Source organism: Filicampus tigris, chromosome 20 (genome assembly GCF_054856515.1).
Source record: "Filicampus tigris isolate MCC_2025a chromosome 20, RoL_Ftig_1.0, whole genome shotgun sequence".
Lineage (NCBI taxonomy): Eukaryota > Metazoa > Chordata > Actinopteri > Syngnathiformes > Syngnathidae > Filicampus > Filicampus tigris.
Window position 1 is genome coordinate 7,471,502 of NC_141236.1, and position 280,316 is coordinate 7,751,817.

Below are 280,316 nucleotides of genomic sequence, written 5' to 3' on the forward strand. Positions count from 1 at the left end.
CATTATCTGACTTCTATCTAACAGCGGTTATGACAACAATAGCTCAGCGCCTCCTATTGAGACACTATACCGCTGTTGTTTTTCATGTATGGAAACAACTGGATGGAAAAAGTACTGCGGACAAACAAGGCACGAACTAAAAGACAAAGCTACATCTCGCCGGCAGATATAAAACAAGGTGAGGAATACATACAAGGGTATAAGAAGCTTATTAAGAAAAAAAATCACACCATGTCGTACATCGATAGCGATGCAACACATCGTCCCCTGCGAAGGCCGACGTGATTGAGTTCAAAGGGGCCGCTTCCAATACCGGTAACTTTGTGACTTGAATGTGATTGTTGAGCTAAAGGTAAGCCAGCGGGAAAGTGAACTGCAACCCGGAGCTTTGATTGGAATTTCAATGTGACGCGGCAACTCCACGGTAGAACAAAGTGCACTTGTGATGTGCTCCTGCCACAGAAGCTGTGTTTGAAATCAATCGCTGTCAACTAAACGGTGCCTTGATTAGCAGAAGTGGGCATTTTACTCGGGTTATAACTACTGTAAAAAAACATTTGTAGTAAACCAGAAATCATCATTGCACCAAAAATGACAGACTTAAAAGATTGGATCCAGCAGTGTTATAAAAAATGACGTATTTAGTCATAAAAAGCCGGAATTGCTATGATAAACCACTAAAAATACTGCTACTACACTTCAACAATGACAATCCCTTTGTCTGCGTGAGAGAAGATTACTTACTCTTATTTTCACTAAATAAACCCAAGTAGTAGCTATTTGGCTAATTGAACAATTTGCTCAATCGCTTTGCAAACAGAACAATTTGAGTCATGTTAAGCAGGGGCAAAGAAGCAAGCAGAAAGAGACGGAGCATGGGTTGTCGTCAGATACGCCGGCTTCCTCCCAAGTTCCAAAAATTGAAGACAAAATTGTCAATAGGGTGGAAAGTGTGGATGTTGAAATGCTCATGGCTCCCACAAGGCGAGGCAATGCAAGGTAGCTCGTTTTGTGTAGCGCATTTCATACACAAGATATCTCAATGCACTTCACATAATTAAAAGTACAACATTTGAAAACAAAAGCTTGAAAATGTCACATGACCAAATCCTGAAAACAGGTGAGCTGTGACGGTCGTTACCTGAGCCCTTGGACACTGTGATGTCATTTTCAGTCGACACGAAGTGATAGTACAAAGCAAAATGGCCGCCTTGAGATGGATAAAAACAGCTGGATTTTTCTGCTTAATTCAAATTCCACAAGCGCAATAACTGCTGTGTTTAGACTAATGGGGGCACATAGAACATTTTGTAAGGATTTTTTTTTCACTTGAATTCTTTAAAATGAAATTCCATTTCACTTGAGCTTAATTTCAGATTACCCACCACCCAAGTGAGGACAAGCACTCAAGGAAATGAACGGCCAGAGAAGCATCATCTAATTTTATATACAAACTATTTTTCCTCTATTGTTACATTTTTCAAAAATGTGAAATGAATTGTATTTTTAGTGTTAATGGCAGTGCCTTGTGGATCTCTTTGCATTTAGCATAACAATTTAAAATTCTTGGTGAAGATTTGCTGCCATCTTATCTGACTTGTAGTCTCTCAGTGCGCGCCACTTCAGTGGCGGAATCTTGCCCAAAAGTTTCTTCCTCACTCCTAATTGTGAGTCTGCCTACTTTCCAATCTAAGAGTAAATGAATGGGGACACGCCATTAGTCTTGTCCCGGCTCATTGCAGCCTTCTGTGTGTCAGCATTATTGCTTTAAACACTGCCTCGGTACACACAGTGCACACCTTAACTAACCATTGGGAGACAATGCACTAGAACAGACTGTTCTCACTGTCAAAAACTGATGAAGCATCGATTGGATCGTTGCGCATCATTTCATTACATGTAGAAATGAAGCATCCTTAGAGAGGACATTACACGAAAAAAAATACTTTCTAATTGCTTGTATACAATTAGTGTCTCTGGACCAGCTCCCAAGACAAAGTTTCTCTGCCACCGACTTGGCAGATAGACTGGGAAAAGATCAGCCATTGAAGCCACTGCCAAGCAATGATGTCGCAGTCATAAGGTAAGCAGAGCTGCACCAGAAAAAACGACGGTAAACCCGCTTTTATTACAAGCATTTGTCAAAAAGACAGGACATTTTCCTTGTCAGCATTTTACAAATGTGTACATCTTGGTAATTAACCTAATTAGATTTGCTTGGGCCCCTATTAAGCGCTATTGTAGTTTTTAATGCTGAACAGGAAGTCAGTTGTTGATTCCAGCATGCTATGTGGGTGGGGGGCAATCGGTCAAGCGAAGAAAAAAAAAAAAAGTACTGACTCGAGCATTTTTCCTAGATGTAACAGGAACTGCAACCAAGCAGAACCACCAACCCAGTTCGCTCAACATCCATCACTGTTCAGCTCAGCCACGCATTCGAGCTGCAAAAAAAAAAAAAAAAATACCAGGCACCGTCTTGCAAAAAGAAAAAAAAAATGTCAAGAGGAGATATTTACAAGTTTTCCAAGTGGGATGACAATGTTGTGTACATGAAGGTCAGTGTGTGTGTGTGTTTGTGTGTACACGTGTTCACTGGAGAGGTGCTGGCTGCTCCTTCAGTGCCCCAAACAGCATGCTCATTAGGATCCATGCTGGCACATGCCATGATGGCTGCTTCTCACCAAAAGCATACATCTAGCATCAATTTAAACAAAAGAGCATGCCCCACCCTCCTCTCCCCCATTAAAAAAAGATGATAGTGACTTCTGAATATTAAACAGTGACAAAGCCTTGACTATTAACTCAAGCAGTGCCAGTTTTATTCAATGGGGTAAAGAGAGCTTGATTTGAGTCAACACTGTCCCCTGGTGGTAATGGCGAATCCTACAAGATGGCTGGGAAATGAGCTTTATATAACGGACTGCCATTTAAAAAAAAAAAAAAAAACAACACAAAAAAAAAATTCAACTAGTCGTAGGAGTAGGAATTCATTCATCCATTCTTTGTCACTTATTCTCACTGTGGTACATTTACATTTTCAAATTAACCATCCATTTTTGTTTTTGCTGCTACACACAACCAAAGGGTTTTTTTTGCATCAGCTATTAGAGGTCATATTTTAACAAACTTCTAGGAAATTAATCCGATCGTCTTGAAATGTTGGGTGTTTCCTCTGAAGATGTTTAAGATGAAGAGCGATTGAAAGTTTTTTATTTCGTCGCATGCTGTTGCCATGACGATGCACTGTAAAGGAAAAATTATGCTGTTTTTGTGGTCTAAACTTGGGCAAAAATTCATGAAATTTCGCACACACATCAAGCCTGCCATAAAAAAAAAAATCTATATTTTAGATATCTTGTGCTCTTTTCAATAAATGGCTCAGTAGCGACCCCTGCAAATTGTTAATAAAGCATTCTGTTGCACCGAGATCTGTGAACACAGAGGCCCAAGATCTACAAAAAAAAATAATCTTTTGGAGCCATATCGTAAACCTAACAGGTAGTCTGCCATTTTGACTACCTTTGAATTTGGCACCATTTTTTGGCCTTTTATACAAGTCATATTTTAACAAACTCCTTCTCAATTAAAAAAAAAAAAGTTCTTGAAAGCTTTTTATTCCGTCCCACGCCATTGCCATGGCGATGTGTTTGGAAAGAAAAGTGCTGTTTTTGGAAAGAAAAGTGCTGTTTTTGAGCATCCAAACGAAGAATATTTAATACATCTCAATTTATGGATTAGATTTACACACACAAAGCACAACAGTGCAAAGCCTACGTAGCTAATTGCAGATGTTCGAAGCAAAACATAATCCTCATCCAATTGCACAAAATGGTGTGGGTTTGAATTCTTAAGGGGTAAACTATTCAATCGCGGCGAAGATCTGGATTAAGATGCACACATGAATTTCCTATTAGTCACCTCGGAAGGCAAAAACCGAGGGTCTTCCGTTTTTGACGGTTTCAGCATTTCAAGGTTACAAACGTCTTCACAAGTAAAAATGTTTGTTGAAACATTGCCTGACAGTTAAATATTTTAGGATGGTGAGAGGTTGGCCAAGAATGAGTATTTCTATTTTCTAGACAGCTTTTAATTGCTTTTGTACTGAGAATTCATTTTGCATTTATGCTGTTTGAATGGCAATGGGACTCTTCCTGTCACCCCAGAATTATAAACGCCTGCTAACATATGGCCACACAAACAAGATCTGTTGAGTGTCGTTATTACATGAACTCTGCAAAGTGGGGGTGGTTTAAAAAAATAATTAAAAAAAGGCCTAAAAAGTAACCAGGTCATCCAAAATTTGGTTAGCGGGAAGATGATAGATGCAGTGAGAAATTCTTAACATAGACCCAACTGAAAAATGACTTTCATTCCGCCAGTGATGCAAAAATTTGGGCAACAAATGTACAGGAACGATTTTGCCATTTTATTTTTTTTTCTTCACATTATTGCTTTACAGTAAAATGCATTGGTTGGATATGTCCAGTATAGCAAGACAATACATTCATATAAGTTATACAGTATGTTTTTTTTTCAATAGTAACTAACTTTACATTTAATAGACATTTTTTTTTCTTAATCATTAGTTATTGTCGACAACTCCCACATCACATTGAGCTCACAGTGCATCAGGTCGCATTCAATCAAAGAAATACACACGAGTCCTCTCGTGTTCTCATCACCTTTCCACGGCGTGTGCGTTAGTTTTATACACTTGGACTTCCACCAAGCCTGCATCAAATAATTCTTTTTGCCCTCTTCTTCCTCCAGAAAAAAGAAAAAGACTTTGCTGAGAAATGCAAGCTCAACAAGTTGAGGAGGACAAAACTCCAACCTGGCAACCAAGAACGGACTGCAGAGCAGCCTAAAGAAGTAAAAGAAAAAAAATGCACACCTGAACGCCATTGGAGCACAGTTCTGCTTGGTGTATCTACAGATGGGCCCCGTGTGGTCACCACCATCAAGCATTGAAATGCACGTGCATCTTCAAGGGGGGGGTACCAACTTTATTTGTCCCCAAGTGCTCTCATCCAGGTCCTCTGAAAGTGACAAAGTCCGAACAAAACATCCGATCAATCAAGTTGCTTCTTTTGGCCCTATGTGGAAAAGGGCAACATAGTGTCCATCCTTTGGCTCAGTTCGACAGCAATCACAAAAAAATAAAAAAAATAAAAACGCACACCTGTGAGCTCACACATTTAGTACTAGACGGACAACATCATCATGGCGACATTGCAGGGGGCCTCGTGTCACGCACGCACACACAAGTCATGACATTGAGATTGCATATACAGGTGCCTGTCGCCATGTGTGGCACAGGAATACCAACCCCAAGCCCCTCCCACCCCCACTAGTTTTTGTCAGAATTCTCCCTAGTTCGGCTCATTGCCTGCAATTTTGCAACAAATTGCAGTGTAGCTGCCGATTTTTTAATTCTTATTTTTTTGGGGTGTAAAACTGGACCAGGCCGTTGCCATGGAGATGCCCGGTGGACACAAGCAGCCTTTACGCTGCTCTTAAGGGAGGGGGGCACTGCATTTAACATCCCAGCATGCACTGCGGACAAGAGGCGGGTGTGCTCATCGTATTCACACACACATTCGTATCACACACACACCAAAGGAAGCACTAGTTGATTCAAAATGAGAGGATGGCTGTTAAAGTGCAGTATCTACATACAACTCACATCATCACGATAGCCCCCCCCACCAAAGAGCTGTCCCTGATCACTGGTGGCTGTGGTTGACTACCCCCCCGCCTCCCACTGGCCAGGGGATGTACTATCAGACAGTCAGCATATAGAGAGCCGTCTAGTTCCTTTGTCTCAAAAGTTGATGGCAACCAAAAATCCATCACACTGATCTGAAGATGGTTGAGCTGAGTGAGCGCGGCGCCCGGCGGTTTAAATCTCCTTCCAGCACAAGAAATAGTCCACATACAAAGTTGTTTGGAGTGAGTTGCAGCATGCTCTCCCTCTCTGTCGTTCACAAAAGATGGAGGGATTTTTTGAAAACAAAAAAAACAAAAAAACACAAAAAGGAAAAAATAAAACATATACAGTTCAACGTTGTGCAGTGCTGCATACACATAACACCTCAAAAGTTCCGTTTAGACTGATGCCAAACAGTCCTGAAAAAGATTTTTTTTTTTTTTTTTTTTTTTTTAATCAAGTTAGGTGAGAAAAGTTTGCAGGTGGTCATTGAGGGACAGAGTTTGTAGGTCCTTGTGTCAAATTGGTAGCTGGAGGAGGGGAGCTGCCAAGGACAAGACCCTCATCCAAGGGGGTGCAAAAAAAAAAAAAAAAAAAAAGGTGTGCTTTTCTCTTTGGGTCCTGGAGTTTGCAGTAAACCTTGTGAGGGATCTGTCAACATGAAATGGTGATGACACGGCGACAATGAGGGGCAGTATTAAATTCTGGAGTCCCCCACCTCAGACAGCTAAAGGCATGCTAAATGGATGGACACCGACAGGTGGGCAGCGGTACTGCAGTAACAGGCAACGCTCCAAATGAGCATCAAGGACTGGCACTGTGTGAGCAAAGACTGGATGCACAATGACTCAAGTGTGCCACCTCGTGGACGGACGTGGAACTAAACAGAATTAAAGTGAAGAATCGAGATAGGCCCAGTATTATTGAAGGGAAGGGTGGGGACTTTGGGGCTGTGAGGATTTTTTGGTGTCCGGCTGCTGCTGCTGCTGCTGCATGGCAAGTGTTAGTCCTCGAAGCACATGGGCAGGTTGACAAAAGTGAAGACGTTGTATTCGATCATGACCGAGAAGCAGAGGAAGACGGCGTACAGGACCAGCACATATATGCCCAGCTTCAGATCCAAACGCCACTTGTTCAGGTGAATGCCCAAGACCTATTTGGGGTGCAAAACAAACTAGCAAGTCAGTAATACTGTCGATTATCCTTTGCTGTGGGGTGTGTGAAATGTCAAGTTTATTCCAAGAGCAAGGACAAGTCACTTTTGAAATGTTTGCTCTCTTATAAAACAGACCCCTCCACCGCCACAGCTTCAGATTAGTGCAAATCAACCCAAAGAACTCACAGTGAGGGCCACAGATCCCAGCAGAAGCACCACTGAATACACAAGTCCTCGACTGTTGATCATCACCTGCAAAAGGCCAAACAAATCGGAACCGTGTTCATCTGCAAGTACAGTAAAACACTCGTAGGGTCCAAAACAGAATACAAAACGAGCAAGCATCACCTCTGATCCGTAGTCAATGCACATGGTTTGCAGTGCCCAGGGGACGCCCAGGCCCACTAGGATGTCAAACACGTTGCTTCCGATCGTGTTGGACACGGCCATGTCTCCCAAGCCTGAAAGCCACAACGCAATTTGGAACCGACATTTACAGCATATCTGCACGTTTTGTTTTTTTTTTCCACTAAAATGTTTGATTGCTAGTCAGCAATTGCAAACAGGGAGATGCATTATTCAAGCGGAGGGGCGACCTTGGCGAGCCACGATGAGACTGGCGATGCAGTCGGGGACGCTGGTGCCTGCTGCCAGGAAGGTGATACCCATGATGACGTCAGGGATTCCCAGAGTGTAGCCAATTATAGTCACCTGTAAACAAAGAGGGCAGGACTTTAAAAAAGCCCTTCCACACTCAAATGCAACCGACGTAGAAAATGCACAGCTTCTTCCATGTTTTATTTTCAGGCTACATGACATGCATAATGTATCAATAACGTACTGGAGCTTAAATAGCAGCCGGTGTATATGTTTAAGCAGATACAGAGTGGCAAAACTTACCATCCAGACCATCAGGTAGGAGAAGACGGCGATCCAGACGGTTGAGAGGATAAAGGAGACCATGAAGCATCTCTCCCAGCGCGGCTTGCCACAGTTTGGCACGGTGATGAACAACAAGAGGAGCAGAGGCCATGAGATCAGCCACTTGATTTTGTTGCCGCAGCCCTCTGTACAACACAAACAATTCCTGCCTTCACTGCATTCAGTTGCTCATTAGAGCAAAAGGCTCACTGATGCGTCAGTCGCCGCCTCCGCCGTCCACGTACTCGGAATACCAAACGGGGAGATGCCGCTTTCCCCCTCCTCCTCCTCCGTGGGTTTGTCCTCGGGCACGTTCCCATTCTCGATGTCCGCCTTGCCGTCGACCACTTGCGTCTCCACGCCATTGGCCGCCTGGACCAACTTCTGGCGCTTTCACAAAAGACACACTAAATCCCCGGGCACGCGGCGTACGCGCGCGCACGTTATTGATGGGCACGACTACAACGCCCATGTTTACCTCTGTGATGATGAGGCGGCTCGCCATGCGCAGGCGGGTCTTGGGTCCAAAGTGGCTGGTGACCATGACGCGCAGGCCCGCCTCGGGGAAGCGGAACTTGGACGGGCTGGCGTTCATGATCTCGTCCACCATCACCACTGAGCCGCGGCTGTAAGCCTTGGTGGGCTTCACTGGCGTCGCGAAGATCGGACACAAGTTCATTTGAAAGAAGTCATTGTGGACATTGGACTCAACGCGATGCATCCGACTCACTTATGTCTAATTACACAGAAGCAACCTTTTCCCTAAATACACGACATGTATCTTACTAGAAGCTTAAAGCGGGAGTCAACCCAAACATATTTTTCTCAAGAACATGTTCTATGCAAGCCCACTAGTTGAAACACGGCATTCTGATAAATATTGTGTTTGTGGAATAAGATTAATCCACCCGTTTTTAGCCATCTCCGGGGGCGGCCATTTTGTCACTTCTATCGAGTGAAAATGACATCACAACTGCTCAGGGCTCAGGTAACGACCAATCACGGCTGACCTGTTTTCAGAAGCTGAGCCATGATTGGTCATTACCTGAGCCCTGAGTAGTTGTGATGTCATTTTCAGCCGACAGAAGTGACAAAATGGCCGCCCCCTGAGATTACTAAAAAGGGGTTGATTTTGCTGCTTAACTCATATTCCACAAACGCAATATTAATCACAATGCCGTGTTTCAACTAGTAGGCCTGCTGGGAACTTATTCTTGAAATAAAAAATATGTTTGGGGTGATTTCCCCCTTTAAAACACAAGTCATAGATATAAACTGTAGAAAAAAACCTGCTAAAAATAAAATCATACCAAGAATATAAATGCACTTTTTATTTATGTTGGCTCTGCAGCACTTTGTTATTGACTTCCTGTCAGAGGTGGGCCACCTTTATCACCTTAAATTTAATAGAAATCCGTTTTTTGGTTGTTGTTTTTTTACATTACTTTTACAATGAAGTCTCTTTGTTTGGTCTTTTGATCATTTTTTTTTCCATTAACTTCAGAACTCATTTTGAATGACTTCCAATTTCTACTTCATTTACCCAAGCCCAAAAGCTGAAACACTTCCCTGTGGATACAGTGGATTTTTGCTGATGTGCAGTGTTTTTGCAACCGTGGTTTGAAGTTAAAAATGAAAACAAACAAAAAAACTGCATAATAACCAAGTGCGTGCTGTCAACCCCGCAATTTAAAGCCAAATTGTAATAAAATTGATGTTTTTCCAGCTCTGCCTGATTAAAAATCGGTGCGGTATTGCATTCTGTTGCACTTTCACACCCAGAGCCCATGACTTCAGAGAACGGAAGCCCATTTCACTTCTTTGAAATGCCTCATGCAGCCTTGAGGCTTGCTTGCAGGAGGGAATATTAGGCAACGATTGATTTGACGGCTAATATTTGACATTGGTGCGCAAACAGCAAAGAATGACTCCTCTGACAACCGGTTAACTTTTTTTTTCCTTTGCCCTTGTAAGTGTAATTTGGATTTATGCATGCAAGAAGGCGCGTATATTAGGTGTGTAAACAAACATTTCTTAAAATTCATTACCACTTCGGCGGGGGGAGCGCCAAGAGAGCAGCAGCAGAAAAGTAGTATGCAACAAACATTGGCACACAGCAGCACAACACTGTCGACAGCAGGCAAGAGCAAGTTTAGTAAGGCTAAACAGACAGGCGGTGGGTTAGAGCCATCAGTCAGTAATAACACTCGTTAGTGAAGCACAAAGGGAAGTGGCTCAAAAGAAAATGTTATTCAAGTTTTTTTTTTTTTTTCTTTTTAGAGAAAGTTACAGACAAAAGAAAGCAGTCCCACGACACTGAACTATATTACAAATCAGAACCTCCAAATAATTCTCACCATGATTTAGAAACGACATAACCAATGGGGAATCAGAGCGATTAAAATAACCAATTCCAAAAGGTGAAAAATGAGGCAAGCCATGTTTTATCATTCATAATTACCACAAGTGTAAACAGCAGCCAAGTATTCTATTATAACACTTTCAAATTAGATGCAGATTTGACTTTGGAATGTTAAATTAACTGAGTTGACTTGGTGCATTGCTTTAAACGTTAACTGCTATTGAAGCGTAAGAAGAAGTGAACCCGCATGTAGCAATAGCGCGCACTCGCCATTAACAAATCGCCATTACAGCGCGTACCTGGGAGGTGAGTCGCTTCGCAAACAGCACACGGCTGATTGTGATGTGGACTGGACGCTCCAATCTTGGACTTGCCAAGATTCTTGGACCAAGATTACCCACACAAGTTACCGTTCTCTTTTCCACACGAGATGACTTCAGGCAGCGTTCCAATTTACTGCTTCCGCTGCTGTTCTCACGCAAGCCTTAGCATCTAATTGAATCAAAGCTTAAGAACTGAACAAAATAAAAAAAGTAAAAAATAAAAAAATGTCCCATGGGTCATTCACAGACAACATATTAACAATGGTTCATGTAATACAGTTCATCGGGATCACAGGACTGGAAGTTTGCCAACCTTTGGAGAGAATTACGCGTTCCCCGGCAGAAAGAATGAATCAGACGAAGCAATTGTGAAGCGAGTTGAGCAGAACAGAAGAAGAGATTAAAAGCCACATGACCTCCGCGTCACGGAGATTTCCCAAAGAGAGTCACATTTTACATGTCATAGGGCCAGACGGGCCGCTTCCTGTTGCCCCAGCCTGTCTGATTAACCTCACCTGCTGCCAGTAAGGGAACTGACGGGTCATCATCCCAATAATAAGGCGCTTTACCGTCCTCCATCTCACTGCTGGTCGCCGCGTTACCGTTGGCTACGTTCTTCTTGGAGCTCCCCATGAAGAAAGCCTGCATGCTGGAGTTGAATCTGACGAGGAGATGCGCAAGGATAGGTCAGTGGACGCAGGAGAGAGCTCGTTTGCATGGAGATCAAAGACGCGTTTGAAATCTATTCATGAGCTAAAAAGCTCTTGTTTACTCTGTTAGCCATCCATAGTATGAGGTGACCTACTTCCCTTTTTTTGTGTATTTCCAGTATGACAATCACAAAGCAATGTGAGAGCCATAAGTGTCTAAGAAGACGGCAGTACAAAAGCTGCTCTGTTGTTGGTCCTCCGACTAAACAGAACAGAAAGTCCCTCAAATGCTTCACAACGCAACGTGGCTCCATTTAGCTTTGCTTTCAGAACATTATTTTCTTTGTATTTCACCCTTTCAAGGGGCATTTGGGCTCATTTCGGCTGCCCTTCCCGGCTTCCTGGAATGGAATGAAAAGACTCGGGCCGTGCTGGAAATCATTTCCTATTGACTATATAGTGCGTTACATAGTTCGGGAAAGCTGTTTGAATGTGTTATGCACATAAACCACTCCCTAAATTGATGTATCATGCCCATCACTCAATAAAAGAAAGTAACATTGCCTTCCTTACCGCAGCATGAAAAGGCAAACTGCTATTGAAAGGTAGCAAGGCGTGCGCACGCACAAGGTGGCTCGCATAAAAATTTATTAGCTTTGGCAGATCTGGAGTTGTGAGACGGATCCGTGACTCTGGCAAATCTGAGCCTTTCATTGCCGAGCACCGCACTTTATGAAGATGAGCGTGGGTGACTAAAACTAAATGTCTGAGAGGAGTCGGAAATGTTCCAGGGGGGGTGCCACAAAAGATACAGAGCCAAACTACAAAGTATGGGTTTTCAAAGAGATCCATCCTGCTGGAGAGGCAACGGTTGTGGCGACGTGTCATCTATTTTTTTTCCCCAAGCTCAAGAGGGTCATCTTGGGGACCAAATTCCAGGTGGATAACATCAAGACAGCCGCGTTGACGGCATTGTGGAGGCTCCCCGAAGAATCCTTCCACGAGTGCACGATCGGCGTGGCGGAGGAAGCTGGGAATGTGCGTTGGGCTCCAGGGATTACTTTGAAGGGGAAAACTTGTGGTTTGGATTTGAAATGTATCTTTTGGGACACCTGTCACTGAAACTTCCTGGCACACCTCATATAAAACACGAGTGGCTCTCGTGAACAAAGTCGGAGGGCGCAGTTATCAACTCTGACGCGGGTAACCTGAGAAATTATTTCAGCAACTTGGCCAAATTTCCTCATTGCAAAATTAAGCGCAAATGGTGTGAATTATTCATATAATAACAACACCCTTAGCAACATTGCATAAGCTTGTTTTCTTTTTTTTTTTTTAATTGGTGTGTGTGGTTAACTTGTTTGTGTATGTGTGTGGGTAAAAGTGTTGAAACAACCGTTTATTTAGAAAATTGTAGCTAAAAACAGATTTCCGGGGTTAGAATTTTGTTGTGCAATTTCTTTTTTTCTTTCCATTCTGAGAGTGGAGAAGAAACAGCTCGAAGCGAGCTCCATTTTGACAGGAACAACCTAAAATGGCCAGTGGATATTTTAGGAAGGGGGGGGGGGTTGGTGGGTGCTACCATATGACAGCAGCAGCATTCCCTCAGCAAGTTGTGTCTTGCCTGCAGAACGAGGAAGGAGAGAGGAGTGATCTGGTTAAGCCGGTGCTCTTTAGGGCTGAGGGGGGTGTGGGGGGGGTGGGGGAGATTAAGCCTGTGGTGGCAGCGAGAGAGGAGAGCGGGCTGCTGCCTCTGCTGCTGAGAGTGCAACGCAGATTACCAGCTGCACCCAGACAGACGCACACGCCATGACCATGACATGCTGCTTTGCGGTCATGCGCCGGGACCACACGAACACGCAGATCAGCGTTCATGGATAGAGTCGAAAATTTCAACATGGAATTTAATTAGAGGTGGCAAAAAAAAGAATAACTTGATCCAATAATGATAGTATCGAATTGAAAAGATAACCTCACGATATCTCTCCTGAAGCCAATTGCATAAATATTTATTTTTTATATTACTCGATATCACGATATGCAGTAGCCTGATGAAACAATGCCATGTTACCCTTTTTTTTTTTTTTTTTTTTGCTTGAGAGCCTGCTAACCGACACTTACTTCATGACCAGAATGTATCCCGCATACATGACCACCAGCACTAAACCCTCCCACCTGGAAAAAAAAGAGAAAAAAAATAAGATCAATAAAAGCGCAAACTATTCTTAAAACAACCAAAGATTTCTAAACTATTCTGATAAATGGACACATTTTAAAACCACTCCATACATGTAGGAATATATGCATTTCCACGTTACATTACATTCTAATTACATTCATTGCTGTTTAGAAGCAGTAGTAGTGCAGTCAGAATTTTGAACTGGGGTTCCAAGGCTGAAATAAGCAATTATTGGATTTTTAAAAAAGGGGCTATGGACCCTATGATAACTAATTAAATGATTGGTTTTAAGAAGGGGGAGTGCAGAAATGCAACCACATCAAATAGCTTTCAGATTTGGAGATAAGATGGGGATAAAAAGACAAACTTTAGAAAAAAAAGCTCCACTCATGAATATTTATAATCTTTTTTCCATCACTATTTGAGGTGGCACAAGCTGTGAAGACTGCTGAGGCTGTTTCTTTTGAAGCAATCCATAGATAATCAATCTGGAGACACTGTGCTAACCTTTAACCAATTGCTCCATTTTTCACCATATCAAATTGCAAACATTTTTAGGATATGGGTTCGGCTCAAATGAGCAATTAATAGATAAAAACATATGAAAATTCACAATAAATATGGATAAATTGGGACTTTTGTCAGTGTGGGACCCTTGACATTTTTCAGCGAAGTAGCTCTAACAAGAAGTTACTTCAAAACCCCCGAAAAGTGAATGGAACATTTCACTCACCACACAATCTTCTCGTCATAGATGAACTGGAACGTGTGAAGTGAAACGGAAGGTTAAAAGTTGCCATGTACAAATATGACATACCCATCATGATGAGTCCAACTTACTGCAATAAGAGCTATGACAGACAGGATGTAATAGAAGGAATCTCGAAAAACTGCCCACCAAGTCAGCATCACCACCTTTAGGATAAGGAAGAGGCATTAAGAGGACATTTGTCAATCAGGATGCAGCTGCAGCAGCATGTCTGCCAAACGCACAGGTATGGACACACGCGCGCGCACGCACACACACCTGTCCAGCAAAGATGCCGCAGACCCCGATGATGCACAGGATGTTGAAGACGGCTGAGCCAACAATGGTCCCCACCCCCACGTCTCCGTGGGTGATGAAGACACCTGCGCAAGGAGGCGGCCAATCAGGATTGCTCTTGACGCCGGCCGCGTGTGTGCGTGTGTGTGTGTGTGTGTGTGTGTCTCTACCGATGACCGAGGCAAAAAGCTCAGGCGCAGAGCTGCCAGCTGCCATGAAAGTAGCGCCGGCAACGTCTTCACTAAGATGTAGTTTCTGCATGAATGGAGCACATACGGTCACGTGACAACAACAAACTGGAAGCATAAAAAAAAATAATAATAAAAATAAATGCCCCCAAAGTACCTCACATATCTTCTCCAGTGATGTCACAAAATATTCGTCACACGTGATGGCGAGGGCCAGGAACATGTAGAGGGCCTGTGGTCGCAGGCAGTGCGATGCAGAGGAAGGACATTTTTATAAATATGATTTAATTCATAAACGGTCATAGAGTGGCCAGGGTGGTGCTGCTGTTGCTTGCCTCAGAGGATCAACTAAGTCCATAACAACAACCCATGTCCTCTGATTGGTTGGTCAGGCCAAAACTTCTAACAACTTGCAAAATAGTTGTCCATATTGGTGCGCTGAAGGAGGGTGCAAGTTAAGAGCGTTTCATCTAGCCTACCGTGCAATTACAAAAATTAATAAAACCACAGAGCAACTGTTATAAAAAGTCAGCCAAGATATATTTTGCTGATTTTGATCAGATTTATTTCATACATTTTCACACAGTCCTTGGAGCAACCAAATGGCCTGATATGAAAAAAGCCTTACAAATAAGGTTGCAGCTTAATAGTGAGCTCATTAAGACTTAAACTGAAAGTTACTAAGATAAATGACATGCAATAATACTTGAGCAGATTGTCAGTTACATTCATTTTATCCTTTTACATCAGGCTGAATGACAGCATTAACCATAAATGATTAGCATTTAAACTAAGCTGTAGAAAAGTTCTATAAATCTAAGGTGGAGGAGACCCTTAAAGGACAACATGAAATTCAAAATATGCGCCCCCTTTTGCAAAGTAAGGCCCCGAAGGGAGGCTTTCGTGCTCGCGCTCCCTTGGGAGTTTGGGGAGGGGGGAGGCAGGCTGCCTATTTCGGTAACTGAGGTATAATTCATAAATGATAGATCAGGTGTGAGAGGAGAGGCCGGCCGGCTCGCGCTGTTGTGCTCTATGCTGTCCACAGGGGGCAGCGCAGGCACAGCTGAGCTGACGGCGCGTCAAGGTAAACTCAAGTTAGTTCAGCGGAGGCCAGTGGAAGAACGGTATGGTGCAGTGCAGCTCTGTCTTGAAATTCATCTTTTAATCATGACCAGTCATAGACACAGTTGAAGAGCATGACACAATACATATAAATATTCAAGAGCTTTCAGTTTTAGGGATGTGCACTTTTAAGTGGAACCTGCACAACTTTGCTTTTATTTCAACGTTAACAGAGCCCATCTGTGTTTTGACTGCGTGAAGGGGACATTACTCCTCCGCTTCTGTGGTTAAGTGCTCAAGCAGGCATTAAGAGCGAGGTAGCAACAATATATCACACCTCCACTGCAGCTTAAAACACGCTTTTATTCGAGTCAAAGTCCGAGCGTTTAAAGAAAGTCAAAAGACGGCACGTCATTTCCGAGATGCCACTAATTCCCAGAGACTGTGCTGTGGTGCAGTGTGCTCTTAAAAAAAAAAGATTTATTTCCAACAAATAATGGATCTTTGTTCATCCATCTACCATGTAGTCACCTGTTGCAATTCTAACAATTAAATATGACACTTGAGAAGTATATTTGGGAGTAAATTGAGAGGAGATCCATATTATTTCAGTATTTAGACAATTTTGCACATTTTTGTTTGACAGAATGCTGTGACACAATTTAAAGTAGGTGCCGTAGCTCAATAAAAGGTTCAAACACTAAACACTGCATGATTTGGCAGACAAAAATAAATCATATACAAACATTGCCTTGAATCACTATTCTATTAATTTAGTCATATAAATGACAAATGATCTAGACACTCTTAAAATAACAGCAGGAAACAAATACACTGTGTACAAGTAACGTAAACAACGTTCTGTGGTTATAGTAAAACTAAACACTGTTTTAGTGTTCACAATCCAAATATGGTACATGACAGGAGAAATCAAATGAGGTCACTCACTAAACTGACTCATCTTTATTTTTATCTCAGCATGACGATCATGAGGCAAACCAACATTGAATCACCACTCGCGGGTTGAGAATTACTTTAAATACTTAATGAATATTTAGGAGAACTTCATTTCCAACACTCCGGAATATAAAATTAATATTTGATAGCTCTCGCTTGCACGCTGTACATTAGCTGTGTGCGCGATTTATGGCCTGCATCGGTGGATTTGACTTTAATGCGGCAAGTACTGGTTTGCCAAAATGATAACACACATTTTCAAGCAATTGCTTGAACAAACGTACCCCCCCGCCCCCAAAAAAACAAACAATTAAAGCACCTTAACGCTGGCCACTGTGTTGCACAGACCTCATTCCGACTTGTTTTTCTCACGATCTTATCAAGTTGGTGTTTTTGCGACGATGGACGCCGGTCCAAAATGAAACTTGAAAAAGATTGCGTCTCTTACCGCCATAATGTGCAGCAGGATGGCACCGCTCTTTCGCTCGTTGTTGGTGAAAAGGTCATCGGGGAACTCGTGTATTGCTGGGGAGAGAGGAAATGTCACGGTCAAAACACGACATGGGCGGCGTGACAGCGAGGCACGTGTCCGCCGCCGCCGCCGCCGCTACCACCAGCCTGTTCCTCTTTGCTTCATTTAGCTTGTGCAACATTAAACCAGAGACATCCTGGCTGATTTTGCATTCTTTACAGCACAGTACGATTATCGTGGTGTACTGGGACAGATCTTTTTCCGCTCATATTAACCGTTTCGAAATGCCAGAAACAGAAATTACCGACAATGTTTATTCGTGAAAACACTTTTGGAGGTTCTAGATCAGGGGTGGCGAACTCATTTTTGTCACGGAGCACATAACAGCTAAGGTTTCCCTCAGGGGGGGGCGTTCTGACTGTGAAACCATATAAAAGTTTAATTACCCCCCCCTGAGTATAACACCTGTGTTCTAGATGATTAAGGGCTGAGTGGGAGCCAGTCTCAAGAAGGAGTCATGCCATATTCATCAATTCAAAACTTTCAATTCTGCCTTTCCTTGTATCTGGGTCCTTTCAGCGCATTACAGCAATTGGCGCTGGGCTGCCGAGAGCGTTTTTTCAGGTGCGCTGTCCGAAGTTTTAAACCCAATGTTCGATAGCATATCTGCTGTATGTGTTGCGATAAATGCAGAAAAGAGTGCGATGTGATAAGTGTTTGATGAAATGGTGAGCCTGAATGAATGACAGCTTAACTTTTTATTCGCTTGCATTCGAAATTGTACAATTCAGGGACATTCAGAGGTTCTACCATGTTTGTAATCATAGCAGTTAAAAATGAATTAAGCATATGAAAGAAGAAAAAAAAAAAAAAAAAAAAGGTCCCAGAGTGAAAGCTCATCCATCATCTGAGCTCAACAGTTCACCTGGTGTCTGACAGAAGTGGGCTGCGCTCTTCTGGGACACGTGCAGCATCTGTGAGGGGGGGAAAAAGCCCGGCCGGACATAGTCCAGTTTTGTCCGTTGTGCACACTGGCAAATACATGCGTACAGTAATGCCCCTGCAGCTACTTCACTTGAAGCGTCAATAAGCAAAGGCACGCTTGTTTGATGCAAATGACTTCTCGCTTTACCGTAGGGTCAGGAATCAGGGTGGATGTGCTGTGATTACAGCATAAAAATAAATTAAGTCACGTTTTGGGCCCTGGTCACATATGGACTCATAAAGTGGAACAGGGCTCACCTGAGACTTCACTCTGCATCTGTCCTAACCTCACTGGCGCGAGTATTTGTGTGTACGGCATATATATTTTTTTATACTCAGTGATGTGTGTACACATGAAGCGGCCCAGCATTTGGACGCTGCAGCAATCGTTGCATGTTGTAGCCTGATCATACTTTATCTGTTCTGTACGCCTCCTGAATGCGCTTTTTCTTCATTTGCCATCAGAAAAGATGTCATGAACACTTATAGAGAGCATATCACATAATTTCAACATCTTTGTGAAATAAAGATATGCATCCATTAATACCCATCCCTACCATTATCTAATCCAAGACACCTATACGTTTTAAAGTTGAGTTTAAACACTAATACACTTCACATTTTCCCCGCAAACAATTTTGTGTTTTTTCACAAAGAGCAAGTGGCCGAATCAATAATTCAACAGCAAAAGCATACAGGTATGTTCTTTACTTGCATGTCCATCCTCCTGTATACAAATAGCACAGGGCTGAGTGGCTGTTAACAGTGAGCGACCACAAAAGGAGTTTTAAGGTCAGCAGTGGTCACCTCCCAGTCCCCGGTGACACCTGACCAGACAAGTGTGCGACTCGCTCGGACACAAACATGCCGCCATTCATTCCCGCTCAAGGACGGGCGAACACGAGAGGACGGGGACGACTTTAGTGGCGTGTCTCAAATGACGCCTTTAAATAGGCTCACGCCGACATTAGCATTTGGACAGCAAAAGTCACTTTGCTCAGGAAAATAAGTCATTGAGAGAATATAAATTTATATTTCAAAGTCAAGCTAGAAAGTTGGCTGGTTGAAAAACAGCCGAATATCTGCTGGTTTGGACTGGAATATTGTATATAAAAATACTCATGGTAAGTTCCTGATAATGCACTACACCCCCAATAAAATATGCAAATTCACCCATAAAAAGCTTCTTTCCCCTTTGCAATTGTGTATTACAGTCCCCGAATTGCTGGTATCCTTTATTATTGGCGGGAATAAAGATTCAAAACATACAAACAAAGCACGCTTTCCAATATTACCTAGCAAGGGCAATTCGTACAATGTTAGGTGACTCTACAATACGCAAATACAAAAACAACATGCCCATGTGTGCGCATAATAAGTACCGCAAATGGCCAACGTTAGCAGACTAATGTCGCTAACTGACCCGCAGCATCATAGAACATGTGCAAACTTTAATCATCAAACCAGTGCCGACAAGAACATTAATGAGATAAGTAATATTTATTTAGCTGGACTGCTGTGACCGCACTAGAAATGTCCGTAACAATGCCATATTATATCAATTTTATTGTCAGTGTAAATAAAAACAATTTTGAAGAAGGTGGTTATGATAATAAAAGAGTTAAAGAAAGGAGGAAGATCAGAAATGAAAGACCAACATGAGGCCAAAAGGCCCCCCAAAATATATATATACACATAGAAGTCCTCTTGAGAAGCTAAGCTACAAATCTAAAAATAAACCTCACATTCTCTGTTTGGACATCTTTCTGGGCTGCTTATGCAAGAAATAACTCACGTTTTTTTTTGTTTTTTTTGTTCAGCGCAATCCACCCATCTGCCCCCCACCCCCATCGGCTCCTTTTATCAGCTCATTAGAAGACCACACGGACAGCTCAGAGGAATTTTGAGGATTTTATGAAACAGCTCCGCAGCACAGCTATTCTAAGGAGGACATTGTTCCTCACATTTAAGTCCCTTCAAATGCCTTTTTTTGCCTCCGGCCAGGTTGGTTGAGATTAGACTAATTGTTTTTATTTAGTCTAATAAAATTAAGCTGATGGGATGCGCGGGGTAAAATGTCACCACAGTTTCCAAATTGCATCAAAATGTCAAACTTTGCCCTTACCAACATATCCCGCAATCCCTCATTGGCCATTTAGCACAACGTAATGAGATCCAATTCAAGAGTTTCTATTGAGCCTGTCAGCGATGTAGCCAGTAAACAATGTTTATGTCTTGTAAATGCAGTTTTCTGTACCCTATCAGACTAAGCGCTAATATGTTCAAGACTTGACTTCGGGGGATTGTCACAATACTACAAGCGGGCTCTCTCAGTGTGATGATGCACGTATTAAAGACAGAGCAAACCAGCCACTGGCGCTCATTTGTTCAAAATCGTGTCATATAGCAGACGCCGAAGGTGTTGCATAACAGCGAGCTCGGCCTCTCGTGATGTCTCCTCTCGACTCGAGACTTCGCACTAACACACAATGCGACTCCATACAGCGTGCAACGTCTCCGCCACTACCTCTCTGTCACACTGCATAACCGTACCAGAACGCTGCAGCACGTAATACTCAAGAGACTATAAGAGCTGAATAATGTCGATTCTTCTGCGTCATTAATAATCAGCCGCTGCTAGTGTGCATCAAAATGCGATCTACACGGTCTTGCTGTTGCATGGAGGACTACAAAGCATGCACGCATACGCACCATTATCCTCCTCTCCGGGTGGGTCAATACATCCACATGCCCACGTCACATGTGGAGCAGTGCTCACATGTTCATTTAAGCACTAAAATACACGTCATTCCGCACGAACGCACGCACATGCACATAGTTGAGCATCAAGTCCCGTTAGGTGGCGTTCGTGGATGATCGGTGGAAAGGGGGTTCAATTGTTGGACCAGAAGGTTCACTGTTGTGAAATGACATGTATTCAAATGTGCGTTGGATAGCAGGAACGACCAGATTTTCAACACGGGGAACCGCAAAGAAAATGCGGGACGTCCGGCGATCACGCCTCCCTTAAAAATTGTTCTCGATTCACGCCACAAGAACGGGATTGCATTGCAGCAAGAACGTCAATAAAAAGGCACTTAAGATGAACGTCAAATCAGCAGCAGCAGCAGCAGCAGCACCTCGCGAGGCTTCCGCCAATAACGATAAGGAAAAAGGAAGTCAAGTGTCATCTGGGCGGCAGTTAAATGGAGCCTCAGTAGTTGCGCACGCTCAGCATATAAACACGCGGCCACGGTGATCCTTCTCACCCTTATCTAACTTCCATCCATTTGCACCTAGCGCTTGCCTCTCAAGGGGAAGCCCACTTTGTCAGCGCTGGTGCACTGTGGACTCAACACTGCTGATTACATGTTTATTTGTATTCCACCGGGGTACACTGGATATATAGTGTTTGCTTGCTGGGGATTTTCCCCCCTCAGTAAAACACACAAACGGTGAGTGATTATAAAGAGTTCTTCTACTTTAAGCCACAAAAGAGCATCCTCAACGTCAATTTGGACAAGTTTCTATACTTTCAGAAAGGTTGTTTACTTACTCCTCCGCGAGGAATTGATGGTGCAAAAACGAGCCGAGGAGGTTTTCTTTTCCCATTTTTACTTGGTTGTTCTCATGTGTAGTAACGCACAACTAGGGGACATTTATCATTGAAAACTGTGATAAGGTGATTTGGGCTGCTTGTTTGCAGCATTTACTGCTATCAAATTCAGAGGTCACATTTATAAATTTACATATCATCTGGTGAACCCTTGAATATGCCAAAAAAGGGAATTGTGGAGATTGTTTGTAATATGACTCAGGAGGACAAGCCCTCTGGGAGCTTCGATTTGGCTTTTCCAAGTCAAATCAACTTGAGGCCTTTTACGCACATTACGGCATCGTCGGAAAGTCTCGAAAGTCTGAAAAACGGGCAAATTTACCATTGATTTGTGTCAGAGTTGACACCTAGCACAAAAGGTTTGACACCTGCAAGGGAGGTATAAAAACAAACAAGTGTGTTGGAGAAATTTGCCACAAGGGGATGTGAAGGGACATATTCTGCTAGCAGGAATGATGACTTGCAGGAACAATCAAAGCAAAATCATGTGCTCCACAACTGGTCAGAACAAACCGATCGGTTTTGCAACCAAACAATGCGTGTGTCCGTGACAGTTTATTCCGAGATGATACGAGTCATATGACTGACTCACGCTGACGAAGCGGAGCGGTGCGAGGAGTGAGGGGGGCCGGTTCAAAAGGTTTCTAAGTTAATGAGGGGATGCGGAATGTGAAGCTGAGTCTGGTGCACCAGGGGACTTTTCGTTAAAGAGGGAAAGGGGGCGAAATTGCTCATGTTTCAGGCTTACGCTTCTGTTGAAGAAAACCTCCAAGATTTTAATCCAGTCATTCATTCAGCCTGCCCCTACTTTTATGCTGCAAGAAAAGAAAAGTCACGTGCTGAACCGTTTTATTAGTGTTGTAAAAACGGGTTAGGTTGCATTTAATAGTTGGGTACAACGCTGCCAATTTGAATAATTCCAGAGTGGGAGCAGAAATGAAGTAATAGCCTGTTAGGCCCCGCTGGGCAGCTTGTGACACTTTAAATGACATCCAAATTGCCTGCGCCCTGCTGTCCTCCATACTGTATGATACACACACAAAACAAATCCTGAAATTGACATGGACCCCATTTGGTTAAATAATTACTTGCTGTTGCTTGAAAAGACTCTTTAGATGATTACGTCCGGAAGAATGTCCACAGGCCGCAATGAATCACTGTGACGTCTTCCAAAATAGAACACGCGCACAAAACAGTAGTACTACTTTTGTGATTTGCATGGATAACACAAAACAAGTGCAGATAGTCCAACAAAATTCCCATTTATAGCATCCTGTTGTGATTCTGTCAATCGGAGACTTAATAGCCTTTTTAGTGCTCATCGCCTCGCTGCAGATCAAGAGGAAGTCACAGCAAAAGCGAATCGAATCTAAGATTTTTGGCAAACCTTACAAAATGGCTGAGCTGACCATGACGGCAGTGAATTGTACAAAAATGCATTGCATTTTGAATAAAATACAACTGCATGCGTACAGGATGCAGTTCGTAAATCGAGCGCGTTTAGAACAGAATGACCTAACATTTGAAAACATTTTTTTTTCAAATATCTATAAATAATTTCCTGGGATTGAATGGCTGGACTGTGAAAAGACATAAATATGCCTCAATTTACACACGATTGATACTTTGTAGTCATTTCTAAGGCAAAGCTATAAACATGCATAACAGCCTAAATTTAGCTGCCGGTGATCAGCTAGCACCATTCGTTTTCTTTTGAAGAGTCGTGTGCTTGTTCGGGCTAAAAGCAGCATGAAAACGGGGCCGAGCGTTTCAAAAGGAACGCCGTTGGCCAGCGTACCTGGTGCTGAACAGTTCTTGGGCTCCGTTTCATTTTCGGCCGCTGACGCCAGGAGCCGCCGCCCCCAGTGCTCCAGGTCGGGACGCTCCTCCATTATCATGCCGTGGCCTGCGGAGCAAACATCAAAACAGACTCCGATTCAGCACCGCTTATAGGACGGCTTTAACCCCCACAAGCCCTCGGGCGTATCGCTAACAGGCCTGAGGTGAGACTGAACATACAAATACTTTGTGTTTTGGGGGATTTCACTAATTGACATGGATGGTTGTTATTCGTAATCCCCTAAATGTGCTCTGTGTGGATGTCGAACTTTTTTTTTTTTTTCCCCCCCACAGTGCATCAAAAATGAAGCTGCTGCACACGTTTTCTCCGCTCTTAAGCCTCTGTAACGAGGACAAGCACTGCAGTCCTAAATATCTTATGTAAAAATCATATCAGCCGGCCCGGATGCGTTTCCAACTTGCTGTTTTTTTTATTTTATTTTTTTATGTGTTGCCGCACAAATGACACGAGGCCTCGGGCGAGATGAGAAAACTGTTTGCTGTGTGCAAAATGAGTCGATCAGGGTGACGCAAGGGCCTAATTATTGCTGCGCAAGAGCATGCAATACGGCCAACCAGCAAGCCCGACTTGTGCTTGTGAGGTCACACAGATTGTGCTTGTGAAAGTCCGCTCACATGACACTGTTATAATCGGCGCTTTAACCATGTGAAGGACACCGTGATGCCTCAGCAGGCAAAGCTCCCTTCCAGCCACAATTGAGCAAGCGGAAACTAACGACAGCAAGGGGGTGACATCTGGACTTGGAAGAATTTTTTTTTTCTGTTACGAAACTATACGAATCGAATGTACAGTTAGTCTTGACACGATTCAAGTTATTTTCACATATGCCTGATGTGAATTGTTTTTTTTCATTCCTGAACTGCACGCCCGTCATATTTTGACAAAATATTCATAAATACAGAATGGATTAACATGCAAAGTCAGTCAATGATTAACCGATTAACCAATATGTCGATGTGGCCATAAAGTCACTTATAGTATGTTGGACCACCTTTAATTAATGAACGAAGCTGCTTTATGATCAATGTACTTACTGGCCAACATGTCCTTGACGAATGACATCAGCTCAAAGTCACATTGCACAATTGCCAATATAATATAACTTTTTATGTTTGAGTTTGGTGGATACGCCGGTATGTTAAAACTCTTATTATTCCAATTTATTTCTAAACTAAACCACTTCCTGATACTGGATGGTCACTTTAAGATGCTGCCTGAAAAACTCTTAATTCCAAAATTCCCCTGCAGTGGCAATCATAATAGCAATGCTACAGCAATAATCAATATATTGAGGCAACTGAAGAAGTGGAAACTTGTAGCGGCATGTTATGTACAAAATGAATTTGATGCTAGTGTATGGATGACATTTTTGTCCCACCAATACTCTCATACATTGTTGTTTTTGGTGTCAGTCTTACTTTCTCTTGCTGCAGTGGTATAAAATAATGATCGTGCTCCACGAACTCGCTCCCGGCCCAGCTTTTGCTTAAAATGTGCTTCGGAAAAGCAAGGAAGGGAGCCCAAGATGTCACCCTTTATTTATTCTGGATATCCGACATGCACTTAAATGAGAACCTTTATCATGTGGATACTTGGAGCAATCCATCCCATTCATTCTATTTTACAAAAACTAAGTTTGATTTCTCAAAAGAACAACATCTCAGTGTACATTGCAGCCACGAAATGAGGTCTTTAATCTTACATTCACGATGACAAAAAACACAAGAGAACACATACAACCCAATACTTTATACGCAAAATGGGCTTTTCTCAATCTGACAGATATTGACTGCACTGAAAACTCTCTTGACACATATTCATGCCCTTTGGCTATGTTCTCATGTTCTGCACTTCTGGTCATTAGCTACTCAGAAACTCTCCTCTGTCTTGAAATATTATTCCCCAACCTGCGCTTACTCTGTGAAAGGTAATCAACATGCCAAATAAACATTTTCAAACAATACTGTACCCCTATTTATTGCTAAAAAGCCTTTTTTTTTTTTTTTTTTAACTGGAATGTAACAAGCCGTCAATGGTTAAAGCTTATCATCCTCATTGTGCCTGCACAGTAACTCCGGGGCAGTGTTGATGACTAACATGCATGTGTGACTGCGTTGATTCACGAGCGTTACCCCGTATACACACACGGCATGGGATTGAGTTGCCCGGAGGCGGGGCACACTGATTTCCAATTGCTATACATAACCCTTACGATTTCAAAAACTTCTTTTCATATGAACTTGGTAACCATTCTCTCAACACACTGGCAGCACTATGTGGCTCGCTACCCCTGTCCTATTTGCTATTCATTGTATCCCTGCCTCAAAGGGTTTAGCACAACCTTCCCAGTCTACATCATATACTGTACAGTAGATAGAACCGTAATAGTCATATACTTTATGGTTTTTGGACTGCTATTGTTTTACGTTTTGCTTTATTTCCTCTTCTCGCTCTCCGTCCGGTCTCAAACTTCAGTCGGTCTGAAGGCATTTTCCCAAAAAATTACAATCACAATGTATGACAAAACGATCAAACAGGACAGGTGAAAAAAATAATAAAAATAAATACTGCTCTGAATTTAGTGAACATCCGTTTGGGAAATTGTGCATGAAACTCCTTGGAAATGTAATTTCTCCTGTCAGTTATACAAAGTCGCATTGACCGCAAGATGTCTTCAATATGCCTCGACAAAGATAATGTTTTTGGAGTAGGGGCGAAAACAGAAAGTTTGTCTAAGAGAGCGTGTGTGCAACTAGTCGTCTAAATGCTGTTCGTAAATGAAGACTCCGATTCAGATCTGAATATCACGTAATGACATCGCTGAAATGATGAGAATTTAACTAAAAAAATTTTTTTTAAAAGGGGAGGGGCGGGTTGTTTCTCACAGTCCCAAAACATTGGTGGACCAAATGGTAAGACCATGTCCAGGAAAAAAGAAAAAGAAAAGAAAAAAAACAGTATCACCATACAACACTGTACAAACGTGTTGCAACTTAAATGACTGTTTTAGCCCCCCAAAAATAAAAGTTGCATTTTTTTTAACAGTGAACCTGCAGGGCAAATACCTACAGAGGTTTGACTCCACAACAAATTAACTTATTTTCATCATGTTTAATGACCAGAGCTGATTGCCTCCTTTTATCTCAAAGCCTTTGCAGCAAAACGACTTTGTTTTAAACAATAAAAGGATGTGGCGTTGAACAACAGCTTTCCATCCATCCACACATTCCCTAACACCAACTTCACATATGTGAGATTAGGGTGCATTTGATGCTCTTCTCACATCCCCAACCGCGCTCGTCTTTGGCCGCGGGTCAAACCAGCAAATATCAGCACGAGTGGCGCTTCTCTTTGACAAAGAAATGAGCTGCAGCAGGCTACGGCGGCATCGCCTACACGCGAAGCGCAACATTGTCAAGAGTGAGGCCGAGTGGGTGCCGGTACGTTGGCGAGGCGAGGACATCCTCCAGCTCTGTTCAATCAAGCCAGCGGGGGGAGTGCACCAAGGACGAACGTGCGTCCATCAATCTCGCTGGCCTGTGAACACGCTTCAGTGGTCTGACAACAACAAAAAAACAAAAACAAAAAAAAAAAAAGACAGAAATGCTCAAACTGTACGAGCCCTGACTTGATTGCTGAAAAGCCTTGTCCATCACACATCCACTTCAGGATCAGCATGCAAGGCGGCATGTCACGCCTCTGCCCACTTTATGGCGGTATATGACCCAGGAGAGCTGCATCAAATCTCATCCATCTGGATCATTCTGAAAATCAACACGCTACTTTAAATCAGTCGGGCGCAAACAAGTTTTTCCACCGAGATGTGACAAATTCATGTTTGGCCCCCTCCCATAGCCTCCGCCCCTTCCTTTGGAAGATCTTTTCAATTAGATCTGATTATGGCAGGTCTCATAGGTTCAGAGGGAATTTTTGTTCTCACGTAGGCCGACAGAATTCTCATGAAACTGCAGATGAACAATTCACGAGGCTTCTTTAAAACATGGCTATGACTGCTTAGGTCAGGCATACTTGATTAAGGAAAGCCATTTGCAACGTATGTATAGGGACGAGCTCACTTTAGCTCACAAAAAAAAAAAAGGCTGCCTTTGGAGATGAGAGCTTTGAGCTCGCATGTATATCACTGCAGAATAATCATTTAAGCCTCTTGTTGTTTTGATGTAATTAATGAAACTCACAGCGTATCTCGCTGGAGATCTACTGTACAGCGAGGCAAATTTGCTGATGCGATCTGCAGCCCCCATCGGAGCCTAAGTGGGTGCAGATGGACAGATCCCACGACAGGGTCAAAAAGAGCTTAATGTGCGAGGCACTCGGAGCGCGTGTGCGGACTACATTAGCGAAACACTGACAACAATTCGATACATTTGAGATGGGGTCGCTGTTGGGTGACACCAGTGTGTTGCACACATGATATATATATTTTTTTAAAGATCACGTGGTCTAAAATGACATTCAAAGAAGACAGAAAGCTATTTTGTGTTAAAATAATGAACACAAGTAGACATATGAGGTTTTTCAGACGTAATGAAGCAAATGCAATATAATAAAATTCCAAAAAATACAGCATACTGCTCAACAGTTTTCAGGTAAGAGGCTTGGAGCTTGTAGTTTGAGTCAAAGTGCTGGGGGAGGCAGATTGCTCCATCGTGAGTGCTACAGTGTGCAGGTGGTCCTCGCTTTATGACTGTATTTGAAATGTTGAGTATGTCAGGGTTGCCATTTTAGTGGAGTAGTCGCTAGGTTGACCACCGGCTGAGACTGAGAGCGGGCTAGCTTGACAGCAAACAGCAGCATGATGGATGCTTCTAGTACAAGTCCGGGCATGTGGGCAGTACTGTAGAATATACATCATGCACTTTAACATTTTTGGGGGTGAATTTATTTATTCAAGATTTTGGAGGCATTTGAAGTGCTCATTCCACATTTTTTGGAAAATTCTACAAAGATGGCAGCCACTTATATTGATAGTGAAAACTAACAGCTAATCATCTACTAACTGCAAGATGCTTAACCCAAGGTAGCGCAAGTGCCGCCAAACTGAAGATTTGCATTTGCCAAGTTGTCTATTTGTGGATTTTTTTTTTTTTTAATACTCCATTATTCACTGAAAAAAATTGAGTGACTTTGCGCTTCAGTCCAGTTTTATCACTGTTACATTGAAAAAGTAACTTTACTGATTTTGAAATTAACTAAGATTACAAGTTACGTTTAGTTACGTTGAGCAGACAGCGAAAAGTTTGACAACTTTGTTTTGTCACAGAACAACGCATTAAAGCCTTTGAACAGTAATTTTAATCAATATTAGATAGTAATGCATTAGATGACTAGTTACTCAAAATAGAAGTCATTATTGAGATCAGTGATGCCAATAATGCATTACTGATGTTGAGGAGCTTCATTATACAGAAATAGTCATTTGCCACCATTTTTGTGGCATCTCCTGTGCAGTATGTACCCTGTGGATTTTAACTATTCGAACGCTTTCAGTCCCTATCCCCTGCAAAAAGATGGGGTTCATCATGTATACGTAAAAAAAAAAGTATCTATGGATCCCGAGTCAAAAATGTATTAAATTAGCTGACAGAAAAGTATTAATTGCCATTTTTCTAGCTTACAAAGCACAACATATTTTTCTTTTCCATAAAAGTCTTCACTAATGTGCCATATCAGGAATACAAAAATTATATAATTTTTGGACAATTTTTGGAGATCCGCAAATTATCATGAATAGGTGCTTTTTTTTTTTCATAATCTGTTTATATTTGCAAGGAAAGATTTGTGACCTCACAAATAACTGAGGATTGCCTGGATGCAAAATCTCTGAAATGACAGTATTTTCTTTGTTTTCTCCAAATTCAGGTCACATCATGCACATTGTCCACCAGGTGACCTCGGATTCCTGTTGTTTTAGTGGGATACTCAACCAAAATTCTAAGGTTGGTGGTCGGATTACATAACGGCTGTGATGCTGCGTTTGGGATGCTCTGCATGTCAGTGTTTGCACAAGCCTAAAGGGAAGACTTTTGACATGAGGAGGGGGGTGGGTCATGTTTGGAGAGTGAGGAATGCGTGGGACATCACACGCACCACACATGACTGCTCATCTCAATTACACTGCAAAAAAAAAAAAAAAAAAAAAAAAAAAAAAAAAAAAAACACTCCATCATCATGCATACATGTATGCATGCATGTGTGTGATGGGGGGGGGGATGCTGACCATGGTGCGCAGCTACAGTGGATCGTGCTGCATAAACCGACACATCAAACAGATTCCCGGTCCCGTTGTGTGTGTCCATGTAAAGCAGGAGGCGTGCGTGCGCCGTGATTACGCGCCTGTGCCTCCTCTCCAAATTAAAATGTGCAGCTGCCACGGCGCGCACACTGCGGCAATACGGAGCAACAGCGTAAAAGGCTACCTCGGCGAACAGTTAAATAATTACGTTCTATAGTTGGGTGGTTTTAGTAGAAGCATCAAGGATATGGAGGGGAATGCACCGATGATGCATTCACGTGCCCTTGGTATCGCTGCACGATCACATTGTTGTGGTGCGTGATTATAATGCAGATATCGTGTGTGTCGACGAATGTGTGCGTGTCGTTCATGCACTCACCTGTTTTGGTCAACAGCGCCGACATGGTCCACGCCACTAAGAGGGCACTGCAGATGAAGCACACCTGTACAAACAGCATCTCCCTCCTTTTACGAACTTTAAACATCTTCGCCATGATGCTCTTCTTCTTCTTAGGCGCCTTCATGGTGTCGTCCCGCTCCATGGCTGCTTCCTCCTCCCTTTGGCCACTTTTATTTCCCTAATTTATTTATTTTTCTCGGTTGTCGTCCTTGAATGAGCCGAAGAAAGCGCTTTTTTTTTTTTCACAAGGAACCCAGCTGAGATGAGGTCCTCATTTCAGTAGCACTACCATTCAAATCGCCGAGGGGTTAAGAAAAGCGAGCAAGCTCCCACTCCGGCGTGCATGTTGTCCCGTGGAGATAAGTGGAGTGGCGAGGGGGAAGGTTAAACAAAAAAACAACATTAAAAAAAAAAACGCTGTCCTCTCTCCTCCTCGCTGTAGTTCGGCGTTTTTGCCTCCAAAGGCGCCAACGTCCCGTCATCAACGGAGGTTCGCTCAGCTGCGTAGGGAGCGAGTCCAGTCCACGCACCTGCGCCTGATGCTCTGTGCGTGAGCGTGCGTGCGTGCTTGCGTGCGTGCGCGGAGGTTAATTGTCACATTCAGGCAGCAGTCGTGCTCGTGCAGCAGAGTAAAACTCCTCCCTCCCTCCACACGGGTTCCTCCCAATAGCCCTCCTCCTACCCGGCCGACCTTCAGCCCCCCCCCCCCCCCCCCTTTTCCGAAACCCCCAATCTCAATGAGGCAGTGGGCTCCTCCATCGTCCACGATTGCCACCAACTCGTCAATCAGCTGTCACGTTATTTTGCACCCGGTGATCAAAGCAAGGATTTTGAGCTCCCTATCATGCCTTTTGGGCAAGCGGCAAATCTTTCAATGTTGTGTTATGAAACCAAAAGCTAATCAGTGGTTGGAAATAAAATAAACAACGGTATCCGATATAACTGTCTGGAAGCTTTATAAATGCATATAAACTGCATAGAGTGGTTTTCAAACTTTTTAAGCTAAGTACAGGCAAAAAAGACCCCGATGGGATCCAGCCTGACAGCAAATAGCGAAAATCTGCAAGTAATTCACTGAGAAAAACAATTCTGCGGGGAAAACATGAATAAGTGAAGGGTTGTGTCAAAAGAAGCAAGAATAGGCAGGGGTGTCTGAGAACAATTACCTTACATAAATTCACTAATGCCAAACCGAGCCCACACTTAATTGTTTTTTGTTTTTTTTTACCCAAGCCATGTAACCCGAGGACCGTTACTGGGCCGCGGACTGGTCATTGAGGACCACTGCTCTATATTTTATCTTTTGAAGGGGAGTTGGGGTTAAATTTATCCTTTGAGGTTGTTTTGTTTTGTTTTGTTTAAGCTCTGAATAAAACCATCATCTAACAGTATAATGGAATACACTACTAACTTGAGGCATAATAACTATCTGTAGCATGAGCAGGATTAGCCAGCAAAGCATGCGACAGTAAAAAAATAAATAAATACCTGTTTAACGCTGAAAAACTCATCTGCATACTTTATTAAATTCATATTGTGTATGATGAGACGTGTGAGGACAATTAGGGATTTCTTTATAAAATGACATCGCCAGAAGTATGCGTAATACCGAGTCACTTTTGCAGGTCTGCACGAATGGGCTTTGTAATGGGATTCATATTGAAAAAAAATACACACGGTATTCTGAATCTCCTCTCTCACCTGCCTGCCCCTAATACACAGTCGCTGCTGCATGTGAGTAACAAATGTTCAATACTGTGTTATGAAACTAAAGCCAATAATTCCCAGGTCCTGACTTCATCTACCAATAACTAATAAATGGCCTTCAAAGTTACCTGCCACCCGCATTTTTGATATCAGGCTCAATAAGTGAGGTCAGAGATCCTCAGCCAACCACCAGACGGTAATTTCTTCCTCCAGTGGCGTAGCACGAGTTGCCAGCGCCCTGGGCAAGGAAAGTATTACGCCCCCTCCTCAATCTATGGACGAGCAATCCATAAATCCCTTCTAACCTACACCTATAAGGACACTTTGCAATAATTCAAAAGAAACCGTAAAGAAAAGTAAATGAGACAGCTTTGGTAAACAGATGGCGTTTTTTTTTAATGTGTACAGAATACAGATACCGCATTGAAGAATTCCAAAGGTGAGGATTAGCAACAGTGTGCGAGGCATTGCAAAGTCGACCAGTGGAAAGATCTGACGGTTTTATTTGGTGAATGTGGATTTAGACTTTTACCGGGATGTATGTGGCGATGTGGATGTAGGTGATGTGTTGCCGTGATTTGGTATTGATGAGGACCCTCGTGGCTCCAAAAGCGGAGGGAATGAATTGAATGTGTGAAAAAAACAAAACAACAACAACATATTTTGGGGTCTTGCTTCACCTTAAACCTGCTAAAATGAGAACCAGGAGACCCGCCTTGCCCTTGTAAACATCTGCACTGAGAGCTTGTCAAGGCTGAACCGACACGTCAACTCTGCCACCTCCACTGCTGCCCACTTCAAAACAGAGCAGCAGGAAAGGTAAAAAGGCTGTGCGGTGCAATCTCCTGCAGACGATAAGGTTACATAAGCTCGAGATCGGCCCTGTCATGCGGGATGGTATCAGACGGACCTCCCCAAATAAAAAAAAAAAATCACAGCACACCATCTCCAAGAAGCATGCGAGGCATTCAGTGAAGGCCGCTATTAAGCGCGGCTTCACACCAGGGCTTTTTTTTTTTTTTTTTGGATGTCTCCGCAACTCTTGCTTTTATCCTTCAGCCTCTGCATGCTCATACTGTATACACACGCATGCCCATCAACATGTGTGACTCCGTCCATGCCAGGGGATTAAGTCCGTTCCGGGCCCTTGCCCACACAGCAGGCAGGCAATTGGGGACCAATGCCAGGGCCTGCTTACAGAGATTTAGCCACGACTTTACACTCACCGCTTTGGTCAAACATCCACACGAGGCCTCCTTTGCCTCCATACGGCATCTTATGAGTGGATGCCGATTTGCTGCTTTGGTGTGGTGGGGGTGTTTCAACGTGGGAGGATGTAGAGAAGGAGTAGTAAGTTGGTGTGAACGTGTTGTTTGGTTTGAAATGCCAAGCATGACTCACAACTTTGCACTGCACGTCAACTAATGGCTTGATGTCAAGGGTGTTAACACCAAGCCGTGAGTTGTGCACAACAATTGCCACTCGACTCCGAGTTGCTCATTTCAGATCCCGGCTCCGTTATCGCGGGAATGATTCATCGTTTTGACGCTGCGATCAAGAGTCAGACTTTAAACGGGAAGTCAACCCAAACATGTTTTTTTCAAGAATATGTTCTATGCAAGGCCACTAGTTGAAACAAGGCATTCTGAGAAATATTGCGTTTGTGGAATAAGAGTGAATCCACACGTTTTTAGCCGTCTCCGGGGGCGGCCATTTTGTCACTTCTGTCAACTGAAAATGACATCGCAGTTGCTCAGGGCTCAGGTAACGAACAATCACAGCTGACCTGTTTTCTGAAGCTGAGCCGTGATTGGTCGTTGCCTGAGCCCTGAGCAGTTGTGATGTCATTTTTAGTCGACAGAAGACAAAATGGCCGCCTCCTCAGATGGCTAAAAACGAGTGCATTTTGCTCTCTAAATTTATATTCCACAAACGAAAAATTAATCAGAATGCCGTGTTTCACCTAGTGAGCCTGCTGGGAACATATTCTTGAAAAAAATATGTTTGGGTTGACTTCCGTTTGAAGGGCAGCATTACAGAACTACAGAATAATTATGGCCATACAGTGAACCTCAACTTAACGGACTAATTAATCAATCTTGTGATTGTTTTGATCTACTAACTTGCCCAAGTAGTGATCTATTACATAATACACATCCATTTATGTAATTTAAAGGTTGTTTAGGTGCATTTATCAAACTTGCAAGCTTTTTGTGTGACACCATATACATTATGTCCTTGACGTGACTTCCGAATGTCTTTGCTCAGTGTTTAGATTATGCAAGGCGGAAAAAAAGGGCAGTTGAAATATAGTATGTCCTTTAACCGTGTTGCGTGATATTCTGCAGGGCGATCCCGTATACAGTATAAGCTGATTCTGCTGGGGCGTGTGCCCGATATGGATAGCTGACCAAATGACACATGGCCAAAAAAAGCAAGTATAACACCTTCCGTTATGCAGCGCTGGCATTGCATCCAATGCTTTTCTAATGAATCGCGTAGACAGATGGAGGCACGACAATCTCTTTCCCCCCCCCACACACAACCTGTCTACTTTTTATCGAGCTCCTCTCTGGCCAATGGCTGGTGCTGGAAAGATCAGTACAAGCTTGGCATTCTCCACAGAGCTGAGGATTTTGCTCCTTGGAAAGGCTTCTCAGTTAACGGCAGGGCAAATAATTAAACATTCATCGTGGGTGTTGAACAATCTGTGGCTTTATTTGTATGCCTTCTCAGGTGTGACGGGTAAACAGGGTGGAGAGAAGCGCCCCATCTGACTATTCTAGAGCTGTCTTCTGGACTGCTGTCTTTCTTTGTCGGACCTCTGCACCAAGTATTATGTTTGTAAATGGTTAAAGGTTAAAGGTCACAGTGGTGGAAAAGGTTTTGAAATGACTGATGTTGGTGTCTTTTCTTAAATCCCAAAACAGAGGTGTGTAGACTTTTCATATCCGTCAAACAGCAAGTGGCGTGCAGACATACTGACCAACAAGCTTTCGTTGAAATTATCCTCCAATTGTATCTATTGAAGAATCCATGCAAATCTAGTAAGCCTGCATTTTGGGATTTTTTTTTTTTTTCTTTTGGATAGGATTTGCCTGATTATGACAACAGTGCAAAAATGTAGGGCTCTTCCTTTGTGATGCCGCCATCACGACTGCATGCAAGTAGATCAAAGTTTGACTGATCCGAATGGGGGCAGAGCCTTGTCTTTGTAATGAGCCGTACATACATAACTATCATTTCTTCTGACGGCAGCTTGCAAAAGCATGACTGGCAAAAGACATACAAAGAGCACTCACACGATCAGACTGCCCACGGAGACCAGCGGGAACATATCGTCCATTCATTCTGGGACGATAGCATCAGACGGGAGTATTAACGGCTGGTGGACACGTGAAACAAAAGACTAGCTAGGCAAAGTTAGCGCTTTCGCTCACAACGAAGGGACCGCAGTAAAGCCAATGAGGCGACAGAATTCCCTGATTTGCGATTTGAGAGGCCTGCGTACTTCCGTGTATGAGTAGGAGTTGATAGTCATCATGTTATTACTCATCAGCAAGTCTTGAATGGGGTTTTTAAAACATGTTTGCTCAAAGCCGTGGATGACGTTTTTGAAGAAGCTCTTGAATTCTCTCATGAATTGCAAGTTTGTTTGTCCTGATTGTTTTGTTAGTAAATACTAAGCAGTGACTAAGCAGAGGTTGTCTCCTGCAGTGGTTCTCAAAGATGAATGAAAACTTAAACAATAGTTTTTCAACAGTAAATACAAATTTCAAAGTTTCAAAAATTACAGAAATGTTAAAATGTTCACATAGAAATGTTACATTTTCACATATCTTTGTTTCGATTGCTACAGTTTTGAATTTATTCATTATCGGCCAGCAGAGTTTAAAAAAAAGGCCAAATATCGGTGCCAATAATCAGACAATCTAAAAATTGAAGTTTTTGACGCAATGTTAAAGCCACTTTTAAAAATGCGCACACTGCCCGGAAACTAAACTCACTTTTTAAACCCCACTTTGAAACCGTGACTGTTATAAAACCTGAGGTCACACATTCTTACATTACAATATATAGATATAAACAAAATAATCAGCAGATTAATAAATTAGTTGCAGCCCGAAGATTAGATAGATAGATAGATAGATAGATAGATAGATAGATAGATAGATAGATAGATAGATAGATAGATAGATAGATAGATAGATAGATAGATAGATAGATAGATAGATAGATAGATAGATAGATAGATAGATAGATAGATAGATAGATAGATAGATAGAAATATTAGGGGTGTTTTGTCGCAGTACAAGTGTACCTAATGCTGTGTCCCACAAATATGATTCAGGCCTGCAGACCAGCGCACGCATGTAGACAAACTGACTAGCCGGTATGGATTAACGCTCCTCTGTTTGGGCTGCTGTCATTCTCACACGGACATCATTCAGTGGCAATGATTCAGCCCTCCAACACAGCCTTGTGTCATGCAACAGTGGTCTGCGGGCGTAAACACACACACACACACACATAGCTTATCTTCGCTGTGCTCTCCGGCTTTGAATTAATCATCGGCAGGGTCTCCTCGCATCTCTCAAGGTTGTGTCAGTCGTGTCACATCACATACGGTCGGGTCGGTTGTGATGTGCTGAGCGCAAAGAGCGGGGGCCTGGACAGGTTGTGTTCTGCTGACCGTCTGGAAGTGTATGTGTGTGTGTGTGTGTGTTTGCCAGAGGTGGGAGAAAGTCACCTACAGTATGTGCGAGACACAAGTACGTCTTAACCTTCAGATTTCAAACGGGCCCCAAGTTGCTATGGCAAAAATCAAGACTGTCAAGATGTTCCCACTGGATTTCAAGCAACATTCACTCAAACAATTGGCACACAATCTGAACAGGAAAGACTTCTAATCATGTGATTCAAGTCTTAAGTCAAGTCAAGTCACATGAGTACCAAGTTGAAGTAACGTTGAATGTTTCTGTCTAAATTATCTTAACTCCAGTCCCCCCCCACCTCTGACGTCAGTAAAATGCCTCCTCATTGCCACGAGTTTTGGAACAAGGAGCTGCTCAGATTTGTTTTGCTCTGAGAGGCAGAAGAATGTACTGAAGTCCCGCGCTCGCCTCTCCATGTGCGAGGGGAGGACGCTGGCTTGAAAATGTGTTGAACTCACTTTTTAATTGAAGCAAAAAGCAAGACGGACATATTAATAATGAAAGGGAATCATATCCCATCGATGGGAAGTTTTGAATTTATTTGAATGTGTTTTGTTTGACTCTGTAATGGTATTCCCGAGATTAATGTAGTCAAATCCATACTTATTTAATTGAATGATAAAATATTATTTAATTCTTTATTTATGACAAATTGTTTTGTAGATCATTATAAATGCATTATTTTTGTATACTTATAATGGATTATTCTATGATATTAATCACTTCTTGTTTACCTTCATCTTCTTTTGAGAATATTTGTTACAGAAAAAAAAATCATAGTGCATCACCATACCCTGCTTCACGTGAAGCAACATTTTACATTTTCTTGTTCAATTATTAGTTATTAATCCCATCACACATTCCTCTTCCGGGATATAAAAAAAATAATGCAAATTAAATATTGAAAAAAAAATTATTTGACACTCCAATAACAAGATTTCACCATAAAATATCAATATCATTATCAAATTACCGTCATAATAATCCAGTTGAAATGATTCACTTTCATATTTGTGTGCTAACAACAAATAGAACATCTTGAAACTTTATACATTGGTACTACAATTAATTTCATCCTTTGAGATAAAAACAATTATATCACATTGTGCGGCTAAACTATATCAGATTATTCTTTTTTTGGGGGGGGGGGATTAGGGTGCTGAAGCATAAAAGAGGAATAACCAAACATGAGAACTTTCCACACGATTAACATTTGGGCAGATTTACAAGCTGCTCTCCTATTGTTAGAGCAGGCTTTTTTTTTTTGCCTTATGTTATGTTTGAATGTTTTGTGACTTCATAAAAACGCATCCACTTTCACATGATTACGTCAGCGGCATAAAGTGGTCTGCTTAGTGAGGAGAAAAGGGATTATATTCCATCTATCCTCCGCACAAAAGGAATGGCTATTCACAACGCAGATGCTCCAACGAGATGGCTATCTTATTTAAGACAAGCATTTCAGCCGAGGGCGAGCCGGTGTGGAGCTACCTTATAGATTTGTGATGGCTCTGACAGGTTGTGTAGTTCAAAAACGGTCTCTAGGGGGCAGCGTGAGCACCAGGGCCTCTGCAGCCTGCTCACCAGGTTTAGCTGCTTGTTACATTAAAACAGGGGACTTCTGTGACAGAGTCAGCATTATGAAAGCTAAGAGGATTAGCTGATGGACATTTCTGGCGTGGCTGGTCAATTATCGAAATGAAAAGCAGTTGACGGCATTGGCAAAGGGCTGGCATGCTCTGTTACAATGACGAGACGCTCTTTTCCCTCCGTTCCCACTCTGGCCTCTTTGTATAGCGCAGCCCTTCACAGCAGCGAGGATGAATAAATAACCAAAAGGCATAATTGGTGCGTTTCTGCGTGAGTTTTTTTTGGTGTGTGTGTGTGTGTGTGTCTGTGTGAGGCACGGATTAAAACAGAGCATTTAAATTTTAATGTGTCTAAAGTGCAAAACTGTATGTTATGCAACTGTGTAAAAACACGCTTGCACGACAGCCAGTCATCCGTAGTGGAGTCTAACTCCTCCAACCATGTGCATGATTACACACACACACACACACAATCTCTCTCCCTCCCTAACCCTACTCACTTTTGTTGTCCCGTTTGAGTGTCTCCCTTGTCGTCACACTCGGGGAACGTGCAAGGTTCGTGAGAATTGGCGGTGATTAACTCATTCACTTGCAGACATTTTCAGACCCTCTTTTACCCTAATGTTTGAAAAAAATATAAATTGCTGGGATTGAGTGGTTGGACTGTGAAAAGGCGAATAAATTCGTCAATGGCAGTGAATGAGTTATGAGGAGTGGATGAGGATGATTTGGCAAAGAGTGAACCCCCGCTATATGGCGGTGCATTGTTCACACCTGTAAAGGAAAAATTGTTGCGTTTGTGGAATTATGAGTTAAGCAGCAAAATCCACCCGTTATTGTCCATCTCAGGGGCCGGCCATTTTGTCACTTGTGTCGACTGAAAATGACATCACAGATGCTCAGGGCTCAGATAACGACCAATCGTGGCTCAGCTACCGAAAACAGGTGAGCTGTGTGTGTGCGCCATTCCACAGCTGCCCTGTCCTCCAGATCTATGCTGCCGTGGATCTAATCAACCGAGACAATGTGCCACCGTTTGGCAGCTGACGCATCACCGTTCCTGCCTCACGCCACCAACAAGCCCTCTTATCACCCATCTTTTTAATACACCGCTGTGTCCAAAAATAGATAAGAAAGCGAGCTCAAATCTGTTGGGCTGCAGCAATCCCAAAATGGTAAACGAGAGAGCTAATCCGAGCTCATGGCACGACAGCGGCTGCGGGGTCTTTTTCCAGCCCACTTATCACTTCAGGGGACAATGTCATATCTCCACGGCGTTTCACATGAACCTGCTGCATGAGCACGCTTGACACTGCCTGCAAGAAACGGACGGAAATGTCTCCATCTGCTGTTAGTGCAGCGGGTAGAGGATGCGGTTTGGGTTTTTATAGCAGACATGTGCAGGGGCGTCCACATTGAATTCAATTTAATTCTATTTATATTGTGGCAAATCACATAAAAAGTTGTTTCACGTCACTTTACATGTGGGGCAGGTAAAATTGATGTTTAAATCACTTCTGTCAGTTGTACAGTAAACAGTGCTAATTTTGCGCTTGTCTGCATTATGGTCGCCAGTGAGCTGGCTGGAGTCTATGCTAGTTAACTGATGTAATTAATTAATCTAACAAGTATTGTTTATTTAAAGGGGAAGTCAACCCAAGCATATTTTTTTCAAGAATATTTTCCACTAGTTGAAACAACGCATTCTGATAAATATTGCGCTTGTGGAATAAGAATTAAGGCACCCATTTTTAGCCATCTCAAGGGGCGGCCATTTTGTCACTTCTGTCAACAGAAAATGACATCACAACTGCTCAGGGCTGAGGTAACGACCAATCACGGCTAACCTATTTTCTGAAGCTAAGCCGTGATTGGTTGTTATCTGAGCCCTGAGGGTGTGTGATGTCATTTTCAGTCTACAGAAGGGACACAATGGCCGCCCCCTGAGATGGCTAAAAAGGAGTGGAATGTGCTGCTTAACTCATATTCCCCAGACGCAATATTAATCAGAATGCCGTGTTTCAACTAGTGGGCTTGCTGGGAACATATTCTGGAAAAAAATGTGTTTGAGTTGATTTATCTTTAACCAAATCGATTAAACCTCGCTCATTTACAAATGATAGAGTCCATCCCTTCAATTGAAATGTGGCCCTTGAGCTCAAAAGTTCGCCCACCCCTGTCATATAGCGTAATGTACTTGCGATGTTCTACACAAATACGGAAAATCAGATTAGGAAAACGATTGTACATTTAATGTCAAAATGAAGTGGAGAGGTATCTCTAGTCACGTACAGAGATCATCCATGAACCAAACCGCTTATGAGTCAGTATAAAAGGAAAACAAAACAGCATCGTCCCAAGGTGACCTAGCAATAAGAATGGGTATTAAAAAAAAAAAAAAAAAGTGAAACTGTACAATGGATGTAGTGGGGACACAGCTGGAGGTACCCAAGGGTGTGGGGGACGGTCATCTCCTCTGGGTAAAGTCCTCGTAAGGGGTATGTGGTATCTGCGCTGCTATACTACAGCATACTGCTGATACAGCAGCTCCCTGATTTTATAGTAGTCATCGCACAGGCAGCCTTCCAGGCCGATACGTCCCGCCTCCGTCTGGATGAAGAACACAAAAACGTAAGACCTTAATTTCACCTTTTACACACACACACACACACACACACACACACACACGCGCAATCTTACGCGGCACAAAAACGAAAGGAATGTTCACCGCTTTGACATCAAAGCATCAGACGCTTCAAGTTTTCCCCGCTTTCATTGCACTGACGCCGACTGCTCACGGTGTGTCTCTTTGGGTTCATGTTCTGAGTTGCATCTATTTTAAGTTCTTGTCAATTATACATTTTCATGTTGATGTCCTGGTTTGCTCCTGCTTTTCCTTTTATTTGACTTGTTAAGTTTCACTTGTCGTTTTTATTCTCCTTTTCCTGAGGAGAGACACTTCTTAAGCCTCTGGGTTTTCTGCCCTACTTTAAGCAAACTGTGCTTTTTGTTGAGTTAATGTTATGTTTCATTAATAAACACATTTTTTCCCTTAAAACTAAGGTCCGGACACCCTAAATGACAGGTAATGTCTCATTTGAGTGCATGAAATAAAATGGTGCGAGAAAAAAGAAAAAAAAAAAAAAAAAGACTCACTCTGCGGACAGCCACCAGGTTGTTGCACACCAGCACTCCTCCCACAAACTCGGCCTGGATGCCCTCCCTGAGGAGGACCTGTTTAAAGTCGGACAGGCGGGGCTCGTTGATGAACACCGACTGATGTCCGGGTGCCTGGACAGAGCGCATGGGTTGGGCACTAACTCCAAGGACAGGCTGGATTGGTTTTACGCCCTTGTGAATGCATTACCTTAATACGAATAAAAGCCATCTCAAGTCAATGCTCAAATTTATAGCACTTAGTCATCGTGGACACCCCAATAAAATGAGTGTATCAAATAGTCTGCCTTCATAAAGACGATAATGTTCAGTTTTGATTTACACTGTCACATTTAACAACATTGCCGCGGTTTTAGTCTGTTGCAATGCATCATAGTGCGAGCTGCTGCTAAGATTTTGGACTGTCATGTAACTAAATGATGTAACTGCGCTATGTAACTTCTGACACATAAGAAGGTACTCATTTTCATAATGGAAATGTGTGTGTAACTAGGACAATATGTCACTCTGTAGTTAAGCACACAGGAGAGCATTGTTCGGGAAGGAATTTTTAGTCATTAATGTGAGACCTTTTTACAGGCAAGAACAAAAAGTCATCTGCTGCTTGGAGTTTCTCCTCGGGTTGAGGTTCATTTGCATGAAAAGCAACATGCAGTGAAATGAAGTCAGTCTAATCTGAAAGGCAAACGAGACGGCACCCAGAGAAGGCGCATATTGTCGTTGTCATGTGAAAAACACTTATGTCCATTTTTTTCCATTTTCTTATTTTTCCGTGAATGGTGTTTCCGCGTTACAGACATCGCATTGGCGTGAAAATTAAAAAAAAAAAAATTCATAAACAATTGGACATAAGTGTTTTTCACGGGACAGCGACGATATACACACGCGGGAAAAATAATCGCTCTGTTAATGAAAGGAAAAACCACAGTGGTGACTGACATCAAGTTATGTCATTGATTGAGTAAATTCACTAAGATAATTAAGTTAATAAAAAGGCTTCTTTGAATTTTGGACAAATTAATTACTTCAAACTGATCACCTATAAGATATAATACATACAGGGTGTCTTCAGTTTGACAAAGTCCTATTTCTGTTGCAGTGGTTTAATTACTTCACAATAAAATACCACCAATATTACAATTGAAACTACGGTAATAGCTGAGATTAAAACTGAGAATTGTGACTCTAGAACCCGTTAAAAAAAAAAAAAAAAAAAAAAAAAAAAAAAAAAAGTTCACTCACCTCGTGTGAGGGCAGCGGCTCCAGTGTGGGAATGACATCACTCTCCTCAGACGGCTCCTTCTCGTCCTCTCCAAATAGGTTTTTCATGGCCCGCTGAGCGGCCACCATTGCAGCACTTTGATCGATCCCGGGGTCTGCGCCGGTGTCCATGGGGAGCTCGCCGTCCTCGAGCTCCTCCTTGGTGCCCTCCTCGAGCATCACGCCTGTGTCTACCTTGACCACGCGCATGTCCAGCACGCCGTCAATCCACGCCAACTCCGTGTCTTTGGCCTTGCAGAACTGCAGGGAGCTCACCAGGAAGTCTTTCAACCGCACCTTCGCCGCAAAAATGACACAATTCTTATTTACCAAGAATTGATAAGCTGCCTCATCGGGGACCCGTCCGTCCTTAGCTGGAGGACAGGATAAAGCGCGTTGGTGTGCAAACGTGCTGACCTGGTAGATATGCGTCTCGCTGGTGGCGTCCACGGTCTCCTGCAGTTTGGGTGTGTACACTTTGAGATCCTTGCTGAAAGCCTTGCAAGACTCAGCCAGGTCCAGACTGGCCTCCGGAGGCCCATGGACAATGACCAGCTGCCTGGGCTTCATCTGATTGATGATCTTCTTGATGGAATCACCGTCGGAGCGACCTTCGTAGTCTATGTATGTTATTCTGGCTCTACAAGGCGGATGGTAGAATAACGTCTCCATTATTATTGTTTCTTGAATTTTAACTTGTAGAGTGGAGTTGGTGATCACTCACCTGATTTCGAGATTCTCAATACTAGAAATACACTTTGTGGGAACAACAGAGAGGTCCTGGTCCATCGGCTCCTCGCCATTGGTCAAGCCGGATTCCAGTTTGCTTTTCTCCTCCTCTGCAGCTTGCAGCTCAGGAACTAGAAAATCTTCAATCCTGCAGGAAAGGATTATTGACACATAATAGTTCCGACCTGTCTTTTACTTTCCAAAGGTTGCAGCAATCTCTTTACCTGATGATCTCTCCGTACTCATCCCATTTGATCCTTTCCTCGTGTGTTGGGAACATTGGGTAGGACTTCTTGGCTTGTTTGAAGAAACTGCCTTTACGGTTTCCCTCGCCCTTCATCATCAAGTCGTGGTGTTTGGTTTTTACCGCCGCCGGCTGATCCAGGTCGTCGTCCAAGTCACTCTCGTCGCTGGAGTCCACGTCCACCCTGCGTGAGTCCCGGCATAAAATGTCACCTTTGGAATTTCACACTTTTGCCTCCTATCTACCAATAGATACACTGTTAGATTATCTTTGACATACCAAAAAGATTAGACTAAAATGCTTTTTTCCCCGTGAAGCTTAAACAAAGATGTGGCGTATTTTCCGGGTTTCAAAATCCTGGAAGTTTACTGTTCATGAATTGTTTGGTGAGATCCAAGTGAAGTGTTCAGTTAATACTTTAAATCAAATCTGCACACATCGAAGCATTCAAATCGGTGTTTAGATTAGCTGTGATCTGCTCAAATTGTGTGCTGTAATGCCTGCAATGCAGCCTCCAAATTTACATTTGAATTCATTCTGGACCTTATTTTCACTCTGCATATTTTTTTGCGCAACTTGCAGTATTTTCATTTCCGTGTTACCTTGAGCTGGTCCCACTTGTTGATTATTTTCTACAGCAAGGTTGGTTGCTATTATTTTCTCTGATATTTGTATGCGTCTGTGCATGCTGTTTATAAAGCAGTGCATGTGAACAAAGTTCTGTTATGGTAATCTTTTGAAAAAGGTCTTTTTTTTCCCCAATTGTAAAATCACTTTACTAACAACTTGACTTACTCCTTTGCTTGCTCCAGTTTCTTTGCCGCTTCTTTCTTTATTTTGTCATTTTCAAGGTATTCTTCAAGCTCCTTGCCTTCGAGCTTCACTCTCTTTCTCACCTGTCAGGACAAACAACAGAACAACACATTCATTGTTTTACCAGTTCTATCAAAAAAAAAAAAAAGAATTTTTTTTTTTCCCCGATTCACTGCAAACAACCTACATCGCTTACTTACTTATACTGTATTTTTCAGCAGCAATAAACACTCCACAGGGACAAATGGAATTCTCCTCTTAATATATTTGCCATGTTCCTTCTTACCTCCAGGTCCAGCATCTTCTCTCCCGGGTGGTCAATGAGGTAGCGGGCCAACGTTCCGGGAGTGGTGCGATACGTCAGGATGACCGAGTGTTTGCTGTCTTGACACCACTTGATAAAGAGTTCTCGAGAAAAGCCGGACTCCAGGTCAGGCTGACTGCACAGCACCACTTTAGGGTTGGGAACCCGAGCCAGGTCAGCCAAACTATGGCAGAGGGTCAAATGGCGGAACTGGAAGGGATTATTCCTCTTGTCCTCGAAACACCTCATGAGCTTGTCGCTCATCCACTCCACCTGAGGTAAAAATGTTCATCAACTCGCGCCGTTGCATTTAAGGTGACATGCCGAAAACTGAAGGAGGGATTGATACCTGTGACTTTGAGAACTCCACAACATTGTAGCTGACATTGTTAAGTAGGGCGAGCGGGTAAGCTCCGAGCCCGGCGTCTTTTGTCCTCCAAATCTGGTCCAGGAGCTGAGCCAGCTCCAACACCCGCCCGGCTGTATCCACAGCGATAAGCACATTGCCATCCCCACGGAGTGTCTCCATTACATTGGCTTTGCAGGGAGGGTAATAAAAAGGACAGAGGAAAAATACATTTAAAACCTTGCTTACAATTTGACTTTGTTTTTTTTCTTCAGCGTATCATATATAAGCCTTCTCAACCGGTAAATTTGAATTAAAATTCAGAACAAGATCATTTGTAGATCCATTTTCCTAATTCCTGACAGGGAGGTTTGAAGAGCGATTGGAACCCTGAACCTCAGATCTGTGGGCCCGACTTGCTAGGCCAATTCTGCGATTACAAATGTAATTTCATTTTGGCTGACAGTGTGAAAAATCTTTACTTAAAACATTGTAATATTGTTGTTGGCAATTTGGTAGCTGTGCTACGGGTGATAATCCAACTTAACTTCATTGGTCAGACGAGTATTTATTTACTACAAATAATGTGGTTTGTTAAGCTATCTATGCCAGTTTCATATAGTGACAGGCGGAACAATAACAGTAAATGCTCTACCATTAGACTTTATAACAGACTGCTATGAACCACGTCATGCCATTTTTGTTTGGTGATGTCCCAGAGTGTTTTTTCTGATCTGTCTTGGCTCAAAAATGGTTGGGGCAACACGGACTAGATCAGGCAGGCACAAAAAGGAGCATTTTACAATACAACAGCTGTTACCTCTAACAATCACTTACTAAGTAGCTGTTCATCTCTTTGTTTGCGGCGCGGTTGTACGTATGCTGCATTGAAGGAGTCAGTAATGAGCAAGGAAGGTCGACTGATGCTCTCCATCGTGCAGCCGTTCAGGTGGCTAACATAGAAAAGCAACCAAAGACAGTACATTAAGAAAATAAGGCTGAGGCACCACAAGGCACATAGAGCGTACACAACCATTCACATTCAAACTAATGTGCAATTTAGTGTTTTGATATGCAATATTGATCTCTTTTTACATTTCTCTTTTGTGGTTGAAGTCCACAGCATAAACAACCTCTTCCTCCCCATCTTTCACAATCTTCCAAATGGTCCCACCAATCATGTGACCGGCTGGAAGTGGTGTAATTGAAAGACCATGTCCTTTTCCTAACAGAAAGGAAGAAATGACTATTATATTAAATGCAATGGATACAAAGTCTATAAAAACTTTTGCACAAAATAATACCTTCAGTTTTGTGTTAAGAGCAGACAAAAAAGGTCATGAAATACCTATGAGAATATCTAATGAGAATTTTAACAGGGGTTAATCAGAGGCACTAGAAATGGTGGCACTGGCAGGTGTGAGCTGTCTCCCATTCTGAACAGAGCCACGTCAATTACAAAAGAGTTTGCACACTCATGCGACATTATTTTTTCCGTTGTTTATTCAAACTTTCCCCTCTCAAAACAAATGGAAAAAAAATCACGTTAATAGTGGAAAACATTTTAAAATGATCTTGTCTCACATTTGTGTATCACAAACAAAACACATTTAACTCACCTTTCAGATTGACAATCTGTGAATACTTTAACTGCTGAATTTTATCAAAAGCACTGTCCACATCATCGAGGGTGAACAGTGTGAAATCTTCACTGTTGTTTCGCGACTAAAGAGGAAAACAGATGAGAGGTGAATTAATGCCGTATGCAAAACTGAGCTCTTACTGGATGTAAATGCACTTGTCATTCCTTCTCACCTGATAAAGATCATACATGAACATTTGACCCATCTTGTAGACCGGTATCGTTGCATATATGGTACAATTCAGACCCAGTTTCCCCACAGCATATGGCAAAGCTCCAAGGTGTATAGGATCAGGATGGGAGAGAAGCACGGCATCAACCTGATGAACATGCCTGCAAGAACAATTATAAACATCACACAGATTACTTCATGGTAAACGATGCCTTTGCGTCTTTGCCTTCTACCTTGCAGCTCCATAGCCTGCATCTTTCTAGCAATGTAGCCAGTGTCACTCCAATGCACAACACCTCCAAACCATCTTAATCCGGCCTCTCTAACTGTTCAGTCTTTCTCTCTGATGAGCTCATTCCTGATCCTGTCCCTCCTCATTAGTACTGCCAAAGAGAAGCACAGCCTATTCACCTCTGCCACCTCCAGCTCTGTCTCCTGGTGATTGCTACCATACCCAAAACATACAACATGGCTGGTTTGCCGGCCAGCCTACGAGTGACCTGATCTCGGGACACGCTTTTTTCTATAGTCGTGAAATTGCAAACATACTTTTGGAGACATTAAGACCTATAATGAAAATGTATTGGAAACAATTGGCCTTTGAAAACACGTGCATATCATGTTTAATACATAACTACATGTAATTATGTTCAAAGTGCAGATCACATCTGAAACTTTCATCACCAGCTCCATCCTGCCTATGCTCTCCTTCACACTCTCCATCACTTTGAGCATTTGATCCCCAAGTATCACAAATCTTTGTAATCTCCATCTATATAGAAGACAAATAACCCAATTACCGCTTTATGGCATCGATGATGTCCATTGAGAAGTTCTCATCCCAGCCACAGTCCAAAAGGAAGCGGAATTCATCCACCTGTAGAAGGTAGCAGAGGGCAGACTCCTCCTGAACTCCTGACAAAGCTGTCAGCTTGATAATGGACGTCATTGTGGCTCATTCACTTGTCTCTACGATGGAAGAAAAAAAGTAGGAAAACTTTACAACCGACCTCAAACACAGAATTACGAGCTACACCGGCCAAGTGCGTGTCTGGAAAAAAACAAACATAAAGCTATCGTTATCTAAAACTGTATCAACCCATGCTGTAATTGCAAAGCGTTCAACTTCATCCGCTAATTTGTCAATACATTTGGATGAAAACATACTCACACAATACGCTTCGACAACTAGCCGGTAAGTCTACTGGCTAGCTGCATTTACGCTTCAACGTGCGCTAAGTCAAATAACATTGGAATTCTAAACGTACCATGCATTTATATAACGTAGAAATATTTAATCGGGGTGATTCAACAAACGAATAACAACGTTATTCTGAGTTAATTTCGCTTTTAGGACATTTTTGCTAGCATCGTAGCATCACCACGAGCAGCCATATTTGCCGCTGCATCATGTGTCAAAGTGCACAAGACCATACTAACTCGCTATCAGATACTGACTTATATTATAAGACATAACTAATTGCTTTCGTTTCCTCAAAAATGTTTGATATTACTTGGATAAGACACATTTATATTCCAAAAACTGTAGAGTTGCAGAAGACATATTTAATGTATTATTTTGATGTCTGTATGCGGATTGACCACCCACTCTTGTCGGCGAAGATGGTATATTCCAATGTCCTCTGTCTGTAGAGTGGATAGCAGAAGGCCGTACGTAGCATTCTGTAAACAAAAGGTACGTTTTTATCAAATATAGGTTTGCTCTGTGACTATTAACCTCCTTAAAGTTTTACTGTCATAATCGCGCTTTGATTATTGTTATATTCTGAATAAATATTAAATAAGTATTGCACAGTGCTACTATAAGACAGCTAGGCTAGGCGATTAGCTAGTGAGGTGTTGTCAGTAAACTGGTCGATTGTTTGCAAAACAAACATTTTTAAATGGTCGGTAATATCGCCCTTGTAAAAATGTCCTTCAAGTGAGCGTCGTTTTACCCTTCATTCTCTCTGATATAACTTTTACCGAGGTAGTAATGGCCACTGGCCATGCAGAAGTGACACCAACAGTGCCATTTATTATGAGTACTATGCAGTTTATATATCACATAAATGAACTATTCGCCAATTTAAGTAACCAAACCGCAGCACAGTCACTATTACAGCTCAATTTTACGAATGAATGTTTGAGATTTTAGTTTATGGTCTTGGGTAAATATGGACATTTTACCTTTACTGCATTACTGATTGTATACAATCAGTTGAGTCTCAGTAGTGCCCACCAAGCAATAAAGCGTAAAATAACATGTTGTTTGATTATTACTCAATAAAACAGAACCACCCCAAAAAATGGTGTGATTTGAACTTAAATATTTGCTGTAATTCGTTATCCTTTGAAGTCTTACCGGTGTTATATGTGCTGTATTTGCAGCAAGCATGGTCAACTTTGCAGCGTTTGCCCGTGAGCACTGGGTGAACTTGCTGGTGCCCATGGGTTTTCTGATCGGATGGTACCTCGACAAGCAACAAGATAAGAAGCTGACCGCTTTCAGGAACAAAAGTCTTTTATACAGCAGGTTTGGAATCTTGTTGGATTCTACAATATATTCTGAGGTTGACTCGCAAAGCAAATGTGTTGATTGTCTCCGTATTCCTCTTCTCTGCAGGGAGCTGAAGCCAGGCGAGGAGGTGACTTGGAAGTAGACTTCTTAACCTCAGTGTTTGTCCACTATGTCTGCGGTGTGAATGGCTGATGGGTGGCGCTGAAATAAGAATATTTAAAAAGACTTGTGTGTCTTTAATTTTGAGTTGTATCAACCAACAATAAATGTACTTTCCCATCAAACTCAACTGAATTGTTTTTTTTATTCAAAAAAATCCGATGAGCAGATCAGGTCACAGATTGGGAGAATTACATTTAGTATGTTATACATGGTTTGAAGTAGTTCTTTCATTTTCTATTTATTTTTGACATTTTTCTCAAACAGACTGTAACATACCAACTTGTACACAGGGTAAAGTATGACTGAGTATTCAAGATCCACCGAAAAGAGAATGGATGAGAATGCAGAAGGAATAAATGTATTTAAAAAAATAATATAAATTGTCCCATAGGCTTTAGTGTAAATGGTAGACTCCGCCTCCTAATAGATATGAGAGCTATACAAAATGGATGATAAAAACGATGAAATAGTTCACGTTTTTGTATAACATCAGTTTAATGTGACTAATTGTCTATTCTAGAGTAAAATCTACACTAACTAAAATGGCCTCTTAGTGTGTTGATTATAAACCAGAAATGTTTTCAACAAAAAACATATTACCTGATGAATTTATGTTAAGTCTTTGGAGAGCGGCTGCTGCTCGAAAACTTAAGTGGGAAAAACTGCATCCGCTCATTTAAATTCATTCAAATTAAACTTTATTATCGTAATATTATGACTCATTTTTCAGTGTGGCCTTAATGCTCCTTCATAGGAAAGCAACCACACTTCAGATGTGATATCATTCACTTGGAAAGTTTGGAGATATTGTGTATTTTGTACTATTATTACACGATACCATTTTTGAGCTCTTCAAATGATGTTTTCTGAAGAATGTGACGCCACTACGACTGAAGTGATTCCATCTGGATGACCCCCTTCATAAAAAGTAGCTTGGCCAAAGAGATCTGGTGAGGAAAAGAGCCACTTCCAATCATTCATTCTCTGTACCTTGATACAAAAATTCCACACTCGAGTTGCAAGAAAAACACGCACCTTCTCCTGTACAGAATCACAAGGGAAACTTCCTACACTCACAAATTTCGGATATGAGTGGATCAGAAACTCTACTGCATCTGTGTACTGGAAGAAGGAAATGTTTTTAGAAGAATTACAGTCACAAAGTCGAAAAGTCAAAGTAACAATAGTCCCATGTCTACCTCCGGTTTGATTTCAAAGCTTTTCGGCTCCTCTTTGTGATAAACTCTGGAGTTGTCGGTGGTGTAGTAAAGATGGACGGCATCTCCATCGCTGCACAGCCTTAGGAAATAAGAAATGCAAATACTGTGAGCTAAAAATCACTTGTTTTGAATCCACCCCCGTTCCCCAAGTCAGAATCACCTGGCACATCCTGCTCGGAGGAGTCCGACTTGAGTCTGGCTTGTGATATATGCACCTGCATCCCTTACACTCCCGTCCTCCCACCTAGCAGGTGCTCCGCGCACACTGCCGGCTGTTTCCTCTACAAGGGGGCGAGTTCAAACAGAGCTGGGATCAGTTACATGCTCTGAAACTGCAATCATTAAAAGATAAATGCGTCCATGCCGGAGCAAATTTCCATTTTAACTGAGAACTACAGTACATAAAAAGGCCTCACCTGCAGTGAGCTTCGGGGGCAAGCAGTCATGAAGGAAGTCTCTGGCTTTAAGATCCACGGCTGCGTCAACTGCGGCAAAATTCCGTAGCTTGTTCATGAGGTTATCGATTTTGGAGAAGAATTTGGTCCGCCGGGGATCATCCTACGAGAGGGCAAAGAAGATTAAGTTGGGATAAAAGCACAAGGGAAATGTTGATGAGGAGGCACACCTTGTCAGAGTTTTGGACGCCCATGTATGAGAGGTAGTCCAGAGGTAAGCCCTGTCGGAACTCGACATCCTCCTCCATTGCGATTTCAAGAGCAGTGGGAACCATCTGGAAAGAGAACGGTAAAATATTCATCGATTAAAAATCACTTGAAAATGTGGTCCATTTTGTGGCTTAATTGTTGCATTTATATTGCGCCTGTCCTTATTAGCATTAATACATGAGGTGGTTTCACCTTCAGATGGATCTCATCATCAATGAGCATGTAGTTTTACTGTATTTTAGTTCTATTAGTGTCACCTTGAGACTTCTGATTTCTTGCATTTGTTTAGCGAGATGCAAGTGCATTACCTTCTGCAGCAGATCTCCCCAGCTGTTCTTCTGGTAGGAGGAGACGGTGATGTGCAGGGAATGCGCATCCGGGAGGCAGTCGCCCTGGTGGATGAACCCTCGGGGAAAGTAGAGCAGATCTCCAGCCTCCAGCACCACTTCCAAAATGGGCTTCCCAATCTCTGACTGGTTAAAGTTGGCTGGAAAAATGTAAAACGCTAGAGTGTGAGAAATACAACCACAAAGACAACTAACATCTACCGTCGTGTGTTTTTGTTATTGTTGTACTTACGGCTTGAAAGCACAGGCAGGACTTCATCGTCTGACCTGGAGGAAAGTTCCAACGCAACATTAACAAAACTGTCATTTCAGATGCGCTTGGGCGAGAGCTGGCATTCAAATAATCTTATTTTGGCATTATTTTGTGTCATCTCACCTTGGGTTGTAGACCCTCCAGTGCTTCTTTCCCTCCAGTTGAACCACAAATGCCTCAATATCATCATAATGTGGGGCAAAGCCTTGTGTTCCGGGCGGCGTCAGGTAGCTGAGGTGATAAAACACGACTAGGATTAAAACTTCATCTGCCGTCGCGCCCCGAGTGGACGTTCTACTCACACATTGGCGCCTGCCATGCTGCCAAAATACTCCTGCAAGATGGACAGCACATTCCACACGGTGGAGGAGAACGCCTGAGGATTCAGCATACGGAGAGAGCAGCCATTCTGGGAAAATATGTTTTTTTTTTTTTTAAGCATTTGAAGTTAAGATGAACCATTTTTTTAAAAAGTTCATAACAATAGCATGTTAACATACCTCATAGAAGTCCCAAACAGTGTATGGCAGAGCTCTACCAGGGGGGTTGTGTGTTTCCCTCTTGCCACCTGTGTAGCTTGTGACATCTAGATTCACGCCATACTGAACATCCTCCTTTTTTTTTTTTTTTTTTTTAAATAAAAAGGAAAATAGTACTAGAAGCATGTGGTTCAAGATTTCGGTCTTGAAAATTAAAATCTGACACTGAAGCTGGGGCTATTTTTTTGAGTGTTACCTGTCGAAGAATGCGATCAAACTCTTCTGTGGAAAATAATCCCTTGTAGTAATCTGGATTTTTACGCTGAACAAGAACAGGTTTCTTCTCCCATGTTTCTCTTGGAGATGAAAACAATTACATGACAATCAAGATTATTCATGAAAGAACTGAGAATGCTGCAGTTCAATTACACCAATGTCGGTTTTTAGTATAAATGCACTTTGAGGTGCAAAGTAATGCTGGGCGATTAATTGATTTAATCGAGTTTATTTGGCAGTACTGGAATTCCAGAAGGAGGTAATAAAAAAAGAAGAAAAAAACTTGTTTAGAATTATGTTGTCATTTGCTTTTTCTAAGAGTGTAGGGGGCAAAAATTGTGGATTTTAAGGACATATTGCCGAGCCATAGTACAAAGGATGGTCAAATTTGCCAAACCCTTTTATCTGTCTACCTGAAGAAGGCCTTGATGGGAATAGGGTTGAGCAGCCACTGGAAAAGTGTGCTGGCACGCTCCTTGCTGTTGTTCATTTGCGCCAACTCAGCCAGTAACACATTTAGTGCCTCCTCGCCGACATTGACACACTCTGGCTGTGTTTAAAACATAACAACTCTTCAAAACATACCATAATAGAGAGCATGATAAATCCTCAAAAAGTTTGGATCAATTTAGGATTGAGTCTTACTTCAGCCATCCCCTGTATTGCAACCTCTGCTGTATGATTCTTGGCTTTCATTTTCTTCTTTTTCCTTTGTGTTGCAGTATTAGTAGAATTAACATTTGCAATGTCATTGCCTCTTTTTCTTTTCTTAGATGCCATCTAGAAAATGAAACAAGATTAAAAACAGGGCATGCAACATAAAAATACATGTAAGAGCATGGGAGCATGTAAATAAATGCATTTATCTCTGGGATGAAATGGGGACTGCCATCACTCTCCAGAAAATAAAGAAGGATGCCATAAGTAACAGTAAACATTGAACATGTGCATTAAAAATGATTTACCTCACGTTAGCAACATCACATTCACAACCCGGCGCATTGTTAGAAGAGCACAATGGCTTACATATAATAATCCAAACGAACTATAAATCTTTTTCAACGCTTTTACCTGTAATGAACGCTTCTTAGCAGTGTATTGCAATTCAGTTGGTAACATTTGATACATGGAGAAAGCTGACATGTGTGTTCGCTCCATCTTCCCACGGTGGATGTCTACGTCATTAAAAGGCGACACGCTTAACGTCTTCTTCGGCTAATATTTTTTAAATTTGCACTTCGACAGACTACCTAGCGCCCCCAATGGCACCACACGAATAGTATGCATTAGATTTATACAGTATAGCGCTTTTTTTGACAACCGGACACTCGAAACGCTCCCAGTGGACATGTAAAAGTCTTCCATCTCATTCATATTTTAGAATTAGAATCATTGCACAGTGTACATTTGTGAATGTATGTAGCAAACTGCTCAACTTCTACTGCCAACAGGGTTGCGAACATGCAGAGAGGAAACTATTTTTTCAAAGTACAGTCAGTGTTGCCAAACTAACGATATGGTTGCAATATAGTATTAGCGTAACATAACAACTCCCCATTGTGTTCGATATAACAAGAACGTATCCCTTTGTAAGGCAATCACATAATCAATGGTGGTGAACTTTGCCGAACACCACGGTGCCTATTTATACGAGGCAAAAGTGGTGATTAATTGTCGTGGAAACCATTGATCCAATGTATGTTTTTAAGTAGCGAAAGATTTCCCAAGGTAAGTCGTCTAGACGCAACCTTTTTGATGGTATTAGAATGTTGTAATTTAAAGAGTGGAGGTAGAAAAACATTGCGCCCAACGTGGGGCTCGAACCCACGACCCTGAGATTAAGAGTCTCATGCTCTACCGACTGAGCTAGCCGGGCGATATAAGTTTGATAGAGTAAGCGGTATTACAAGGAATTTACACTCAATTCCTTGCTCATTGCTCATTAAAATTTGAAATAAATATTACTTAATTCAGTTGAAAAAATAACATTTTAGTCGCCCTTAAGTACATTAATTTTCTAAATTAAGATCACACAGATCCTTGCACTACCATTTATAACCAAAAGATGGCAGATTTGCACATGTTTTTGTACGTGGTGCTCCAGCACTGATTTCCCACAATGCCTAGCGTCACGGTGTCGCCGCTGTTTGTGCTGCGGTAGCAGCAACAATGCAGTTTTTAATGATGATGCTGTGAGCTCCTTAGCTACTTTTCCCTTAGCCTCCATTCGTTCCAAATTGACACGCCTGGATGATTTACAAGTTGGCAAACCTTCGTATCGACTGTTTTTGTTTTGTTGGACAACGCGTTGAACCCGGAGGATGTTGGAGGGGTGAGTAGCACCAGAAGCTAACATTGCTGGGCCAGCAAAGAGGATAGAACATCATGCATTAGGTTGTGACCACTGCTGGCGATAACAGTCTAGCCAATGTGATCAGATGAGACTTTATGTTTTGCTTCCTTGTATATGCCCCTACGCTCACATTTCATGCTTGTAAATTCCGACGTGGGTCCAGTTAAATGACGGTGGATTTATCGGAGAATACGGAATGCTACTCGTGTTATGCAGCCCAGTCGTGTTTGTGTGTGTTTGGACTGAAGGCACACGTCAACCGAACCGAGTCGGTGTGCTATGCATGTGGATGTTGCATCCAATTTTCATGCACACTGTATGTTTTTCTTTGAGCATCATGTCCACTTTAATAATAATAATATTTATATAGTCCACTAAGTCACAACAATTTCCTATAATTAGTTATAGCTTTTTGCTGGCTACCGTATCTCTAAAAAATATGAGGATGAATGTGATTGTGATACAGTAGTCCTGGGTGATATGGACAAAAACAAATTTTGTATCCCCATATATAGTATATGTATGTATTTAATTAATCAATTAATTGTAGTTTTCAGACAAATTCAATAAAATGTGATATTTAGTGGCACCCTGACTGTAAATCACTGTCTACAGTGACATGTGAGGGAATCAACAGTTAGACTAACTAATAAGTTCATAAATTCATCATTATTGTGGAATGTGATTGATTTATGGTCACAATTAAGAGGAGAATGGTTGTAAATTAAATTACATTACTCGATGGCGAACTGATGTTTGTGTAATTGGCTGCATCTCTGGAGAACACCTTCTGCACTATTGTGACAGGGCTCGATCGATTGGATGTGACCTTGGCAGAATGAAACCAGTGGAGAGTCGTAATCCGTTTCAAAGGGTTGTTACCGTCCACTGAGAAATAACTCACACTGTGCACAATTCTCTGCAGGCCCTTAACGGTTACGTAAAAGCAACAGAACCCACCGTTCAGAAACTTCAGCCATATGGGGCGCTCCTCCGAGCTTGGCTGGCCAAAAACATAATGTGCCTGGCACACTCAGCAGGAAATTGTAACTGCGTGTGTGATTGTTTTCACAGCGTATCGCTAATAAAAAATCATTTTACGTTCTTAATTGAGGATAGTTTGTGGTCAGTCAATGAGCGGCTAACTTGGAGTACCTATCTACCTTTTGACTATAGCCCAACCAACGTCAACTGCAGAACACATTTACATGTGGCTCCTCCGCTTCTCTTACAATCTTACAATAGACGCTAAGATACAGGAACGAAATTGTCTGACCTTATTGGCCTCGTCAGAGTTAACTGCTTTACTCAGATTCTCTGTCAAAGCGCAAAGGCTGTTACTTTTTCTACTATTTATTTCTTCCCCTCAGTGGTTGTAATTTTCATCTGACTTTTCTCACCGATAATCAAGTGTCTGCAACAGTTTTCTAGTTTAATAATCACTCCCTGAACTGCTCGTGCTCACAGTACTATAGACTCAATGTTGTAAGGCGGACTCCATTGTGACAATCGCAATAGATTTTTCTCAATGTCACGATTGACGTTGTCTGTTGTTCCAAATCGATCTCGCTCTTGTCACAGTGCAGAACAACGGCGGCATCAGCACTCAGTGATTCTATCGTAATCTTCCATTGTATTTAGCATTAACAGCGATGCGGATAATTGGCTCTGGAGGAAAAGAACAAATTCCATAGACCTTCACGACTGCCTTAAAAATAGGAGAGGAGTTTGAAAATGTGTTGCAAAAGATTATTAAATTATTAAATGACTTGCATATGGTCGCAGTTCAACAAAAAGGCAACATGTTTTTTATTTGGGAGGAAAGGAAAAAACAAAACTTGGAAATAAATGTCTTTTGTTTGACAGTGATGATAATAACCTTACACATTAATTCAATTAGTAAGCGTAATGGCATGTTCTTTCTTGTGTTCTCATTTTCCAAAATAAATCCATCACGTAGTTCCATTTTAGTGACGCATTCACACATTTGGGGTCTAAGCCAGGTTTGATTTGATTCAGATTTCATTTTTGTATCTGGTTTTTTTTTTTTTATTACTGTCTATCTAGCTGTAGCTTTTAAGTAGGGCCTCACCGATTTTATTTTATTTTTTTTTAAAAAAGGCGCATGCACTGCTACATGTAGAAATAAGATGGTGCAAATTCATGGTCGCGATAAAGGCAGAAAGAGTCGGTAAATGATGGAGACACAACTCATGCTGAGGAACTCAACACGTAGACCAGTTAACACTCTCGTTCACTAAAGGTCACACCACTCACCCGGCTAGGCCCTGCCTTTTAAAGCCATACACACTCAAAGTCACAGCTACTACCGTGGAATGTGAGGATGGTGATCCCGAATGGACAAAAATAATACATGCACCTCACATACTTGTCTTGTTCAATGATGAAAACTCAGCTTTTATCAGATTCCCTGAATAATCAATTAATAGAATAATCGGTTAAAAAAAATATTCGATAGCTGCTGATAGACCTTCAAATGAGACAAGCTGCTTTTGAAGACGCCCAAATTGTAATTAAATAACTTCACAAGCCTCAACAGTGGGCAGTAATAAGATAAAAATAAGCCAAATATGAAAGTTTCATACAGTTTAGTTGACCTGGACTGACTCTTCTCTTCCGTTGATTTAAGTAAAAGGTTTAATGACCTGCCTTCCAGATCCTTTGATTTGATTTGCTTTAGCTTTTTCTCAACGTGCATATAAAAAGGTCTGTGCAGGTTGAAACAATACAGGCAGCTGAATGAAAACACAGCAGTCACAGTTAATGTCGAAGGGGAAAAAAAGACAAGTCTCTTTGCATAGGCTTTCAATCATCTTACGATGCAACCAGAATGTGGGCTGCTGCAGCAGAAAAGAGCTGCAAAGAGGAAGACGGGATATGATTTTTGAGCTGCCATCTGCCGTCATCGGCTCTGACTGATTCGGCAAATGCAGCTGCTGCCTACTTGCGTGGCCCTGCGCTCGGAAACCACAGAATCGTAGCTAAACTCTCTTCCTGTTGAAACAAACATCTGTTTCCAGAGATTGGAGACTTCTCCGGGCAGCCTGCTCCTCGTCGTCTGTGTTCGAAAAGCGGCCATTCCGTTTCATAATGATTATTTCTGGTGCCAACAGTTGTAACTTCCTGTAAAGTGCGTGAGCCGAAACGAGCCGAGGAAAGTGGCATGGCATGTCTTGAGTTTTGACAGTGTGAGCAAATGCCATCTCCTCACGGCAACATGCCTGCTGGTCAAGAAGCAAAATGTGTCTTTCCACTCAGCCATATTTTTCCACCAGCAGTTATAACACTTAAGGCTCAAATTAAGGAGGTCACCAAAGCGGGTAATAATGCAGTTTGATTTTGAGGCATGAGTGTCTTGGTTGCCTGGAGTAGGCTATGAACACAACCTGTTTGCCATCTAGAGAAGGACAATATGACGCCAGCTAGACCCAGACCTATTCTTATTGTTATTTGGCACTATCATTCTGCCTAATGTATGAATCAAAGTAATCAAAGCAAGTATTCAACACGGTTAAAAACTCAGTCAAGGCATCAATACGCCCAACCGCAATGCAGAATTTGTGAGTCATTCTTGAGTCAGCTATATTGTCTTTATTCGTTCTTGTTGCATATAATTGAGGACACAGGCAGGTAAGTCAGCGCCAGTTGCCGACTATTCAGCTCATAACTCTGCCGTGTCAAAAAAAAACAACTCACCCTGGCTCCCCTCCCACGATCCATCGGTGTACCGGAAGATGAGGCTTCCGGGGCTTCTGGCAGCTGTTGTCGGGCCTTAGTCAATCTGGTTTGTTTGGGTAGCAAAGCCTCTCAAGAGGGATTCTGCAACAACGGCCGCCGCCAGGGCAAGATAACGCCGTTTTATTTTTCAGACATAGCTTTCGACAAAAGTTAACCTCGGCCAATTAAGAGCAAAATGATTTAATGAGAGCCAAGGTACAATTGTGGCATTTGCTTCTAATCATGCGGTGCTTAGCAAGCAGGTTTAATAACTTACCGTGTCAGCGTAAAAACAAACGATATGACTTGGACAATATGGCAAAAACAATGATTTCTTATCCTTGCGCCATGCCACGCGATGTGGATTCTTGTCAAAGTGACGTACAAAACCGGAATTGTCGAGTCACAGCTTCAACATCTGCTCCCCTTCGCCCATGTCCTTTGTAACTTCGCCCTCCCCCGGCAGCTGCCTCCATATTTTCTCCTGAGTGAGCGGCCCGTCTCCATAGCCTCCACCGCAGTTAATGACGACGAGGGTACGCTGCCAGGGCAGCGAGCCGTTGAGGACACAAATTCACGAGGGTCGTTTGGAGTCCCGGCAGACAGGAGGACGTTTTGTTGTTCAGGCAGGTCACTTCCAGAGACCATATTTCATATTGTATTCTATTTTTGTGAGATGAAATCAGACTGTGGATCAGTCCTGGGTCATAAAACATTTTGTACCACACTGAAGAACCATGAAAAAAAAAAAAAAGACAACATAATCCCTCCGTCCTTTGTGTGTCATTTGAAAAAAAGGGCCTCAAGCTCACCCCACCCAAAGTAATAATTCTAACAAAAAGAAATGCGTATTTAATAGGAAATTATAATAATGTGTGTATCACGTCAGGTTAATCCTAATAATAATAATATGTTGACAAAGTTGAGGTCTTGTCTGTGCAGTGGTAGTGGTAGGTACAGTTTCTATACATTCCATGCATAAAATTATTTACAATTTGTTTATAATCTACTGTTGTGGACTTTAACAATGCTTGTTGGTATGTTACGTATCCGCCCCTTATGAATGGCGATCACTGTGTATGAGTCGCATTTGACAGGAGTGTAATGTTACAAATAAATCATATTTCTCCTCGATCTTTGAAAGTATCGTCATTAAAGGAATAATAGAAGCTCCGTCATCTTGATATTTTAGACTTGGGGTGTCCACATCTTGGAACCTTGCTACTGAAAGTCTCGTTAAAAATACAAGCTCTGTGATCTTCCTGTCAGGCTTGAGATCCTCCCCCTGCTCTCAATTTCTTACATACAGTGCTTGGAGGCAGCAACTAATTATTCTCAACTTGTCATCTCAAGAGGCCGCGTGCTCATTTCACCTGCTTCTCTCTCTGCCCTACCCACAATGGCGATAGTTCTGTCATCATTGTCATCTAACAGAAAGGGGAAAAAAAGTTCAGACTGGTAATTCCTGCTCTTGTTTTTCTTTCATGACAGGAATTCTAGGACTGTCGGAACGTCCTGCCATTAGACAGAGACACTGTTCAAACATTGATTTAAGCATTTTGTGCTCAATTGTCTGCCAACATGGAAGCGGCATTCGTCTTTTCATATTACTGATCATGACTCGTGCCTTGCGCAAATAATACACTTGCAACGATGTTGTTTGGCTTGAACCGGAACGTTGATTGTGCATGAATCAAAGCGAGGTATTTTATTCCGAGCAGCTCATTGTTTTAGATTTCTGAAAACATTGCTATGCTAATCACAATAGCTTGGTCATCAGATTCCCGACCTTGCTTCATCTTCTCCTTTATCCACCAAAGATATTTGAGTTTGATGGTCATAAATCCGAACCGCTCCCTCGGTTTTTCCTATCAGGGGTTGCCAGGGCGAGTTACTCATTTAGTTTGGCACAGTTTTTACACCGGATGCCCTTCCTGATGCAACCTGATACAATATTGATTGATTTGATGGATGTTTGGAATAAACTAAAATACCAAGAGAACCACAATTTCTGTAAAAACAAGCATCCAGAACAAGGCAAATAAACCACTGCGATATTTATCACCCACATTTTATTGCAGGCAATTTTTTTTAAACAATCCCCTAGCAAATTACAAAAATGGAGCGAGTCTACTGTGTTTCTCCAGTGCTTAATCGTAAACTTATCGTCAATTGCTCATTGAGGTACAGTTGGTAATGCGGCGTTATTATTGATCCACACAGACTAAGTGTAAGGCAATCGATGCATATCGAAAAGATGACCTTTGTCAGATTCAACTTCCGCCTCTGTGTTGTTGTGTTTTGGGCCACAGCTTAGCAGCCGAGCAGCAGAAACATTTGGCAACATCTGTCTGCCATTACCCTTGCGTCACTGTACTCATGCTACAAGTAATCATCCCATCTATGTTTGCCACACACGCTCATGACTGAGCAGCAGGATGCCAAGCAGTCTTCTTAGGATCACATCCGCGGGGATTTTTTTGGGGGGGGACTAACGGGACGAATGAAAATCATTTTCTAAAATCTGATTTTAGCAGGGGATTAGACGAGCACCCATTGAATTTGGATTCATATCATTTGATTTAGTTTCTTCACTTGGACAGGGTCCGAAAGGTTTCGGTTCAATTCTGGTGGGAATGAATAAATCAGGTTGGTCACCAAAATTGTGGAAGACTGTTCCCTCATGAACACGTCTTTAGTTTAGCGTACATATTATGAGCATGTCTGTTAGCAGCACATCTTCCTTTCATTGCGTGAAGGAGAAGAATTTAAGACATTGACAGTGCAGTTAAGTAGTGCGGCATGTTCGATTTTCCCGAAATTCATTAAAGTTATACGCACGTTTACTTCATCTTGTGCGTTCATGTCGCTTCGCTCACTATTTGCAAAATTTTGATATGGCTTAATCCAAACAAACCCAGTAATGACAAAGTTTTAAGAAAGTTGTACATTATAATTGTAGTATTTGGAAAATCGATTTGTACCCAAAATAAACCGCAAGCTGCCACTGATTTTTCTTTTTTCTGTTCTTTCTCAGGCCCCCTGAGTGAAAAGAGAATTTTCCTGGGGTCAGAAAATGGTTAGACGCCAGATGGAAGCAACGGGGCCACCCAGTTCTCCCGAACTTTGAGCCAACATGCCCACCCCTCATCATCCATCGAGGGGTGCCCCTCCTCAGAAGTGTAACTGTTTCCTGACTTGAATTGGAAGGAAAGGAAGCGCATTGCCTAAAAATGGCCTCAGATTGTTTACGCTATCACAGGGTAGGGGACATACTACTTTACAGGTGAAGCTGAGTTCTCACTGGATATCCACAGGACGCAGAAGAAGAGGCAGACACTGCCAGTTACGTTTTTTTTTTTTATTTTAACTTTTTTTTTTTGGGAAGGTGAACTCATGAACCAAGCTTTGATGATATAACATCCACCCCCCCCCCTCTGCCTGACAAGGTCGAATCATGGCTGCTGCAGAACCGCATAGTATTGATTTCTTGGCGAGACAAGGGGCGGACTGAGTTAAAAATGCAGCGCAACGGTGGCGGACTAGGGGGCGGTGGACAGCCGTGGGTGTTAAGGCGTGTGCGTCTCACCTGGCTCAGTTTCATGCTTTTCTTTATTCTGGTTTTCTTTCCACTGATTGCCCACTACTACCTCACGACCATTGATGAAGCCGGGAGCCCCGATAAGCGGATCTTCGGGCCCCGGCCTGGCGGCGAATTATGCGAGGCCAAACACGTGCAAGATCTTTGCCGCATTCGCGAGTCCGTCAGCGAAGAGCTGCTGCAGCTGGAGGCTAAGAGACAGGAGCTCAACGGGGAGATCGCCAGGCTCAACCTGCGCATTGAGGCCTGTAAGCGGAGCATCGACAGTGCCAAGCAGGACCTACTGCAACTGAAGAATGTCATCAGTCAGACGGAGCATTCCTATAAAGAACTAATGGCCCAAAATCAGCCAAAGCTGTCCTTGCCTGTCAGACTGCTTCCCGACAAGGAAGACCCTGGCCTCCCGCCACCGAAATCTTCCCGATCCTGCCGCCTGCACACCTGCTTTGACTATGCCCGCTGCCCCCTCACATCTGGTTTCCCAGTTTATGTTTATGACGCAAGCTCCTATCCGTGGGGGGAATACATTGATCCGCTGGTTAAGCAAGCTTTCGCCATGTCGGTTAAGAATAATATTTATGTAACTAGTAACCCCAGCATTGCTTGTCTGTATTTGGTTTTGGTTGGGGAACTACAGGAATCTCCTACGTCTTTATTGCCAAATCCGTCAGATTTGGAGAAGCAACTTAAAGCGCTTCCCTACTGGAGATCAGACGGACACAATCATGTACTGGTACATCTTTCGAGAAAGTCAATGACACAGAATTTCCTGTATAATGTAAGCGCAGGGCGAGCAGCGGTCGTTCAGTCCACCTACCTGGAGCAGCAGTATCGCGAAGGGTTTGACTTGGTTGCATCCCCACTGGTTCATGCGCTCTCTGAACCCAACTTCTTGCAAGTGCCTCATCAGGTACCCGTGAAAAGGAAATACCTCTTCACCTTCCAGGGGGAGAGGGTTGAGTCGCTGAGGAGCAGCTTGCGAGAGACTCCTCCTCAGTCATTTGAGGAAGAGATGGACGGAGATCCACCAGCTGACTATGATGATCGCATCATTGGCACATTAAAAGCAGTGCAGGACAGTCAATTGGATCAGGTGCTCATAGAATTCACCTGCAAAAACCCCAAGGCGAGTTTGCCGACTGACTGGTCTCTTTGTGGAGAGCGGGAAGACAGGCTGGAGGTACTTAAGGCATCTACTTTTGCCTTGGTGATTGCTCCAGGAGACGGGCAGCTGGTTGCCTCAGCGGGCTGTGGAATGAGACTTTTTGAGGCCCTTGAGGTTGGGGCCATCCCCGTCGTGCTTGGGGACCACTCCAGACTACCCTACCACCAGTTTATTCGATGGAGCGAAGCTGCCATTATGGTCCCTAAACCACGTGTGACGGAACTTCATTTCCTGCTGCGCAGCCTATCAGACAATGACATGTTAGCTATGAGACGACAGGGTCGCTTTCTGTGGGAGACCTACTTTTCCACCTCAGAGAACATACTTAATACTATCCTTGCCAACATTCGCACCAGGATTCAGGTTCCCGCCGCTCCGATTAATGAAGAACCTGCACAGGAAATCCCCCATAAAGCAGGGAAACTAGCAGGGACCGATGCCAACTTGGCAGACAACGGTGATCTTGATTTGGGTCCCGTCGAGACGGAGCCACCGTACGCCTCACCGCGCTTTCTCCGCAACTTCACGTACACAGCTGTGGACTTATATCAAACTTGGAACCGTGCTCCCGGCCCTTTTCATTTGTTCCCCCACACTCCACTGGACCCCGTTCTGCCCTCTGAAGCCAAATTCCTGGGTTCAGGTACAGGTTTCAGGCCCATCGGTGGTGGGACGGGAGGATCCGGGAAGGAGTTCCAGGCATCTTTAGGCGGGAACGTTCCCAGGGAACAGTTTACTGTGGTCATGCTGACCTATGAGAGGGAGGAAGTGCTGATGAACTCTTTGGAGAGGCTGAATGGACTGCCATACCTCAACAAGGTAGTGGTTGTGTGGAATTCACCCAAGCCTCCTTCTGATGACCTGCTGTGGCCTGACATTGGGCTTCCCATTGTGGTGAGTTGCAGTCCAACAAACAAACTAGTCGTCGTAGTTTGACTAGCCCCGATGAACAATATATCCATAGCAAACTAAATTCAAAGAACACTATGAAATCCTAAGCCCCCGTCTACACTGATACCATTCTGGAAAATCTTGCCAATGACTTGTATACTGCTCTCTATTATTAAGCTTCCTCAGATAAAAATCATTTTTCGTTTTTCTAAAGTTTACAGACCAAAACAGTAACTCAGTCAAAAATAATTTGTGCATTTTCTGCACCGTCAATTTGAAATATGTAATCGTGTTGTTGAATAATGCGATGGAAATTAAAGTGTTCTTTTAATCCAGTTCATCGATTAATCGACTATTAAAATAATAGTTGCAGCCCTAATGTTTTTCCACACCACCAAATACCAGTATTTAAGTACCAGTACCGCTGTATCATGCAACCCCAGTTCATTGCAAATCCTTGGTAGCCGAGGACTCCTTTTATAGACTGTTCATTCGGCACTTTTCAACCTCAAATCCATTATTCATCATTCTGCAGGTCGTCCGCACCGAAAAGAACAGCCTCAACAACCGTTTCCTTCCCTGGGATGTTGTGGAGACCGAGGCCATCCTTTCGATTGACGATGACGCCCACTTACGTCACGATGAGATCATGTTTGGGTTCAGGTCTGTTATGGGACTCAATTCAAACAGTCAAATGCCTATTTTTTTTTTTTAATTTACATGCACTATATAGTGGGTGCAAGTCCTGTAAGAAAAGCCGATGACGCTGACAAATGACCAAAAATCTCGTGGTAAAGTCCCCAAACATGCAGGACTAGTTATAAATAGTTTGTGGTTAAACCCGCTCTCCCTCCCCTTCAAAAGATGTCTACAATTCACTGCAGCAACAGCTTGTTCAAACTTGTGTGTACAGTATACCCGTGAGCGTATGTGTGTGCGTAGACGGGGTCATTTGTGGGGAAATTACTGCAAAGTGCTCCAAAATTACTCTGGAATGTGCCCCCCAGCTCTACTTGAGCCCGGGAGAGGAACAATTTGTAGCGTCTGCCTGCCAAGGGATCTCGCAGGCGATCACTCAAGGTCTTAAATATTTGAGCTTTGTTGCACCCAAGTTGTGTCTCAGTGAGCATTGTGTGCTGTGTTGGTTCGGAAATGTCTAATTACGTTTTATCGGGCTCGCTCTACTGCCTTGGTCTGTGAGGTTGGGTTGGTCGAAAGTAGCCAAAGCCACAAAGACTTGACTTTCACCGGCCTCCTGTTGCGTCATTTCACACAGACTCCTGTTGGTTGTCCTTATCACAGAGTGTGGCGAGAGGCCAGAGATCGTATCGTCGGTTTCCCAGGGAGATATCACGCCTGGGATATCAACCATCAGTCCTGGCTCTACAACTCCAACTACTCCTGTGAGCTCTCCATGGTCCTGACAGGAGCAGCCTTTTTCCACAAGGTTCACACCCCTACTTCCCTGCACCCCCCAGAGAAAAATGCCATCCCACCTCACAAAATGTGTCTCTCAATATGTTTCCCCATCAGTATTACGCCTACTTGTACTCCTACGTGATGCCCCAGGCCATCAGGGACATGGTGGATGAGTACATCAACTGTGAGGACATCGCCATGAACTTCCTGGTCTCGCACATCACCCGCAAACCGCCAATCAAGGTCAGCGATAGTGTGCAGTAAGCCGCGTATCCCTGTCCCCCCAGAGGCCCCGTGTCTTTATATGCCAAAGTCAAACACAAGCCATTGACATCAAAGTTAAGTTAAGTTAGTTTTCCCTTAGGGAATAAAGTAAAGGGAAATAAATTGGTTCCAGGCCTAAGCTTTCAGCATTGTAAAATCTTTATTAACTGTATGTAATGTTTTAAGCAACAGTTGAGCAGGAGTCTAAATTTGACACACCTCAGAAAAGTGTTGTTCCCAAACATGCCAAATTTGAATGATTTAAAAAAAAAAAAAAAAAATCAAGCCTTTCCGCTGTTGTGGGCGTGTCCATTGAATATGATGAAACCACGCAGTGCTTCATTGTCAACTGTCTATCAAATAACACTACTATGACCTGGAAAAATGGTTGCTTCATCGAGCATTTTATGCCTTTACACTACTACGTTTGAGCTATGAAAACATATCCGCTTAAAGCTGGCAACTGGGATATAGCCCATCGGGTCGTTGCGAGGATTTTCCACGCTGCAACAACAAAGCACTCTAAAGCGGCCACACTAGTGCAAAGCCCCTGTCCACATGCCGGCTGTCTTGCCAGACATTAAAAAAAGAAAAAAAAAATCTGCGATGCATTTTCGGGGTGTAGGCATAGCGTGGCATCACCAATGCTGGTTTGTTTGAAGTTCAGATTTTTGAAGCAATATTTCCCTCCTCAGCTTTTGTGGTGTTCAACTTTGGAGGTTCTCTATTGTTTCCGTCCTCTCAACTCTCACCATTACTTAAATTGACACATCCAATATTCCCCACAAAGATAAATCACAAAAGAAGATTAAATCAGAACTTTTTTAAAGTAGGTTTTGTTCCCAGAATGCTGGAGAAATAACATGACAATAGATGTTGGGGAGAAACTACTTCAACCAGAAAGTTATTGCATCATTTGAGTTGTTTGAGTTTTGGGCATTTCAAAGGAGAACAGGATCATTCCGTAGCTTGCGCATCCGCATCAGCTGGTGGTCCTAGCTTCGCCGTTTGCAGTCCGGCTTTTGTTACCCTAACGACCAAGAGCAAAACGTTGCCGCCAAAGTGGCTTCTATTTGTGGAAGCACAGTCCTGAGTGTGGAATAAAAGCAAGGACAATAGAAGCATTTTTACTTGTAGAGCCAGTTCCTCATACACACCAGTATGTCATGACAAATCATTGGGGGAAAATTATCCAATTTTACTTAATTTGTAAGCAATTTATGCCAGCTGTTTTCAAGCATTTCACAGGATAGTGCCCTGTGACAATTTAAGCACCAGTCTTGCTGAAAGAAAGAGTAAGCTGTCTTTTTTCAAGCTTTTTGAGTTTAATTAAAATACCTGATGAACGGAAAAGTGGAGAAAACAAGCTTTTTGTGAAAAGTAACACGCGAAGCAAAATAGTGACTTTGACGCTAATATTTTTTGCTTTCGTGGCACCTCGCACTGACCGCATGGGTCAAGTTGAAGGGCAGTGTCTCCTTCATACATGTTGTTCGTTCTTCATTCAATCCATTAAACGTGTCCGCTTTTCTTACAGTCAAAGACTTTTTACCACAACGCATGCTCTGTTTTTAATATACTCTGTCGGATTGAGGGTTACCTAAACCTCTCCGACTTCCAACATGTTGGCATTCCCCCCCCCCCCCCCAATAATCGACGTGATGGAAATTCACCCCCTAATCGTTATCATCTACTCAAAATCAGTGCTGCTCTATAATCCAAAAATGCTGCGATAGCGCCATCTGCAGGGATCTGTTAGTCATTGCAGTGGTTTACAAACCTGAATTTTACACACAAGCTGGGCGAGACCCTCTTCCCCGAAAAACGTACTTGACCATTATGTCGGTGGCAGTAAACCTTTGGATTCCAGTTGAAGAACATAAACATCCAGCGCAGTGAATGAGATAAAGGCTTGCATCCAGCCGTCCAGTACGTACAATAGTTACTTTGCATTCTATTTCATGACGTTTTATAGCTTTTTTTTGTTGTTGTTCTTAAAAACATGCAAGGCATTTTTTGCTTTTTTTGGGGGGTTCCTTTTAATCCCTGAAAAGGGATTGTCGTTTGAATTCATTTGCATGGGGAATGTTGATTAGATATATATAGTATAAGCAAATTAAACTACGAGCTGGGTCATGGAACAAATAACATCGGAAGTCGTAGCAAATTTGTGATCGCAAATTTCAGCCAGCTTCAGCGAGGAGCTATCCTGTTTTTACCGATAAAACATCGAGGACATAAATTGATGTCATCTGCCTCGCCTCCGCTTAGGTAACATCTCGCTGGACCTTCCGCTGCCCCGGTTGCCCTCAGGCGCTGTCGCACGACGACTCGCATTTCCACGAGCGCCACAAGTGCATCAACTTCTTCGTCAAGGTGTACGGCTACATGCCGCTGCTGTACACGCAGTTCCGTGTGGACTCGGTGCTTTTCAAAACACGCCTGCCGCACGACAAGACCAAATGCTTCAAGTTCATCTAGCGGAGGGCCGAGGAGCCAAAGTACGAACGGAAATGATGACGAAGTTGGAGATGCTGAAAAAGGGCCCCCACTGCCAACCTCAAGAAAAAAAGCCCTTCAAGTGGATCACTTTCCTCCTTTTTGTGTCCTCATCAAGTTTCGTCGTGATCCACTACAGATGTTTTATATTGCAGAAAGCATTTGTACAGAGTGTACAGAAATGAGGATAAACTCTTATCTAAAGATGGAAACTACTTGGTCACCTACGTTGACCCGCAGACAGTTTCATTGCCTCTGGTTGGTTTCATTTCACAGTAATGAACTTTACTTCTAGTACATGTATGTGGCAGAAGCACTGATTGTCAACAGTATTTTATTGAGCTTTTTTTTTTTTCATGTGCAAATGGACATTGTTTCCATCCCATAGACATCTGACTTAGAACCTTGACAGAAAGTTTGGGCTCAATCGCGTTGAGTTCAGCAAGTCACCATAATGCCTCAATTTTGTCATGGAAACCAGCCGACAACCTTTTTGTTGTGTGTGTGCATGTGTGTGTGTCCAAGCACCGCAGTATTATGTGGCCTGCTTTTTAGTCTACTTTGCTATTTTTTTTTTCAGAAAGGACTATTAGGGCCACGCTGAAAAGAAGAAAAAAAAAAAAAAAAAAAAAGATACTAGAATTTAAAAAAAGCTGAAATATGACAAAAGTAAAGTCATAACGAGAACAGTCCTGTGACTGGCTGGTGTCCAGTCCATTGTGTATTCTGTGAACTCGAATCAGGACAAGCAGTAGCGGAGCGTAGGTATCAGCACACAGGGGGCGGAGCATTCTCGATGGGTCCTCACGAAAGTCACTTAAACACTCAAACCAAACAAGCCTAAATGCCCCAGAAATAATATTCTTTGAGTTTATGTTTTTGCACTCAACTGTGATTGGCTCATAAACAAACAGACTATTGGGCACCACGACCCACCCCCCGCCCCTCCGCTGACGGTGAATAGTTACGGGGCCCGGGCCGCGAACGGTATAGACTTGTATGAACCGGTCCGTGGCAGAAAAAAGGTTGGGGGCCCACACGGTGCATTTTATCGTTATATTGTATAAATTTACGATTATACATGAACGCATCCTACAAAACGGGGACATATCATCATCACATTGTCCCCACTCTAGCTCCGCTACTGAGGACAAGCAATATAGAAAATTGTTGGATGGAGGAGAGATCAAATTAAATAAGAACTGAGCATCAAATCTAGTAACTTTTTGTGGTGTTTATTGGAAACTCAAAAGCCCCTCCAGAGAACACAGTATGTGTCTAAACTGCAAATGAATGCCGCTTGCACAAAGCCACAACTATTTTTTTTTTCTTTTTTTCTACATACCTGTATGAATAGTAGAGTCACACTGAAAATCAAGTCAAAATATTACCAAACTAGTTGTACCAATTCTGGGATTGGCTGACTACCAGTCGTTGTGTCCCCAGTTAATTGCCTAAAGTCAGTTGGGATGGATGAGAAAAATCACAATTTCAACGAGCAACAAATTTAGCAATTCTTTTTGGGGAGACATCCTCCAGAGCAGATGTTCACCCTCTGTGTCGACACTGAACGAATGGCGCTTGCGCAAAGCCACTACTGCTTTTTACAGAACCCCATAGGGAAAAAAAATTGTAAAAATAAATGAATTACAAAAGTCTTAGCAGGAAGTTTTAATCTTTACAAGACAAAACGTCAAAATAAACGATAAACCAATCTAACAACTTTTTTTCTGGGGCAGTGTGGGTGTATTGTAAATTCTCATCACTTCTCTTTAATCCTCTTCACTCTTTTTTTTTTTTTTTTTTAAATAAAGTCACAGGGCCATACTGAAAATGAAAGGAAGAATGGAAGATTAAATAAAACTATCACAAAAATAACAAAAGACTAATCAAAAAATCAAAATAAGAAATGGAAAGGCTGGTAGACTGACTCCAGTTTTGCTGTACAATTTTCCAATATCCTTGCTAAAATGAAGACTAAAAAGTCTATCCAGCACAAAAACTTTGGCTCTTGTGGCAAAGACACAACACGATGAAAAAATGGCCGTCATAAACAACCACCAACCCAATTCAAACGTCTCTCACCACCTATGCTCAAACAATCTGAAATAAACCAGGATTATTTCACTTAAAATGTGTACATTTAATGTAGTAACAACCTGTATCCGACGTACGATGTGTAATTTATAAATCTGTTACTTAAGAGTACTGAACTCTAATGTAAACATTGCAAAAGGAAATAGGTACTGTATGTACAACATGGCGGCCGTGGGTGTGTCTAGAGATGGCAAAACGATCGTGAGGTAGTTTTTCCTCAGCGTAGCCCCAATGCTCCTTTGTAACAATGTCCACATTTCCAAGTGTGTCTGGTCATATTGTCCTTTTGTGACATGCACAATCTCAGCTGCCAAACGCCAATGTTTTTTTTTTGTTGTTGTTTTTTTTCACCGTGGTGACGTGAAACTATTAGGATTAAGGTTAAGTAATGTACGTGCACTACAGTACTGTATACTGTATGTCCCACAGTGTATGAAACACTTGTACAGAACTCTCCCAAACACAGATGTGTAAATGTCACTTTAAAGTGTTGCCATATTGGTTTCACTTTTTTTTTTTTTTTTTTTTTAAAGTAATTGCTCCATGAATGTTTTCTTTGCCAAACAGGTACGAACGATGCAGTCCGGTACGCCCGCAAGCGATGTGATTCATTTGAGCGTCGTGTTTGTGATTCCAAAGTCTTTTAAGGAAACAAACTAGATGCCGTAGTTCTTGTGTCGGGATGCTTTTTTAAGAAACACATGCGCTAGTCTATGGTTCCTGTATATTTATTGAATACATCATTGATTTTTTTATTTTTTTTTTTTAAATTGACACATGCAATAAAATGACATTGGTGTCGATGAAGGGCCAAGGAAAACTAGCTTGTGCCATTTTCCTCTCAACGGGGCGTTCTGTATCCAAACATTTCAATCGGCTCGAGAGCCAAATTTGGAAGGCAGTTTTTCCTTAAAAGTTCCAAATATAATATTCCGTTCTGTCTGCCTGCAATGCCCCTTTACACTTTTAATGGAAGTCCTCAGGGGCTTCCTAACTCTACAACACTGTCTGAGGCACTAAACGGTTCGGCTGGTATTTTTTAACCCGCCCTCGGGGTGGGGGTTTGTGGCACAGCTGGTTTTCCATGGCTGGGAGCAGGGAAAATTTCTGTGGAATGCTGCAGGCATTCTGCAAGGTGCACCAAGGAAGTCCCATCCTTGAGTGCATGCAAAGAGGCTCATTATTCTGAACCAGCAAGAGGCAGGTGATTGGAAATAAAATAAAAAAAAAATATTAACATCATCTTGACCTTTTTGTCTCGATTTAAACATCTGGCTTTCGTTGTCTGATTGATGAATATGATTGTTGTCAAATAATTTCCGTTGAATGTGTGTGAGATATTACACGCAGGAAGACTCAAAAGGTGCAGCTTGGATGCCACCCTGACCTGGAATGAAAAACGTGTCCAGGCTCAAACAAAGTGAAAATTCTGTTCTAAAGGTTTGATATGTTTTTTCCCCCATTAGTTGGAAACTCTGCAGTTGAACATTATTTGTTCCATAACAGTCGACTTCAATGTTGCTAAAAAAAAAAAAAAAAGTAAAAAGTTTTTTGCGGGGTTGGTGGGGGGTGGATAAGACGAAGCCGCCAACACGGCAGTTTGAATACCTCCCCGCAGAAAGCGCCGCAGTTGTGCATGAATGGACTCGGCCCACTTGTCAGAAAGGCTGACTGGTGAAAGAGGCCGATTGTGTTTTGACACGGGAAGACGAGCTGCACTTGGATAACCCTCACCGAGCAGCTGTGCCCAATTCTTTCTGGAAGACTGCAGGGACATGATTTGACTCTACTCCCTCGCATCGCGTATAGCCAGTTTTGAGAGTTCTTTCTGGAAATCTGGTAAACCTCTTGACTGATTAAAAAAAAAAAAAAAAAGGATGATCTTGCATAATGCATGTTAACAAACTGGACAAAAAGCACAGCTTGTGAGCGTAGTTGCAGCACGTAGTATAGGCCCTTTTTTTCTTCTTTTTTTCTTTTTTTTTTTTTTTAACAGTCAATGTGTTTTTTGCTTGTCAATGGCTGTGAGCCGTGAAGTGTCTGCTATGCTGGTGGCTGCAAAAGGAGGAATCCGCCCTCCCGCCCCGAGCTCTTCTTGGGTCCGAAAGGTACAGAGAGGAAAAAAAAGTCTTTTTATGTCGCGTGGAAAGGCTCTTCGTATTGTAAACGGTTGCTGCAGATTGCATGCTAATTACTGCAGGCATGACGGTGGACTTTTGAATGGAACACACCACCCTGTTAAAATACAAGGTTTTTCCCCGATTCGTTTACAATCCATGGGTTTTCTCCTGCGTTTCCGGCTTCCTCACATTCATTCATCACTATATGTTGAACATGTAAATGGATAGAAATGAACAATCACAAAATCCCTGTATCATATCATGATCACTATACATGGCAAAGTTACTCTGTAATTCGCGCAAGAATAGAGTTCTTCCCCCCGCCCCCAAAAAATCTTGCCTTTTAACAGGGGTGTGTTCTATTTTTATATCCTTCTGTAAAAGTAGTCACTTCCCTTCTTCGTGGCTGCTTCAGGATCTCAAAACTTTCACCCACAAGGGCTCAACAGGTAGCATCCGCCTCCCACAGCATTTCATCCAACAGATGCTGCAGGTGTCCTGGCCCCTCTTTTCCAACAATATGGGCCTGATTTACGAAGATCCCAAATAGCGGGCGCTGAATTGTGCACTCACGCTAACAGATTGGGGATGCTGTCGCTGGGCATCTTACGCGTGATCGACACCCAGGAGACCGCTCTGGGAGAGTCCAGAACCAGTTGTTGCAGTGAGCTGAGATGGCCCAGATGCAAGGAAACGCAGAGCTGAAAGGAGTTTTATAGTAGGATATATGATATGACTCCTCCTTGTGACTGGTTCGGAGTCAGCCCTTAGATCATTCAGAAACTCAGAAATTGCATTTGTGGCTAGGCAATATGCCACGATAATTTTTGTTTCTGGCATTTCAAAAAACGTTTACACTGATGAAAAGGTTGTTATTTTGAAAACACAGGGGAGACACGCTCTGCAGTTGCCTCCCAATCGCAATCTGTCTCAGGATGGTTAAATCACATGACATGTCTTTTAATAATAAAAAAAAAACTATTTCTCACACAACGTGTAACACGCTTCAATTTTGCGTGTTTGGCAGATGCGTTCCTGGGTGCCCCTGGTTAGTAGCTCAGCCTCCACATCTGTTTGCGCGAGCAATCGAGTTTGCGCCCCTTCCTGTATTGCATAACCCTTGAGTAAATCAGGACGCTCAGTAAATCAGGCCCTTTGTGTCGGTGAGCGCGTGCCAGTGACACACCTGCTGGCCCTCAGCCTCCTTCATCTCGGTCCAGTGGGCCAGTTGCTCCTCGCCGGTGCTGCTGTGGCCCAAGGAGACCCAGCCCAGGCGCTCGCGGGGCCTCATGCTGCTGCGGCGGCAGAACACGGACAGCACCAGTGACACATCGGACAGCTGGAAGAGCGCCACCTGGAAGACGAAGGTTTCCTTGTAGGCGGGGCTGGGCTGCCCGCGGCACACGGCAGTCTTGAACTTGGACATCTCCTTTCCTTTGGAGTCCAGCATGGTCAGTGTCACGTAAGTGTCTGCAAAGGATGATGTTGGGAGTGGGCCATCAAGTGGTGAAAAGTGAGTACGGCAGCGAGCTTCACACGCTGCAGCAGAGAGCTCGGAAATTCACAACCATCACAGTTGTGGCTCAATAAATCATAGAAAATAGGGCTCAACAATTTTGGAAAAAATCAATTGTTCTGCCCTAATGAATCACATTTTTGAGGGACTAAACATGAACGAAAACTCAAACTTTGCGCGTATCGCAATGTTTTATACATGCATTGAAAAATGTACCATCAAAAAGGAAATATATTAAGAGCCCATATTTTACATGTATGCAAGTATTTTTATCATACATCTGGTTAGGAAGTGCCCAGTCCTATGTGGGAATAATTATGCCCCCCCCCCCCCCCCCCCCCGTCCAGCATTTAAATTGCCCATCCTTGCTGTATATATTACACGAGTTGTCCCTTTTTAAAAAAATCAAAAGTTTCCATCATATTTGAATTTATTGACACGTAACCGTGTTTAGTCGACGTCAAGCTTGTAAAGTTGACTTTACCGCATAGGTTCTTACCTCTCATTATATATAGCTGTCCCCCAACGAAATGCTTTATACAACAAAACAGACCATCTACGGCACACAAAATTGGAAACAAGGAGAGGCAGAGGTGAAAAGCAGCACACAGAGTCAAAAAGGTTGCAGGAGTTGCTTTACTTACTGACGGGTTTATCCGACGCCGTGCTTTTAAAATGGCTCCCCTGGATCACCTCGGCGGATAGATGTCCCGTGGCCGAGTTGTAGACGAGGCCCAGGAGGATCTCCGGCGAGGACGAGTCCTCGGCGGAGCGATAGGAAACGGCCCCCGCGCTGCGAGACACGCTCACCACGGAGCCACAACCCTGAGGGGTGTGTGAGAGGAACATATAGAAAGCAGAAAAAAAAGAAAAAAAAAAACGCTCAGACAGCAGAAACTACTCCCCTGCCTCAGACAGATTGTGCTTGTAGAGTAAACCGATAAAAAGCTCTCACCGTGAGTTCCGAGCCGGGCTCCAGGGTGACAGGCAAAGCGATTTTCCCTTGCAGGTTGAGCTTGGTGAGGTGAAACACCTTCTCGCCAAGGACCTTCTCTTTTTTCATCCTTCTGACGCTGTACAGGCGAAATCGTACGGCGCAGTCGCTCAGCGCCTCCTGTTCCACTCTGGAGAACTTGAACGTCTCGGTAAAGACTGGACACGGGCCTTTCTGGACGCCCGTCTTGGCCCGCTGCTTCTTGGTGGGCAGCAGGACAAGGTGGACCTGCCACGAGATGTTGCCCGTCTGTTTGAGGGCGGGGATGTCCGTCGCCGCGGTGACCGTGACGGCCAGCCACTGCTCGTCGGAGTCGTACTCGAAGGCCACATCCAGCGTGCCGTACTTGGCAAGGGGTTCAGGCTCGTAGGCTGAAGGGAGCAGCGGACCGGAGCTGTCCTAAAAGGTGATAATAATTTGGGGGTTTTCATTCGAGTTTTGTTGTTCAAATTTACTTCGTTTGAATTCGTTTTTAGCAGTTTTGGTTTTTTTCAAAAATGCTTCGTTAAATTAAAGAGGCACGAGTGATTTATAAAAATGCGGCATGTGCTTTTTTCCGAAGGACCCCAACACGGACCGTCCGCTCACCTCCGGCCCCACCACAGCGGTGCTGTCACTCGGTATGTCCTCCTCGCAGCCTTTGTTGAGGTAGCTCTCCGTGTCCTGGTCCACACTGGCCTCACTGGAGCAGCGCTGAGGTGACGATCCCCTGCGGACGCGGGAGCGGGAGGACGACACCCGGGCCACCGAGACCCGGTCCTGGTAGGGAGGAGGCTGGCCCTCCGTCAGTGAAGGCGCTTTCTTTAATTTCTGGATGCTGCTGGCTGCTTTCGTCACCAACACATGTCAAAGTGAGGCCCTTTGCTCGAGGCTTGTTGTCATTCACTAAAACAACACTGACTTTGATATTCAAACTAGGGATGGACCGATTATCGGCCGGGCCGATTATCGGCGCGGATATTCAGTATTTTGACGAATATCGGTATCTGCCTTTTTTTATTAACCTGATGGCCGATTATAAATCTATTTAAAACAGTGTTAACTTCAAGGAAGTATTCATTTAAATATTCAAAGAGATTCTACAGACCCTGGGAACACTATGCACCTTTTCTTTTTATTTGAAGTCAATACAATACAATGCAAATCTGAAAAAATTTTCAATACACATATGGTCAAAGACGATTTATTTTCATTTTTATTTTGACACCAATATTTTCCTTTTTAGTCAAAATGAATATCGGCCGCTAATATCGGTTATCGGCCTCCTTGACTCCTAATAATCGGTATCGGCCTTGAAAAAAACATATCGGTCTCCCTTTAATCAAAACCCCTGAACCCCTGAACTTCATTCAAAATTTAACAAGAACCAACCAAATCCAGTTCCAAATTTTAAATGAAAAGAGCTCCCCTCCCTCCCAAAAAAGCCCCTGAGTAAATCCTCTCAAGTTTTTCAAGGCTAGCCTCAGCGTTTTCACTACCTTCGTTTTTGAAAATTGTTGGTTTTAGTTTTGCTGGTAACAACACACACACACAATACGATACAACGTACATGTTTAAGTGACACTCACCATGTTCGTTGGAGGCCTCAGTGCTGTAGCCTTCCTGTTCAGTCGCCTCCTTGTTTGTGCCGCTGCACGCTGTGGTCACCGACTGGACCACAGGCTCTGGGTCTCTGTCCTCCTCGCTGTCTGTCAGAACCTCCTCTAATAGAACAAAAAGGCAACGAAAAAAAAAAGTGTAGGGTGATGACGTCATTGAGAATTTGGAAATCTGACTGGTTAAACCAGCACTACTCATGCTCAAGGCCCTGAGCAGATTACACTGACATGGAAACACAATATCAGGCTGAACTCTGATTGATAGACTATTGGGGGGAAAAATAGATGATAATACCTTGCAGGCCCTGGCCCTCAAAATGAAAGAACACCGCCAAGAGTCAAGAAGCCAAAGACATTTTATAGAGCGACCAGGTCCAGTCCAGTAAAGTGAATTTAAAGGACGGAAGGTTGAACGCACCCAAGCAGCACACCATCTAACCTTGTTTGCTTTTTGTCTTCTTGCGCTTCTTGCCTTTCTCCTTCTTCTTTGCCTCTTTCTCTGCTTTCTTGGCCGCTTTCCCCTTCCTTTTATCCAACTTTTTTTTTTTCGCTTTAGTTGTAGAGGCATCCGGCATCTCTTCATCGTCACCTTCTCCCTCAAGGCTGCACCTGTCCTCCTCATCTCGCTCGTTCTTTTCCCCCTCCCGTTTAGAGAACCTCCTCTCGCTTTCAGGGCTCAACGAAGGAGGAGGTTCATCACACTCTTCACGTCCACCGGGCTGTGTTGTGTCTTCTCCTTGACTCATGTCTTTTGTGTCCTCTTCCTGTCCCTCGTGGCAAGGCTCCTCGTTTTTCATCGCCACGCCGGCCTTCTCCAAGCGCTTCTCCCTCCTCTCTTTCCTCCTCTGCTCCCTCTTCTCCAGCAAGTCTTTCTCCTCCTTCTTCCTCCTCTCTTCCTCCGCCAACTCGGCGTCCGTCTTCTTCACCCGCCAGCATCCGTCCCTCCATTCCCACTCCAGCTGGTTTTGCGCGTAGTCCGCCTCGGCCGCGTCGCAATTTTGGTTGCTTTTCGAGCTTGAACTTGTCGTTTCCGGCCACAAGCTTCTACTGCCGGCTTTCCCGTCCTGCGCGGTGGACGTCAGTGCCGAATCCTGCTCTCCGTCCTCCTCCTCCTGGACCTTGTTGATGATGGTGTTGACCTGCTCGGTCAGCTGGTCGCTGACGGCGTACGTGACATCGCTGACGGCATTGGCCAGGTCGTCCACTTTGCTGCTGACCGAGTCCAGGATGGAGGAAATGTTGACGGACGGGAGGTTCTGCTGAAAGCTCTTGAAGAAGGCCATCGCATCCGGTTGACTGCCAGGTTAGCTCATCACAGGCACTGACACGGGCAAGTGGTTGTTAGCAGGAGGGGCGCGGCAGTGGCCAGGTGCGCCATGACCACCTCTCATGTAGTCAGCGAAGTCCAAAAGTACTAGGACAACAACTGTTTTTATACACAACTGCATCACAATAAATTGTCGAATTAAATGATTGTAGTAGTTCAATTCAAAAAGTGAAACCCATATACCAGAGCTGGGCATTTTACTAAAATTTTCCCGGTCGGTTTATCGCCTATAGGCCGGTCCGCCTATCATTTTAAACGGGCTTCCGTTTGCGTTTCTGTGTACAAACTTCACACTCGTTTTGGCTTTTTCATTTCAGTTAGCTTTTCATTCATTTGGTTTTTTAAATTCAGTTAGTTTTAATTCGTTTATAGAGCAGGTGTGTCAGTTTTATTATTTTTCTTTTTTTTTAATATGCATTATTTGTCAAGTGCAAGAATAAGGTAGTATTGTGTAATAGAGTAAACTACAATTCTCAAACAAATGTTTCGATCCGAAAACTCATGTAATAATTGACAAAGACGAAAACGAAGGCCATTTTCACTATAGATGTAGTTTGTTAAATGCTTGAAGAAAAGCATTTTCGATTTCATTTCATTTTGTTAACGATTGTTTTTTCAATTTGAGTTCGTTGTTACTTTTACATATAATAACCTTAATCCGCACAGAGGGAAATATTCCCTCAATTAAATGAAACACTTTAGGATGAGCTACAACAGAGATTGTAAGGAAGGAAGCAACTGCATTATCGACTTATCATTCAACCAGCCACACTAACGACCAATCAGTGTCTAGAATGTCAAAATGCAGCTGATGCGGCGCAAGCGCTGCTGTGTGTGTTACCTGTGTTGTTGTTCTGATAACCACTGAGATGCGACACCGTGTCGGGAGTGTCCACTGACAGTTTGTTGCTGAGGTAAAGAAAAAACAGAGCCATCAGTGCCATGAAGGCGGCGATGGAGGACAGGACACCCAGAAGCTCAGGAGACACTGAGGAGGAGATAAGCACAGGCGGACAAACGGGAAGGGAAAATGTGTGATTTACTTTAACGGCTTCGTGAGCAAGTTTACACAACCTAAATAATCAAATGAAACGTCAACCTAAATAATCAAATGAAACGTCCTAGTCGCAACTGCTGCAGCAATCCGACTTCTCTCCACTTCTGAGGCGCAGCAGCTCTGTATGTAGGCCAGTCGTGGTGCATGTAATCATGCCTGTGCTATTTTTGTGAGAGCCATCTGACTGCATTGTGGACCCCGGCTAACTCGCTAGCATCGCAGTACGCCTTCGTTAATCAGCCTGCTTCCCACACACACATTTAGCACAATGTCATCCAAAGGTTAATACAATTCAATGAGGAGAAAGTACACATTTTTCCGTCCGTCCGTTTCCGATAGCTCTTGTCCTCGTTAGGTTTGCGGGTGAGTTGGAGTTTAGCCCATCTGACTGCAGAATAGAGGCAGAGTACACCCTGGATTGGTCGCCAGTCAATCAAAGGACACGTATGAAGAAACAACGATTCACGCTTACATTCACACCGATGGACAATTAGTGCCTTTTAATTCATCTAACATGCTCATTTTTGGACAGTTGGAAGGAAAGCACCCGGAGAAAACCCACACCTGAACCAAGATTCAAACCCGGAATCTCTTGACTATGAGGCAGGCGTGCTAATGACTCGCTCAACGTGCTGCATCATACATTATGATGTCCAAAATGTATACAACATTCAAAGTGCATTTTCTGCTGAAATACTTGGTCCAACTGTTTATGTTTACTGTAAATGTTTATTCAATGCAATTTCGGAGCTTCGGAATGATCAAAGGGTAGTCGTGCCATATCAACAATGACAAAACGTCATTAAGTAATACTGTTACTCTTCATTTATCTGCAAGTCAGAATGCAGAGAACAATATAGCCTGGCAAGAGGTGCGAACTGCACACGTGATGGAAGGTTAAATCCTACGCCATAAAAAGTCCTCCGCTGCAGTCGTCTTACCATCTGAATATCCTCTTTCAGGTCAGTTATTTCCAATGAAGCTCCTCCAGTCTGCTATAGTAGATAGTAAAGGACAAAGAAAGTTCTTCTACTTGGAAATACTAGAACAGCCAGCCTCCCTGCTATCTATAAAAGGAAATATAGCGTAAACACGTCGCAGGCTCGTCGCCGTATCAGATATGGCAACGCTCTGCAAATGTCAACAATGGCTGAATAATTTAAATCCTTGAGGTAAGTTGACCTTGCAGCCCATGTAGTTTGGAAAGTGGAGATGCAGGGCGCCGACCTTAGAAACTTTTCTTTTCTCTTAATAGTCTCAATAGCCTTTTCATTTATCATTATTATTATTATTATTTTAAATATACACACATTATATATATTAGAGTACATTTTAATATTTCTCTTGACAGTACTGTAACAAAACCACTTTCCTAGACCAACATATGTATGACCTGATATTCAATATAAATGAGTAATACCGGTAGATTCACGCCAAAGGAGTTGTAATATTTTAAAAAAGGAAAAAGTTTTATAATAGCTAGAGCTGAACAATTAATCAAATTCGAATCGACATCTCACTTGTTTGGTTGAATTTTGTGAAGTTGTCATAGTGAAGGGGAAGTCAACACAAACATTTTTTTTTTTAAGAATGTTTTCTATGCAAGCCCACTGGTTGAAACAGGGCATTCTGATAAATATTGCGTTTGTGGAATAAGTGTTAATCCACGTATTTTTAGCCACCTCTGGGGGTGGGCATTTTGTCTTCCGTCGACTGAAAATGACATCGCAACTGCTCACAATGACCAATCACGGCTGACCTGGTCCTTGTGAGCAGTTGTGATGTCATTTTCAGTCGACAGAAGACAAAATGGCCGCCCCCAGAGATGGCTAAAAACAAGTGTATTTTTCTTTCTAGATTTATATTCCACAAATGCAAAATTAAACACAATGCTGTGTTTCAACTAGTGGGCCTGCTGGGAACATATCCTTGAGGAAAATATGTTTGGGTTGACTTCCGCTTTAAAAGACTGCAAGTCAATGTGTTTAGTAAGTTAACAACTCTAATTGAAGTCGATTGTTCGTTAATTTGCCTTTATTTTAGTGTATTCATTCATTCATTCTCCAGCCCTAATAATAACTAAAAGTGGTCATATTTATGGTGACAAAGTTATATTACCAAGAGAAAAATACGCAATAATACAAGTGTTAAGTTGTATTTTTAATGTTTGATTGTAAAAAAAATGTATTAACTTCCTCAATGGTGCAGGAAAATAAGACATGCTTGTTTAAAAAAGAGGTAACGGTTGCTTACACATGGCCCTCAGACACAAAACCTCCACTCTGAATAAGTCATGAACACGTTGCCGCCTCCTTTTGCTGAAGTGAACTTAAACTTGATACGTCATTCATAATTCAGCAACATGTCAAGGGAACAAACTCCCAAATCAAAAGTGTGCCAACATATAGACGCGGCGTGCTCGCTTGGCGTTACCTCGTCGTGCGCAGATGAGCTCGTGAACGCCACAGTTCCTCCCGCCCCCTGGTGAGAGACCAAGAGAAGATGAGAAATAGGATTACAGATGCAGTCGAAGCGTAATTTCGCGCCTGACAGATGTTCATGCCACCTTGCATGCAATTGATGAAGTGGAAATTAGCTCGGGGTTTCGACGAGCCATCAAAGGGATTATTTCAAGAAAGCAAAAGTATTTTGCCCTTTTATAAATTCATGGTGGTCGACTGGTTAGCACGTCCGCTTCGCAGTGCATGCAGAGGTCGTGGGTTCAGATCCGGCCCCTGCCTCCCTGTGTGGAGTTTGCATGTTCTCCCCGTGCTGCGTGGGTTTTCTCCAGTCTGTTTTTTTTTTTTTAAAACAAAGTTTGACCTGATCCAACATTTCATTAATCAATTATTATATCCTTTAATTGTAAAGCTAAACGCGAGATTTCACACTACCCATCGCCAGTGATTGAGCAATGTATACTTTTTGTGACTTACGCTTTGTGTTTTAGGAAAGAAACTCTACAGAGCCAATGCAGGCACAAGGACCCCCTCTAGCGGTAAAAAAAGGTACACGTTAATTTGCAGTATCAGTTGACCGTGTGTAGGGTACTGATTTTTGGGAGTCGTAATCAGAGTCAAGACACATTTAAAATGATTACTATAAGGTAATAAAGAGTGCTGTTAGGGCTTGAAAGGAGGTTGCTTTTTGTTCACTCAAGATAAATGACATCTACACGACCACAACTGCAACCTCACAGTTGTCAACCTCACAGTTGTGGTAGAAGTGTCGTGCGAAGATGAATCAGAATAAACCGAGGCTGATTTGTTTTCTGTCGCACAGTCGACAGAAGCACTCAGGCCCAATCACTTAAAACTCTCTGCGGGCAATTCATCCAAAGGCCAAAAGCTTGCCAACGCCAAAAAAGTGTCGCAATCAGCAAAACGCAGCACCACTTTTAAGTCGTACATCTTATGAGAGGCAATAATAGGAGAGGAAAGCGTTTTTATGCAGGCTTGTGATTGTTACAAAGCGAATTTGGGATTAAATGCTGGGGAGATGATTCGCCACTGACGCAATACGATGCCACTGTGACCCCAGTTCTGTTTAAATCAACTATATTTGTTAGAATGCTTGGATTTTGATGTCTATTTTCTTTTCGAGGCCCAACTGCAATGAAAGTTGGGAGCAGATGTACCTTCATTAAATATAAATTGTATTGCAGCATTTGCATTAGGGGTAAGTCAAGCAAATTGTGCTATGGTACGTGTTTTACAGTTAGTGGTTCAACTGACATTAAGATGTATTAATACACTCTCAATCAAGGAAACATATGGGCAGTTATTGTGATTACCTCTGTCCATAGGCAATATTTTTTACACGCACACACACACACACACACACGAAAATTAACTGCTGAACCTATTTGGTGCCATCCAAAACAGCAGTACTGAAGCATGTCAACTCAGATGAATTAAAGCTTGGAGACATGCCGCATGTTGGAAACGAGTTCCCTGTTCCATATTAAATATGATCTAACATTATGTACGTACATTATGTATGTAAGTACATACATTATGGAGCGTATACTGAAAAAGTCACTGGGTGCATCATTCACTGACGACAAATGCCTCTCCACAGATGGACGCAGATGTTCTAAGTGTAAGTACTTCAGTTTGTTGTTCACACATGGACATTACTTATTTAACTAAGTAGCCTGGCCATTTGAACTGTGTTGCTAACCAAAACAGCAGAACCTGTCAAGCAGTAATGAAGATGGTCTCAAGTTATGAGGCGACGGCACCTCGTGATAAATGTTCCAGTAGACCCTGACGTGATTCCTCCACACGTTTTTATTCCAAGGGACTATTCACGACTTATTTGTTCCACCTAGTCAGACCTCACATGCTCTCAATAGTGAAAGTGCACATCTCGTTCAGGTATTGAGTTGTAAACATTCATGCTGCACACATGACACGTGACACAGTGGCCACAGCGGGACAGTGCAAGGCACGTGCCACTCCACACCTCCTTGTTGTGTCATTTCTCATTGAAGATTCCTTTTGAAGGGGACCGTGAACTCACCATGTGGGTCACGTCCTTTGTGCGTGCAATTTCACAGCGAAAACAACCCGTCATTCATACGCTAACCGCCCAGCAAATGTTCGGCATGTGATGGTACAGTGCGCCTGAACCCACATGAATTGCGGCTTAAGTGTATAACAATAATAAATATTAATCATCGTTAAAGTGTGCATTCGTTCGGTTTTGTTACAAATGTGAGTGGGAGCACCTGAACGCATCACTCCATCGTGACTTGACGTGCACGAGCGCATCCCGTGTTGGGATATTGTACCGTTCATCAGCATCATGCGGCTCCCCACGAAAACCACCACCCTTTCTAAAACCACCCACCCCCGTTTTAAACATCATTAATGTGCCTTTAAACGAGGACGTCCCTGTGTCCCGCAGTAAAGTTTCACGAGAGTCCCCCACGCCCCCCGTCACCACCCCCAACAGAACACCTGAGAGCGAACGCTTACCGTCTACCGCCATGATGCTCCGTCCCGGACTCTACCAAGTGTGAGGGAGGGAGGGGGCGTGATGCTCTTTTTTGTAAACACACTGAGGTCACTCATGCGTGAGATACATAAAAAAATCGTGAGATGCATACACACTGTGTTAGATTGTGCAATATGACAAATGCACTGCAGCAGACCACTGAAGTAATGAACTAAACAAGGGATGGGCTACTTAAATGCTGGAGGGGGCCACCATTTTTCAGCAGTACTGCATGGAAAACAACAAAATAATCATACTGTATTTTTTTTCCAGGGCAAAAGACTCTCTTGCATAAAAATTACAATTCAAAGATGGCACAAAACTGCCGAGTAAGAAGTACAAGAACTTATGTTGTACTTTTTTTTCCTCACAAAAATCAATCACTCCAAATGTTAAAATTATTGAGATGCTATGTTTGTCCTGCATATTATTCCAAATCTGCAAAAAATATATATATATATTCGGCCTACTACATGGCACATTAGGCACATTATATGTTAATGAAGCAGTATATAAATAGAGTTTTGTGATGTCCATAGGTCAGGTATACCAACTGTTTGGCTGATGGGATACTTTAATCAATTATTTATTTAAATAGTTATACGGTTTTTTGTAGATGTTATATCACTTGGTTTTCTGGACTCTATTTTTTTGATAATAAAATAAAGAAACGTGAGCGTCCCTACCCTAAAAAAGGGGGCGGGGGGCGTCCACTTCCGGCATGGCACAAGATTGCGTTGGCGGTTGACGTCATCGTGATGACACACCCACTACACTTTTGCTACACTTCCGTAAACTTTTTTTCCTTTTCTTTCTCCTCCCAGTTGCTCGTACTTGGTTGGACTTTACATCAACGCCTACTCGCAAAACAAAGATCTGTTTTCCTTTTGGAAAATGAGCGATATAAAGATAAACGAGTCAAGTCAAGTGGAGGACAACGCGGAGGAGAAAGACTGGGCGGCGGCCAAAGAGTTTTTTGAAAACCTCAAAACAAACAAACCGAGACCGGTAAGAATGCAAGTTGGGGGCTTAACTTCACGTATTTGTTCCATTAGGGACTGTGAGTTTGAAAAGGTGATGTAAGTGACAGTTTAGTTTTTAAGTTTATTATTTGGACTGGTATACGTGCCTCTCCAGCCTAAACCCAGGTATGCGGTCTCCATCGCCGTCTCCTCCCGGACCCTCTTCAACATGGTGGCGGAAAGGCACATTTATGAAAATGAAGGAGTGGAGAGCTACGTAGCCTATCAGGTGGAACACGAGCATGAGCCTTTGAAGCCGGGAGCTGCTTTCCCATTCGTCAAGGTGAGCTGGTAGGCATTTACAGCAAGCCTCTACAGGGGTACTTGCTTGCAGGGTGTGGTGCTTGAAATGCTTCACTTCGTCTCACAGCACTGTATGTACACATGACTATCCAAATTTGAACGCAATCCACATTGTGACGCTGGTTGACTTTCGAGTTCCGTTTTAATTCCCTACAGTTACTGTAATACGCAGCACAATGGCATCAGTGTCAAGTGTCGCCATCATAAAAACTTGAATAACTGAGTATGTGTGCATGTGTTTTGAGAATGCACAAAAGCTAACAATTCTGATAGTTAATACAACAACAACAAGTTAATTGTATATTCCCAAAGGCCCTTGGACTGATAAGTGGTGAATCAGGTCGCCAGACCTTCAATTCCGTCACAAAAATTCACCAACAGGTTTCCAGGCAACTCATCGCAACCTGAAATTCAAGGTCCACCACTGTCACCAAAACATTACATATTGATGTTTAGAATGAGAAGAAGTGACCTTTTTTGTAAAATAACTGTTAGAGTGTCTTGTCTATACATCTTCGAGTGGTGAGAAATGACTTGGTGTTCTCTTTCCGAAGCACATTTTTGAAATGTCTTGCTTGTGTAACATAAGGAAGTTGCATGTAGAATATAGCAATCAGACTTGCGCCACAGTGATTAATCCCTCTCAGTTAACAAGGCCATGCAGTGATGAGAGACATTCTCCCGACATTGTTTAGCTATTAGTTGAGTCTCATGGTGCTAGAACTCAGTGCCGTTCTAAAACGTGAGAGAAGGTGTGATGTATTCACCAAAGCACACTCGAGACATAATAAAGTCTGTTGTAAGACTAACCAAGACCTTGAGCAGCATTGAGGTAAAAAAAAAAAAAGAAAATCACAATTTTTCACAACGGGCAGGCATTGATGACGGTCAACTCCCGTCTGAGGGAGCTCTACCCGGACAGCGAGGAGTTGTTCGACATTGTCCTCATGACTAACAACCACGCCCAAGTTGGAGTGCGCCTCATCAACAGCATCAATCACTACGGTACGCTGGCTTTTGGTGTGATGTAGAGCAGCATTGATCTGCTAACAACTCTTAAATGTTTTTTTTTTTTCAGATTTGACCATTGAAAGATTTTGTATGACCGGAGGGAAAAGTCCGATCGGCTACTTGAAAGCTTACATGACCAATCTGTATCTCTCCAAGGATGCTGAGAAGGTCACAGAGGCCATTGATGAAGGCATGTGGTGCCACCTTTTAATTTTAATAAAGTTATTACATTGCCCACCATTGTATATACGCATATTTTTTGCCTCTTTTTTGTTTTTCACTTAATTGTTCTGCTTCAGGAATTGCCGCGGCCACAATGTTCATGCCCGACACGGAGAACGAGCTGTGCGACAATCAGCTGAGGGTGGCTTTCGATGGCGACGCCGTCCTCTTCTCGGATGAATCGGAGATCATCGTTAAGCAAAGGGGCCTGGACAGCTTTTTTGAGCACGAGAAGAAATTTGAGAACAAACCACTTGCTCAGGTACCTTCTTTAGTCTTGCAAGGAGACATACGGTATAGATTACAATTAAATGGTTTGTTTTTTTCCTCATATTATTAGATAAAATAACGAACAAAATAGTGGTGGTTTAAGAAGTGGATTAAGTCTGCTAAATCCCACTGAAGGCCCAGGTACCAAATGTGCAAAAGCCTCTGCTTTCATGTGGAGTTTTTTTTAATTATTCACCCAATTAATCGATAATCAGAATTTTATTCTGCAAAATATAGGGATTATAAAAAAAATCCATATAAACGCCCACTAATTAGAAATCTGTGAAATGAACTCAACATTTGTGATGTTTTTAGGGCCCATTGAAGTGCTTCCTGGAGGCTTTAGGGAAGCTCCAGAGAAAATTCTACGCCAAAAACCAACGTTTGGACTGCCCCATAAGAACCTTCCTGGTCACGGCCCGGAGCGCCGCCAGCTCAGGGGCTCGAGTACTGAAGACCCTTCGCAGTTGGGGTCTGGAGATCGACGAGGCTCTCTTCCTGGCCGGAGCCCCAAAAGGGCCGTTGCTGCAGAAGATAAAACCGCATATCTACTTTGACGACCAGATGTTCCACATCCAGGGGGCCAAGGAACTGGGCACCATCTCCGCTCACGTCCCCTACGGGATCGGACAGAAGTACCACAGGGGTAAACTCATCGAGCAGCCGAAAAAGGAGTGAACTGCTTAAGGACAAAAGATGACACGTTGACTTTGTACTACACTGTTATATACTTATATAAAAAGGATTCTTTATGTTATACCACCTTGTGATAATTTTTGCTATTTGCTGGAGATGTTTGTTAGGGAATAGGGCGCTTGTATTTAGTAGTTTTTCAAATAACTTTACTATTATTTTAAAAGTGAGAACCAGCCAACACGCACTGTTTCACTCCATTTTTTATTGAGTCATGCTAAAACGGTCGACTTATTTTATTGCTTTTTGCTGCTGTATTCATCTTGATTGGAGGTAAACACTGGTGAAGCGTTTTTAAAAAAATTCTGAAAATCCCATGTCAACTGTTTGGCAATAATGTTCACTCGTTGTCATCTACATACCATGCAAGTCAGCTAATATTGGCTCCAACTCACCACCGACCCTGTGAGGAGAAATTATATTCAAAATGAATAGATGGATGATTTTATTTTTTTTTTTTTTTACCAGAAACACTGATCCCATGTTGTCGTTACTGCCTCTGCTGTACAAGCACACTCATAACTGTCACAGTCAGACTCTGTGAGTTGTTTACAACTTTTTGCTCTTTTCCATTATGAATGAATGTACAGAGTTACTTCAATAATACAGTATGTGATGATATCCAAGCGTTCAACTGTTACTTCCTGTGAGCACTTAAGTAACCTTTTGGGATTGTATTTACCTTGTTTTGTATCATGTTTGAAATAAAGGCACCAATCACTCATTAATTTCATTATTTTTGTTTTACTTTGTGTTTTGTGCTTAACCTAAGTTAATTTTTTTTTTTTAATCAGTGGCACCCATTGGCTGCTATGTCTCTCCTGTCCAGTAGTAGGCGCTATGTACCACAAAATGTAATCCGCCTTGCTCTGAGAGGAATCGCAAAGAAGAAGGCTTTTATTTAATTTAATTATTTTCAACTGGAGTAGCAAAAAAGACCGGCAAAGTAAGACGAGGTGACAGATAACCCTTTATTGACAGTGAAATCCTCATCCTGAACTACGTTTTATGTTGCTTTCCGAGCGAACAACTGTTTAAAATCACTCCTCTTTTTAGAGAGGTTGTTTTGTACGAACAGCAAATACCTTCTGAGGTTTTGAGCTAAAATTACAGTGGATACATTGTTGTTAGTCTGTTAGCGCTCTCTGCTGGTAGAATGTTCATTGGACAGCTAGTACAAGATGAATATCAAACATAACATAAGTGGTATTTTCGCTGATATATTTTTAGTCTGAAAATGAAGATTTCATAACATTCATTGCGTGACTCAGTGTTGCCAGGCTAGAAGTAACAGTAACTGTTTTATCTTTCATAGGGTCCGTTGAAAATGAAAAGCCGGGGGGACACGATATATGATTTGTTTCTTACGAGAAATGAGTCGGTGAATGTGGAGGCAGCGTCAGATAAAACTCTCTGACAACAGCAGTCCAAGCTTCTCTCAGGAGAAAGAATGTAAGGCACAGTATTATCGCCAGGTCAACACATCTACAGAAACAGCCGCATGCTCTGTCATTCTATGAAAATGGTGGCTTCCCGAACAATTTCATGTTTTTTTGTGTCGTATTTCACCTCACATAATTTAACATTTCAAAACTTGTTTTATTCAAACACAGGCTGGGTTTTGTTTTGCGGACCCCTTGAGGTAACCTTGGCCATGTCAAGGACAAAAGTCTAGCTCCACTTCACAGGTTATTTTCATTATAACAACTTTGTTGCTTTGATTTATTTTCTCATAATGCTCATTTTACATGTGCATGAAAGATGGAACCACAAGAGGGCGCTCCTGCTTTATTGTACTGCAATAGCCTCTATCTTGGAGAACTGACAGGGGAGTAAGGAGAATAACAAAATGACCCAGAAAAAAAACGTTTTAGGTGTAGTTTGCACTCCTTTTAAGCAACCCATTATAATTGTACTTAAGATACCTAAAATAACACCAATGTCTCTTTCTTAATTTACATGCTTACATATTGACAGTTTTTTCAGCCTAAAATAAGACCCAATGAAAGCTGTTGTGTCAACATGCCGTTTATTGCACAGTTGAGTTTTATTTCAATAGACATTTTTCAGACCAAAATGTTTGTTGCCATGGATGCGCCATGCTGACACCACAAAATCTATGTTGGGTTATGAAATCCTGACTGTGGATGGTATGACAAAGAATGCTGGCCAGACCACTGAAAAATATCTTGCTACGCCGCTGCTAGCAGATAGTTCTTACAGAGAATTCTTTTTTTTTTTTTTTAGCTCGAGTCAGAATGTCAATGGAATACTCTCTTGGAATTATCATGACAATGTTAAAAGGAGAATAAGATTTGATATTGTCCTACTTTAGTCGGAACGCTAACCGAGAATGTACTTTGCCTACGTGCTACAGTCAGAATGCTAACCCAGTGTCAATGTTTTTTGCTAAATGCTCTTGTCAAAAATGCTAAAAGAGAATGAACTTTAAAACAGAAGTCAAGTAAAAAAAAAAATCTTTGCCATATGTTCAATGTGGCCCTACTTGTCATAACACTGTATCCTGATTAATATTGTGTTTGTAACCATCTCAGAGGGCTGCCATTTTATCCTGTACTGCTACCTGCTGTCGACTGAAATTGATGTCACAGCGACCACGCTCAGCTCAGCTTGAGGACGTCATGTGACGAAAGTCAAAAAACAGGTGAGCCGAGGAGAAGGGTCTGACTCTTTGGAGTCGTGACCACCTTTAACCTTTTCACCTTTTTTCACCTTTAAGCAATGGTCACAATGCCAACAGAGAATGTACTTCGAGTTATTGAGGTCAGATGAAATGTTTGGAAGCGGCATTTACAAAGAACTCAAAATTTTCCAAATACACTTTTATTTTGTAGGGCAGGGAGTAACGGGAACATTTCCAAACATATCAGACTGATTGTTTGGCCCAAATGTGAAAAAAAAAAACTGCACCTTCAGAGGGATTAATTTTCGTCCGTTTTGCAAGGTCTGAAGTTTACAAAAAACTCCCAAAAGTTGCTCAAACAACACTTTTAGGTCAGGGAGAACCGGGAAACCTCAAAAATAGGAAAAATGGCACGTTCACAGGATTCTTGTTGTCTCTCCTGCACCAACGTCTCTTTTCAACAGCACGCGCATGTGTGTGACGGCGATGTGCGCGCTTGCGCTCAATCCCGGCCGTCCGGATTAGTGACGTCGGCGTCAGCGCTCACCCTCGCCGCTCTGATAAGAGCGCAAATGCCGAAGCCTTCCTGCCTTCTCGCCTTCCTGCTTGCCTGCCGCTCCTCCGCTCCCCGTGCTCAATTTCAGATAGCGCTAATGGAATCTGTCCTGCACGATTGTAATGCAAGCGAGACTCATTCTCCACGGAGCTTGGAGCTGTCAGCTTGGCGTGTGTGTGTTTTATAAGGAAAAGGAGGGGGGGGGGTCATAGAAGGAGAGGATGATGAAGAGGTGTGTGTGTGTCTAGTGTGTATATAAATATATATATGACAGGCTCCTTCCTTCTTGTCATGTAGCTGTTGTGTAACCTACAGTACGACACGTGAGCCACGACACTCACCTTGTGTTTTGTAGTGAGTAAGTAGTGAACTTTGACAGTTATGACTTGATTGTTTACTTCCAATGGTGGTGTAACGCAATCTGTCTGTCTTTGTTTTCACCAACAAATCAAATTGCCTCAATGTCGAGAGATCCCCCTGGCCTTCGCGATCTCAGCACTGGCTTTCCTGCGTGGAAGTTTTATGTTCTCCCCATGATTCGGGTACTAAGGCTTCTGCCCACGTTCCAAAAATGTACGTGTTGGCTTCAATGACGACTCTAACTTGCCCGTAGGTGTTCTTGTTTGTGGCCGGCGATTGGTTGGCAATCAGTCCAGGGTGGACCCTGCCTCTCGGTCAAAGTCACGAGAAAATGGATGGCTTTTGTGACCAATTTTGCTCACAGTCGGGTTAAATTAATAATCATAGATTGGTGGTGAACTTTTCTCCCTTGACCACTGATCAACACAAACGTGATATTCCTTTGCATTCACATATCGTTAGCTTTGGTAATTGCCAACAATGGAGTCAGCCTGGTCATAGTTTCAGTCAAGGCAACTGGACTCTTCCTGTTTCTTGAATGTGTTATTTATTTTCTATAATAATTCAGAAATGACTTGGGTAATTATGCCATTAAGATAAGAATATAGTAAAAATTCAAACCAGGATAATTTGCCTTTACAGTATAAGCAACTTGCACCATTGAGGATATATCACACCTGGAGTTGCATTCGATCTAAATTGTCGTTTTGGAAGGATTGAATTTTATTTTTTATTTTATAATCAACAGGGGGCAGTGTTTGCACTGTAAAATGCTGACTGACACTTCCACCTTAACTTCCATTAGCAATCTTGTTGGCATGCTTTGCTTTCTTGTCGATATTAGTAACAAGTTGGTAAACTTGTAAAATTCGATTTTATTGTGATTTTATTGTGAATCAACAGTTCCTCAGTTGGACTCAAACTCCATTTTGCCTCTCCTTCTTCACGGCGGATTAATCATTTCCTCCTAATCATCAGGATTTTCGATGACCAATTAAACATGTATTATCCCAACCCATCTTCAATTTAGCACAGCAATGATGGGGGACACACGATAGCACCAATCGGTCAAGTGCTAACATGAGCCTTGGTCCAGGCAGTTTAGTCAGGCCTTGCCCCATCAAAGCACTCTGCTCCAATCTGAGCTCATTGAGGGGAAATTTGGACAAATTTGTCAGCACTTCAGGGATTACAATGGCTTCTTTTAATCTGGGACAGATTGTTGCATCTGTCTGCTCTTTAAATTAACCCCCCGCCACCCCTGGAAAAAAAAAACACAGCTGGAGCTGATTAGACTCCTAAATAAAATAAAGTGCAACCTAAATCTCCCAACAAGGGCTTTTCGCAGCCAGAGAACCCATTACTGTGACACGACCTCCAGGGAGGAGTTTAGTGTCAGCAGAAGCTCCTTGTGGGGGCCTCGAGGAGGGTCCCCCTACTGTATGGAGGAAATGTCACAAATTCTTATTTTGTATACGGTGAGTGGAACAATAACTCTTCGATCCGTGTTTCAACTATTTAACATTCTAAACAGTCGTAGGAATTCTAACATAATGACAATGTCTTTGATCACAATTATCTGTCATTATGTTAATTGACATGTATCATAAGTACTTGTGGTATTGATACTTGATATCGGTCTCGGCGAGTATTCAACAGGGAATGTTTTCAGTCTGAAAAAAAAGTGGTAGCGAACAGCCCTACTTACTATATACAATGGTGGTTGGACTGTTTTTGTGCAGCTTTTCAACAAAATATTGCTGCTAGCTTGAAAAAGCTGCCAGAGCGGTCCTTTGACGTTCCATTTAGCTTCTGCGCATGCAAAGAAGGAAAGAGCATATGCTTAATCACTACTGGAGTTTCCCAGGAAAAAGCTTGAGTGGATTAAATCCACGGAAGTGAACATTAGAGAAGTGCAGAGTTCATCTCCTAGACAGATGGGGGAGGAAAAAGGCAAATGGTTATCTACCCGAGAGTACGAATCAGAGGCTGCAGAGTGTGATACTGACGCGGGAGAAAAGACGCCACGCGGTGAGGAAGACGGGCTGATAAAGACAAGGAGAAGGCGGGGCCCTGGCAAATTGGCAAAGTCAGGGGTCTGTCTCTGCTTTGCATTTCATTTACATGGCTGGCCCTATCGACCAATCGGATTGGGAGTGCAGCCCGTGGCTTAGGAAGGCGAATAAAGACTCCAAATGCCTTCACTGCTCTCATCCCGCTCGCTTATAATACCCTGTCTGCCTCTCTTTTCTCTCTCCCCTCCGTAATACCCTCGCTTGGTCTCCCTGGAAGTAAACCCTGTCCGCTGTGATAGTGGGATGAGGTTGATTGGGAGACGTGCGGGGGGGGGCTTTTATTGCGGCTGCCACCGCTGGAAGAAAATATAATTGTGAGCTCATATACAGAAGGAGCCTGTTACACATTTTTAGTAAGATTTTGGACAAAAAGTAAAGTGGAAGGAGGTTGTTCCACCTTAAGTTTGTTGGGCTTTTGAATCCGTTTTTCCTTACTTTGTTCCATACCTTTTACCCAGATTGGCAGCATACTCTTCTTGGAAATTGGTGTTATAGTTTTTGCGTATCATTTGTGTTTTGGTGGAGGTAAATTTTGTTTCGTTTTGGGGTTTTTTTGGAGGGAGTGGGCTGATACGACAAAAAAAGATCAGTGACTGCAATAAATCAAGTAAAAAAAATGTAACACTACTTGTACAGTCAGGCCTTGAGATACAAGTTATTTTTTTTCCTTGACACTCCTAACACAAAACACTTGTATGTCAAATCGTATTTCACCACTGTATTGAACGAAAATGACATGAATCATTTGCAGCCGCTCTAAACCAAAAAAAATGTTTGTAATGTGTTTTAATTACAAAAATAGTACTCTATACAATACTATTGTCGTTTTTAAAAACAGTTAGTCGTGTGTGCTTTGCGGTTCATAAAGAATATATGCCTATGAGTATTGTTATAATATAGACATCGCTGTTGGACTTTCCAAAAAGAAAATGTGTCAAACGAACTGTGGTTATTAAAAACGTTTATGACTACTCACCCTCTAATAATGGCTAGAAAATTGTATCTGCATGACAATATTTTATTTCCAACCCAACATTCATTCATTCACACACAACTAGCGAAAATGCAGAGGTGCTATTCATGCATGAAAAATACACTTTGTGTGTTTTTTTTTGTGCTTTAAACATTGCTACTCAAATCCCCATAAATCTTGTGTGATGTCGTGCCATCAGGACATCTTCAGGGAACACCGTTCATGCTAATTAATTGAGAAACCATCCGATTAATGAGAGGCAAGTGGTGGTAATTACACATTACACACATTAATGAATGCCGATAACCATCCACTGGCGTTTTTTAAAAAATATATTATTGTGGATGCACGCACACACTTGAATTCATTTGAATAATGACTCGTCGACAGACATAGCACAAACCACAGATGACCTCAGGCGCTTTCTCACAAGAGACTTGTAGCCACTTAACACGCACACACAACCACGTGCTCAGATCTCAAGGGTCTAATCTTGTGCTGTGTTACATGCGCGGAAAAAGGGGCCGCCGTCTGTGACAGATAAATCAAGGGTGGGCAAACATTTGCGTTCAAGGGCCACATTTAAATTTGTGGAAACGGACAGATGAGCCCCCTTCATTGGTCGATGATGTAGCTCATTGTAATAATTTGTAATTAGAGTTCATTTAATTCGTTATTTTGACTGGTTTTTATTGCATTTACTGTAAATCAACTGTGTGATTATATGATTTCATTACATTTACAACAAACGCAGTAAAAAGCGCTATTCTATCAGTGCATTCAACACTTTTAGGGGAATGGAGCCGTTTGTGTGTTCCTGCGGGTCATCCTTTTATGAAATCGATAACAATTTCAAACTAGTGAAGTCATTTATTTAAAAACTGCAAACGCATCTCATTACTTCAGTGCTCGAATTGAATTTGTTGCACTGCATTAGTCACAATTATGAATCACTTCTACCCCATCATTGTCCTTATTTTCCCTTTTCTGTGCCTCACACACGGTCACCCACTCCATTGCCGTTAATCATCAATAACAATACCTTATTTGTCAGGGAGGAGTGTTTACAATGGGACGTAGCCCACCCCCGCCCCACCCTCCGTCAAACCACCACAGTGTGTCAGTGTGCCACCAATTACCCAGCGCAACTTGAATGAGGTCATAACGGGATGGGGTCATTAGCAAAACAAACCCGGCAACCCCGTGGGGGCTTGGAGGAGGGTAGGGAGGCTTTTTGGAGGGACTGCGGTGGGGGGTGCTCGAGGGGTGTGTGTACTGTACTGCTGGAAGGACTCGCTACCTGTATCTAATACAATAATACAAGTTGCCAATCAGTGACCTCTAGAAAGATGTGCCACATAAAAAAAAATAAAAAAAATCGTGCTAACTTAATGTTTAACATTTAATTTCATTGATGAGCCACTGCAACTAACTTTGTCACAGATCTTAAAAATAGGAAAACACAAATAGTGCACTTATTCAATTAAAATGTACTGTACATAAAAATGAAATTTTACTTAATTTTTTCTAATCTTGATTGCATTCCATGTACATTTTATTTCTACCTAATTAAGAGATTCTTTCATACCACTAACTGTACTGTAGGTCATGGATTTTTGTTTAGTTCCACAGGAATGGCATTTTCCATATCTTCCTCGTCATTGCTGTTGATTCATGCACGAATGACACATTTACAGTAAAACTGACAAATACACAAGAACAAAGTTTGAACTACTGCAGCTAAAGCTATGAGTTGAGTAATATACTTTGATATCGCTAAACAGTATGTACAGTCTACTATGTGATGTACGGGAGAAAAAAAAGATTGCTTATACATAATATACGGGTAATACATAAGGCAATGCAATACCGCTGTGTCATGTAATTATATGGGGCCGTGTTTACAAGGTTATATTTAGTACATTACTTTGAGTTGGCTTTTAAGAAGTTTTGATTTACTATAACCTACAGATGAACCCCGGACTTTGATTTTTAAGCCTTGGCCTCGGTCTGCAATCTTGTGAGAGACAAAAATGCATTTGGCAGTTCAAGATGAAGTTGTCTTGTGTAGTTTCAATAGGCCGTCCTCTCTGTCGTACATCAACGAATTCATGTTCATCGGCATGCCTCTAACCTATATGTGTGTCTGTAGATTAATGTCAGATCAGGTGAACACATTGACTCGAAATAGCCATCCTAACAAATCCCAGCGGAGCGCATTCACAGATACTGAAGACGGGGGCCTGTCCGGTTTGTGCGCGTGTGTCTGCGCGTACGCGTCCATATTTGAGTTTGTATACCTCCATTGTGACGCGTGTAATCCGCATGCACTCTAATCCCCGAGCAGGTGGCCCTGCGTGTGGCGGCTGCGGGGGTTGCGTGGAGGGCACACGCTCCCAGCATCACACACACACACACACAAGATTGAGCCACATCCACACAACAATGCTCTATGTGTCGTGGGCACGCACGCACCTTGAGAGGAGAATGGCCACCTAACGCCCGGCGTGCGCCGAGCCACCCAAACTCCAACTGAAGTGTACAGTTGCGTCGCGCAGTATGGGTGGATGTTTTTGTACTTTTTGAACTACGTACTGTAGCTGAACGGTGAAATTCACAACAGGTGTTTTGTCACTGATGAGCCTTTGCTCTCGAGTCAGAGAAAAAAAATCGGCCGAACTATGGCACGTATCACAAAAAAAACCCGTACGTCGGCTCACTGGGTTCTCAAAGCACCATTGTACTGTACTTCCTTGGCTCAATTATTGTACTACTTTCCTATCTGGACAGGGCTTTGTGGCAGCTTGGACGTGTTATAGACAGAACACAAAAATACGGAATAATTTATTTAATCTTGTTGCGCGGTGTACGCCGGGCTAAAGGGGACGCACGTGCCGGCGTTATACCGACCCCCGAGTTCACGTATCACACTAGCCCTGCCCCCTGCACGCCACGATCACCAACAGACACGCTCGCCTCCGGGAGCCGGTGGCGAGGCATCTGTCTACTGTACGACGCCTCCATCTGCCTCCCAGCCAGACGCACTTAACGAGCAGGAAGGAAATTAGCAAGCCTAATAGTAGTTGCCACTCCCAGCTATAGAGGAATACATGACGTGGATGAGGCAAGCAAGCGAGCGGCGTTTGTTGACCTGGCTTCACTGTAAGCAACCACACTATGAGGCCCCTCCAACTTTGACCTCTGCATTGTCAGGCGGACGGCATAGTTTGGCAGTTGAGGAGGCCGCGCGACGCGCTCGTATGACCTCAGATAGAGCCCCTTGAGTGACTCCGACTTCCTTAACTTCGTTTTTGGTCAACTGTATCTTTTCAGTTGGGCCACAGCATAGCGAGTCACTTTAGTTAACATCTGTTTGGCACACATCTCGTTGATGTGAATTTATGGATTAAATTGATGTCATTTTTTTTTTTTTTTTTTTTTTACACCAGTTCCATGTTGCTCTTTGATAAGGAGATTTATGATGTGCCCTCGCTAATGGTCACTTGTCGGAAGGGTGGGAGCGATTGTTGCTGGAACGTTCGTAATCCGATGTTGCATTGAGGCTAAATGGACAGAAGGAACCATTAACTAGGCATTAACTTTATATGAAGCAATAATACTTTTAGCATATTCTAGATTTTTCTTGTATCCTGGAATCTGATTTATATTTGCTAGCTTTTTTTACATCGTTCAAGTGCATGTATATATAGATATAGATATATAGATAGATATATATAGATATAATGTGTATGTGTGTGTGTGTGTGTGTGTGTGTAAAGGCCTATTTTTTAATTAAAAGATCATCTTTTTGAATGAATATTCCTGCAAATTTGTGGGCGTTATCTGATGTATACACTAATATAGTGTGTAAGTAAATAGCAAATTGAATCCACGGCTGCCGTCTTGTGTCCCGCGCGAGCGTGTTTCCTCAACGGCCTGTCTGACTCCGGCACACAAACGCCATTGTCTCGCTCATTCAAATGAGATTCCACGAGTGGAGCAGCAGTGTTGTTGTTGTTGTTGTTGTCGCCGATGAATTATGTATGCGCTGCCGTGCTGATATGTGATAGAATGTAGGACACATGCTTATGCATAACAATAGTCTACAGTTGTGTTCTCACCAGCAAAATTGACCGCTTAGCTCCCACGTTCGCTTTTTAATGCTACTGCTGCTACTCGCCTTTGACAGTTGCTCAGTTGCTCCGGTCTACTTTCACTCCTTTCTTTTGTTTCTGCCACAAAAACAAAGTCATACGCCTGTCACTGCACAGCTGATCTCATAATAATAACAGTCTATATTAACCCCCCACCTACTCCCTTTCTCCCTCCCAATGGGATTTTTAATCAGGAATTGTCCGTTTTAAACGTTTTTCTTGATGTGTCGCGCCTTTCCTCACTCCCAGACGCAAATTGACCTTTCACTTCTGTGACATATTAACTGGGTCTCGTATATGATCATGAGATAGAAATAGTGCACAAAAACATGGGCAAATCTTCCCGAAATGTAGCTAAGCTAAGTAGATAAACGTCTCTATTAGCCTGTGGCTTTAATAGGAAAGTGCATTGACTTTGATAGCACATTATAAACGATGACTTAGCAAAATATAATAATAAATAATATGATAATCTAATTGAAATGATTTATAATACGCTACATGCTGCAACCGTGGGGGGGGCGGGGGGGCTATAGTACAAGAAAAAAGTTGCAATATTACAATAATGAAGTTAATTTTACGAGAAAATCATTTTGTAGCAGCAAAATCGTGTTTTATGACAAAAAAAATCGATGCTACAAATTAGATTGAGTTAAAGCCTAAGGTTTTACTTGTAAAATGAAAACTATTCTCGGAACTTGAACTTTTTCCCTGTAATCTTGCTACTTTTCTCATGAAATTATTGCTATTTCATTCTATTTTCCACGACAACCATGTCTTAAGTTTTCAAAACGATTTTTGCTAGGTTCAGTTTTAGTGTTAATAGACTGTAAGCATTGTATGTACAAATGATGACTATCGTCTCAACTTTGATTTTCTTTCTTTTAAAATGCTGATTATTGACTTTTTCATATGTTTTCTTTCATCATTTTTACAATTTCACATTATTTTTCACAACAACCATATGCAGCAGTTTTGACGCTTTTTTCTACTACTTTTGCTACTTTGACTTTTTCCTCATAACGTTACAACTTTTCTCATAATTTGTACATTTTTATTTTATTTTCAACAAAAACAGCCATACCTAAAATGTTTTACTCTATTTTGGTGGGCAGATTTAGTATTTTGAATAGTCAGTGCTAAGTTGTTTGATGGAGTTTAACTGCAACCATTTCTTCCATTTCAACCAAATCTTTAAAAAAATGCCTTTTCTTTTTAAATTGAAATAGTGTTTTTCGTAAAAGCAACCTACATTTTTTGATCCAGTAAGTTAGACACTCGAGTGTGGGTGACCCTCCACGCGGAATTCCCAGACCCGCGGTCAAGTGGATCCGCTTGGGAAAGCCTGGCCTCGGGGACAAAAGCAAAAAAAAAAACAAAAAAAAACGCGGCAGCCAAAAGAAGCATCCGAGGCTTGCTCTTCTACTTTATTGTTTACCATACTCACAAGCGAGCAGGAGATTAATGAAGCGCGTCTGGCTGGTCCATATGGCCCCTCTGGTGGCGCTTGTGCTTAATTAAAAGCCAATGGATACTCGAGAGTCTGGTGCGGGGGGGGGGGGGGGGTCTTCCCTTGTCCGGCTACATGAGGACCACTCATGACTTTCTGCTCTCTGCTGCCATTTTGACATCACAACCTGTTGAAGTTGATCCTGGATGTCGTATGATGACGTCTACATCAGGATAGTGACGACTGGTGGAGTTTTCCCCTGGGGAGCGATATATTATTATCAGTTACACTGTAACAAGTGTTGGAGCATGTGAACTTCAACCTACAGACATCAGTTAATGCCATAGGTGGCTGTGTGTCTGTAAACCACATCAAATCGCCGTAGCTCTTTTGGAGTAAGAACGCAAACAATGTTGTTGACCAGTTTTGGTTAATACACTTTATATACTGTACAAGGCTCAAAATCCCTTTTTTACTTTGCGGAGCTATTTTGCGAATCAGTGTCTTCATTTGAGTAGCAACTTTCTGATTTTGAGGAGCATTTTTTACAGGTTAATTAATTCCAGAATCCCGAAGCAAGGGCTTTGTTAGACCATAAAATTGTCATAATATAACTAATGAACAATTGATTTTCTTTTTATGTCATAAACCTTTTTTTTTTTCTCAAATTCACATTGTGAATAGCAGCAAACTATATTTTCTTGTCTGTTAACATTTTCAGTGGGGCAATTTCAAATAGAAATCTAAATTTTAGTTTGAACTTAGTATTTCTGAATAGGTTGTATAGTCTTTTAGCAAAGCTAATTGATTTGTTTTTTCAAAAAGGCTCTACTGTAATGTAATTTTAAGAACATTTATTGTGAGGACCTCAAAAGTCAAAATCAAAACTCATGACTCATCAGTGAAAACAAATAACATTACTGTTATTATAAATATTTTATTTGATGTAATGTTTGAAGTTCCTGACGCTCTCTCATTTTGTAACTTTGCATTGTAACTTTGTTCTCTGAACAATTTCAACGTTTTCTCTTTATTTGTCTTTGTACATCCAAGACTTTTTATGTCTTTTCCAACTTTTCCAAAGACAGACATATATCACATTTTCATACCTGCTTGCAGTTACGTAATTTGATACAAACGTTGCTGTGTTCAAGACTGACTCATCTTTTTGTGTCATTGGCTGCTAATTGGAGGTCAAACGGACAACAAAGCGGTCCTCTCTTCCTAATTAGAGTGATAGCGCCATGCCTCTCCTCGCCTGTAATCCTGCACATAGACAACCCCCCCACCCCCAAACTCTTCATCCTTGCAGCAGATGGAAGTGATTTTATCGATTAACCGGCTCTTGAATTGATTTGGAATAGATTCTGGGTTTTGATTGGGAATTTGAAGTAAATACATCGATACGGCATTTGCTATTATGTTTTTAAAGTGCATTTTCTGAGTCACAGAATTCAGGCCTTCAATTTCAGTAGTTTTGATTTTTTTTTTTTTTTTTTTTTTTTTTGGGGATTATCATACCTCACATTCCAGCCGGTGTTTACCAAACGGAAAAATTGAAAATGATTCATTTTATGCGTATTTTGTGTATGTTTGGACAAAATCTATATGTAATTTATTGCCTTGTAACCTCATAATATTACAACTTCATGAACTGATCCACAGTATGTCTTTTGTCAACATTTTACAAATTTAAGATAAATTTTACAATTTAGTTTCTTATAACGTTATTGCTTTTCCCTCATAAACGTATGACTTCTTATAAAATTATGACAATTCTCACATTACAGGTTTTTTTCCTCATAGTACTATGACTTAATTCTTGCAATTTAGGACTTCAGTGTATGACTTTTTCTTTTAAAAATTCAACATTATTCTCTGAAATCTTACAAGTGACTACTTTATTCTCATAAATGACTGATTTTCAACAATGCAACTTTTTATATTAACTTTGCAACTTTATTCTTACCATTACTGTCCGTCCTGTAGAATTGTGACTTCTCATAATATGACTTCACCTTAAATTTGTTATCATAAGGTTGTATTTTGCTGATAATACTCTGTCTTAAGGTAATTTAAGGTCTTAATTCTCGTAACTGTATGACTTTTGTTCTTTTAAGTGAACAATTTATTTTCTCCTACCTATGCAATATATATTTTTTCTCATAAATGTGCAAAGTGGTAGAGGTCACAAACAAAGCAAAAACAGCAGATATAGGCTATGTACACATGCAACTTGGCTCTTGTTTATTTCTTTATTACTGAGTGTGTGTCTGTGTTCTTTGTAAATACAGATTTACCTGCATAGTCCCCTTTTAACTATAATAATTTATCATGAAACAGCTGCTTTAAAAAAAATGCTAAAAAAAAAAAGAAATGTATCTAGAGTAACATTGAAAAAACATAAGTGGGTGAAGACGAAAATACGGGGAAACGTTTGATTGTCTTTTCGTTTTAAACACATTTGTCATAAATTAAGTAGTGCATCCATGTCAGAGTCTTGCACACTACAACTTTGATCACATTGAGGACTCTTAAAAAGCTTATCCCCCCACAAAAAGTTTCATTCTTGATTTTTTTTTTTTTAAATTGTTCCATGTCCTTGATCAAAGTTGGAGTGTAAATGCTCAGATGACAAGAAGTGGGGAAAAGAGGCTGCAGTCCTTCTTTGTCCGCCCGAGGTAGAAGAGGAGTCCCCCGGCCGGCTCTCGCCCGCTCCCACGGGGCCTGGAAGTCAGATCACAAAACCTGGAACTTCCACGCCGCCTGCTGCTCTTTATAATCCAAACAATCCGCGTTGAAGTTGAGCTTCCACGTGGACGAAGCCGTCTGGTCCTTATAGTCCAAGCAGTCCGCGGTGCTTCCGTAGCCGTACGCAGACGAGGTGAGCGACGACGCCGGGCTCAGGTGGCTGGACACCCCGCCGCCGCCTCCGCCGCTCATGGGGCTCATGGCGGAGCTCAGCTGGTGGTGGTGGTGCATCGGCGAGAGGTACGAGCCGCAGTCCATGCCTGGGAAGTACGACGACGAACCCGTGTAGCCCTGGTTGTATGCCGACGTGGCCTGGGTGTACGTCACCGGGTAGGAGCGCTGCATGCAGGAGGACGCCGAGGAAGTGGACATGGGGTCCGAGAGAGGCGAAATGGAAGCCGGGCTCCAGATGGACACCGGCGCTGCGGCGCTGCTCACGCTCGGCAGAGAGGCGTTGGAGGGCGGCGTGAACTGGCCGCTCGCCCCGCTGTCCGAGCTAGCCTCCCGGACCGGGGAGGCCTTCTTTTTCACCGGCCTGGTGCTCGACGCTTTGCTCGGTGCTCCGCTTTGGGTCTGCTGGGCCTGCTGGCGGTGTTTGGCCCTTCGGTTTTTGAACCATACCTGGAGGGGGAAAAAACCCAAAAGATTAATGATTAATCAATACGTATTTTTTGTTGTTTATACTGGTGTTGTGTGGAGTGAGAGCCAATCATGCAACCGTAAAACATTGAATCCACAAAATATCATGCAACAAATACTATATTTATATAATAAATATTTTTCGTATGTCGAGGACAAGACAATTCTTTCATCAATTACACTTATACAACTCTGTGCAGAAACAAAGAGTATATGAGACATAGCATTTAAAATTTAAGACACAAATGCTCATGCAAATGCTCATGCAGTAATAAAAATATTTTTTTCCACATCTACTACCATTTAAACATTTAATTTGCATATACATGCAGGAACAACCAAAAATCTGCATTGAACTCTAAAACATAACGTTTACTCCGAAATGCTTATATGCTAATTACAATTTCTTGCAATACATTTGAGCCATAGTCAGTTGAAGCTCTGCATATGGAGAAACAAACAGTACGAACCAATCATGCAAACATTTAATACCATAAATTGTTCATATGATAATAATAAACATTTGTTGCATGATATTTTTTTCACACATTTAAACAATTTTCCCCAAAATTTAAACCCATTTAAAGCTCTGCATGTGATGTCACATAGGTCCATCTCAATAAATTAGAATATTGTCAAGAACTAATTATTCTAAGGAAATTATTCTATAGACAAAATGTATAATGTATATATAAAATGATAATAATATATGTGATAATATATAATATTTCTAATAGTTTTAAATAGTCCAAATTGTACCATCTCACGAATTTATAATATTTCATAAGGAACAAATAAAATGTTATTTTTTTAATATATGAGTGGCCTTCTGAATCACATTGTCTTGTATATAAATAACTTTTTTGAATTGAACAATTGAAATAGATTAACATTTAATATTCCAATGTATTGCGGTGCACCATATTTTTCCCCCAATGTAATTTATTCGGCCTCACCTGCACTCTGGATTCAGGCAAGTTGATCTTGAGGGCCACCTCCTCCCTCATAAAGATGTCCGGGTAGCGGGTCTTGGTGAACAGGTTCTCCAGCACGTCTAGCTGGGCCCTGGTGAAGGTGGTCCTCTCCCGCCTCTGCTTCCGAGGCGTGCCTGCGTGCATGGTGAAACATTCATGAATAGCACTACCACATTTAGGAATTGTTTTCGTTTTTGTTTCCGAAATTGTTATTAATTTACCTTGATATCCCACGGAAGGGTGCAGCAGGTCCACCCCAGGGGCGGACAAACTGAGTCCGTTGACCGTGTAAGGGGGCTGCTTCAAGTAGGACATCATGGTGATGGCTGGCAACACACAAACAAACAAAATATTCGATCGAACTTCACCCAACAAAAAAGTTTAATCCTGCTATTTTAGTTCCAAGATGATGATGCAAGTGCAGCAAAAGAAGTGAGTGTCCCGAACGTGTGCAGGGGCTCTTAAACCCCCAGACCCGCTCCCCTCCCCTCTTTCCCCTCCCCTGCGTTCCCTCCCAGCTGTCTTGTCTGTGCCCCCCCAAAACACACTCCTCTCTTAAAAACAAAACATTGTCGTTAAAAATGACCCCCCCCCCCACCCCCATCATCCCCCTCTTCATCAAGCATTACCATATATACCCACAGGTTAGGCCGCAGCTGATTGGGGGGCCATTTGCAGGGACAAAGCCCACTGTTGACGATAAGTAACGTTGATAACAATAAGAAGTTGCAAACAAAAGCTGCAAACCGAGCTGCGCCATTCAGTTACAATGAAGCCCCCTCCCCACACAGCACCTTCTTCACCGTGCGCCCCCACCTATACCTCCGATTTTTTTTTATGTGTTTGCATTAAGTGTCCCGCACATGTCAATGTGGCCCAATTACAATACGAAGGACAACTTTGGGGGTCAGTAATGAAGAAGCTGCGCTAATTCTGACATCATATCGACACTCTTAAAGGCAAGCAAACACTCCCGCCTCCTTCTCGTTTTTAACAACCCCCCACGCCCCACCCCCCGACTCCTTCGTCTTCATCTCCTAATGAATTGCTCCCGGTAATTAGATTTGGAAGGTGAGACTATCTCAAAGTGTTGATTAGGCGGCAGCACTTAATCTTAATCTAAACAAACAAGGAGATTGACAGTTTTTTTACGTGCACATTGCATCGTTGAAGAAGTTTTTCTTTACCTTGTAATTCCCCTTAATTCGTATCTTTTTTTAAAAAGATCTATTTTTATTAGATTGCATGTCAGTCTCATGCAATATCAGCAAAACATTTTTAAAGGTTCTTAGTCCTGAAAATGTGACTTTATTGTGATTTTTATAAAAACGTAGGCCTATTTTTTTTTTTAAAGAAGCTCTTGTAATTTTTTTCCCCTATGTACGCATGCACAGTATGCATGCACATGCACACACACGTTTGTTGTGAAGTTGATGAAAAAATAAGCAGTTTGCCTTACCATAATGTTGCATAAAATTGCATTACAAATTAGTGCAATACCAAATATAGAATGTCAAGGATCATAGCAGTGAGTAATCTAAAATACAACATGCAGTAGACCCTAATTTACAAGTAAAAAAAAATGCTGTATAGATATTATTTATTATTTTAATTGTATTAATATTAAAGTAAAATATTGATGTTTTATGCATAATTTGACCTGCAGAATATACACACTGTATATAGGCTACAGTACGTTTTTTTGGTCAGTACTTTTTTTTTTTTTTTAATAGAGCCAATAACGACACTGCAATCTGTCACTTTTTTGGAGTGGGGCTCCACTCAGACTGCACCCCCTCCTCCTCCATCCACCCTTTAAACCACCGGTTGCTCCACATCCGTTCAATAATAATCATCATAAATACCAGTCTTTAATTATTGGCTTGCTATGAGAAGAGATGATTTTTTTGACGAGTTAATCAGTGTGGCACGCGTTGGCCTGATTAGGGGGACGCCGATTAGGGGGATGCCATGTAGGGGGTGAGGGCTCAGTGTATGCACAATACACTAGAAGTACTAGAACAGCTGAACTTTATTTGGGGTTAATCAGAGGCACTTTTAATACTTGCAGCCGTCATGTGTTGACTCCCTTTTAACTTGAATTTGAATGTCAATTAATTGTGAACACAAATAGATCCTCAGTTATGAGGGGGTGTGCACACTTGTGCAACCACTTAGCTTTGCTAAGATTTTTATTTTGCATCCCCACTTTTGAAACTTTTGAAATGATTTATCTTGGTCTCATCCAATTTAAATCAAGAAACCTGGTATTTGAATAGGGGTGTGTAGACTTTTTATATTTACTGCATATAGATGTATATTATATACAGCCCACCTCCCTGATTTCTGCAACAGCACACCCAAGACAAAGAGGGGCATTGTGTCGATCACACCAGCTGACTGCCAGACACACACGAACACACACACCCAAACAAAAAAAAACACCCCCAATTTGCACCATAACAACTGACACAAGCATCTTTTTTTTTTTTTTACTTTTGTTGTTATCAATCTGTTGGCAAATACTTATGAGTCCTTTTATGTAAACGTATGAATTTTGCAGGACCAACTATAAGAACATTTCAAAACACTCATGACTGACAAGTGAAAAACACATAAAAGAACAAATAGATGAATAAAAAAAGCACACTTTGAAAGCACTCTTAGCAACATTAAATTCAATATAAAATAGCAATATAGAAATTTGAAGCTGGTGAGTCAAGGAAAAACGAATATACTATCTTAAATTTTCCTAATTTTGCACCAATCCAGTTTTATAAGTTTTTCAATAATATTGTTCATTTTCCTTTACCGTGCTATTAGTGATTTTTTTTTTCTTTTTTAACATGCACTTTTACTATTTACATTAACTTGTACAGTCACACTTGCTGCTTTATAGGATCGTTGTCTTTGTATTATTATTCTGTAGCTGCAATCATTGTAAAAAAAAAAAGGATTTTTATTACCTTGAATTGACATAACTGTTTTTCATTAAAAAATATCATCTTATTGAATTATGAGCATTTATTTTAAAATAAATTAACTAGATGCATTGTCCTGTATTACAACAATTGCCTAATAGCATTACATTTTACAATATTTTCTTAAAACATCCTCTTGTTTGCATTCTCATTGTTATTTCATAAAGATGTGTTTATATTTTCATAGCTCAGTTGAATTACTTTTTTTTTTAATCAATTGTTAAAATTACCTACAATATCTTATTTGTATTTTTGTAGGTACTTTATTAATTTACTAAACTTGTATTCCCTTTCGCCCTATAGTCAAGGCCTACAATCTCACTGATTTTATCACTATAATTAAGTCTTATTTGTATTAGTAGTAGTATTCCTGGTGCATGCATTCAAGTGGTTTTATCTCAACTTGAGCTCCATTAAACGCTTGAATGCCTTTTTGCCTGGAGGGGCGTCAACACTGCAAAGTTTCCTAAGCAAGAAAAAAAAAACGCCTCCTCAATTAACTCCCAGCGTCCCTCCTCGTCCCCCACCCTCCTCTTCCTCCGCTCAGCCACCATTTGGGTGGGTGGGGGTTGTGGGGTTGGGGGGGGGGGGGGTATGGGTAACCCAACTCCATTCAATTACAGCAAATCAACTTTTACACTTACCTAGATGGTGATGCGTTCAAGGGCCTCCCCTCTGGCTGTTCAATTCCAGTCCAAAGCGGATGACACTTGGTGATGTGCACTATTTATGCACAAAAAAGAGAGAGAGAGGGAGAGAGAGAACAAGAGCGAAAGTGGGAGAATGACAGACTTTTAGGAGCCAATAGAAAGGAGAGAACAGGACTGTGACATGATGATGCACTGCATGCTTATTGACTGTTGTCCATTTTTAATACTAAAATAATGCTTTTACAAAGATGACAAGACTCTCCTTTTTAAGTGGTGATGGCCTACTGACTGTAATTCTAATTTCAAATAAATGGCAGCAAGGCTCCTAAACAAGCTGTGCAGGTTTAAGACGTACGTAATTATTACAAGTCATTTTTTAAACTTCGTTTCAATAGAAAGCAAATAAACAACGGACACTGGCTGGTTGTTCTGTGATCCTTTACAACCTCTTTAATACGTTTAAACAGTTTAAGTTGTCTATTCAGATGTATGGAAAGTGAAACTGCGTGGCATTCATACCTGCTTAAATCAAACCGGTTGTTTATGTGCTTCAGTTGGCATTCCTGTTTTGGTTAGCAACTGATTATTTAACGCCTTAATGTTTTTAAATGAACAACAGCGACTGAGATAATTCGAGTTATTACGTATTTTCATGGGAGGAAACGGGAGGCGAGACTGCACGCTTTAATTGATCTCAGAGGCTGTGTGCGTGACTTAGTAGGTGCTGCTGTTTTGGTCATGTATTCTTTAACTGAAATCTCTTTATTAAACAAAGGTGACTACAAAATGAGACTTGCAATTACTACTTGTTTTCATGAAACGAAAAGGAAGGAATCGGAGAGACTCGTAACATTCTCCAGCTATCGGTGCTGCTTTTTTGCTTTGCTACAGGCATTTAACATTTTAATGAACAAAAGCCAATAAGGAGTCTGCATTCTTTTGCTTTGTTGGTTTAGTCCTTGTCAACTTCATGTTTATGATAAGTGCATCTATTTCCCATCATTCCCTAAGATCCCCACCCCACCTCCCCACTCAATACTGCCGCACATGATGCGCATGCCAAAAAACGTCACTGCTTCACACTTTAATTCATCTGAGACTTGTGTTTTTCATGAGAGGCAATTGAACGAAAGACTACACACCAGTTGATCTGAGGGACTAGTTTCATCATTTGGTAGGTGCTCTTGTTTTGGTGTGCTCAGCAGTCAACAAAATCATTTCACTTACTCCTCATTTTTCTTTCCTGACAGGGAAAGCGATACGCCAATAATGCAATCAAAAAGTATTATTTATCTAGAATCATGTCCTAAAACAGCCCTAACCAAAGAGCCTTCTTCCCTCCTGCTCCGTCAGCCATCTTGTCACCTTCCCGCTGAGCGCTTTCATCTTCAGCTGTATTATATATAATTCATGGAGGCGAAGATATCTCCCAGCCCCTGAGGGGAGCATTTTTCAGTTAAACGGGCGGCCGCGCTAGTCTAAAAAAAAAAAGAAAAGGTAAATGATCTCATTAATGCGTGAGGCAATACGTTCTCCTCCGGTTTGAGGGCCAATTGACAGAGTCAGGCTATACTCCACGGGACAGATAGTGTACCTAATGAAGTGGCCGGAATGTCTGTGTTCAAGGTTAAATCAATGATTCTGCCCACCCGGTCGTATCCATCTGTTATACTCACACACAAACACACAACTGTAAGGCCCGTTAGTTTTCTGACGCCATCTGCACAGTAGATGTGACACTGATAGATTTATTGATAGGCATCAGGGCCATGTCCGTATTGATAATGCCGCAAAAGAAGCAAAGCGAGCGTCCTTTTTGCTATTGACTTGTTTTGCGTAATAAGCCTCTTAGATGGCAGCAGGTGTTTGAAAAAACATTTTATTTTCCCATTGAAATATTGTGAGGTGCAAGTGTCTTTGTCTCCGGACACACCCGCCAATCAATAATTAGTTGATCAATAAGCTACACCAAATTTAGGCTGTATTAAAAAGCTATGTGACACTTAAAGATGACGCCACTGTAAGAAACTGGCGTGGCTCACTGCACCTGGCCTGTCCCGTCCCGGCATAAAAACGAATACTACACTACATGACTAAGCAGCCGAACAGGACAGGTTATTTTTAATAGTGGGAATATATGAAAGGATATATTTTTTTAACACTAGGGTCTATTTGCGGGGCAATGGGACCAATCCCGATTGCGAATAATGTAAATCTGTTCAAGTCAAGCGCGACAAAGTTCAAAGCTATTTACTTCAAGTATTATGTCTCATTGTAACTTGAGATTTTTTTTTCTACGATGCTGATAGCAAGCTGCATGTATGTCTGTTGATCATTCTCCCATCGCTACCAAATATTTAAATATGCAAAAATATTAGTACCGTGTTTCTCTGTGTGACTGTTTCATTTGAAACAGATATCATGGATGCCAGTGATTCAACCAAAACCACACTATTCTTTGACCGTTTCCAGTTACTATCTTGTATAAACGTACACCGAAAGCTAACACCTCGCTAATGAGGTTGTCAGCTAAAGAGATGCTAGCACACTGTGAGGGATAATCTCATGCTGAGAGCTCGATGATGGATGGTAATTGTTGTTTTTTGTTAAAATGTGACACACTGCTGCTCAAGTGTTTTCTGTTACACTACTCACCCCAAAAAATAGATGAATCTTTCAGGGGAAATTTCTCGATAACCTTAAATTCACTAAAGTGTTTGAACAATTTGCTTGCTCTCACAAGGTAAATGTCAAATTTTCACATTTTTCAGCTCCTAACAGTGCTCACTAGGCCATGCCTCTTAATGGCATACATTCAACACACGAATACTACAGTCGGTAACTAATTACACTTACAAAACTTGATGATTTCTTTATATTGTTTTCTGTTATGTATTTACAAAATACAGTGCCATTTCCCCCTAATGAAATCACATAGGAAACATGGCAGTTTTGGGATGCCTGGAATGGATCAAGGGTGATGATTTGACATTTCACAAACTAATTAAACACAAGTCAATCTACCACTTTTTGCCACTTGTGTATGTACTTTGCACCTGCAGTATTTTTGCTCATTTCGGCATGTCCACTCCCCAATTCGCAGTTTACCCATTGGGGGTCTGCATTTCTTGTCCCTGCTGGTAGCTCGTTAACCCCCCACTCTCGAGTCCAGGCCAAGCGAGGAGGCTTCATACCTGGGAGCTGGTCAGCAGGGACCAGCCCCCACTGGGAGCCCAGGAGCACCCACTGGGCTCGGGGAGGAGGCGAGTTGGGCCAAACAAAAACACAACCAGCCATCCGCACGGTAAACAGCCCACCTCCTGGCGGCTAGCATCTGGGCTGCAGCACACACACGGTGGTCCATTCACATTCTGATGACGGCAAACAGTGCGCCACAAACTCTGCGTTTGTATAGTTTCAAGTAAAAATAAAATAGCTTCAAGCCTGTATGAAGTAAAAGTACAATGAACCCTTGCTATAAAATGTTGTAATGCCCTCCTTAAATTTTTGAAAATAATTTCCTATATTAACAGTTTAAACTGTAAATATACCCCAAACTAATCCCAAAACATTTTAGAGACCAATTGCAGGGTAGATATTTTTTCTTCCCCTCCAAGGACGCCTCATAATGCTACCATCAACTGAACATAAAACACAATTTGTGTTTTTGAGCCTAAAACAGTCATTTAAGTTAAAAAAAAAACTTTAAAATATATATAACGCAACAGCTCACAGACCACTGGGACTCTCCCCCCATCCCAGTTTGAAAACCACTGGACTAGAGTGTAAAGTTAATCCATTTTCAATTGACGGCCACTGTTGTTACACTGAAAACAGTTTTCTTTCTTTTCCTGGGTAAATTTGCTCTCTCGCCTCTCTCTCTCTTTGCTTCAGTTTTTTTTGTGTGTGTGTCTGCCTTCTTTTTATCCTTTTTAATTAGAGGGGCCTATTGGGCCACCAAACCAAGGACTTTAATCCCCAACTGACCAACAATGCAAAAAGCCAGCCTTTGAACAGCCGACCTGCTACCCCCCTATCCTCCTCCTCCTTTACCAATTGCTGCGCTGCTGGAGCACTACTGCACGGCTCCAACCGTCGGGAAAAGTAGCTTCTCTTCCTTCGTCGTCTCTTTTGAGGTATCGCACAAAGCAATTAAGTGCGTGAAAGAGCATTTCAAGGCCACGCCGGGGTTCTGGTAAAGCTCCGGGTCCGAGTCTGAGGTCACCCGAGATATTGTGACCAAATATTTGGAGGGCGAGTTCTCCAAACTTCCGGACAAAGCATAAGCGCCACTTTTAACCATGGATGACATAGTATATTTTTATTCCGCTGTCTGTGAGGACAGCCTAAGCCTCCTTCTGTTTTCAGTACTGTATTCCTACTTGCTTCCTTCCGGATACGTAAACTGTTTTCTTGTTGCTCTCAGTCTCCGCTCAATTTTGATTTGTTTGAGAGATTTTTGTCATATCACTGTTTTTCCAATCCAATCTAACTACAACTACTCATGTTGTTTGACTCCATTTAACCAATCAAACTGAGCCAGGCAGTCACATGACCTTACACGGTGAAGTGACTTATGTCCATGTAACATGACAGGAATCAATATTTTCCTTCCAAGTTGGCTCCAACTCACCCATGACCCTAGTGACCAGCTGCAGTATAGAAAATGGAATAGATTATGAAAAAGAATAGCTATATCACGTATGGTCATCTGTGTCTGCCTAAAAAGTTGGCATTTCAGCCTACTAGAACTTTAGTTGGAACTTGAGAAACATACCGGACGTCTCTGTTCTCTCTTTCAAAATGTAATGATCGGTGGAATAAAACCAGCAGGTAAACAAAACGCAAGAATGCATATTGCAGTTCGTTGACCCACTAAGACCCGTTTGAGCTTCCTGTTCCTTGTTGTTGAAAGGTTTGTGCATAATCAAAAGGACAAGGGAGAAAAAGCAGTCTGCAATGATTGCACAGCACCAAAAATAAAGTCTGGTCCTCAAGGGCCGCTTCCCTGCGTGTTGCAGGTGGGAAACATGCCGGAAAGCCGCCCTCGAGGACCGGAGTTTGAGACCCTGTTCTAAAGTAACAACAGTCATACTTGAGTACATTTTTGGGACTTTTCTACCCACGTCTGCACCCAACTAATCCAAACTAGGGTATGTCACCACCCAGTTAAGTTTAGTGTGTTTCACCACCCTGGATTCTTACTTCACTATCTTGACAGTTGTCCAAATTGAGCACCGTATAAAAGCCTTCATGTTTGTGCGATATTCTGACAAAATGAGGTTTTGTGGTCATGAATGCTAATGATAGCAATTTACCGCCTGAGCTAATTTTCCTGTAATTTTGCTGATTATCTGTCAACAATTTGCCAGCATTGCTGTCTTACAATTGCCGCACACAATGGCCGCACCGACACTTTCAACCTTGCCACCCAAAATGTGGACGAAGACAAACCAATAACAAACCGCTTTTTGTTTTGTTTTTTTAAAACATTGTGAGTGCTGGCTCAATGCTCCCTCACACCAAAACGCTTGCTAATCACAGCCACCAATATTTCCATAGCAGGCAATTAGCATCTCGCTTTCATGTGGCAAAATGGCTGAGGAGCGTCAGCACAGTCGCAAAACACGCAGCGAGAATAAAAGAGCAATTAAGACGTCGGGTGAGCGGAGGACACAAGACGATGCAGTCTGCTGCTGTGTGATTTGCGGCTTGCCTGGCCCAGTAATTAGCCTCGTCATTGTGAGATAATGGACTTGGCCCCTCTTTCTGCTTCTCCCGACTCGGCCCAAGAGGAGGTTGAAGGCCACAAATGTGCTGCTTGGCGTCTGACAGCAGACCTGCCGGTTTTCAAACAAATAGATAGTAAACCGCGGTGGGTCAAATATCGATCTCGCAATGTGTCATGATCGTGATCGCTAGCAGTCTAATATCGATGAAAATACTGAAAGACGGTATTCATAGAGCTTCACTTTTTTCACTTATATTAATTCCAAGTGAATAAAAACTCTGATATGATTGTTTTTATCTTGCAACCAGAGGTGTGTGCAGCTCCTCCTGATCGTTACACCTGCTAGCCCAATGAAAACGTTTTAGTAGATAGTTTCAAGTTTAATTGATATTTATTTGGTCATTGTCTTTTTACAAGTTTCCCTTCTTCATCCACAAGGATATTATTACTGAATGAATCTGTCGCACTACACGGTGTTTGGTTCTAACAGCAGCGACATAGTCTATTGCTAACCCACGCAAACGCTAAGTCATAATTACCAACATGCTAAAAAAATCATGTTATTAGCAATGTTGAGCCATAAATATAAAACAATCCACCTCAAAAACAGTATAAAGTTGAAGTGTTATATATTGGAACCGTCGTAAAACAAAGACCCTTTGTATATCAAATATCGTGATATTATTGTCTGCAAAAAATATCGCACTGATATATCGCAAGTCACTCAGCATAAATATTAAAAGTTATTCGGTACTTGTTTAGATGAATCTCACTCTTAAATTTCCTCTCTTGTGGCCTATCAGCGTTTTAGGGACGCCGTAATCTGTGAACCCTGAATCATAATCTTTGGCTAACTCTATGTAATACGGGTAATTCGATGAAGCAGTATTTTCCTGCAGAGAAGCGAAATCCTGTTGACTATTCAGGGATTGAATCATCCAACGGTAATGCCATTAGACCAGTGCCACGGATTCCTCGGCAAATGCTGTTTAATTGCCAGTAACCAGCCATTGTCTGGTGACGGCTACACACTATGCAAGTGGCGTCGACGGCGGGATGCGGAGGGGGAGGGGGCGTGTGAAAAAGATGGCCCCCTCGGTTTGAGCCAATCGCCATTGAGAGGCAGATTTATGCCGGGGCTGGAAAGTAGCAGAGGCACTGGCTTAACCAAAGTCTTCAAGAGTCTAAATGCAGAGTTACTCTTAGGCCTTTTATCACGGGATTTGCGCGACAATGCGATTTGGAATGGGGGGGGGGTTGTCTATTCAAGATTTTTTTTTTTTGTATTTGAGGTTTGCGAGGATCAAGCCTTGTCGCTCACGTTTATTAGCGCACAACGCGATTGTTGCTGTTGTAATCGCCATGTTTATATTTGGCTTAAAGTCGAGAAATCTCCCGGCCCAATGAATGAATGAGCGTTGGATGTTTTTGTCAATAAAACCGATCGCGGCTTTTTACTGGACGATCCAAATGGTGACAATTTAATGCGAGTTTCAATCGGAGCCCGCGGTGGACGACACAGATTGGAAGTGAGAGGTGTGTCGGGCCTCCATTGTGACAGGCTGCCCGGGAGACGGGCGGCGCTGCCAGGACAGACGCTGATTGGCTTTGACAGCGCGGAGAAGCTTTTTCTTTTTCCTTTTTTTATTTTTTTATTTCTAAAAGTAAAAAAAACAAAAAAAAGAAGAAGCCTTTTTTAATATGAAGGACCCCACTGCTCCATTCACTCCCCCACAGCTTCTGTTGTGCTGCTCAGTTCTTTTTGTTCCCACTGGGGTTTCATAAAAATTTTTTTAAAAAAAGCAGTGGGCTATTTTGTTTTATTTTGCAACAAAACACAATGACTTTTTGTTCATGCTAATGAGAGCAAACAAATCCATCTCTAGAGAGGACATTTTAAAAGGCCTTACAGCCTGAGGCGACCATCGCATTTAGGCCTTGTGTCACCTTTCAATTGCTGGGTATTACTTTTATTGTGGTCTCAGTTATAGGTCACGTTAAAGTCATAAGAGATTATGATGAAATGATATGGGCATTGAGCAACGCCCATCAGTCTAAATTACCTGTTTTGAATTGGAGTTTATTCGGGGTAACTCTCCCAATAAGAATTTGACCAGTACCAGCCTTGGTATGGCTCCGATTGTGAGGAAAGCCCAAGTGTAGATATGATAGACTCACCGGAAGAAAGGATCGTTAGCAGGCTTCTGACGATCATTTGAATCAGGTCTGTTGGACGAGGGAAATATCTAAAACATACAGGATGTTGGCCCTTGAGCACCGCATTTGGACACCCCTGATTTAGAGTCTTCACTAATGCTAATGAAAATTCATATTGTATTTTTCGACTGTAGGAGGAAGCTGGAGTAGGGAGGATATGCAAACTCCACACAGATGGCCAGAGCCCGGATTCAAACCCATGACACAACAGAGGGGCAAAAAAATAAGGCAAGTATCTCTATGAATTTTAGGTAATGATAACAATGATGATAGATTTTCACTTAATTTTGATGTATGCATGCAGTTCATGTTTGCCTGATGCCGTTTCAAATGAGTTATTGCCTTTTAACGTACTGCTAAAAGCGCATGCTATATAATTATAATGAAATTATTAATTTCATTTTGAACATAAGCACCGTGTTGACGCATGGATTTTGGAGTCTTAAGGATTATAGGGAGAAGGCCGTGAGTCAGTTAAAAGGGTTTTGGGGTGCTCGTTCCTTCTAGACTTGGCGAGCCCAAGCTAAGCTAGCTGACTATTTCCTCCTCTGATTTGTAAAGTGCTATTTGTTGTCCAGCCCAGAAGGTGCATTTTGGTGTGATTAAAAATGTGTTTGAAACGAAATTGAATAACAAATAGTCTGTGCGGGATTCTTAGTGTAAGATGTTTCTATAAAGGAGGAAACGGGTCGTAGGTGGAGTATCTTTTGCACGGAGCGATTAATCTGCGGTGCCAGTCACCCGGGGAGTGCGCCAACCTCTCGACGGGCTTTTAGCGGCGGCGCTAATGACGAGTTTGATACGTGCTTTTATCGCTGTGCCCTTCGATGACTGCACAGTTTCATTAGACATGTCTGCCTCATATCTCACTTTGCACCAGAGCAAACTGTGAAGGGATTAATTTTATGATGGACCCCCTACCTTCTCCTCGCCTCCCTCCCCTCGCCTCCCTCCCCGACTCAGCTACCCAGCTACCAGCCAGGCACCCGGGAGGAATAGCGCCTTTGTCGCCCTGCCGTTTTTTCCGAGTTGAGGAACAAGAGGAGTTTAATCCTCATTGTCCGGGAGACTGCCGAGGGTGAGAGGGGGTCCTGCGGCTGTAAAATGATCCAACTGGCCTCGGCTAATCCCCTGCTAACCCCCCCTCACTCCCAGGCCTGACCCCCCTCCCGGCCTCAATTCATGCCCCCGCACTACTGCCACAGTATCACCTTCTGAATGATGCTCATATGTCGCTCTTATGACTAAAAATAAGAGTATTATGATTGAAAATGCATGATAATGAGAAAGTGGGGAAAAAAACAATACCATTATACAATGAATGGGCCCTTGCATCCTCAAAATAATTATCAAACTTGGTCACCGTTTTTAGATAGCTTCATAATGAAACATCACGCGTCTGAGGATATATGCTTTCCAATTGCGACTCATGGAATTCCCAGCAAATAACTGCTTCAAACCAAACCAGCCAACTTCCTGCTCAATTTTTGCGTCCAAGAGACTTTTTTTTCGTGTGTACTGGTAGGCTGACATGGCCACCCAATTTCGGTTCAGTCGGTGAAACTGGCGTCTGCCTTGTGAAACTTTGGCATCTTTCTCTGCCCACATAAGGCGACGTAAGCTGAAAAGCTTGGCAATATAGCGTTGACCATGTGTTTAGTATCATTGCTTCCAATGTGTGCAGTTTTTAAGGGCCTTCACCATTTGATTAGGTTGACTTATAGATTTCTTCAGGGTGTTATTTTCCTCATACAAGATGTAAGGTGTAGTTTCAGTTAGTTTTGTTTTTTTGTTTTTTTACAACAAATTTCGTTTTTTGTTTTAAAAAAGTTTTTTCAATTTAAGTTTGCTCTTCAGTTAGTTTTAATTAACTGTAATAATTTTGCGTCATACCATAATGCGTGACTTTCTGTTCAATTTCGGGAATGGGTTCCTGGCCCTCTTTCATGCGTTCTGTTATGATAGACGTACACCCGATTTCAGATGCCTGTGAATGGTGAATCCTCCAAAGGATCATCAAACTGAGGCATTGCTTGAATGATGAATACCATTCCTTGAGTTCCATATTGTTTTGTATATTAGCTTTTTTGTCGTCATTAAAATATTGGTGTTTTACTGTATTGTGGGTTTCTGCGATTCCCAACCCTGCAATGCAGTGCTTCACTTCCTTTTACACTTGAATTGAACTCTGCAGCACACGCTAACAACATAGCTATGTGCTAAGTGGTTTTAACGCCACATACGTTTAAGTCGGATTTAACTTAATCAACTGCATGCCAGCTTAATGGAGGAGAGATTCTCAATGTGGGGATCCAGAGGTGTCTCATCCGCTATGATAGTGGGTAGACAACCCCCCAACAAGGGAGACCCCACTCTTTTTAAAATAGTTCCATCATGTCCAGTATTTTTCGAATGGCTTAATCGCACTGAGTGGTCCTGATGACATTTAAAGAAATGTCTGCATGGCACGATTAGCAAAAAGAAAGCGACAAAAACCATAAATCGTCCACTAGACGACTTCTCATTAGAGGAGTGGGATTATTGGGCGGCCGGACGTCTTGTTGACGTTAAGTCTTTCCTCGCACTAGACAGATGCCTCGCCGATCTTTTTGCCTTCCACTTCTCTCCCGTTTTCCCCCCTCCTTTCCTCTCTCTCTCTTTTTTTGCTGTGAGTGACAGCTCAATGGCTGCCTCTCCCAGGCTTATCAAGCCTCAGCAGATGGTTGACTTGGATCGCTGTTCATACGGCACGATCCGCGACGGCGATAAACGCCGTAACAGAGGAGGGGGATGCGAGCGAGAATGGATGCCATCTCTCCGTGGTTTCCTCTTTCTTCCTCTTCTCCTCCGCTTCCTTTCTTCCCCCCCCCCCCCCCCCCCCCCACAGCTTCCCGTTCCCACCTGGACCCCCGAGCTCTCTGTCCTCTTCGTCCTCCACCTTAAGCCCTTCTGTCCTTCGCCCCTCCGTTTTGGGCCTGAAGCCGCATGATTGTCTGGGCTCCCCCCGCCGGGCTGGCGCCATGTCTAAAGGGCCCCAGGACCCTCTCGCGCACTCAGGGGGCCCTCCAGCCATGCCAGAGATGCCCCTGTTCTCTTCTCAGAAAAAGTCAAATCCAGTCTTGTCATCCCTCTCGCCTAACTAGTGATCCCTATGATGTCATCCTCACGCTCTAGCCATGTCATTTATGTACACTTCACCAGCTTGGATGGCTTTTTTTTTAAATGTCCTTTATTGTCCTACCGGGGTCAAAAGCAAATGAATGGAGAAGGAAAAAAATACTTCACAGTGTCAGCACTTCATCGATCACAATACTTACAGGCATATATTCTTTATCCTCTGGGGAAAACGGCTAACATTGGTTACTGAGTCACAGTCGTTGTGAAGCTATTCTTGGCAAAGGCGTGCACTCCAGAAGGAGCAGCACAATGAATTAAATAGACGCATTAAAACATGATGCACAAACGTATTGATAATTTTATTTTCATGTATTTAATAGTATTTACTGAACTTGTATTTTGCTTTTTTTTTTTTCAATTTTTGGTGAAACTGTTTTGAAGTCTGAGCAAAACAAAGGCAGAACGGATGTGTAATCACTCAGGCTCACAATCCGGTTTCCTTGACGACTTGGGATAGGATTTGCCGTCTCACACAGAGGGGAGAGTGAGGTTCGGCAGAAATGCACGGGGCAGTTGTTCCTCTCCAAGGATTTATCATGTATTTTATACATGACACTACACTGATTAAATGAACGATTTAAACAAAACAAAACACTGATTTTAGTTCTTTAGCACAGTGCCACATTTTGGATCTAGAGGGCCACTGCCCGGCTTGCCCTCGCATGCGAAATCCTGACTGCGTGGCCTCGTCGAATTCGCTCAGTTTTGGGCATCTTCTGGCAACCACCACAGTGCACCTGCATCCTTCCATCCACGCAGCCCGACCCGCTTTTTGTTCTGGTCCCGACCCCTCACTTCAGTCCCTAACTAAGCCAACAGAAACTAATCAAATACAGCTCTCGTGGACCAGTCGCCAAGGCCGGACAGAACGAGACAAGGAGAAGGACACACAGGGACAGAGTGTGGAGGGGGAGTGAGGGGGACCAGATATTTGGGTACGTTTTGACCTACACTGCTTGTTTTTTGTAAGGTATTTTTGGTTCTAGGCTTCATTTGAGTGCCAAGCGAGCACTGTAATCACCAGCACACCAGTCACATGACGCAACTGACACCCTGGAGATATTTGGAAAGCAGGGTTGCAGGAAAAAAAGCTACAGCGGGGACAGAATAGAATAGCGAACGCATTTAAACGTAGCCAAGTGTCTGTGAGAGTCCCCGGCAAAAGCTGGCAAGAAGTGATGGAGAAAGTCATTAAGAGAAGCCTGTTCAAGTAGATAGGCCCCGAAAGGAGATTTGAAGAGGGGGAACTGATTGCACATGTCTCATTGCGGCTCTTCACCAGTTCTCAGCACCTCGAGGCTTAGAGAGCGCTTTCAAAGGCATGCTCAGCACTGCACGAATCGAACTCTATGCCTCTTTTGAGTGTGTTCAAGAAAAAATATATATCTACATCTCTCTATCTTCTCTGTCAATGAAATTGAACTGTTAGTACCATATTTGAAAAACCATAATGTGCAATCGATTATCTATTCTATTGAATGACTTATCAATAGAACATTATAGGCCTTTATTAGTCTCACAGTGGAGAAAAGTTATATGTATGCGCACGTTTTTTGTATCTATTTTTTGCTATAACACATGTATTAAAATATTATTAGTAGTGATGACTTACAAAGAACTGTAATTATACACATTTATATTCATAATGTTAATTTTATTTTCTGGTAATATGTTATGCTGATTATGATCCATCAAGGGAAAAGCCAAATTTTCCCCTTTAATTAATTTTGATATTTTTTCTTTCATAATACTGTATTGATATCATTATTCATCCATCTTCTGTCCTGCTTATTCTCACCAGAGTCATATACACTATTAATATTGCTTCCATAACATAACTTACAAATAAACATAAAAAGTGGTGATTTAGAGCCAAGAACTGACATAACCTACTGTACATTTGGACGGTCCTTGTGTCACTTCTTTTAAGTTTTGGCAAAAAGAAAAATATTAAAAAACGGCGACATCTTTTGGTGGAATTGTGGTATAGCTACAAAGAGTTGGGCGATAAAACGTGATCTGGCGTCCTCTGTTGGAATTTAAGGACATTACAACACTTTGTTTCTCATTTGCCTTCAACGTCTCCAGAAAGTACTTGATAAATACATCATTTGAATCACAAAATTACTGGTTAATGTAAGATTTTAAATTTTGGATGTGTATGTGTTGGGTTAGGGTGAGTATGTAAACTGTTTTTAACAATTCAAATTAATGGCTGACATTTCAACTACTTTTAGTCTAGCTGTAGACTTGACTTCGAACACAAACAAATGATGTCCTTATATTTTCTTTAAGGAAACTGGGAGAGTAAAATTCACTCCAGCAACCCACTAATTCTATCAAAATGGTAGGAGCAACAAAACTAAACACGAGTCACTTAAAAGAGGGTGAGACGATGTTGAAAGTCTGTCAGCTTCTAAATTCGCCTTTCCCTTAACATGCCAGATTTCAAGTTGTAAGCTCCCGTTAGGTTAAACTCCAGAAGAGTAGGCGACGGTTGGTGAAAGCAGAGCGCTGGAGGAACAACAAAGGACTGTGGTCTGTGTAAACCAGCAGTGGAGCCAAAGCTTGGATCAGAGCAAGAGTGTCAGTTTCTCAAAATAATGCCATGCCTCTGACAAGAACTCAGTTTCTGAGAGAAGAATGCTACAAGATGCTTTTCTTCACTCTCTTCCGCCTGAACCAGCACTGCCCCAACCCCCGCATTACATCAGTGTTAAACTACAAAAAGGCAACTAAAATCTAACAGCGCGTTTGATTTGACAAATGAAACTTGGCGTTCTGACGTCCACTGCAATGGAACCTTAGAGCAGGTCAAGTCTATTAGTGGTGCGACCACATGAGCAAAGTTGGCAGAGTTGCTGTGGGTCCTGGGTACCAAATGGCCTGCAGTACATTAGTTGGAGACCCCTCTGCTCCTTTTCACGTTGTCGGTGAACAAACTGTATTCTCATTATTTACTCCAACTTGTCAAGTTGCTGTTTTTCCTCCTTAAAATACTAGGTTGTTTTTTTTTAAGTGTTGTGGAACTTGAGAGCTAAATATTCCTTTCCGGAGCCATACCACAACTTATGATAAGGAAACACCCTCCTTATATATACCCAGCCAGTCTGATTGATTGCCACCAAGTGTGTCTGTGAACCTAGGTAGACTCAGTAGCTACTTGTTAGTTATTTCCAAATGTTCAATAAAATAAAACAAACGGCTCTACAATTTAACTCGCTTTAAACAGACAAGTTTAATGCGTTTTACGGCACTGTCGTAAAACGTCACCGTGCGGCAGTGTTGCAATGGCCTTTGCTGCGACAGCACTTTGCGGCAGCAGGGAGAGCTCGAGGAGAAAGCAAGCGAAGAACGTCGCCGCTTCAGGAACCCTTTTCGCCTCAATAATCCGCGGATTTACGCCTCTTTCGGCGGAGTCACACCCGCTGCGTTGTCGTATCCCCGTTTGGCGTCGTGAATGAGCTTGTGTCCGACGTTTCCAAAGCGCGAATCGCCACCTTGATGCGGTGGGATGGCCACAGTGCCGCCTGGGCCTAGTAGCGCACTGGCCGCATCCCCGGCTGAAAGTCCACCTTTCCCCGGGGCTGGGTGCGAGGACGGAGGGTCGCGTCGACCCCGGGAGGACCCTGCGTCGGGGAAGCCGCTCGCCGAAGCCAAGCAGCCGGTTAAGAAGAAGCAGAAAAACATGCTAACTCGAGCTAGCCCGCCGACGTTGCACCTAAAAATGCCAGAAGTGGAGCAGCAGCAGCAGCAGCTCAACGGTTTGGCCGGTAGTCCCGTGGAGGAGCCGGGGGGACACCTTGACAATCCGAGACCGCCCGCGGACAACTGTGACAGCGGTGACGACGACGGGACCCCGGCCACCCCGAATGACATGGAACACTGCCAACGCGAAGGCCCCCGCTCCAAAAACAGCCGCCACTCGCCGTTGGTTAACAATAGCATGAACGGGATGCCGGCCCGGACAAGAACTCAGGCGGTGACGCTCGCTTCTGAGAGCTCCGGGGACATGGAGCTGCCGCAGCCCCAGCCGCCCTCGGACGAGCTGGCCCGGCTGGATTTGGGCGCCTGGCCACAGGAGGACAGACACGACATTTGTTATGTACGCTACGAGTCCGAGCTGCAGATGCCGTGGATCATGAGACTCATTACTAAGGACTTGTCTGAGCCTTACTCCATTTACACGTACAGGTACTTCATCCACAACTGGCCGCAGCTCTGCTTCCTGGTAAGTGTCAAACCCCTACCACACCTCATACTTCATTTCCAGAGACATGCCTAAAGCATCTGTACTTACTAGATAATGCCCTAAAGTGGTTCACAAGGGACATGTTTCAAGTACTTTTTCTTAATTGTAAATGCATAACCTGTAATGGACGTTGCATGAGATGCTTTTAAAGCAGCTGCACATATGTTAAGTACCGTACGCTAAATGTGTAATAACCCGAGCTTCACCTTTTGAATAATCTGATTTTGTTATACCCTTCATCTATGTGGTGTATTGCGAAGTGGTTCGGGAGAGTTGCGCTTCAGGTACTTGCTTTTAAATAGTCAATACAAAACCAGTAGTGAACCTCAGTTCCCTGAGGGTGTTTTCTTAAAAAAGCTTCACGTATTATATAGCATTCATCTTTGTGGTGTTTGTGATCCTCCAGAAACTCCAAAGTTGTTTGGGAGAGACAAAATCAATATATTTTGTTAGTAATAAATGTGTTTAGTAGGGCGGCCACAAAATATTATTTTGCTAGTCGACTAGTAGTCGCGATTAGTCAACTAATCAGGTCATGTGCAAATTGTGGCATATTGCACCAGCAAGCAGCTGCTCTTTTCATAACCATAATTAGCTTACATAATTAGCTCAGTGTTATATTGTCATGTGTTGCTGTTGAGGGCTTTTGGCAAATATGTCATGTCATGTTACTTGAGTGTTCCGATAAACCAGTTCATTAACGTGTCACTCTTCGCGAGAGAGAGCGAGTGAGCTCTTCCTTCTTCTTGTAGATGTTGATAAACCTGAGTTTACTGGCTAATGCCTCCGTAATCTATATTAGACACAACAATATGTTAGTGTGCCAAACAGGACATAGTGGGTGTTACAGCGTTACATCAAACACGCACTGTAACCTGTGTGTGCTAACTCTAGCTCGGTTCTGGACACGACACGTTTCTGTCAGAAATGAAATCAGGCATCAACCACAAAATCCAAGCATCATTGATTAATGCTTCTGTAATGCGTACTAGATGCTACAATATTTTAGCGTGCAACGGACTTACATCACATTACATTAATCACACACGGTAACCGGTGTGTGCGAATGCTAGCTTCCAGACACTACTGTGTCTCTGTCATAAATGAACTCAGACATCATCCGCAACATGCTTTCTTTCGAGATGCTTGTTTATCACTGCCACGCTGCCATGAAAGGGAGGTTTGCATCGTATTAAGTATGTTTGGTGAAATGCGCCCGGACATTCGGACTCTGTTGGTAACACGGGTTAGACGTTGATGACAACGCATTACCCAATATAGGCGGCATGCTTGTCTTTGTTGGTTGCTTAAGTGGTCCTATTCTATCTTATAGAAGCCCTCCTTGTCCACCACCAGTCTTAGGTCAATGCAAGAACTCGCGCTCTAACACAACCAGTTTGACCACAATGTCAAAGCTTGTGGTTACTCGGGTCCACGCCGAAATCCCTGACATCTCGTCTGCCTGCCTCTTTTAAAAACAATCTACCTTATTATTCACTCACTTTTGCAGGGAGGACACAGCAGCCGCTTGCCCAGTTAAGCCAACATACGCGTTTATAACACTATTAAGTGTAGAATATATCCATGTTTCTGGAGGACACAAATTAAGTAATGCCTAATGTACTTCAAACGAACTGTCAACGGTTCTTGTTGTGCTTGTTGTTCTTGTTGAATTTGATCTGATAGATAACATTGTCTTAACCTGATTTGGTCTTGGCTTCTTGCCAGACCTGCTCTCTCCTTCTCTGGTTGGAGGAGGCATCTGAGGTTTGACTGTGTGATTGTGTTTTGGAAGGCCATGGTGGAGCAGGAGTGCGTCGGCGCCATCGTGTGTAAGCTGGACATGCACAAGAAGATGTTCCGGCGCGGCTACATCGCTATGCTGGCCGTCGACTCCAAACACAGAAGGAAAAGCATCGGTGAGGAAAACTGAACACTCTTTGTTACAATTATGATAAGGTTCTACGCTGGGGTCTATCACCAACCTGCACCACTGCAGTATTAAAGTTGTACTTACAGTAAATATTTGTTTTAAAAAAAAACACAAACAGAACCCTCCTCACATTAACTATTCAAACATTGAATAGAGATTAAAGTTATGCTACGTCAAGATGTACCCGACAGGAAAAATCAGTGAGCTGTTTTGGGGCAAAAAACAAGTGAGAGACGACTTTACAAGTAGGGACGACCAATTAACCGGCCTGCCGATATTAACCCTTTTAACATCAGTAAAAAAATCATCTGCAACTTTGCCATTGTGAGCCGATTATTTTTCTGTTCATGTAGTGCAACCATTTACAATATATCATGAGAATCTTATAACTTAGTACACAGAAAGCTTTATTAAAACATTACATTGATTTCAACATGTTAGCCATTCAATGGTTATGGGAAACAATAATTCATGAAATTTGATTTTTTTTAAGGAACGTTCTGCAATTGGCCAGTATGTCACTATTTTACACACAACCTGAAGTCACAGTTTGTTAAATTTTTTTTTCTTCTTTTTTTTTTTTTTTTTTTTTTTTTTAGAAAACAGTGCAACATGAATCAACCATAAACAGTAAATAATGCACACATTCAACTAACTACTGGTAACACAAAAATTTAAGTGACACAGTTTAACACACTTATAACTTCTATATAAGTTACCATTTAATATGAAAGACAGTTTATTTATGTACCTCAATTAGTCAATTAACTTTGGCTTGCAGTCTTTTAAGCATTCACCATGACAACTTCACAAAATTCTGCCAGACAAGTGTGGCGTAAACAAAAATCATTAAGTCCAACTTGTGTCGTCAGGTACTAATCTGGTGAAAAAGGCCATCTACGCCATGGTGGAGGGAGACTGCGATGAGGTAAGCCCGCCCTCCAAAAATCAACCCTATTCATTTATTCTTCCCCTCACAGAAAAAAATTTAAAATCTCTCACTGGTTTACCCCCCACCAGGTGGTCTTGGAGACGGAGATCACCAACAAGTCGGCGTTGAAGCTGTACGAGAATTTAGGCTTTGTGCGGGACAAACGGCTCTTCAGGTACTACCTGAACGGCGTAGACGCACTGAGGCTCAAACTGTGGCTACGCTGAGGGTGCCTGAGCTGGAGGACGGAAGAGGGAGGCGGGGGGCGGGGGGGGGGGTGTGGGGGACAAGCTATCAAGCCTGCCTGCCTGCCTGCCTCATTTCACTTTTGACATACAGACACACACATACATGCATCCGCACACACACACACACACACACACACACACACAAACACTATTCTTGCCCTACAGATGTTTCCATGAAGGCCCCGCTTTCTCCCGTCATGAAAAAAAAGATGGAGGAGTGCGTGGCATGGGGGGGGGGGGGCGCGAGGGTCTCTGGATGACCTTGATGACATTTTTCGGCCTTCAGACTTTGGGCGAGGACGCATGGACGGAAGAAAAACAAGTAAGCGAGGGGCCCAAAAGATCCCCAAACTTAATAGTGGAGTTTATTTTTGTGTTTCTTTTTAAAATCCTTGGAGGAGTCATGACTGCATACATACTTGCCTGTGTGTGATTGACTGCCTACGTTTGTGCGCGTGTGTGAGCGCCCCATGTTTGTTAACTTGTCCACATGGTGGTGCTGTTTCTGACACACACACTTCAAGGACTGAAGCCTGTTCAAGACGTGTTTATTTTATTGCGTGTGCGTGTTCCAAATCACTCCATGAGCACCTCAAACATCACCTCCGCTTTTTTTTAAGCTTCCATGTCCATAAAAATCCAGTGAAGCCCAAATAAGGAAAACCGCTTTTCCCAAATTTTCTGACAAATACCTGCTGCCTCCCTCACGTTCAAATGCACTGCCAGCTCACTCACAACCCCCCATAAGGAGATACCGCCAACTTGAACGACATGCAATAGTACGTAGACCTCCATCAAAGGCCAAACGACGAGTAAAAATTTTATGAAATTATATACCCGTTTAGATTAACTGATTTGTCATCAAAAGAAAACGTCTTTAGAAAATTCCTCGATCTGCATCGAAATGTGTATTGCTTGTCACGCCCATCGGTTAAAGTTTCCTGAGAGTCATTTTAGTCAGTTTTGTCAATTCCAGCTAACAAATATAGCACATATGTTCCTTGGCGGAGGTAACAGCGTGACGGGTTCGCTTTTGGCCTGGCAATGTCGCTGCCGTCAAGCTAGTTCTCAGTGTTTTGCCTTCCACACTGTGCTACTGTCTTTTTGTTTACGTTCATCTCAATGCTAAAACAAATTAGAAACCACACAACACTTCTGACAGCAAACTGCGTTATTTTGTTTTGTTTTGTGGTTTCCTTTAAAAGAACAAATGTCAGATGCACTTGTTTGGAAATTGTGTGTACGTGTGTCCTGTTTTGACTTCTCAGTGGATTTATTTCATTCTTGTTTCTACTTGACCTCAAAAAGCCCCGCACACAAAAAACAAAACTTCTTTCCTTAACGTTTCCACTCGATGGGAGGAAAACCCAATTTACTTTTTGTTGATTTTCAATTTAAAAAAAAGAATTGCAAGTCAGTTCTGCACTGAAAAAAGTGCTGAATTCGTAATTGCGCAAATAAATATATAATAAATATGAGAAAAAAATTAATTTCACCCGAGTAAAGTAAGACTATGATGTCGTTTACCAATTATATTACAAGTTGATCTCAAATTATCATATCAATATTCACAAATTACAAAACATACTCATAACATTTAGTATTCCCATATTCGAATTTTGTACTCATAATGGTGCAACTGGAAATTCATGACATGCAATTTCAGTGGAATTTTTAGATTCATCTGACAAACGTTGCAATATTTCACAAAACTAAAGTGACAATATTACTAGACGTTCACTCTTTAGATTATAAATTCTGTATTACTAACTTAACGCCATTTCTCCTAACCTTCGAGTGTTTTTCTTAAGTACGATTTTTTTTTTTTCTCATTTTTTTGATTCGGCTAATAGTCAGATGACAATGACAAAACAGTGAAAATATTACAATACTTCCACCAGAAAAAAGGTTACATTCTCGTAACATGACAAATTCATCATCATACACCCCATTTTCAATTTGGCTATTCAAAGACATCATTCGTCCTTCGGGTAGCAATGCAACTTCTTTCTTGTATTAATTATTTTCTAACTGTTCGACGTTTTCACATTTGTTTGTTCGGTGAGTCAGAATTTCTAATTTTATGCCAAATGTTGCAATATTAGGAGGAAAGGAATCAAAATTTCTTGAGAATAAAGGTGGAACATTACAAAAAATGAACACGTTAAAATGACACATTCTTGTATGTTTTTTGTACAACTTCTAAGTGCTGCAGCTCCATAATTTTACAACCTTGTTACTTTACACTGTTTATATATTCTATTTGAATGCTGTTTTCATCAAAAATGTATAATACCAAGAGTTAAAATTTTAAGAGAATAAGTAAAATTGCAAATTCTGTTAATATATCGTGCGACTTTCTCAAGGTTTTTTTTTTTTTTCCCCATTCAAAGACATCACTGTCTGGCTACAATGCAACTTTTTTTTTCTTGAGATACCACAGAATCCTCTAAATTACACATTTGTTCTTTACCGTTTGACTCTCTTTTCCCTCTGTCGATTTTGGAAACTTGAGATTCATCTTATTATGCAAAGTCTCCTGCCTGTGTGCTTTTATCACGCCGATATGCTGCCAAAAGTCACGTTTGACGTTAGAACAATTGGGGAGGGGGGAATCATAATGCCACTTTTTTCGTACGCAATTGATCCTCTGTGTGCGGGATTTTTATACGCGACTTTTTTTTCCCCCGAGCATCGTTTTTTTTCCCCCAGACTGGATGTTTACTTCTACGCTTATCGAGTTGTTGCTTGGCGACGGGGCTATTTGAACCGTCTTCCGTACATCGATCTGGACGAAAAGATGGGATCTGTTAAAGCGTGTGACTATTCCCTGACATGTTGTCATAATGCTGTGAACCAGGCGGTGCCGTTGTTCTTTTTTTTTTTAAAAGGGCATTACAGCCTGAGTGCATCCGACTGAAGGGCTTTGTCATCTTTGTCATTTTAAAAATAACCACAAAAATGATGAGCCATCCACCTTCTTGGAAGTCCTTTGTCCTCACTGGGCCCATCTATGGACCACACAAAAACATCTTCCGCCATCCTCTCTGTGTTGAAAAAGAGGCAAAATCTATATTTGCTGTTGTTTCTCTGCATGTCAGACTTGTTTTACTCCCCTCTTCTTCTTCCTCGGCTGCCCCTCCTGCCCCCCTTTGATTTGGATCTGGAAAATGTCTGATAGCTTTTATTTAATGTGGAGAAGAGAGAGAGAGAAAAAAAACAAACAAAAAGAACACAGAAATAAATTATTTGATTTTTTTAATGCTGTACACCGGACTGGTCTAAGTTGTTTTTAAACACGAGTCACACTCCATTTGATTTTCGGAAATTATTTTATTTTGAGAAAACACATGAGGCAAAACATCTTTATTTTTTTTATACCCTATAACAGTGTTATTGCATAAACACCTACAGTTCAACAATGAACACATGGAGAAAAATACAACAATCAAATCAAATAATATTAAATTACGTACTCCCAAAGGTCAGCTCAAGTATTGAATCTCATTAGATTAGATGAGTGGGGTGGACTTAATGATGTGTCTCATGAATATTTATACATGGGCGTAAACAATGTGAATGAAAAGATGAAAATAAGAAATTGTTTTAATTTAGATACCACCTTGATTTGATGCGGCTAACCATGTTAGTATCATAGCAAACCATAGTTTGGTTCTGTTCCAAAGGGCACAATCTAACTGGAGGTGCTCTTGAATGTTATTTTAAAAATCAAAATAACTTAATCCCAAGTACAGTTCTCAGTGAAAATGTTCAGCTAGTTTTTCTTTATTTGAACAGAGCAAGGCTTGCTGTGTCACTAAGCTAACAACATAATTGACATGCATTAGCATCATATCTGTCATATTTTTGCTCTTCCTCGTCCCTATTCCTTAAAGTCAGGGTGATTTGTCACAAATAAATGTGTTTTTACACAAATACATTTACAAGCACTAAACTGTATTTACATTGTGTACCTTTTACCTTTGAATTAATTCACATTTGTTTGATGTGAAATGCGCATCACATGACTGCACAGAACCATTTTTAAACATGGGATAAAGTTCCCATCTGAGATTGTCCAGGGATATAAAGGTGTCTGAGGCGAGTGTATATGGATGCTGTTGTCATGGCGACATTGATGGGTTAAGTCTTTAGGATCAGAACTCGTCCTCGGAGCTGTCAGCCAGCAGCATAGCCTGATCCTGTCGGCCGGTGCATGACTCGCCTGGTTGCTACGGGTAACAGAATTCATACGGGTTCGTCATGACCTTCGTCAAAAGACGCAGGTGTCATTAGATGGTTTATCAGTAACAGGATGATACAAAAAACCAAACATTTTTGGCACATGGGCTAAGGGAGGAACAAGCAATTGTACATGGTGATGCTTTAAATCCCAAAAAGTGAATATATTTTCGCAACAAACAAATGCGTATTGCATAAGAAAAATGCCAGGCGAAGTAGCATCCCGTTTTCCAGGTTATAAAAGTGAAATTTGATTGACAGTTTATGGGGTGTGGTTTTGGTGCATACGGTGGACTGGGCCACAGCATTTGAGAGCGTAGCGAATGGCTTGATTTTTTTTTTCACGATTTTGATCCCTCTTTATATACTTGGCAAAAAAAATCCAGACTATTTTTATATTTTACTATTAACAGCACTGATTTTTTTTTTATGCTGGCCGGATGTTGATATATTCTCTATGGCAAAATTTCGATCAACAAATCGAAGGTTTTTGCATAATCCTGCAAACAATCAACCGCTAACAATACATTCTTGGCGGAGTTAACATTATTTGCATACCGACCTCCACGGGCCGGACCTTTCTGCGCTGGCGTTTGAAGCTGTTCCGCCTCATGCGCTGGATCCTCCTCACGCTGTAGAGGGCGCCCACGAGCAGAAGGGCCCCCGCCATACCGATGGCCACCGGGACCAACATGCCTGAAACGTAGCCCGCCTAAACCGTGGGGGAGAGACGCAATAGGTCACAAAAAAAGAAAGGTAGTGACAGACAAGGCTGATTAGAGGGTTAGTCTCACCTTTTCTCGGATCAGCGCCACCCAGCTGCCCACTGCAAGAAAGGGTCAACTTTAATGATGAGCTTCAAGTTCAACTTGGCATTCAAGTACAAATAGAGACAGCAGTCATGATAGATGTAGCAACATCCAAAGCTGGAGAGATACCAAGGAAGAATTATAGAAAATGTAGAGGCTAAAGAAGTACATCTGACATCTCCGTGCAGAAGAGTGCAATACTGGGACCTGTTAAAATCCTGAGCTTGAAAAATAAATAAAATGAGGATGATCATACTATCCATTTTTTGTTTCATTTTTGTACTTTTGTGCTCTTCACACTAACAAAAATGTCATCCCCTCCCAAAGCGGCAGTGCTGTTTCATACTCAGGCCCTGGTTGCATTGCACCCAGACAGGAGGCGGGGGGATGAGGCTATACGGAGGCTGAGTCTGGGACGTCTCCGTCGGGTCCTCTTCGCTCTCCTCATTCTCCAGCGATTCCTCGGAATTGTCATTCTCGTCCTGATCGTCTGAAAGGCAAGCAAGTTAAGTCGCTTTTCACCTTGTTAAATATGTAAAGCCACGCTATTAAAAGTTGGCCGTCTTTGCGATTTACCCTCAGAGTCCATCTCCTCTAAGCTCAACTGGGGTTTGGGCACAGGTGGATAGGTTGCCACGGTTACCTCAGTGGAAGCATGTGCAGTGTTGGTGAGTTGTGACATCTGCTCAGTGCCTGTACATCATAAAACGAAGCGGTGGAGCGCGGATGAAAATTTGGGATGGTTGATACACATGCGTGGTTTATTTTTAATTTCAAACTCACATATCAAATCGTAATCACAATATTGAAGGGGGAAATTGATTACAATTTTTTTACAGAATTTTTCAACAGAGATGCAAGTAAACTTTTCGAGATGAATTTTTTTCCGCTGATTTTGAATGTGCCCTCATTTTTTCTCTAGCATATCAGGTTTTCATAATATGTAATATAGTAATATATTTAATAATGTTTATGTTTAGAATCTACGCAGACTATTTAACTCAACTCAACATTATTTATAGAGCCCTTTAAAAACAACCACGGCACATAAAGTCAAAATCAGATATAAAAACAAAGACACTTTAAACAATAAATGAACAACATAAAAACAGTAAACACAATAAAACACCAAAACAACGAAGAGTCTCATGCTAAGTCGAAAGCCAAAGAATAGAAATGTGCTATAAGACCATTTTAAAAAAAAACAAAGGTCAACGAACGAAAAGGTCAAGAAGTCGGACATTTTGGTTTGAAGCAACCGTTTTGGAGGCTCTGACCTGATTGCTTGCTGGCATCAGCCGTCATCAGGGACGCTGTGCGTGGAGGCTTGTCTGTCTCCGTGGCGACCGCTCGCTCCAAGTCTGCCTCCGACAGAGGCGTGACTGCTGTTGCCGTGACGGCAGTCAGAAGCTGAGCCGCGGATTCTTCCAGTGGCTCAAAAATGAGAGGCAGTGACTCGGACGACATAGTGCCCTCCGTGGCCTCGTCCTGGGATGGCAGCGCGGCCGTGTCTGCTGTCGGAAACAATTCAACGTCAAAACGTATTTACTATAATAATATTGATAATAATAATATAGTTCATAAAGCAAGTTATGATTAAACTTTACAGTGTATAGTTTTTGCCGTATTATTGAAGTTGTCATTTTTCTTCACTGATTAGCTGGTAAAGACCATGTTTCTACTTTATCGGGGGATGAGGTGTCCGTTTTGTGTATTTCTTCTACTAATACTGTAAGTGACTCACTAAGATGCGTCATTTTTCATACAGCGTAAAGTATATATGCCTGTGAGTCTTGCTATGTTATGTCTACGTGTGTTACTCCACCCTTTGTGTTCAAATAGCCATTGCTTCTAAAACCGCGCCTATCAATTTTAACCGTTAGCATGCCAGTGAGTTTTGCATCGTCTGTTAGCATTAAGCTAAATAGACTTTTCTAAGGTAGCTATGTAGTTGTTTTAAATTCACCTGTAATTCTCTTTATTTTAAGTTTAGGTTGACAGTTCATGCAGTATTTGAATCGTTAGAATATACAAGAGTTGTTTTTTTTATCTTGACAATATGCAACTTAATCCTCATAAGATTATGACTTCAATCTAATTGTGTGATTATTAGTTTTGACAGTTTGGCTCTAATATGCTTTTGAAGAATTGAGTGATGGCACTGTAACCAAAAGCAATGCTAACTCAAAACAACAAGTGAAGAGCACACACAAAAAAGGCATGTGACACGTCGAGCGATGTCCTTTGGTGCCGTCTGCCTTCCTTCCTGCCTTCCCATCGCTCTGCTTTGAACACCGACAGGGACCGGCGGCGCTCTAATTAACTTCTATTCCTGTCTGGAGTTTGCCACACAAAAAAAAAAGTGGAAAATAGCTCACACAATGATATCCAGGCAGGAAGTGTTAAACGGCCTTGTCTGTCTACAGGTAACAAAGTACAAATACTGTATTACTATACACAATATCAGATTTATTACACATAGTCAATGTTTTGCTCTTATAGGTTAGACTTATACTAAAATGAAAGCAAACGAACCATGAATTAATACGAAAGACAGTTTATTTATCTTCTTCAATTAGAGTTGTTATCTTACTGAACACTTTGACCTGTGGTCCTTTAAGTGTTCACTTGGACAACTTCACAAAATCCTACCAAACAAGTGTGGCATAAACATAATTCAGCAAGACAGAAATCAGAACATTAGAACAATAATGCAAACAAATCTGTAGCTTTACCACTTAAACGTTTCATGGTTCAAGAAACGATATGTAAACATGTGGGCCGCACTTCTTAAGCACTGAACTTATCCTGATGCTATAGAGAGAGAATTATTTTATACTTGACTTTTTTAATCATGTAAATTTGACAGGTTTGTTAACAACACTCTTCTTTGTTTTTGTGTCAAATTTATTTTAAGACATTTATTTTCACTTTACATGGACTTAATGTAAAGGAGTTGATTCTTTGAATAGTTTTGCCACCCCCAAAATGCAATTCTATCAAAGTATTGTGATCTTCAGAAGCATTTTTCAGGGTATGGACTAGAGTCGAATATTTTCACTCCGCCAGTATTTTTGCGGTCACGGTCACAGTGGAACATAGTAATCTCAACCCAGAGGCATCACAAAAGCCCTCACAAAATGCTCCTGACTGTCATACAAAAATAAAATGAGTCATCCGCTGTATAACAAAGGTGCACTTACCTCCGCTGGGTCGGGGGGCCTCCGTCCACAGGCCCTCCACGCCGTCCTCTTTGGGCATCGTGTCGTCACCCATGTCCGGTAAGAAGGGTTCCGGCGGCGTGGGCATGACCGGACCTTCACGTTCCCATGCCGACAACGGCGTGGAGGTGCGAGTGGCGAGAGAGGCCGTCGTGGGGATGGGACTGGATGGATTTGGAGCTCTAGTGGAGGAAGACCACCTCACGTCTTCACGCAGCGAGGCACTGATGTCACCCACTGTGGGTCTCGGTATCCTTTCCAAGACAACTTTGTGTGTGTTCTCTCCATCAAAAGTCCTCCAGAACTTTTTTACCGCTCCGGGCTGGGATTCTGCATCAAGACTGTCCATGTTTGGCGTCACCATCTTCAAGGATCTCAAGCCAAGTGGGCCTGCAGCTTCCTTCCGGATATCCTGGACCGCATTTCCACATACGCACAGGTAAACTCCGGCCAGGAGGAGGAGATGGAGCGTGTCAGACAGCAACATCTCCTGTCTGCTCTCAGTGACTGCACATGAAGAAGCACAGGAGTCATGACGATGATGCGACATTCGGTGATTCTCAATCTGTTGTACAAATACCACTTGTGTTTTGATGGCTCCCTCTTGTGGTATGCCAAACAATCACTGAATTAAATACTGAAAACAGTTACAACCCTTATCATATTAAAATTAAGCTTTCATACAATCAGTTCGACTGCTGTTTACAAATCCTGTTAATTCAATTTTGCGTTCCACCTTACAAGACCACAATTGTGCTTTCTCACCTCTGGATAGCAATGAAACTTTTATTATTGATCTAGTTGAGTATTAATTGGGGCAAGCGCGTTTTGTATATATGTACATATATATATTCCATTTCCATTTTAACGAAGGCATCTAAAAATAGCATCTATTCTACCCTTTTTCAAGGATAAATAAATGTCAAATGTTGTTACAACTAAACGTGCATGAGGCGATTTTTAAAAATATATATTATATTATTGCAACAAACCCCAGATACGCTGTGTCATGGTTAAATCCGAGCTGAGTCACTGTAAGCATTGCCGAGAGCAAATGCTCAAAACATGTCAACTAATACAACAACAACAACAACAACCTCCTCACTGCGTTATGGAACCACTCCAATCGCATTGCACACGTTAAATATAAATCCATGTAGATTGTGGGCTATCTCTCTGGAGTACAAAAATGACAAAGAACGAGTGCATTTACCTTGCAGGGTGCATGATGGATCGAAGAGGATGAAAAGAAGGAGACGAGAATGTGGGGTTCGTGTGCTGATGGATGGATGCATGGATGGATGGAGAGAGAGGAGGGTTCGGTGTTCCAGGCAAGTGCGCCCACCGTGCAGTGAGTGACGGCGTAATGAAGCCCTAAATGATTGAAACTGTCATTTGCACAGTTTTTGGGAGTGTAAATTAGCTTAAATGCTAATTCACGATCCGAAACGACCATTAGTATAGTGCTAACATGTTTGTATTCATATTATCCCTATGCATTTGCGCTCAGTTCGCCATCCAGTCCGCTAAGTGGCAGTGTCGGTAAAGTGGTTTGCCAACCGCCAATAAATACACAAGAAGAAGAAAGTGCGCTCCTGTCAAGCCCCAACCCAAACCAAGAGGGTGAAAAAAAGAAAAACATCGATAGATGAAATAATGCGAGAAGAGATCATCGACGTCAATTGAACAACTATATTAAAATTGAATACGTTAAAATGCCATTATTTGACGGTCTGGGCAGTGGAGCAGAAAAGACCGCCATTGTCATCGATCTGGGAGCGGCATACACAAAGTGAGTGTTAATCGTTAGCATTCGGCTAGCTGATACTGCTAAGGCCTTGTTAAATGAAAACTGTGATAAATGTTCCAGTTTTTGTCCGCTACATTAAACAATGATTTTCTTTTTATTACTATGTAAAGCAGTCGCGTGAATAAATAATGCCAACAAACAGCGTTAACCTGTTAGTGGCGCTAAACAAGTTATGATGCTGTAAGTAGCAGTACCAAAATCTCAATTATTTTAATATGATTGTTCTTAATGTATGGGTTTTCTGCAGTTGTGTATTTCATTTGTAGTCTGTCATTGTACTGGTATGCCCAAGAAAAAGCTTTAATACTTGGTGCAAAGTAAAAAAAAAAACTGTTGGGAAAAAAGCCACATGAGGCAGACGTCTCAAATCGGATTAATCTAACTTCAACAGCTCCGTCTTCAGAAAGACATTTTTTTCATTTGTATATAGCACTCGGTGATCTAAATGCCGTCTAATTCAAACAGTTAACGTCTAACCTAACACCACTGTCTTACTGAAAATATTTTAATTGCTATTATAAGTGAAGCAATGATGACTGAAATCAACCATGACAACCTCGCTTAAGGCAAATCACATGAAGCAGACTACAAATAAAGTCATCTTTGTCCCACAATTGACTTAACTGACTGCTTATTTTTGCTGTACAGCATTATGCCAGTGACCTCATTTTGCATTATCTTATTTTATTTTATTTTTTTTCATATAAATTCCAGATGCGGCTTTGCAGGGGAAACGGGGCCCAGGTTCATCATTCCGAGCGAGATCCGCAAGCCGGGACAGCAGCAGGTTAGACGCAGATCTCCTTCCATTTATCCATTTTTGTAGTGTTTCTCCTTATGGAGAATCATTCACACTCACATACATGTTTTGGGAATGTGGGAGGAATGTGTGTCAGAGTAACTGGATAAAACTGAAACAACCATAGAGAGAACATACAAACTGTGGTTAAAGTAAAAATAAATAAACAATGCAATTACATTATTTTTCAAAATCATTCCGCCCTACCCATGACCCATGAAGAAAATGAATGGATATTGCACTGAGCAGCGAGATTCCTTCTCATGTCATTTCCAAAAGATAACAACCAACACTTGAAGTTAATTTTATTGGGATGCTCACTCAGCTGAAGTCTCATGTGAGTGACTGCTTTGTCACATTCTTTTCCTTTCAGGCAACCAAAGTGGTTCAGTACAACATCAACACAGAAGAGCTCTATGTCATCCTAAAAGAGTTTATCCACACACTGTACTTCAGGTAATGTACTGTGTGTTTTTGTTATTGAGGGAAAAAAACACACCCGAAACTTTTTGTAAATATTTCTAATCATCAGACATCTGCTGGTGAACCCTCGCGACAGAAGGGTGGTCATTATCGAGTCCATCCTCTGCCCATCGCACTTCAGGGAGACACTCACCAAGGTTTTCTTCAAACAGTTTGAGGTATAACTTGATTGAAAACAGCAACACACCTTGCAAAAAAAGCAGTCAGCTTTTCTCAACTTTTAACATGTTGTTTTTTGTTATGGCTAGGTGCCCTCTGTGCTGTTTGCACCAAGTCACCTCATGGCCATCATGACACTAGGCATCAACTCGGCTCTCGTGATGGACTGTGGCCATACTGAGACGTTGGTGCTGCCCGTATCCTTTCATTTAAACCAGGGACAAAGCTTCTTTTTAAACATAGATTTGTAATGTTTGGAACTTCATTATTTATGCAAACGTCTTAACTCCACCATCAGGTGTATGAGTGCACTCCGATCCTGCCGGCTTGGGAGGCTTTGCCTTTGGGCGGCAAAGCCATCCACAAGTGAGTACCTTTTATGGACTGTATCATACACACAAGCATTTATAATATAATTGACTTAATGGCATATATGTGTGTTTATTTTAGAGAATTAGATGGACTTCTTGTGGAACAGTGCACCGTGGACACAGACAGCACCACTGGGCAAAGTGTACCCGCCGTCATTGGTATCAAGGACTGTTTTGTTTACCCCCCAGTGCCTTTGAAACAGAACCGACTGAAGGTGGAAAAAAAAAAATGCAGTTTGGGTTTTATACAGAACATTGGAAAAATTGGAAAAGAATCTGAAAAGGGGCATGTAACTACCTCCAAAGCTGGAAAATTGCTAACTCACTTCACAACAAGCGCCAGTTGGACAAATAGAGAATAAAAATCTTTAATAAAAAAAAGGCTTCAAAATGTTGACTGTGTGGTTTACTGTCAGCCTTAACATAAAACAAAGAGAATTACACATTGCATAATTTAAACAACCACACAACATTGCCTTTAAGTCAGCTAGCTTAATGCTAACACAATTGGAATCACCATAGACAAGCTAACAAGTAGCCTCTATGTGGCGATGTTAAAACGCTTTAAGCAATGGATATATTCTTTATCCTCTGTGAAAATCTACTACTATTACTACAGTTACTGAGTCATTTACTGTAGTTGTGAAAGTCTTCATCATATGTGTCTGCGTGACAGTATTTTGCTGCCCCTCGGGGCCCCAAGTCGTGCGCACCAGAAGGAGCCCAAATGAATTAAGTCAGAACGCACATAAGTTTAATTATATAGAAATATAGATTAGTTATTTACATTATTATCGTGTATCGCTTCAATTCATACGGAACATTTATTTATCCAGTGCTGTCATTCCCATTACTTTTCCCCCCTCAGGCACTATTCCAGAAGAGACTGTGGAGGACATTAAAGGTGGGTCAGAACACACATCTCCAATTGCCCTCTTGGCAAATGCAGTTTTCTTATACAACAGTGTTGTTTCACACAGTGAGGACATGTTTTGTCAGCGACTTGCAGAGAGGCCTCAAGCTCCAGGCGGCCAACTTCAACATGGACGGTTCTGCTGAGGTGAGGAAGATGTGAGAACACATCAAGAACACAGCTAATTAACTGTGACTTGAGTTCGCAATTGTCTTCTGTTTGTGTTTGTAGCGTCCGGCTCCGCCTCCAGATGTCGACTATCCTTTGGATGGTGAGAAAATCCTGCATATCAAAGGATCAATCAGGTGAAAACAACGTCGGCCTGCTAATTTTGTCAGCCTATAGAACCCCGCAACCATTCACTTTCTATCTGTCTGTATTGGAGCTTTATACACTATAAGAATATTAGCAATGAATTGTGGAGATGTAGCCATGACAACATGCTAACTTTTCAAGTGTCTGGAACTTCACTCACTCCACTTACTTTGCAGGGACTCTCTGATGGAGATTATGTTTGAGCAGGACAATGAGGAGAAGAGTGTGGCCTCACTCATACTTGACGCCCTGGTTAAGGTACACGGCGAGAAAACTCACTTCTTGATTTTCATAGTTGCACCTAACTAATTAGCCCCGCAGAGCTTCAACAACTTTTTGTGGTTATGTGTCGAATCTTCCAAATGTGAAAAGGAAGAAACGGTTGGATTTATAAGTTGGTTTCCATGGTGACGCGTGGCCACTGGAGCGCTTCTGTCGCAGCATGGGGAGTTGAAGGAGGCTGGACTAATTAATTGTGCTGCTGTGGAGCCAAATAAGGTCTCTCTGAAAGTGGATAAAATGCAAATTGCATGTGGAAAATGCGGTTCACACAAAACAGAGAAACAGACGATTGCCGTTATTACAAGCAGTTTGAAAAGGGCTTTTTGCTATGCCTGAAGCTGGGAAATTGTCATGTTATATTGCTACCTATAATTTCTGCATGAACAGTTGACTGTTATGATAAAATCCCCGCGGGGGGTGGGGGGTATAGTACCCGTCTACAGCCCGGTTCACCTCTAATTTTAAATGTCCGCCTGTCGGCGAATCCGACTAAACTAACTTTCCCCTTTTTTTTTTTGTTTTTTTTTTTTGCACAAGTAACTTGTTCTATTATACTTTCCTAATGATTATTCTTTGTATTGTTATAGATGTTCGAAATAAAGGAGAGAAATGCAACAACACCCTCTTGCCAATGGGTCGTCACTGTAAATGACGATGTCCACTTGTGTCGTTTTAGTGCCCCATCGACACACGGAAAGTACTGTCAGAGAACCTGGTGGTGATTGGCGGCACGGCCATGCTGCCGGGCTTCCTGCACCGGCTGCTGGCCGAGATTCGCCTGCTGGTAGAGAAACCCAAGTACTGTGACGTCCTGGCCAGCAAGAACTTCCGCATGCACTCGCCGCCTGCCAAGCCCAACTGCACCGCCTGGCTCGGAGGTGGGAAAGACTTTATTATGACTCACTCTTTAAAAAAAAAAAAAAACCTCATTCTCACAACTTTGTTCATTTCCACTAGGGGCCATATTTGGTGCGCTACAGGACATCCTGGGCAGCAGGTCAGTGTCCCGTGATTACTACAACCAGACGGGCCGCATACCGGACTGGTGCTGCCTGAGCACGCCGCCACCCGAGTCGCTGTACGAAGCCGGCAAGACGCCGCCTCCGCTCATGAAGCGAGCCTTCTCCACAGAAAAGTAAAACACGTACGCCGCTAAAAACATTGTCCTCCCTTGTAGAACAGCAGCCTTGATATCTTGTAACAATTCTACATTGCTCGTGTTAGTGTACACGCCTGCTTCGTATTTCAGGTCCCACCAAAATGACAGTGTTAAAACAAGGACGAGGCTTTATTTAGCTTTTTTTTTTTAAGAGGGGTGAAAAAAGGTTATGTTTATTTATTATTGGCACAGGTAGTGTCTGTCAAAGTCGTCAAATAAAGGCCTCCTACACACAAACACATTTGTGTTCTCAGTCATTCCGGCTAACCCTGGGGTGGGCAAAATATGGCCTTTGATTCACAAATGTTTGCCCACCCTTGAGCTAACCCAATCTTAAAATTGAGGATGTTATTGGAGAAAAATGTGTTAGTTCCACCAAATTTAATCCCAATAAATCAGTGGTTTCAACCTTACAAGCCTAAAGTTGTTTTTTTTTTGTGTGCGTAAGTGCAATGTTTCGTGAGGCGCCTTCATCCATCTTTGTTATAGTGACAGCACAGGCCGTTCTCGGGAACACGGCATCCCAATTTAGGCAGCGTGCCTTGAGAATGCATCTGGACGCTTATAATTAATGGAAGCCCTGCCTGCAGTGTGTCTATTCGAATTTTGAACCATGCAAAAATCCTGAGACCCGCGGAAACCATTGCAAGACTGCAGCTGTAATTTTTTTTTTCCTTATTCAAATAAATTATATAAAAATAATAACTTGTTTCTATGTACATTGAGAATGGTGACATGTGAGACATTCCATGTAATGTCATTGTTAGTAAATTATGTTCCAGTGCAGCTAGAGGTCCCCAGAGGACGTCATTTCCAAATGTAATATGTCGTTGGTTGTTTTTAGCTAAGGTTAGCCAGTCTGCGCATTGAGTCCCTGGAGCGTCAATTATAGCTCTAAAGCAGCTAATGTATGAATGTGTTTATGATTTTAACTTATTCAGTTCGTTCAATTTACTGATTGAAAGTGGCTATGTCTATCCTTGACCACTTGTAGGCTACATGAAATGAGCTATTATTAGCTTGTTTTTCACTGTGTCAACTCATACTAGACGTGATTTTCTGTAAGCTAGTTTACCTTCGCAGTAGACACGTTACACTTTTTTTTTCCAGTCTGAAATAATCCAAACTTTGGGCATTGTCTTTTTCACACACTTTCTGTTGGTTTGCATTAATTGCTGCGTGAGTGAGCAGTAACAAGAAGGATCACCACAAAATTCTATAATACAGCGAAAAATCTGCGTTACTGTGAGACTGCGAATGCCAAGGAATGTCTGTATACAGAAAACCAGAAAATTGATAGTTGGACTTCTGTTCAGACAACAAAACATTCACATGGGGAAACAATATTAAAATGCAGGTTTTAATAAGTAGTATTAGTCAGCTTGGTACTGCACGTTGCACAGAATGCATTTTTTAATTGTGATTTCTACCTACGTTGTATGTTAATCATTGACTTTCAGTTTGTGTTACTGCCGCAATTTGAGCATGTGAGAACTTTGTGTCTCCAGCCAGTAAGCAGTCTTGTGTTTTATGACGCCACCCACTCCAGAGAATAGGAGCTCAGGTTAGCTCCGGGACAAGCGGGTCTATTATGTAATGACGCCACAATATTACAAGCGAGAGCCCACGTCAGTGGATTCCCCGATGGTACATGAGATATGCTTGTGTCGTACGTGTGTGTGCAGTACTGTACGCCTCCTGAACACGATGTACTTCAACCTGCCTCACATTGGTTAGCAGTCACGTTTTTCAGCTGCTGGCCGGGTTGGCCAATCATGAGGTCGGAACGCGACAGTGTGGGCGGGGACGTTGATGATGTCAGAAAGACGCCAGACAAGGCCTCCTCTTTTTCCATATATGGCAAAGCGCCTGGGACTTATTTCCTGCTTTGGCAGCGTTTTTGTCGTCTTGTAACGACAAAATTACTACAAAACCATCATAAATAAGAACGTTATTATTATTATATTATTTGAGGGACGTGAAATGGTAATTTACGACGTCTGCTGGCGGTTGGTGCCACCGTGCTTCACATGTGACTGATAGGTGGGAGGAGGGGCCGTCCTGTCTCGTGTACTGTACCGTGGAAAGCCGCGAGTGCTGGCCACCAGCCACCTTCCACAGACGGAAAAGCATCCGCCCGATGAGCAGGCTGCCTCACTGGGATACACTTTCCGTTCACCTCCGGCCCGTGTCCTCTCTCTCACCCTCTTCACTGCGGAGCGGAAAAGTAAGTTTTAAAATTATTTTGGTCGACATTTGTTGTTTTTTGTTCTTTTCTGTATGTTTCTCTTCACAGTCGAGGCTAAAGGCTAAACGTTAGCTGTGGGTGCGTCGTCAAATTAGCGCGTTGCTAACAATAGTGCTAATGTTCCGAGTTGTATGCGATGTGTCGACTCAAAGCATTTTGAAAAACTCATGCAATCTTACCCCGCCTTAAAATGTGATTTTAATGCGATATGCATACCTAATAACGCAGTTGTGTCCCAGGCTGAGCACTATTCTTGAAAAAGTCGTCTTTTCGTGTGCTTTCATTTACACTGCAATGAAAGCACTGAAAGATAACCCCAAAACACTCGAGCATCATAACATACTTACCTTACAGGCAGCTCAGCGCGGTGGGCAAGTGGTTACTGCATTCATCTTGTGGCGTTGGGGTTACGAATCTGGGATTCAGCCTACCTGTGTGGAGTTTGCATGTTCTTCCCGTGACTGTGTGGGTTTTCTGCAGGTACTCAGGCTTCTTCCGACATTTCCAAAACATGCACGTTATGTTCACCGAATATTCTAAATTGACCTTAGGTGTGAAGGGGCGTGTGAATGGTTGTATGTCCGTATGTGCCCCGACATTGCTTCACAAATTACATTTTACAGATGATTGGATTTTGGAGAAAAAAAAATATCACCAAAGTGAGAAGTTGCTGGCGTATATCATGCTGCTTTGCAACCAGTACAACCAGCAATTCTGACTTTCCCTTAAGCCATTTTACTATATTCTAGACCCAGCAATACACGGACTCTCATTTTTTAAATGCATAAATGATATATCACACTTACTGAATTCTAAATAGACCTTTTAAATGGCATTATGTTTTATGTTGTAATGTTTTAGTGGTAGAAAAAAAATCTCCGTTGCCAATTTTAAAAGCTCATATCGGCCAGTTTAATGGGCCCGCTGATTAATCTGTCGGGCCCTAAGTGAAATGCCTTGTCACAGGCAGGATGTTAAGATATCAGTAATGCCAAGTTGTTACTCTGACCAGTGTTACATTTGAATGAAAATTATGCCATGTGCAGTAAAAGTTAGTGTTTTGTGTGTCTAAATAATACTTGATTAAAATAACACCTATTTTTATTGCAATTGCAAGGTGTAATGCTATTATCACGTATCGGTACTTTGCATCTGCGACTACTCAGATGTAAGTGCGTACTTGTACTCATACCCGGCCTGACAGAAAGTGCTATCGGTGTATCCCTGCTGTACAGTACTTTTTGACTGCAACAACTGATTTCACCGTAACCAGAAGGGAGAAAGTAGTGTTAAAAATTCCTTTATACACCAGGCGCTGTCCCACTTCTTTTGCGGCCCTACCTAAAAAAATGACAAGTCATCTTCATTACACCCATTCTAACTCAACGTGAAAGGTCTTGAGCGGGAAAGGTGTTAAGTCCATTTGATCTTGTCTATTGATTTCCAGATTTACCCGCTGATATGCTGATGTAGTTGCTGGTAGGCCATCTTGTCTGTAGCAACAGGAAAGCGAGGAGATGAGCGCCAAGCGGAAGGCGGAGAGCGACCCGCGGGGATCCAATAGGCCGCACATCATGAAGTCTCACAGCAAACCCCGAGCCGATTCGGAAAGGGACTCCGGATTCTCAGGTTCCACCTTCAACTTTTACTAGCCTTCACGTGTGTTTTGAATGAGTGTCCAATTAGTTACACCTCCTCCTCTTCTTTGTCCTCCTCTTCAGATGTGAGCTCGGAGCACACGAGTACCATGGACAACACTGACTCTGAGGACTCGCCGCGGCCTTCCATGCAGCAGGGCGCCCAGAATTCTGCTTCCGGGCAGCTGGCTGTGGTAGGGGGGTCCTACTCCAGTATGTCCCCCATGATCATCATGAACAATGTGCTCCTAAAACAGGTATAAGGGCACTGCACAAACACACAGCACATCAGCCTGTGTGTTCAAGGCACACGATTCGAATACAGTGGTGCCTTGACTTAGGAGTTTAATTGGTTTTGTGAACACGCTTGCAACTCAAATGACACATCTCTAATCAACTTTGGCTTTTGAAATGAAGGAAATGCTATTAATCTGTTCCCCAAAAAAACGTATGTTGGAAGATGCATTGTACTGTATTCTAAAATGTAAATATTAGGCATCTATCTCTCCAATATTCACACTGCAGCTCAATTACATCCTTTATTTATTTTTTTTTGCCTAGATGCGACATGTATCAGATTTTTTTTTTCTTCCCGAGACCAAGAAGATGAATTAGCTCGTTTTAAAGAAACCAAGTCAAAGGAAAGAATTTACATTCTGCTGCTTGGAGGTCTCACTGGACCTCCTGACTCCAAAATAACAGCCTTCATTATCTGTGTGCCCCCACACAAGTGTCAAATAGGAATTCTTATGAACACAGTTCACCTTACACAACTCTAACAGGTGCGGGGGGCGAACATCTTTTTTGCGTATGCTTGCAATTTTTTTTTGGGGGTGCTTGTAACTGGGCTTCAGATGTCTACACTGGCTGAAAGTGGCCTCGTTCATTTTTGCTTACCTTTTCCTCGTTCAAAAGACAGTCATTGGAAAAATGCAAAAATGTTAGAAAAGTATATTAAATTAAAAATATATACAATAGAAAAAAACTAGACTAAATATTACAAAATATTGCATAAAAAGGGAAAGAAAAAAGAATAATTGAAGACACATAAAATCTCACACAATATTACAAAATGATGGACAAAAAAATGTTACTACTACTGCTACTTATACTACATGTTAAGAACTACAAAATCTTATTTGAAAAGTATGAAAATATTGGACAAAATATTAGAATTGTATTTTTATATTACAAAACTGAAACAAACTTCACAATTGGAAAAAATACAAAGTATAGTGGACAAAAAATATAAACATGTAGACTTGCACTTCTTAAACCCTGAACGTCTAGACACTAGATAAGTAAATAAATAAAAGAAAGCTATTTGGAAAATTCTATTCTACTAAATTGCAATGTCAATTTGAGTTTGATTAATTGTTCAGCCGTACGCAGTTTTTGTATATGCATTCGTTTCATCCCTCATCCATAAAACAGTATCGTGTCTGATGGCATACATGGCGGTGTTCTTTATGGAGCCATAACATTGATATTGACGGTGTTATTTCTGCAGCCCGGGGACAATCCCCCGGCCATGAAGCCCTGGAGCTTCAGTCCCGCCGTGGAGGTGGTTCAGCCGGTGGTCCAGCAGCGTCAGGTGGTCTTCCTGCAGCCCGTCGTCTCCCGCCAAGCTTCCAAGGAGGCCTCTCGACACAGGCGCCCCAAGAAGTATCTTCCCATTCTCAAGTCCTACCCCAAGATCGCGCCGCATCCTGGCGACAGTTCATCCTCTGGGAGGGGAACCGCCTGTTCCTCCGCCTCTTCGTCTTGTTCTTTATCTTCTTCCTCGGCGTCAGGATCTCAGGGCGATCACAGTCCAAAAGAGAAGCCGCAGAAGAGCCAGAGCCAGACCTCGGTTCTTTCGGGAACCCCCGACAACGCGCGACCGCCGCAGCCCCAACTCCCGCAAATCACCAGCGAGGCGCCTTCGCCGGCTATCAGCCAGTCGGAATTATCCTCATCTTTCTCCTCCCGCCCTCCCAGCTGCGCTAACAGCCCGACGCCACTAGACAATGCCTCGTCGGCCGAACACAATTGGGACGACGACGACGACACGAGGCGGAAGCGCTTCTGCAACACGTATAACATCCTGAGCAAATCGGGGCTCCTGGACATCACTCTGCGCACCAAGGAGCTCCTGCGGCAGAACCGCCGCACGCAAACGGACTTGGAGCGCCTCAGGGAGCATACCGATCTCTTCCTGCAGGCGGTGCGTAGCGGCGACGCCGGCATCTGTGTCAAGTTGCACGCCAGCCTTCAGGAGGAAGACAATGAGAACAGGAAACGGGCGTCACACACCGGCTTAAAGGATGATTAGGCCCGCGACTGGGAGGGGCGTGGCCAGGGCTCGTTCACGACAGGCGGCGGGGGGTTGGCAGACGGTTGGAGCGAGAGTAATGTGGCCCACATTAGACATCCAGTTTGGCCTACATTTTTGGCTGCCACGTGCCCCCAGGCCCTGTCACAGCGAGAGTTTTTGTTGGCCCAACAACACTCAAGCACGCTCGTGTTACAGTCGCACTTCCATTACTCACAAATACCATCCTGACATTTGCTGTAAGACGTTGTCAAGGAAAGATTGTATGCAACAAATTTTAAATGAAAATCCATCCCTTCGTTTTCTATACTCAACTGTCAATCACAGGACGGACACATAGAGACCCATAACCTCACATTGACTTCAAGAACAATTTGTAGTCCACTTGAGCCCAAGATGGCACATTTTACACAAGAGCAGCTGACATTTTATTATGCTGCTGGCCTCACACTTGCTTACTTGTAACGCAAGTCCAAAAAATCAGCAAGGCAATCATATCGCAAGGCACCTCTGTACTTAAAGCGGAAGAATATGTTCCCAGCAGGCCCACTAGTTGAAACACGGCATTCTGATTAATTTTGTGTTTGTGGAATATAAATTAAGCAGCAAATAGCACTCATTTTTAGCCATCTCTGGCGGCGGCTATTTTTTCTTCTGTCGACTGAAAATGACATCACAACCGCTCACAACGACCAAGCACGGCTGACCTGTTTTCTGAGTCTGTGCCGTGATTGGTCGCTGTGAGCAGTTGTGATGTCATTTTCAGTCGACAGAAGACAAAATGGCCGCCCCCGGAGATGGCTAAAAACGAGTTGATTAACACTTATTGCACAAACGCAATATTTATCAGAATGCCCTGTTTCAAATAACGGGCTTGCTTAGAACATATTGTTGAAAAAAAAATGTTTGGGTTGACTTCCGCTTTAAACTAACCCTTTAAATAAATAATGATTATTGATTTGAAATCCGAAATTCCTCAACTCACTTAAACACCAAGATTCCATCACTTGGTGCCAAAGCAATACTGTCAAATGGCCTACGCACAAGAATACTGCGATTATGTGCTGGTTCACGCTACCTTGAAAGAACAAACAAATAAAAAAGGCGCTTGACAATGATTTCAAACACTGACCCATCTCGTTGCGAGGCACCATTTGCTCACCACTAATTCACTGTGACAAGGCGTGGTTGGGTGTGTAATGGCCACTTTGCTTCGCCTCCAAATTCCCATGAGATTCGGAGTGACTCTGTGAAGAAGGACTCATGGGAACTTTTATCAGACTTTGTGGCGGATGCCGACTTTTGAGTCAGGTGGACTTCAGTTACTGATCACATGAGCTTTTGGCCAGAGTACCTCAGGTGTCTTTTTGTTTCACGCTGCATGCGTGGGGCGTTGGCAACGGCCACCCGTCGATTCCGCCCTCCTGTTAGCGCAGCTGGTTCTTCCTGTTGCGGCATCTTTGATGTAGACCTTTTTTTTTTTTTACCCCCGCGCGCGCGTGTAGGCGTCTCTATTGATCCGACATCGTTTGAAAATGTTCAAAGTGGAAAATAGGACCTTTATGATTGTACATTTGAGCAGTTTGCATAATCCTGAGCAGACTAAAACAAGGCAGCTAATTCTAATCATCACACGCCCTGAACCACTATGCTTTTGAATATCTTGTTCCCTCTGTTAAGCACCAAAAACTACTTGAAATGGTTCATGAAAATGAGGGATTGTGTACTGTATATTTTCCAGTGTGAGTATGTCTTATATGAGATGTTTGGGTTCCACCAATGTAAAGTTGCTCTTAATCCCATTGGTGGAGGTTGAACTTTGTTGTACTCAAGTCTTCTTAATGGGTGTTAGACCGAGTTAAGCCGCTTGTGATTGTGCTCCGTAGGCCTGTCTGTCTGTCCCATCTTAGTTTCTTCTTTTGTCATCGTCTCTGCATTCTTTTGACCACCTGTTGGCACTGTTTATCGAAAGTCATGCCCTCCTAATGTTACTGTTTGCTTTGTGATCCTGTGGCTGATAATGGAAGCGTTTGTTTGACAAAACTGAAAGAGGGTTTTAAGCTGCCAGGTGTGCAGTATCTGCATCTTATAGAGTGAGAGAATGAGTATGAGTGAAAGAGTTAGTGGGAGTGAGTGAGGAAGTGAATACGTTTGTGTGTGGAAAGTGAGTGGATGTGAGAAAGGGCATGAGTGTGCTTCAGTGTTTGTGTGTGTGATATTCAATCCTACAGCGAAATAGCCCGTGCAATTCTATCTTGACACCTTGTGAAGGGCTGTTCTGTTTTTGTGTGTGAGACTAAAACCAAATGTATGTGTTCCAGTTGCAAAAACCCTTCCCCCCCCCAAGTATAACATTGAAAATGTTTGTAAATTGAATCAGCCCGAGTAAAATAGGATTTTTTTGTGTGTGTATGATATTTGTCATGTTTTTGTATTTTCCATCTCATTTCTTGTCGTGTAATAAATGTTTTAAGTTGAAAGGCAAATCAACCCTGTCGTATTCGTCTTTGGCCACAAGATGGCGGCGGTGATCGTGGATGAGGCAGACGAAGACCGGAAGAGGCGTTTTGAATAATTTCGTCCATCCGAGACGCCGTAGAAAAGCGCCGCTAGCCTACCAGCTAGCAGTACTACTTTAGCACTCTCGTTCGGACGAAATAAACCAGCCTCTACCGGCACAGTGTCAACACAACGACGCGTTTTATGAGGTGAAAACAGACTTCTGTCGTGTTGTTTTAGTCCACTGCCTAAACAGTTGGTGTTCAAGTTTTTCACCATTGGCAGGTGTGCAGATGCTGCTATGTCGGTGGCTAGTTAGCTCGCGGCTAACAACTTAAGCTACCCAACATTCATAATGCCATTCACCTATTTACATGCTTTTTTTTAATTTGTTACCTTCAAGGTCGTTATTTATATGCATGTTTACTAAACAATTATCTTAACATAGGTGAAATGTTATGACTCGACGTTTTACCGCAACAGCTCGGGGCATGTTTCCGACTTCAAGATGACCACAAACTTATGACCGACACAGAATCCTCACTTCTAGCTACTAAAGGTTAGGAGATCAATTTCATGCTCTTTATTCGTTGACGAAATGTCGCTTCTAATCATCCCGCGTGTTTGCTTTATAGGTGACACCCAGGGAGACTCATGCTTTCCGATGAGCTCGATTCCAAACCAGAGGTAACTTTAAAGGGGTCATATTACGCATTTATTTTAATTAAAAAATGTAAACCGTTCCCATGCGTCTTATTAACAGGTATATATTAGCATATTGGGCTTTTTTCTGTATGAAATGAACCCCTGTCTTATTGGCGGTTCACCATTCGTGAAGTCACTCTTACCGATGACACGCTTTACCCAGTTACCGGTGTTACGGTTCAACTGGCTTCCAGATTAACTGGCTCCCGATTCCAGATGTGGCCGTTTGGGCAATGTCGAAATGTTATTTTGTGTTTCCTGTCTGCAGATTCGTAACAAGCTACATGGAAATTGTTCAAGTGCATACCTGCTCAAATCCTCAATAAATATGTGAAACCAAACGTCTCTTACAACACCCGATTCATGACTACAAGTAATTGTTAACATAGTAAAAATGAAAATAAATAAAACAAAAAGTGGAGGGCGGTACTTGAACCCATGGCACGGTGAAGAGTAAAGCAACAGATGCCTCCCGTGCCGCTGCCTAACCACTGCGCCACGACCCCGGTGAGGTCACAAGTTAATTTGGTGTTCAATGTATGCATCGCTACTTTTTACATCCATGCACGCGTACTTGTCATCAGTGAGTTTGGCGCATACATGTCCGCGGGAATGTCAGGTACAAACTTTAATTTAGGTGAAAAACAACACGATTGCCACCATGTCAAGTTGCTACCCCGGAGCCAGTTGACATGGGCGTATACATTGAACTTGTGCCACCTCGCCGGGGTATTTATTTGAATCTACAAGTAACAGTTTTGTGCCTATACGGGTCGTGGCGCAGTGGTTAGGAAGCGGCGCGGGAGGCCTCTGTTGTTTTATTCTTTACCGCGTCACGGGTTCAAGTACCGCCCTCCACTTTTTATTTTATTTTCATTTTTGCTATGTTTACAATTACTTGTAGCCATGTATCAGGAGTTGTCAACGAGACAGTTGGTTTCACGTGTTTATTGAGGATTTGAACATAATGGACACCTACCTGTCCATAACATCGACACATTGGAACCAGTCGTTCAAAGTCTTTATGAAGAAAAGTGAAGTTGGTTGGAGGGAAAGATCCGTTTAAACTTCCAAAATGGCAGTCAGCTTTGCCTTTTCTTTGCGAGCGCCGGTACACATAAGTCTCAATATTTTGATTAGTTTACATGACTAGGTAGTTTTTTTCATTTGTGGAGACAGCATTGCATAACAAAAACAAATCACATTTGTTCGATATGTCCGCTTTATTGTAATACTGAAATTGTGGCCTTCTCACAGCTGCTGGTGCAGTTTGTCCAGAACGCCTCCATCCCGCTGGTTCAGGGTCTGGAAGACCCCGAGTCCAAACATGCCTGCTTGCCGCTGCTGACCCCGGTCGGCAGCTCTCTGTGTGGACACCTGCAGCTCACAGGTCATATTCTATTACTTTATTTGTACAAATGGTTTTAAATAATATGTTTAAATATGAATGTTATTACATATTTTATTTGCAGTGATTAGGGTTGGTGCTAACGGCCACAGTGTTAAACACGCTAAAATAACCTATTCACGTCCAACCTGCTGTTATCATGGTAAAATAGCTGATTCACGGCAGGAGCAGAATTTTGCCCTCTGGCAATTGACCAATCAGAGCCATTCACAGCAAAACAAGACGAGCAGTAGGGTTGGTATTTTGTTGAAAATAATACAAAAATATTGAAATAAATATATATTACAGTCTAACTATACTGTATGTTATGACAGTATATGATCTTTTTTTCCTAAAAAAAAAAATTGTCTTTAGGTTTGTTGGAAAAAAAAAAAATCTTTATCTTGGAAAAATAAGAAAAAATATATTTTCTATTATTTTAATTTTTCCCTGAAAACAGTTTTTAAAAAAATATATAAATGTATATGTTACAGAAACAAAATATATTGAAATGTACCGGTAATGCTTCTTTGCTGTTCAGATGGAGCGCTGAGCCCCCCACCGGAGAGTTCCTCATCGCTCTCAGAGCTGGGGGGCGTGTCGGAACGAAGCCCGCTGGCGGTGCAGCAGACGCACGTCGCACACCCGCGGGCCTCGCCCAGCCCGCCGCCCATCCTGCATGACCTGCAGCAGTCGGATGGCACTTCCTATGTCCTGCTCAACCTGGCAAAAGGTACACAACACCATATGTTCTTCATGACCTCCTGTGTCTGAAGACACAACATTGATTGATTTTATTTAGAATATTATTAAACTATCTATAGTTTTAATATAAGACATTTTTGATTTGCACATTGCGGGGCTAATAAAGGTTTTCGATCGAGAAACGTAGGCGCGATTATTAATCGATTATCAAATTAATCGATAATTATTTCTGATAGTCTGAATCGTTTCAACACCAATCTGACCTGTTTTCTGAATCTGAGCTGTGATTGGTCGTTGGTAGCAGTTGTGATGTTATTTTCAGTCGACAGAAGACAAAATGGCCGCCCCCAGAGATGGCTTAAAACGAGTGCATTAACACTTATTCCGCAAACGCAATATTTATCAGAATGCCCTGTTTCAACTAGTGGGCTTGCATAGAACATATTCTTGAAAAAAATATGTTTGCGTTGACTTTCTCTTTAAGAAAAAATAATTAAAAATGTTACATGTTTCTAGTAACTTATTAGAAGCTTCAGTAAAGTAGCAAAAAATGATGCTTATATTTGATTTTAAAACGGTGTCAGAGAGGTCTGAAGGAGGTCTGAAGACACAAAATATTGGCTGAAAAGAAAGCAGGTGGATTGTTTTCATTGTAGATAAAAAGTGTGCGGGTATTGTCACAGGCATCACGGCCTCCTCGGAGTCCCTCATCTTCACCGCGAACGGAACGGGCGTCGACGACGACGTCTCGTCGGGGGACTACGGCCTGGACGGCATCGCCCCCTGGTATCTGCGGGTGCAGGAGCTGGCCCATGACAGCCTGATTGCAGCCACGCGGGCACAGCTGGCACGGGACGCCAAGGCCAGCCAGGATGCCAGAGCGGCCAACGCCATCGACGGTGAGGCTGACACTTTTTTTTTTTTGCCTCGGCCACGATAAACACGTCTCCATCCTTGACTGGTCAATTCATTAACGTGAGCCGATACAAGCGTTGCCTGTCTTTGCGCACACACTCTCAGGAAGCGTAGGAATTTGAATGCCAGTAAACATACCTTAGTGAGTGTCATCCACTCACTTATAGAATCCATTCCCTTCTCACTAGCAAACAGAAACAAAACGGCCGAGCGCTTTATCAGGAAAGCCACCTTGATGACAGAGGGACCCTCGCATCCCCGTCATCATTCATTCAGTCGCCTCCAATTAGGCGGGAGATACACCGGCCGGAAAAACAATTCCAAAAACATTGCTCATTCCGACTGCAGTCCTCAACAGGAGAGGAATTTAAAATTCAATAGCCTGATCAAGATTTTCTGCGGGTCCTTTTCTTTTAGTTATCAAAATGTGTGCGGTTTATTTGAGGCACTGAGAAGTCGAGTGGGCTGACTCTATTATTGTTGTTTTGCAGGTGAGTTTTGTGAGTTTTATGGCTGCAATAAAATCTGGGGGCTTTATAGCTTGGTGATTTATAATGGCAGTGCGGCGACTTGTCTTTACAGAGACTGGATATCCTTAGATTTAGCTTTATTCTAAGCAGTCCTCAAATCTAGCGATAATTCTTGAAAGATGACTCTTCTGTGCAGATGCACTGGCAACCGAGCTGAAGCACTATTTATTTTCAGAGTCTCCTATTAATCACTGAATGCCGATTTCTGGAAGGTTTTTTGTTTTTTTTTTGTAGTAGATGAAGCCCGGCGTTGTTGCGTGTGGCCATTTTAAAAGTGGGAGGTTGCGGCACTGATTGATTAAAAAGTAGAAGAAAAAAAGCTGAAACAGACTGCGCCCTATATGTCTAAATTTCAACGGAAAATATGCTTTCATGTTGCATTCAACAAAATGCAGTCAGCCCTTCCTAGTTTGGCGTTGCACATTTCTTTCCTTCCCTTTCATTTGGTGTGCTTATATTTGTATTCTTTTGTCTGTATTTAAATGTGAGCTTGGTCATAAACACATTTATGTTAACCTCTGATGTCAGACAAACCGATCTATCAGTCTATCTTCTAAAAAAAAACAACAACGTAAAAGCAAATACTTTGTAGCACTTTGAAAATGTAGTTAGCATTATAAATGATTTAGCAACAACAAATTGCAAACTCCAAGCCCAAGATTATACATTGTTGATCAAATAAATGGAAGCTAAATATTTGCAAAGCAATTTGGATTGAGCGTAGTTAGCCGGGTTACCTCATCGAGTGACAATTTCTGTCGAACAGTATCCGTGACGTAACGCGGAGCTAAAATTAGAAGGGAAAAGCTGCCTTGAAGACGCACACTTTACTTGAACGACGGAGAAGAGCGGAATGAGGTCAGGGCCGAGATGAAGCGGGAAGCGTAATCAGCGACAACTCCCAACACTTTTCGACGCCTCTCATCTCAAGTCTGAAGATCACAACCAATTTGTAGGCCCGTCTGCATGCTTGGCACGTCTTCATCTCGAGTAATAAACGCTTCTGTGTCCTGCGGCGTGTTGCTGAGATCAGGACCTGGAAGGTAAATATTTACAAGTGACATCCAAGGTCCTGTGGTTCATCTTTGAACTCCCCGTGAGGTTTGAAAAGTGCTCCCGGCTTAGTTGTGTTTACACTAAGAAAGTTTCGTAAGGTCAAACTTTTTGGGCCCAGGACACCGCATAGAGAAGAGAGTTGTTTTTTTTTTTGTTTTTTTTTTCAAGGACACCCTTCATAAATCTAAATGGCAATGAAACCACGTGTATCTAATGTCATAAGAATTAAAGGTTGACTTTTTTTGAGAAAACAAATGATAACAAATTCAAAAAAATAGTGTTATGAGAAGATCGATTTTTTTTTTTTGAAGACAGAAAGCAAACAAAGACTTATTTTGATGAGAGGAAAAGGTGTTGTTTTATGAGGGTCATTTACTCGTACAACTCATAAAGTTGCAGCACGCTTGAGCGAAGAAAGATGGTCTTGAGCGGATGACGCACTGGCTAACTGACAGGCTTGTCCGTTGCCTAGGCGACCTCACGCACAACTCGCCCTTGGCTGACGATGAGCGAAAGGAGACCGCGCCGCTGCCAGCGCCGCAGCAGCCGCCGCCTCGGAGCGGGCGCCCCCTCGCCACCAGACAGATACTCCGTTGCTCTTTTGAGGGCTGCTGCAGGACCTTCACCTGGCCCGCTCACCTCAAGTATCACCTCAAAACACACAGGTGAGCGCCTACACAACTCAGCTTTCATTTTAAAGAGTTTGAAAAAGTCACATTGTCAGTTTTGACCCTTAGGAAATAATGTAAAAAAAAAAAAAAATTTAATTCACAGTTTAACATCCCTCATGGTCACACAATTTTACAAATACGTGTAATGGTGTTATTGTTAAGTAAAGCAATGACAACTTTCTTTGTTGCCGTGCAAGTAAGCACGTCAAAAACAAAACACTGAAGCTGAACTTTAACAGTGACTTTTGGGCACACCTTTTTCAATAAGTGTCACAAGAAATGAAAGAATCAAAAAGCAATTGCTCAGAGGTACTTAAAGTGGAATTTTCAAATAAAAAAAAATATTAATATAGGATTACAGGTTTCCACTAACGTCTAAATTCATTATACATAAATTAAAAAATAGAAATGCATCTATTTATGAATAATCAGTTGTATTTTAAAAATGATGTGTCATCATTATAAATGTAAAAAATATAATTATTTTTTATTATTTTGATTTTTTATTATTATTTATTATAATTTTATAATTATAATTTTCCACAGTATGTGTGCTATCATCTACATTTTTTTTTAAATTATCAAATTAAAATATATATATAAAATGCATGATTCAGAAATTAATTTAAACATAACTGGGAAAGTATTATTTATCATTCCTAATCGATTTTTTATTCCCGAATTATGTCGAATTTTTTTTGCGGTTCGAAGGTGCAACATGAAACATAAGTGGTAATAAAGTATACTGTAAGTAAATTAAGAGAAAAAAATTTAATGTCCAAATAATAGACACCTTTATATTTCTAAATTATACTAAACGTTTGATCATAATTATAAAAGTATGACTTGGAATTATGAGCTCAACATTTTTTTTAGAATGTTATTTATAACAATGATAATTTGATATTAAAAATGTAATTTCTCAATGGGAACCAAAAACATGACAAATGGACTAATAAAAGTCCAAATTAATGAAGTTTCCACCTAATCATGAGTCCCCTTGGCCCCCCCTGTGCTGTTTTTTTTTTTTTTTAACAGCTTGGACGAGAAATGAAACGATACTAATCGTTATGATTTTGCACCCCGAGCGTAGCAATAACATATACAATAAACAAAGCAATGTTTTGCAAATTGCCCAATATGTGTTTAGCGACCCCTGTGTGGCAATAAAAGACCTCACACAAACACTAACAGAACAATTCAGCTATATATTGATCCTTTGCTTTATATTACGCATGCTGGAAGGCCGTGTTGGCCTCAAAATGGAGTCAGTCTCTCTCTTCTCGTTGCTGTCGTCAGGAATGACCGCATGTTCCGCTGCGTGGCGGAGGGCTGCGGTAAGAGCTTCTACGTGCTGCAGCGTCTTCAGGTTCACATGAGGACGCACAGCGGCGACAAGCCTTTTGTATGCAAAGAGAACAACTGCGGAAAGAAGTTCACCACGGCCGGGAACCTCAAGAACCACAAACGCGTGCACACCGGTGAGCAAATAAACACTCGCGCGCGCGCACTCGCGGGTAGATCTGAGCAGTCAGCGTCTTTGCTGCTGCGACCACTCATTTCATTTAGTGTGACCTTCAGATTATTTAACGGCGTGTTCCGGTCCACCTCCTCCTGCCAGAAACAGATTAACAGAGCAGCCATTGTCCATTGTTATGACACACACATCTTAGCACCACGGCGGGATAGAGTGAGCTACAGTTGGGGGAAATGTCTTTGCTCAGCCAACCCATTTGGCCCCTCCCACAGGTGGTGAGCTCATGGGAAGATAAAGCCCCAGACAACATAGCTCCTTGGATCATTGGAACACATTTGTCAGGGTTTTTGAACAATTCAAAGCGGAAGTCAACGCAAACATTTTTTTTTCAAGAATATGTTCTATGCAAGCCCACTAGTTGAAACAGGGCACTCTGATAAATATTGCGTTTGTGGAATAAGTGTTAATCCACTCGTTTTTAGCCATCTCTGGAGGCGGCCATTTTGTCTTCTGTCGACTGAAAATGACATCACAACTGCTCACAAGGATCAATCACGGCTCAGATTCAGAGAACAGGTCAGCCGTGATCGGTCGTTGTGAGCAGTTGTGATGTCATTTTCAGTCGACAGAAGACAAAATGGCCGCCCCCAGAGATGGCTAAAAACGAGTGCATTTTACTGCTTAACTTATACTCCACAAACACAAAATTAATCAGAATGCCATGTTTCAACTAGTCGGCCTGGTGGGTTGACTTCCGCTTTAAGCAATGGATAGTTGAACTCAAACAGCGGAGCAAAATACTGTCAGATAATATGGCAAAATTCACAGACATATTCATCAAAATAACCAATATTGCAGGCTCTTACTGAGTCATATACAGTAGAAGTCTATTCTTTGTTTCTGTTATGACGATATTATACTGCCTCCCGGTGGCGGCCATACCAAGAAGGAGCAGCACAATTAAATGAATGGCAGCATTAAATCATGACGTTCAAACTGTTGAAAGCTTTACATTCTTTTCAATGATGTTATAACTCTTATGTTTCTGTCAACTTAAATGTTATAGAGGGCTATTTTTTTTTTTAAAAACAAAACATTTTTTGGAGTTGGTGGAACAGGTGGCATTTCCATTCATTTCAATGGGGAAAGATGATTTTAGGTAAGAGTGTGTTTAGTTAGGGGCGTGTTTATTAAACCAAACTATCTTAAAGCGTTTTCTTTTTCACACTTCTTTTAATATTAACATATGTGTGGGTGTGTGTTCATGTGTGTGTTCGCGTTCGTGTGTCTGCGTGCACATATGTTTAGGAGAGAAGCCTTTTGTGTGTGAAGCAGATGGTTGTGGGCGCTCCTTTGCCGAGTATTCCAGTCTGAGAAAACACATGCTCGTACATTCTGGTCAGTGAATGAGTGGCGCCCACGCACTTCGATTTCCCCCCCCCCCCCCCCCCCAAATATGTATGCGCGTGGTGTGAATGACTTTTTGCCTCTACCTTTATTGTGTGTGACCCAGGAGAGAAGCCTCACCAATGTGGGATCTGCGGGAAGACGTTCTCTCAGTCCGGAAGCAGGAACGTCCATATTAAGAGACGCCACGGGGACGATGCCCTCGCAGCTGAAAACAGGGAAACAGGTCTTTATGCACACGCACGCACCGCCCCTCAATTAAGTTACATAACAAAGTTTGGTACCTTTAAATAACATTTTTTATTTTTTTAAATTTTTTTTTATGTGTATTGCTGGGTTTGGCACTCTTGTGATAAAGCACTAATCAACTTTAAATGGGTGACGCATGTTTTCATGCACGGGATCAAAATGAGATCTTCTTCTGGCACGCTAATTTATTTATCGGCACAAAAGCGTCACGGGGGGATTGTGAGGCAGGCAGACGGGGCTCCGGAAATAAGCGCTTACATTCCGCCGTGCACGCTCTAATTGAACAAGATGTGCTTAAATCTGGATTTTCTACAGTGCGTGGGGGTTGAAACAATGATAGCAGACAGATACCAGCTAGAATGACATTCAGCAGACAAGCTATGGGAGCCATTAAATCACTCGTTCTCAAACTCAAGGCTTGCGGGCCAGATCTGGCCCTTCGCGTTGTTTTAAAGTTGATAGTTTTTCCCCTTTACTTCTGTTCAATGGAAGGCTTTAAAATTAGTACCTAATGTATATACAATTTCTATTACAGGTTGAGGTAAGGGACAAAAAATTGTCTTAAGAGACAATTATGTAGTTGCACTTTCCTTAAAAGATGACAGTCCTGCATTGAATTAAGTGGAGTGTTGAAAACTTTGCGTTTGTGTGCCAGGCGAGGCCCTGACCCGCAGCAGCCTCCTGGAAGCCGACGGCGAGAGCGGTGCCGGCCTGGTTGCCATGGCCACTAGCGTGGACGCCGTCAACCTCCATCACGCCATGCTCAGGCCACCAGGTACCCACTTCTTTTCAATACAAGTCTTTTTTTTTTTTTTTTTTGAGAGGGACCATATTCCCCTTCCAGTAAACTGCCACATTGAAGCTTCCTAGAAGTGATTGAAACTTCCTATAAGTGCACATGTCCTTGATGTGACCGCGTACTCTCCCGCTTGTTACCGTCCCTTCAGGTCCCGCAGACTCCATTAGTGTCCTCTCTTCGCCACATCAGCTGGTCACCATGACGACAGAGGGCACCCCTTATGGAGACGTGGTGGCGCTGCTGTAGAAATGAGTGGAAACACAACTTGTGACTCTTGTATATTTTCAGGAAAAAGGATGATTTTTATTTGTGTTTTTTTTTTTTTTTTTAAATGCTGGGAAAAGGTGTTCAAGGTCAATGTTTGTATAAAGAAAAAACGCTCCAAAGAGTATGCAAGACGGGTTTTTGAAAAATAAAATAAGGTTTTACCTCTGCAAAAATGTCAACGTTACATGCAAAGAGTGGGGAACTTTTTATCAAGTTCCGCCTCCTGCTGGGCCTCCTCCTCTGTATAGAGTATTTGGAGGTTTTCAGAGTGATCCAAGGTGGCGCCCAGAGCCCAACTTGCTTCCACATTTCTTCACTTCCTTGCTCAACTACCAACAAAACAGACAACCAAATAACTCAAATGCCTTTTTGTATTTATTAAAATAAAAATAAAGAGAGAAGCAAAGTATTTTTCTGGTTTGGTTATGCAAAGTTGATTTTATTTGAATGTTTTCAGCATCAACCATTTTGTTCGTCAGTCTGTAAACTTTTGAGTCATGATTTTCCTAAAATATTTTTTTCCTGATTATTTTTTTACTGACTCAATATAATTTGTTGACTATAGGCTTAGTCTTATAGAAAATCATCTTAGGCCTAATTTTCCAAGTGTTCCCCAATTGTTTGTAATTTCCTAACTTCCGTGGCCTAATTTTTCACTATTTTTATTTTGTTTTAAAAACTTGAAGCCTCATTTGTTTCCATTGTATTTTCATTGCTGTTGAGTTACCGTTGGATAGTAAACACTAAACAGCCAATCAGAATTAGCCCTATTGTCCGACTGCTGATTGGTTAAGATTTGTGGCACAATTACAACGCCTGCGTGAATCAGCATATTGTACGCGTAGTTGAGAGAAAACGCTGTTTTGTACGTGGTATTTCACATTACAAACACGCGAAACACATTTTTGTACGAGATATTTGACATTACGCTGACGTAATTGTGGCATCAATCTAACGCTAAAAACAAATCGAAGAAGAAGCAGCAGCAGTAGAAAAAGGAAGTCAACGACCAGGTCTTCTCGTGACTGGCAGCTGTGTTTTCAGTAAGTAATTTAAACATTTTTAAACTGTCTATTTGCCATTTATGCACGAGTGTATGTGTGTTATGTACACTATTTAGGAGCATAATTACCACACTGAGGCCTTCTAGTTTGTTTATTGTTACTCGCTACGTCACTAGAAGCTCGCTAGCTATCGTAAAACAATATCAACAAAGGTGGCTAGTCAGTAGTCAGCTAGCACGTCCACAAGTAGAACTCAGCTGTCAATCAAGGAAAGCGTTCGACTTGACTGTTGTTTTGTATGTTTTCCACCCCAAAGCTGATGTCCACAATGGAAGAGTGATGGCTTCACATATGGGGAGAGATTTGTCACAGAATTATTCACACAAGTGCGTCCGTGATTTTCACAAATGTATTTAACTTAAATAACGAAATATTTGTTTTTGAATTGTAAGTTTTAGTTGCACCAAAATGTGCTTTTCGGATCCACAAATATATTCGGGATTTCCCCCTTTTTTATGTTTTCTGTGCATTCATCATGACTTATCGTGTAAATATGCAATTCTGTGTGTGAAATGATGAAGGTGCGTTTGTGGATCAGCAGGCACGCCGTTTCAATAATTTTAGTATTCCTGTATGTCAGTGCAGAAGGACAGTCTAACAGTTGCTTGAGAACTGTAGTTTATTTGATTACGCATCACTTAGTCTTGAACGGGACAAAAACTCCCTTTATATTTATAAAAATAAATAAACTAAAACGAAGCATTTTGAAAAAAATAAAAACTATCAAGCCTGATCTGAAAAACTATTAAAACTAACCGACTTAAAAAAAAAAAAGTCAAAAGAAATGAAAAACTATAATGAAAATGCATTGCTATTATGTAAATTGAGTAACTTTTTAAGCTGTCATAGGAAATAGTACCCAACATCAGAAACTTAGCCGGTGTACATCTGCAGCTTCACAAGAGGCGTCTCGAATATGTTGCTGACCAAAATGTTGTTGCTTTGCTTTTGCTGGCGACTGGGCACATTTGCAAATGGACGTGTTAAAAGAGAAGCTATACCACCATATTTTACTCATAAAATGACTTGAATCTTAAAATAGACAAAAATGAACTTTTATGTACAGTAGAGTGTTACTTACTGCTTTTATTTTCTGCCAGACCAGATGGATGGAGGAGGCTTCGTGCTCAAAGGTGCAACCGACGGACTTGCGGAAGGGAAGGAAAGGTCAAGCTGCATTTGGACCCGTGTGAGTATTGAGCAGTGTCGTGTGCTTGACGAGCTGATGTGTGATGTCACATCGCACCACTAGGTGGACGTGAGTGCACTCAACTTCAACTTCTGTTTCATGCACTGCACGACACCAACGTCAGACACTTCTGGGCATGTTTTTGAATGACAGTGATGTGGGCCAAGTGAATTAAAAAAATGTCATGTTAAAAAAAAAAAAAGTATATATATTTTTGTTTCACTTGGTTCACATCAGTGTCATTTAAAAACATGTCCAGCGGTGTGTGATGATGGTGTTGTGCTGTACACTTAGTTTTTGTGCTCACGTCCCCCTTTGGTGCCATCGCCTAAGTGTGTGCGCGCATTTGAAGTAAGTGACCTCACACATGAGCTCGTCAAGCAGGCAACACTTAAGCTGCTTCCATCGTCAATGTCTGTGTGTGCAACTCGAGTTAGCTCACACAAACATTGACTGGTGGAATGCTTTCAAATTGTCATCTTAGCTCTGTCCAATAAATTGTTCAACTTGAATTGGAGCTTTTGTGTTTTATTGGTAAATCTGCCCTCATTTGAAGCCTTTCATGCGCGTCGGTTGTTGCAGTGGAAAACTATTCCAAAGGCCGCTTGAAGTCTTGAGGTGAGAGTTGCACGTCAGTTACGACTACTGTGGACACAAGTGTCACATTACTACTCGTGTTGGTCTCCTCATGACTCAAAACTCGAGCAATCTTTAAATTCATCGAGCTTTGGGTCATGTGAGATTGAGGGGAATAGTAAAAGACTTGTCTCATGTAGTGACTGAAGTGCAACTTTGACCTGAAGACTCAAAAGTGCCTTCCAGAAAACTATCTGCTTCTGGGACCGCCCCTAACCCCGCCCAATTTGGAATCCACCAATCACGGTGTGGCTCGAATTTGCATAGCCAATCAGAAGGCAGTAATTTGCATAGCCACGCCCACATTTGCCTATCCGACCAATCACGTTGCTTCAAATTTGCATAACCACGCCCACTCCGGAGCCCACCAACCACAGCCCTCCTAATTTGCATAGACCCACCCACCTTTTGACCAATCATAGCCCTTTATCCGCTTTGCTCCACCCACTTCCAGGCTCATCAGCGAATCAGAAAGCTTCATCCCAGCTTTGCCACACCCATTTTTTTAAAAAAAAAAAGGAAAAACCTCAAAAAAAGATTTTGAAAAAAAAAATTAAAAAAAAAATTTTGAAAAATAATTTTTGGGGAAAAAAATATTTTAGAATTTTTTTTTGTGTGTTTTTTTTTGTTACTTTGCTTTAAGCATGTTTTTTGTGATGTGTGTAAGAATGAAGTTGAGAGCTTAAGTGTTATTTGTAATCAAGCTTTATTTCTTTTGCAGAGTATACAATCACAAACAAGTTACAAGTCGGATGACAGTCTGCTCGTTGCCAAGTGCTGAAGTGGTCGGCCAGCGAGAAGACAAAGTTGCAAGTCGGATGACAGTCTGCTCGTTGCCAAGTGCTGAAGTAGTCGGCCAGCGAGAAGACAAAAGTTGCAAGTCGGATGACAATCTGCTCGTTGCAAAGTGGTCGGCCAGCGAGAAGAAGCGTGTGGACCTAAGACAAGAAAAACATCTGTGAGTCAAACGTTAAGTCAACGTCTGGTGCAGAAGATGTTCGGGGCTTGAAACCTACCAGCAATCAAGACTCAAGTCTTCACAGGTGCGTCATGATGGATGATCTTGTTCTTTGCTGCCTAGAAAGGGGAAGAAAAACCAGAAGCATTGGGTCATTAAAGCAGTCATGAGGATTGTGCAGTGAAAAAAAAAAAAAAAAATTCCAAGAGCATACCGTCGAAGTGTAAATGTGTCCTATTTCTTCTTAGGTTGCCTCCAAGTTTGGCTTCAGCACCTCGTGGATGAGCAAGCACCAACAAAGGCAAAAGTGTTGTTGCTCGTCTCGGGCTGTGAGCAGGTACTCGATCGTGCTCCACACTGGACACAAGAACAAATCATTCAACTTTGTTGAGACAACTGGAACATGCGACCTGAAATGAAATGTTCCTTTTCCTACCAGCAGAGGACTCAACTTTTGACTTTTGCAGACGCACTTTGAGTCATATTGCAGCTGGTTGCACTCCAGTGGCGCCATCTGCAGGACAAGGAACATGTGAGCCGACAATTCCATTACTAACCTGAACTGCTGTGATGTTTTACTGTACGCTTCTGCAGGAGCTCCTCTTTGGTGACATGTGAAGTCTTCAGTTGGCCAGCGTGTGGACCTAAAGACAAAAAGGTGAGTCCAAAGCTTATGGCATCAGCAACATGCCATGAATGTAGTGTTTCACCTTTAATGACAACATGGCGACTTACTTTTAGTTGACTGTTTTGATTCACTGCAGACTGGAACCTTCCACTGCAGCACCTGGTCGAACTCCTGAAAATCTGGACTGGTGAAGAGTCTTCTCCCAGATGGACAAACAACGGACCAGACAAGCTGCTATTTTCAGTAAGTTTATTTGCACGTCTTAATATTGAAAATGTAGTCAGATTTGAGGACCTTCCATATTTATGGAGAAGGTCTTTGCCCAGCAGGTGGAAGAGTCCCTGACGGCACCCTTACTGGAAGCTGCAGTGCATGCCAAGCCAAAGAAAAAGCAGGCGAGTGCTCTTTCAACATGTAGAGTTTTGTCACCTGTTGAAGCGTCAGCAAGTTGATCATTGCGCCACCTAGAACAACAAAAAAACAGTCAAGTACTTTGATTCATCAAGTTTGTCTCCTGCCACAGGTCCCAACCTTGACGAAGAGGAGCTCGACTTCACAAGTTGATCCATGATCAGGTTCTTCAACGCCACCTTGTAGAACAGGATCTTCTATTCTGTTCCTTGTGGGTCGCTGTCCTGTCACTTTCCCATTGCGCCCACCTGCAACACAAACGTTTCAAATTAGCAAGCGCTTTAGGAGCCCGATCATTTGAATCGGGTGTGTCGCCACAGGGAGAAAACATCCAGGAAAGAGGCCCTCAAGGAACAGGATTGGAGACCCCTGATGAGTGTCCTGACTGCAACTTTGGCAAAACTGCAAAGAAAATGCTCACTTGATACGCCGCCATCTTGTTTCACAGCTCTCAATGAAGCTCTGGCATGACTGCAGTAAAAGAAGAGGAGGAAAAACAAAAAGCAGAAGTTTGGATGGGACACTGCTGGAAAGTCACATCAGGTCACCTGAGCCTCCTTCGGTGACATCCAGAATCCTGGCTGGTGCTTCTTCCTGGAGTGATACTGCAGCAGACATTAAAGTTCCCATTGAGTCCATGTTCCCACCTGACTCGGGTGTCAAATCCAGGTCCAGAAAGTAAAACCCCTGCCACAGTTTGGCTGTAGCCGCAGGTGCTTCCACTCAACCGGCAGGTAAACGAGCTCCCCAGAAGCTGCTTGAGTGGAAGCACCTGTGGCGCAAGTCAAACTGTGGCTGGCTGGGTTTTTACTTTCTGGACCTGGATTTGAAACACCTTTGCTGATTAAAATCACAGGAGGCCCCTTGGTCAGCACAAGCTGAAATAATTAGTCAAACATTTGTACATTTATGAAAGCGTGTGCATTTTACCAGTGATGAGAGCAGAGCTGGACGCCTCTTCAACAACATGGTGGCCTGAAAGACAAAGGAATGTAAGAATTAGACTTCAAAATACTCAGTCTGACAAGCTAGTGGCTTAGCAACCTGACATTTGGTAGACATGCAAGTCTCATGACGCCATGTCCCCAAAAGACAGGAAGGCAGCCATTTTAAGGGTCATTTGGGCCGTTTTGTTGAAGATGCAGCCTGTGGACAGAAATAAAATGCATGAAAATATACTTTATTTATTCAGTTTGATTGTGAAGTGTTGTCTACTTACCTTCGGCAAAACGGCACTTGCGTCCAGATGCTGGAAAAGGTTGGAGCAAATGCTTAGTCATCGTCACACAAGTAGCTGCAATATTGTTGAATAAAGATGTAAATTATTGCGTCTGTCCGTGTATCAGTATGCACGTCGCAAAAACGCGTTTTAGTGCAATTTAAAGTCGTAGGGAGCGTTAATTTACCAACGCTAGGACAACCGCTTTAGCTTGCCATGTTAGCAAGGCGTGAGCACGCCAAAAGTGATTCTTGAAGTTCAAAGTGAGCAAAAGCAGTGAGGTTTAAGAGGCTATTAAAGATTGAGCACTCACCTTATGTTTTCGATGATCTTGTGTAGATTTGTGCGGAGCAGCAGGTGAACGACGGGAGGCTGTCAGCGACCTGAGAAAGAATGACTGTCTCGCTTTCCTCGACTTAAATAGGTTTCCGGTGATGACGTCACGTCCAGCAAAAAATAAAATAAAACACTTATTCAACAGAAAGTTTTGTAGTCGACGCGAGTAAAGAAGTTGTATTATGTTGAAAATTCGGGAGGGAAATAACAGCAGCATTGTCATAAATGCTCACCGGGGCTCGAACCCGGGTTGTCTACGTATGGCGTAGCGGCGTCTACCACTTGACTAACACTCAGTTGCCGACTCGATCTCTTTCCTGTGTATATATCACATGTGGTGACGCAGTGTAAAAAAGAATATGTACATTAATGGACATATATAACCAACCGAAAATTCACAGAAGATTTGACATGGTCGAATGGTTAACGTTTACGTTTCGGCTTTAGGAGACCCTGGTTCGATTCTTGCTTTGGTCTCCATTTAATTTGAGAATGGAGCAAAGAGTGAGGCTCGAACCCGAGTCTCCGGAACACCATGCAACTTCTTATACCACTCGGCCATGCTGGCGGGGAAAATTCGAATTTTTTTTTGTGTATTTATTGGATTAATAGGCAACTGCCGTCTTCTAAACCTCCATCTATCCAGCCATTACACGAGCCGCTTATCCTCAGTTACATGAAAAAATAAAATGTAATTGGGGAGAGGGTTGGCATCCCTCGTCAAGTGGTCACATACTACCCTAAACCTAACAAATAACCCTCCACCCCACCGCTGTTTACTACCACTAACTTAATGATGTCATCCATCAGGAAAGAGTTTGCAAAGTCAATTTGGTTTGAAATTGAAGACGAACATGACAAAGAGGCAGTGTAGTTTGTTACTTTGCTTTATTGGTGATCGTAAATAAAGTGCTTGAATAAAACACACACGTGTCTTCTTGTCTGCTTCAGTCACTGTCACAAATGTTTAGTTCGTGTTTTTGTTTCAAGATGCTTTGTCGATAAAAAACAACTCTGCTGGGAGGTTGAGAAGCGTCTCGACGGTTGGGGGGAGTGGGTGGGTCGCTACTGGTCCGACAGGTCTGTAACCTTCACCTGCAACACACAACGAAACATGATGAAATCAAATTTAATCAGAATAACTATGAATACTATTGGGGAGAAAAATGGGAAGACTTTCCAAACAACTATAAATGGTGCCCCCCCCCCCCCCCCCAAAACGCCTTACTATACATGGTCGGTTTTTTTTCTCCCAAAAACGCCTTACTATACATGGTCGGGTTTTTTTTTAACGCCTTACTATACATGGTCGTTCTTTCTCCCAAAAAACGCCGAAGAATACATGGTCTTTGTTTTCCCCCAAAACATGCCTTACAATACATGGTCGTTGTTTTCCCCAAAAATGGTTGTTTTTATTGCCCAAAAACACCCTTCTATACATGGTCGTTTTTTCCGCAAAAATCTCTTATCAAAACAAATCACCCACTATTGACATGACGCGTTTCCCTTTGAGTGCGCACCTATGGAGAAGAAAATAATGTCCATAAAATCTCAAATATTGGTACGATCCTTTTGCTATTGACAAAGCAAGTCTTTTTTAACTTCCCGTTTCGTTTTAAAAACGAACTCGGACGTTTTTACATTTTTAGTATCTGCTTCCAAACCCAATATTAAAAGACCAAAAGTCAGTCTTAAACTCCTGCCAGACCGAATCTGCTTCTGTTAGCGACATTTGAACGCAGATGTGCTGTCCTTTCCCGTGTTAACAGTTATCACATAAGAAGATAATTATAAAACACCCTGGACTGCTCGCTGCGTGCTGTTTAAAGGTTTATTTACCGTAGCATCGGTGCTAATTTTGGTTAGCATGTCCGTCTTTTACTGTATTATACATGTATATACATTTAGCTAGCGGACGGTCGTTGTTTAATCACCTGTTTTACACGCCAGTGTTGCATGGAACAATAGCTTGGAGTGACAATTGCACAACTTGAAGTAAGAACTTTTGCCTCTTAGTTGTAGAAGTGGTTGAAAAGTCAGTGCCCAAGATAATCTTGAATGTAGTATAGATCGATGAGAACACGTTAAGTTAATTTGCCTGAATTCAGATGACTACTACCGTTTGATTATTGTACAAGACTTGTGTATTGTACATACATATTTGACAAGATCGATCATACCTCTGGTCAGTAATCCATGTGTATTGTACATACATATTTGACAAGATCGATCATACCTCTGGTCAGTAATCCAGACTTCCTGTTGACGTTTCTCAGGATCCAAATCTCCAATCACACGCAATTTCCCGTACACTCGCCTGCCCTTCTAAGTTTACTTCTCCATCGCTATACAGTAAATGGTTAAAATTCTCTTAAAACTTGTAGTCGCGTAAAACTATCAAAATATTTACAGTCTCAAGATGCTTTCGCAAGGGCGAAGCACGCCCCGCCGCATGGGATTGTGGGATATACTATTTTTAGCACCACGCATGGTCCGAGCACACCATTGTTTACAAAAACAATACAGAATCCAATTTCATGATTGTAGTTTTATTCAAAATGGGTCTCATTTTATTTTTTAAACCAGCTAAAATTGTTTGTTTTTCTATTCGAGTTTCAAAATCGGAAATATAATAACACAGAAGGTCCCTAAATTCTAGTATTAGTTTAATTCAATTGCTTTAACGTAAACCTAATAGACTATTTTGTTCTTTGCGTAGTGTTTTATTTGACTGCATTGCTTCTCGTAAATGTTGATGTTGTGATGTTCTTTGCTGTGTTAGCATGGGTGTAATAAAATTATATATAGGTATGTGTATTGTATGTGTAAGATAACGATTTGACAATACGCATGTGTGAGTATGTAATTTTTGGGTTGACTTCCCCTTGAAGGTGAGGTTGGACAACACTTTCTCCATAGGAGGTGCGCGTATGACGACCTGTTTGTTTACCAGCCTTTTAATAAACCCACCAACGAAATCAATTTTCTACCCCCCCCCAAAAAAAACAAACAAACAAAAAAAAAAGAGCATTCTTCCTCCATTCCCCCGTCATGTTTTTTAAGGCACATGTTAAAGTCACTGCAGGCAGCGCTGGCGGTTTAGCGTCCCATGGTCGGCATGGTAACAGCCGGGCTCGTCACGGTTGCGTCCTCGGCTTTCCACTGCGACGTCACCGTCTTGATCTGCGTGTAGAACTGGATACCCTTCGCAAAAAAAAAATGCGCAACAACTCTGTCTGAGTCAATGAATCTACCCTTTAGTGGCCAATGTTCGATTCTGAAGATTTCTGACCTGCTTGCCGTAGAAGTTGGTGTCCCCCCTGAAGGAGCCTTTGGAGCCGGTGAAGGAGAACATAGGCAGGGGGACGGGAATGGGAACGTTGACGCCAATCTGCGGGAAGCCACAAACTATTGTCAGGAAATCATACATGCAGACAGGGTTGGTAAGCGTCAAGCTTTTTTGATACCCAACTGCCGCTGGTAAATAACATCTATACATATATAAATGGATTATATCTGCCCCAGTCCTCTTTCTGAGGACATGTCAATGTCCTATACTCTGTATTACCACCGACTGATCTCACCTGGCCCACGTCCACCTCGTGCGTATATTTGCGCGCCGTGGCGCCGTTGGAGGTAAATATGGCCGTGCCGTTGCCGTAGGGGTTGTTGTTGATCATGGAGATGGCGTCATCCAGGTCTTCAGCTTCCAGCACCACCAACACCGGCCCGAAAATCTCTTCCTTGTAGCATGTCATGTCCGGCTGGAGACATCATTAAACGTCATCAATATGAAGTCTTTGCCTGCGGCTGCTGGAAAGTTCAAGCTTTTTTATGCCTCGGCGAAAGCGTAAAAAGGTACTTCATCAGCTTCCTCAGGATATAAGCTCGGCGGGGGACACAAGATTTAACGGCCGTGGGAATACACTACAATGCGGTGGAAGTTTCTTTTATTATGGATTGAATGTTCTGTCGGAATAAATACTCTACCCGCAGCAAAAAGGAGGCAAACGTTCAAAAGTGTTAGTATGCTTTTGTTCATAGTGATGCGATTCCGACGGGGGCGTTTCTGCAAATATGTCTGTGGTCACCCTCCATTACATTTTAGCAATGTGCAGGAAAAGTATAAAAAAAAAAACCTTACTTATCAAGAATGCTGTAATATTTGTTGCATTAATAGAGACATTTCTCCCCTGAGCGTTATTTCATTAAAAATGCATTTATTTACTTTCTCTTTCATTTGCATTTATTATTTATTTGATTAAAAAGCTTGTTGCCTGAATAACTGTATGTAAATAAGAACATAACTTAGTTTATCAAGTCATTGGGAAATTGTCTTGAATATTGGTAACGTGATTATAATTAAGTCAATTATTAACTTGTGGATGTTTTTTTGTTTTTTTATTCATCAACTGAAATCTAAATGTATACCGCAAGCAACGTCTAATTTTGTGCAGGCTCACCGTCACGCCGCCCAAGATGGTGGGTCCCACAAAATTGCCGTTCTCGTATCCTTTGACGTTGACGTTCCTGCCGTCCAGCAGCAGTTTGGCGCCCTCATTGACACCACCCTGGATCAGGGACTCCACGCGGGCCTTGGCCTCGGGAGAGATGAGCGGGCCCACGTCGGCGCCGGGCTGATCGCCTTCACATGGTCCGCCGTTAATCGACGACACGCAAAGCAACACTTGGCGAGGACAAGGCGTTTACCTGCGTTGACGCGCAGCGATTTGGAGCGCTCCACCAGCTCCGGGAGCCACTCGCGAGACTCGCCCACAAAGATGGCAGTGGAGAGAGCCATGCAGCGCTGGCCGGCCGCTCCGAAAGCGGCGCCCACCAGCTGGTTGATGGTGTTCTCCTTGTTGGCGTCTGGCATCACCACGCCGTGGTTTTTGGCGCCCTGGGACAAAGCAGGTGATCAAATGTGCTTGCTAATGGGATCGACTGTTAAAAAGTTCATTAATAAATAAATCATCAAATACAAGAAAAGAGGAAAAGAAAACATGGGGAAAAAAGGTATTCATATATGTACTGTCTCGTTCTTGAAGTTTTACAATTTCTTCACATTTTTCCAGGTCATTAAAATGTATTATTATATATATATATATATATATATATATTTTTTTACAAAATTATACAACTTAAATGATAAAACTGTCTGGTAATTTTGTAAGATTTTTTTTTATTTTTTAAAAACATTGATTTTAGAAATGCAACGATTATCAAATAAATTGATAATTATTTTGATAATTGATTAATCATTTAGATACCTTGTTTAATTTTATAATTAGGGTTAGACTCTCAGACTTTTGTCGTCCTCCATGAAAGAAGACCGATTATCTTCTGTGTTTTTTCCAAAAAAAGACATTTGTAAACATCTGCTATTACAATGCAAAACAATGGTGAGCACTTGAGCAGATTTTCTGAAATTAATTTATGTTTGTGCATTTTCTGCTCTGTCAATCTGAAATAATGTCCCGTTTTGGATGAAAAGGTGTGGAAATCAAAGCATGTTTAAAAAAAAAAAAAAATCGGATTCATCGGATTAATCCACAAAAAAAATTCGATTATTACAATAATCCTTAGTTGCAGCTCATTTCTTCTCTCCGTGTGGGCAAAAATGTAAGCTGTGGTCAAGAAGACGTCCTATGAGTTTTAAATGAATCTAAAATTGTTTAACAAAATATTAATACAAAATAAAATCAGTACCTAATGAACTAATAACCGCCGAGTTGCAATTTCTGCGGGGTCCTGTGCATAAAGTAGCATGTTTTGCACCAAGTATGAGTGTGACTATTTAAGGCTAACGTGTACCATGTTGGACTGCACCCTCTTCCCGTTCTTGGAGCCTCTTTCGTAGATGTATTCTCCCGCCTGGTTGGATCCCACGAAGCTGATGGCTTTGATGGCGGGATGGTCGCAGATGAAGTTGACGGCTGCGTTTAAAAACACAACGTTTATCGATCCTCCGCCCAATAGACGCCGCGCTGGCATTGTTTACGGCGCTGACCGGCGTGCTGCCCGTGGATGATGTTGAGCGTGCCGTCGGGCACTCCGGCGTCCTGCATCATTTTGGCCAGCAGCATGGTGCATCCGGGGACGCGCTCCGACGGCTTCATCAGGTAGGTGTTGCCGCACACCATGCCGATGGGGAACATCCACAGCGGGATCATGGCCGGGAAGTTGAAGGGAGCGATGCCGGCGCATACGCCGATGGGCAGGCGGTAGGTGTACGTGTCCATGTCCTTGGTGATGGACGGCAGCGTCTCACCCAGCATCAGCGACGTGATGCTGCAGGCGTGCTCCACCACCTCTGCCGGAGGACAGCAGTCAAAAGCGTTTCAACGCAAGTCAGCTGACGAGTCACCGTCCTGGTACTTTTCTTGTGTTTTGTGGTTAACTCATTCACTGCCATTGACGTATTTATTTGTCTTTTCACAGTCCAGCCAGTCAATCCCAGGAATTTATTTATAACTTATTGGGGTTTTTTTCAATTTTTTTCAAACGTTAGGGTAAATGAGGGTCTGAAACTATCTGGATCAGATCTGAATGAAATACAGCAATGCGATTTTTGACATTGCCAAAAGAACGCAAGCTTTATTACTACATTTAAATTCCATTCAACTTTATTCAGGCCAGTTAAATTTAATTAATTTAAATATAAGTTTTAACATTAAACAAAGATTTTTTTTTTTTTTTAAAGCAATTATTTATAATTGTGTAAATTCTGAGACAAGTAGTCAGACTAATGCTATTGTGGAAGCAAATATTTTTACATTTAAATATTACTCAATAACATTCCATGTTCAAGATAAATTACGGTCATGCATACAACTGTCCTTTATTAAATCCCCCAAACTTATTTTGCTCCACTTTCCGAGGGTGATAATCTTAGATTCAATATCTTAACATTGGTACATCTTTGTGTAGTAGTTTCTGGAGTCAAAGACTGAAACGGGAGTTACGCAACATAAACACAATTACATTGGTGAACGTGAACAATCTTTAACTTTTGCCCGTCGATCCCCACATAGTTCGGCACCCGTGGATTTGCATATTCATGGATTTTTTTCCCCCTAAATATTTTTAAATATTTTTGTCTTTTTCTTTTTTCCCCCTGGGCATTATCCCCATAATGAATTTTTAATCAGCTTTTTTTTTTTTGTCGTTAAAAAAAAAAAAAAAAAAAATGGCCCAGGCACTATCCTCTGTGAATAGTGGGGTGTCACTGTGCATTGTTTTTGAGATTCAGGACTTCTATTTCTTGACTTTATGTCCTGAAGCCCCCGTCTCCAAAGTCAGCTCATCTTGATATGTGAGATCATCTAAAGTGGTTTCCTACCAAAGCTTCATGACCTTGAGATGTCCTGCGTCAGTGCTTCCCACCATTTATTGAGCCAAAGCACCCATTTTAAAAGTAGAAAAACATCAGGGCACGCCATAAAAAGTATCAATATTGAAATAATGATCTCGTCTCAATTAATTATACATGTGGAGTACACGGTGTCAAATCCGGGCTTGATTCGAAACAAGAAAGCTATAATTCTGTTGCATGAATAAAAACCGGTTATTGTACCTCCTGTCACCTTAACAGAACATTTAACTGCTCTGCCTGTCACTACAGTAAAACTGCTACATAATTATGCCGTTTAACAATTGTGTATATATTCTCATTAATTGTTTGATTTCATGAATATGAGGTGAAAACAAATCCAATAAAACGCGGCTTGTTAGGAAACAGCATTCGTGTTTGAAAAGGACATTATAGACGTTCTAGTTGATTTGTCTCACCTAAATTTTCACAGGCGCATCTTCAAAATATAATGTACAGCTAATGAAATGACAAGATGACAAACAATGGTGTCGACGCTCGACAAACCTGTAAAGAAAACTGTGTTTAAGCAAGCCATCGACTTAATGCATTCCACTTACTGGCTCTCGCAGTAGTTTGTGAAGCTGCTGATTGCCTTTGGGTAAAACGCAGCCTGTGAAAGCGAAGTGTTAACGACTTGCTAGTAAATCCTCAACCAGACGGCGCACCTGCACGCCCCACCGCCTGTCTGTCCGCTGATAATAGAACGCCGTTCGTTACTTTGGCGGCGAGAGCTGCGCCAAGCAACTTTGGAGGCGGATCTTAATTCCTCAACAGGAGTGACGGAAAACAGACAGAGATTAATAGTCTGTGTTGATTTAGCTACACGAGAAGGCCAAAAATATATATAAAATAACACATGAGGAAAATTCCCGTGCAGCAATTCGTCAACGCTGAATTTTTCTGTCAAAATGCCTGACTTCCTGCTCGATTAAGAGTGTGGCTCCTTGGAACTTTTGTATAGCCTGGTATGAGAGACATGCCCACCTAATTTCAGGCTAATTGATCAAAGTGTTGTTGCCTTTTTCCAAGGAGAATCCTTGAGATGATCAACTTGGACTTCAAGTTCCTCAAAGTAAGAGTCTTGGAATTCATGGCTTCAAACCAAAATGGCTGACTTCCTGTTCCATTTTATGCATGGGCCCTGGGGACTTTAGGGCGCGTCTCGTTATGATCGACACGTCCACCTAATCTGGTGTCAATGGGCAAAAGTCGTTAGGGGCTGAATTTTCCAAAATTTCTAGGGACTTCAAACTAAAATGACCGATTCCCAGGCCAATTTTAGACAACTTTTTCATGCGTGTTTTTGATAGACACACACTTTTGTTTTGATCATTGTAACTGGTGTAAAAAATATATATATTTTAAATTTTCCCTGGGATACTACCACTTGAGTTTTGGAGTATCCTGATTAGGTGTTCAAAGCGTGGAGATAAGGATTTGACTCCCCAAAAGTTTCACTGAGTCATACTGCTCCGAAGCATTCCATTTAGCATCCTAGCTAGCGTCCACATTAGCTGAAGCAGCATTTTTGATGCGGACGAGCGCGCGACACAGTCGGCGGCGGATTTCTGTTCCCATCAACATCATAAAAAACAAAAAAAGGAGCGCGATACAGAGAGAGAAAAATTGTGTTTTTATCGCGGCCCATTAAGCGGCCAGCAGCGATCAATCCGGAGACGACGCACATAAAAAGCTCACTGGGACGTTTAGGAAGCCTCGCGCTGCAATCCACTGTGAGGCTGTCTTTACTGGAAACACATCAATCCGTGAAGATGAATAACACCGGAAAGTCAAGAAAAACACTAACCCGGGGGGGGGGACTTTGAAATGGATCAATAACACCTCATTTCCATTTCTGGTATTTTGTCAATATGCAAACTGCGATTTAAATCAATGAATCGCTGCACTGAAAACGTAGCAATTTCTCCACATATTTTCCAAATTTTCAATTTATAATCTTTCATAATCTATTCAGGATTAATTTAATGCTCACAATCAACCCCTCTTTACTTTTCTTCTACAGGTTTTTTTAACCATTTTTTCACAACAGACTCCACTTGACTATTTTGAGTAGATTGCTTTTCGAGACACTCAAGAGGCTTTACACAAATCAGATAAACTATAGTTCCCTTTTCCTCGATATTCCTTTTCAGCAAATTATGTTCTTCAGGTTTCTAATTATTTCGAACGGGGGTTATAGACCTCCAGCATGAGGAGAGACATGTTTTCTGGTGTTTTTGCTTTTACCCCAAAGTGGAGGATTATTACGAAAAACCTTGGGACTTTTACTCACGCAGTCCTCGGAATACGTCGCCTTCGGCATCTGCCAGTGTCTTGCCTTGTTCCAGCGTGATCATCTTAGCCAGCTCTTTCTAAAAAAAAAAAAAAAAAAAAAAGAGATAGTCAAGGATAAGCAAAATGTAATCACAACATGCTTGCACGTGTGAAACACTTCTCACAATGTTGTCTTTGATGAGCTGCTGGTAGCGTAGGAAAATCTGCTGGCGGCTCAGGATGGACGTCTCCGACCAGGAGCGGAACGTGCGGGAGCAAGACTCCGCGGCGGACAGCATCTCCGTCTGGGTGGCTTTGGGAACACGGCCCACCACCTCATTAGTGGCCTGCAAGGGTGGTGGGGAGCAGAGACAGTCGGTTCAGACACGATGACTGCAACCAATGCGGGAAGTCGTTACTTCATCTCATGCATTAACATTTACAGCAAAATGTTTTTCTGGTCTTTTACAACGTTGTAAATTTGACTCGCATGTTTACGAGCCATCATAAGCTCGCCAGAATGTTGCTGAGGCCTCAGATATCTTTTGTAGTACTTGTTTTTATCTCCTCAAACTTCCTTTAATAGCGCAACAAAGCCAGCATATGCATCTATAAATACTCACAGGGTTGTGGATGTCGAGCCATTCTGACGTATTGGACTCCACAAACTTGCCGTCGATGAACAGCTTGGTGGTGGGCTACAGAGGTGCACGATTTGTTAAGAACACAAGTTGACAACGTTGCCATGGATACTAGCAGAAATTGTACTACGCATTCGAGCTGTGTGAGGGCCCTAAAGATCTTCAAACTGACACTGAACTGCACCCAGGATCAAATAATTATTGTCAATCTGCAATTTCGCAACACTGCCCCTGTAGTAAACCACATACAAGGTAATTATATCATTATATCTGCAAACCCAAAGCTGTCAAATGCCGATGACTTCACGTCTGTTTGAATGATACCTGAAGCGAAATAGAGAAACGAAGTGTATAGTGATTTGTGGGACATCATGTAGACCAGGGGGGTCCAACCCTGGTCCCCGAGGGGCCCGAGCCAGCTTTTATTGGACACCCCTGCTGCAGACAAACTAACGCTGCTCATTTCCCAAGATAAAAACAAGCTTTAGGTTGAATGGTACTTTTGTTTGAGGGAAATTCTACACGTTTTGGGTGGTGAAAAGTGCCTCAATGGAAGAAATAGTGACGTGAAGGACTCCTGTCACGTATACACAGAATGTCAGTGTGACGTTCCATGTCGGGAGTTATAAAAGCTGCACATCTCTTACCACAGACGAGTAGCACATACGGCCCAGCTGCACGGGGGATGCCTGGAATGTATTAGAACAAATTTGATTAGCTTTCTGGTTGACGTAAAGCAAATAGAGATGAAATGGAACCGGATTTAACCAACCGAACGAGTCTCATGTACAAACCGTGTGCAGCAGCGCGTGCTACTAGCTAGCCATGTAGATGGTTAGCTTCAACTCACTTGACCCGAACGTGACACCTTAACGCCTTTTTATGCTTTACCTTCTTATTCAGCACGGAGCGGAGTATTGCTGCCATTGTGGAAAGTAAGGTGACTGTTTTAGTCCTTCAAAACGCGTAGAAACCGTCAAAACGTCCCCTGGCAAGAATACAGGAGGCGGAGGGGGCGGGGCTGGAGGCTAACCTGCGATTTGTACACCAATTGGAGTGCTCATTGTTTATGGCTCAGCATTACTCCATGTGATTTGTGAACCGATTCAAGACGTCACCAAAAGCCGTCGTTGTTTCGCTTCCTTGTTAGGCGGGACGCTTCAGCAGCGGGCCAATCCTCAGGCGGTATTCAACAGCCGCCCTAATTTTCTAGAAGCTGATTGGCTGCTGTCACACCGTCGCCGCAGTTGAATTTGTCTCTGGTTCAAACATCGTCGGAATGTGTGCGTCAACATGTCAAAAGGTCCGTGCAGCAACGTCAAACAAGTCAAGATATTTCATTTTATAAAAATCGATTTTTTAAGCCTCAAATCCTGCTTTGAGACAAGCTTAGAGAAGGCAAACAAGTAAAACTAAACACTCGAGTTGTCAAGAGCCAGTTTCCATGGTAACATGGATACGCGCAACATGGAGTTCCTGCAGTGGAGTTGTGAGGATGTTGCAAGATGGATTGAGTCCATAGGATTTCCACAGTATAAAGTAAGTTGATATTGTAATGCAAGTCAGACACAACCCAGGATAACAACGATAGTGATTATAATCATTGATATTGTTTTCATGGCAGCTGTGCTTCACCGAGAACTGTGTCACAGGCAGGAAGCTGATCTTTGTGGATTGTGTCCACATGCCTAGACTTGGAATCACAGATTTTAAAGACATGCAGGTAGTAAAAGCTGCTCATAAGGCTTAAAATACACAAAACAAGCTTTAAATGTCAGATCAAAGAAGGTTAAAGGGACTACGGCACACATTACCGTATCCAATATATGCCATCTGCTTGTCAAACACTTGTTCTCCATGTGCGCCTTGATATGAATTAATTAACAGTGTGCAGCATTCAACTAGATGACTGACTCACATGCATCCATTGGCCACTTAATTAGGTTACACCTACACAATGGATTACACTCACTCTGGATTGATTAATTTAATACCCTTCTCATAAAGCTGAATACGCTCACCAAATTATTAGAAACGGCTCTCGCTCTGATGCCGTAAAGACAATGTTGGTCAGTGAACTACCAACATTACCAGCATATAGCTGCAGCCACGTTTGCACTATGTAGGTGGTGTTTGTTGCTGTAAGGTTGACACTTGGTGGCATCAGTCATATTAAGACTAATTACAAGCAGTGATCTTTTTTTTTTTCTTCTTTTTGAGGGTAAAAAGGACGTTTATTTGAGGTGGTGCACTGAAGTAGGTTATTTTTCCAAAACATTTATCTGAGGTGTGGTGTTAATTTATTCACCTGGAAATTGACCATTCTTGTTGACTACTTTGTTGCTTTAGAATACATAAGGGCTAAATAAACATCAGCTTTACAGATGCCACCTCTGCTCTGTAGGCAGCATATTGACATGATGATACACGCTGTCATCAGTACCACTGTAATTTCGCAAGTGATAGTCGATCTCATGCATATGAATGCATACATATTGGCTCTCGTTGTTTGAAATTAAAAGTCTATCATCAAACACAAGGTAAACAAAAATTTAAAAAGCGACTTATTCCCGCATCTCTCTGTCTGAGATGACAGCTAAATTAGCTCAGTGCGTCTGCTCCAGTGTTTCAGCATCAAGGTGGAAGCAGGTGCAAACAGATAATGAAGGACTATTTTACTCAAGATGCACGCACACACACTCCTTCATCTTCCTCTCAAACGACGAAACAGTCTCAATTCTCGGCGAGACGAGAGCACCAAACAAAAAGTTCGACATTCTATCAAAGGACCCCTTTCCCCCTGTCCAACTTTACGTACTCACCTGCTGTGCGCTCGGCAGGCGATCGCGGCACGGGTGCGCCAGCTGCTGGGAATCACAGAGGTCCTGTGGAGTCGCAGCATCGCCGACCCGCCACGGGACATCGAGGGCCTCTTCCTGGAGATGAAGAGTCGCACGGGGGTGAAGAGCGATGAGCTCACCCCTCAGCAGCTCCTGGAAGACATCAGCCACTGACGAGATAAAAGTGCCATATATTCCAGACTCTGACACGCTTCAAAAGATTTGAAACTTTTTAAACACATTTTTGCTCATGTCTGTGGACAAAAATGTGCCAAGCAACGACAGAAATCTAAAAAAATGAAATAAAATAACCGGAAAATAAGACGGATTCTCAGCACAGCCATTGTAAAAAAAAAAAAAAATTAAAAAAATGTGCTAGCATGAAAAAAATGTATGTAAGGCCTTGTCTACACGTCGCCGGGCTTTTTTTAAACAACCGACTATTTTTCCCCCACTGCCAGTAAAAAAAAACAAAAAAAAAAAACATTTGTACTTTGGAAGAAGCCCATTCACGCCAGTAAAAATAAATAAAAAATTGTTCAGTAAACAGCTGAGAGGTACATTGGCAACTGTGGCTCTCCTTCCCCACAGGCAAGGGCATCACAGTGAGGAAGTATCAGGGTGATAGTTTTTGTTAACTACAATACTTATTAAGTACGATGTAACTGTATTGTGAGTGGAGGGGGGCGGGAAGCGTCGATGCAATTTTCTGCCCGCCAACCGGCCCGGTGACTCACTCACACGCGGGTTCTGACATTCACACTTCCCGCCCCCCGAGCGCCCGCCTGTTGTAATTACGGCCCGTTGCAAAGTGCTGCTATTACAATATGCTGTGTAATCAAATGCATGAGATATTGTTTGAAATAATCATGACCTAAGTGCCCCGTTGGGGCTTTCGCTGGCGAGTACACATTAGGTGTCTATTTCTATAACCTGGAAGGCTAATAATTGGACCTCAAGGTAACTCTGTGTAACTACCAGGCCGTACAAAGTTGAGGCATGGTTCAAAGGTATGTCAAAGTCAAGGATACAAAAGTAGTATTACCCAAGGGACAAACCATCATAGCCTTGATGTGCACAGGAGCGCCTACTAATTGGACTCCAAGGTAACGGCTTTCCTTTCCAAGGCCATTTTTTCCCCCCTATGCTACTAAAGTCACGGGTACAAAAACAGAAGCTTTGAGGGTACCAGCCCAGGCACAGTGATGTACCGTATCAAATCCAAGACATTGTACTCCTTAAACACCAATGACGAACTGTTGGGAGAGTAATAACCACATAGTTAAGTCAACTGTGGGTAAAAATCGTCTTCCTATTCTACCCCGATTCCTGTCATTCGCAGACACTCAATAGAAAGAATCCCTGCGGTGTACCTAATGAAGTGGTCGATAAAGGTCTTGCCACGATGACCTAACTGGAGCTCTTATTGATCCGCTGTGGCGTTAGGATCAAATTATTGATTAAGAATAGAAATGCATCATGCTGATTCGAAATTGCCAGAAGTGTGTGTCGGTGTTGTTGTGTCAAATTCAGCCAGTGGGATCATTAGTTTCAAAATGTTCATATGGTGTCTGCTACCTGACTAGTATTGATTATCTACAGTAAATTTTGCTGAAAGAGACAAAATCTAATCAAAAATTTTAAAGGAGCCTTGTTAAATGGCAAAATTTCCGTGCGATTTTTATTTTAAACCAAAATGGCCGACTTCTGGTGTATTTTCGTACATGGCTTTTTGAGAGTTTTTGTGAGTCTACTCATAACAGACGTGCTTAACCAAATCTTGCATTGCTCAGTGAAACTGGTAAATCCAAAAAATTGATTACGTACTGTATATTAAAAAACATCTTTTTCCAATGGTTGCATCCTATTTTTCCAGTATATTAAAATGTTTTTACCGTTGCATCAGACGGTATGCAGTTATCTCCTTTGCTCTATGTTGATTTGTTTGGACTGTGGGCCTCCAAAGCCCTTTGAGACGCTTTTGTGATTAAGGGCGAAATAAATAAACTTGACTTGAAGGTATGAAATGTGGACTGGGGGGGAGAGGGGGGGGGTTGGTATAGCGTGCCAACAGATCCACAGGGGAGCTTTAAGTTTCAGCCAAGTCAACATTTATTCAACGACTGATCTGCGCTGTACTGTGATTGCAACAGATGCAAGGGCACCTAGAACTAACACCATATATTTCATCACATCCTATTCAATTAGGTCTATCCCTAAACTAATTCAACATTAAAGCTTCACAATCTACTGTTGCCCATCTGTCAAGACACCTGCTTCCTATTTGGGCTTGTTTGGGCCATTACCCTATCGTAGGAGTTTTGTCAAAGCCTCCAATTTACTGCTTCATAACAAAATGGCTGACTTCTTGTCAATTTTAAACATGACGCCTTACGATTTTTTTTTCCTGTGTCATGATAGACACATCCACCCAAATTCTTGTTGATCAGCAGAACGGGTGTGGAGGGCTGAATTTTCCAAACTTTCCAGTGGTTGCTACTGCGTGAGTTTGGCTGTCCAATCCATATTCTTTTAGAGAAGGAGAAAGTGGTGCATGCTGCATTCTGTCGCGCATGCAGTCTCTCTCTCTCTCTCTCTCTCTCTCTCTCTCTCTCACTCTGCGTGTGCATGAATAAATGATGACGCTGGGCTGTGAGCGCGGCCGGCAGGCAGGGCTCATGCGTGTGTGCGCGAGTGCATGTGCATTGCATCTGTCTGCGCACACAAACGCTCTCTGTTGCAGCCGCCATTGCAATTCCGAACACAAGCGCCAGTGGAACCGGCGAGCAAGAAGTGTGTGAGCGCTGTGTGCGCGCGGATGTATGACGGCTGCAACCTCGCAGGCAATCTGGATTAAGAGAGAGAGCGGGGACAAGAGAGAGGAATTATAGGAACATCTGGCCGCAGTCATTCGCAGGGGCTGTTCAAAAAAGCAGCCTCCATCCTCCTCCTCCTCTCTCTCTCCATTTCTATCTCGCTCTCCCTTTTTTTTTTTTTTTTTTTTTTTTTTGGAGGAGGTGAGGCTGCCTTCCCCCGAGCGATGCTCACTCCTCCCCGGTGCAGCGGATCTCTTCTTCTTCCTCCCTCCTTGAAGGGCATCGACGGGGTTGCCAAGGCCGGCCACATGTTATCGGAAGCCAGGCGAACGTGTGCGGGACACCTGCCTTAATTCGCTGCCTTTATTACCTCCTTCCGAGGCGGAGATGTTGGTCTTCTCCCTTTGACTGTGGGGCTGGATGTGTCCTCCACAAGGTAAAAGGAAATCTCCTCATAGATGTCAATCAACTCTTGTGATGGGTAAGGGGCGGTGTTTAATTAACTTGAGGTGTGTATTTGCATGCAGCACTCCTGCAAGGTCAGAAAAGAAAAAAAAAAAAGATGTATTTTAGTTTTTCACACGTAGTTGATTGGTCGCGAACACCGGGCTATAATTCACTTAAGATGTCCGCTGCGATGGTTTGTTTTATTGCTTCTGCCCGAGGACGCGCCGATAACCGCTCCTGATGAAGCTTCTCCTCTCTGTTGCTGCTGTCAAGTGATTTAAACCGGGATGATATGCAAATGACACCTCAGTCACAAGGTGTGATGCCGTCGAACACGGGGGAAGCGGATGGGCACGTTCACGCCGCGCTAGCCACGTGCAAGGCTTCTCAAAACTGTCTGGAGAACATACATCCAAAATATATAGAAGCCGTTTGATGCAGTTCTAAAAACAAATTAAAAAATGTTCTGAAGGGCTGGGCAGTGTGTACTCAACTGCAGAAGTGGTGGAGGCCTTTGTGCGTCAAAAGCAACTGGAGTTTCAAACTCAATTTAAAAAAGGACCAACATGGAGAAATGCAGCAAAAGTCCACAACGTTGTGGAGTGACTATGTGACAGCGTCTACTGCAAGGTTAACCGTTGCTTAAGATGCCATTTCTGCGGTGAACTTTACACTGAGTTCATAATAAAAAGTATAGCTCCCTGGAACTTAAAACATGGATGCACACAACATTGCGGAGCGATCACGTCAGAGCCAACTACGACAATAATTGTCGCCAAGGACGGCATCTTAATGTAAATCATCTCTAATACTTAGCGGGGAACTTTTACAAAATGTCTTCCAAATTGAACAAATAAGTGATATCGCGCCCTGGAACCTAAACATGGACGCACACAACCTTGTGGAACAACCACGTCAGAACTGACAGGAAAGTGAAATGTCGTTAAAAGAAAAACGATGGCATAGTGAACTCATTCACTGTATAAACTGTGGTAAGAATCCGCACTGAACAAGCAAGCAGCACACAACACTGTGGAGCAGGCACATCTCAGAATACCACAAATATCATCTTTGATACTGAGCAGCATATACTTGGACGCCCACAACTCTGTTCAGCGACCACAAATACGAATCTGCTGGAACGCGCCACATAAATCATCTTTACTGCTGTTTTGGCTAGCAACTGATTGCAAACTGACTCATCAGTCAAAACTGGAAACTGGTTTAAAAAAAAAAGAAAAACGTTCTTGAGACGAAAACACGGATGCATACCACATCATGGAGTGACCACATTTCATGTCAGTCTACTGGAATGCTAATTATTGTTGCCACAAGACATAATATCATCAGTACTGTGCAGAGAAGCGTGCTTCTGTTTTGGTTAGCAATGGAGTTCAAATTGGATCAGCAGTTGAAATTGGAAAGTAAAGTTTAACATGTAAACAAAAAAATGATTATGGCGAAGGCAAAATCATTAAGAAATGAGGAAAAAACATTAAGTAGTGGAATGCTAATCTTCATTAAAGATCCCATCTCAAATCACCCTACTGTGCAGGGATCTCTGTTTTTGTGGTTTAGGTGCCTCTGTTTTGATTAGCAACCGTATCCCACACCTTAAAGTGGCATCTGAGGGATTAGAAAGACTGTTAAAGATTCAGAAGGTCATCTTTAATACTGTGCAGGAATTTGTGCAGCATGAGCACTGCAAGATTGTTTATATGCCTTGGTAGGCGCTGCTGTTTTGGTTAGCAACAAAGGTAATTAGTTACTAGCCATTTTTTCCCCGCTGCAGGTGCTATCTGGAAGCACCAGCCACTAATTGGGCCTTTGCATCTGTTAGGTCACCGTGTGAGGAAACACGGTAATAAACATGCTTCATCATATTTTTACATAAATTAAGCATGGCGTCTCCTTGCCTCGTGTCAAGTGTTAGTCATCATGTGGTTTATTATTCCCGAGCGCCTGTGGGCATCATTTGAATCCTCAGTGTGGGCCCACCACGCCTCGTTTATTTTTTTATTTTTTATTTTTTCTCTTCTCCCCTCTTACATGCTTTACACGTAGACAGGTGACTGCTTGACCAGGCTTCACTTTCAATGACCCACATTTGGGGCTCGCGGTGACCAATGCCTATTGTTGCATCAGAGGTTTTTATGGTTCTGCCTTTCTGCGCTACCGACAACGACACCGTTTTTTGTGTTTAACTGAATGGGCTTGACAAAACTATGGCACCTACCATTTAGGAATTACATCCATTTTATGCAAACCTCGAAATGATCATTAAATTTTGTTCCACCTACATCGGATGGGGATGGTTAAAAAAATTAAAATTACAATTAAATTGTCGCTCATTTGTCTCGGACACCTGCTTCCAATGGGGGCTCACTTGATGTATTCTCTAGTCTGAGTCCTTGAATTTTCCCCAAATGGCCGACTTCCTGTTCAATTTTGGGCATGAGTCCTTGAGACTTTTTCGTGTGTCTTGTCACGATTGACGTGCACCCACTTTTGTGCCGATGGGTGGAACTGGTGTCAGCGGCTGAATTTTTAAACTTTCCAGGGGGTGATACTGAGTGACGTCTGTCATCTCGCGGAAGATTTTTGGGGTTTGTTTCGCCTGTTACTGTACGTGGTTGGCATAAATAAAATAACAAAACATTTTTTAAAATTAGGATATATATATTTTTTGTCAAAATAATTGACATTGGCTAATTTCCCGCAGCGCACCTGATGATCGCTCACGGCATCTTAATGAGCTACGGCACACTGGTTGAGAATCACTGGTCTATTGTACCTGCTTCCAATTGGGGATCATACCCAGTAGGAATTGGTAAAAGTACAAGTAGTACTAAGCCTTTTCTCCAAACTTCCTGTTCTACTTTGTATTTTGGGTATGAGCCATTAAGACTTTCTTTGCTGCGTCCTGTTACTGACATTTCCACCCAGTTTCATGTCATTTGGTGAAAATGGTGTCGGGGCCTGATTTTTTTTTTTTCAAACTGTCAGGGTAGAGCCGAGTGCATTTTTGTCATGGCAGTTTGGAACACCTAAACTGTGTACGCTTACACTAGGATATGTGGACCTGCAAAAATTGGTGAGTTTTTAGGCATAATGAGACTCCCTGAATTCTAAATGAACAAAATAACGGCTTTGCAAAATGAAAATAAGTGACAGCCAAAGTCCAGACCTAAATCGAACTGGAAAAATCTGTCAATGGCTGTGCAAGAGTTTCCTTGGCATTCTTACATACAGTGGCGCCTAAAGACAAGTGACCCGACTAATTAGTTTTCCCAGATTCGAGCTGTCATTCTGACTTTTTTTTTTTTGCTTTGAGAACAACCACAAAGCTTTGCCCTAGGAAAATCTGCTTAGCCAAATGCTAACAAAAAAATGCAAAACGCCATTGACATGCTTAAGTTAACATTGATAGTTGTAGTTTTGGAAGCAACAGATAATTGAACACAAACGGTGAAGCAACACATGTAGACGGATAGTAAAACAATACTCACAGGCATAGATTCTTTATCCTCTACAAAAAATACGAATATTATGGCATCTTACTGCATCAGAACTATTCTTTGTATTCTTTTGTTTGTGTCTGCATGACTGTTACAGTATCATACTGCATCTAAGTGGCTAAGGTGGGCACACTAGAAGGATCAGCACAATGAAATGCATTGCATTGTGGATTAAAGCAGTTTAATTCTTTGCATTATATTTAATTTTCTTACTGTGTTTTTATTAAGCATATTACACAGTTCTAGATTTCCTTATTAAAAACACTTAACAAATTGCATAAGAAGAGGGACCATTCCTAACTAGAAAAAAACGATTTTAAGAAGAATGTGTTGCGCTCACTTTCAATTTAGCTCGTCCTCGTTTCGCCGCAAAACGCGACAAAGGAGCTGTTACAGGGTTTTGTCTGCACGCAACGTGGGAAGGGATTGAACTTATTTTTCTTTCACTCCTTCTATACATCAAATTTTCCATGCAGCGCGCCCGCGAGGAATTAAACGGGCGAATGAGAATGCACATCTCGTATTGATATTCCGGAGTGCTTTTCAAGGTTTCTGTGAGAGAAAATCCCAGGTCATAAGCCCCCTCCCCTCACATCAGGGGTGCGATCGCACAAGAGCGGCGGCGGAATGCAGATGAGTGTTTGAGCTGCATCTCCCGCCTGTTCTAGACAGCTAGACGTCGGAAAATATGAGGAGGGTTGTGCGTCTGTTTGCGCCTCGCCATCCTATCCTGACTTTCGCTTCCCGTTCGGATGCCGTGCGAAGGAAAACACTTGCAAAATGGCAGGGGAGACTTGTAAATGCTGATGAACAGCACTTCTCGATTCACCGGGGTCTGCTTAGTATGACGCACGCACACACACACACACACACACACACACACACACACACACACGCATGCGGGATGATACCTTGACATCCAGTCAAAGCAGAGAAATTGCAGTTGCCTCCGAAATTGCATTCGAGATGCCATCCCCCACCTGAAATGCAAAGAAAAAATATACAACAAGAGCATTGTGTTGCATTGCAGCATAACTTTGCGATCAGGGACGGGTAGAGTAGTCAAAAATTGTATTCAAGTAAGAGTACTCTTGTCACTTTTGGATAACATGACTCAAGTAAAAAGTAGTCCACCAAATAATAATTAAGAGTAAGTATTTTTATCTGTGAAAAAAAAATGCTGAAGTATGTAACTGATTAATTTTTTTTTAATCAAAGCATTATGCCGCCGCCCCTGTGTGACCTATATCTTTGCTACTGTAACAATGAAAATTTCCCCACTGTGGGATCAATAAAGGCATTCTTATTCTTATTCTAGTTTAAGAGAGACAAAAAATATCAAATGGTATTGTGCAATTTCAGATATTGCCCAACAATATCACTTTAACTGAGACAACGGCACAATGAATCTTTATAAAATAACCTAAATTAAGGCCAATTCTGCCACGGGAAATTGTCTTAAATGAATTTTCTTTGTTTACACTCATGAAACAGCACAATAGGCTCACCAGGCAGAGATTAAACGGCTGTTATTTTCTCTGTTGTTTTTACGAAAATTAGTCGCTTTCAAACCTTTGCCTGTGTGTGAGGCCGCGGAGAATTTGCGTGCAGTCATGTGAAGTCCCTGACAAACAAAAAACATAAAAATCGCACAAGCAAGAATGCATGAATAAAAATTGAAGTAGTGAGTGGAATGTGGCTCAATGTAACAGAGTAAATGTATCGCTTCTTTTGAACAAACGTACTCAAGTAAAAGCAAAAAGTATGACGCAATAAAACGATACTGACAATTACAATTCATCCAAAATATTACTTAAGTAAATGTAACAGAGTAGATGCAGTGCATTACTACCCACATCTAATTGCAATCTCAAGATACTGTAAAAGTCTTTTGTTGGGTTTGAGCAGTAGTATACCGGATGATGTCAGAACAATACGAGTTTTTCTTATGAAAAACCCGCTCCCTTCCTCTATTATGGCGCACCTGCAGATGGGATGTGGTGGCACCCTGATGGCTTGCGAAACCTGCCCTCTACAGGAGAGCTGTAATGTCCCCCCCCCACCCAAATGAATCTATTCTGAGTCTGTAAAAATCATGTTAGGAATGAATTTTGGAACAAATTAGTTGCATTTCCATTCATTTCAATGGGGAAAGACGATTTGAGAAGGCGTTTGAGATTCACGTGTGGTCATGGAATGCATATCTCAAGGCACCACTGTATTTATCCAGATCAAATTTGAATGCATTCTTCCTCGGCAAATGTGCCAACCGTTTGGAAATTTCCATGGTAATGTTATGGTTCGCTCAGTTGATTAATTGGTTGTTGTTGTTGGGATTTTTTTTTTCTGGCCTAATCCTGCCAAGGGCATTCAAAACAATACCTGCAGGCTTGGCCAGTTAACAATAAGAAATTGATGCAGTGGTAGCATCAGCAGCATTAGTGTCAATGGCTGTCTCTCACCATTAGCAAGTAATAGCACCCTGACAATGTTCGGGGGCTTTAAAGCAGAACCTCATTTGTTATCCGTGACTAAATTGTCCGGGTGCTCTCTCTCTCTCTCTCTCTCTCTCTCTCCTCTGAGGATTCTTTGTTATAAATGTCATTAGGTGATCTTGAAAATGAGGCCCCCCTCCCTTGATTGCATCTCACCTCCCCCTCACGCTCCCCTCAATGTGACGTTTTTCCGAGTTGCCATGGCGTCGCGGCTGTCACCCAAGAGTTATCACGTTCGGAGGAGCGTCACAGCGCATACAGAAGTGTTAGTGAGGCAGACGTCGCGGCATCTATGTTGGGTCACTTTCATAAACTGCTTTGCTGCAGCCATTTTACAGCCACCTTGTTTTATTTTGGGCAAAGTGGGATTCACACATAAACACTCTGGATTGTTCCTGGGTGTGATTGTGAGTGTGAATGGTCGTTCGTCTATGTGTGCCCTGCGATTGGCTGGCAACCAGTTCAGCGTGTACCCCGCCTGCTCCCCGAAGACAGCTGGGATAGGCTCCAGCATACATGCGATTATGGGATACATTCATACCTATTATAGGGCCAAATTGGAGCATTTCCGAGTCAACCAAGGTCTGATTATTGGATGTCTCTAAAGGATTATCCTGAGTGATCCCCCTGTGGTGTGGGTGGGGTACGCACAGATTGATAATCGTGCCAAATTTAAGCATTTTCTTTTCATTCCGATCAAAGTCGGCAAAAGACAGATTATCGGATGTCTTTGAAAGATTAGTTTGAGCAAATACTCGGTGGGGTAGGGTGTGTTCAGCGGGGTACACACACATCGATAAATAGGCTCAATTTAAGCATTTTTCAAAAGATGATCCTGAATGATTATTGTAGTGATGTGGGGTACACACATACCAACAATCAGTTACATTTTTACTTGCCGGACAATCGGATGTCTCTGAAAAACGATCTCAAGTGGTTATGGTATGGTGTGGGGTACACACATACTGATAATCAGGCAAAATTTGAGCCTCAAAGATGATGCTGAGTGATTACCCTGGGGTGTGAGCTGTGTTCAGAGTTATTTAATGTCTGAGGATTGTAAATGTTAAATCTGTTCAATATTTAGGATATATAATCGTTATGTGCGTGACCACCTCCGAGTTGGGCCAATCCACCAATTCTGTGATTGTGACATGAAACTAAAACGCCAATCAGGAAACTCGATGTAATTGGCGCTGTTGCCGGACACAATTAGAAGAGCAACTGGGTGCGTCGAGTATTGGAAGAGGTTTAACAGTTACGACTGTCAATTTTCTGAACAGATCAGGGAGGATAAATCACTCTTTACACACCCCGCACCACAGATGAATCGATCAGGATAATCCTTTAAAGACATCAAATAATCCAGCCTTTGTTGATTTGGATCACAAGGAGTGAGAAATGCTCCAATTCGACCCCATGGATGCGTGTACCCTTTACTTCGGATTTGGGATTGGAACTATTGAACAGATTCAACGTTTACAACAGATTTGGATGGAAAAATCTATGTGTGTGGGCCTACTTTGCGTTAGCTTTCTTTTTGCAATCCCATTTGCCTTGCGTGACCCTCCCATGATTCCCTGGCTGGGTGTGGGCTTGCCGAGGCTTTCTAGACACAAGTTGCACCATTGACAAACATTTCCCCTGTGCCCCCCAGTCGTAAGTTGAGTCACGCTATGCTGGGCTTTTTGTTCTCGGTGAAGCCCGCCCCTGGGAGGGCATAGATATCCTCTGCTACTGTACACCACTGCTATGCTGCAGTCGCTTGTTTCCATAGATTGGGGAGGGGGAGGGAGGGGGGTGGGGGGGGCAATAGAGGCGAGCTGCCTCTATTAGGCAGCGATCCACCCACTGGAGCGCACGTGTGGGCGTGCGCTGTCAGTCTGTTGTGTACTCCGGGGGCGCAAAGACAAGCTGGGAGGTAGTAAAGCAACATGTGATTGACTGGGCAGGAGATGACGGTCAGTGCGCTGTTTTTTTTTTTTTTTTTCAGGCTTATCTGGAGTGAAATGAGCGCACCCAATGTGCAAGATAATGACTTTCCGGCGGCGGTGTGACATTTATAAGATGAAGAGCGTGATTGATGAGCACGTTGATTGATTATCTGCTTATTTGTTCGTGTACCTGATGAGTGCAACCTGTTATGCAAATCCCAGCGGAACGCCGGTAATTAAATGCAAATTAGTGGGGACGGTGGTGGATATCGCCTGTCCTGTTTTGGCGGTGTGGGGGATTACAGTGGCAACCATTCGCGTCACGTTCGGCTAAGTTTTCCACAGGAAGGGGCGGAGAGAGACAGCGAGTGAAAAAGCCTCAATCTCCACAGAGTGAATCAATATCGCGTCTTGAGCGCAATTTGAGCCTGGAAGTTGCAGGTCGTTTCTGCCTCATTGCACATCAACAGAGGTCTTGTCAGTCGGCCTCACAGCATGGAACTGCACCTCGGAGCCTCATCAGCATGAACATATACATCTCGGATCTTGGTCAACAACAACATCCACAACTCGTCGGCTTCAGTGTGAACTGAGCTTCGCATTAACGAGAACATATACGCCTCAAACCCCTCGATAAAAGCAACATACTGTATATCGCAATCGATATTCAGCTCTTGATTAACGAGTACATATACACCTTAGATCCTCATCACCATAAACCTCAGAGCCTCGTTCGCATGAATATCCACAGCTCAAATCCTCCTTAAGGTGAACCTAAACATTTTGTTAAGACCCTCATCAGCTACAACGTCTATGCCTTAGATCCTGATACACATCAACATCCTGTACATACTATAGATCCTCAACAAAGGTACTTCTGATTCTCACCCATGAGATCATATACATCTCAGATCCTTTTCATTAACATAACCTTATCAACATGAACCTACATACCGTGTCGCTCATCATCAATGTGAACTTCTCTACCTGGGGAGCCGTCTCAACAACCCTCTAACATGAACCTAATGCCGTGTAATATACCTCACATCCTAATACCCGAATAAATGTGAACGTTTACACCTCAGATCATCATCAACGCAAATGTCTATGCCTCAGATCCTTATCCAGATGAATTTCTTCATCAATGTGAACTTTTACATCTCAACTCTGTGTACTTCAACGAGAACAGGGTAGTCGTCCTCGACGTATACTCCTGGTGCATAAAATCTTGGCAGACGTAACATTCCAATACTAAATCTGCTTTGCTCTCTCCAGGTTGACTTTCCACTGATAATTGAATGAGTGATGAGCTGTCTTAATTTCTCAGCCAAAAACACTTCTGAAATGTTTTCTTCCCAATCATGAGGTGAGATATCAGGCAGGAAAGCGATGCTGTCATGGCATCGAGTTTGATTAAACACTGCACAAATAAACTTTTTTTTTTTTTTTTTTTTCGTGTCAGTAGACTCTGTACTATGCAAGTGCCTAAAACAGAAAAACAATTTCATGCGCGGAGAAGATCATGGCTGAAAACACGTGCAAAGAGTGAGAACTAAATTCAATTGTTTTCGCCATCTCAATTATGCTGACGTTTTGGAGTGTGGCTAAAACGGCACTGCGTGACATGCTTTGGAGTCCGGCACGTGTCGCGCTCTCCCGACATTGAAGAACTTGAGTGCTTTGGTTCGCACCAGCAGGTATGTTCAGTTAGCTGGTGAGCTATGCCTACACCCGGAATATGCATCTTCCCTTCGGATAGTTTGCTGATGTGGCCACTTTAGACTGCCTTGTTGTCAGCTGTGAGTGCACTGCATGACATGGAGGGAAAGAAGCGCACGTGGACAGGAGCGTCTGGCTGAGGCGGCTGCTTTAGAGTGCCTCGTTGTCACAGCGTGGAAAAGCCCCGTGTCGATCAAGTGGGATATATTCCAACCAACGGAGACTTAGTGTGGACATTCTTCCGGGGTGTGGTTTCAGTGCATGTAGCAAACGCCCACCGAGTCTGAGAGGAAAGAGAACAACTTGATTTTTTTTTTGACGATTTTGGGGCCTCATTTTGTATACTTGCCGATTTTTGTTTAGTCAGTCAAATTTGGTAGGGTGGTTAACAACATTCTTCTTTGTAGTGTGTCAAATTCAAGAGAGAAATTTAGAGGAGATTTATTTCCAGTTTACAAGGATCTAAAGTAAAGGTGTAGGCATTTCTATCTTTCTCTTTTCAGCTCCTTGACAGCATGTCTCAACATTCACACGTCATGATAAATTCTGTGTGGGACTCGGTGAGGGTGTCTCGTCACTGCAGCTTGATCAGCAGTACTCATAAGATATGTCATACCCAGCAGGCTCACTGCGACAATATCATTTCTCCCTTATCATCATCTTCATGGCGCGTTTCAAACCTGACCTGCTTCTGTCCTACATTTTCCTCGCCTGTCAAAGCGTAACCGCGGCCGTTGACCCCTCCCGATACGTCGCTGTCCCGTCTGATGTTTTCTTCCTGCGTTATTAGACACATGTTGGCTTTTTGGAATCACGGCAGTATTCATTTGGCGGGGATCCGTGCTGAGGCCAGACTTTTATCCCCGCTGTCAAGACGCAGTGCCGACAATGGAGGCATTACGAGAGCAAACCACCCAGCCATAACCATAAATCTGACCTTTCTCGTCTGTATTTAAAGGTTAGTCTGTAGATTTTTACTGCAGTTATGGGATGAGGATCTCTTGTTCTCAGCATTTGATTGGATTGGTCTTCACTTTGCCGGGATACGAGACAGAAAAATGACTCAAAAATTCCAGTTGACAGTCACTATACGATCACCACTCTACGCCCCATCTCCTCTGACAAGGCCTTGGGATTCATCAAATGGATCTCTCGTTATCCCCCATCTCAACTGTGTCATGAGTAAGAGTAGAGACGGGGGGAAAAAAAATCAATGGCAAGGCATAGCACATCGTCGCAGAGCCACTGGGCCCAATCATCCATCCTTTTGGCCGCATGATCCGGGGAGATAAGCATCTAATTCTGATCAGGCCCTCGGATGGACACTTCAGACTTTCATCCCTGTGTACGCAAACATAAAAGCGCCAGCATTAGCAAATCATAAAGGCGGCATTGGCGTTCCCAGGCTGGCTTCGAGATATAAGCCCCTTTCAAACTGCCCGTCAACGCGATCTTTTTCCCCTGTGAAAAGTACTGCCACAGAATCCGTAGTATCAGAGGTGGGACGGTGGTTCTTTGAAATCACGGAAAGTCGGAACTGGTTGGTGAAGTTCAGCACTCGAGGCTCACTTGCACTGTCATGATGTGTTGGAAGTAATTGTCAGAGTCTGACGATTATTTTATAAGTCCGCACCACTGACGCAATACTTGCAGAAACTGCGTGAAAGTGATAGTCACGTCAGAAAAACAGGATTGGTGTTGCCGGCCTGACTAAGCCCCTTTCACACTTCCCATCAATGCTGGCCTTTCCCCATCAAAGCTACCAACATGGAATTGGTGCCGTAAAGTTGGCTTCTAAGGCGGTAGCAACGCAAATGAGGGACAAACGTGTGTAAGAGAGTAATGGAGCACTTTACTGCCACGGTAATGTCCCGCTTCGCTGGGTTCTGTGTGAAAGACATGCTGATAAATCCCAGCTCTGCTTTTAAGTCTATAACCCAATTTTGGCAGACACTGCATTTACGGGCCTATAGTCATCAAGAAAAGTTGGCTCACACGTCGTTGTGATCTGGATGTGAAAGCTGGTCGGCTTTCTCTGATTGTATGCAGGTGCACACACCGGCTGACCCTGGTCTTATAAGGTCCTCATTGGTTTGTGTCTGTTCTATTTAGTTTGTTTCCTCCTAACAACCAAAAGCCACTGCATTATCGGCCACGTGACATCTTCAGTCTTACTGTTCCTTATTTCCAGACTGAACTGGATAAAAGAGCGTTTAGTTAAACTGCGCCATCCGCTTGGAACATTTTACAAACAGAGCAGAAACAAACACATCCTGTTTCATTTGGAACAGGGACAGACAACAGAAATCCATTGCCTGTGTTTTTAATTCATCCATCCATCTTCTGTAGCGCTTACTCTCACTCGGGTCGTGGGTATGCTGGAGCCTATGCCAGCCGACTTCAGGCGTGAGGCGGGGCACATCCTGGACCGCCGCTCGCAGATGTTTTGAATTGTTACTGCATTCAACTCAACTCCTGTTGAGTGTCTGTAACACGTCTTGCCCTGACAAGCCAATCAGATGGCAGCATATACAGCAAAAAAAAACAAAAAAAAAATCCAACATCCACATGGACTGGAAGCAGTACAGCCAAGCAAAACGCCGCAAAATGAAGAGAACAGACTGTTGGGAATAATTACGACAATTTCATGGAGCAATTATTAGAATGTAGGTTGTACATGAAGGTCTTATTGGCCTTGACAACCCACGGATGGGTCTGATCAAGGTTCCAAAAAAAAATATTGTGCTAAACGTCTCCAAAAACCATACAACACAAAGCAGTCATGCGGCCCTCTGAAGTCTGCAGGTGACTAATTAGTTCCACGTCTAATTTGCCCGGCATTCATTGTTTGTTGACCCCCTGCTTGCAATTTGGACACAGTGCTGAGCCAATGATTCTATTTACAATGCAGTTGTAAAGCGTTGGAGGCTCAAAAGCATCTCTGTCTTGAAGGGAGCGAATTCCCCCAGCAAGACAAATGAATGTTTAATAGCGATGACAGCGCTGCGCAGTCTCTGCTCGATAAACCATTTCCTTCTATCTGTGTTTCTTTCTACCTTATCTTTGCAGGCGTAACCACGTGAATGACAAGTCCAATGGAGGCCCTCCTGCTTTATCTGATGGTCCTCTGCGCGGCTGTCAAGGCCCACAAGGTTCAAGTCTGCCCCAAGCGTTGCGTGTGCCAGGTGCTCAACCCCAATTTAGCCACGCTGTGCGACAAAAAGGGACTGCTATTCGTGCCCCCGAATATCGACCGGCACACGGTGGAAATGCGCCTGGGGGATAACTTTGTCACCAGCGTCAAGCGCAAGGACTTCGCCAATATGACCAAGCTGGTAGACCTGACGCTTTCCCGCAATACCATCGGGACCATCGTGCCGCACGCCTTTAAGGACCTGGAGAACCTGCGGGCGCTCCACCTGGACAGCAACCGGCTAACGCGCATCACCAACGACACCTTCAGCGGCATGTCCAAGCTGCACCACCTCATCCTCAACAACAACCAGCTAATGCACGTGCAGATCGGCGCCTTCAACGACCTGACGGCCCTGGAGGAGCTGGATCTGTCCTACAACAACCTGGAGAGCGTCCCCTGGGTGGCCATCCAGAGAATGTCCAGCCTCCACACCCTCAACTTGGACCACAACATGCTCAGCTACATCCCCGAGGGCACCTTCTCGGGTCTCCAGAAGCTCAAGAGGCTGGACGTGACCTCCAACAAGCTCCAGAAGTTGCCTCCGGACCCCATTTTCCAGAGGTGAGTGGATGTCAAAAGTAGGTCTCAAGTCTTAACCTTCGCGTTTCAAGCAAGTCTAAGTCAAGTCGAATCTCATGAACACAAAGCCAAGCCAAGTCAAGCCTTTCACAAGTTTTAGCCAAGCAAGTCCCAAGTCCAAACCGGCTTAAGTCTGACTTGAGTCAAGTCGTGTAACCGGAGCCCCTCCTCATCTCTTCCGTTTCCCAAAGAGCGGGGGTCCTAGCCACCTCGGGGATCATGGGGCCCACGTCGTTTGCGTTGAGCTTTGGCGGGAACCCGCTGCGGTGCAACTGTGAGCTGCTCTGGCTGCGGAGGTTGCGGCGCGAGGATGACCTGGAGACCTGCGCCTCGCCTCAACACCTCGCCGGACGCTATTTCTGGACCGTGTCGGAAGAGGAGTTCCTGTGCGAGCCTCCTCTCATCACCAGACACTCTCAGGTGTGACCCCCCAAAACTCTCGATGAATTCGCTGTAGCCTCACATCAAATATCACACTTGGCAGACTTTTAAAGCTCACAGGAGTTCCCTGGGTCGCTCAGTTAACGGGATATTGTAAAATACATATACTGTAGACAAGATTTACCTGAAGTTTGGTATACGCATACGGATAGTTTTGCAGCATTTTGAGCATTTTCCCCTCCCTTGCGGTCAAAATCAGCAAGGGCCCCATTATCGGTTGTCTCTGAGCCAACAAACGTATTGTCAAACCTGTTCAATAATTATGTTGGCAAAACCCGAAGCAAGTATCATTCCCAAGGCTTGCCATTATGTAAATCAGGCCAACTTTCAGCCCGATTTGCCCCTTGGAAAGTCAGCAAAGGCTATATTATCGGATGTTTGTAAAAGACTACTCTCTACAGGTCTACTTACTACTACTTACTATTATTTCAACAACCGCCACCACTATTTCTACCTCTACTAATGATACTTCAAGGCTCTACTGCTACTTCTACTGTCGTCCTCAAGTGCTACGACACCTTGTTGTTATGTTTGTGGTGTGCTGTGTTGGTCAAACAGAGTGCACCAACCACCTTAGAAGCACACACTTGTGTGGGTTCCTCACTTTCTAAAACTCAGCACCGTATGTGTGTACTCCACTTGTAGACAGGATTCTAATAAGCTATTTGCCGGATTGCGATAGACCTGCTATTACGGTGATGAGGTCAAGAAAAACATCCAAATAAAACGATCCAATCGAGGCGGCGTGGAGCAACAAACAGCCGTATCTCACGTCTCTTTTACATCACCGGCGGACGTTTATCGTTCACACGCGTTTGCCGCCGTATCGACGGCCCCGCCGACGCGCTAATTCAACATTACGACTATGATCAATAGTCGATTACATTTACAGGGAACAGAGCTGTAAAAGCGCAAACGTGGTCAATATATCAGCCCGGTGGTGTTGTTGCAGGAGCTGCGGGCCCTGGAGGGACAGAGCGTGACGCTACGGTGTAAGGCTCGGGGGGACCCGGACCCCATCATCCACTGGATCGCCCCAGACGGACGTCTCATGTCGAACTCTTCCAGAGCCTCTGTGCACACCGACGGCACTCTAGACATCCACATCAGCACCGTCAAGGACTCAGGTTGGTTTGGAGCGTCCATGAGGCGAGATAATTGAGCTACAATATTCAAATAAATACACCACTGAACAATCGCAAGGAGCTGCTGTGGGCCACAACTCACACCAAGATGCTCACATGCCGATATAACACAGGCCACAAATCCCGCTAAGATGCACACATGTAGTCACCAACCTACTAGGCCAATCCGACTCCAGGCTCTAACTCACTTAGCCACGCCCCTTAAAGGCACACATCCAACACACAAATACTACAGCACCTACCTGTTTATTTCTCATCATTATCTTTTATCTTTTATGTGCAATATTGCAAGATTTCTCTATATTTTGACAGTGTATTCAGTTGCCAGAAAAAAATAGTTTGTATGTAAACACGCCCAGGAAACTGACCAGCACATCATACCTTTGTTGTTTTTATAAAACTTTCAATGGCCTATTGATATTTTTTTAGATATTTTGAGCTGAATGAGAAAACAAGTTATCCCATGTTAGCTACGTTTTATCCAGCTTGCTAGCACAAGTAACAACCAGTTCCTCAACCCGCCTGTGAAACTCACACATCGTGCCTTCTTTTGTTTAGTCAGTCAGGGAGAAAAAGTGTAATCATGCATTAAAGGAAAAAGGCAAAAAATATTTATTGACTTGGTGCTCACTGTTTTTACACTTAGCGTCTGAGATGTAGCACCATTTAATAGTCCACTTAACAAGTGCTGCTCAGCTTTTTATTACCTTTGTAATGTTCAACCTTTTGCTGCGTTTGTACTAAATGAAGCTCGCTGTAAATACGTTTAAATGTAGGCGTAATTGACCTAAACAGTGTTGTTTTAAATGCACATAAACACATTTCAATTCCAAGGATTAGAGCAAGTGTGGGAAAGCATTTGTGCTCACATTTTCAAAATGGACAGATGGGCCAGGTCATTTGTAGAGAGGGAATCGGGGTCAAATGTGGATGTAAAAATAGATTATTCGAAAAATAATGTAATAAGTTGTTGTCGTTTTTAAATATTACTAACAGCTACTATATTTATTACAATATTTTAAAAAATGTTAAATCTATATCTAAAATGTGTGTTGTATTTTTAACAGCAAATCAATTTGAGTTCTAAATAGAAAATAATACAAAATAAAAAAAAGCAAAATGATTGTAATTATAATATTATTATTATTATTATTATATTGATTATAATTAATGAATTTAAAAATGTATAATACATGCATTTTTTGTCTTTTACATTTTACTTACAATAAGGAATTAACCAGTTTACAACAGAACGCATATAAAATATGTAAAATAGTTTATTGTACTAATATTTTTTGCAGTGATTTATTTTAGTTTATTGTATATTATTTTACAATAACATTATTTATAATATTTTATTAATTCAACTGCAATTAACCAATTATTCATTTAAACATAACATAAGCATAACAACATAAGTTAAACATTGATAAATGTATTTTGTTTTTCATTTTAGGTGTATTCGACTACTCAACTTATTATTTTATGAGCTCAAAGAATTAAAAAAAAATAGTTTTGGTCAAAAATGGGATAAATTAATGAAACTTTTTTTTTTTAATCACATTAATTCTTATTATTTTTTCTTTATAAATGTGTTTGTAGTTATGAACAAAATTTTTAATAAAATAAAATTTCTTAAAGGTATCTGCAACCATTTTTGTAAACATTTACATGTATATTAACTAACCTATTTCAGGGGGAAAATGCTAAAGTAATGCAACAAATATTGCAGGACTCTATATTGTGCTTGGTGGACTGAGTTAAAGAATGAAGTGGCGTGTACTTTGCCCACCCGCAGATTAAAACTGTGGCTCCCACTATTTTTTGTCTGTGATAAATATGGAACTCATCAAATCACTTTACCTCCTTCCAGGTTCCTTCACCTGCGTGGCGTCCAACCCGGCCGGAGAAGCCCAGCAGAAGGTAGACCTGGTCATTGCTAAGCTGCCTCACATCACCAACAACACGGCCGCAGAGCAAGAGCCTGACCCGGGATCTTCAGACATTGCCACCGTGACCAAGACAGGGGCGGAGGGTCCGGGCGGCGGGGTGCCCCTCGGTAACGCCAAGACGGGCCCGGAGAAGAAGGTGGTCATAGCAGAGGCCACATCCACCTCGGCCATTGTCCACTTCAACTTCCAGAGGAACATTCCAGGAATCCGCATGTTCCAGATCCAGTACAACGGAACCTACGATGACTCACTAGTGTACAGGTGAGGATTAAGGGTAAACATTTTTGGAACCAGGGGCAACGCGGTGTGACCTAGCGGTTAGTTCGTCTGCCTCACAGTCAGGCTTGAATATCTGCTGGAGTTTGGAAGTTGGGTTTTTCATTTAACCCAAAAACTTCAAGCTTCCTGCCCCAAACTAAACTTGCTAAACTTAAGATGACCTCAACCGCATGATTAAAACTGCCACACCTCTTGTTTTATCGACTCAGGACACTGAAGTCCCTCAGGGTATTCAGTCTCTCGGGCTGGGACTGGACTGTCTTTGTGATTATTTGCGGTGTCCATTAATCCCATCAGGAGTACTAATGCACCGCATCCCACTTCTCATTCTTCAACTCCTAATCCCCTTTTGCCGGAGTGTACCATTTACCGCCTTGATAATGCTTAATCAACAAAATCAAAAATAACAAATGTCAGCACTAAGCTGAAGATGAAAGCACCGTCAGCCCGGCCGGCGTTTGGCAAAAAAAAAAAAAAGCATCCCAGGCGTCTTTCATCTCTTTTACTCTCTGCTTAGGCGCTCATAATCACCAAGACATGATAGGACGGACAGGGACAAAAATGATGCAGTCAACAGCGTGTTTTTGGTGTTGAGCCGGAATGCAGGAAAAAGATAGACAGAAGCCTTAATAGCAAACGTTTCATCACGAAAGACGCCGCCTAGAATGAATCAAACGTCGCCAATGATGAAACGCAGGCACATCTCGGATGGCCGACTGTCAACGTCCAAACAACTGCATAATCTGATGAGGCGCTAATCCAGGGGTGGGCAAATTTGATTGGCGTTTAATTTCGAAACAAGACAGATGGCCGAGGTCATTACCAGATAAGGTACAAACAAACAAAATAACCCGTTCAATTGTACAGCATGTATTATTTTAGTAAGAATAATTTCTCAAATTTGTAATTTATCATATATATACAGTATATATAAATCTATATATATATATATATATATACTGTACATAAATATATATATATATATGTATATATATACGTATACATATATGTATGTATATATATATATATATATATATATATATATATATATATATATATATATATATATATATATATATATATATATATATATATATATACACACACATATATATACACATATACATACTGTATACATACACAGTATAAATACACATATACATATATATACACGCACACACACGCACAAATACTTATACACAGGTATATATATATATATATATATGTCCCATCCACATCTTTCCAGAATGATCCCGCCCACCAGCGAAAGTATCCTGGTTAACAATCTGGCGGCGGGGACGCAGTACGACCTGTGCGTGCTGGCCATCTACGACGACCAGGTGACTTCGCTGACCGCCACCCGGGTCATCGGCTGCATCCACTTCACTACCGAGCCACAGTACCTGAGGTGCCATTTCATGCAGTCCCAGTTCCTGGGCGGGACCATCGTGGTCATCATCGGAGGGATTATCGTGGCCTCAGTACTGGCGTTTATCATCTTCCTCATTGTACGCTACCGGGTGTGCAACCAGGGCGACGCAGATAAGGTTAGTCTAGCGCAGTGGCAGTCAACGTATTTTGTATCCGGGCCTACAGTGGGGACATAATCCACCTTTTGATACGGGTACTATCACAATAGAAAGAGTAAATCTTCTTCAAAAAGATATTAGTTTAAGTTTACTGTCAAACTAAAAATAAAAGATAATTACACCTTGTGTATTTAATGAAAACAACCACAGCCCTGAGCCTTTCGGTCCGCTATCTTAAGGCTAACGCTAATTAGCGTCTGTGTTGCAGTGTTATAAGGGCTATACAAGCACATGTAGAAGGACATTAACCCTTCTTCCCAACAGGCTCTAGAGATGGGCGACATTCGTTCCCTGAGCAGCGACGGGCAACTTCAGGGCTGTGGACTCCCCAAGTCTCTGTCCAAGCAGGTGCTACGTCCAGACAAGAATGACAAAGAGTGTCTCAGAGTTGCTCTCCCACCCCTGGAGCCTTCCAAGCAGCGAGCGCCCATCGTGATCACCGCCGCCAACACCGGCACCGCCAAACCCTCCCTGCCCGACTGCACCGTGTCCACCTCGGCCGCCAGCCACAGTTGGCACCCGGCTTCCCCGGGCGCCCCAAGAGTGAAGCACCCAATCGCCCCTTCAAAAACCTCTGACGTCCGGCGAACCGAGGCGCAAGCGGACGTTGAACTCAACAACGTCAACCGCAATAACTCCTCGGAGGCAAAGGTGCCACCCATGGTATCCCGCGCCCAAGCGCCCAAATGGACTGCAGCTCCAAGGGTCCCACGAGCACGTCAGGCCCCTCGCCAGTACATGACCGTGCCCGCGGGTGCCGTCAGGGTCAATCGCAGACACTCCCTCAATGCGGACTCGTCCAGGGAGCGCTTATACGTGGCCTACCCCAAAACGGGGACCAGCCTGCGCTCCAAGCGAAGCCTGTCCATGAGTGGCGAGCTACCGCAGATGCAGAACGCCGCAAACATTCAGCGGGCCCGCGACAAGCTGTCCCGCTCCGAGTGGCTCCTAGAGAGCACCTTATGATTTTGACGGATTTTTCCTGAACTGGATTGTGGCCCGCTTGAAGGAGAACCGCCTTGCCTTGTTGGCGGTGCTGGCGCTCGGCTACTTTGGGGGCCTTGAAGGTCCCCCTCGCAAATAAAAGGGAATATGAGCGGGTTTACGAACTCGCCTTTGTTTTATATGCTATAACCAATCGACGTCTTCTGTGGACCACGAGAAGCACAACATGTACAATATAAAACAAGTTCCTGTACAAAGTTTTTCCAAGGCGTATATCTCAAGGCGACGATGGAAAGCTCTTTGCACATTTATTCAATGTTCTTGAAATCCAGATTAAAGCCCATGTACTAGTATGCTCTTTGCCCTCATTTGTGAGACAATCAAGCGTACTAGTAGAATGACTGTGTCTTACAAATAATGAAAGGATATCGAGTAAATGCTCAAATGGCTTTCTAAAAAGCCGTTTAAGAAATTATTCCATATCCTTGATATCCATCTAAAGGTACATGACTAGTATGGTCTTTGTCCGCCTACAAAGACAATTCAGCGCACTCGTAGAACAACTAAGGCACAATAGTGGAACGATTGTCTTACATGTACTACTAGTGCAAGGATATTGAATAAATGCTCAAACGGCTTTCCGTAACGCCTCAATATCCTTGCTATCCATCTTAAAATTCATTACTAGTACCGTTTTGTCCTCACTATGAAGGCAATTAAGCACACTAGTAGAATGATTGTCTTACTTGTAACGCAAGGATAGCGAATAAATGCTCAAACGGATTTAAATAAAGCCGTTTGAAACGTTATTTCATATACTTGATAGCCAGCGTACGGTCCATGACTAGTATGGTCTTCGTCTCCTTACTAAGACAATTCAGCGCACTAGTAGAACAACTCGGGTGCACTGGTAGAATGACTTATTCGAAATGAGTTTAGTTTGGCCAGCACTAGTGCCGCTTTTGGCATTCTCGTACGCAATTCAATATTATTGGTAAACTACTGCTCTGCAGTAGTAGCACTACTAGGCCCAACTTGTAGACATGTGTCGTGCACACATTACTAGTAGGACACAGCTGTTTTACTAGGGCACCCTAGTTGTTCTGCTAATGTGCTGATATGTCTAACTAGGGCGGGCACAGACCGCACTAATACATGGACCTCAAGATAGGTAGCAAGGATAAGGAATAAATTCCCAAACGGCTTTCCATTGGCGACCCTTATTGTCATTCCGAATGCAGTAACCCGGACACTCTGTACGATAAAGACAGACGAGGACTCGCCTCTGAGTGACCTTGGTGTGTTTTTTTTTTTTGTTTCGTGTGTGGAGATAATGAATGTGCTTTTACATCCCAGACGCAGCACAATGCAGCATTTTTTTTTTTTTTTCTCAGTGGCACGAGTTGACTCAGCCTGATACTGCCCTCCGGTTTGAATCGATCAAATCACTTTTATCACATAATTACGTTAAGACCCGACGGGCATGGTGATGCTGCGCGGGGACGAGCTTCAGACGAATGAAGACATTTCCATGCTTCCCCTGATCTTTTCTTTCGTATTAACGTATTATCACGCTGATGTAAATGAACTTGTAAGAGGAACGAGCACAATCGGGTAGTGGGTGGGGGTGTCAGCTCTTGATTTTGCTGTTGTTTCGGTTTGATGTTTACCAGTATAAATAAAGCAGTGATACAAGGGACATTTCACTTAGGATGTCCAGTACTACAGTATGCGTGTGTTGCTATTAAAAAACAAAACAAACAAAAAAAAACTGTTAAAAGTTGATTTTCTGCAGCAGTTTTCCGCTGTCAATGGCGATCTGGCTCGGATTTGGACCGCGGGGCGTGTTGGCGGGACGGCCGCGTCTGTTGCGTAAGCAGCATGACATCAACACGTCAGCGTGCCCAAAAATCAATTCATGTTAATGACGTGACTCAGTGCTTTGTGTGATGACATCAGTTGTGGGGAAAAAAAACCAAAGGAGAAAAAAATGGCTTTGGATTCTTGCTCCATTGACAACAAATGGAATTGACCAGTCTTTGGGTTAGGGTAAGGGTTAAATCCGCCGCCCAAGTGGCAAGAACCGATCATCGCGGAAGAATTACTGTTGGGGACTTTTCCCACCAAGCGATTGAGCACCGCACAACCGCCGATGTGCTGCAAATGGAAAACTGCAACCGTGTATTGAGGCGCCACATACAGTAGTGTACTGTATTATTTTTTTGTTGAACCATAAAAACATGGTGCGATTGTAACGGGTGAAAGATGTGACACAAGAGAGGAAATGGGCCTTAATAAAGAAGACAGTGAGGATATCTACATATGCTGTTGGCAATACTCGATCACCCCAATCAATGACTGCACCCGTTGATTTATGCAACAGACACTCTCCACGCTTTGCTTTCTAGCCACCGGTACGTATATATGAAATAAATACAACGGAACCTCGCTTTTCGTTATTAATCCGTTCAAGAAAGTCTAACTACAACAATACTTCCCATAGGAAATCATGTAAATCCAATTAATCAATTCCAGACACAATTATTACCATAAAGTACTTTTTATCCAGAACAGCGATAGCTTTATGATAAAAAACAATGCAAAGTAAATACAAATGACTAATGAAGTGGATAATGGATCACTTTTACCTTTACTGAAGACTTTTGATGCGGGAAGAAGGTGAGAGAGGTGACTCAGTTTTCAAGTTGTTTCTTGAATTCTATAGTGTTTCTCACCTTCTTCATCAATTGGCTGGCACCTGCTACCTACTCTGTCATATTGTGTAAAAAGGATTCAACAGATGGCCGGCGCATATTAAACAACGCAAGCTTTTATTAACAACTCAAACCAATAACAAGTGTCTCGGCAGCACTCAGACAAGTTGCGATAATATCAGAGTAACATCCTGGACAATATAATAAGATTCACCGCGTTTTCTTTGAACGTGTGGTAAAACTGTTTTATCATACTGCGTGGTTTTTATTTTGAAGGTCTGGTTTTTGACAGAATGTGTTTCGCCGATTTTTGTTTTGTAATAAAACCCGGCGGGCCAAAATGTGAATTTGTGATTGGCTATTTGGCTCACATCTGTGATATTGCCACACCGTTCACCGGCGATTCAAATATTCAATCACTAATGAAATGTACTTGACGATCCCCAGGGGACAAGGCCTTAGGGTTAAAACAGGTTTGGTTGAAGTTTTAGTTTAGGGTTGGACTAAGATCACCGTATCACCGTAGAAGGACTAACTGTAGCTGTATCTGTGTGGGATTTATCTAACATTGATCCGAGGCGGCAGCCGCGACACTACATGAACATGAGCTCATCTCTTGTATATTTTGGTCGCCGGATGCTGTCTGATTGATTCTTACATGCGCTCTGCCTCTCGCAGCAGGGAGTCTCGGGGGGCAATAATACATACAGTCGTTCGGGGTGCGCGGGCGGGGGGCCTCGCATGTACGACAAAGCATCACTTTCATCCATGCCAGCTGGTTGCTACCATGTTTATTCAGCATTAGAAGCTCATTAAGGCTGATTAAAATGCTAAGGAGCCTGGCCGGAGCCACGGTTCATTCTTTGCTGATAGAAAGCCAGAGGTGCCGTTAAATAATAGATGAGGGGGGGCAAGCCGAGGAGCGAGGAAAAGATGGAGGGTTTTGCGAAACAAATACGGCGGGGAGGAGGAGGAGGAGAAGGAAGAGGAGGAGGGGAGCTTGGAAAAAGAGGCCACAGGGGGAGTGAGACGGAATGTGAAATAGGAGGAGGAACATCTTTTCGCATCTTTCTTTTGCAGCCTCGGGCTTCTCTGCATCAGGGTAACCGCCTAAAGTGGCGTAGTGAAGGAGGTGACGACCTCATTTAAGTGATGGATTTTGGACGGAAGGCTCGCAAACAAGAGTCTCGACAGAGTGAATAAAAGGGTCTCAAACGAGGGCTGGCCTCTATTGTGCTCATCGGCCACATTTGACTTTTAAAATTGACAGATAGGTCTGATCATTTGTAGATGCAGTGAAAAAAATTGTTGAAATGTGTCATTTTAATAGTATATTTATGAACACATCTCTTTTTTGTAATAATGCACTTTAACTTAAAAAATACAGTGAACCCCCTCAATTTGCAGGGAGGATAGGGACTGGGTTGGCCTGCGAAAGCGGAAATCCACATATAAATGACGCCTATTATAAATGCGGTGAAAAAGATTTAGAATTTTTTAAAACACCAAATAATCTTCAAAAAGCATAGACAAACCTCCAATAAGAATTTCAGTGAAAAAGAGGGGTTGCCAGTTGCTACCCGCCCCCCCGCCCTCAAAAATGTACTAGAAAATATTGAAAAAAAATCGGTGAATATGTAAATCCGCGGGTGCAGGACCGCGAGTATGTGGGGAGTCAGCTGTAGTTCAAAAGTGTAATTTCAATAATACCATAATCTCATTTTGTAATTTATAATTCATTAAGAAATAAATTACATTTATAAAAATGTTGAACATACTTAAAACATACTTAAAATATATTTAGACAATTTTTTTTTATATACCAAAAATACCTTGTAATAATAATCATAACAATAACTAATTGTTTTTAACAACTTAATTAACCAAATGCTTATTCAAACTCATTAAATGTACATATACTTTATTTTGACAATATTTTCACAATGAATCAACCCTACTCTAACCCAATTATTTAAGTTAAAATTGTTAAATGTGGAAAGAATTATTTAACTAATATTTTTTACATCTTTATTAACAATCCATAAATTAACCAATGTTTTGAATGTTAATAAAAGTGAAATTATTTACTAATAAATTGTATGTTTTTTAAAAATAATAAATGAACCACATTATTGAATAAGGTCAATGAATAGAAGGAACATGAGAAATTAATAAATACGCTTTTGACTCGTGAGTGGTACATCCGCCTCAGGTTGTTACCATAGTGACCACTGAAATGTAATTCCTTGCGCCATACCTAGCTTTATGTGTGTGTGAGAAAAAAAATGGAATGAGGCCCAACAGAGCTGGCTAAGCAGTAAGCGTTCGCAGGCCATCGCGACCGCACTGTAATGTGACCATTGCCATGACAACAGCCTGAGGTGGAAGACCACTGATGCTGGGTTTAAAAGGCTGGATTCACTCCATTTTAGGATTGTAAGATTCAGTGTGTTTTAGACCTCGGGATTGGAGTTAGGAGTCTGGTTGGGGTTAGGTTTAAAGTCCCCTGAAAGTGAGAATACATGTGTCTTCTAAATTTGACACACCACAGACAAGAGTGTTGTTAAAGAGAAAGTCAAGGCAAACATTTTTTTTCCTAGAATATGTTCTATGCAAGCCCACTAGTTGAAACAGGGCATTCTGATAAATATTGCGATTGTGTAATAAGTGTTAATCAACTCATTTTCAGCCATCTCTGGGGGCGGCCATTTTTGTCTTCTGTCGACTGAAAATGACATCGCAACAGCTCACAACGACCAATCACAGCTCAGACTCAGAAAACAGGTCGTTGTGAGCAGTTGTGATGTCATTTTCAATCGACAGAAGACAAAATGGCCGCCCCCAGAGATGGCTAAAAACGAGCGCATTTTGCTGCTTAATTTATATTCCACAAACGAAAAATTCACCAGAATGCCGTGTTTCAACTAGTGGGAATGCTGGGAACATATTCTTGGAAAAAAATATGTTTGGGTTGACTTCCACTTTAACTCTGGGTTAGGGACTTTAAAGATAGCATCAGGGTTAAGATAAGAACAAGGTTGGTATTGTGGTAGTACTAGTGTTGGGTCCCACCTCCAACAACCTCTCCCCACCCCCCACTCCCCCACTGTCCAATTTGAATCAGACAGTCCTTTCCCACCAATTAAATTTAATTTCTGTCTTCATAGGCTTGTCATTTTCTTTGTGCCACTTTTAAGCTGACGAGTCTCGTTATGGGGGCCACGCCGGCCAGCGCCACGATCGCAGAGAGCGCTGATGGCTCCAATTGGCACCGGCGTCTTTGTTTTTAAATACATCGGCGGGCCTATTAGAACAAAACGAAGAGGCTGTTTGAATCCTCCACGTAATAGGAATACTTCATCAAAAGCGCCTTTTAGCACCGTTGGCTGACCGCCGTTTCATTATCTTCCTGCAGCAGGCGTTGTCATTAAGGTTCCCGCATGAGAACATTGTTTGGCCGTTCCTGGGAGAATGCGACGAAGTGAGCCCGGGGGCCACCAAAACAATCCCCCCGCTCTGGCCCCCTCATCGGGGTGGAGTTGGTGGCGCAAAAAAATATGCATGGGCAATTATGATGGAGTATGCATTATTGAGAAGAGTAAATGGGTCCAGGATGAACATCCTAGCTCATTAATAGTGAATGTGACTCCTGTTTCTGGGAAAACAGCCGTCTGGGCTGCGAGAGGGATGGGAGAGGAAATTGAAATGGTCAATTCACAAGACGACTGCCTTGTTTACTCAGCAACGACCTGGATTGCTTCGTCTCCATTACAGTAACAGAACCAGGCGTCCTGACGGTGGTGTTGCAGCCATCGTCCCAGGGTTAGGACTGTTTATTGTTAGGGTTAGGATTAGGGTTCGTTAGGGTCATGACACAGGTTGAGGTGAAGTCAAAGGGCCAGGCTTCACATTAGAACTAAAAAGGGTTAAATGAGACTCGGGTTGGCGTTCGTGCTAAGAGTTTGGAGTAAAGTTGGGATTGGGGTTTACAGTTAGGTCCGGGGTTGGTGTTGGGTTTTGGGTTAGGGCAAGGACAAAAGTAGTAGTCGTAGCAATAGATGAATAAGGGTTAGGACAAGAGTTGGTTTTATGTTTGGGGATAGGACCACGGTTGGTGTTAGGGTTTATGGTGCTGGTTAGGTCCAGAGTTAGTAGGGTTAGTTAAATCTAGGACCAGGTTTCGAGTTGTGTTTAGGGCTAGGATCACCTTTAGGACTGGCGTAGGGTGTAGGACCAGGGTTGGAGTTAGTTAGGATCATGGGTTTAGGTTTATGGTTAAAATCAGAGTTATGGTGTATGGTTATTGATTATTGTAAGGGTTAGGATGAAGAGTTCGGGGTTGAGGTTAAAGTTTATGCATAATGTTAGGATTAAGGTTAAAACCAGGTTCAGGGTTTAGGATTACAGTATAGGGGTAAAATCCGGATTTGGTCGCACCATTCTTCCCAAAGCACAACTGTAAAAGAGGGTTCAATTCTAAAGGAACCAGTTTAGCCAGTATCCGCTGTGACTGCTTTGGCTCCACTACAATAACATGGCACCAAGCGGCCCACTTGACTGGCGCCATCCCACCAAGCCAGTCCACTTCTATTATATGGGGTGAAAAAAAGGATTTTGCACACAGCCGAGTCGCAAAGTGAGCGAGCTTCTGCGGGATTCTCTGGGTTGCCTTCAGAGAGCAGAAGGGAGGCGGTAGGCCAAGCCAAGGTGTCATGTCAGCGGGGTGCTCCTTTTAAAGCCAGGCTGCATTTACTCTGCGGTCAAACTTTGGTCGGCAGGGTAATCGCAACAAAGCACACTGAACCAGAAGAGATTGTCAAAGAAGATTCCAGCCATTTGAACATTTTTTTTTTTTTTTTTATCACTGATGTGTCTGACTGTTCATCATGACAAGACGGGAAATCAAGAAGAATCTACCCTGTTAAAATGCATATCTAACTAGCCATTTTGGTTTAAAGATGCCATTTTTTTGGTCAATTTTGGCTATTTTGGCTATATTGCAGGAATTTAGCCATGTTCTTGTCAGAATGCACTTTCTGCTGGCAGCAGAAACAGCCGCCAAAAACACTACCGTGCTACCATTTCGGCAATGATTGCTATCATTACTGGCGACCAAATTTGAACTGGGTATAGCAGACCAGTGATTCCCAACCACTGTGGTATTTGGAATAGAATAATTTCCCATGGCACACTTGGTGATCTCGCAGCACAGTTCAGTAAATAAACATTTTGTGACATTTTTGTTTGGTGGCATGCCATAAGGTTTTTTTTAATCCAAAACATGCGTCTTGGCTCAATACATTTGGGTAACCAGCGTAATAGACGAGCAACGCTGAACTGCAAAAGTTGTGAGTTTTCATCATAGCCTGTGGGATGCAATCTTTCAAAAAGTGCACTACGCTAACCCCGGATTGGTCGCCACTTAAACATCCATCATGTGTCTACACAGTTATCCGGTCTTTGTCTTCTCCACACACTCCTGCCTCTCAGTTACATGTGCCGCGGGGGTGATGGATGACAAGGAGGCCGGGCTGCATTTTACACCTCGACACAGCCGGCCGGCCACCATTAGCAAGCATTTGCCTGATAGCGGCTATCGCTCATCTGGGTCATTTGCTCAACGCCCGTGCTCGGCCATGATGGATTTTTATTATCTCTCATTGATTGTCCAGTGTAGGGAGAGCACAAAGAGAACAAGGGAGTAGAGAAGGGAAGGGGGGTTGGGGGGGGGCGCCGTTTAAAGCCTCCTTAGTGATGATATTCAGTTTGACTTTTGCAAAAGTACATGCTAATCTTGACACCTCTTGGCCTTTGTGGCCTGTTGGCCTAATCACTATCAGGAACACGGACCTTCATTTTCAACCTAAATTCTAGCCTGAAATTGAATTGAATCTATTCCCAACCGTCTGTCCTCTTCATTTGATAGTACTTCTCTTGGCTGCAATGCTTCGCAATGCAATTTTTCGGCCAATTAGATTCCATTCTCTGTGCTGCGATCTAATATGTCCAGGGCCTCCAGGGTTGATGCTAACCTACAAATGCGAGAAGCGATTCTGCTTCAAACATGTTGTCATGTCAATATGAAAATGGTAAGTGGCACAAAAAAGGTTGGGGACCACTTATCTAGAGCACAGTAAGATCAACCCTTTTCTCTTTAGAGACCTCCAAGCATGCCTTAAGTCACTAGCATATTATCATGATTAAATTACCTTTATTGGACTTATTTTGTTCAAAATCCCCAAAAACATTTTCCATCAATGTGTAATCGTAGCTGGAGCGGTATTTGCACATTTAAAACTTCGTTTTCACGGATTTCAATGAAGTCACTCAATCTGAGTAAAGGCACACATTTCAGGATTTCCTTGCAGCCTCCAGTCTAATGCATCATTTGTTGGGAGGTGCATTACTACAGGAATGAAGTCTTTTTTTTTTTTTTTTCAAGGCCAAAAGACAGATTTTAAAATCATGTAGTTTTGAGTATATACAGTAGTCCCAACTGTTGTGAGAATAAAGTTGCCTAGTCCATCATAAAAAGCATAATATTGCTGTATTGTGTTTCTTAAAATGACCTTCTTCCCTCTTAAATATTGACTTCATCTTCATATCATATTTGGTAGTTACGTCTAATTGGCGCTAATATTATGAGAGGCCGCTCGGAAAATTTGCGGACCAAAAAAGTTTGAGAATCCTTAGAATAGACATCGGAAAGCTTCCAACGGGGAATGGAAGGGGGTCATGGTTCACTTCCAAACACTGAGTCACGACATAGCGATGAAGTAGCAATCGACACAGCCGCCGGGGGGGATCCCGTCATCCGGATCACATAGGATTACCAATCCAGTCTGTTTTTTTGAAAGCTAATCTTATTTATTGCCGGAGCTGATCTCATCTAAGTGTGCTCGCCAAGTGTCGCGCTTAACGCGGCTGTCACGCTAATTGGGGCGCGCTAGGCTAACATGCCAACACGCGTCGAAAGCATCCCTCGCAGCTACGGCTTGATCATCCGTCATCCCGCATAGGCTGGGAGTGAAACGGAAGACGAACGAGGATACATTTAAAATGCGGCATGAATTCTGTCTTTGCAGCCGAAGTTCTGACAAGAAACTGCCAACAATAAACACAACGAGCACACGCAAGAAGCTGCCGTTGGCCACAGCTCATGCCCAGACACTCCCACGCAGACTGAAATGCCACTCCACCAGGCCCCACCTCTTAAAGGCACAAGCACGGACACGGACAACGCAATATGTATATTTGTACCTGTGCTTACTTTTTTTTTGCGTGTTCAAATACATTTACACTGTTTTAAATGTTATTGTTTTCTTATTTTTAAGTGTACAGTATTTTTGATAAGTTTTTAATGATCTCTCTATATTGTGGATTTTCACCTATTGTGGGTGGGTCTGGAATGTATACCACAGAATACACAGGAGGTCATCCTAAAAAATAAATAGCTTTCAGATTATTTGATCGGGAAAAAAATGCACGAGAAGCACGGGGCAGCTGGTGTGTATGTCGTCACTTCATGAATATATATGAATATATATGTACATATACACATAGTATGCAGGGGTCCAATCCATTCTGAGTTAATAAAAATTCAGTAATTAAGAGGCTAATTTTGAAAAAAAAACCGCAACTATTATAAACGTATTTCAAAGAGGACTTTCAATCCCAAAAAAACAGACAACTCCAAGAAAACAAATCAATTCAAAAACAGAAAAATCCCAACTCAACTCATAACTGTAAAATGACACTGAAAAGGTCAGTGGTACGCTCAACAGTTTTTTTCTGTATCTTTTGATCTTTTAGATCGCGCGGCGGCCATATTTGCAAATTGGATGTGGATTAAATTGCGACACGGGCTGCAGGAAAATTTGTAATGCAGATGCAACAGCTCACCTTCTACGGAGGCGGCTCGAAGTGTTCATCCCCGTAAAGGTCGAGGTCTGATTGATGCCTTTGGCCTGGATGGGAGAGATAGGAAAACAAAAGTAGAAATGCGTCAAATATTGACACACGGCGGGATGAAATCACCTTGATAAAGCAGTCATCATCGTCTTGTCACTGCAATGCACATAGTTACACAAGTGTAGCTGTGTTTTAAAAAAAAAAAACATATTTGGTAGGCCTACATAATCGAATGACGTGTGTCATGTCGCGCAAATTCAGTTTCTGCAATCAGCTCTGACAAGAACGAGGCACCAAATGGTGACGAACGGCCTTAATTGTGCAAGAACAATGATCCCTGTCAAAGCCCCTTTAGGATTTACAGAGCGCTAACTGTAATCACCTGAGTAAATAGACGCTATTGTTCATACAGGGAGATGAAACACAGCCCATTTGAACTTTGCTATCCAAACAGCAGCACCTGGAGCCAGCCACATTCTCTCAGACAAATTTAGACTTAGTGCATGTTATAAATGATATTAAAGACGATCTTAGGTTATGTGCATATTTTAACGCAGAGGAGCAGTTCATGTTTACGTCCCGGGGACGCGACACTTTGTATGTAATTAATGCACAACTGTCGGCCTCATTACACATGAAAAAATAACATTGAAACAAACATTTTTATACAGCTCCTAGATGTTTAGATGTTTTGTGATTATTTATTATTGACAATAATAATAAATATTGATTATTTATCTTTAATTCAACCCTTGAGACACCAAAATGGTCCTTTATTGCATTTTTTTCCTTACAGTCAACAGCAAAATATTTAGAAATAGGAGATTTATATCGATTTTTCTACATACCATAATCCTGAAATGGTATGAAGCTTTTCTTATGAAAACATTGAATTTATTAATGTCCTATTGAAATCAAAGGAAAATCGGTTTTCAGTGTAATCACCCCCCAAAACCATAAGGTGAAGCCGGAAATAAAAAACATTATATTTTGATGCAGTTTTGTTGCTTATATTCTGGTGGGAAAAAAACCTGCCGATAAACAACTTAAATATGCTGAAAATGATCTTGATGAGTTGGGATTCATATAGAAGAGTGGTGTGAAGGAATGAATGAATGAATGAATGAATGAACGCCGTGACCGTTGAACTTTTTCCTGAAGTGTATCTGCTATGTGGTCTTAAGACACCAACACAACACAAAGTGAGAAGGCGACGCTGTGGACGAGCGAGCCTCTGGAAGCCTGTCATTTGGCGAGCTAGCAGGTAAGACTTGGTGGGATATATTCCAGCCGCTGGAATTTTTAAGTCGATATATATTTTCTCAGCTTCAGCATGTAGGGATGTGCAGGCATAAGAAAGAAGCTAGGCGAAGTTGTATCTTATTGACAGTTGACGGGTGTGATTTCAGCACGCAGAGTGGAAAGGCCACAGCGCTCCAGAGTGGCAACAGCAGCCTGTTTTTTTTCACGATTTCACTCTTTGTAGGACGTCGTTAGATGTGTGTGTGTGTGTGTGTCTAGTGACAGAGACAGTTCAGTCGCCGCGTGACCTAATTAGCGATTTGGGGATGGTTATTATGGTAGAAACAAGACAGTGTCAAAGCTTCACAGCGCGAGTGGTCACACTGTAGCGTTAGAAATCAGCAGAGCTCATTCCGGGGCTTTAATTACGGCACGGCGAAACAAATCGAGCGGCGGAAACGAGATGCCGACTGCAAATGAGCGCAAACAAGACAGAAAGGAAGAAAAGAAAGTGTGTCAGAGACGACGGCGGATGAATTACAAGTTGTGTGACAGAGGGAGGGAAAAAAACATCGGCCTTGACATTTCAACTACTCAAAGGCAGCAATCAGACGTGTAACAAGCGACGGCGTATGCGCCCGCAAAACCTGTCTGTGGCGGGCGCGCACACACAAGCAGACTCACTCTCTCTCCTGTTACCTTGGCAACATGTTTTCTGCATGGAAATAGCATCCCTGGCTGTGCTCCTCGCCGCTAAAAGAAGAGGTAAAAAATAAATATATAATAAAACGCTTGAACATATTGGTTGAAGTTGTGAGAATTGACCTGAGGGAGAGAGAGAGAAGCGAGGCGCACTTCTCACCTCGTTAGGCCCTATGGGAGACATGAAAAAAAGACAATTCATTAGGTACACCTAAGATAGCTGACAATTCTTAGATGAATGTGTTTGGCTTTCATTTATGACAGTCAACTGTATCATTTGACCTTTTGTGGTACATGCCTAGTTGAGGGATGTTGTGGTTGTCAAAGACCAGGCAAACATGTAGAACACACATAGATCCATCCATAAGACGTGAAAAAATAAGAATAAAATTATAATAATATATACATAGAGAAAATTTATGTATTTAATAAATACAAATAAACATGGAAAATATTACCAGAAATATAAAATAACAAAAAGGAGTAATAAATACAAGGTATAAAATAAAATGAATACAATCTAAAAATAAATTAAAAATATTTTGTAATTTTAATTTAATTAAAAAGGTAAAAAAAATGATGCATAAAATTACATTAAAAGTATTAAATATTAAAAAGAAAACAAAACATTTAATAAATGTCAAGAAAATTAAAAAGTCATGGAAGAAATAAAAAAAATAGAACATGTAAAAAAATAGCAAAAGTATTTTTTAATTTATGAAAATAGATTTTATATATATATACGTATATATATATACACATATATACACATATATACATATATATATATATATATATATATATACAATATAAAATCCTAAAGTTTGATCCATCGCATGTTGAATCACATTAGTATAAGGAGGAGAAAGAATGTATAAATCAAACTGCTGCCAGCTTATTCGCTCCCTTTGTAACATTTAATGAAATTCAACAAGCGCTGTAGTAGGAAATCCCGCCTTTACAAGAGAAGGTGCACTGCGTCCTTGTTTCTGGGAGACAGACTAATGAAAAGCAAGAAAATCCTGCGCTTGCTCGGAGGCTGTGACGGCTGCCGAAAACTAACTACAGCGCAGGTAAACACGGAGCAACGGGATTAAAGACGGGGAAAAAAAAAAAGAGGAGAGGCGCTGTAATGAAATAAGCGCGTGAAAGAGAGCAGCTGCTGGAGCCTTGACAGACTGCAGCTGCATAACAAGTAGAGCATTTACTCTGCCCTTGTCACACCAATAAAACAACAATTCTGCTTCAATGAAACCTCTTATTACTTCAGGTACCGTGGAAATGACTCGGGCTGGGCGATATGGCTTTTGAATCAAATTTTTTGTTGCAATGTCGAGTATTTTACTTCATAAAAACATACAGTAATGACAAAATGTAAGATATATTTTTTTGTCACATTTTATGCTTCAGCTCAATGGATATTGTGCTGTGCCTTCTAGTGTACACTCTTTGGGCACCAGGGGGCAGTATAATACAGACATAAGGATATACATGAATGACGTGCTCACAATTGCTCAGTAAGATGCAGTAATTTTAGTCTTTCTTTTTCAAACATCCATTGCTTAAATGGTTAGAAAACTGCGATACTGTGCTATTTGTGAGCTCATCTATGTTTTGCATACTTTGCGAGCAATAAACTCAACTGACTGTTTCAAATACATCTGTAATTATCTTTGTTTTATGTTAGTTTGCAAGTTGTGTGTGGAACAGTTTGTATCATAAAATATTGTCAATTTTTTTAAAATAATGTCTGAAATTGTTTTCATCCAGTGTGCCATTTCCTGGCACATAGGAGACATTTCATGTCTACTATGCTAACGCATTAAAATAAAATTATTCTGTAATATCAGCATTTCACTTAGAAGTAGTCATATTTGATTTCACTGTTTTCTACCAGATTCAACCATTTTCCATTTAAAAGCAAAAAAAACGTTTTAATAAATAGAGGGTATATATTGGATTGATTTTTTTTTTTTAAACTCTATATGGGCACCATTAATCACACTAACATCGACTCAACTGGCTTTCGTAGCATGTTCACTGCAGCAAGGCCTCATCAGAGGTTTCAATGTCATTAATCTTTTTCTTTGGATCTCAGAGAGTCCTGATATCATTGTTCGATGTGCGACTTTATTCAACATGATGAAAAACTTTGATAACTACTGTGCGTACAAATCTGATTAAGATATCATCATTTGACTTGGTAATTTATTTCTTAATTTGCCTACCAATGTGTGTGTGTGTGGGTGAGTCTGTGTAATTTGCTCACGTTTCATGCATGAAGAAAGATTTAAAAGATTTACAATTGACTCACACGAGACAAAGGCGATAGCAAAACAGCACCCTGGAGAGCTCCCATTGTAATGCCACCGGTGACCAGTAGAGGGCAGAATCTGAGCGTAAAACGGCTAAAATTAGGAAAAGAACGGGGAAGAAAGCTGAGGGTGATCATGACCTGACATGCAGCTAAATCCTGCTGACTGAACACAACATGAGTGAACTTAATATTTGACAGAAACAGGTGTCCCTCCATTAAAAACTCGTTGTATAATTTAAAAATCTGTTAATAATTATAAAAACAATACACATCCCCTTCCATTTTCTAGCATTTTTCAAATTAAAAAAAGGATATAATAAATAAAAAATCAACCTGTAAAAAAATCAATTTATATATATATATATATATATATATATATATATATATATTTTATCGACTAAAATTACAAATGGTGTCCCTCAATTTTTCTAGCAATTAAAAGAAAAATCACAAGATATTAATTTAATGTTACGGGTTCTCAAAATAAGTAAATACCATTGAAGTGTGTCACATTTCATGTTTACTGTGAAGAGGAAACTACATGAATATAATGAAAATTACTTAATCTAACAATGCATTTATTATTGTGGCTAGAGCAGTTTGACCCACTCATGTATGCAAACACGCTCACCAAAATATTGGAAACCACAACAGCAAAGTCACAATTGATTAAGCATCCTCCAATAATCATTAAAGCAAATACAGCAAAGAGGCATCTTACCATTTGTTGCAAACTGTCTTCTAAAAAACAAATGTACAATGATTGAAAAAAACAAAAAATAGGTGTGTAACGATAGATAACGGTGATATCGCAATATCAGAATTGCCACAATATTGTCATCGTCATGTTACGATTTTAAAGGTAGCACATCTCCATCCAAAAAAACATGACTTTTCGCCCGCTTCAGCCAAACACAGCAGTATCAACTACACAGACTATGATACTTTGTGCCACTGAGCCAATAGGAACACATGACAATGTTTTTTTGTTTTTTTACAATATCGTTTGGGTTTTATATATTATTGTGACCTTTTTACATCGCCAACTCATCCCCACAATATCGGGACAATTATCGCCTTGTGGGGTTCATATCGTGACGCTTGGGTATCGTTACACCCCTAACAAAAACACATTCGACGAGTCATTTTGCTGCCAGATGCCTGAAATATTAAAGAACTAAGAATTTCAAGTGAAAAATCAAGAGAGACAGCCTCTACACCATTTGTGTTACTATTCCAACAGGGATGAGTGGTTTTTATTGTGGCCAGTTGATACACAATATGGAGACAAAAAGAGGAGTAATTATTCTCAAATCTGTACAGCACATTCGAAACAAAAAGGAAGTGGCGCACACACCTCTCCCGCCGCTCGCTGGTCGAGAACAGGGAAAGCCACTAAAAGATTCGATAAACACTTAAAAGATTCACACCTCTTTGTCCAAACGTCTACGAAGAGTATAGGTGGTTATTGTTTTCTTGTGCGGACAAGAAGGAGTTAGTGTAACATAGCTTGTTGGTGTACAATATGCACACCGGAATGGCAAATAAAAGCCATGTGACTACATGAAAACCATTCTAGTAAAAACAAGTCTTTAGCGCAGCGGGGGATCCATCTTTTCCATTCGAAATGCCAATGGGAGGAAAAAAAAAAAAAAAAAAAAAAGAGAGTTCAGTGTTTTTTATTTTGTTGTTGTTGTTTTTCTTCACGGCGCACTGAGGAGCAGATGGGAAGGGAGGCGTCTCATTGGTTGTTCTTGGCTTTGGCGTGTGTGAGGATGTGCGACTTGAGGTTGGTGGACTGCGCAAACTTCTTATTGCAGCCGTCGAAGGGGCACACGTACGGGCGGTCGCCCGTGTGTATGCGCACGTGGGTGCGGAGGTTGAAGTCCAGCGAGAAGCGCTTGCCGCAGCCTTCGAAGGTGCACTGGGACACAAAAGACACACATAATCAGGGTTCCTACACGTTTCTTCATTCTCAATTTTTTTAAAGAAACTTTTTAAGACCCATTTAAAACCATTACAAAAAAATTTATACCTATTTCACAGCCATATCAGAATTTTATCAGAATGTGTGTTATTTCGCCAATGTGGAATGTGTGCAGGATGTAAGAAGGAAGCATATTGAATAGGCTACTCACGCGACACCACCACAGCGCAGACACAACAGGCAGGCAAAAAAGCTGGCAATGGAGGGGGTTTGATGCTTCCTCTCACTGAGGTTATGTGCTTGGACGACTTGGCATGGGACTCGAGCAACTTCATGCCCAGTGTACCCAGCTGAATTCTTTTCTTTGCATGCGATGCAAAAAGCCTCACACGCAGCTATCCACCGGTTTGAGTCAAAGGCGAAATGATTGTTTACTCCACCAAGCTCCGTTGAATTTACATTTCCTCACATGTCTAATGAAAAATGTGTGGCTAGGTCGGGGGTTAAGCAAAATAAAAAAATTCTCCGCAATGCACGAGCGGAGTCGTTGAATGCGGGGCGCGCTCATTGACAACAGCCTCAAAATGTCCACACATTATTATTGCTGCCCGTTTCCTCTCTTTGTGGAAATCGGCATACACCTTGAAAATCGTGTTGTTTGTGTGGTTCAGTTAAAAAAATTTTTTTTATAAAAAACATTTTTTAATCGGATTTCAATTTTGGCTTATCACAATCATAAAAACAGTATTAGCAAAGAAAAAAATGATTGTGCTGAAGCATGACTGCACCATGTTTAAGCATGTGGCGAATGTGATTCTGCCCTCCCTGAGTGTGCTTTAAACGGTTTAATGACAAATACAACACATACTCCCTTTATGAAATAACACCAGTGTTAGCAGTCAATGTAAAATCCCATGGTCTGAAAGTTAGCATCAAGTTGCGGAAGTGATATTCCTTCAAATCACAAATATTCACACACAAACGCTGTAGGAACAAATACAGTTGGTATTGTTTCAATACTCAAAGGCATATGTTCTTCCTAATCTGTGAAAAATGAGTTTCATCAATAAAGTTCATTTGTGATTTTCCTCTTCTACTCTTTTGACCTGAAGATAAGTGCGTACTCCATACATGCACGGCATCGCACTGCCCCTAAGAGGCCAACGAATGCACAGCAGGTATTTATTTGGATTTATTGCTACTGATTTCATATATTAATATTTTGTTTTGTTTTCTGGTTGTTCTTTCAAGTTATATTTAACGGGGAAGTCAACCCCCAAAATTTCTTTATAATAATAGGTTCTATGCAGGCCCACTAGTCTAAACACAGCATTTTGATTAATATTGTGTTTGTGGAATATGAGTTAAACAGTAAAATGCACCCGTTTTTGTCCATCTCAGGAGGCGGCCATTTTGCCACTTGCTGTTGACTGAAAATGACATCACAGTTGCACGGGTAATGACCAACCATTGCTCAGCTTCAGAAAACAGGTGAGCCGTGATTGGTGTGACCTGAACAACTGTGAGGTCATTTTCAAAATGTCAAAATAGCAGTTTAGTGGGGTTAAGACTGCGGTAAAGGCTTTTTCCACACAAAGTCTTAAAGGGAAGTTAACGCAAACATATTTGTCTCAATAATATGTTCTATGCAAGCCCACTGAAAATGACATCACAACTGCTCACAACGACCAATCACGGCTCAGATTCAGAAAAGAGGTCAGCCGTAATTTGTCATTGTGAGCAGTTGTGATGTCATTTTCAGTCGACAGAAAACAAAATGGCCGCCCCCAGAGATGGCTAAAACAAGTGGATTAACACTTATTCCACAAACATAATATTTATCAGAATGCCCTGTTTCAATTAGTGGGCTTGCATAGAACATATTCTTGAAAAAAATATGTTTGGGTTGACTTCCACTTTGAATTTATTCATTTCACCCCAATTTCAGGCTCCCATTGAATTGATTAAAAAAAAAAAAATGCATATGAAAGGTCTCCTTTGTGACCCATCCATCTTCCATCCACTTGAACAACCTGTTAACCCCGCAACCCTTATCTAATGGATTCATTAAATCCCCTACATTCACACGTTCCATCACGCAGCCTGATAAGCACTAATTCACTGACTTCAAGTATATCTCGAAACCCTGTAATTGTATATCATTTTGAGATTTGAAAGCCATTCTTAAAAGCCCACCTGGAAGGGCTTCTCCCCCGTGTGGACGAGCTGGTGACGCTTGAGTTTGGAGCTCTCTACGAAGGCCTTGCCGCACTCGGCGCAGACGTGGACGCGGGGCCCGTGAGTGTGCAGGTGCTTTCTCATGGCCGAGTTGTCCCTGAACATCTTTGTGCAGCCCTGGCGAGGGAAACAAGCGCATACCAGGTGTTAATAGAAAGGAAAAAAAACTGCGAAGATGGCAAGCAGCGAAATAGAAGATGTGGGCGTCGTCTTCGGCATTTATTCACATGCTTTCACGTCTACTTCCCGATGTCAGACACTGCATTACGCTGGATACAGTTAGGACGTTCATTAGGAAAGTCAATGAATATTTAAAAAGATTAAGGCAAGATGGAGGTAGAACTCACTTTATGAGGGCATGCTATCGTCCTGGGAGCGTCGTCCTCTTTGATTTTTCTGGGTTTCATTCTGTTTGGGGCCAAAAAACACTCCATTTAGCAGATGAGGTAACTGATTAATAGTACCTTGTGAATTAAGGAGGATTTTCATGAATCAAAATAACTTGGACAAAAGGTTTGCACCTGGCAAACTCTGCCAATTGCTTGGGGTCTGAGAGGTCGATGCCCGGGATGCCGCCTGGGGGCAGCTTCTTGCCCGTCATGTACTCTGAGTAGTCGGGCGGTGAGTTCTCGCCCACAATCTGCTCTTCCACCACCGACTCGTGGTCAATGTCTTCATGGGTGTCTAGAAATACATTAGAGAACTGAACCGAACACACAATTGCATGTCCTTGCGGGCAAGTCTGAGAGAAACGGCTGCAATAAACGACATCAGTGAAGAAATAAACAACAGTTATCACATGATTTCTTGTATTTAAACCTCCCAAATAGTTTCGAATAAGTATAAAGTTTGGCACAGCGGTCTCAAAACCTCTAATGTGCAATGTAAAACAACAACAGTTACTTGTCATCCTTGTGCCTCACTCTGTTGGAATGACCAATCAACCTATGCTTAATCCAACTGTTACATTCGCAAATTGATTAGTCATGCCTGTAGATTAGGGCACCAGGATGACATGCTAAAGAGCCAACTGTTACTGTTACATTTGTCACTTGTGAGCTGAGTTCAATAAATGTCTGTGCAGTGTGCATGTTCGTGAAAACTTCACTCCTCGAGAGCCGCAAGCAGCGACCGGTGGGTTCGCAGCCCCTGCTATTAGCATACTCAATTCTCAACAATACAACAGTATGCATTCCTGAACCATCTCTCTGTCTTCGCCCTACTCTCTTTCCTGACAGCTTCATACTCATCACCCTTCTATCATCTAAGTCGGCGCTCTAACTTTTTCTCCAAAACATCTAACTTTGGCTGTCGCTCTGATGAGCACATTTATATTATAACATCCTGGTGACTACTAAAGAAAACCATAACATCTTGATTTCAACCACCTCCAGCTCCTTCCTGTCGTTTCTCAAGAACCATTGTCATCTATCTTTATCAGGAACTACACAATTTTATCTATCGTATCTAACGATGCAAAAATGTTTCAATGATCATATCATGTTATGATCCTAATGACAACAATGATATTATATATCAATTGTATTATTTCATTGCCTCACCCAACGAGAATGGATAACCGAATCGATAACCAAGTATTGCTAATGTAATTGGAATTGCTCATCTTTAATCAATTCCGACCTCTGGCTGTGAAAGAACACATTTCTCAAATCCAATTTCACTTTGTTGATCTGCAAATTCTCAGCATTTACACATCTATCAATTGTGTCCATCCATCTATGCAAGCAACATAGAGACAAAACAATTAATGCTCTTCTGTTAGAGCGCAGATGTTTGCCATTAATACACAGAATGGCTTCCTGCAAGTATAGCAGCTTAGTGGGTTATTCAAACTTTTTTTGTGTTACTTTTGAAAAGTAAAAGGTGTGAGCCCTGGCTTACTAACAGTTTGCAAACACTGCAGTACTGCTTAAAATGCCGTAGTATAATGTCCGTTGAACCTATACTTACGTCTAAAATGGACGTTTTGGCCCTTTGTAACCGTCAAAGCACTAAACAAACTTTAAGGAAATAACAACGTGTGTGACGTATTGGCTACGCTAGACAAGGCTTGGCTAATCGAGGCCTACTAATTCCTTCGCAGCAGCCAACTGCTAACCGTTCTTTGGAGTTAGCCGGTAGCTAACGAAAAACAATGTTGCCCAAAAATGGCCAAAAAGGCGATTGAGTCAACTTACGCGCTACTAATGTGTTCACCCCAGGGCGGCGAGGAAGTTAAGCGTTTCAGTTAACCCAAACCCAGGCAGAATAAGACATATTGTCCGTGTTTGGCAGAGGACCACGGCATCATAGGCACCATGTTGTCTGGGCCCGCCGCGGTCGCCATTTTTTCGGGGGGCTGCCGCCATACTTCTCAGGACTCGGGGAATATGGCGGCGCCCAGTAACACCTAAAACATGGCTTCCCGTCAAAACAAAAACATTTGGTGGAGGCTTCCGCGATGACCCAAAAGTACTGCGCGGCTCCGCTCGCCACTTCGCGATGCGACGCAACACTCCAGCAACTAGTCGGGTGCAGCAGCTGGACAACGCCCTGGCAAAGAAGGCCTCGTGTAGCCGAGATGTGACAGCCCTAGCGGGGCTAACTAACAAGACTTACCCGACGCCCACATAGTCACGGAAAATTCCCCCTCCAGAGTTTTTATCTGCACTTGCTTCTGTTCCCATTTCCTTGCTCCGGTCTCCACGCCGCTCATATAGCTCTTTTTGCCCGCTTTCTTCCCTCCCGAGCCGCCGCTGCCGCCTCCTCGTTTCACCCGACCCATAGAGCTCTTCCCGGCTACAGTCACCAATGTCTGCTCGATGTACTCGTCCTCCACCCCGGGGGCCGGCACCGGTATGAGGATCTGGTCCTCAAAGCCCCCGCCGCCGTCATCCGTGTGCAGGTCGGAATCATCTCCGCCGACTACCTCCTCGCGGGTCTGGACTAGGATAACCTCTGGATGGTGGTGGTGGTGGTGGTGGTACTGGTGGTGGTGGATGGAGCCCGGGTCGTCGTCCAGCGGCTGGAGCGCGATCATGGGCTGTACATCGTCGTTGTCCTCGTCGTCGTCCTCGCCGCCGACCACCGTGGTCTCGATGGTCTCCACCGGGATAGTTTCCACCTCTATCTCGTGGAGCTCAACGATCTCGGCCGGCATCTCCGCGCCGTCCGACCCGATGTACAGGGTTTCTCCGGATGCCATGTCGAAGTCCTCCAGCTTGCCTGTCTCATTCACGCCGCGTGTATGCACCTGGTTTCGGGGTTTTAGGACCCACTGCGTTAACTCTCACACGCCCCCCGCCAGCCTCGGTTCTCGCTCTGTCTGACTTTGCTGCTGCTTCTTCGGCTCCAACTCTCGCCACTCTTCCGTCCCGCGCCAGATCTCGTCGCCGCTTTGCGCCTAAGTGGGGAAACATCGCGAGACCTAGATAGCGAGACGGAAGCTGCCCAAAATATGTTGACACGCCCCCAAAACAAAAACAAACCCAAATACGATATGATTTTTTTTTTTGTAATCCAGAATTTATATCCGAATTTAAGTCCGTGTGACCGAAACGTTTTTTGGTTGCATTTAGATGGAAAAAACACGAAGAGCACTAAATGATGATTTTTATTTTTCACGCTTGTATATACTTATTTTATATCTATATGCACCTCATACATTAGAAAAATAGCGCACTTTGGGTTGGCATCAAGGCAATGAAAGAAATAAGACATACAGATAAAGGAAAAGAGTCAGCCTTATTTATCCAAGACGTTGTTCACAGTTTTATTTGAATTTATTTCAAAACACAGTGCATTTCTTCTTTTTTTGTTCTATTTTTCTACAAGGAAACACCTTGCCATCATAAAGAGAACAGAATGAACAATACTTTGCAGCCAATTGTTTTTTTTTATTAACAACATGATCACAAATATTGTGGTGTGTTATTTGTATTTTTAAAAAGTTTTGCAGTGGTTGTTGTTGTTCAAACGTGGCATTTTGCTGTTTGCCCCCCCCCCCATAAAGTAAATAAAATATTTTTTTTTAAATGAGAAAGAAAATGGGTAAAAAAAAAAAGCAAATTTATAAAAACGTGCAATATTATCTTTACCATCATATTCTTATTATTATTAGACCAAAACACTAATAAGAAATATGATAGTAAGGGGAAAAATAAAAACTACTAGGGACCATATAAGTACTTAAATATAATGACTTTTGGCAGCACTGTGATCTTGTGGTTAGCCTTACAATTCTGAGGTTCTGGATTCGAATCCTGGCTCCGGGCTTCCCTGTGAAGAGTTGTCAAGGTATTGTGTTTTTTCCCACATTCCAAAAACATATATGTTAGCTTCACTTCAGACTCTAGTCTAAAGTGTCCACAGGTGTTTGGCTGGCGACCAGTCCACCTGCCTCTCAGCCAACGTCAACTGGAATAGGTTATAGCTCTAGTCCCTACTGAGGATAAGTGCTATAGAAAATGAACGGAGGGATAATCTTTATTATATTCGTATTGATTTGGTTGACCCACATTTTTACTGACTATGATTTTTTAAAAAGTGTTTAATAAACTCCTGGAAACCATAAAACTATTTGAATATATTGATTTTTTTCATGTTTTTTAGGCCAAAGACAGAGGGGCAAACAAAGAGACAAATGTAAAGAATTGACAGTCTTCTTCACACACACACGGCGCCTCCCCTTCAGTCAATGCATGCCATAAAAACAGGTCGGCTACGGCGGCTCCTCGACACCACAGCGGACGGCACAGTTTGGGCCCGACTCCTCCTCGGACAGGTGAGATTATGTCGTGCTCACTCGACTGAGTTCATGTCTAATGGCTGTGGGGGGATAAAAAAAAAAAGATAAAAATGTCATTATACATATATATATATATATATATAGAAGCGTGGCACTGTCAATGTGGAGTAAACATTTTTGACTGGGCTATGCCATTTGAACGTACTGCAAAGTTGTTGTAATGTATTGATAAAGTCGTTTGAACATACAACATTTGGTGAAGTTGTTGGAAGGAGTTGGTAAAATGTAGGCTAAATGCTAAAAACTGCATTTTTTTCCCATTATGCCATGGAATATGTGCGCAGTTGTGCGCATGCGCAAGTCAATACCCCATCAATACACCATGTGATTATAGAAAATAATGCTATGTTTTTAGCATTAAGCCGTAAAAAGACTGGATGATGAACGTTCTCGTTTATTGATATTTGCTGATAGTGCCACACAGTGGTCACAAGTGTAAATTGCAACCTTATACCAACTGACGTGCATAAAGTCAAAATGACAGCTTCATTCTTGTAATATTGTGACTTTATTCTAAACATTTTATAACTTTAATCTAAGTGTGTCAGTGTGGCCCTAATACTTCTTTATAGCACATAGATAAGTATTGCTTGTTGAATACGATATCTAATAATTAAATTGACATGGCTTTTTTTTTTTTAGTATTGATCAGTTTTACAACAACCGAGGTAGTTCTCACCGTCAATAATTTCTTCCTTCACTTTGTGCAACTCTCGGAACACTTCTTCCAAGATTTCCTAAAGGAAGACACATGTCAGTCTTTTGTAAAACGAAGAAAATGCCTTTTTATTTTGATCCTTAGTTGTAAAGGAACAGCATACCTGTTTCATTCTATCCATGTCTAACGAGTCTGCGTCTGTGCCGCTCACCGCATGCCGTACCCTACATGGTCATCATTAAAGGGGAAATCGAACATATTTTTTTCAAGAATTTGTTCCCAGCAGGCCCACTGGTTGAAACACGGCATTCTGATTAATATTGCGTTTGTGGAATATGAGTTAAGCAGCAAAATCCATCCCTTTTTAGCCATCTCAGGGGGCGGCCATTTTGTCATTTCTTTCGACTGAAAATGACATCACAACTACCCAGGGCTCAGGTGACGACCAATCACGGCTCAGCTTCAGAAAAAAGGTCAGCCGTGATTGGTCATTGTGAGCAGTTGTGATGTCATTTTCAGTCTACAGAAGTGACAAAATGGCCGCCCCCAGAGATGGCTAAATACGAGTGGATTAACTCTTATTCCACAAACGCAATATTTATCAGAATGCCTTGTTTCAACTAGTGGGCTTGCATCGAACATATTCTTGAAAAAAATATGTTTGGGTTGACTTCTTCTTTAAAGCAAATATTGAATAGATTTTCTACGTCATTCTCTATCACAATAACACACTATCTCTCACTTTGAAGCCATGGCCCTGTCCGCAGAGTTGGCCCTGTCCCATGGCTTTTTGGCTCCGTCTATATGAAAAAGATGCACATAAAGTCATGTCAGCATGAAATCAGAAGCAAAAAGTCTCCCAAATAATTAAATAAAATGCAATTATGCTCCAAGCTATTCATGTCATGCCAATACTAATGCTAGCTCACCTGTGGCGTTCTGACCCCCTCTGGTGCTGGGGGAAGGAGAATTTGGGTCGTCCTGAAGGAAGATGTCACAGACGGCAGAATTTATTTTTTTGTTTTATCCCATTTAACATCACAGTGCCAATTATTGTAAAATAGTAGATCATTATTATTGGGGGATAAGGCGCACACTCACACTTTGGTTGTCGTCTGACTTCTCTGATGCTGCTTTTCTTCTGGGAGCAAGAGAAGGCGCCATGTCCGGAAAGTAAAAAAATAAATAAATCAATACATTAAAGAGAATGTAAAGAAAATAAAAACATAGTGATGCGTTGAGATTTGAGTGACCCAACTAACAAGTTTTTCGAGATACAATTTGACAGATTTTTCTACTTTAATTTACAAGCAAAAACTTGAGACAAGTGCTGTACAGTGGTAGTGAACTCAACTCACTTCAAAATATTCGCAGTCTGTAAAAAAAATTCTTTTAAAAAAGGCTTCAAGCTGTTTATTGTCACTCCCAGTTGAAGTTTACTGTCAAACTAAACATAAAACAAAGAGGACAATGTGTGTTTAAAACAACCACATCACTTTGCATTGAAGTCCGCTAGCTTAATGCTAACATAATGGGAAATGCCATAGACCGGCTCAAGAATAGCATCAGCGGTGCAATGTTATATAACCCATTCATATTTTAACATTCTATTTAATTCTCATTACTGTATGTTGTCATAAAGCACTATTTTCTAAATTATTTATTAAATAAGGAGATGATATGATACCAGCACTGAATCATAGGTGGCAACTCAAACTTCAAACTTCACTACAAGGCAACCAATTCTGTCTGACCTTCGGGCCAAAAGCGCGTTCATCTCCTCCATCAGTCCTCCGTTTCCGCCGCTCGTCCGGTTGACTTCGTTGTTTTTGCCGCTCGATGAATTAGACGAGCTGGACAAGCTCTCCTCCGGCTGGCGAGAGTACAGCGTGATTGTGAAAACGGACAGATGGGGCACATAATTTCTAGATGAGGTCAAACATTGTTAAAAAGTTGAAAATGCAACGTATGTCATAAAGTGGACACAAAGTCTACACGCCCTTGTCCAAATTTTTGTGATATAAAACAACAAGACCAAGATAACAAAAAATGGTGTTTGAACAGGGGTGTGTAGACTTTTATACTGTTTCGACTTTATGTATGCATAGCTTATTTAATATTAATATAATGTTATGAAGTAATACAGTATGTACAAGTAATTCAATTATAATCAATGAATATATTCAAATAAAAAATGAATTAAAATGAAAATTAAACATACGTGTACTTTTTAACATATTTAATAAGAATAAAAAAGTTTGATGTATATGTAAAATAGTTTACTTTATAAAAGTATTTTTACATTAAATGAATTCACGAATCATTTAATAAAACAGAGAAATTACTTTACTTTTTCATTTACAATATTAACCAACTATTTAATAAAACAAATAAAGTGTTATGTAAAAATAAATATTTTACTAATGTTTCTTTTATCTACAATAAATAAATGAGCACATTATATAATAATAATAATAATCACCATCATAATAATATTAATAATTATAATACTGTATGCATAAATGTTTTTTTTTTTTAAAATGTTTTTAATGTTGATTGCAAGGCCATCTGTGGCCTGCTGGTCATACTTTGTCCACCCATGTGATAGCCTCTCATATCAATAATGCTTTTCATAACGCCATCGTTAAGATTGCCGGGCCTCACTCTTTGTACGCGCCGCAGCTTGGCGCCGGCGATCATGGCGGCGAGCCCCGTCTGGGCTGGCGGCTCCTCCCCGTGGCTGCTTAGCGGCGGAGGCAGTGGTGGAGGCGGGGCCCCGGCAGAGGGTGGCGGCGGCCCAGGGGGTGGTGGTGGAGGCGGCGGTCCCGCTGCCATGCACGCGGGGGGAGGTACGACTGGGGGCGCCACCGAGAGCACGGCAGGGTGACCTTGGAAAGGAGAACCTGGATGGAGGAAGAATAGCAAGAGAGACTTCTTTAGCTGCCATTTTGGTCTAATATGACATCATCACTGCGTGACATCACTACCTGAGTTAGAGGAGCGTCGCTCCCGCTCCATGTGGGCCTGCATCTGCTGCTGTTGCTCCATCATCTGCCTACAGGAGCACACAGACACAGAAGTATGATCAGTCTGAATCCTTATAGAAAATTAACAAACCTCAAACAGTTCCCTGATGAACCCCATTGAGTTTTATTTTGACCTTATGCAATATGTACATGGAACACACTCTGTGCAAAAGTATTGGGACACATTGCACCTACAGGAAGTGAATTTACTTGGAGAGGCAATCTACTTTATAGAAAATGAATAGTACTCAAATATCCCTTGAGAATCCCTGAGGTACTCCATTGCATATTGTGTCTGTTAAAAAAACATTTTCATTATAATTCTTCATAACATTTATACATTATTATATTATATTGTGTATGTTTATATCGTACATGGAAAAAAATAATTCAGTTTAATTCAGTCGTCCTGATGAGCTCTTTGTAATGGGCACTAAAGCTTGTGCCCCATGAAGTCTACCTAGCAACAAGTGACCACCAAAGAATCTCTATTTCTGTTTCTTTGTATACCGAAAATGTAACTTCTGTTGTTCAAATTTAGTGAGTACGTATAGCTTATAATATTTGTTATGTAGCTTAGTGCATCTCAGAGCTTCCAGTTCATGGGTGTGACATGCAGTCAGAAATAGTCTACGCTACACAAACACACGCACACAAGCGTGCGCACACACAGCTGACTAATCCTCACCACTACTGCTCGTCTTTGGGTTCACTCAGAGTTCGCCTGCTGCTTTTGGAGATAATACACCACGATGTTTTTTGGGGTTGGTTTAAATGTACTAAAAAGACACACACTTGAATTTGAATATTACAACAACTAAATATGGGCAAGAAGTTTGTTCATAATATTGTCACATTCTTTTATTTTCAGATAACTTAGACATTTCTGTATGTATTTTGTCATAGTTATGAGGAAAGAAATGAGAAGCAGTAAGGTCTTTCGATTAATCTTAACATGAATTTTGGTACTAGCACAGGACTTGAAAAGTGAGTGGTAAAGTAATAATAATGCTATACGGACATGAAATGATTGTTATTTGGGTGGGCGAGGAGATTTTATGGTCAAAGGTCTGTCTTAATTTCAGAGGGCGGGGCCCTTTTTTTGGCAAAGAGTTACATCATCACTCAGAGCAGCAAAGCGGATTTGGGGGCTTTTATTTTCCTATCAGTGATATTATTCGTTTTTGATGTGTTCTCATTTTGAATTTTTGTGTACGTGCATCGGCGACTATGGCTCTCCTTGCCCCCATGTGACGGCAATTATATTAACTAAACAGTTCAAATGTTTTTCCTTATCACTCGAGCGGCTTTGCATCTAAAGTGTGTCTCAAACTTTGGCTCGCAGCACAAAACAAAAAAATCATCCTAGACGGATAAAACATGTCATTTGTGGCCCTCGTAAAGTCAAAGTAGCACTACATATATTAGGGCCTGACTGATATATTTTTTTTAGGCTGAGGCTGATATTTGTCTGAATAAATTTCTAATAACCAATTAATCGACTGATTAATTAAAAAAAATATACAATGAATACAATTTATTCTTTTCTGGTCACTCAACGCTTACAACAATAAAAGATATGAATTGCAGGCAGAACATTTCACTGTTTTATAACACATTGTCGAGTTTTAATGTATTTGATTAACTTTACAACAGAGAAAAAAATTCTGAAAAAAAAGGTACTTTTTTGTTGATTTTGTGGGAAGGGCAACATTTAATTCTCATCATATTTGTCTTATGTTGAATTGTGTTAATATGTATATTTATATATTAAAAAAAAGTCAAAAATGTTAACAAATAAAACAATTGTCCGATTTTAAAAGAGAAAATATCAGATTAATTGGTCGGGGAATAGTATACAGGTACAGTACAGTATATCGCAAAAACTACCCACCTTGCTCTCTGGGCTTCCATCTCTTCTGAGCTTGGTCCATTTTGGACTTGGCGCTGCACAGCTGGACCTGCGCAGGGAAAGACGGAGGAGTGAGCCAACAAATAAGATGAAATGGAGCTGAAACATCTAGAACAAGCAATATAGAGTCAATTAAGCATACAAACAAGGGCAATTACGCACTTGTTGAAACAAAAATGAACACTCACTTCCACTCTTATGATGCTTTATTGGATTAATAACACATTTTGAGGCAGGGACAATATTTGGCTAATGCTGAGACTGGGCTCAAATCACTCCTATGGTAATCTACTTTTCCCCATTGAAATGACCATAAATGCCAATGTCAATACATCAAACAATATCACACACAAGACACGCACTGAGAGTGCACCTACATGACATGCCGAAGAGTAGGAAGCGACTGCAGCAGACGCACAAGCACTGACACAGCCACTCGCTGCTGCCTACCATAGCTCGCCTTGGCCTGCTCTTCTACCACCTCCTTCATCATCGTCTCACCTGATCCACTACCAACCCCCTCTACCACTTCACTTTAGCCCCTCCCCCACTCACCAACTACCCACAGATCATCTGTCATGTAACGCAAACCTCCAAGGCAGCAGAAGTGCAGCGAGCGCCCCGGAGTCTTGTTTCCATTACAATTGACACTATTAGAGAGGAGGCGGTTACTTTGCATTCGAGGCAGGTGGAGGAGATTTGCCCTCACAAGACCTCAGTTCAGTGAGCATCAAAGGAGTTAATTCACTTTTTACACCATTAACTCCATCACTGCCAGAAATTTCAAAGCAGTTGCACATATGTGCCAGTGGTTTTAAAGCATTTTCATTGATCTTTCAAGACACACAGAATATTGTGTTTTCATAACAAAATAAACATCAAAATAAAGAGTAGTCTCTCTCCATTCACCAGAAAAAAAGTTTGATCTAGCTTACTCTGGTTTTAAGTAATCAACAGTAAAAAATGGGCTGGTTTTACCAGAACCACAGGTTTCTGACCAATAAGTGGAGAAGATAAGCTTTTTGTCAATATAAACATATCAAGCAGAACAGCGACTTTGACAGTAATGTTTGTTGCTTTTTTGACACCTAAACTATGAAAAAAACAAAAAAAATCAAGACTGAGATAGGGCTTTGGGTGAGGAAAGTTAAATGGTGAACACACATAGTTTGGACTTGAAATGTATCTTTTGTGACCTGAAACTTTTCTGACACACCTCACATTTCGTATCTGTTCAACTCACAAGCAGATTCATTGTAATCAGAGTAATCTCCAGCCAGACTGATCCCCCCTCCTGTTTTTTTTTTAAGAGACATGAAATCTGGTCTTTCCAGGTTTGAAACACAAGATGATTATGGGCTCATGGGTACATTTATTTGGAGAGAGGGCGAAAAGGAGAAAAAGCTTGGATTAAAGTCTGACTTATTTGTTTTCTTGGCTCCAAAGTCAAGGTTCTATATGGCCTGGAATATTACACCTGTTCACCACTGGAGGGGGGTAGTGAAGTGAAGAGCTAAGGTGGTTAGTATGTCCCAATAGTTGTTGCATTCATTTAGCAGTTGTTGTTTTTTTGATTGATTGAATAGAACACATTTTAATTCATTCATTTCATGAAATAATTGGTTAATTTATTTACTGTAAATAATACAATTAAATATCTCTGAGTATACTGCTCTGTGGGGAAAACCATCTTGGGACAGCCGTGCGATTTCGAATACGCCATGATGATGATCCATGGGTGTTGACCAACCTCCGTCCTGGGCACTGAGCACGCTGAGGGCGAAGAGCATAGCGTTGGAGAAGGTGGTGGCCTCCTCCTTGCTGGCAAAGTTGAGGCCGTACACCTGCCGGGCATCCCTCCACTGGTGGAAGGTTGGCGTGGCCTGGTTATACTTCAGCCCTTTCACGATGGAGTAGTTGATGACCACCTGCGCACACAGCAGGACACACGTGTAGACATCATACATTTGGACCATCGTACAAAAGAGCAACTTCAACTGTAGTCGGAAAAATAGGGTAAATGCACATACAGATGTTAATGTCATGTGTATGTGAATCAGGGGCGGAGCCAGATTGACAGACTGCCCACCCAGTGAGATTCGTGAAAAAAAAATATGCCTTTCAATTATTAGAAAATGATCATTAATTTATTTATAATTTATTAATTTACCCATTAGCCACGTTCTGGCTCCGCCCCTGATGTGAATCGACAGTTAACTTTATTTATTTTCGTATTCATGTGAATGGATAGCCAGATGATTACATAATGTGTGTTTACATTCCAATGTGTGTCTGTGAATGCCAAGGCAGTTGAGTTGGTTCTGTGTGTGCGTCAGTGGACGGACGGAGGAAGCCATGTCACACCTGCTGGTCCTGCAGCTTGACCCCCACCACCCTGAAGGTGTTGCTGGGGGTGTTGTGGTAGATGTTGATGCGGCTGAAGCCCTGCTGGCCGGGCTTGATGGGCACCCACTTCTTGCTGGTGTCGTCGTAGACCATGACCGAGGCCCTCGCCTGGCAGATGCTCTGCTCGCTGGTAAGGGGAGGGATAAAACAACAAACCAATTAGGACACATATGAGAAGATGAAGAAATGTGCAACCTTGGATATTTCCTCATATACACTAGTGTCACGCTGCTTTGCACCTGAAAAGGAAGCTCCTAATTAACCACAACCTGTTTTTTTCCAGTCTGCCCAGTATGCAACTTTCATTTAACGAGCAGAAAAACATCGACTATTAGCGACTTTTAGAGGCAGTGGGTGGTCTGCGTCTACTCCCGGCTTCCTGTGTTTATGCTACGCTACGCTAATTATGTCCTGGTTACAGTTCAAAATGAGCCATAGAGCACATGAGACAGAGTACAAAAAAAAACTCTGCCTCCTCTGTGCAGTAGCTTTAATATAGTCATACAGACACTAAACGAAGAATATTTTCATAACTGTTTTTTTTTCTACAGAGGATAAAGAATATATGCCTGTGAGTATTGTTTTATTGTTTGTCTATGTGTTGTATTTGTGTTCAATAACACCGCAATTATTGATGCGAAGTGTTAGCACATCAATGTCGTTTTTGTGTTATCGTTAAGCTAGTAGGCTAGTAGCCGCTACAGTGCTTGTACCTCAAGTTTGTGCTCACAAATCAGAGCAAAGAAATGGACCGAACCATATAAATAACTCCTTTTCATATGATTGTTTCCTCGTAGCGATGCAACTTAATTTTCACAATGTTGCAATTAGCTTCTCATGAAAATTTGACTTAGTTCTGGTAGCATCACGAGTGTGTTGCCCTCCATCCATTCATTTATTTTCTCTGCCGCTTATCCTCGCAAGGGTCAAGGGTAAGCTGGTGGCTACCCCATTTGAGTTTGGGGGAGCGGCGGGGAACACCCTAAACTGGTTGCCGGCCATTCGCTGAGCAAATATAGCCAATCATTCACAATCACATTCACACCTATGGACAATTTTGGAATGTAGGAGGAAACAGGAGAACGCCGAGTACATGTCCACTCCACACAGTAAGGGCAAATTCGAACCCCTGACCTCAGACCTGGACACGCTTACCGAGTGTGCTGTGCATAATAATAAAATTCCTTCCACTGTGCTTTCGCTCTCTCACTTTTCAAACTATCTTCCCTCCTTGTCTTTTCTGACGCAGCTTTTTTGTCTTTGCCTCCAGGGTCGATGGTCTAATTTTAGCATGGCAGAGAGGAAAAGACACAGATGGGACGTCTTCTTCTTCTCGTCTTTCTCGTCTCGTTCATCCCATTTGCAAGTCAAAGCTGTTTTCTCTGCTCCTCGTCTGTTTTAGTTGCCCGCCTTCTACGTAATTCCATTTGATTTTTTCTCCTTTTGCACGTGTGTCTTTTGTCGGCGAGCAAACGGCCCAAGTGTGTGTGCGTGTGTTAAGCGTGTGTGTGATTACAGTCAGGGAAAGTGGGGCGACAAAGGGTGCCACGGTGGGCAGGGATGAACGCAGTCAGATGGACAAAGCAGCCAGACACAACACACACAGACACACGCGCACACATGCACACGTTGTCTCATTAAGAACGTCAGCAGATGCTGAACAAGGCCCCGATTGCATTTGGTTTGGTCAATTAGCGTTGGCGAGGATTAAAGGCCTGAGAGTAGATGAACTGATATGTTAATGCAGTTTATTTATTCATGTTTGTTTGAGTGTAACCGAGTGATTACACCGTATTGATTAAACGATGTTTGTCACTGTGGTTGGACAGCTGCATTGCATCACACCGAGAGCCATTCGTCTTATTTTGATGATTTTATTTTGTTATGTGAGATTGTTGAAGAAGTTACGTACTAGCAAAGAATGAAGCTCGTGTACCGTGAAAAGTCAAAACATGTTTCGGCTTCTTTCAGCTATTTGCGGGTGTTGTCAATAACAAATTGCCCGTATTCCATAACAATTATTGTGTGTGAACGTCAAAAGGTGAGTTACGGCCAGACATTTTCAGACCCTCTTTTACCCTAACGTTTGAAATAAAATGAGGAAAAAAACATAAATAAATTCCTTGGTTTGAATGGCTGGACTGTGAAAAGACAAATAAATTCGTCTTTGGCAGTGAATGACTTCATAACTTAATACTGTTTATTATTTTTTTTTTTTTTATTGTATATTATACAAAGACATAATATACATAATGTACATAACATACAGACATAGTTTAAGTTAAGTGCTAGTGCCCATGTGTGATGTCACATCAAGGCTAGTATGCTAGCTAACGCTGTTGAGCCTTATGTGAAGGTGGTTTGTTTGAATTGAACAACTGAATACAATTGTTCAGGTAACACAGGTTCATGATGATTGATGATTTATGATCCTCTCCATTTTCAGTGTTGTACCATCTTGTGGCATCTATATGCCATTGTAACTGAATCTTTGGAGGGGGGGTGTCAAATATTTGTGAATTTTCGCAGGTGGTTGCTGCAGTCAAACATTAACAAGATTGTTGCTAAAATATTGGAAAGAAAAAAGCCATTTTACAAGGTTTAAGTTGTCATTTTACAAGAATGAAGATATAGTACAACCAACGTTAATTTACGAAGCGAAAGTCCAGATATAAAAAAGTCAATATTACAAGTAAAGTCATTGCAAAGTCATCCCAAATGTTCTAAAGTTGAATTTTTGTCAGTTGAGGCCAAAAGTATAAAACGTGCTAATAAAAGTCATGTTATTAATAACTCCTCGCTTCTTCCCGCATGAGCGCCTTGCTGAGATTTCTGTCAGAATTCACTGCAGCAGCCCGGGTGACATTTAAAGTGTGTGCGTGTGTGTGACTTATTCATGTCTCGTGGAGAAACTATTCATATTTGATCCGAGTTGCACGTTCCTCTGCTTGCGTACGAGTGTGTCGCGTGTGTGTGTGTATGTGTTTCCGTTTCCTCCCCTCCAACCCGTCCTCTCTTTTAGCACAGGCGCCTCATTTATTCATGCTGCTTTCAATGCCGCTGGGACTCTCCGACGCCATTTTCTGCCAGTTACAGAGAAGCGGCGCTTAAAGTTGAACTGAGTCGACAAGTTAAAGAAAATAAATTAAACACATGGGTGCATACCCTGGTGAGTGTGTGCATGTGTGTGTGTGTGTTATGACCTCTAATGCAAAGTGATGTGCGTGCAATTTATCAAAACAAAGATACTGCTGAGATGAGCTGGTGATATTTTAACTTTGTAACATTATGACATGACTCTTAAACGTTTCAACTTTTTTCCCCCCTGGAACCTCTACGAATTCCTTTGCACTAATGTACGACTTTATACAGAAGTGAAGTCAGCCCGAAATGTAAATGCTTTTAAATCCAAGAGAAAAACTATGCTTTTTTTTTTTTTTTACCCATACCTCTGATTGAGGTCTTTTAAAGCTTTTTTAAAGTACATTTTACAGTGTAAGGCGTTTTAGTAATTTTAGTAAGGGACCTTTAATTTCTGTACTCTGTTTTTAGATGTTTTTAGTTCTTTTGTTTGTAAATGCTTTATAATGTTGTACTTTTAATTGTGTAAAGCACATTAAAGCGTAAATCAACACAATTATATTTTTTTGAAGAATATGTTCCCAGCAGGCCCACTAGTTGAAATACGGCATTCTGATTAATTTTGCTAAGTTTGTGGAATATAAATTAAGCAGCAACATGCACTCGTTTTTAGCCATATATGGGAGTGGCCATTTTGTCTTCTGTCACTGAAAATGACATCACAACTGCTCACAACGACCAATCACGGCTGAGCTGTTTTCTGAATCCGAGCCGTGATTGGTTGAGCAGCGATGTCATTTTCATGTATTTTTTCCACTTTAAGATGCGTGCTTTTATTCTTAAAAAAAAACATCAATTTATTTCTCTTTTGAATATCGTGTTGTTCATCATATAAAATTATGTTTCTCATCATATTAGGACTCATAGTTTCAATAATTACACGCCTCATTGACTTAGAGATTTGAGAACGTTTTCTTCAAATTGACTTTTACTCCAGCTGCGTCTCAGACTTTTTTCTTGGTTTGACATTATCCACAGAGTGGAACCACAGAGTCCATTGAGACTTCTAAACAGTGATCAATTTGTCTGTTTAGTTTTTTTTTTTCTTCCCCGTGTGCGCTAGTTATTCTCACACACTCAATCACAGCGTCGCGAAAGGACGAGCTAACAGAAGGTGTCTTTGTGGCGCTCGGCAGCTGCTCGGCGATAACGTCCAAATCCCCACAACAGTCAACAAACTGTTTTGTGTTTTTGTCGAAACAAAATCTTGCGTGTACCCAGTAGACTGCACGCGTGTGAGTGCATCCTCTGCATGGCACTATGAAAGCTGCATGAAGCAGAGGAGGAGAGAACAGCTGAGGGCTTAAACATTTATAAACACACCAGGCCAGAGCTACATTAGCTCTAATAGAAAATAAACTGCAGCTAAAAAGGCTCCACAAATTAAGGTCCCGTTCCACTGCGACGAAGGAAAACGGGCCACTTTGGGTAATGACACTCAGCTGCAGCGCCATGCGAACACCTCGGACAAACAATTACAATCAAGTACAGTACGTCCTCAAACATGTATTGTGCCATTATTTCTTGCTAACCCAGTGCTGCTGTTGTTTTTTTGGTTTTTTTGTGTTGTGTCATTTTACCGGTTCGATGTGTTGCCATGAAAATATTAAATCTAAAATTTGCCCAACGGCTTGGGAATCTCGATTGCTGGCGTCGACCATATAGACCGTTGAAATAGCGGTTTCTTTTTCGAACCAATCAGATTTTAGATTCTCCGCTCTGCGCTCTGAGTGACGAGTGAGTTTTTCCATCCTCTAATTCACTGGTGTCGAACTCCGGTCCTGGTTCAGTTACGTTTAGCCTCTGATTGGTTGATCTTAAAATTTGTGACGCGGAATTTGTGCATGTCGGGATAGAGCTAAGTTTAGCCTGGGTTGATAGTGGAAGTTACGGAGAATCTTTGCCACATGTGCAAGTAAACATTTGCACACCTGGGGCATTTTTTTCTAAATCAAATCTAGAAGCCATTTATTTTGAGGGGAGTCTTATAAGATGAGTTTGAAATAATATTAAACTGTTTGGGGATCATAGTTTGTGCTATATTTACAGTTTGACTCAAAACGTTTGAGGGGTGAGGGGCTTCGTGTACTCCATACAACGTGTTTTTACCCAAGTAATGCAACGCGTTAAATTTCCATCTTTAGCGCTTACACAAAAGCAAACAGCATAACGCAAATATAATCAAACATTAAACGCTACTGGCGATTTCACGTGCTAAACACACACAGTAGCATTGTGCACGTGCTTTGGCTATGAATATGTTTACGTCTTCTATCTTGGAAACAGAAGCCAGATCCTGTTAATGTTTCCCATTGTGGAAAAAAAAAATCAGCTGGCAGGAGATTTTTGGGAAGAGGGAGGGGGGGGGGGGGGATAAGTCAGCATAAAGCTCATTTGGCCGCTTGGAGCACTGACAACAGTTTTAATGCTAATTCACGTAATCCTTTTTTAAGGCCATGGAATTTGCTCGCGGGTCCAGCGCTGATGGCTTCAATTATGGAAAACGAAACCCCGTCATGCTCATGTTTTCAAACACTACACACACTGCACTTGCTGCTTTGACATTTGAAGGGAGCCCCCCCAATTAAACAGTGTAACACACACATAAACATCGGTAAAACACGCACACACTGATTAGACTGTTGCAAGCAAGTACGCACGCACGCACGAGCAGGCTAATCTGTTGGCATGACAACAGCCATAGAATATTGGCTCTGGCCTAGAAAATATGTCTGCCTGGCTGAGACGAAAAGATGAATGAGCAGTGGTGATATATAAATAAATAAATGTATTACTGAAAGAAAAAAAAAAACATGCGGCAGTTCGCTCATTAACCGAGGAATACGCCGCATCCTGTCTGACGCTCGCATCATCATCATACTCAAATGTCTCTGGCGCTTCCAGTATGAAATACAGAAAAAAAATTGACAAAAGTAAAGGGATACTCTTCAATTAATCAATTATTGGAATCAGTCAATGAATGTTGACTTTTTTTCCCCCCTTTTTTACGTCTCAGTCTTTTGTTTAGATTTGAAACAGCTTCCAGTTAAACCGATGGATGAACTGCCCTTCCAATCATTTCAAGGTGAAATGTTACCTTGGTCGGGGAATATTTCCGTTTGCGAATGGAGTCACGGAGCGCATTAAATTGGTGAACTGAGGTTCCACTGCACTGACAAAAAAAAATCAAAGACATCCTCCGCAACTAGTCAACTGTCAACACATTAGTATCAACTTTTTAACAAAAATGAAACAGTCGAAAAAGTAGCTAAATATAGCAACCAAATTTGTAAACGAGCTCCTCTCTGTCCGCAGCCATATAATCAGTGTAAGCAGTTCATGGCAGGCTTTTGTTATTTTCCATCTCTGCGATAAATCCGCTGGAGTGGAGTCTGTCTCGCCAGCGTCTCCATTAGGAACTTGAGGACAGTGTATTTATTATTTTTACTGACATGACCTTCGAGTCACCTTGAGGGGTTTGGACAATTCTGTCCATGCAGCCCAAAGCCTCGAGAACACTTCCCGTCACGACCACTTTAAACTCTGCTGCATTTAGACACCGTGCTTGATAATGCCTACATAAAAGCGTCTCATTAAACTTTCACGTCGACCTCCTTCCTCCGACCTCCCCCCCCTGCTGCGATTGCTGTTACTGCTGTACATCTCTCAGCATCAGCAACCAGGAAACTCTTTAATGCTTTATGGGAACACATGCAGGGAAAAGAACCCCCCTTCATCAGACTCTGAAGCCCTTGTCACGAAGAGATACCATGAAATGGTTGTAACAAAAGGTCCCGAATTGATCTGACAGCACCTTTTACAAAAAACCCGGCAAATGCAAGACGCTGATGTCACTGTGTGCACTTTCACAGAGTGACAATTAGATGACATCAGTGTCTGCCTGTGATAAGTGTCAACTCAACAAGGCGGGAGAAATGAGTTTCATGTGTTAAACTTCACACCCTCGTCTCGGCATAACCAGCTATACACACACCAGCCTCTGTTACACATACTACCGCCAAAGGTTTTAAAATGCTGGCTCCATTTCATTCCCTCTAAATGTCAAAATTATTGATACAGAAGAGCAACATAAAAAAAATGACACCATTGACTTAACTGACTGACTGACAGACGATTACAATTACGAAAAATGACGGACTGACAAATGACGGACGGGTACCCTGGCCGCTGGCGGATGACAAATGACGGACCGTCAGAATGATAAAAAGCATGTCCACAACCAACACATAGGTCAATAATACATCCTTGATGAGGCTCTAAACAAACACACAGAAAAAAATATGCAACTGTATTATTTTCCTCCAAAAATCAATTTGACCTCCGATTCATCATCTCAGATGCACATCTGTGTTTGCATGCGATCCATCTCCCAGTTGTTAACTTTGCCAAGGGGTCATTAGGCTAAGTGTCCTGCATTGCAGCCGGCCTTGAATGTCTCACAGGCACATCTGTAATTGTCCGTGGTGCGTCCACAGCGGACATGTTGTTGCGTGCAGCCGTGACCCATCACTTCCGTGCGTCCGCTGACCCAGAATTGTGACAAATTCCCAACAGTGCTTTCCCTGCCGCGTGTTTGACTTCGGCACTAATCTGCAGACGATGCATGGGTGGGAGTAACGCATGTTTGCTGTCCCTTTAGGGATCCTGGAAAATTCAAAGCCTGCATCATGCCCATGAGACGTGATCCTGTTTTACACTGTAGAAACACAGCTAAATGCCTAATTTCTATGCTAATAATCCCACCAAGGCATTCATATCTACTTCCTAGGTGTCATCATGATTGTTCTCTAATGAGACATTCTTGCTTTCAGCTTTAATATTCCTTCATATTAGAAAAACACAGAAACGGTCCCGTTGCAGCTAGGGAATAAAGCTAGCAGCATCACGAGCAGTTGCAGCCCGGCGCCATCCAACATTAGCATGAGTATGCAAAATCATTTAAGAAGTGCCAAAACATCTCTTGGCTCTTTCTAACAATCCCACCACATGACTCAAGTAATTAGGTAATTACTAGCATAGTGTCTAATTCTCAGATGGTGTGACTGCAGGGTTAGTGCAATTATGAGAATGATGACAGCGGAAAATGTGAAATCACTTGGTAAAGACAAATACTATTAATGCTAATGATAGTGATAACCTCAAGTTAAAAGGCCTATAATAATGATAATGGCTCAAGCGTTTGTGTTTTTTCCTTGACAGTATCTCTTTAGAATTAGTTTACATGACAATGATGTTTTCAGAGCCTCACGTTGCAAACTTTTTTTTTTAAGAGAAGTACCATTTTCATTCCTAAAAACGTACATCTGAACATGAAATGTTGAAAATATTTCACTGCATGACTAAACAGACTTTACGTGAGGACATTTGTGTCTTTTTTGGGGTTTGTTCACATGACAATTGCTTTGGAGCCTCAAAACATAAATAATTCAAAATGTACCTCGGCGGAAAGAGCTAGCATTAAAGGATTTAAAGATGAGAACATTGTTACTGTTGAAAGGCTAAAAATGCTATTCTGTAAAACTGTACGTGCAACTTAGTAAAAGAGAAACGTTGGAAAACATATGTGAGTATATCATTATGTTAGGAAAGTAATAAAAAACTGTTGTAAACAGCGGTCGATAACGTTTTGTTCAAATTCTGTACCGGTAATGACGACACAGGCTAGAATGTTAGCAATTTTGTATGTTTTTACATTTTTTTGTTTACATGGCAACCGTCAGCCAACTCAAAAACTTTTGAAGCTTTTATCATTATTGTTTCCATCTAGATTAAAAACTTGCAAGTAACTTTTGAGAGTTTATGACATGCCAGACTGCTCCGTAGATCTCGTATTTAATCCTAAAATCCATTGTCGCCCAGCAGTATTTTATTGCTATTGCTGGCAAAACATCTCGAGAATATCGTACCGTGCCTCACTTTACAATTATGTAAAGAATTCCAAGACAAGTCTCAGGAAAAAAGTATCCACACAATGGAATTTCTTCTCCCCGGTTCTTGTCATGTTTGTATGTGATGTTGTATCCAAATGAAATTCCAATACACTCAACTTGTGTTTTACAACAAAAAAGTAAGTGAATTCATTCAGCGTCCGTCTCTGTGAGAGCAGGAAGTCCACTGCGATAGAGGCAAGAATGGTGTTTACATGGTTTTCAGCCCTTCTTAATGAAAAAAAGAAAAAATTAACATTCAGATGATTAATTTTCTTTTCTATTTCCTTATCCATCAGTCATCTTTCATATTTGCTTCTCATTTGCTGAGCTTTGTGCCTCTGCTCATCCCCCATCTCTTCCTCATCATCCTCCCTCTCTCTTCAAAGGCTCACCTTACAAATCGCCCACATACAAATTTTCCATCACCTCCTATGCTAATCCGTATGGAGCTAATTTGGCAAACATTAATTTCGCAAACTTTTCTTTTAATGCTAATATTTCACATGGCCGACATAGCCAGTGAAGATTGTGGGGTGGGGTGGGGTGGGGGTACTTGGTATAGTGACCGCGATATAGTGAAGCATCACGGCCCTCTAAACCTGTTCCAACAGCGGGGCGCCGCTGCCAAATGAAAAAGCTTCTTAACCGAGCTGAGTCCCTTAAAGCTGCACTAATCAGAGCTGTTAGAGGAGTCGCGGTCAAACATATCACAATCTGTGAAGCCAGGACTGCTGCTTTGACAGAAAAAAATATATAGGAGAGGAATCCTACTAGACTCTAAAGTACGCTGAGAAAGGAGAATAATTCTGCTTATGAATATAGTTAAAACTACACTTAACCTGGGTACATTTCAGAAAAGATGGAAACAGTGGTCAATGATGACCGACTCCAGGCCTGCAGGTGGCAGAGTTACGCATTACAATGCCGATGACTGCCACAAAGACCACCCACTAGTTTTTTAGCGACTTGACTAAAATAAAACAGTGAAAACAAGAGGCAATCACCTTGTATTAATTAACCGAGTGATGATCACTGACAATCGCTAAACAGACATGCAAGCCACGGGTTGGAATTTAGCAGGCTGACGGTCTACTACCGCCGCTGCTGTTGTAGTGTTAGAGAGGAAATCAACCCAAACATATTTTTTTCAAGAATATGTTCTATGCAAGGCCACTAGTTGAAACGAGGCATTCTGATAAATATTGCGTTTGTGGAATAAGAGTTAATCCACTCGTTTTTAGCCATCTCTGGGGGCGGCCATTTTGTTACTTCTGTTGACTGAAAATGATATCACAATTACCCAGGGCTCAGGTAACGACCAATCACGGCTCAGCTTTAGAAAACAGGCAAGCTGTGATTGGTCGTTCCCCGAGCCCCTGGGTAGTTGTGATGTCATTTTCAGTCGACAGAAATGACAAAATGGCCGCCCCCTGAGATAGCTAAAAACGGGTGGATTTTGCTGCTTAACTCATATTGCACAAAAACAATATTAATCAGAATGCCGTGTTTCAACTAGTAGGCCTGCTGGGAACATATTCTTGAAAAAAATATGTTTAGGTTGATTTCCACTTAAAAGAATATCAGAGGGCAAAAACATAAAAAATGTATGATGTCTATATCATATATTTTCAAGTAGTTTCACTGCAAACAGATTTTGCACATTTATGCACAAAGACCTCTTTACACTTGTTTCCACCTACAAGCCTACAAGTTACAGCTTTGAAACATTTTAGCCAAACCACATTAAGTGACATCCGCAATTGTCAGTGACAGCAACCCTATGTGAACTGGTTGATCGTTGGCGCCTCGGGCAGACATGCCTCTGGATGCAACACAGGAGCACCAATGAGAACATGGAGAACAAAGGATGCGTTCAGGGAGGCGGCCCAGGAACGACCACGTTTATGACACGACCGCAGCATTGTCAGCACCCCCGACCGCCGCCGCCACCACCGCTGCGCTCTTGATGATCTTTCACTGGCCATCAATGCTGCTCCTGGTGCCCAAATACGCTAGCATGCATCCCCACCACCCCCTACCCCTCCTCCCCTCTGCAAGGCCACAGTAGCCATCGAGGCAGAGCCGCACTCCCAGAGATACAATCACTACTTTCTGTCCAAAATAAAAAACCTACCTGACTTTGAACTCGCTCAGCTGCGGCTGTGCCCCCGGCTCGGCGCAGTAGATCTGCGGGAAGTAGAAGCGGTGTGACTGCAGGTTGATGTCCATGTCGGCGGATAAAGAAACGCAAAATCCCCCCACTTATGGAGTCTCCTTCCAATGGTCGGCCCGGGCTTCCGTAGAAGACGTCAGAGTTCAAGAGGCGACATAGCACCTGAAATGCTAGGAAGGCATCACCCCCGCTCTCGCTAAAAAAAGGCCCACTAACCTATATCCCAACTCCGTGAATGAACAAAGATAGCCCTACAGCCCACACAGATGACAATAATGCCTTCCTCCCGGGGAAATGAAAGGAAAAGCTGGATTCCAGTCAGCGCCAAGATCCGGACGAGAGTGAGCGAGGTTGCGCGGTATAAAGAGGAAAAAGAGAGAGTGCGATGGAGAGAGATTCCCGGTGCTTTGAGGCGTTGCCCTCGCTCTGCCTCTCCTCTCGTTGTCTCATTGGATTACCTACTCCCTCTCCATCCATCCCTTGCTCCCTCCCTTTCTCCCCTCCCAGCTGTGTCGAGAGCTGGTCCTGCCAGCCGTCCCTCCCTCTCTTCCCCTCTCCTCCTCCATCACCCTCATCCACCTCCCCCTACCATCTGCTGGATTGGGCAAGCGTAAAACCACGTGGAACGACAGTGGGAGAGAGCAAGAGAGAGTGAGAGAGAATTTAATTCATCTGATGGCTCACATCTCAGGACACACACACACACACACACACACACACACACACACTTTCACAGGTTGTTCATTAACAGAGTAGTAGGACGCAGGTGGGGAAAAGACAATGAGACAGTGATGCACTGCGGTGAGAGGCTGTGAATGAAAGCACATAATGGAAAGAACAGCAGCAGCATGAAATGTTATTATTAAACGCTTCCTAAAATAGTGGGCCTATTGTCAGACTACAACAGTTATTGAATATGTTATCGTATAAAAGAATATTGTAAACTATAATAATTCATAAAATACACTGTACATATATAAATTAACATTTTGTTCATAATTTTAAGACATAAATCAATTTACTTAATACATTCTATACGAATGAGTAAACATTTTTATTAATATCAATTAACAAATCACGAGACTAAATCTGTGGTTCTCAAAGTGTGGGACTCGTGCCACTAGTGGTACGTGGAATCCCTTTAGTGGTACGTAAACGAATCACTGCCAAATTACCGTCCAGTTGTATTTAATTTTTAAGTACAATACATTTGCGTTTAATAATCAAGAACTATTTATTTTTCAACTTTTATTCAAGTAAAACTGTTATTTAACTTTTAAGTAAGTCTTGTTTACCAATTTACAGTATTAATGTTAAATTTATGCTTACGTTTTAGGAATAGTAAAATATACAACATTATATCTTTTTTATAATATACTATAGAATAATAAAATATATAACAATTGTATAAATAAGCACATTTAACTAAATAAATCAATTATTTGAATGAATACATTTGAAAAGATACAGTATTTGATAAATAAAATATTTGTAAGAACTTTGTAAAATAAACTAATAATTGTGGAAAAGAAAAAAAATATAAAAATATGTGTAGCATGATTTCATTATTATTTGTGAAAATAAAGGCCTCACCTTCAATGAGAGACAGGCATAATAAGTGGTGAAATGATCATTAAGTGGATATTAATGGAATTAATGGTTGATTACTCATTTTTGGAATCAATCTAACATGGAATCTAGGTTTGAGAATATTCAGAGAGCACCTCGGGTCTTGTTAAAGCTGTTAAATAATAAATAACGTGCCCATTAATTTTCCCCAGAATAGAATAAATTTAGTCCAATGCCCATTCCTACCGCCAAGAAACACATGCCTAGTACTCTCTGCGGTTGAGTAGTAGTGAGCTTTTAAAAAAACACACCAAAAAAACAGCCAACATTGCTGGGTCACACTCTTCATCAAATCAGACTTCCAGTCATCCAACCTTTGACCCTTTAATATTGACATGCTTTCATCTTTCGCAGATGCACGCAGATTATAAATGATGTACAGCTCCAAAAAAAAAAATCATAATCTCTGCAGCAATCATGGTTTGGAAGCAATAAATCCCTGCCATATTTACACCATGCGCGCTCTCTTTCTAGTACACAGCTCACAGGCCACGTCCCGCTGCGCTTAGCCGGTAGAATTCTTTAATTGATCCACTGACATTGCTCTATTGTGCAGCACCGGACATTGCAGCTTAGTCCTGTTTACCCAGCAACACATGCTCGTATTCAAATAAACTGGATTAAGTTACTTTTTAATTGTTGTATCCAAATAGTTTTATCTAATTTACATTTCTCCCCCATGACTCGGAAGCTCGGCTTGAAGATGGGTCATTTTCAAGCGATGATCAAACAACAAAAAAATATCATGTCAAAACTTTTTAAGCAGATGCTGCAGTGTTGGGACAGATTAACGTTAGCGTTAGTATCTGACAACCGGCACATACAGAGATGATTTGAGATACAATTGTTTTAAGATACAAGCTAAGTCACGTTATGAATTTTGTGTTTGGCGACATGTTTTGTGAATGCGCCACATAGAAGGATCTGCAAACTAATTGGCGCGTGTGATGAACTGCTGCCTCCACAAATGAAAATGCAACCTGTGCTTTTACTGTCTTTATGAGCTCTCACTTCATCATATAACCACGAGCAGTGGCTCATTTGCATTAGAAAGGACCGTCCCCTCAAATCAGGCTGATTTCAGCAAGGCTAGTAAAAGAGGGTGAAAAGTGTCCAGCAAATCTTGAATTTAGTTTCTAATTTGATACAACATGTTACTGAGTTGTAATTAGGCACCTGAGAACGGAATTAATGTCTCCTTTAGACAGCACGTCTCACAAATGTGAGGTTTGGCAAAAAAATGTTTCTTCTAAAATCCGAACACATCGGAGGTCATCTTGGAAAGGATTAAAATTCAACCTTATATAGTTTTCCTCTGTCATAAATTATATGATTTTAAGTTATCTGGTCGCAGAAAATCCAGAAATCCGTTTCCACCCACACAGTACTGTCCACCTGCAGGTGGTCACACTGTACCAGGACAAGAGCAAAGTGACAAGAGGAGATGGATGAGCTGTAAACAACATGCACACACACAAGCACACGCACACACACCAACGGGATCTGGCAGTTGAGATGAGAAGAAGGGTGGAAGGGAGAGCTACCTTTTATTCAAAACACACCCACAGAGGCTAGAGTCACCTACCGCTCCGCCTTCAGTACAAATGACTCACCGAGTGCACTGATGTCACCCACAATGCACTAGGTGACAAGTCACATGATCTCACACCTGACACCGGATGTTTCCCTGACATATGCAGTCAAGTTAAGGTTGTCAGAGAGCATTAGCATTATTGTTAAAAATGTCACTGATACGACTAACCATGACTGCAGCTGCACACAAGCAATATACAGATACAAGTCACTACATTAGGTACACCTGAGATACCTTATGAAGATAAACTGTATCTTAAAGTCCTGCCTTAATATTTTGAAACCTATTTTTCTGTACAAATAATCTAAATTATTCCAGGGTCCAAATGTAATAATCATAAAACTACTTTGTATTTAGAAACTGTTCAGTAATGTTCTAAAAATAGGTTATTGGTACAAATGCAAAAATGTCCCTAATATTATTCAATAGTAACTGAAGTAACCCTTACCCAAAACATGCTTACAAAAGGGTTACTAAACCAAGCAGCTCACCTCTTTGCCCTTGTCCCGCATTCAACCGGCACACAGCTACTATTATTATTATTCATATGGGTCACAATGGACGCCGTCAATATGCATCAGGCAGTGCGGGTGGCATTCGGTCACGCTCATCGATCCCGCTATTGGACAGCACGAGCGGGTTGGGAATGGGTCACAATAAGGACGCTAAACAAGAAACCAGAACAAAGTCGGTTGAGATAACAAGGTATCATCGTTTATAGCTGGGCAAATCCTTTAATATATATGACAATATATATTCATTAGGTCTCAGCCCAGCACAATTTTCACCCAAAAAAGTTGGGGGTTTTTTTAGCTCTAGATGTGCTGTTAAACCATAAAAAAGAAGAAAAAAAAAACATAGTAGAAAAATCGCTATAGAGTCACTAGGGACAAGGGCAGTGATTTCCAACCGGTGTGACAAGGCACACTACTATTAGTGTGCCATGAGAGATCATCAGGTGTGCCCCAGAAAATTATCCAACGTCACTAATTTAGAAAAAATATTAATTTTATATTTAAAAAGGTGTCTGATAATTTATCCATGCCAAGCGCATACAGTAACAGGCAGTGACGATGTTTGAAGAGATTTTTATATATATGCTGAGGGAGAGAACAAATGGCAGAGTGTAGTTTGGACACGCTAGATGACGGAAAATACATAATTAACCTTTGTATCCACTTTTTCTGAGTCGTTTTGTATCCACGTTTTGAGTGGTGTGCTGTGAGATTTTTTTTCCTATGTGAAATAACACAAAACCCAATTTTCTGATCAAAAATTTGTCAAGAAACATTGAAAGTGCTGCTGATTGGCTGGATGATCCGGAAGTGTAAATATATTTAAAAGCAGGCGTTTGTGCGCATGCGCACGCAGACGCAGACGCGTATGCGCGCTCTCGGCTAACACGTGACCTGCCGGCCGGACAATCACAACAAGCGCACCTTATTTCAGCGGTAGGTGAAAGGTCCTCACCTGCGCTAGCATTCAATGTATACAAAATAGACATTTTAGCCTCTAACCAAGTTTTTCAAATCCAAAAAACAGCAAGAATGTCTTCTTACCTCATCTTAGCTCTCCCGTGTCTGTGTCAAACATCCAGCTGCTTTTTGGTGGTGTTGCAACCGGCGTTGAGGGCCCTCCTGCCGCCGCCTTAATGTGTAGATGATAGTTTACTGGATGAGGAGGGGGACTCGGGGGGTAGAGAAGGCGGCAAGGTGGAGGAAATTAAACACGAATGGCCATAGTTTTCTGGTCGAATGTGTATGTGTGTGTGTTTGTCAATAAATAGTCGTGGTGGTGCTGTTTCACGGCTACAAGCCGCCGTCCCATAACCTAGAAGCCGGGCAGAGAATGGCTACCCCGTGGTCCGGAGATGCCATTTTCCTAGCGTGCTTTGTGATGAGATCCAACGCTCTCCAGTGGCCAATATAGGTACTGCGAGTTTTTTTTCTTTCCTTTTGAAAGGATGATTAGATGATGTATTCTTAGTTGGGTTTTGTACTATATCTTTGTAATTAAATGTTGTGTGCTTTTGTAAATTTAAATATATTTCGTTATTCTGTACGTACACGTTTGAACTGATTTCTTCAAGTAATGGATAGCTAGCTTGATAGCTAGCTAGATAGATAGATAGCTAGCTAGCTAGCTAGATAGATAGATAGATAGGTAAATAGTCGTTCTACCATTTATTTTTTGCTTTTTAAAATATAGAACAGTGCACCACTATGAAAGTATTGAATAGAAGGAATATTGACCATGCGCGTGTGTGGCTTTTTGTGACCACAGGAGGGCGCTAAAGCTTTAAGGGGCGTATTGTTTTAAATTTGAGACATTAAGTCATCTCTCGAGAGAAAATCATCACAGCACGATAATAAAAAAAATGAATAATAATGCATCAATTTAATTTATTGTTTTACTACCATAACCATCTATTCTAGTATATACTGTACTGTGTGTGTTTGCAATGCATATTATGGAATTACAACTACATTGTTCAAACAATAGAGACGGTCAGCACAAATGCACACTCCACACACTCATACTCCCAAAAACAATAACAACAACGACATTAAGGTAATAATTAGCATGTGGGAAAACCTACTTCAAACAACAGTAAAATACTGTATTTCATCAAATAGTGGCCATAGCTCTAATACTAGGTTTTAAAAATGTTTTACTACTAATAACAATTACCATGGACCATAGAGATTATAGTTCACAAGTGTAAACTGACACTATTTTAACTGTTACTTACTAAAACGGCAGCACCTAGTGAAGCATATAAGCAAACAGTCTCACAGATGAATTAATAGTTTACTGCAAGGAGATGATGTGTTTAGATATGATTACTTTATCCAGTAGAACTATATATGGTGACAGAAGTTGGGGCTCGATTGAGTATTATTAAAAAATGCAAAAAGATAAAGGCCTCACACCCACACCATAGTAGACAATTCCTGTTGTCAACAGTTGAGTAAATAAACAAGGGTTAATGTTTCAAATTGGGGATTCAAACAAGAGTTAAAGTTTCAAACAAACATTGATGTTTGAATCAGGGTTAGGGTTTCCAACCTGAGTTACAGTTTTTAACAAGGGTTATAGCTTCAAATTATCATTTGAAGCCGAGGTTAGGCTTTCAATTTAGGGTTTGAAACAAGACATAGGGTTTTAAATGATGGTTTCAAACAAGGGGTTGGGTTTAGTTTAAATTATGTTTTGAAATGAACGTTTTGCATTTAACAGTTGTGTTCCTCAAAGCTCACTAATAGACCCATCACTATTTTCAATATAGTTACTATTTGCGGAAATGCGTTACGTCAATAAGCAAGCCAAACGTTGTTCAAAACAATCCACATCAACAGGTAATGTGACAACAAAATGGAGGAGTTGTTTCTAGCTGGTCAGTAACAAATCTGAAAGTACTGGCTGGGGGACTTGATGGGGCTTTTGTAGTTGTTAGCATCCTGCTGTGTGTTCTGCTGACTGGTGACGTTGGTGGAGGTCTTCTGGAGGTTCAACATGAAGGAGGGGCTCTTCCTCCTAGCATCGGATTTGGCCGCACCCCTTGACTGCTGGGTCCCCCCCGGCCCACCGCCGCCCCCAGCTGCAGGCACCGTGGGGGCAGATGTTGCAGTGGTCTCAGAAGACCCAGTCTTTCTTGTGTGGGGGCTCAGATAGATCTGCATAGTCACTAAGTGAAGCGGTGAGATGGGGGGGAGGTCGGATGGTGGTGAATGTGAAGGGGACAGCATGTAAGGGGCAAGGCAAATAAGTCATGGTGAGGTGTGGAAATAAATGACGGGTAGACACAGAAACACAATTCAAATACCAACTCAATATTAGATAGTGTCGTAGTGACGTCATGAGTGAATCCTACCTTTGCTGTGTGTCACTCGTCTCATGCCTGCATAGAAACAACACACTTCATGTCAGTGTCTCTTGCAAATACTTGCACAAGAAATGAATACTGAAACTCAAATCTTTTACCTAAACTCACAAGTTCTTCCTTGGATCTGCTGCTCCTATTGGCAATGAGGAGAAAATATTGTACTAAATTATATTATCAAAAGCATACAGCCAATTCCATTGATCAAGAATCAAATGGTTAAAAATATTACACGACCTATATGTTTAAAGGTAAGGGTTCAAAGGAGGGTTATGTTTCAAAAGAGCCTGAAGCCGGAGTTTTTAGCTTCAAACAAGGGTTAGGCGCTTCAGACTACAAGTTGAAAACAAGTTTCAGGTTTCAAAAAAGGGGGTTAGGGTTGGTTTGACGCCAGTTTTCAAATTAGGATTTGAAGCCAAGGTTAGGGGTAGCCAATGTAAGGGTTTGAAAGGAAGGTTTCAAATTAATGTTATAATCCGAAGTTGGGTTTTGAAATGAACTCTTTGCATTTAACCGCGTGTCCCTTAAGGCTCATTACTAGAACCATTGCAGTTTTCCACTTCACTCCTCATTCCTCTGCTGTGCCTTCATTGTAATCACTTGTTTTCCAATGTGTAATAAACATACATCCGCACCCTTCTTGTGTGCTTGTACAGGACGACGCTGATGAGGACGGACGCGTTTTGGGGGTCTTACATGGACTGTCCTTCACGCTTCCTGCCGGGCTCCTGACACCACTGCACGGAAGACACAAGTAAGGATGTATTTATTCCCAACTCAACTTATTTCTATTTCCAATATAATAACATCCTCTCACCAGCGAAGAGGTGTTGGACTGTAGTTCCTGCAGGGAGCTCCAGATGGTAGTGTGGAGCTCTTCCTCAAGTTGGCAACTCCCGAGGACCCCATGGGTGCTCTTGGGGGTAGACCCAACGAGACAGGCCGCCCTGTGGAGGGACACCAATGTACATAAAAAATTTGATGGTGTTATCCTATTATAAACATTGTAATTTAAATCTTTTTAGTAGCCCTTTATGAGCAAGGACTCACATTTGGTGTTTAAAAGTGAGATTTACACCTCACTTAGAGGATTTGGATTGGATGGACTAACGATTTCTCTTCGCCAATCAACAGTGAGAAATGTTTTTTTTTTTGTGCTCCAATAATTGTTGAGTGTTAACATTTTGAACTCTCAAATTTTCAAACAAAATACCTGGTGGAGAAAGTATAAAAAAAAAATACCTCCCGCAATTCAGACTATAATCCCCAAAAAGACATGATTAATTGCTGTCCTCTCCGTTAGTTTGATTAATTTTTTCGCATGAACAAGCGCGTGTAAACTGATTAACGGAAATGTAATTTGAGAGTTGATCATTAATATAATTGACAAATATCTAAAGTAGGTATGGTTTATATATGTTGTTACCAAAGTTTTGTATTTTATGGTGAGTCAACAAAATCTGTAGGACAAGATCATCTTTGAAGGACCCCTAGAAATGGGGGAAAATGACCCCTAAAGCAAAAATGGCAGACTGCCTGTTTCTTTTCAGCCATGGTTTCTTGAGATTTTTTTGCGGGTCTACTTATGATAGACACGCTGGCCAATTTTCTTGTTGAACTGTTAAACTAGCTTCTGGGGCTATAATTTGCAAACACAATTTATTCGAGTTTTGTGCTGGAAATTTTCCCAAATTCACTGACTTCCGGTTCAATTTCGAGAATGAGGCCTTTGACTTTTTCGTGAATCATGATGCGATGGCATGTCTGCGGTGACAAGGGATATATTTTTTTTCGAACTATCCAGGAGCAGTACCGAGTGAATTTATTTCTCCAGTTCACAGTTCAGAGACAAAGTAGCATCGGATAAAAGTAAAAGCGATCTGTTGATTAACACAGATGTCTGCCAACCTTTAGTTCCCGACGTCCTCCTGCCCGATGTGGCGGTATTGGCGGCCTGGTGCTCCTCGGAGATGTTGAGCCTCTTGAGGACGTCGGCCAGGGTCATCTTCAGTAGCTGGATCTCGTCCTCCTGCATCTGCATCCTCTGCTCCAGGTAGGTGAGCCGGTCGGCCACGTCAAGGTTGCTAGCCACCGAGCTGCGGCCATCTGGGTGGGGAGGGGCGTGGACACAAACGGATCATGCCATGTTGTCAGCGCTCATTATGTAACACATCTCGCCAATGCTTTCATACAATCCCTGGCTTGTTTACATCAGGTCTCATGATTAAGGTTGCGGATTTGTCAAATGGATCGACAGATGGGTCCATCTCTCATATCGCTGGACACTTTCTTTGTATGACTGTGGAATTGTGTCCCAGAGTATCCATTTAAAAACTAGCAGGAAAAAAAAGAAGGCAAAAAATAAGTTATATTCAGAATAAATCATGTTAAATAGATAATAACAAGATGGCGCAAATGTTCATGAAATCCATAATTTTCCATTCATCAGCATTAAGACTAAGCCCCTTCCCGTCTCACGCACGAGAGTCAGACGAAAGCAAACGAGGTCAGAGCACAGCTGGACACACGGGACACTAAACAAAAGTCTAAAAAAGTGGCCGTGTACCATGTGAGCCGCTGGATGCCGACGATGAATAATCGCGATGGAACCTCCGCGGGCCAGTCGGGCCTTCCTCCGCCACCTTGGCCGTCTTCCTTCTCTTCTTCTCCTCGCGAGAGCACACTCTCTCTGTCCTCCGCACGCCTCCCCTGGAGCAACTCACATGGGACGACTCTCCGTCCATCCTCCGCAGACGCAATTCTCGGACCCACCTGGTGGCATCCAGGCCTCCTGATGCTGAGGCTGCTCTGGTTTCCACGGCGACTGGCAACACGACCGAGATGCTCTGATGCTTAAAGCTCTTCGCTCTGGGCTTAAAACCTCAGCCGTGGTCCAAATCATCCTAAATTGGTGTGTGTGTGAAGGGGTACAATTATAATCCCCCAGACTGAGCCTCTTTGACCCCGCCCCACTGGCCTCACACATAAGCCTCATGTCACTGACAGAAAAGGAGACTGAACAGGGAAAATGTGGTCTCTTTCTTATCTTCTTCTTTTGGGAACATCTTTGAGTGGGAGATAGCGGATTGACAGCGACATGCCCACAATTGAGACATGGTGGCGTTTTTTGGGGATGCTGGAAGGGATTAATGGCATTTCAATGGGAAAAATGGATTTCATGTGCAAAAAAACGAGTTGCGATCTTGATCACGGAACAAATTCAACGTGGAAATCGAGACAACGGTGTAATCAATAATGCGTGCATAATCGGCTTCTGATTTCCTGTTCGTCTTCTCTCTGGAACCGGCCGTGACATCGTCCTCGTACACACAAACACTCCCCATATGGGGATTGGGATTAGAATAGCACATAATCCCACTCCTGTAAAAGGGAATTAGCAGCCTGAAGCGCCATCTGAGATGTACACCAAAGGCCACATTCTCTTTGCATGCCTTTCATGGAAATATATCAATAAACATATCTGAAAAGTCACACACTTTTCAAAATATCAAATACGGGAGATCTCCCCCTAACCCGAAACTCTTATATTGGGCCTCTTTGGCACACATAATTAGATAAGTGACTTGATCTAGGTCGTTGAAACGCTGTGACCTTCTCTCTTGCTATGGCCTCCTTCCCTTTATTTTGCACACTTGCTAGTTGAATCCAGTTAACACGCATCGTTAAATGGGCTAGGCAAAGATAGTATAAAAACAGGAATCATTTTGGACTAGGCAGACGTTCTTCTGCATCTGGCAGAAAAGGGTGTTTATCTTTTTGGCATATGTGAACAAGCCTATCTGGGAAGCTACAGACAGGGTAGTTAACTGTAATATAGTGAACAATAAAGAAAGAACCGGAACTTTTCAAAATTTGATGTCATGTTTTAGTCCAAATAACAGTGTTAAAAGACTACTAGAGTGTTTTTAATCTCTGAAAACAGATTTATTTTTCTGTAATTCGCATATGACTGAGTCCCTAGCAAGGAACAAGAAACTGTATAGTCATTTTAGACCTTGTATTCAGCACAATGTACTGTTTTAAAATAAAACTTTAAGTAAAGATATTGGAAGCATACATGTACATTTTACATTTTTGAACAATGGGGCTAAGAAAATAATTCATACATATCAAATAAAATGCTGGAGGGGTTTAACTGGGGCTAGACAGATTTCTGATGGGGCTGGAACTCCCCCTAACCCGGGTGTAGCACCATCCTTTGGGCTGGAAAAGATGAACTTGCATTTCATTTCGTTTCAGCGAGGAAAGATGATATGCAATTTTCTGACTCAAGCATGGTCACTGATCGAAATAAACTTGTGTATATACTGTATTGGCACCTTTGTAGATATAAAGTCCGATAGTTTGAAAGAAACAACAACACATTTAACACACACATTTACTCAAAAGCTGTATCTACCTGTCATGGAGTCGGCATCAGGCGCCAGTTGGGAGTCGCTGTGGAAGCGCTCCTTCAGCGAGCCCCTCTTGAGGAGCGCCCCAGGGTCCTCTTCCATTCCCAAACCGGGGTCCACCAGCTCCTCCAGGTCCCCCTCTGCCATGCCCGCTGCCATGATGTGGGTCACCTTCGCTGAACAGCAGATCGCTTCCCCCTAATTTCCCCCTCACCCGCCACCCACCTGCAGCTTCACAGGCTAGCGAGGGCACAGAGAGGCTGATGTCACTCAGAGGACAGATTAAGAGCCTGCTAAACCATCTCCACACACAATCCAGTGGGGGTAGACTTTGAGTGTGTGTGTGTGTGTGTGTGTGTGTGTGTGCACGTACACAGTACGTAGCAGTAAACACTTTCACAAGGTCCACACAAAAATAAAAAACTTCCTGCAATACACAATTGAAAAAAACAACAGCAGTAGCTAATTGCAATACACAATTGAAAAAAAACAACAGCAGTAGCTAATAAGTATCCTGATGGCAAAGATTTGAATCAAATTTCAGTTTAGCAGCCTCATTAGTATAGCCGGCTCATTTTGGTAATTTGTTTTTTCCCGATAGCAATTCAACTGCAATGGACTAAATAACGCAGATGTGCATAATCTGCAAATACGGAATAATTTAAGTCATGTCCGAAAAAATCTTCAACACCACACTTCCACCATCTGCGCTAGCTAGGGAAATATTAACCCGCTAGCCAAGTTAGCACCACAGATAGTAGATAGCAAAAATCTGAACAAAATGAGTCATTTTTTTAAGTAGACCAATTATATAAATTAAAAATGTGTGTGTGACAAATCCATCCATTATCCATACCGCTTATCCTCACAAGGGTCGCAGGGAGTGCTGGAGCCTATCCCAGTACCCAGCAGTCTAATATATATTTTTGCTTGTTACTCCCCGTGACGCTACAATACTTATCCACCTATGCGAACGATGCTAGTTAAAAAAAAAAAAAAATGAAAGAATGAATTTTGTAAAATGTTTAATTCTGTGCGTTGGACATTTTCTCTCGGCTGCACTGTGATTGGACACTGGGCGTTTTCAGGGTGTGGCTTTTAAATTGAATGTCCTTATTTACTTACAAAACAAGTGAAAGACAATGACTAACATTTAACTGGTTGTACACTGACAACATACAAAAGTTGCAGACATCAAGTACGCTATCAAAGCGCTTACGTCAGGCTGCCATGCGGTGTTTCGTAAGGATGATACTCTGCGCAGATTAGGCAGCAGGGCTTGATTAATTGCCATCATCAGGATGAACATTTGCTGAATGGACAAAGTAGAGAAGATTGTGTCATGGTTTCTGTCTACACTGCTTTAGTGGGTCCATGCCTGTCTGTTAGAGAGTGCGTTTGTGTGTGCCTGTGTTTGTGTGTGTGTGCGTGGGCATGCTGCTAGCAAGGGTGTTTACTCGCACCTGCCTCAACAGATGCAGCTCGAGCTCAAAACCTTGCACAGGCAGCTACGGTTCTGACCCCCTTTCACAACTAATACAAGCACACGTTTGTCTCTCTGCTGCCCTCCTGTGGAGATCTGTTTGCACGTTTATCTCACCGACCGAGGAACATCGCACATTTCCTGTTTTGATCATATGCATGGAAAGAGGAGCTTCCCTTTTGCACTCAAACGCCATCGAGAACATGGGGAGGAAAAAAAAAAAACCTACAACAGCCATAGAGAGCCTTTTCTCCCGATCAGGGGCCATTTTAGTTGTATGCTATAAGGTTTTTGCTGAACCTTAAAAACTCTCTCACGGGGAGACATTGTGCATTATTTTCCCAAAACTGTTTCCAGATGTTTTATCAACATGTCTGTGACAAAGGTTAGGATTCAGATTATATACTGTTACTCTCCATGACGCTACAATACGTATCCACCTACGCGAACGAGGCTAGTTTAAAAAAAAATGAAAGAATGAATTTTGTAAAATGTTTAATTCTATACGAACAGAATTAAACATTTTACAAAATTCATTCTTTAATCCTGTTCGTATATATATATATATATATATATATAATATATATATATATAAACGAACAGAATTAAACATTTGACAAAATTCATTCTTTCATTTTTTTTCAAACTAGCCTCGTTTAATCTATCTATATATATATATATTGATAGAGAGAGAGAGAGAGGGAGAAGTGTCAAATTACAGTATTAATTGCGATTAATTAACTACAGTCAGTCAGTTATAGCGTTTGTTTTTAATCACATTAATCTAATTTTTAATCTCTAACTTTACTGTTTCTTTCTCTATGATGATGAGATCCATCTTAATGCATGGGGCTTGTGCTTGAGTTGTTGGTGGTGTAAAAAAACAATGGTCAGTGTCAGACCCTGAAGTGGACTCTGATTGGCTGCCATTGTGTTTGTCATAACCTGATAGGCTCCTATTGTAAGTGGGAGGGCAAGTTCAGGAGCAGGGAGAAGACGTGAAAATGGAGAGTTGTTGCTTGAAAGTGGCTCTAAATCTTCTGCCACTGTAACTGATCAGGTCATGGACCTACAAACCTGGTGTTGTATTTTAAAGACAGGCAGATAAAAAAAACAATTACATGGTTGCCTAATTTCACACTTGATGGGAGGCAGGCATTCCAGACAATTTTCCATAATATGTCCCTTCATTAAGACATTAATTATCTGTAATGGAGACATGTTTTTTCATAATTCAAAACAGTTTTCATGTAGAGGCTTGATTAAGTCCTCAGATCAGTCAAATTAATGAAAAAATATGATCCAATTTTTAAAGAATTATATATTGGAAAGGACACTCAGACACAGAAATTTCACAAAGAACTTCATTAAAATGTATAAATATTCTTTCAATGCAACATTAAAATCAGTAGGGATGTTACATTAATTCAAGAGCTCTTCCAGGGTGCGACAGAAAAAGTGACAATAATATCCGATAGACACGTCTCTACTGCAAAAATATCTAAACATTTTTTTTGTTCATTTTTATACCCAGTTCGCTTCAAGGCTTTTCTCAAATATATCAAAATATACGTCCACGAGAAGCATCGGTGCGGACCGCTGTCTGCTTTCGTTCTGACTCACAACACTTCCTGTGTGACATGACAAAAAACATGTCTAATCTCTCATCCTCTCAGCTGCTTTGCCACACAAGTGTTACAAGATGGCGGCTGTGAAATGAGAGAGTGGGCTGGGGTGAGGTATGAGACTTCTTTTTGGCTTCCGACACTTTAAGGGAGAACAATTGAATCGACATATGGATGAATATTTGTTTAAATTTAAACATTTAATTAAATTTAAGAATTTTCTTCAGAGTTATTGTGTGTTTTGTTTTTAAATGTTTTATTCATGAAAGTTTGCCACTTGAGCGTAAAACCACGACAGATTAGCAACCGTAAACCCTGTAAAGTGAATTCAGAGAGTTGTTTCCAAATACAATTCACTTTTAAAGATAATTGCTGAAAACATATGCATAGACTCACAACTACATAGTACTTCATTCTGGATTTCAGCTTTCCTGAATTGTTGGGTGAGACGCTAAAATGGCGTCACATGACACACTTTAGAATCGGAATGAGTCGGCTCTCCTAAGAACTTGAGCGCCTTCATTCAAACAGCGGTTATACGGCGTAATTGCTACATGCCGTTAGCTAGCTAGCTACGTTATACCTATTGCCTACACCCCAAAAAATACATCTTCCCTTCAAATAAACCGCTGCTGTGACCACTTTAGAGCGCCTCGTTGTCAGCTGTGAATGTGCGCACTTTTACGCAGAGAAATGGAGAATAGTGATGATGGGGGATTTTTTTTTTTTTTTTTTTTAAATCCGACTTGACAGCCGGATATATTGTATATTTGTGTCTGACACATTCTGTATAGGAATGAGACACTATACGGAGTGGCATCTGAATTTCCAGGTTATAGAAGTGGTATTTGATTGACAGTTGCGGAGCGTGGTTTCAGCACATTCAGCGGATACGCCAACACTGTTTGACAGTGGAGAGAATGGCTTGCTTTTTCATGAATTTGAAGCAATATTTTATGTACTTGGTATAGTTTGTCAATCAAATTCGACAGGTTTGTTCATAAGATTTTCAATGGTGTAGTAAAATTTACAGACATTTAATTTCACCTTACAGGGACTTTCAACGAATAAAACAAAACACATTTGTGGAATCTTGCACCTGCCAAAGGGCCATAAGAACATGCCGATGAGTATACTGATTGTTTTTTTTTTTGTTTTTTTTTTTTTAATGGCTGACATACCCACCGACTTCATTGAGGCAGAGCATCTGTTAAAGCGGAGGCCTATTATTGAAAATGTGTGTGTGTGTGGGGGGGACTTTTTCACTTTACCATACAAATTAAAAGAACAATTTCAATAAATTTCCATCCATCAAAGCAGATCATCAATTTCACAAAGCATGCCCCCTAATAAGTTAAATTGACCATTTAAGTACTTTATACAGTTGAATCCATTTAAATAGCCTTACCTTAAATATATAATTAATACAGATCTTGCAAAAATACTACACTATGTGTCTATTCAAACAGTGCTTGGGTTAAATATGTACATTTAGGTTTTTTTTTAAAGTTTTTTTTTATAAGGGCAATTTAACATGTTAATTTAACAGAAAATGTAAATCAAATTCAATACAATTAAGTTGTTTTACACCCCAGAGGGGAAAATAAAAAAAGTCATCTAAAAATATATTGCTTGTGCTATCAAAGAAAAGTAACTTCAAATATTCCAAATTAATTAGGGCTTCATCGGGATCAATACGACACATGATCAAGCTCTGATTGGGGCCCCCCAACGTACAACAATGGCTTTCTCTTTTATGCATAAATAGTTGTATACATATATATTCATAAGGAATGGCTTCAGTCGTATAACACTGCAACACTAATTCTACTCAACCTCTTCACAAGTCAAGTCACGGATAATATTTTTGTTTATATTGACAAAAGCAGACATCTTTACGACTTCTTTCTTCCTGCCCCACCACAATAACATATTTAGGAATTATTTAGTGCAATTTTAACAAGGCTTTCTAACCAGATGCTAAAGCTAAAAAACAGTGGGCGTTCAGACAAAACCAATTGAACCATTGGCTGGACCTTTTCCATCATCGAATTTGTCACTGGGTTATCACTTTGAAAAATGAAAATGAATAAAATGAGTAAAAATGAAGCCGTGTGAGTAAATTGAGATGACATCATCATTTCACTCTATATAGCCTGCAGGATACATTCTGTGAAATTTCTGTTTGGTAGTGTGTCGTGCCTTGGCTCTACAGGTGGGGAAACACTGCATTACTATGTGCTGCCGGACACTGCGTGATGTTTGCGAATCCGACAAAGACCTGCCCATTGCAAAAAATGACAGTTGGCCACTCAACCCTGCACATTGAGCAATTTAGCAGAAGGACGCCTTGTGATGTGAACTGTGCGAGCCTGTTTCACCTTCTGAGGCGCCTCATACCATACAGTATGTTGTTCCGTATCACTTTTTTTTTTTAATCCATAAAAAGATGGAGTGCCAGTCAAGGAAGATGTATTATTGTAAAACACAATACGTGTACTATAGCCAATATACTGCATTTCTAGCGCTTAGCAGCATCATGGTGGGCTCGCTCGCTTGTTGTTGTTTTTTTTCACCGGTGTGAAAGCTTCTGTGCATTTTGATTGGCTATAATATTTTACGATGTCTCTACATTGTGCAACTGCGATTCAAATTTTGGCCAAAAAGTGGCCGAGTTGGGGCCACTTGCTAAATCTGCACACTGTGCAAATGTTGAGTGGAGTTCCATCGCATCACTCAGTGTGTGGTAGACCTAAGCTCTTTCACTGTTGTACCCTTTAAAAAAAAAAAAAGAAAAAAAGAAACCCAGGAGATGGTAGTTGAAGCTAGAGAAACGGACTTTGGTCTGACATGTTGTAGATTGTGTTGAGCGACATTCCGAAAAAAAAAAAGATAAAAACAACTGTCAGAGTGAGCGGCACCGAGAAATTGGCTTCCTGTAAAAAGCTGCTTTTGTTTGGTTTGATTGCCTGAAAGCCTCTCTGGAAAGAGAAAAAAAACACACACACATATCACTCACACATTCCCACATTATCCACACTGACAACACTTGCATACTCACACACACGCCAACTGTCCATTATCTCCTCCTTCAGTGGAGGTTCAGTGTTGGAACCTTAGCCAGTGGCTTACAAATGGAGCAAACGTGGTGCTAAGGTGCTTTAGGGGAGACATGTAAGAGACAGTCGCCCAGATCAGCCTGGTGTTCAGCATGCCTGGCAGGCAAAGGGGGATGGCGGAGGGGGGAGGAAGCAGAAAAATCTGATTTGATGGAAGCAGAAAATACAAGCGAGCTGACCGAGACGTTGTACAATGATTTGACTGTAACCTCTTCAGCCGGCAAAAGGGCTCTGTGCTTCGCTTCGCCTTTTCACACACGCACCATAATTCCTTCAGGGCCATGGTGACCATGGTGGTAAAAAAAAAACAAAAAACAAAAAAAAACAGCACTTTTGGGCCACTTAAATGCTGCGAATTGAAAATACTATTTTGTTAAACCCCTGACAGTTACAGGGCCTTAGACTTGGCATCACATTTTGCCCCCTGGTGGCAGAATGTTTCATTCATTAGTATCACAACACCACGAAATCACCGCAACGGCAATGTTGTCGCTGCAACAACAAAGTCAGGAATTCTGCAGGAATGACAACGCCGCCACTGCACGCAATTCCTAAGTCACTATCACATGCAACGTTGCAATCGACGTCGGCAATGTCACAACTCCGCATTGCAACAACGCCTATATCAGGAACGTCAACGCAACGGCAACATCTGCAACGTCGTAGCAACAACATCAGCAATGTTAGCAATGTCGCTGTAGCGTAAACGGTGACGCCGCACATTAGAGTTGCAATGGCAAAGTCGCTGCAACGCCAATGTTGCCAGGATGTTCACATCTGTCATGACTAGGCATGGGCCGGTCACCAGTTTCAAGGTCTTTCAAAACCACTAAAACATCCGTTATAAGAGCTGTTTTTTGCAAAGTGACATCACTCCTCCCACCCCCAATGTTGGTGTGAGCATCCCAACGACTTTTCCAGTAGTCGAAAAAGCTCGGTAGAGGTACCACGGCTTGGTAGAGGAAGGATATGCTAAATCTGCTCATGAAAAGTGGCTACAAGCAATACTGCCAATAGGATATCACATTTACACCACCCATTACTCTTTGACAAATCCGCGGTACCGTTGATATATTGAAATATCACCACCTTGACATAAACGTTTACAACCGGCTACAAGAGTTAGCGTGTCTAAAATTGTTGAAATAAGTACATCAGCTTCGCTACCGAAGCAGCTAACTAGCATGGCTAACATCAGTTCATTTCCACTTTGACGTTAAGTCAGTAAGCGAAGAGTAGCAGAAAAGTAGCTACTCTTTTGCTGAGGAATAAATACTTTTACTGTCAGACTACATTTTGATTCCTTTTAGAAAAAAAAACATTTTGACTAATGTACCTATGAAGCGTGTTAAATGGAAAAACGTTTTTTTTTTACCCAAACGCTTCAAAATAATACATTCTACAGCTGTAGAATGTATTGCAATACCAATATGGGCAAGACAGTGAACTCTAATTTGTTCCCAGTGGGCCTTGTGGCACATTGCATGGGCTCCCATTCAATGGTGTATGAGTATGTGCGTGAATGGGTGAATGTGAGCCTCTGTGAAGCACTTTGGGCACTGTGACGGTGTAGTTAAAGCGCTATATAAGTGCACTATAGTCACCATTTTGCGATATTTTGGATATCATACCATCAGAATCTGATACTGACCTATGCCTAGAAATGACAATGTCACAGGAAAGACAACATTGTCGGCACACAGAATGCCACCACGCAATGTCGCCGATTCCCTTTCTACTGCAGGTTCTTGAGTATGCGTCCGTAGCGGAAGTCGTAGACGTGTCGGCAGAGGTAGACCAGCTCGGGGTCCACATCTGTGGGCACACAGCGGTGGGAGGGCGGGGCAAAATCCGGGCAGCAGGGCACCACGCTGCTGACGCCGCCGCTGGGTAGGGCGCCTTCGGAACGACGCTTCATCAAGGCACAATATCTACATGCACAAAAACAAACACATGTGATCATAACCTTCTCAGGTTCGATATGTGCACAAATGTATCGGGACAGCCTCATTCGAATTGGTGCATATGGTACTTGTTTTGTGCACTGGGGACAAAGATAAGCTTACACCAAACAAGTGCCGCAAAATTAGAAGCATACAATTATCCATCATGTTTTGATTTCAGATGTAAATTAAGATTTGGGGGGTCTACGCCAAACTTTCGCTTGACTTCAAATTCTACTTTTGTCCATATTGAGACTCATCAGGATATCATTGTTGTCCCTCACCTACAGTACTGGGCTAGCGGGAGGACGTAGCATCTGTCTTCAATGCAGGCTACGCTGTTCTCATCCTGATGTCGAGAGGCAAATATCTCGTTCTGGAAAGGAGAAATAGCTTTAATTCCTTTTTTTTTTTGCACCGTTTTGTTTTGAGGATGTTTGTTGACTTAAATAGTTGTCTTTGGCTGGACTGATGATAACGTCCCCTGTCACCTTGTGTGGTGGCATCACAATACAGAAAAGGCCAAAGAAAAGGCAAATTTATGTAGATCGCAGATTCCCAAGGAGTAACAAAACCAACAAAGATCCAATGACATTCAGGTGTGAACATAGTCGCTGTGTCTAAAAGACATTAAAAAGTAATTCTCCTGCGTGACTTTAACAATCACTACCATAGTGTACCAAAAATTGTGGCCCAGTGATGTTGCTGCTGTTATAGTAGAAGAAGTAGTAATCTCACCTCGCAGTGTGCGCTGGGGTCTCGGCCTCCTTGTGTGTGCTCTGGTCGGTAGTACCAGAAAAGACTCATCATCAGCTCCCCTAAGGCGACCAACAATAACGCACATACACACGACATATGTCAGCAATCTTGACACTCCATCCATCCATCCATCCATCTTGGACCACTGCGTACCGGTTTTGGGATCCTCCCACAGGGCTGATATCTTGGCCACGTAAGGCAGGGACTTCTTCCTGGGGCCCGAGCGCAGGAGCACCGTGTCTCGGACGCGGATCACCTCGCCGTCCCTCTCCACGCCCTCATAACACTGCCTGAGCGCCGTCTCGTCCTCCCCCTGGCATCACAAAAATAGAAATTGTCGTTCCTCTATTGCCCCCAAGAGAATATTACCTCTTTGTTTTGTTTTATCTCACCGCAATGAAAACCTCCTTCTCCGAGGGGACCCCCACCGGCCGCCATCCGTTGGTGGCACGTCTGCGGCAGATTCGCTTTTGTTGCGGGGGCTGAGGTCCGGCACTTTGGTCTCCGTGGGAGGCGCCGGACGGATGGTTGACAGCCGCTTTTAGCCGGGCCCGGGGTGGCAGATGATGCTGCTCTCGGCCCGACAGTGGGGTGAGCAGGTGGGGGTTAGTAGTCTGGGTGGAAGTGGGCGTGCTGGATAAAGGGCAGTTGGAGAGAGGCAAGGATGGCGGCACCAGAATGGAGGGGTTGTGGTCATCTTGAGGGGAGGAGTAAGTCTCTGGAAAACAGGGAAGATGGCAGTGTCACACATTTGAAAACCACTATTAAACTGATGGCTGAAAAATGAGACATATTACGCATTATTCTTGTCTTAACATATTTACATTATTATAGAATCTCTCTCATGGGAGTTGGCTCGCACAAGGCCATTCTGTAGCCTTGTTGTGTGTAACTTGATCGTAAAACTTACACCCTCGGGATTGTCGCTTTGAATGTGCAGTTGACTGCGTTGATAGTATTTGAAATATCATTATTGTGACACCAAATTAGAACCAAGGTTTGTCAGGATAAATGCGCTTTGGGGCTTTCAAGTTTTAAAGCGGAAGTCAACGCAACAATGTTTTTTCAAGAAAATATTCTATGCAAGCCCACTAGTTGAAACAGGGCATTCTAATACATATTGCGTTTGTGGAATAAGTGTTAATCCACTCGTTTTCAGCCATCTCCGGGGGCGGCCATTTTGTCTTCTGTCGCCTGAAAATGACATCACAACTGCTCACAACGACCAATCACAGCTCAGATTCAGAAAACAGGACAGCTGTGATTGGTCATTGTGAGCAGTTGTGATGTCATTTTCAGTCGACAGAAGACAAAATGGCCGCCCCCAGAGATGGCTAAAAACAAGTGCATTTTGCTGCTTATCTTATATTCCACAAACGCAAAATTAATCAGAATGCCGTGTTTCAACTAGTGGGCCTGCTGGGAACAAATTCTTGAAAAAAATATGTTTGGGTTGACTTCCGCTTTAAGGGGTTGGAGCTAGCTGAGGCAATGCCAAGGTCGGGGGCTAATTGACAATGGAGTCCTTGAAATGACCAAATGCTGTGGTTCTCGTGTAGTTTCTGACAACATATATTTGTGGTAAAATTTATCAGGGGAGATCTAAATCTGAGCCATAAGCTACAGTTTGTAGACTGCGGGAGATCAGATGATTAAAAACACCTTGTCTGCAACAAATTAATAACTAGCATAGCATTGGATGAATCAGCTCTGCGGCTTAAGTTTGGTTCCGACAAACCTGTTTTGATGCCATGCGAGCATCCGGTACACCCTGCGTTGAAAGAGCACCCCCTGCTGGTGACGGGGGGCATGGCCCTGCAGGTGTAGCTGCCCATCCCGCAGGCGTTGCCGTAACATGGCGACGCCACAGAGTTGCAGCAGGTCGGGTGAGGCATGCCTGAGGTGTGGGTGACGCGGGGGCCGGACAGCGGCTTGGAACCCATCATCCGGTTGGGGCACAAGGCAGGTGGCGCAAAGTTCAGAGGCCGCGGGGCGAGCGTGGCCGACGTCGCCGTGTGAGGCGGCGGCGGCGGGTGTGGGGCGATGTGGACGTAGTAACATAGGCAGGGGTGGGGGCTGAGGGCGAGGGCCGGGTGGGAGTGCGTGAGGGACGGCGCGGTCACCAGGCACTCGCGTTTGACGGGCGAGCCGCCCGAGCCCATGGAGTCTCGGTCGCCCGACTCAGGGTGGCCCAGGAAGAAGGCCAGGCGGTGGCAGTACTCCACGGAGCCCTCAGGGGGGCAGCAGTAGCAGGGGCTCAGCTCAGTTTCCAGCTGTTCTTCCTTCACGTTTTTGAGGGAGTAGCCTAACATGCTGCGGGACTGGTAGCCTGGCTTGGCCAGGGCGTGGGTGCCAGACTCCCACTCCACTTTGGGCTCAAAGTCGGCCTTCTCCTTGCAGGCTGCGCAGCAACAGTGCATGGGAGAGCCCTTCACGGGAGCCTCTTTCTGCTTTTGAGACCGCTCTTTGTGTTTAACTCTGGCGGGCTGTTTTTGAGACTGGATCTGGGCAGGAGTCTTGCAGTCTGACATTGTAGTAGCGGTGGATACAGTTTTAACTCGCTGTTTGGACACAGCAGACGAGCTGGTCAACTTCAATAGTGCGGCAGCATTGAGGCCGGCCAGTCGCCTCGGTGTCGGCACATCCAGGATTTGCAAACTTAAGGCCCGGTTATCGTCTACTCTGGCGGGTCTGGCTTTTTTGACCTTCTTGGAGTTTTGGCCAAATTTGTGGGACAAAGAGGGTTTAGAGACAGCCCCTCCAGTGGCTTTTGGAGGTGCCTCTTCATCCGGGGAACCGGCTCCGTTGACGGGTTCCTCCTGGTGTCTTTTGGCCAACTTGGCGGCCAGTTGGAGGTCGGTGGCTCTTTCCAGGAGCAGAGTGTTGACGGCCTCAGCGTTGAGCGAGGCCATGCGTCGCTTGCGGGGTTGCGAGACGTGAGCGCTTAGAAGCATTGATTTGACTTTTGATGCCAACTTGGCCTCGCCGAGCTTTCCTTTTCTGGACTTGGCTTTGAGAGATCTCTCTTCAGCTTTCTTTCTGATGCCTTCCTCCAACCGTGTGAGGAGGACATGGCAGCTAAGGCCCTCTCCAAGCCTGCCTCGCAGAGGATACAATTTCCTGTCCCACTTCTTTTCCTCCGCTTTATTCGCCCTCTTGTCTTTCATCGCCTTGTCATTTTTCTCTCGCCGGATGGCCTCGCCAATCTTCTTCGTCCGGCCGAAGCGGAGGGCGCGCTCAGCGTGGTCCCCGCCCATGGTGGCGCCGTGTGGCCGCAGAGGATGGCGGTCCCAGCGGGAACCTTTCTGCCTGGTGTGGGTCATCACATGCTTCTGGAGGCAGCCTGGAAGAGACAGCATGACAGGGAAGTGGTCAAAACTGAGGAGAATGGCATTCTTCTTCTGGCTCATTTATGCTCTATGTAGAGCGGCGGACACACAAGACGCTAAACGGGCCAAAACTAATCGTTTTCAAATTCTTTTGTGTATGACAAGAAAGCAACCCGGTGGAAGGCAATCATAGATTGAATTGTTTTGAACAGTGCCAAAGAAATGGTCGCCACTCGCCATGTATACGTTTCAAAAGCAGTGATTTATCCACGTTGGAAACCTTTGACACAACTGCGCAACCACGGATGCCTTTTTTTGCCCCGTTCATTAATGTGCATTGTCCTAAAAAATAAATGAATAAATAAAGACACGCAGACACTATGTCTTACAAAGAAGAATATTAACATTTATTTATTGCAACTTAACATGGTACATGTTTCTTCTGTACCAAATGGTGTCTATATTTTTTTTTATTAAATAGATTGTTCAATGGGGAAAAAAAATATATTTACACAAATATTTCAAAGAAGGTCATTTTATAGCTGTAATTTTAATACAGTGATACCACTGTACTGTATTTTTGCTCACAGTTATCATATTGTCAGAATCTAATATCGGCCCATGTCACTACTACTTTGCAGAGGTCGTGTGACCTCACTTGTACAGCTCCATATAAGAAAAGAGTTTGAGAGTAAACACATATTTTGAAGTTATCTGTAAAGAATTGTATTTCTATGGAAGTTGAAATAGGCAGATACCAATGGGGATAAAAAAATAAAATCCCCCACGGCCTTGAGGTGCTGAACAGACTTTACAAATAACCACCTTCTTCTCAATAAGAACATAATTACTAACATGCTAATATGTATCATGGCATTAGCGTTGGCCAATTCCCACTGCCCAAGTTGAGTGATACAGCAGATGTTAAATGGGTGAGGCAATGGGCCAAAGCGGCGCTTCGGAACAGGACTGATGTTAATCGTGGCATCGAGTCGTGACCGTTAACATTATCCTTACGCACTTTTCTCGTTCCTGATTTAAATGCACAGCATCCAAATAAGTGAGGGCTGACAAGAGCCTCTGATTGATTTGAAACACATCTGACTCATCACTTAGAGATTAATAATGATGTGTGAGTGTGGTTTCACCTCACCACCACAAAACCAAATTATTGAAATTAAATCCAGTCAACAAACAAAAGTCATCATCATTCTTTATGTGTCAAAAACAGAAATGAATCAACGTCAAAACCCGAGCGTGCGAAAAAGACAATGAGGTTCTGCGCCACAAGCTTGAGGAAATGACTCACTAAGATGATCGGGAACATCATTAAAGAATAGCATCCTTACATATTAAATTGAGTCACAGTGCCGCATCGAGACAAAAGTATTGGGACGTGCCTCTTTGCCATCTATCCATTTTCTATAGCGCTCATCCTCATGAGGATACATTTACAAACAAATCTCTGAACTCACTTTACAGGGTCTTTAAGAAAATGTGTATTTTAATGATCTCCCTTTCAACCTCCTTACTTGAGACAGCGGAGGCCAGCTAATCGAGGCCTACCGAGCTGCGTCAGGCGGCATTAGCAGCACAAGACACAGCTGACAGTCGCGGTGGTGACAGCGTGAAAGAAAGGAAACCCACGTGTAGATGTGATTCCACAAATAGATGAGGGAACGGACACCAGAGTTAATGACAACCCAGGAGGGAAGATGCTTTGTAGTAATAACACTAAAAAGTTAGTTTTGGTCTTGATGGTGACTATTTGACTCTGGAATTGATATGTTTTCTTTTTACATGATTTCTAAATGGATTGACAAAGCATGCACTCTAAACTAGGGCTGAATGATTTTGAAAAATAGCAAACACAAGCAATTATGTCTATATGTCTGTATCACAACAAACAATATCAGATTTATTATACATGAATGTTTCGCTCTTGTAGGTAAGGCTTACTGTTCACTAAAATAAAGGCAAATGAATCATGAATTAATACATATAGTTTATTGATCCATTTAATTAGAGTTGTTAAATTTCTAAGCACTTTGACTTGCAGTCTTTTAAGCGTTCACTACGACAACTTAAAAAAATCCTGCTAAATATTGTGATTTCATTTTGAATTTGATTCATTGTTAGCCGTACTACAATTTAATTCAAGAAAACCATTAGGTACACCTGGACAATCTTACAGCATCCAGTACAACACAAGAATTCAGCCACCACAAACTATAATAAATCTCACTCTTTGATTGACACTATCAGTATTGTTTTATATTAATTCAACAATGTGCATTGTTACTGCAGCAAACTGACAGCTCAATATTTGGAACCTTGCTTTGCCAACTTAGGCAAGAAAATGATTTGAAACAGCTCTGCAGGTCATGTGCACGGGGAGCTTTTTTGTTTGAGCTGTTTTCAAGTGTGAGGTGGAATGAGTTTTCAAGAATGACTCACAAATCTTCCTTTTTTTTTTTTTAATAATTTACATCACATCACACTGTTTTCATTATTATGAGACGTACACCTCTACTGGGCCTATTTGAATGGAAGAACATTTTATTCAGCTCCAGTAAGTGACTCAGTAAACTGCAGTAATATTAGTCTTTTTTGCAGGGAATGGACAATATATGCTTGTTTCTGTCTGTGTTGCTGCACAATTTCTATTCAAATATATTTTAATTATTTACTCGACCGTATACTACATTATTTTCAGTTTTTTCTCTGTCTGGATGCATATTGTAGGAGCATGCATGTTCTCACACTACACTTAGGAGTAACACTGAAGGCAGTGCTGTATGTCATCCAATGACACAAACGGATAGCTAGAAAGACAGATAGACAGCCAGCCAGCGTTTGGCGTGTTCGAGGTTCTGAGAGAGAGAGAAAAAAAGCTTGGAAAGAATTCCAAGTTTTGCCCCCCCCACCCCCACACCACCCCACACACAAACACACTTGAATGCACCACAGGCAATCCATATTTACTTTAAATGCATTCACACAGCCATACGTGCATGCATGTATGTGACGGAAGGATGGGATACAGTAAAGCCTGACGTAGCTTGCCCATGTGAATAGGCTCTAAATATGGGCTGGGGGAGGGAGGTGAGGTTAGAGGAGTGTATGTGCGTGTGTGTTTCGCTACGCGGACAGAAGCAAAATTAAAGACACCCCCTCCCTCCTTCCCGATCCGATCATATTTTCAAACCGGATTTCTCATTAACGACACGGCGGCGGACACGATCGAGCGCTTCGCCCACCGAGCCGACAGCTCCGGCAGATTCCCTCGCTGCCCCCCCCCCCCCTTACCCCCTCGGTAAATTAAAAAAAAGGCATTTTCAACAAATTCTCTTCTGTTTTCTCACCGTCCGATCGGAACAAGTTGGCGACGACCGCGATCGAGGCGACAACTTACCGCCGCACTTCCTGCTGCTCGCCGGAGGGGAGGGAAGGGTGGAGGCGGGGGGGGGGGGGGGGGTGCGACGTTGAGAGAGCGTGCGCCGGGGAGCGACGCGAGGGAGCCGGACTGGTGCGATGATGGCACGGCCCCCCGAACTGAGAGAGCTGTTGAAGTGTGGAGGTGCTCGGTGGCGCTGTGAACGCGTGCGCGTGGACGACTGTCTGCTCGAGTGTTTTTCTTCCTGGTTGGGTGTTGAAGAAAACTATCCTAATTGACACCGGTTTGTTTTCCCCCAAATTAACGGGCAAAATATAGTATGTTTATTCAAAAGATTGTTGTTGTTGTCATAACCATAGAAAACATTGTTAAATATTAATGTTGTGACAGTGTAACGCCAGTTTTGTAGCTTTTCACTTTAACAAGCAAAAATAGCCAGCAAAATTTATCAGGTCTATTTTAAAAAGCATTGTTGTTATTGTCGTCGCTATACAAATATTCTGAGATAAATATGTTTACGGGGGATTTTCAAAAAGCCAACACAATCTTACCAATTTAATGGCTTTACCTCCCAATAATCTGGCAAAAGATAGCAGGTTTATTTAAAAATGACTCTTTTGAGCAAGTTGGAAGCATACAAAACATGCTTAGGTAATTAATCATTTACACAACGCGAACTCAATCCAAATTGAGACTGGTTTTTTTTTTGTATTCCTGCCAATTATAATAACTGTCCAAATTTAGCAGGTTTGTTCAAAACAAAACATTGTCAGGTTCTAACTGCACAAAACATGGTTGTATATGAATGACAATTTTAATTGGAATTTGTAATTTCCAAAGATAACTGAATCCGACACCAATGTGTGGCTCTCCCCAATTGACAGGCAAAAGTGAATCTGGATATATTTTTTTTATTTTTTGCGTTTGTAACCACACAAAGCATGCTTGGATAAATAATGTGATGTGGTGGAATTTCAACAATGCAAACTTAATTCAAATTGAGACCAAATGCGTGGTGAATCAGCAGCTATATTAAAATGGGAGGTGGCTCGCATTGCCATCGTAGCCACACTAAAAATGGTTTGACATCAAAATATTGATATTGGAATTCCCAAAAAGTAAACTGAATCTGAAATGAAACCAACTTGTATTTTTTGGGGGGGTCTTGGTATGACTGGGTGCTAAAAGGCAAAACAATGTCATAGCGCCACCTATGACAGTGTGACCAAACGTGACGACTAGTGGAACAAATAATGGAGTGTTTTGTACAGTGACAAAATCAATAATCAATACTGGCTCTTTTTACCACAAGATGACCCAATCACTTCTACTATTACAATACTGACTAATCACTCATCATCATCATCATCATCATCATCATCATTTCTCAACCATGCCAAAGCTCTACAAGCAATGTTTTAAGTACCAATTTAACATTTACTGTAAAAAAGTGGGTTATATTGCTTTTACAGCAACATTGATCAGAAAAATTAAGGCAAATGTAATAAAGTGAAAAGGATAACCCAAGTGAGACCAGAAGATGAGCTCAGTTCCAAGATGTTTCTGTGGGTGTTCTCTTGTTTTGGCTACAGACTAATCACATGGTCGGCAGCTACGAGGCTGCCAAAAACATTCCATCTTTGCAAGGAAACTAAAATTAAAAATTCAAACATAAAAATAAAAAACAAAACGGATATGATACAATTTCTTGAATAGCGATCATCCTGCTAATACAACACAAATGAGTTCTTGGGTGCCAGTCATCCATTTAAGAGAAATAAATGACAAAATCATCTAATGTCATAGACGTTTCTAACTGTGGAGCCTGTTGCTAACCAAAACAGCAGCGCCCACCGGTACTGCAGTACATATCATCTGTCTCAAATGGATTAAATTAAAGATTATTTTACAGTACAGAGGCCTGGTCCCTATCTGCTGCAAATGGTGGAGGTCCACTGTATTTTGATATAATGAAGACTGAGTACAACGGCGTCTGTTAATGGCCAGCCCATCACTCACTCGTTCACCAACTCATTAGTGTTCTACACTGGCAGAGGTCCACTGATAATTGCTCTGGCTCAATTATAAGTATTGCTTATTAAGCTTAATATAGCAGGTGCCACCAATTAAAATGCTGGCATGTGACATTTATGACTCTTTAGTAGAGGGGAGGTGGGGTGGGGTTGGGCCCAAAGACTCACTTTGGCAAGTTGGTAATGTAAAAACTAGATATATAATTTCTTCACCCACCTGGGCGGTATCTCCTTCAAACTCGGGTCAAGTCAGGCGAGTGTATAATTTTTCTTGGAAAGCAAATTTTGTTGTTTTTTGGGGTGGGGCTGGAATAGAATAATTGCATTTTCATCCATTTCGGTAGGGAAAGAGAATTTCAGAGTGTTTTGACAAGGAATGAATGAAACCCACTAGACACCACTGTACATGTAAAAACATTTGACTATTTTTTTGTTGTTTACAATACACTGATTAAGTATTTGATGAAATAAATGAATCGAGAAATTTGAATGAAAACGACTAAATTACAGCTAGAAATATTACAGGACGCTTGATGATGTGAATGCTCTGTGGGCTGAATTTACGATCATCTCATATTTAATTATGAGCTTAAAAGGGGATCTGTATGCATAAAAAAAATCCGTATGTAGGTTTTACATTTATAGGAGAGATTTTCTATCATCACCTTGTAAATAGAGGCAAGTGAATCATGTCATCCCCCCACCATAAAAAACACCTAGAGCACTGTATGCACTCACCATCTGATTTATCAGTGATGTCATGATGCCATCATCCCCCTTGTGAGCTCATTGCACTCATGACCTAATTGTCAACACTGAGCGTTTATGGGGTAGGGATCATGGCAATTCATTTAGTCTATAATTAAACTCATACGCACGTACACAGGCTCTATACATATCAGAACATTAAAAATACTCAACGGGGGTCTCATACTGTTTGTTGCATGTTGTCATAGCACCCGTCTACCTGTGACTGTACTGTTGCACTTTAATGCGAGTGTACGTTGTGTTTATGTTCCCACCAAGCCCCCGGCCCCCAATTAGTCACACGCTGGGAGCAAAATGCAGCCCAAAAGTTAAAAAAAAAAAAAAAAAAAAAAAGGCTCCGGACATCATGGAAATAAAGCGTCATATGACGTTAAGTCACTGCCGGTAAGGAGTCCATTCAGGAACGTCATTACTGAACGACCAATCACAGCTCACCTGTTTTCTGCGTTTGGTCATTTGACATTTGCAAGCTGAGCCGTGATTGAGCATTACCTGAGCCCTGAGCACCTGCGATGTCCTTTTCAACCAACAGCAAGTGGCAAAATGGCTACACCCTGAGGTGGATAAAAACAGGTGGATTTTGCTGCTTCATTCATATTCCATAAACGAAATATTAAAGGTAAAGTTTACAGGGACTTAACTCCTACACTGGAAAGTTCCAATGTTTTTCTGTTTCCAACACTTGATACTTGAGTTTTACAGCATGCATATACATTTTTTTGTACATTTACTACATGGTTCTGATGTTTTTTTCCCCTGCTTTTGTACCCTTTGTTGACACTCAGGTTTTACAGCTTACAACATACGTTTTCCTTTTTTGGTCCTGGAAAGGATACAAGTTCAAATAGTAAGTCCCATTATAGCTCAAATTACTATGATCTTATTTGTCTCGGTTCAAATGTTTTTCCATTTTTCTACCATTGACACTTGACTTTAACAGCTTAGTTCATTTTTTGCTTCTGGAAGGGTGCGAGAAGTCTAATAATTAGTCCTATTGTATCTTCAAGCTTGACTCGAATACTGCTGGGTTCCAATATTGCTTCCGTTTTGTAGTGTTTACAATTCAGTTTTACAGCATACCAGTACATTTTTGGTCCTGCAAAAAGGCACAATAAATCCAATCATGTAGCTCAAACAGCATAAATGGATTTCTAGAGAGAGATTTCCAATGTGACCATCCACCCCCTCCAAACACATGAACCCCCCCACCACCACCACAGCACCTGGATCATTTTTGGTCCTGTAAAAAGTCAAATGACATGAACGCTTATTCAGCTGGGTTCCGATGTCCAATTTTTTTTGTACATTTACAAGGTTTTTTTGTGTTTTTGACACTTAACGTACCTTTTTGCATATGGTGAATTCAATAATGAGGTGTGAGTGCCATAAATTCTGTTTGGCAGGATTGCACTGTTTTGTCCATTTCTATACCCTTGACACTTGACTTTTACAGCACAACGGTACCTTTTTTGGCCAAGTGAAAGGTACAATAATCCAATAATTATTCCTGTGGGCTATACTCTACTATAGACTCCCGCTGCATTTCCGACAGCGTTTTATGGGATTGCACGGACTAATTAGCCTCATTTCGCTCTATTACTACATTGTTTGCTTTGCACTTTACCGGTGGAGGAAAATGTGTGTGTCAAGCTGCTGCTGCTGCTGCTGCTGCTGCTGGTGCTGGTGGGGGTGCACTGGGATAACAAACAAGTCCTAGACTACCACTCCCTGGGAATCTCCTTCCCCACCACGACTTGTAATTCATATTATGAATAATATAACAGGATTATGCGTCTGAAAACGACCTCGAGACATGACTTTGTTCAGAGGCCCTCGACGAGAGGGGATAATACCGGAGGACTTACCGCGATGGAGTTGAGCCTCGCAGCCGTTTCAAGCTCACTGGTGCGGGGGTCCAGTCGGCCGGGGGCACCGCTTCCCAATAGTCCGATCCAACGAGCCCTCTTCGCGATCCCTCGCTCTCTCGATCTTTCGACCGATCGTTCCAACTCCGTTTTAAAAACGGCTCGGAGCTCCGGTCACTAGCGCCTCCACCACTTCCACCTCCCCGGAACCGCGAGCCCTGCTCGGCCAGCTCGACTTGCTTGTAGCCGCTACACGGAGCCGAGTGCACGGAGATTCTCGCTTGGCGCAGCCGCCTCCGGTCAGCGTGCAGAACAACAGCCCAGGCGGCAATCAGCGAAACAAACGAGGCTCGACCGGAATCCGAATGGAAAAGTCTTCAGGCTGCTAATGTTTAAAAAAGAAGCGGAGGTGAAGAAGGGACGTCTACATCCTACTCGCGCGCGCTGTCGGAGCATGTGATGGCAGCATGGTGAGCCTTTTAAAGGGGTATCCACGCGTCACTATATACCGTGGGGCAGGCGCACGTCGCGCACGCACGCGTAGTACACGTATGTGCGACCCACCCTGGTAACTTTGCAGGAGGGGCCCACTGTGACGTCACTGGACACGAGCACCTGTGTACTGTACTTTGGCCACCTGAGTGCCTATTGCGTTAAATTAAGCCTCCGGTCCCTTACTCGCCTTTTATTTGTGTTAAATTGGGGTGAAATAAGGTGTGTGTGTGTGTGTGTGTTGTGTTTAATACATTCCGTGGCCATGCTCCTAACTCAAAACACACGTATCTCATCAATCATCTTTCCCTATTGAAATGAATGGAAATGTTATTAATCCGTTCCAGCCCCTCCAAAAAATAACAACAAAAATTGTCATAACTTGTGACTGCCTTGGCCACCTGACAGTAGTGTAAAACAGACAGACAGACAGACAGACACACACATACTGTTCATTGAGATGTCCCAACTCCTCTCATCTTATCAGGGGATAAAGAACACATGACTGAGTGCTAGTATATTTCTCTCTACATGTGTTGTTGCACCATTTGTGTTCAGTCTGTTGCTTAAAAGGTTATAGCCAGAGCTGGTCATTTTACGACAAATTGAGCGTCCATTATTCGTCATCCGTCTGCAGCGTGAGTAACTTTCCACCTTTTTTTCCTGAGGTAAAAAAAACTGTATATACTATAGGCCGAGAACCATAAAAATAAGAAGAAAGAAAAAAAAAGCTTACATTCACTAATTTTATTTCTCCAGGTTCTTGATTGATTGAATGGCAAAAATACCCATCGCCAACCTTTTACCCATTTACTGCCAGTCTATGGCTTATCCTTAATCACACTCTCTCTCACACTCACACGCACACACGCATGCACACAGTGGGATTCCCCATTAAGCTGATTCAGGATGCAGGGAGTTCAGTTGTGCTAACGAATAGATGATGTGGTAGCAGAGGAAAAGGAGACAAGATGAAACATGAACTAGTCCTCGGTCAACATCACAAGACCCCTGTGTCCCATTATGGCTTCTCCACTGTTTGGCTCATCATTCAGATTTCACATGATTCACCACTAAGGTCCAACACAATTTGTTCCTCCTCTAATTTGTTTGGATTTAAAAAAAACACCCCTCCCCAGAAAAGCACAGATATAATCTGCTGCCGTACTCTTACAAGCGTTAAAAAAAAATACTATAAGAACATAAAAAATCTGTCTAGCTAAACCTTCTGTTATCTTTACAGGCCTTTAAATGTGCCTTCTTTTGCATTGTGTCACCAAAATACGTATAACAATGAAATAGTCTCGCATAACTTTTTAAATAGTGTTGCAAAACAAAACAATGCCTCAAAACCTAAGCAAAAGCCAAATGTCCAAATTCCAATCTACAAAAAAAACATATTAGGCCTAATTACACTATAGTATAGGGTAGTATGAGACTTGGTGCAAGCACAACTAAGCCTTGACTGCCATCTTGTGGTTAATGATGATATTACAACTTAAAACTATACAGTGGAAATTTGCTTTTTGTGGGGGATAGGAACCGGGCTGGCCCACAAATAGTGAAAATCCACACAAAAATAAAAAAATTCTTGGTAAACCGAAAAAAAATCAACCAAAAATGCGGTAAACCTCCAATACATATTTTCCAATACATATTTTCGACAAAAAAACTAAACAAAAAATTTAAAACATATATTGGAAAAAAGATGAAACATGATGTTTATAATCACCTCAAACAAATTTTTAATTAAAGATAAAATTAAAATTTATCAAAGGGCCTCTCAGAGTGTATGCGGGCCGCCAGTTGCCCACCCCTGATTTAAACTAATGTAGTAAAATCAAATCTACAGTAAATGCTTGCATGAAAAAAACGACTAGGTCATGAATATAAAACAATCCAGCGAAAAATAAGAACTTTGGCGCTAAGTGAGTATGGCTTCTTGCGCCATGTGACCACATATTTTTGTGCCACTGTGAAAACCAATTAATTGCGCGCTATTTCTAATCCCAACCTTTGTAAACCAAGGATGCCCTGTATTGTATATTGCAGTGCAATGATTGGTATGAATGAATGAATGAATGGTTTCATCTGGCATAAAGCATAAAGGCTGATAAACTACATACAGCCTTCCCGTGGACATAAAGAGCTTTTGATGTGTGTTGTTGTGTGTTTAATCATCAGG

General features: G+C 42.2%; 23 protein-coding genes, 2 long non-coding RNA genes and 1 other non-coding gene across 57 annotated transcripts in view; 12 read left to right on the top strand and 14 right to left on the bottom strand.

Annotated features, from left to right (window-relative positions):
- Positions 1-4,405: 4,405 nt before the first annotated feature.
- On the bottom strand, positions 4,406-30,767 carry slc24a4b (solute carrier family 24 member 4b). 2 transcript variants are annotated; one of them, XM_086018926.1, is made up of 17 exons: positions 30,119-30,767; positions 23,424-23,531; positions 17,002-17,078; positions 14,692-14,766; positions 14,517-14,601; positions 14,329-14,432; positions 14,142-14,216; positions 14,035-14,060; positions 13,244-13,297; positions 11,042-11,133; positions 8,266-8,435; positions 8,033-8,171; positions 7,767-7,933; positions 7,463-7,577; positions 7,215-7,327; positions 7,053-7,118; positions 4,406-6,863 (listed from the first exon to the last, which is right to left on the bottom strand). In XM_086018926.1, exons 1-17 carry the CDS (start codon positions 30,279-30,281, stop codon positions 6,714-6,716), a joined length of 1,779 nt encoding a protein of 592 aa, XP_085875052.1. In that variant the 5' UTR covers positions 30,282-30,767; the 3' UTR covers positions 4,406-6,713. The 2 variants fall into 2 exon arrangements, with proteins under 2 accessions (XP_085875052.1, XP_085875051.1); XM_086018925.1 differs by having other exon boundaries at positions 8,033-8,177; positions 30,119-30,766.
- Positions 30,768-40,380: 9,613 nt separating this feature from the next.
- On the bottom strand, positions 40,381-48,252 carry cpsf2 (cleavage and polyadenylation specific factor 2). Of its 2 annotated transcripts, none has more exons than XM_086019283.1 (15): positions 48,106-48,252; positions 47,638-47,806; positions 46,839-46,998; positions 46,643-46,748; positions 46,119-46,248; positions 45,861-45,976; positions 45,027-45,214; positions 44,660-44,950; positions 44,356-44,456; positions 43,541-43,744; positions 43,312-43,464; positions 43,005-43,227; positions 42,570-42,884; positions 41,307-41,441; positions 40,381-40,760 (listed from the first exon to the last, which is right to left on the bottom strand). In XM_086019283.1, exons 2-15 carry the CDS (start codon positions 47,784-47,786, stop codon positions 40,668-40,670), a joined length of 2,364 nt encoding a protein of 787 aa, XP_085875409.1. In that variant the 5' UTR covers positions 47,787-47,806; positions 48,106-48,252; the 3' UTR covers positions 40,381-40,667. The 2 variants fall into 2 exon arrangements, with proteins under 2 accessions (XP_085875409.1, XP_085875410.1); XM_086019284.1 differs by having other exon boundaries at positions 48,009-48,252.
- A 167-nt stretch (positions 48,253-48,419) lies between these two features.
- ndufb1 (NADH:ubiquinone oxidoreductase subunit B1) lies at positions 48,420-49,647 on the top strand. The gene is made up of 3 exons (XM_086019286.1): positions 48,420-48,533; positions 49,229-49,373; positions 49,464-49,647. The coding sequence occupies exons 2-3, from the start codon at positions 49,234-49,236 to the stop codon at positions 49,498-49,500; spliced, it is 177 nt and encodes a 58-aa protein (XP_085875412.1). The 5' UTR covers positions 48,420-48,533; positions 49,229-49,233; the 3' UTR covers positions 49,501-49,647.
- riox1 (ribosomal oxygenase 1) lies at positions 49,644-53,995 on the bottom strand. The gene is made up of 15 exons (XM_086019285.1): positions 53,832-53,995; positions 53,406-53,540; positions 53,174-53,310; positions 52,741-52,840; positions 52,506-52,619; positions 52,308-52,414; positions 52,129-52,236; positions 51,985-52,019; positions 51,714-51,892; positions 51,366-51,470; positions 51,157-51,298; positions 50,901-51,021; positions 50,720-50,819; positions 50,556-50,642; positions 49,644-50,467 (listed from the first exon to the last, which is right to left on the bottom strand). The coding sequence occupies exons 1-15, from the start codon at positions 53,916-53,918 to the stop codon at positions 50,405-50,407; spliced, it is 1,620 nt and encodes a 539-aa protein (XP_085875411.1). The 5' UTR covers positions 53,919-53,995; the 3' UTR covers positions 49,644-50,404.
- A 568-nt stretch (positions 53,996-54,563) lies between these two features.
- On the bottom strand, positions 54,564-54,636 carry trnak-cuu (transfer RNA lysine (anticodon CUU)). The gene has a single exon. It is a non-coding gene; the product is annotated as a tRNA-Lys (tRNA).
- A 248-nt stretch (positions 54,637-54,884) lies between these two features.
- Positions 54,885-72,029, top strand: extl3 (exostosin-like glycosyltransferase 3). The gene is made up of 6 exons (XM_086018868.1): positions 54,885-55,092; positions 61,889-64,511; positions 65,044-65,171; positions 65,811-65,955; positions 66,042-66,170; positions 68,463-72,029. Exons 2-6 carry the CDS (start codon positions 62,373-62,375, stop codon positions 68,670-68,672), a joined length of 2,751 nt encoding a protein of 916 aa, XP_085874994.1. The 5' UTR covers positions 54,885-55,092; positions 61,889-62,372; the 3' UTR covers positions 68,673-72,029.
- Positions 71,172-78,298, bottom strand: LOC147128107 (synaptotagmin-14-like). Of its 3 annotated transcripts, none has more exons than XM_086018870.1 (7): positions 77,455-78,298; positions 76,986-77,120; positions 76,006-76,241; positions 75,379-75,816; positions 75,068-75,248; positions 74,923-74,979; positions 71,172-74,377 (listed from the first exon to the last, which is right to left on the bottom strand). In XM_086018870.1, exons 1-7 carry the CDS (start codon positions 78,296-78,298, stop codon positions 74,046-74,048), a joined length of 2,223 nt encoding a protein of 740 aa, XP_085874996.1. In that variant the 3' UTR covers positions 71,172-74,045. The 3 variants fall into 3 exon arrangements, with proteins under 3 accessions (XP_085874996.1, XP_085874995.1, XP_085874997.1); XM_086018869.1 differs by having other exon boundaries at positions 76,006-76,244; XM_086018871.1 differs by lacking the exon at positions 74,923-74,979 and having other exon boundaries at positions 76,006-76,244.
- Positions 78,250-84,403, bottom strand: LOC147128108 (synaptotagmin-14-like). Of its 3 annotated transcripts, none has more exons than XM_086018875.1 (4): positions 84,382-84,403; positions 81,833-81,880; positions 79,184-79,330; positions 78,250-78,336 (listed from the first exon to the last, which is right to left on the bottom strand). In XM_086018875.1, the coding sequence occupies exons 1-4, from the start codon at positions 84,392-84,394 to the stop codon at positions 78,320-78,322; spliced, it is 225 nt and encodes a 74-aa protein (XP_085875001.1). In that variant the 5' UTR covers positions 84,395-84,403; the 3' UTR covers positions 78,250-78,319. The 3 variants fall into 3 exon arrangements, with proteins under 3 accessions (XP_085875001.1, XP_085874999.1, XP_085875000.1); XM_086018873.1 differs by having other exon boundaries at positions 78,305-78,429; XM_086018874.1 differs by lacking the exon at positions 78,250-78,336 and having other exon boundaries at positions 79,140-79,330.
- Positions 84,404-85,168: 765 nt separating this feature from the next.
- On the top strand, positions 85,169-88,654 carry LOC147128109 (cytosolic 5'-nucleotidase 1A-like). The gene is made up of 6 exons (XM_086019748.1): positions 85,169-85,408; positions 85,538-85,705; positions 86,601-86,730; positions 86,804-86,926; positions 87,036-87,220; positions 87,544-88,654. The coding sequence occupies exons 1-6, from the start codon at positions 85,295-85,297 to the stop codon at positions 87,904-87,906; spliced, it is 1,083 nt and encodes a 360-aa protein (XP_085875874.1). The 5' UTR covers positions 85,169-85,294; the 3' UTR covers positions 87,907-88,654.
- Positions 88,655-88,756: 102 nt separating this feature from the next.
- LOC147128110 (uncharacterized) lies at positions 88,757-104,284 on the top strand. Its single transcript, XR_015083745.1, has 4 exons — positions 88,757-88,877; positions 89,237-89,373; positions 90,477-90,586; positions 102,746-104,284. It is a non-coding gene; the product is annotated as an uncharacterized LOC147128110 (long non-coding RNA).
- Positions 102,375-108,181, bottom strand: LOC147128111 (homeobox protein OTX2-like). Of its 2 annotated transcripts, none has more exons than XM_086018138.1 (4): positions 108,123-108,181; positions 104,719-104,823; positions 104,480-104,631; positions 102,375-103,505 (listed from the first exon to the last, which is right to left on the bottom strand). In XM_086018138.1, exons 2-4 carry the CDS (start codon positions 104,813-104,815, stop codon positions 102,873-102,875), a joined length of 882 nt encoding a protein of 293 aa, XP_085874264.1. In that variant the 5' UTR covers positions 104,816-104,823; positions 108,123-108,181; the 3' UTR covers positions 102,375-102,872. The 2 variants fall into 2 exon arrangements, with proteins under 2 accessions (XP_085874264.1, XP_085874265.1); XM_086018139.1 differs by lacking the exon at positions 108,123-108,181 and adding an exon at positions 105,140-105,236.
- A 10,774-nt stretch (positions 108,182-118,955) lies between these two features.
- Positions 118,956-129,886, top strand: naa30 (N-alpha-acetyltransferase 30, NatC catalytic subunit). Of its 3 annotated transcripts, XM_086018136.1 has the most exons (6): positions 118,956-121,640; positions 121,724-123,484; positions 123,766-123,789; positions 125,301-125,424; positions 126,311-126,366; positions 126,459-129,886. In XM_086018136.1, the coding sequence occupies exons 2-6, from the start codon at positions 122,768-122,770 to the stop codon at positions 126,594-126,596; spliced, it is 1,059 nt and encodes a 352-aa protein (XP_085874262.1). In that variant the 5' UTR covers positions 118,956-121,640; positions 121,724-122,767; the 3' UTR covers positions 126,597-129,886. The 3 variants fall into 3 exon arrangements, with proteins under 3 accessions (XP_085874262.1, XP_085874261.1, XP_085874263.1); XM_086018135.1 differs by having other exon boundaries at positions 118,956-123,484; XM_086018137.1 differs by lacking the exon at positions 123,766-123,789 and having other exon boundaries at positions 118,960-123,484.
- Positions 129,887-129,930: 44 nt separating this feature from the next.
- Positions 129,931-136,379, bottom strand: armh4 (armadillo like helical domain containing 4). Of its 2 annotated transcripts, none has more exons than XM_086018133.1 (8): positions 136,103-136,379; positions 134,872-135,396; positions 132,946-133,179; positions 132,245-132,361; positions 132,015-132,158; positions 131,654-131,685; positions 131,422-131,571; positions 129,931-130,849 (listed from the first exon to the last, which is right to left on the bottom strand). In XM_086018133.1, exons 1-8 carry the CDS (start codon positions 136,182-136,184, stop codon positions 130,775-130,777), a joined length of 1,359 nt encoding a protein of 452 aa, XP_085874259.1. In that variant the 5' UTR covers positions 136,185-136,379; the 3' UTR covers positions 129,931-130,774. The 2 variants fall into 2 exon arrangements, with proteins under 2 accessions (XP_085874259.1, XP_085874257.1); XM_086018131.1 differs by having other exon boundaries at positions 132,946-133,182; positions 136,103-136,377.
- A 79-nt stretch (positions 136,380-136,458) lies between these two features.
- On the top strand, positions 136,459-141,596 carry actr10 (actin related protein 10). Its single transcript, XM_086018134.1, has 13 exons — positions 136,459-136,681; positions 137,414-137,486; positions 137,872-137,954; positions 138,031-138,139; positions 138,230-138,337; positions 138,439-138,506; positions 138,591-138,670; positions 139,380-139,415; positions 139,492-139,571; positions 139,656-139,729; positions 139,916-139,997; positions 140,698-140,899; positions 140,979-141,596. Exons 1-13 carry the CDS (start codon positions 136,605-136,607, stop codon positions 141,158-141,160), a joined length of 1,254 nt encoding a protein of 417 aa, XP_085874260.1. The 5' UTR covers positions 136,459-136,604; the 3' UTR covers positions 141,161-141,596.
- Positions 141,597-142,731: 1,135 nt separating this feature from the next.
- cipcb (CLOCK-interacting pacemaker b) lies at positions 142,732-149,865 on the top strand. 2 transcript variants are annotated; one of them, XM_086018819.1, is made up of 5 exons: positions 142,732-143,407; positions 143,783-143,908; positions 144,876-145,057; positions 145,150-145,322; positions 146,576-147,379. In XM_086018819.1, exons 3-5 carry the CDS (start codon positions 144,946-144,948, stop codon positions 147,377-147,379), a joined length of 1,089 nt encoding a protein of 362 aa, XP_085874945.1. In that variant the 5' UTR covers positions 142,732-143,407; positions 143,783-143,908; positions 144,876-144,945. The 2 variants fall into 2 exon arrangements, with proteins under 2 accessions (XP_085874945.1, XP_085874946.1); XM_086018820.1 differs by lacking the exon at positions 143,783-143,908 and having other exon boundaries at positions 146,576-149,865.
- Positions 149,866-150,050: 185 nt separating this feature from the next.
- Positions 150,051-160,455, top strand: znf410 (zinc finger protein 410). Its single transcript, XM_086018813.1, has 12 exons — positions 150,051-150,087; positions 150,327-150,437; positions 150,514-150,565; positions 151,841-151,973; positions 152,512-152,703; positions 153,359-153,574; positions 155,649-155,841; positions 157,147-157,328; positions 158,633-158,722; positions 158,838-158,957; positions 159,636-159,755; positions 159,928-160,455. The coding sequence occupies exons 3-12, from the start codon at positions 150,533-150,535 to the stop codon at positions 160,023-160,025; spliced, it is 1,377 nt and encodes a 458-aa protein (XP_085874939.1). The 5' UTR covers positions 150,051-150,087; positions 150,327-150,437; positions 150,514-150,532; the 3' UTR covers positions 160,026-160,455.
- Positions 160,456-160,866: 411 nt separating this feature from the next.
- LOC147128117 (uncharacterized) lies at positions 160,867-165,723 on the top strand. Of its 4 annotated transcripts, none has more exons than XR_015083868.1 (10): positions 160,867-161,089; positions 162,211-162,299; positions 163,657-163,978; positions 164,142-164,230; positions 164,333-164,425; positions 164,488-164,551; positions 164,658-164,764; positions 164,848-164,916; positions 165,045-165,096; positions 165,381-165,723. It is a non-coding gene; the product is annotated as an uncharacterized LOC147128117 (long non-coding RNA). The 4 variants fall into 4 exon arrangements; XR_015083870.1 differs by having other exon boundaries at positions 164,336-164,425; XR_015083871.1 differs by having other exon boundaries at positions 162,216-162,299.
- On the bottom strand, positions 163,625-166,612 carry LOC147128118 (uncharacterized). 11 transcript variants are annotated; one of them, XR_015083860.1, is made up of 14 exons: positions 166,465-166,610; positions 166,152-166,181; positions 165,977-166,078; positions 165,863-165,907; positions 165,481-165,537; positions 165,354-165,403; positions 165,053-165,180; positions 164,816-164,985; positions 164,604-164,717; positions 164,473-164,537; positions 164,330-164,407; positions 164,108-164,250; positions 163,952-164,012; positions 163,625-163,873 (listed from the first exon to the last, which is right to left on the bottom strand). XR_015083860.1 is itself a non-coding variant. In XM_086018823.1 (8 exons), exons 3-7 carry the CDS (start codon positions 165,992-165,994, stop codon positions 165,102-165,104), a joined length of 249 nt encoding a protein of 82 aa, XP_085874949.1. In that variant the 5' UTR covers positions 165,995-166,078; positions 166,152-166,181; positions 166,465-166,603; the 3' UTR covers positions 164,757-164,985; positions 165,053-165,101. The 11 variants fall into 11 exon arrangements, 2 of the variants coding, with proteins under 2 accessions (XP_085874949.1, XP_085874948.1); XR_015083867.1 differs by having other exon boundaries at positions 164,478-164,537; positions 164,629-164,752; positions 165,982-166,078; positions 166,465-166,609; XR_015083866.1 differs by having other exon boundaries at positions 164,478-164,537; positions 164,629-164,717; positions 165,982-166,078; positions 166,465-166,608.
- A 2,403-nt stretch (positions 166,613-169,015) lies between these two features.
- LOC147128119 (methylmalonate-semialdehyde/malonate-semialdehyde dehydrogenase [acylating], mitochondrial-like) lies at positions 169,016-177,835 on the bottom strand. The gene is made up of 12 exons (XM_086018811.1): positions 177,669-177,835; positions 177,425-177,466; positions 176,760-176,834; positions 176,322-176,483; positions 176,156-176,234; positions 172,498-172,800; positions 172,302-172,423; positions 171,198-171,387; positions 170,951-171,132; positions 170,072-170,251; positions 169,780-169,878; positions 169,016-169,691 (listed from the first exon to the last, which is right to left on the bottom strand). Exons 1-12 carry the CDS (start codon positions 177,702-177,704, stop codon positions 169,587-169,589), a joined length of 1,575 nt encoding a protein of 524 aa, XP_085874937.1. The 5' UTR covers positions 177,705-177,835; the 3' UTR covers positions 169,016-169,586.
- Positions 177,425-181,638, top strand: LOC147128120 (sterile alpha motif domain-containing protein 15-like). The gene is made up of 3 exons (XM_086018824.1): positions 177,425-178,316; positions 178,402-178,500; positions 179,618-181,638. Exons 1-3 carry the CDS (start codon positions 178,230-178,232, stop codon positions 179,789-179,791), a joined length of 360 nt encoding a protein of 119 aa, XP_085874950.1. The 5' UTR covers positions 177,425-178,229; the 3' UTR covers positions 179,792-181,638.
- A 643-nt stretch (positions 181,639-182,281) lies between these two features.
- On the top strand, positions 182,282-204,991 carry lrfn5b (leucine rich repeat and fibronectin type III domain containing 5b). Its single transcript, XM_086018810.1, has 7 exons — positions 182,282-182,869; positions 195,616-196,303; positions 196,513-196,741; positions 197,715-197,889; positions 199,781-200,120; positions 201,385-201,685; positions 201,992-204,991. Exons 2-7 carry the CDS (start codon positions 195,630-195,632, stop codon positions 202,691-202,693), a joined length of 2,421 nt encoding a protein of 806 aa, XP_085874936.1. The 5' UTR covers positions 182,282-182,869; positions 195,616-195,629; the 3' UTR covers positions 202,694-204,991.
- A 13,064-nt stretch (positions 204,992-218,055) lies between these two features.
- Positions 218,056-225,133, bottom strand: yy1b (YY1 transcription factor b). 2 transcript variants are annotated; one of them, XM_086018817.1, is made up of 5 exons: positions 224,343-225,133; positions 222,245-222,407; positions 222,071-222,131; positions 221,682-221,840; positions 218,056-219,482 (listed from the first exon to the last, which is right to left on the bottom strand). In XM_086018817.1, exons 1-5 carry the CDS (start codon positions 224,926-224,928, stop codon positions 219,300-219,302), a joined length of 1,152 nt encoding a protein of 383 aa, XP_085874943.1. In that variant the 5' UTR covers positions 224,929-225,133; the 3' UTR covers positions 218,056-219,299. The 2 variants fall into 2 exon arrangements, with proteins under 2 accessions (XP_085874943.1, XP_085874944.1); XM_086018818.1 differs by having other exon boundaries at positions 222,245-222,395; positions 224,343-225,131.
- A 340-nt stretch (positions 225,134-225,473) lies between these two features.
- evlb (Enah/Vasp-like b) lies at positions 225,474-250,896 on the bottom strand. Of its 3 annotated transcripts, none has more exons than XM_086018816.1 (13): positions 250,580-250,896; positions 234,491-234,659; positions 233,877-234,054; positions 232,109-232,175; positions 230,176-230,243; positions 229,853-230,091; positions 228,943-229,061; positions 228,290-228,329; positions 228,118-228,169; positions 227,931-227,988; positions 227,352-227,412; positions 227,210-227,267; positions 225,474-226,550 (listed from the first exon to the last, which is right to left on the bottom strand). In XM_086018816.1, the coding sequence occupies exons 1-13, from the start codon at positions 250,582-250,584 to the stop codon at positions 226,513-226,515; spliced, it is 1,152 nt and encodes a 383-aa protein (XP_085874942.1). In that variant the 5' UTR covers positions 250,585-250,896; the 3' UTR covers positions 225,474-226,512. The 3 variants fall into 3 exon arrangements, with proteins under 3 accessions (XP_085874942.1, XP_085874941.1, XP_085874940.1); XM_086018815.1 differs by lacking the exon at positions 250,580-250,896 and adding an exon at positions 245,759-246,251 and having other exon boundaries at positions 228,290-228,326; XM_086018814.1 differs by lacking the exon at positions 250,580-250,896 and adding an exon at positions 245,759-246,251.
- A 506-nt stretch (positions 250,897-251,402) lies between these two features.
- On the bottom strand, positions 251,403-257,564 carry LOC147128124 (uncharacterized). Of its 2 annotated transcripts, none has more exons than XM_086019449.1 (7): positions 257,324-257,564; positions 254,812-255,009; positions 253,721-253,850; positions 253,539-253,640; positions 253,005-253,039; positions 252,895-252,921; positions 251,403-252,708 (listed from the first exon to the last, which is right to left on the bottom strand). In XM_086019449.1, the coding sequence occupies exons 1-7, from the start codon at positions 257,475-257,477 to the stop codon at positions 252,419-252,421; spliced, it is 936 nt and encodes a 311-aa protein (XP_085875575.1). In that variant the 5' UTR covers positions 257,478-257,564; the 3' UTR covers positions 251,403-252,418. The 2 variants fall into 2 exon arrangements, with proteins under 2 accessions (XP_085875575.1, XP_085875574.1); XM_086019448.1 differs by lacking the exon at positions 257,324-257,564 and adding an exon at positions 255,470-256,504.
- Positions 257,565-260,151: 2,587 nt separating this feature from the next.
- LOC147128125 (bromo adjacent homology domain-containing 1 protein) lies at positions 260,152-278,126 on the bottom strand. 3 transcript variants are annotated; one of them, XM_086019196.1, is made up of 7 exons: positions 277,640-278,126; positions 267,986-269,590; positions 266,640-266,965; positions 266,401-266,560; positions 266,227-266,306; positions 265,773-265,864; positions 260,152-265,476 (listed from the first exon to the last, which is right to left on the bottom strand). In XM_086019196.1, exons 2-7 carry the CDS (start codon positions 269,568-269,570, stop codon positions 265,281-265,283), a joined length of 2,439 nt encoding a protein of 812 aa, XP_085875322.1. In that variant the 5' UTR covers positions 269,571-269,590; positions 277,640-278,126; the 3' UTR covers positions 260,152-265,280. The 3 variants fall into 3 exon arrangements, with proteins under 3 accessions (XP_085875322.1, XP_085875324.1, XP_085875323.1); XM_086019198.1 differs by lacking the exon at positions 277,640-278,126 and adding an exon at positions 272,992-273,041; XM_086019197.1 differs by lacking the exon at positions 277,640-278,126 and adding an exon at positions 272,942-272,997.
- ora6 (olfactory receptor class A related 6) overlaps positions 276,084-280,316 on the top strand; it is a 6,203-nt gene continuing 1,970 nt past the window's right edge. Inside the window, exons 1-4 of one of the 2 annotated variants that reach the window (XM_086019200.1) lie at positions 276,102-276,158; positions 276,245-276,393; positions 276,560-276,621; positions 277,228-280,316. The exon at positions 277,228-280,316 is cut by the window's right edge and continues 1,970 nt beyond it. The gene's annotated coding sequence lies outside the window, so the exon portion shown is untranslated. Of the gene's footprint in view, positions 276,394-276,559; positions 276,622-277,227 lie in introns of both variants that reach the window. The other variant, XM_086019199.1, reaches the window with a different exon arrangement.

Excerpts from the sequence above, each read along its gene's own strand:
- slc24a4b (XM_086018925.1), bottom strand. The coding sequence starts at position 30,281 with ATGGAGCGGGACGACACCATGAAGGCGCCTAAGAAGAAGAAGAGCATC. Across the intron at positions 14,217-14,328 it reads GCGGCATCTTTGCTGGACAG|GTGGTGATGCTGACTTGGTG; the intron begins GTGTGTGTGCGT and ends CTTATCCTAAAG. Across the intron at positions 11,134-13,243 it reads GGATACATTCTGGTCATGAA|ATTCAACTCCAGCATGCAGG; the intron begins GTAAGTGTCGGT and ends TCTCCTCGTCAG.
- cpsf2 (XM_086019283.1), bottom strand. The coding sequence starts at position 47,786 with ATGACGTCCATTATCAAGCTGACAGCTTTGTCAGGAGTTCAGGAGGAG. Across the intron at positions 46,249-46,642 it reads ACAGATTGTCAATCTGAAAG|GAAAAGGACATGGTCTTTCA; the intron begins GTGAGTTAAATG and ends CCTTTCTGTTAG. Across the intron at positions 43,745-44,355 it reads AAACTGGAGCAAGCAAAGGA|GGTGGACGTGGACTCCAGCG; the intron begins GTAAGTCAAGTT and ends GGACTCACGCAG.
- ndufb1 (XM_086019286.1), top strand. The coding sequence starts at position 49,234 with ATGGTCAACTTTGCAGCGTTTGCCCGTGAGCACTGGGTGAACTTGCTG. Across the intron at positions 49,374-49,463 it reads AAAAGTCTTTTATACAGCAG|GGAGCTGAAGCCAGGCGAGG; the intron begins GTTTGGAATCTT and ends TCTTCTCTGCAG.
- riox1 (XM_086019285.1), bottom strand. The coding sequence starts at position 53,918 with ATGGAGCGAACACACATGTCAGCTTTCTCCATGTATCAAATGTTACCA. Across the intron at positions 52,620-52,740 it reads TTGATCGCATTCTTCGACAG|GAGGATGTTCAGTATGGCGT; the intron begins GTAACACTCAAA and ends AAAAAAAAAAAG. Across the intron at positions 52,237-52,307 it reads AGCATGGCAGGCGCCAATGT|CTACCTGACGCCGCCCGGAA; the intron begins GTGAGTAGAACG and ends TTATCACCTCAG.
- extl3 (XM_086018868.1), top strand. The coding sequence starts at position 62,373 with ATGCAGCGCAACGGTGGCGGACTAGGGGGCGGTGGACAGCCGTGGGTG. Across the intron at positions 64,512-65,043 it reads ACATTGGGCTTCCCATTGTG|GTCGTCCGCACCGAAAAGAA; the intron begins GTGAGTTGCAGT and ends ATCATTCTGCAG. Across the intron at positions 65,956-66,041 it reads GAGCAGCCTTTTTCCACAAG|TATTACGCCTACTTGTACTC; the intron begins GTTCACACCCCT and ends TTTCCCCATCAG.
- LOC147128107 (XM_086018869.1), bottom strand. The coding sequence starts at position 78,298 with ATGGCCTTCTTCAAGAGCTTTCAGCAGAACCTCCCGTCCGTCAACATT. Across the intron at positions 76,245-76,985 it reads TGAGGCCTCCAACGAACATG|CAGCCAGCAGCATCCAGAAA; the intron begins GTGAGTGTCACT and ends TGGTGACGAAAG. Across the intron at positions 75,817-76,005 it reads CCGCTGTGGTGGGGCCGGAG|GACAGCTCCGGTCCGCTGCT; the intron begins GTGAGCGGACGG and ends ATCACCTTTTAG.
- LOC147128108 (XM_086018873.1), bottom strand. Across the intron at positions 79,331-81,832 it reads GCTCATCTGCGCACGACGAG|TGTCTCCTGAGCTTCTGGGT; the intron begins GTAACGCCAAGC and ends TCTCCTCCTCAG. Across the intron at positions 78,430-79,183 it reads TTATCAGAACAACAACACAG|TACTTTTGGACTTCGCTGAC; the intron begins GTAACACACACA and ends TTGTTGTCCTAG.
- LOC147128109 (XM_086019748.1), top strand. The coding sequence starts at position 85,295 with ATGAGCGATATAAAGATAAACGAGTCAAGTCAAGTGGAGGACAACGCG. Across the intron at positions 86,927-87,035 it reads CACAGAGGCCATTGATGAAG|GAATTGCCGCGGCCACAATG; the intron begins GCATGTGGTGCC and ends GTTCTGCTTCAG. Across the intron at positions 87,221-87,543 it reads AGAACAAACCACTTGCTCAG|GGCCCATTGAAGTGCTTCCT; the intron begins GTACCTTCTTTA and ends TGATGTTTTTAG.
- LOC147128111 (XM_086018138.1), bottom strand. The coding sequence starts at position 104,815 with ATGATGTCCTACTTGAAGCAGCCCCCTTACACGGTCAACGGACTCAGT. Across the intron at positions 104,632-104,718 it reads CCCTTCCGTGGGATATCAAG|GCACGCCTCGGAAGCAGAGG; the intron begins GTAAATTAATAA and ends CCATGCACGCAG. Across the intron at positions 103,506-104,479 it reads TGCCTGAATCCAGAGTGCAG|GTATGGTTCAAAAACCGAAG; the intron begins GTGAGGCCGAAT and ends TTCCCCCTCCAG.
- naa30 (XM_086018135.1), top strand. The coding sequence starts at position 122,768 with ATGGCCACAGTGCCGCCTGGGCCTAGTAGCGCACTGGCCGCATCCCCG. Across the intron at positions 123,790-125,300 it reads TCGGGAGAGTTGCGCTTCAG|GCCATGGTGGAGCAGGAGTG; the intron begins GTACTTGCTTTT and ends GTGTTTTGGAAG. Across the intron at positions 125,425-126,310 it reads ACACAGAAGGAAAAGCATCG|GTACTAATCTGGTGAAAAAG; the intron begins GTGAGGAAAACT and ends TTGTGTCGTCAG.
- armh4 (XM_086018131.1), bottom strand. The coding sequence starts at position 136,184 with ATGCATCCATCCATCAGCACACGAACCCCACATTCTCGTCTCCTTCTT. Across the intron at positions 132,362-132,945 it reads TGATGCCAGCAAGCAATCAG|GCACTGAGCAGATGTCACAA; the intron begins GTCAGAGCCTCC and ends TATGATGTACAG. Across the intron at positions 131,572-131,653 it reads TGGCGCTGATCCGAGAAAAG|GCGGGCTACGTTTCAGGCAT; the intron begins GTGAGACTAACC and ends CCCACGGTTTAG.
- actr10 (XM_086018134.1), top strand. The coding sequence starts at position 136,605 with ATGCCATTATTTGACGGTCTGGGCAGTGGAGCAGAAAAGACCGCCATT. Across the intron at positions 138,507-138,590 it reads GGCGGCAAAGCCATCCACAA|AGAATTAGATGGACTTCTTG; the intron begins GTGAGTACCTTT and ends TGTTTATTTTAG. Across the intron at positions 140,900-140,978 it reads CTGCACCGCCTGGCTCGGAG|GGGCCATATTTGGTGCGCTA; the intron begins GTGGGAAAGACT and ends CATTTCCACTAG.
- cipcb (XM_086018820.1), top strand. The coding sequence starts at position 144,946 with ATGAGCGCCAAGCGGAAGGCGGAGAGCGACCCGCGGGGATCCAATAGG. Across the intron at positions 145,058-145,149 it reads AAGGGACTCCGGATTCTCAG|ATGTGAGCTCGGAGCACACG; the intron begins GTTCCACCTTCA and ends CCTCCTCTTCAG. Across the intron at positions 145,323-146,575 it reads ACAATGTGCTCCTAAAACAG|CCCGGGGACAATCCCCCGGC; the intron begins GTATAAGGGCAC and ends TTATTTCTGCAG.
- znf410 (XM_086018813.1), top strand. The coding sequence starts at position 150,533 with ATGCTTTCCGATGAGCTCGATTCCAAACCAGAG. Across the intron at positions 152,704-153,358 it reads CCTGCTCAACCTGGCAAAAG|GCATCACGGCCTCCTCGGAG; the intron begins GTACACAACACC and ends GTATTGTCACAG. Across the intron at positions 155,842-157,146 it reads TATCACCTCAAAACACACAG|GAATGACCGCATGTTCCGCT; the intron begins GTGAGCGCCTAC and ends TGCTGTCGTCAG.
- LOC147128118 (XM_086018822.1), bottom strand. The coding sequence starts at position 166,005 with ATGAGACTTGCATGTCTACCAAAT. Across the intron at positions 165,538-165,862 it reads CAGCTCTGCTCTCATCACTG|TATCACTCCAGGAAGAAGCA; the intron begins GTAAAATGCACA and ends TGTCTGCTGCAG. Across the intron at positions 165,404-165,480 it reads TGTCACCGAAGGAGGCTCAG|TCATGCCAGAGCTTCATTGA; the intron begins GTGACCTGATGT and ends CTTTTACTGCAG.
- LOC147128119 (XM_086018811.1), bottom strand. The coding sequence starts at position 177,704 with ATGGCAGCAATACTCCGCTCCGTGCTGAATAAGAAG. Across the intron at positions 172,801-176,155 it reads CGACGTATTCCGAGGACTGC|AGGTGGTGGAGCACGCCTGC; the intron begins GTGAGTAAAAGT and ends GTCCTCCGGCAG. Across the intron at positions 170,252-170,950 it reads CCATCTTGGGCGGCGTGACG|CCGGACATGACATGCTACAA; the intron begins GTGAGCCTGCAC and ends TGATGTCTCCAG.
- LOC147128120 (XM_086018824.1), top strand. The coding sequence starts at position 178,230 with ATGGATACGCGCAACATGGAGTTCCTGCAGTGGAGTTGTGAGGATGTT. Across the intron at positions 178,317-178,401 it reads TAGGATTTCCACAGTATAAA|CTGTGCTTCACCGAGAACTG; the intron begins GTAAGTTGATAT and ends TTTTCATGGCAG. Across the intron at positions 178,501-179,617 it reads CAGATTTTAAAGACATGCAG|GCGATCGCGGCACGGGTGCG; the intron begins GTAGTAAAAGCT and ends TGCGCTCGGCAG.
- lrfn5b (XM_086018810.1), top strand. The coding sequence starts at position 195,630 with ATGACAAGTCCAATGGAGGCCCTCCTGCTTTATCTGATGGTCCTCTGC. Across the intron at positions 196,304-196,512 it reads CCGGACCCCATTTTCCAGAG|AGCGGGGGTCCTAGCCACCT; the intron begins GTGAGTGGATGT and ends CGTTTCCCAAAG. Across the intron at positions 196,742-197,714 it reads TCATCACCAGACACTCTCAG|GAGCTGCGGGCCCTGGAGGG; the intron begins GTGTGACCCCCC and ends GTGTTGTTGCAG.
- yy1b (XM_086018817.1), bottom strand. The coding sequence starts at position 224,928 with ATGGCATCCGGAGAAACCCTGTACATCGGGTCGGACGGCGCGGAGATG. Across the intron at positions 221,841-222,070 it reads CGATAGCATGCCCTCATAAA|GGCTGCACAAAGATGTTCAG; the intron begins GTGAGTTCTACC and ends TTCCCTCGCCAG. Across the intron at positions 219,483-221,681 it reads CGGGGGAGAAGCCCTTCCAG|TGCACCTTCGAAGGCTGCGG; the intron begins GTGGGCTTTTAA and ends TTTGTGTCCCAG.
- evlb (XM_086018814.1), bottom strand. The coding sequence starts at position 245,853 with ATGGACATCAACCTGCAGTCACACCGCTTCTACTTCCCGCAGATCTAC. Across the intron at positions 230,244-232,108 it reads ATGGAAGCCCAGAGAGCAAG|GCAGATGATGGAGCAACAGC; the intron begins GTGGGTAGTTTT and ends GTGCTCCTGTAG. Across the intron at positions 226,551-227,209 it reads GAAGGAAGAAATTATTGACG|CCATTAGACATGAACTCAGT; the intron begins GTGAGAACTACC and ends ATCCCCCCACAG.
- LOC147128124 (XM_086019448.1), bottom strand. The coding sequence starts at position 255,647 with ATGGACGGAGAGTCGTCCCATGTGAGTTGCTCCAGGGGAGGCGTGCGG. Across the intron at positions 255,010-255,469 it reads GGCATCCAGCGGCTCACATG|ATGGCCGCAGCTCGGTGGCT; the intron begins GTACACGGCCAC and ends CTCCCCACCCAG. Across the intron at positions 252,922-253,004 it reads GGAAGAACTTGTGAGTTTAG|GCATGAGACGAGTGACACAC; the intron begins GTAAAAGATTTG and ends GTTTCTATGCAG.
- LOC147128125 (XM_086019196.1), bottom strand. The coding sequence starts at position 269,570 with ATGACCCACACCAGGCAGAAAGGTTCCCGCTGGGACCGCCATCCTCTG. Across the intron at positions 266,561-266,639 it reads AGAAGGAGGTTTTCATTGCG|GGGGAGGACGAGACGGCGCT; the intron begins GTGAGATAAAAC and ends TTGTGATGCCAG. Across the intron at positions 266,307-266,400 it reads GTGGGAGGATCCCAAAACCG|GGGAGCTGATGATGAGTCTT; the intron begins GTACGCAGTGGT and ends TGGTCGCCTTAG.